This window comes from Mytilus californianus, unplaced genomic scaffold, assembly GCF_021869535.1.
Source record: "Mytilus californianus isolate M0D057914Y unplaced genomic scaffold, xbMytCali1.0.p SCAF_6, whole genome shotgun sequence".
Taxonomy (NCBI): Eukaryota; Metazoa; Mollusca; class Bivalvia; order Mytilida; family Mytilidae; genus Mytilus; species Mytilus californianus.
Window position 1 is genome coordinate 9,668,860 of NW_026262712.1, and position 250,391 is coordinate 9,919,250.

A 250,391-nucleotide genomic window follows, 5' to 3' on the forward strand; every position below is an offset into this window, starting at 1 on the left:
TGTCATAGTCTGCTCCAGTGTGTAACAACATTCTAACTCTTTCTACACGCCTTCATTTAAGGTGACTCGCCTCCTGCGTTACATTTGTCATAGTCTGCTCCAGTGTGCAACAACATTCTAACTCTTTCTACACGCCTTCATTTAATGTGACTCGCCTCCTGCGTCACATTTATCGTGATCTGCTCCATTGTGTAACAACATTCTAACTCTTTCTACACGCCTTCATTTAATGTGACTCGCCTCCTGCGTCACATTTATCGTGATCTGCTCCATTGTGTAACAACATTCTAACTCTTTCTACACGCCTTCATTTAATGTGACTCGCCTCCTGCGTCACATTTATCGTGATCTGCTCCATTGTGTTACAACATTCTAACTCTTTCTACACGCCTTCATTTAATGTGACTCGCCTCCTGCGTCACATTTATCGTGATCTGCTCCATTGTGTAACAACATTCTAACTCTTTCTACACGCCTTCATTTAATGTGACTCGCCTCCTGCGTCACATTTATCGTGATCTGCTCCATTGTGTAACAACATTCTAACTCTTTCTACACGCCTTCATTTAATGTGACTCGCCTCCTGCGTTACATTTATCGTGATCTGCTCCATTGTGTAACAACATTCTAACTCTTTCTACACGCCTTCATTTAATGTGACTCGCCTCCTGCGTCACATTTGTCATAGTCTGCTCCATTGTGTAACAACATTCTAACTCTTTCTACACGCCTTCATTTAATGTGACTCGCCTCCTGCGTTACATTTGTCATAGTCTGCTCCTTTGTGTAACAACATTCTTACTATATTGCTATAACCTTGTCCACACGCCTTCATTAGTGGTGACCGGCCTCTTGAGTCATATTTATCATGGTCTATTCCGTTGTAAAACAACATCATCAGTTTTTTTTTCTTTTCTGTGTGAACATATTTACAACCCATATTTAAAGGTAACCGATCCTTTGTGTCACCATTATAATAATCTGGTCCTTTATCTAATATTATTTTTGCTCTTTCTGTATGGTCATGCAAACATGCATGCATGCCAAAATAAGAAGAGTAGAATAACAAAAATACAGAACTTCGAGGAAAATTCAAAATTGAAAGTCCGTAATCAAAAGGCAAAATGAAAAGCCCAAAAACACATAAAACGAATGTATAACAACTGTCATATTTCTGACTTGGTACAGGCATTTGCTTATGTAGAAACTGGTGGATTAAACCTGGCTTTAAAGCTAGCTAAATCTCTCAATTGTATGACGGTCACATAACATTCCATTATGTGTACATAAAAGTTGATAACAATCGTACAAATCATAATTATCGGTAACCTCAATAGCTTTTGTTTCGAGGTATACTGCAGATATTGATTGCTTTTTAGTTTTTGACAATACATTACACACAGATGAATTAAAAAAAATGATAATGTGTCAAAACTTGTTATCGTGGTACACTTGTTACCTACATACTACAAAAAAGTTTTTTTTTTTTATCTACAAGAATGTGTTCTATACAATCAACTACTGTGTCCCGAAATTTGATTTCAGTCTGGTTTAATGAAAGATTTCCAAAAAAATCATCAATCACAAACAAGGTTTTACGGTTGGGATTGTAATGTTTTACAATGTCACCTGGATCTGTCACTAACAGTATGTTGTACCCATCTGCATGCATTTGAAAAGCCTCATGTTGGAGGGTGGCAGTTTCCCCTACTTCAGAACTAGCAGGTATGGTTACACAACTATTCTCCTGTAAATGTTTCAATACATAATAAGGAGCCTGTGTACTTTCAAACTTCCTACCCTTGTTTTTCCATTTTTCTAGAACTTTGTTGAATTGTGCTACAATGTTAAATTACAAAAAATAAAACAGATTGTTGACAAGGTTATACCTTAAAGTTTAAAACTGGGATGGTCATGGATAGTTAAGTTAAAATAACTTATACGTACAAATCTTAATTCGCAACTCCTATATTGCATCAATAGGAAATAATACTACACCCCAATGAATTGCATCATATTTTGTTCTTATAGATAACTGTTTTTATTCCTGAAATTTAAGGATCATAATAAACCAAAATCTTAGTATTTAGCTATAGAATAACGTGCCAAATTTTTTATCCAATCATTTGAACGATATACCCCGATTATCATTTTCACATTAAACATTAACATTTTGTCCTCTCATTGTTTATCCCTAGAATTGTAACAGCTTTATATGTAGTATTTGGTTTTCTTTTCGATGTCTTTCTCTTTTTGCCATGATATTTTCAAATTCTCTCCACTTATGTGACTTAAATGTCCCCCTCGTATCATTCCCCTCTTTTTCTAATGCAAAGGACTGCACATAACCTCCGAGCATTGACTGCATTTTCTAGCTTGACAGCGTAACTTGCAAATGTTTACCTCTAACATTCCACGCCATTGTTAACTGCTGAGAGGTCGGAAATTTTTCCTTTAGCAATGCATTCTTCATTTCAATATGTGACAACTTCAAATTTTCCAATGACCCTTTTGATTCTTTGATGTCATCATTAGAGCGTTTGATGTCCATCATTATTTCTTGATTTGTCTGATCAAGAGGGTTTGTTTTCAGTTTTTGTCCTCCTAATCTATTTATGGCCTGTAATTGATATATAAGAATCCAAGATTGTAAAATATGCTCATATTTTAAGATATAAACAAATAGCTAAAAGCAAGTGTAAAAAATGTTATTTGCACAAAAAAACTGAAATATATCCAGTTATTTACACCGGTCAATGCAGTGATACGTTCTTTACGGAATCAATAGATACAAGATAGTGAGAAAACAATATAATACAGATAACGATTGTTATATACTGGCAAAAGTGACATGAATCCACCATTTTTGATTGTTGTTGAACAATTAATCCATTAACCCAAATAAATGTTTTGTTTAGTGCTTAGGACATTTTTTTATATGATCAATAACATTAATTAGCACTTAGTTGATACCTTTGATGGTCAACTAGTAGTTCTGAGGATATCATCAGTTTAATAATCAGTTTTACAGTATTGACATATTTTATCACCTACTTCTATAAAATTTCCCGTTGATAAATGTAGAAATGATTAAAAAACTTATTCCAACTTCATCAGGCAATGTTGATCTTGGATGAATTAATTTTTGGTTCACTTTGGTCATATAGGTCTTAACGTTTCTAAAAATGTTTACATCCCTGATGTTCAAATTATTTTAATTTTTTGTGTTCCCGATGAAGATGAAATCTGAACAGCTTTTCCGAAACATGCATGGAATTTACACTGGGTGGATTCCACTGCTGGTGGACTGTAGTCGTAATGTTTCTATGTATGTTTATATCCCTGGCGTTAGAATTTTTTTCAGGATTTATCGTTTTGATGAAGTTGAATCAAATAAGGCTCTTTGGATGCACACAATCTATTACGTGTTATTTTAAGTAACTTGCACTGGGTTGACACCATTGCTGGTTGACCGTTAATACTCGAGGGTATCATTAGCTCAGTAGTTATTTATAAGGTTGAAATGACCTTCTATTTTTAAATTCCTCGTTGATAAATAAAGATTCTAGTGAAAAATATTGGATTCATACCATTGATGAATATATTATCAAGAAACCAAGATTCAAACTCCATCCGACAAAGTTGACCCTACCTGAATTTGCTATTTTATTCAGGTTTTTTTGGTAAAAACAAACCTTGACTTTTCCGAAATCTGTAAAACGATATTTTCATATACTTGAATCATGCTAATATTGATCAGAAGAAGATTTGACTACCTTTTTGCTTTCTTGATTTCGAAAATAAAAGTTAATCCTTAATCTGCCAAATAACATTCTTAAGATGGTCAAAACACTTTAATAAACTGTCAGTCATCAGATTTTATATTTTGAATTTTGTCTTACATATTTTTATTAAGGTTTCAACTTCTGTACAAAACTACCAAACAAATGCTACAAATGTAATTATTTTGTTATCAAACATTAACTCAGATTTGTACAAAAACTGTTTGGTACTAGATGTAAATTATTACGATACAAATGACATTGCTTGTCAGTCATCTCTTAGACATAGGTTTATATCTGTGTTGACCAAAAAATACATTTCGTTTAACAGCCAACCATTACAACTTATGCAAATGCCATGCATATGCAAAATTTGTTTCCACATTTAAAAAATATGTTCAGTGTATATCACATTAAAACACACAATTTTTAGAAAAGTTAAACATTTTGAATAAAATAATGCACACGGATTGTATGCTTTTAACTTGAATTTAGGAGTCAGTATCAAATCTTTGATTAAATAAAAATTAAAAATATAATGTAACTGCCAGCATGAATAAAAATTGTTCAATTTTGTTTTATTATTTTCAGAATTAACACTTAAAGAGATATATACGGACAAATTCTTATCAATAGATACATTATGAATTAATTCATAAAAGGCGAAATTTCTATGAATTTTCAATTCAAGTTACATAAAAAATTGTCTTCTTTGTTGCCTTAACCACATCTGGAATTGATCATTTAATTAATTCATCCATTCGAAAAAAAAAGAAGTTAAAGGTTGCACTTTGTAAATACATCTTTTTAACTGACCACGCCTCTTTTGGGGAGATACATAATATTCATAGATCTTTTGTTTTGTTTACGCACTGGTTTCCATATAAAATCTCTATGTTTCATCTCATAGACACATAACTTTGGAATTTTATCAGTATAAAAACACATGGAAGCGGAGAAAATTGAATTCTGAGGAAGACACAAAATAACGAGAGGAATAGTTCAGAATTTTAGTATTAGTTTAAATTCAAGTTTAAAGTCCGAAGCATATAAATGTTGAAAATATGCCACACAGCCCTATGTTTTGACCTTTTGATAAAATAGTAGTGCATATCAACTTTCCGTTGTCTATTTTCTGGAAATTTTGTTACTTTGTTTTCTTTTAAAGATGATCGGAATTTATTATACTAAAATTATTTTTATAATCACAAAGGTTACAAAATATATCGGCTGCCAAAAAAAGGTCACAAAAAAAATTTAATCTCCTGCTATTGCCCAAGGACATCAATTCAAAAGACTTTATAAATGGTGATCGGCCTCTTGGTCGCTATGGCTTTAGGTTTTATAAGTTATACTAACATACAAATGATGTCGAACACAAAAAGGGAAATACATCTTATTACATGTAACCGGATCGCTTTGGTCCAATTTTAACATATCATTCCGAGTAAATAACGCACATACTGGTAAAAAAACGTGAAGCAATAACTATCACGGTTTCTGAGGAGAATCGATAGCAAGAACACAGTATACGGGAGTTAACATCCATGTGGAAAAGTGTTCGGTTAAAAAGGATTATTTTCAAAAACGCAATAACAGTTTAAATCAAAATCCAAATATCTTATCGACATGTTGCGAAATATAAGTGACACTCAGAAACAAGAGTGACTGAAGAAAAAATATAATCAGAACAAAATCAGAAGGTCTTTCCAAGGAAATTCAGAAAGTCCTAAATAGCTTTCGAATGATATATCAAATTAGCCGTATGTAATGATGGTGCATAAGAGTATTTTATGAAGGGTCTTTTTGAAAAAAGTCACCTGCATATCTGTTTTATTGGTTTTGTGATTTAACATTGTCATCAGCTTTTTTTTTTTTTATTTTAACATTTGTATTTGGCATGTTTGTTTCAAATGTTTTAAATGCTAATGTCATGTAACTCATCAAGTGTTTACCGTCGACTAGAATCCAATTTCAACACTTTCTTATTTTTTGTATTTAAATTTTGTTATTTCAAAAAGAGAGGCGAAGGATACCAGAGGGACATTCAAACTCATAAGTCAAAAATAAACTGAGAACGCATTTCCTTGTATCAGTACTCATATTATATCATTAACTTATCATGAGAGATGCACTTGTAGTTGATGTACTCACTACCGTAACAAATTTTAGACGCCACCAACGTCACTAAGTCAAAATCTTCAGTCTACTACTTCATCGAGAATGAACCAAAATCTTGAATCAGATTTGTGTAATGAATATATATTATTTAATTTTAATTTGGTAGAAATAAGCTCTTCATAAGTTTTATTTTTCATTAACCGTTTTGTCGTATTTTCTTTTTAATAATATGTATTGTGAATGTCAATGAACATAACTGTCACAGTAAACCTTTCAGGATGAAAAAGCCGCGTTGGTCACAGATTGCTTAATTGGCTACAGAGAATAGAATATTTTATAAACATTTTCGACACCAGGTGATGACAATATTTCATAGTGGCCTTTAAGGCTATAAAATATATTAAATTTATCTTAACAAAACCGAATAGTTTTACATACACCAGTTATATCAGTCCATGCAGTATTGAAGAATGTAGTGTCTATTTTCCCATCATCCAGATGAGCCAAGTAGTTCCTGTAATATTTGATTCTTGCTAATCAGCTCCTGGTGTGACTTCTACTGTTGATGGTAAACGATCATATCCACCAGCAGGAGGAGTCATGGGAGTTAGATTTCTCAGTAATGTTATCATCAACGTGACGTAAAACGTTTTTGAATCGGGAACATCTGGAAATTAAAAAATCGAATACATATGATATGAAAACTGAGAGGTTTTAATTATCTGGTGAGGGCTGTAAAAGAAAAACAATACTAATACATTGGAACATTTAAAACGTGTCTGAAACACATATTCTAATACTGCCTCACCATATATTTTCTTTACAAAAACGAAACAATAAAAGTTCATTGGCAGATACCAAAACCTTGTTGATAAATATTCCATATCAAATTCACAAACAATGCACGATGATCTTGAAGTATAGATTCTAGGTACTGACGTTGTTTATCTTCTTAATAACGCATTAAGGTATTCTTTTATTTGTCTTTGTAAATTATTACTTCTACTGTTAAGTCTATTTTGGCGATAACAATTTGTCGTGGCTCGGTAATTGTACATCCCGTCATTGTGTTATTGTGCTGTTGTATTTTTTGTATTCTTGTCTTTCGTTTTTGCTAAAGGTGTTTGACTATATGCCTTTTTGTTTATCTTTGTTGACATGTTTGCTTGTTTTTATAGTGATTAAGATTAAAACACGATATTGACTGCTGTTTCCCTATTTATGACATTTTTACCTATTAAGGCTGCTTTTTTTGTTCATATATCGTTGTCAATATAATGGAATTGTCATATAAGTGAGAGGTTTAGCTAGCTATAAAACCAGGTTTAATCCACCATTTTCTACATAAGAAAATGCCTGAACTAAGTCAGGAGTATGACAGTTGTTAACCTTTCGTTTGATGTGTTTGGGCTTTTGATTTTGCCATTTGCTTAAGAACTTTTCGTTTAGAATTTTTCTCGGAGTTCGGTATTTTGTTATTAAACTTGTTTTTGACACCTACAATTCAAAGAGATATATACGCAAGTGTCTTCAGTGAGCCCAACATTATTTCTATTTTATTGCAGTTTTTATGTAAAATGTATTATGATCTTAGAGTGAAGGATAACATAATATATAAGTCAGTGATTTCACTGTCATCTTCCGATTGCAATGGACTTACAAATTATTGATCCAAATACATATGCTTCCAAATTTCTTTTCTCTTTGAGCATGAAATCAGTAACCAAATAACACAGATACAAACAAAACAAAAAACGATACAAGAGTTCTCGCTTGATGTGTTTGAGCTTTTGATTTTGCCATATGATTAGGGACTTTCCTTTTTGAATTTTCCTCGGAGTTCAGTATTTTTGTGATTTTACTTTTTACTAAAAAAAATCATTATTGGAATACGTTTTCCCAAACTAAAATAACAACCAGTACGGTATAGACGTCATATATTATATTGGAAAAGCATAACATTGTACAATACAAAAACAATTGAATCACTAGAAGTCTAGATGAATAAGCTTAACTGTTGGTAACTTGATTGCAATAAAGATCAGTTATATATGGAACTTGTGATAAATATTAGTACCGGTAAAGGCAATATACAAACATTTTATCACCAAAAATCGACAATTTGTCAGGATAAGTTTTGTTCTAGGTGTAAGGACTATTAATTGTGTCTTCATTTATTTGTAAACATTTTTACTTCCTTTGCCTTCAAATGTTTGGGTTTCGGCGTTTCTGATGAAAAATAATTCAGAAATGCACTTCGAACACAAATTAGCAAGGCCTATTTTTATTTGGTAAGATTTTGTGAAAGTTGACACTGAAAGTCGTCTCGTAAATGTAAGGGCTATTTTTATTTTATAATTTTAAGTGAAAGTAGACATGGAAGTCGTTTCGTAAATGTCAAGGGAAATGAAAAGAAAATTCAAACCACGTAATTAACTATAAACACATACAGATTAGCCAAATTTCCCAACGAACAGTTTGAAGTGGCAGTCCAAATTATCTGCCCTTCATCCAAAGCGACCTTTACCTTTTAGAACCTACGTATTGTTTTAATTGTTAATTCCTACTCGTCCTCAACATGCGCGAATTATTTGCTTCTGAACCAGAGGCAAACAGAAACGAATGATACAATCCAAAAACATATTTTCTTTGACAGGGATAGTTATTTGAATCTTTCTTGCACATTAGTAAAGAGAAAGTGTTGAAATACCCCTTCGAAAATGTTGTAGGAACAAAAAACTAAATACAGAATTTCAAATGCTATGCTAGTGTGCGATTTTGACATTTCAAGGGGTCAATTTCTCATATTTGTGATCAAAATACTAATGTCGAGAAAATTATATGTTGGAGAGAGTTTCCCATGCGTAGAAGTTTAAATACCAATGCTCTGAAACTTACTGATATCATTATCATTTAAAAAAAAAATGATAAAGATAGCTTTTAGAAATGTTTCAGGCTTTTATTCTTATCACATAAAATGCGTTCGAATAATTATTCAACACATTTCTTCTTAATGTCAAAATATCATAGCGTTCAAAATACTCAATCTTGTTACAATGTCGCAAAGAGTATATTGCATCAAACACATTTGTTTATAAAGATTATTGACCTTTCTTAGCCATGTTTTCCCCCAAAAATATTAGTTGAATTGTAAGGAACTTTATAAAGAATAACAACACCTTTCGTCGCATAATAGGCGTCGGGATAATATTAAAACTACTTCATCTTCGCATCTACTCCAGTAATTATCTTGAAATAAAGACAAATTAAAAAAAATTATAACAAAAACACATGTTCTCATGCAAGGTAACTGGACCCCTACCATGGGCAAATAAACTCCTCCTAAAACTAAATGTAAGACTCTAAAAAAAAATTATAGAAAATTCAACCTTTTTCAAAATCACAAATAATCATAGCTTTAAACTAATTAGCACCACCATGCCATGGTTGTTTGACACCCTTTCATTGCACATTCGACATTCTACAATATTTTGCATAAAATGCAGTTGTGTCAAGAGAGCAATTTCTCAAGGGAAGGTATAAAACTTTTGATTGTTACTGTTTAAATTTTTTCTCTTTTTTATATTCGAAAAACAAATTTAAATCATGAAATATTGTGAAAACACCTGACTTTTGTAGAAAACTATACATTTGAACTGGATCAGTGACCTGTTCAATCTTTTATGATAATGGGTTGCTGTCTCATTGACATTAACCTAAATCTTTTGTTTGTCATATTTACATTTTTACTAACCAGGATATCTTGGGAACAGTAGATTCTACTAAGACTGGTTTATTCTATGTTTCAATTGAAGGTCTTTCAGTTTGGTATACTCCTTCTTTATTGAGACATCAAGGCATTTTGGTGCAAATTCACTATCAAAGACGTGGAGAAACCCCAGTAAGTAACAGGCTCATTCTCACATAATTTTCTTCTTCTGTTGACAGGGACGCCGTCGTCATTTTGTTTTTGTTTTTTGTCTGTATAAATCAGGCTTAAATTTTGTATATTCGTTTATTCAGGGGTTATTGTGTCTTTGGTAGATATCTTATACATTATCATTTTTTTCGTTTGGCTTCTCGACATTGATCATGTTTTACTTATACTTAATACGACATCTTTTCCTGAAATAGTGAGAAGTATATCAATAAGTGACTACAGACTGCTTACACACAAGTTTTTTTTCTTCTTAAAAGCATCTAACAGTCCATTCTGTAACATTTCTGTAAGCCTCCAACAGTCCATTCTGTAAAATATTGGATGGGTCTTCGGCCTGCTGCCTCAAACCTGTACAATATTTTACAGAATGTACTGTTATCGGCTTATATCCTTTTCGTAACATCAACAAACATGAGTTCCCGGAGGTAGTTCTTTCTATCAATGAAAGATAATAAGCAACAATGAAACGGGATTAAGAATATGATTCAGTGGTACAAAGTCCTGTTAGAAGTTGATTGACGATTTCATTAATTTTGACTTATTTGTACCTGTGTTACTGATCGTTTCTGCTGTTAAATGTCAGTCATAGTTTTTAAAATATTACGAGAACAAATAAAATTGGCAAAAAAGTCATTGGTTTAGAACAATAAATTCGTAAAGAGGTTACTTGCGATTGTATTATTTCTACTAATTTTAGATCAAATAATTATAATTTACAGTTTCTCTCTCTAAACAATAGTTTCCGCAACAAAATTGTGCAAATTGTCATCTATGGGTACTAACTTCTATTCGCTTGATGATTTCTTCCATGTTGACTTACTTTCCTAAAAATAAATTAGGTCAAAACTAGTTCAAGGGCAATATGTCGATAAGATAAGGTGTTGACTGATGAGTTTGGCCATGCTGAAATATTTTTACATTGATTTTTTTTACTGATCATTTTTTCTATTCAAACTTTCTCCCATACATGATTTTTTATATTTTCGTCACAAAACAGACAAAAATCGTCATTCAAAGGAATCGGAGTGAACTGACGATTTCGGTCATGTTGCAATATTTGTAGTACTATTTTGCATATCCTTTTTATTGATTGTCTCTATGTATAACTTACATTAACCAATAAACTGTTACATATTGTGCCTAGGCTCCCAGTTGATTAGAAAAAGCTTAAAAGAACAAATTCCCTTATGAAAATTGTAGCCAAGTGTAGCTTAAATTGTTCATGTAGTTTCAGAGGGAATTATATTTATAAAAGTTAAAAAATTATGAAAAAAGCTCACACTTGCCATAAATAATTTTCAATGTTTTTTTCAAAAGTTCAATCTGTGGTCTCCAATATTTTGATGACCTCCCAAAAGTCATCAAGGATGACAGGCTTTTAAGATTGTACGCCTGACGACGTTTCATCAACAAAAGACTCATCAATGACGCTCGATTAAAAAAGTTATAAGTACAAATAAAGTAAGAAGTTGAGAAATATTAAGGAACCCAAGATCCCATGCCATAAATTTTCTAAATGGGTATATTTGGTATAGCATTAAGAAGCTCCCAATGAGCATCTGTTGAACCACGACATCGATAACTTAAACTGCTTACATTTCTAATGGTTGAAATAGAATGATCCCAAGTAGGAGGATAAGGCAAGATTCTGGTTAAAGTTACCTCACGTGATTGACTGGCATTCTCAGAAAGAAATAGCAGTTGTTTTAAGATTTGGTCACTAGTTTTAGGGGCTGTATATATCTTTTATTACTATACTAATTGAAATCTTAATATGCATAGGTACACATTTAAGACAAGATTTGAGTTCTCTTGGAGAACGTTCAGTAAGATTTAAAAGAAACAAGTATACGTAAGAATGGATGTATTTTAACACAAAGGAATTTCAACATCGTATTATTTCATTAAAGAAAAAGATTGATAACGATGAAGATCATTTTTTGTGCTGCAATATTTGTAAAAAACGATGTTGTTTAATCTTATTTAAACATAGTTATCATTTATTTATTAAAATTACCATAACATAAATCAAAATAAAATTACGTATTTACAATATGAGTCATTCAAAGTACAACAGTCGGTCTCAATTATGTTGTCCTTCACAAATTATAAATTTACAGAAAGACGTCCAAAGAATCTAATTCAGCTATTCTCAAATAATATCTCAGACATTTTCGAAAATTCGTCTATCCAAACATATACGACCATTATATCATACGCGGACTAAAAATAGAGGAGGTTTGTCAAAATGTCGACATTTTCAGAATTGTATATTGATTGGATTTTTCGAATAAAACTTACGGAAAATACAGTTTCAAAATAGTGTAAATGTATACAAGACCAGCTTTTCGTTAATGTGAGAGAAATTGGGGTATTGAAATTTTTGAATGATGAAATAATTTTTTGTACATCTACTTGTGATCATCGTAATTTGAGATGACCCTTATCAAAATGTTACCTGTCGTCTAAGGCATAGGTGTAACGTGTCTGTATCGATTAGTTTTCGAAAATGTTTTATACCACAATGCCCATAAAATATCAATGTTCAAATATTGACATATACCTATATCGTTAGATTTTATAGAATGTTATCAAGTGTTTAACTTATCTGTGGGCATGTGTACATTTTATTTACATTTTGCTACCGCAAATATACAACTCTGACATGGTTGAGCTAAACTAACTGTTACATGTATGTTTGATTAAGAAGAGACATTAGTTTTATAAACTGATGTGTAAGCAGTTCAGTAATTGATAGTGAAACTTGTTTCTTAATTTTTGACTTAACATTTGCTTGTTTATAAAATAAATTGACCAATAATGAAAATAAGACTTGGTGCGTTTAAAGCGTTTCTCTTAATAAACATTATGAGGAACGTTCAAACTTGGTTGTATAACTACTTGAATACGTGAAAATCGATATCAATTAAAGGAAACAGTAGATAATTGATGTTCAAATAAATAAATAAATAAATACATTAAGAACATTGAAATAACAATGGAGCAAAACAAATAGTCTAAATGGTAAGGTATGTATGCATCAAAAGCCACGTATTAACACTCAGTCAACAAAATTCAAAAGAGAAAACAAACTGCCTGATTTATGCAAAAACAATAATTATAGTGAAACATATATGTCATACAGGAATAAAGACCACTACTGCAGTACAGAATCCTGACTTCTGACTTAAAACATGGGTTTTGACATGTTTGCGGGCACTCAGCTGTCCAACCAACTTAGAACATTGCTGTGCGTACATAACATGATTACAGTTAGTAAAGACTTGACTAAGCACATCCAACTGAAGATTAAAAAACTTACAAAAAGAAACAAACTACCAATCTAAGACGGCTCCTAGTTACTGAAATATTGTTGAAAGTCAATAACATATATTTTTAAATGATATGAGCAAATCAAACCTAATACTGATAAATCAGCAAGTAAAATACGGATGACTTCGACCTGTTGATATAAATCATGAGTTAATATCGCGTTTCCGCCCGGTCCAATACCGAAAAAGCCGTATTGGACGTTCACTTCCTGTTTCTTTTTTTACGCATTATCTAACTTTGGCCGTATCATCATGCACATGATGCATAAGATACATTTGTATCATTTTTGGTAAAATAAAATAACACAAAAAAGTTTTAATGATATTCTGTGTTTTAAAACTCTTTAAAGCGGAAATTTCCACAGCCTTTACAAGTAACATTTTCGATTATTATCTTTGTTTCATTCCGTTGATCAATCATCAGAACGCAGACGTTAAAGAGTACGGATAGTTAAAATGTCTGATTTATTCTTCCCAGCTACTTTATATTTGGCACATAAAAATATTTGAATTTGCATCGATTAAGTACTTGCACGAGAAATCACAAATTTCATGAATGTTGACACAAATCAATCTTGACTGCAAAAAGACAAGTTTAAAATATGAATGTCTGTATATACTTTATGGTAAGTTTAATCGAAGAATTATAATCATTTCATAAAAGTGTTATGAATTGGCTATTTCTGTATTGTCCCTGTTATAGATTTTCGATCAGCTGTATTGGTTCACGACTCGATCGAGTCTCGGGGCTAATACAGCTTCACTCGAATCTATAAGAGGAACAGTACAGAAATAGCCAGTTAACAACACAGTAATAGATAAATTATGTCTGCCAAAAGCACAACGTTTTGCAGTGCCAACATATGAGTTCGTTATACGACAAAGAAGTAGGACCAATACGTTTTAATAGCTGCATACGGTACCGATTTTACTGCACCAGTTGCCCCAGATGCTCATTTCGACAAGTGATACTTGAGGCAAAAACATTTGAAAAATATAACACTTATCAAAGAAACAAGTAGATAGTAAACCAAAAAAGGACAAATAACATAACCAAAGCCGGGCAAGGAACCAGAGCTTTCCATGAGAGATATACATTTCCTTAATTATTTTTCTGAAAGTTTTGTAACAGCAAATTTAAGTGACACAAACATCCGCGTTTTCATTTTAGCACTGGCTACTGGGCTGGTGATACCCTCAGGGACTTACAGTCCACAAGCAGAGGTATCGAAACAGCGGTACAAATAACTTAAACGGTTACAATTTTACTGTATTTCTTTATGGAGTATCCAGTCTGAAATTGAGATTTCTAGATTTGAAATATTCAAATCGGATAATTATAATGTTCTATCAAAATTGATTTAAAACTTCTTTTGGAAATTTTTGAAGTATCATAGAACTCTTGAATATTAAATGTGAAAATAATATAAAGGACAAAGATAAATATTGTAATTATTTTCAATCAAATGGCGTTAAATAGATCATTACTGTTTTAGGCCATAACAGTGATTTATGACAAAAAAGAACAAGTCTGTTATAAGGGACGCAATTGGTGCCCATAGGAATACCTTAAACCTGTCGTTAACTTTATTGCTGAAACGTTCATGTGTGTAGGCAAGCACAATGATGAAACTTTGGATTCGTGGTGTCATCTAATTATGATGTCATCTACGGATAGTCACGTTATATAAATAGTCATTTATCAAGAAATTTGACCGGAAGTAACACGACTAGTAATGTTTACTTTGCATGCCTGGCAACTAGTACAGTAAGCAGAAGAGACCATTAGCTAGATATTACTGCACATACGTGACTGCAAATTACACCACCTATAAGGGAATTGGAGTTGACGGAGAATTTCCTGCAATTTTGGATAGGAAGTCTGGCTACGAAACTGATAGGATTAGATTAATATGAAAACGGGTTCTATATTGTCCGCGTTCTTATGCTGGTCAAGGAATTGGAAGGTTCCCATTCTGAATGAGTATTCTTTCGGTGTGGCGGAAAATAAAGAGTGCCTCCCAGTCATAAATGTACATAAATTCAGTTCGGTTTCGTGATAAATGACTTCACTTCGCTTGATAACGACAAGAATCCTTAAGTAAATTCACCGCTATATGACCTGAACTATACTTGTAAACTAGTAATTTGTATGAGTTGCTAAAATCAAGGAAAGGGCTTCGGACGCACGGAATTAATAAAGTGGTATTTTCATTTAAAGAAATTGGCAATCAGTCAACCGAACAGGCATGCGCTGAGCGAGAATGAAAATGAAGTCGTTTTTGAGTTAGCATGTGACAGCTTCTACCGGTTCCAAGACTTCTATTGACCCGTGCGCAAACCAAATTTCTCTTTGCGTGTCTTCAAAGTTAAACATGACGTCAATCAATTTGCTATCATCAGGAGAAGTATAGGGATGATCAGATTTACACACTGCATTTAACCGTTGGGTTGTGACACAGGAAATTACAATTCTAACAACAGTTGACATTTGACATATGTTTTAAGTCCTTCAAACCATTTAAATACTCCATCATCAAAACTTTAGAATACAAATTTATACTCCGAATTCTCTAAATCATAAAGGAAACAAATTAGCACCGCTTTTCCCATTAAAGATGAAATGAATCCATTTTTGAGAAAAAAAAAATGAATTATCAAGATTAAAAATGATTTGCCCAGCATTTCAGCCAGCTTGAGTTGTTAAGTTCAAAATAACACAAAAGTTAATTTGATTAAAAAAATAGAAGTCTCTAAGGATATTGTTCCCGGTTTTTGATTTAATGTATTTGGATGAAAGTTAAAGTTGCTTGATGTGATGCTGTGATAGGTATCTTCACAGTGTTCCTTTCCAAAAGAATTCATCTAGTTGTTAACTACGGTGGTAAGAACTTGCTACTGTTGTCTCAATTTTATGGTTCAGTGATCATGTTTAGGTTAACATTTTATTTTTATTTTGATTGTAAGGGAATATACAAACGCAAATTAAATTCAGCAAGTAAATACATAAAGAACCATTTAACTCATAGATCCATAGGATTTTGCTAAAGCATAATAAACTCAAATTATTGCTGGTTTGACAATATGTGTTATTTTCGATGAACATTATATAATCATTTGTCTTATGACATATTCCTAAAATATATATTTTTACATAATAATACAACTTCCAATCCAAAGTCAAACTCGAACGATCTATGTTTTGCACGCGAAGTTTTCGCGTTTCGGAACAACTCCAATTACACTTATTGCATCCCTGTCTTTCAAAATAAAAATGGCGGAAAACATTATCTGTAGACTGATATATATTGCAAAGTTGACATTGATAAGAACGCAATTTTGAGTATACTTGTAAAGTACGAGACAACGAGTTCAATGATAAAACAAGGGTCAATTCTACGAAAAAAAATTAGAATTAAAACAGTTTGGAAAGGGCAAAATCCAAATACTTATTATATAGCTAGTTCGGACGAGGTAGAATAAATGACGGAAACAGATTATAGTAAAATTAGTGAGAAAAGTAGAAAAAATAACCATATTACAGTCTAGCAAATATTAGTTTTGTCATTCATATATGCATAAGTGCATCATACTGTTACCTTTCATTGCAACAGCACAAGTTTATTTGAACAAATAATATAAATACTTGATATATCTATTAATAGATAATAAAAGAGTAATTTCATGAATATTTTAGAATATCGTTCCTCGCACAGTGTTATATTGCACTCGCAAGGTGGTGCGAGATGACACACTGCTTTGAAAGTAGTCCTCTATATTTATGCAATAACCCTATCAGATTAATGTACAGCATGGGTGTCAAACTATACAGGTTTATCTGAAATATCAAAAGAAAACATTAATATACAAAACGGATATCGCACAGCTATCATTTGAACATTGCATTTCAAAAAGGTGTGGTTTGTTGAATTAACCTCTTCACAGTAGAAAATATCTCCCACTGGTTTCATAAATCGGTCAAATTTATTAGTGCAATATAGTTGGCCTTCATTGTACATGTTGAAATAAAATACAAGGTATGCGGAAATATTTTTCATTAATTATAATGATTTTGTGCAAATTATTAAATCTTTTGTATATAGTTCCTTATAATTATGCGTATTCATACATAAATTTTATTTTAAATTTTAAAACTTCCTCCTTGTGCTTCATATTATCAAGCTGCAATTAGTTTGGCTTAACAGCCAATTCAGATCGATACATTCCAGGTATGTTAATTATATTTATCATGAACGCTTTTTATCGTTTTCGTTTACCTGCAAAGCTTACATCACAGTGATTACACATAACTAATTCGGTAACGTTTGGAATGACCATCAATCGGAATAACGATAAACTGTTTTTTTAACTGCCGTTTAACATTAAGCAATGTATGTCAATTATCATTCAACCAATCAAGAAAATACCACTAACTAATTGAAGCAGAAACAATTGCATTATTTCAATAGGAAAGATAATAATGAGAAATTTTTTTTTACACCGCTGCATTCTATATGTTCCTGTCCTAATTTATGAGCATGTAGTTTAATTGGTGTAGTTGGTTTCGCTCTGTATTTTTTTTTCGCTTGTTGTTATGTACATAAATCAGGGCTTCGTTCTTCTTTTGAATTGTTTTACATGGAACGGGGACCCAATTATTTCCCCCAATAATTCAATGCAATTTTATCCAAATTGAGGGGCAGATTTTTTATTCCCAATATTAGACTGCAAAATTTCAGTTACTTTCTTATACTAGTAGCCCCTTCATGGTTTCTTGGAGAATGTTTAGAGGATCATGACCAGCATTTAAAAGAGCAATACTGTTTTGAGTATTAATGGGGTTATTTTGTTAACTTCTCGGTTAAAATCGAAAATAAAATTTGGACCATTTACTCGGACAATCATCCACCTAATACATTTCAAAATCACTTAAAATTTAACAGAAGTTGAAAGTTTGATAAATACCCTTTAGATACACTACAATTTTAAGCATCTTTACATATTTTTCATCTCGGTACAATATCCCATTTAAAAAATTGTAGATTTATTAAGGGACTTCATTCGTGGGTACTGGACTGTTCCACATTGTATCATGTCAGGGCCTTTTATTGCTTAGTTTATGCTTAAATATCTGATTTTACACAGATTGTGAAAAATTTGAAAACAGACAAAAGTCATGCCACCATCACTCAATTTCTTAATGAACAAATACATTTAGGCTTCATGCTTAGAGATCTATAATAGCACATTACCACCAGTGACGGAAAATTGCAGCCCTGCCAAAATCATGTCACATGAGAATAATTTCTATCTCGGAGGTTTCAATTCTCATGTCCAGTTACGTAACGGGTAAGTTTGAATTCTAGAAATGAGCTCCGTCTTCTGAAGTCTTTTAATGCCACAAATACGTTCAAATTCAGGCGCTTTCTAATTGCAAACTACATTTCCCTTTTCCCATATACGATAATAGTAGGTTTTTTTTCGAGATACATACTAAAGAAAGTTGGTTTTCAGAGATTTTTAGTCCAAACAATGTAGGTTGTCGTTGCTTTTCTTTACGCAATCTTTACCTATCCTCCTTGACTAACTCATTTAAACATACACGTCACAGTATTTTTAGTGCATTTAGGACAAAATCAAATATATCATTTTGCGTTTGGTATATGGGACATTCAACGAGATGTATAGTAATGACAAATACTGGTTGGACACAAAGACCAATCAGGATAAACCATTCTCTTATTCTTATTATCATGTTTTCGTCGTTTCAATGGCTACTCTTATGGTACTCAATGGTTTATTGTAACATTCACGTCTGCGTTCTTAACTTTGAATATCCTTGATGTTTATCGCTATTTTCTAATATGAGCTCAGAGGGAGTCCAAATGTAAATGCCGTTGTTTTTTTCTTATTTATGTATCAAAAAGGAACTGACGGCTTTATCAGGTATTTTCCTTTTCATGTTTACGAGGGGAGATAATTTAGTTTTTCCTATGTTTCTTTTCTTGTATTTGTTCAAGAGGAAGACGTTGTTTTAGGTGGTCATGATTATGTTGAGAGTTACTGTTTATGCTGTTTTTGCAAATCGCACAAATATTTTCTCTTCCTTTTTGTGATTTTGTTACGAAAAGGCTTCTGGGTACTCGAGTCACAATGTTGAGGTTTTGTAACTGCCACTGCTGTTCTTACTTTCGAATAGGATCAGGCTGATTTCAAAATGGTACTTGGTTGCCCCACTCGTGTCAATCTAACTATTTTGGTTGTTTCAGGCTTTAAAAGCTGCTGTAAATCCGGTTGGTTTGAGTATTTCTTCCGGTTCAAGGATCGCTATGGCGACACTACATGTCAAAACCGAGGAAAACAGTTATATTTCGTCGGGAATATAAATTAAGGAATAGACCGTAGGAATATCAAACAGAGTTTTTCAACTCTCATCATATAAACTGACGATACACATGAAGCAATTAGTTAATAATCAGAAGAGCCCGGAACAACTCGAAAAATATCGGGAACATCTTGATGCAACTCTAGAAATATCGGGGTATGTCTTGAGTAACTCGTTAAAATATCTGAGGCAGCTTGGAATCGTCTTCAAAAATATCTGAATTATCTAGAAACCTATCGAGAGCATATTGTAGCAAACTGAAAAATATTTGGAACGGCCTGGAGCATCTTAAAAAATATAAAGAGCAACTTTATATCAGGAACAGACAATGAGCAGTATTGAGCAACAAAAAATATCGGGAGCAGCCTTGAGCAACTCGAAACCGATGTTTGCAAATAAAGGGAGATCCAACTAGGTCCAAATACTTGCCATTGTTGTTGAAAATTGTACTACTTCAAAAGAATAAGAAAAACTCGTTGTCGACCTTCATTCAGACAATCCAATCCTTAAACAGCAGCAACATAAACAATATGCAACACTTGAGCAGCAGCAGCAGCAGTACCAGCAGCGGCAGCATTTGAAAGAAGTTCGAAATCATAAAAAGAGTTAGATGAACACGATTGCACCAAACAAAACTCGTTACAGAATTAACAAATCCTATTCCGAAGCAGAAGCAATATTCAATCCTCCAGTAGCAACAGCAGCACAAAAATTAAAAAAAACCTTGAAAACGCAAGAACATACAAAAGCCGTTTTTAAACTCCCGAAAATATAGAGCAAAGCTCTTAAGGCATCTCCAAATATAGCGTGGTTATTTTTTTTCAACATAGCCATTAACTCTACAACAAATCAAACTTAATCCGTTTGAATAATTATACGCTGTCAGCTCCCTTTTGACACACACATAAGGTACACAAGGTAATGGTTTAGAATGTGAATCTTTGAGAAAGCACCCAATATGGAAGTTGAAACTTTCTCTTACTCCACCAAGTATTTTTTGCACAATTTTTTTCAGTGTGGTAATAGAGGGTTGAATGTTCGGTGATAACGGTTGGCAAAAATTGTACAAGTTCTGTATCCAAGCGCCTGTGTCAACTACAACACATTTTTTTGTTTGCGTTTTTGTTGAAATTATTTGTATGTTTGTTTGAGTTTTATGTCAGTTGTGTTGAATATCTGTGATGTATGTTCACAGAGTTTTGGCTGCTGGATCCCCATCATTGTCACATAAATGAATTTGGTAACCTTTTGATTAAGTTTATGTAAAGGATCGATAAGTTTACCCTGATCGTTTCCAAGTTTTCGGGCGCTGTAAACAACATCTCTATAAAAAATGAGAATTTGCTATCTCGTTTGAAATGAGGTACATTCAAACTTCAAAACCAAATCTTTATATCTATGAAAGAATTTAGTAAAGGTTTTAAGTAATTTGTTGTAACGAAATCCCTGACTTAATAATTTACCAGTAATACATGGATTACGTTCATTGAAATCCAAAAGGTCACAACAGACACGGGCATAGCGAACGAGTTGTGATATATAAACACCGTAAGATGGTGCCAAAGGAACATCACCGTACAAAAAAGGAAAAATAACAATAGGGAACGATAAATCGTCTCTTTTGTCGTAAATTTTAGTGTAGAGTTTCATGTCTGTTTGGGTTACTCGCCCAATTATGTCAATACAACTAAAAAAATCTGTTATACAAGTGGGGGCTTTAGCTAGCTATTAAACCAGGTTTAATGCACCATTTTCTTTTGAATATGGCTGTACCAAGTCAGGAATATAACAGTTGTTTTTCACTCTTGCAGTTGGTTGATAACGTTGGATTTCATCAGTTTTTTATGCACATCCCCTTTTTGAATTTACCTTGGAGTTTGGTATTTTTGTTATAATTTTTGTACTTTTGAAACCTTAAAAAAGACATAAGATAAATATACATGTTCTACACATCTAAGACTTTCCAAACGAAAAAGTATCGGAAAATTTTCAGTGCACTCCTATTTTCAAAAAGGTGGTTCAAAGATTTCCGGGGCATGCTTTTACAATATTAGCATGAAAACCTTAATTACCATCTCTGTGACATGTGACTCTGTATCACACATGCGCAGTTCTTCCTTCCAGTCGCACAATATCTAGTTACACAGACATAAAATTCATTTCCGTTTCCGCAATGTATAATGTCATATACGACGTCTTTTCCAGCTGATGACGTCACAATGCTCAGAGGTTATTTTTGGTTGAATATTCCTATTTGTGAGCATTTCATTGCAGATATTGTGACAATTTTTCCTTCCTTTTGTCAAATTGTCTTTGATTTGTTTATTTTCTCGCCACTAGAACGTGCCATATGACATCTGCAAATCGTAATTCAAAAGAAATTTTAAACTAAAAGAAAATATGCTGAAATGTCATATCATTAAAAAATAAACTATTAATAACTGCATGTATCTTATTTTTGTTTTATAACTAGTTGATGTAATATATTTTTTCTTACAGCAATTTCTTTTAACAAAGCATGGGATTGGTAATTCTTTGTGCAATGCTGTTGACCACACACTTTCGTTGTCAAACCATAGATCAGCATGACACAATATGTTCTTTCAACTCTAAGTGCAGATGTTGGACTGATCAGCATTTGCGGCATGTTGATTGCTCAAATGCTAACATGACAGATATACCAAACTTCCCACCAGAAACAGAAATTCTCAATATAAATTCTAACTATATTGAGTTTCTGCAGAATGACACATTTGAAAATTTAACAAATTTATTGGAGCTGGATTTGTCACATAATAAACTGATACGTATAGAGGCAAATGCGTTTATAGGGCTTGGTAAATTAGAGAAACTTTCGCTCGAAGCCAATCGCTTGAATTATACCGAAGAGTCGTTTGATACAACTGTATTAAATCCATTGCAATCGCTCACGTTATTAAATGTGAAACATCAAGAAATACTAAACATTCTACCTGGAGATATGATTCGAAAACTTCATTCTTTACGAAATTTGGAAACTGATCTTATTTCATCAACAGAAGGCATAGCCTTCGGGAAAGAGTTTTCGTACCTTGCACACCTTACACTATTGAAGGCAGGGAAGTGCAAACTGGAAATGGTCAACAATAATACGTTTATATATTTACCCTTCTTGGAAATAATACATTTGTCTGAGTGCATAATAACGCAGTTTGGAAAGGGGTGTATTTTTTGTCACTTAAATAATTTCAAATATCTCGATATATCTAAAGTTGTATGTGATTTTACCTCCTTCAAATTTTTAGCACTTGATTTTAAAGAGACAAAAATAAAAAAGATCAATATGTCAGAAACATTTTATAACACAGCATACCCCCCTTTCCATATGTTTGATTATTTAAAAAATAGTGGTATTACCGAAATTTATATGAACAAAAACGTCTTTGTAGGTTCGCATACAGGCGTTACTGGAAATATACCGAGCACACTTAAAATTTTAGATTTTTCGGAGAATTTTCTAACCTTAGTTGTTTTTCAGATGCGTGATCTGCTAACGTTGAATTTAAGATAAAATCAGTTGGGAAAAATGTTGGAAAAGGGTGGCTACAAAACTCCAGGACCAATCGCATTGCAAAACGTTGACCTATCACAAAACGGTATAAACGCTTTGTTATTTCAGGTGTTTGATGGCCATTGTAATGTTCAAACAATGAATCTCAGTGACAACGCATTAACAGATTTTACTCCGGATATTTCGGAAATGGTTAAGCTAAGATTTCTTGATTTATCGAAAAACAAGATTAAGAAATTTTCCAACGTCATGACAATGCAAAATATTTCAAGAATAGCTAAAAAGACGAATCTAAAAATAGATTTGTCAAACAATATTTTAGATTGTAGCTGTGCGTCCTTTGCATTTATTGAATGGATGCACGAAAACCATGGTATTTTTAATGATATCCATTCATATAAATGTAAAGCGGAAAACGGAACTTTTATAATTTTGAATCGACTTCAACATATTGTGTCCATGCTAAAAAAAGAATGTGAAACGTACACTGTCTTGATAATTTGTATTTCCTTGGCAATAGTCACTGCTCTTTTAATTCTATCTGGCGGATTGTTATACCGATATCGTTGGAGATTGCGTTATGTGTACTATATGACAAGAAATAGATACAAGCGATACAAACAAATTGAAGAAAATAATGATTACAAATACAATGCTTTCATTTCCTATGCTGACGAGGAAGCAGCTTTTGTTAAAAACGAATGCATTCCTGAATTAGAAGGAAACAGAAATTTAAGTCTGTGTATACATCATCGTGACTTCGTTGCTGGAGAAGATATCACCCAAAATATAACGAATGGAATACACGATAGTAACAAAACAATCTGCATTGTCACTCAATCTTTTTTAGATTCATATTATTGCATGTTTGAATTTAACATGGCTAAAATGGAGAGTATTTATTCGCGAGAAGGACAGAACATTTTATTTCTTGTATTTTATGAAAATATTCCGTCAAAAAATCTTCCTTTGGTGATGCTGGAGGTGGTACAACAGCAGTCTTACATTGAATATCCAAGCGACGCTACCGAAAGAGTTGTGTTTTGGGAGAATATCAAACAAGCAATTGAATAGTTTATCAAAACAATAGTGTGTGTTCATTGTATGAGTTTAAGTATCATTTAAAAATTTGGTATTTGAAGGGTATTATGCCTGCAATAAAATCCTTCAACAACCAAAGTTTAATAATATATAACTTAGTCTATTCGAGATTATACACCGTGCACTTTTTGATATCAAATCAATACTTCTCCTTTCGATGATCGAGAACATAAACATTAAAATACTTTCGCTCAAATATTCAATTCATCTTACTCTTTCGTTTAGTGTATTTACTTACAAAATGTATATATTTTCATGTGCGTAAAAAAAAATATGTAATTCCTGTTTTATTCTTTCGGACCAACGTTTGTTCGAATGAAACATTGAACATGTTTTTATATTTGTGTAAACATGAATATCTAGATCTGGTTTACCCTGGGAACAATATATCCAATATATATGTTCCTGATTTACACGGAGCGCCTTATAGATAAATATTAGTTTTATTATGGTAAAAGATAATGTTAAGGTGGTACCTAACACTAAAGGGAGATAACTCTGTAAAAATCAGCGAAACGTTTTAACTACGTTGTATTGTTAAGGAAATATTAAGCTTCTCAATGATCAAAATTAGTGTTTGTCAAACTGCTAGATAACCAATGAAATTTTTCTGATAAAGTGGTTGGTTCAAATTTTTTGAAATTTTTATATTTTTGTCAAAGGGTCAAAGTAAACATTTTGTCAAAATTTTATAAAAATTAAATGAGCCAAATTAATATTAGTCAAGGTGTTGGATACCACCTTAAATTTATAAAATAATGACGCTTCAACATGAAACATTACAAATATTTATCAGATTTGTTTTATAGCCTTTACCTCTACTCTCTTGAAATTGCACACCCGTTTATATTGTCGAGAAATCTTACAGAAGAAAAAAAAAACCACTCAGATCTGTGATTGTTCCCTAATTTTGGACATTTTGACTTTTTATGTACATTATTTCGAAATTGTTATTTGTGTTTTAATATTTTCGAATAAATCGATGTGTATTTCAAAAGTCATTGAGTTCTTGTACATATTATAAATTCCATTTTATTTAGGATTGTGAAATCAATTTCTGCTTCAAATTGTATGTAAAAATTCATACGTACAGTGTTGTTTCAAGCATACCAGTTAATTCGTGCTCTTACCCGCAAATATTAATATCGTATGGAGTCTGATTTACCAATACATATGAAACAATAAACATATTTCCGACTATTTGACTATAATCACACAAAATAATTAAGAAAAAAAAAAAAAAAAAGAAACAAAGTATCAACCTAAAAGAAATCGAAATGTAGTTCAAAGTCAATTGCAATTATAAGTAATAGATAAACTATGTTTTTTTAAAGATTCAAGTATTCAGGTTTATTGTAATTTTTGTCTGCGAGTGAAAACTTCTTATAATCTGACAGACTGTGAGCGTACTGAAAAAGTACGCGTACGGTCTGCACCGGTGTTGTGGATCATAACAGACACTGAATGGATTTATTTCTTATGTTTTATAGAATTTGCAAAGGAAATTTCAATGTCAAATATAGGCTCCACCATATGTCAGTGTCTCCAGCATATACATAAAGAGAACGCTATGTTGGAGTTTCTTGTGGGTGCACAAATGTTTACTAAAAAATACAAAAAGAGTACCATAGCTAGAAAATTTTTCAGAAATGTTGTCTGTTTCATTGATAGAAAATCGCAATACAAAGATCAAATTTTTGGGTATCAAAATAATATACTATAATCTTTTCATTTATCAAAAAATATAATTCAAGCTGATAAAAAATACCTTCAAAAACAAAAATCCGTGATTTTTCTTAGATCTATATAAAATCGGGAGAAAACAAAAAGCGAATTGATTATTAGATAATAAAAAAAAAAATTGTGTGGACTTTATCGGTGTTTTTTTATGGACTAAGCGGAACTTGTTATTGTGGACTTTTACGGTGTTTTTTTTGTGGACTTTAGCGGAGGTAATTTTGTGGACTTTAGCGGAAAAAATGTGGACTTTAGCGGAAAAATTGTGGACTTTAACGGCGTTGTGGACTATAGCGGAAATTTGTTGTGGACTTTAGCGGTGTTGTGGACTTTAGAGGAATTGTGGACTTTAACGGTGCCACATACATGTTTCTGATAAAATCATTTCTTGTACCCCTCCATCTATTTTCTCAGCATTTTGGCTAATGAGACTGACTTGATTTGTATTAAATTAAATAAAAAAAATTACTCAAAAACTACTTATTGTAAATACACATTTTTTTCACAGAGTTAAGCTTGTTATCAAATTTTTAAAATTCATTGATAATTTCCGCATATATCACATGTTTTGGAAATAATTCCAAAACGAGATTTCAACGATAAATACTGTGCATTCTTATTCCTATTGTCATTATAAGCACGGTCCACAAATGTTCAAATTAAACTTCAAAGAGTTGGATATTTCTACTCTTATCAATACAAGACGTCTCCGAATTTTGTATCACTTTCATTTCTTTTTTCATGAAATTAACTGTCTTATGAAATATTTCGCAACCGAGATGAACAAATGACGTGTATTTAGCATATGCTTTAATTAATTAATATAATGACATTAGGAGGCTTTTTATAACTTGTAAATGCAAATTTCAAAAGATTCATTACAATTTTAGTATCTTTATAAAAAAAAATCACTGATATTCTGAAGTGTTAACAACTTTCAAAGATTCAATGACAATTTATTTCTATTCCAATCCTTTAAAGTTTAGTTTAGTCTTGGGAGTTAAAGCATTACAAAATTCAATAAACAACATAATTGTAGAACCACATAAGTGATCGTAATTGTATACCCTGAGAGTTGACAAGCAGTTTTAATGTATTACTAGAACACACCCGCGAAATCCCGGGCATTTAGAGTGTGGTTGAAAGTATGTAAACTGTAGTAGGATGAATTTTTGTAAAAGATTTTATGACTGGAGAATTTCAGGAAAGGTATCAAAAGTCATAGGTACTGCGACAGGACAATATTTTCTAGCCCGCTCCCTTTTTTCCAAAGTCCGTTATTTTTTTGTTTTCTGTTAATTTCAATTATTTTCGCGTTTTCTGTATACTATGAACATACATAATTGTTTATCATAAATAAAGTATAAAGGCCTTCGAAAATAGTGGAATTAATTACTTTTGGAGTGTCAAGAACTCGTTGGAAGTACTTGATAAATTGCATGCATATATTGGTGATTTTGAATCTGTTCAAAGTTTTGATTTTTCTACCCTATATACCACATTGCCTCACATTCTCATTAAGAAAAAATTCACACACCTAATTAAATGGGCATTTAAAAAGTCAGAATGTGAATATATATGTTCAAACTCTTTTAGGTCATTTTTTAGTAGCAATAAACAAAAAAACTATGTCAATTGGACATGCTTTGATACTATATATGCCCTTGAATTTTTACTAGATAACATTTTTGTTCGCTTTGGAGATTCCGTATATCGTCAGGTTATCGGAATTCCAATGGGGACTAACTGTGCACCACTTATTGCGGACCTTTTTTTGTATTGCTATGAGTTACAATTTATGACAAAAATCAGTAAAGACCCATCGAAACAACATCTGATACACAAATTTAATAATACTTTTAGATATTTGGATGATATTTTGGCTCTCAATAATGACGACTTCAGTATGTATACTAAAGAAATTTATCCTGTTGAACTTACTTTAAATAAAGCTAATACTAACAATGACCACTGCCCTTTCCTCGATCTTGATATCTATATCATTAACGGAAAGCTTAATACTAAAATATATGATAAAAGAGATGATTTTTCATTTCCTATCGTTAATTATCCATTTTTAGATGGTGACGTTCCCTTGTCACCATCTTACGGTGTTTATATATCTCAACTTGTACGATTCGCTCGTGTATGTAACAATGTTTTAGATTTTAACGAGAGAAATGTATGTATTACTGAAAAATTATTACACCAGGGTTTTCGATATCACAAACTAGTCAAAACATTTACTAAATTTTATCATCGGTATAAGGACATCATTCGTAAATATAGCTCAACATGCAGACTTCTTATACGTTCAGGTATTTCACATCCAATTTTTTATGGAAATATTCTTTATAAAGCACAAAAATGTCAGTATTCACCTCTGAAACTAACAAAACCTTTAAATAGACTTATTAAGAAGGGATATAGTTACGATACTGTTGTCAGGTCATTAAAGATTGCATATTTTGGCGTTGATATTGATTCACTTATAGGGTCTTTGCATCTGCACTAAACACATTTATTTAAAAACCAGTTGTTGGCATGACACGGGTTATGTTCTTCTCATATATGTTATGATGGTATGATACTAAACCCCTAACGGGAAGGATTGTGCCTGATATTCATATGATGAAGACATAATCTTTCAATCAGTTTAATTGAAGTCTGGAGCTGGCATGTCAGTTAACTGCTAGTAGTCTGTTGTTATTTATGTATTATTGTCATTTTGTTTATTTTCTTTGGTTACATCTTCTGACATCAGACTCGGACTTCTCTTGAACTGAATTTTAATGTGCGTATTGTTATGCGTTTACTTTTCTACATTGGCTAGAGGTATAGGGGGAGGGTTGAGATCTCATAAACATGTTTAACCCCGCCGCATTTTTGCGCCTGTCCCAAGTCAGGAGCCTCTAGCCTTTGTTAGTCTTGTATTATTTTTAATTTTAGTTTCTTGTGTACAATTTGGAGTTTAGTATGGCGTTCATTATCACTGAACTAGTATATATATTTGTTTAGGGGCCAGCTGAAGGACGCCTCCGGGTGCGGGAATTTCTCGCTGCATTGAAGACCTGTTGGTGGCCTTCTGCTGTTGTCTGTTCTGTGGTCGGGTTGTTGTCTCTTTGACACATTCCCCATTTCCATTCTCAATTTTATATTTGCTATTTACTATCAATTCCAACTTTATCATCCACGGCGGTCACTGATATATTATATAGAGAGTCTCTATATTTTATAGTAGTATGATCATAGTATACATGCAGACAAACGCGAAAATAATTGTCCTGTCCCCGAGTACTTATGAAAATTATGTGTAATTAAAACAGTCCTAAGCGGAAGTCTTGTCTATGACTTAAAAGTCCGTCCGATGACGGAAACAATATCCGGACGCCTTTATTTTCGTTTTTCTCCCAAAATAACCCAAACTGAATAATCATTAGAATAGATGACAAATGCGACTATGCATGGTACCTATAGATAAAGGCAACAGTAGTATACCGCTGTTCGAAACTCATAAATCGATAGAGATAAAAACAAATCCGGGTTACAAACTAAAACTGAGGGAAACGCATCAAATATAAGAGGAGAACAACGACACAACAAAAACACAACATTAAAATGTAACACACACTGAAACCAACTATAATATAACAATGGCCATTTTTCCTGACTTGGTACAGGACATTTTAAGAAAAAAATGGTGGGTTGAACCTGGTTTTGTGGCATGCCAAACCTCCCGCTTTAATGGCAACGTCAAACACAACACCAAAACGACAACATCACATGACAGGACCACAATACAAATAAATGGGAGAACATATAGGACAAAGAAACACACGAATAATAGCTAACAAAAGGTACTAGGCTTACAATTCAATACGCCAGACGTGCGTCTCGTCCACACAAGACCATCCAGTGACGCTCAGATTTAGGACACAGAGGCATGATGATTAATTTATTGTGGAAGGAAGAGAAGCGACACACAAAATGAGGTCTTCTTATTGAATAGTATAGATGACTTTCTGAAATTTCCCTAGTACTATTGGTGTCCAAAATCGCCCATCAGAAGACAAAACAGAAATACTAATTTTGGAGAGACATATGAGCCTGCTGTCTTGAATTTGCCACTACATCAGACAACACAATTCTGTATCCACACTTGTTATCAACTAACTAAAAACGTAATTACAATTGATTATTTTGTTTAATGTAACCAAGGAAGTTGTAAGTTGCAACAGGTTTGAAAAAAATATCAAATCACTCAACTAAGGTATAAATTTATAGATAGCACGTCCTCTTGATTTACGTGTATACTGAATTTATGTGATACAGACGTACTGTTAGGAGCAAGCAATATGCACACAAAAATGTTTGTATATTTGATGTTCTTCACTTTTGAAATTTCTGCAGGTAAGACATTAGTTTATATTTCTTCATTTCAAATGAACAATTTGTTTGTGAAATATATGTACATAAAATAATCAATGTTTTGATGTGTTCGATCTCAGTTCTTCGTTGGTCAAAATTCAATTATGATGTCAATTTATTATGCTGTAATAAATAAACCAATAGAGAAACAGATTTCACCGAGTATATATATTTATTCTACCACTGCATCTCGTGTAAAACGATATTTTTCTCTCACGACAGTAACATTTCAATATTTAAAATGCTCGGCAAGCCTCGCATTTGTTCAATATGAACATTTAACTGTCTTCGAGAGAAGAAATATTATATCACACTCAATACAGTAGTAGAATCTTTAGTATATCACAAATGTTCATTTGATATATCAGCACTACCATATGAAAGCATGGTATGAATATTCCAATGTACTTTTGAATGAAATGTCTAAGCCATTTGTTGAAAAATTTATTTTAATGAAATTCAATGATTTCGTGGAATTCGTTCTAGATACCACAAAAAACAATTTTTTTCAAACATCGTCAGCTGTTTGTTATAAAAAGATGACAGGTTAATTGCAGTTTTCATAGAGTTTGAAAGAATTTTTGATACTTTTTCATGGCATTGGCTATGAATTACATTGTAGGTGCTTATCGAAGCATAAACATAGGATAATATATAAAGTTACAATGTAATAACTAATTGTATGAAAAATTAAAATCAAATAATGTGTATTAAAGTTTTGTTGTGGTGTTCTTCAGTTCTATGATAGTTGCTTGACAAGGCTTTATATATATATATATATATGTAAGATGATGCTCTTATTTATACTTTGAAAAAAAAAATGGTTCAAACTCTCTCAGGCAAGTTTGACCGTAGAAGAATTTGGCTATTATATATTATATTCGGGCACACGCACTATATAAAGAGTTATTTCAATTTACGATCATTTTGTAGTTGGGAAGGCGTATATTCCTTATATTCCTCATGTATTATAAACCCATTTGCAACGGCGAGATTTAATAACTACATTCGATTTTTATTTATATTGAGGTGTTACAAATTTAACATTTATCAGTCGTTGAACACATTTTATATTGAAAGTCGAATATAGTATTCTGGAGGGATGTGCTGGCATATTTCAGCCAGGGAATACATATAAAAATTGAAAGCTTTTCCCCATGTTCATATATTTTATTTTTTCCGAATTATAAACTTCATATTCCAGGTGTGAGTGAATTTCCCTGCAAATTTCCGTGTCCATGGCGCAATAAAACATTTAAGATATACAACACGGACGGACGCAATGTCTTTGATTTCAGTTTTAGTGGTGATGGTCAAACAAATAATATTACTCTGTTTGGTTCTTCACTACAACAGCAGCAGTGTTATCAAATGACAGAGCGCTTTATTATTACCAGGTATGTAAATTATTCATATTATGTGTTCCTTGTATTTGACGCTGTGGTTAAATTTAGTCATCTAGACTCTAAATTTGAAACAAAACGGTAAAATATTTCAATACTTTGACATTTGTGCTTCTTCTAATGATGAATGTAGAGGTTATTTAGCACGAAAGATCAAAATGCCAGTTTTAATGTCACTATGCACATAATATTGAACTATAAATTCGTAAATCCAAGTCAAGCATTGTCTAATATAATGAGAGTAGTCCAATTGGATATCATACCTTATGTCCTATCTTCTTATTGTTTAAACTAATGGTTCTTTAGGTTAAATTTCTTTCTTGAATAGGAGTTATTTATTTGTAATTTGGAATATTCTTCCCTTTATATTTAACCCAAATTGATGACTTTGTTGTGCATGTCAAAGGCTCATGTCTGAATTTAATAGCAAAGATAAAACAATGAAACTATTGAGGCAGATGCATATTAAATATAAGACGTTTGATATCCAGAAGCTAATAGTTAAGACTTTATTAAAAGTTTGATGAATAATAATTAATGACAGAGTATAGTCGTTTGGGAAGCTGACAGTTTTTAATTGATGTATTAACTTTTTAATAACTAACTACATTATCGAAAATTGCTGTTGACAAAACGCAAAAGATACAAGATTAAAAGACAAAAGTAGACAGTTCATAAAATATTTCTCAGAATATGTTATAATTTTTGCAATTGTTTTACTAGGTTAACATAATTCATTGCCTCTAGGTGTACATGTATTTTCTAATGTTATGCTCGTGCATGTTCACACTATACGGACTTCATGAACAGGAGTGTGCTCCTTACGCAGAAACTGCTCCATCAGAGTTACGAGGAGCTTAAAGATGACACTTCGTAAATTTTAAGGACACCTTCACGAATTGGTTGATCTATACGATGTGTCTGTGTCTAAACTAACTAATTTTTTTTTACCACATCCTAGATTGTGGTTTAACATCTATGTCATCTGTCTGCTAAGTACCGAACGTGACATAGTTCCGAATATGACTGTTTTACCGAGTGTGAATTTGCATTGCTATACGACGTGTCTCGGTATTTTATACATCCAACATTCATGTATTTATTTTTTGTTTGTTTCTGTTGTGGTTTCGATTGGATAATGTGTTATGTTGCATCGTTTGTATCCAAATAATTATAAAGTAACTTTTCAATACCGTCATTGTCTTTATAATTGTTTGGACTGGTATTGTGAAAATATTTGCCAGAAGTTCAAGATAACATATCCGTTAATTAGGTGAGTCACTGTTTGTGATTTCCTGTTCTGTATGTCGTTGATGGAAGATGTTCGTTGCTGTTCTGCGGTTTGCATTTTGTGTCGACTATTATATTATTTGTTTGTGCGTTTCTTTGTGAGGAGTATTTGTGCTGTATTTCTGTCATATGGTGTTGTTATTTTAGCGATATTTTCTAACATTGTCATATCAGCGGGAGATTTGGCTAGCAATAAAACTAGGTTCAACCAACAATTGTTGTCTTAAAATGTCCTGTACCAAGTCAGGAATATGGCAGTTGTTATCAAATAGTTCGTTTCTATGTATGTTGGCGTTTGTTTTTGTTGCACGTCAGTGTCCCTGCTGTTCCGTTCTTTTTCTCTTATAGTTGATGTGTTTCCCTCGGTTTTGGTTTGTAACCCGCATTTGTTTTCTCTCAATCGATTTATGCCTTTTGAAAAGTAGTATACTACTGTTGCCTTTATTTATTCTTTGTTTAACGATATAACAAAAACAATCATGCTCGAAGGAGGAAACCATTATTCCAAATAAACAGAGTTGTTTCGGTCTCTTTACATCTTAATACCTCATGTTAGCAGTAGTTGTTCTAAATCGTATTTTCTATATTTACATCTGTACTTTTCGTATAAGCAGTGAAAATGATAAACAATTTATTATGCTAGTTGATACACATGAATTAAAGACAAAAAAATTATGAATATTGATCGTTATTAATGTTTATGTCGTTTCAAAATTGATGAAAATATCAAAACAAATATGTAATAGAATCAATTTTAGATGTTATTGACATTTTGAAAAATAACGATTTTTACAATTTTCAGGAATAAGGATTCTGACTTTTTTCAATGTTACGGGATTTTTTATGATATTGAAAGTCCTCTGAAGTTTCCATTTGAAACTAAAGGTACGTGTTTATATGGTGTTGATCATCTTGATATATTATAAGATTCTTAAAGACTTAATATTACATGTAACATATGGGTTCTGTTTATTCCAATGAATAATGAAGATAATCTCCAGTAGGACATACATGACAATATAATTCATTAGATTTTCTTTTTGATATCATTTGCATATTGTGATAGTTTGATATAATATGAAGAGGCCGTCTTTGCCAATGATGCAATTATCCACTATAGTCCAAACATGTTATTTTAAACACCAGCAATTTACCGTACGAACTTCAACGATGCACAAATCACATCATATACATGGTAAATTCAGCTATAAAAGGAACTGGATACCTAAAAAATGGAAATCTCATTCAAGAAAACTCAAACACAAGATGATTATTGCCAAAGATGTCAAGGCACATGTAGAGCTTTATGATAGAGAAAAGCGCATATGTTACAGTAAAATGTGTACCACTAATATTATCAGTAGCAGAATGCAATTTAGAATATAGAACCAGAACAGTAATGTGTAAAGTAAAACAACAAGTTTAACTAGATTTGTAATTGCTAGCAATAACGGATGGCACCCTCGACCCCCCCCCCCCCCCCATTGCCAAGAAAACGGCAGCAACTTTGAACATTCCAAAGTCAAAAGTCGCATCTAGACATGCCAGTTATCATTACAGTAAATTTTGAGGCAGTTTGGAATATTTTTAAAGATTTGGGCATTTTGGCCGTTTCCATGGTAAATTCCAAAATCATATTTCAACGCTGCACATGCCAGTAAACATTTTTGTAAAGTTTCATAAAGTTTGGTGCATTTTAAATTTTTGGTAATTTCCATGGTAATGGTAGCCATTTTCAAAATTGCAAAGACATATACCACTTTGACTTATTACATGTTACATACCCATAAATTTTCTATGGACTTAATATTATATTCTTTGAGAAAAAGCAGCTTTAATGTTTTTTTTTCTAGAGCCAATGTTTAACTTTCGCCCTGTTTCCATGACAATGGCGTTCATTCTGGAATTTCTAAATATTGTAAGTAAATCCAGGCATACCAAGGAACATTTCCATAAAGTTTCATCCAGTTGGGTCTTAAAGTGAAAGATTTGGAATTTGATTTTTTTTTTTTACATTTTTACCGTTTGCATGGAAACGGTGGCCATCTTGGACCATTACGTCAACCCAACTCCGTTGAGAGTGCCATAATTAACTCCAAGGAAGATCCAAAACGGAAAGTCAAATGGCATAATCAACAGCTCAAACAGATTAAACGAATAGAAAACAACTGTCATATTTCTTACTTGGTACAAGCATTTCCTTAAGTAGAAAATGGTAGATTAAACCTAGTTTTATAGCTAGCTAAACCTCTCACTTGTATGGCAGACATATTGGACATAATAAGCATTACAAAACAAACAAAATACATCTTATGTAATAACGATAATAATGCTAGAACGAACCAAAATAATTTCCAATACCCGTTTGATTTTAATTTGATGATTTTGTTTTCTCTCTCACAAAACAGACATACATGTATAATTTTTCTGTGTTTTATGTTTAAACGTTGTTCATTAGCACCCCGAATTAAAACAGTAGGTTGAAATAACCCAAGGGGAACCAGTAAACCTTTTTGTATAAGATGTATAAAGCACAAAAAATACTATATTTATGTACGAATTCATAAAATGATAATTTCAAGTGAGGACCAATGTCAGCACATGGTGTAGCAGGGACGTCCGGACGGGATACCTTACCTACGTATCTAGCATATCTTATGATTACATATATATCATGTGTTTGTACTGTTAAGAGATGTTTTTCTACTTAACTAGTGTCAATACTATTTGAACCAGGTTCCTTCACCAATCACAGATTCATTATACGTCAGATACCTTCGGCGTTAACTATAAGTGATGAAATTGTTATGTTGAAAGTCCGGACATTTCTATTTGGTGAATGATACTCTTTAAGAACTAATAATACATGATGATAGTTATAGGAAAAACGGGAAAAAAACTATAATAATACATTATTTAGTTGATTCAATGTGTATTTAGTGATTAACTTTCTTCACGATCATTTACAAAAATATAATTTTAAAGCGTGTTAACAAAGTATTGATACTCTTTCAGGTTTAGTTGAACTCTGCAACCAGACAGGAGAATTGGCAGATATATGTGCCGTTTGTCGGGTAGATGGTGGTGTTAGCGAAGCTGTAGGTAAGAACAACCCTTGTTAAATTTCTTAAATATTTAATCGAATAAGATCATAGAGATGAAGAAAGAAGAAACAGATACCAAGAGGGCGATCGAAAGCAATTATTTTTATAAAGACCGATATAAATATGACCAAAGAAATATCCATCCTACCCATTAAAAAAAAAAAACGATTACAGAAAATTATAATGGCAGAGAAAAATGAAATTTAAAATAGATCTAGCCTTGATCCAAGCTAATCCTGATTGTGAAGCATTTATAGTATTTTTGTAGCATGAACTATCTTCTCATTTTAATATATGATTGAGCTCTTCATGAAACAAGATACGATTATATTTGCTAGCCATTCTTTTAAAGAAACAAATCTGTATTTATTCTTTCAATCTTTCATTTAGTTTATAACAAGGAATACTAGAAATAAGACTAGATGATTCGGATGCTTTAATTATTGGATTGCATAGATTCGTCCACACTGTGTTAACCAAAGAATGTATTGCGATTTGTTTTTCTTTTTCGTCTTTTGAAAAAAAAGGTTTCTGTATAGTAACCAAAGAATGTATTGCGATTTGTTTTTCTTTTTCGTCTTTTGAAAAAAAAGGTTTCTGTATAGTAACGTAAGTCATGTTAGTGCCTGCCTGTTTTTTAACAGTTAGCATGAACCTTATGGTTTTCATTGAAATGACATGCCATTTTATGTATGTGCGCAGCAATGTTCAAAACTGTTAATGTTTATCTGTCTCGGTAATTAACAGTTTACGGAAGGAACATAAAAACATATTTTACAACCAAAGCAATATATTGAAGCGCAAACCTACCCGTGAACTACCCATTTTATATTGTTTATTTTATCAACTTTATTCATATTTACTTTATCATGAAAAACAGCCAATGAGGAATCTGTTATTTGTAATGAGCCACTCAAATGTCACTGCTGGCTATTCTAGTTTTTGAAACAAATTTTGTTGGGTGTATACTTCTTAGTTTTCTGCGAGATGTTTTGTAGAATTTTGTTTTTGTTTTCGTTTTTGAATGCCATGAATATATACCTTCCTTTTTGTCGAATATAAACGTTTTACCGGAATCTAGAAGGCACTACTGTTCCAAAACATTATTGTTTGTTAGTCTTGAAAACAGATCACCCACTTGAATAACTTTTAATCCGTAGTTTAATGACGTCACAAAAAAAATTGGGAAATTAGATGTATCATTTTTGCCTTCAGATAATTTATCTGATTTCATTTGCAGCATTAGGAGCAGAATCAGCATGTAAGTACATTGGTCGTTTAATTAAAAAATTAAATTAAAATTGTATTTTGTTTATCATTCATTTTTTTAAATTGATTTAAATCAGCACGTTAAATGCATTTTTCTTTAGGATTGTTGATATTTATATTTACATTATTAATGTATTTATTATGCTATCATAGTTATTAGTTTGCAATTAACCGCATAGACTTTTTTTACTGGAAAAGCCGTATTGGGTTCTATCCCCTGTCGGGTCAATCCGACGATTTTTAATTTTTGTTTTTGCTGCATTTTGGTTGAAGTTAACGCCAATACTCAAAGGGCATGCTCGGATACACTTAAACTGTTGAATTGAAGTATACAAATATTTCTGAATGTATATGTGTAATACACATCATTTTCTTTTTCGTTTATAAGCAATAACATGGGTTTCTTGATATGAATGTACTTGTCTCTGGGTATCACCCATCAGCGATCAATTTATCCATATACTTGTTCTTTGAATAACGTCACTGTAGAATCTCGTATGATTATACACACACATGTTCCAAAACAAAACTATTGCAGATTTTATTTGTCTTTCTATCATCCTTTCAGCACCACCCGTAAATTCTGTTGCTTGTAATCTACCATCAACATGTACCTCTCGAACTGGTACACTTTGTGATATGAGTGATATAATTCCACGAGGCTGCGCAGTGGCAACGACTGAAAGCCCGAATACCACAACAGAACAAACAACAACAATAACTGAGGCTACAACATCCACAGAACCAACGAAAACTACTAAAGGTCACTGTAGAAAGAAAAAACACCAACATACCAAATGAGCCATGCAAAATTATAATATGCAAATAAATTTAAAACGAACTTTCTTATCAGACACTATGTCAGAATGGGGGAACACACACTTAGGTCTTGGATGCAAAGTCGACATTTACTAGTTGACAAACTTTCTATATGTTCGAACTAAGCCAGACACATAAGCTGGAAATGTCTCTACTATCTTAACGATACATATCTGTTACTACAAAAAGAAATAAATGAATACATGGGTCATATCAAGTACAAAAACATAACTTCTGATAAGGATACAAACTTTGCAAATCTCGATATTTTATTTAACTCATTGAATACTCCAACGAACTTTCTGATCACATTTTTAGAGAATATTGCAATTGTTTTCACTTGTTTCGTTTTTGATTGTGTTTGATTTTGTCATTTTTTATAGAACTCATTTTTTGAACATGCCTTAAGGTTCGGTATTTTTGTTTTGTTTTTTCAATGATATGGTTATTTATAATAAATAGTGATCGTTATCTATAGGTTATTCTATTTTTTTTACCCCAAAAAAATGTGTACATTTGATGCCGATGTCAGTGTACAAAAGACGTGTTTTTGTTAAATGCACTTGACGAAATTAAATGTGGATGGTTTAGTATTCATGACAAATCTGGTTGTTTTGTGCAACCAAACATGAGGATTGTGCAATGTATCTGGTAAATATATATTGATTAGTGCTCAAGTGTGTTTTGCTATGTATATTTAACGTATAAATTCTTTGTGATTAAGAATGTTACTTATGTAGATAGAATCGATTACCAGGTTTGAAAACTAATTTAAACTGACTTTTCTTTTTTCATGGTGTTATTGTACCCATTTTACTAGTTTAAAAAGACGAACAATTGCTACATCAAATTATACAAAATAGTCTGCATATTAGAAAAAATACATCTATATAAAAATAAAGAGATATGGTTTGATTGCCAATGAGACAAAATTCAAATGTAATGGATGTAATGAATTATAGGCAACCGTAAGGTCTTCAATGATGAGAAAAACCAAGACTGTAATGTCGGCTATAAAAGGCCCCGACATGTAAATATGAAACAATTCAATTTTGAAAAACTAACGTCATAATGTATAACCAAACAGTTTATGAAAAACAAATATGACAAACATGAACCAACGACAACCACTGAACTACAGGCTTCTGACTTGGGATAGGCACATACAGAATTAATGTGCGAGGTTAAACATGTTTGTGAGCGCTCAACCCTCCCCTAACCTGGGACAGTGGTATAACAGTTCAACATAAGAACAAACTATACAAATCAGTTGAAAATGGCTTAATTCATCAGATTTATACAAATAAAAATACACATCTTACAAAAGCACAAAGTAGATGTGGCCCTGTACTTATACACCCCCCCCCCTCCCCCAAAAGACAATAAGTACAGATCTTAGAGTACTCTAAGACTAAAATGTCATTCAGTACTAATCCAACATCCAATGGATTTAGTGTTAAGACGTCATTAACAGTCAAAGTAAAAAAGACATCGTGCAAGTCCAAACTATAAGTATCGACATATTATAGTACCGTTAAGGTGCATATGTGTAATATTTAGAATGATTTTAATTTATTGATAATAAAATCAATATTTACATCAGTAAAAACAATATTCAAAGTTTCAATTACAGTGTAAAAAGGTAACCTTTTAGAATAAGTTTATTTAAAGTATGGATAAGTTTACCCGGATTATATCTAAATTTCCAGGCTCGGTTTACAACATCACCCTTACATTTAGGATGTGCTATTCCCTTTGAATACACATGAATATACAGTAAAGCCAAACTTGCAGATCAAATCTTTGTATTTAAGAGAAAGTTAAGTAAATTAAAGGTTTTAAGTAATTTGTGGTAACGAAAACCCTGACTTAATAATTTACTAGTAACACAGTAGATTGCGCTCATTAAAATACAAAAGGAACTACAGGCGCGAGCATACCGAACGAGTTGGGATATCTAAACACCGGAAGACGGTGTCAAAGGAACATCACAGTCCAAAATGGAAAATTAACACTAAGGAAAGAAAAATCGTCCCTTGTATCGTGAATTTATTTGTAGATCTAGAGTTTCTGGTGTAATACTGAAAATCTAAATAGAGAAAAGGACAGTTATTGCTGTTGATATTAGATTTATTTAAAGTTCTTTTGGGTAAATTTCAGCAGTATGGTTAAAGAATTTTTGATTATTTAACGAAAATAATATCATCAAGATAAAGCACGTGTTGTTGAATTGATCAATTAGACGGAATTTAGACTGTTCTTTACTACGTTTGGCAATAAACCGTGATTCATAATAGTAAAGGGACAAGTCTGCTATTATAATCCTTTGTCAAGCGGATAATCTCTTAAAGTCATTATGCGTGTATACACAATTCAGCCTTATTTTCAAATCCTATTTCTATTGTCTACTACAGTTACATCAGAACCATTGAACTGAAAAAAAAATACCTTGAAGAATTCTTAAAATAACCTCCATCTTGTTCGTTTGGTCATGTAGTTACTGGTGATCCTATCGTAATTCAAAATGATCATCTCCGGAAGATCATATATCATGATCCTAAATGTATAAAGGGCCAACAAATGAATTGGAAACATAAGTTGAAGATAATAAAGGATTTCGTCGCGGACTACGCCATCGCATTGGCAAAACAAGAGATTTGAGAACCAGACACTATGTCAGAATGGGGGAACACAATTAGGTCTTGGATACAAAGTCGAAATTTACTGGTTGACAAACTTTCTATATGTTCGAACTAAGCCAGACACATAAGCGGGAAATGTCTTTCCTAACTTAACGATACATATCTGTTACTACAAGTGTCTTACACAAGGAAAAATAAATAAATGAACACTTGGGTCATATCAAGTACAAAAACATAGCTTCTATTAAGGATACGAACTTGGCAAATCTCGAAATTTTATTTGACTCATTGAATACTCCATTGAGCAAAAATTCTGAGCTTTTATCTTGCTTGTATTGGATACTCAAATCTCCATACAAACAATGGTCCATTGCCGGTTTATCTACTTGCTCTAGCAAACAGTTGTCTGTTAAATTGAATAACATGTTGTCCGCAGTGAAACAGGGAATACAGAAATAAAAACATTGTTATTACATAAAACAACAAATGATAAGGTTCAAGGGCAGGCACATTCATATGTTAATTTTTTAATCTCATTCCCCCTATTTTTTTTTTAGTAACAATCAGTGGAAAAACAAAAGATTTACAAAAAGACCATAATTTAAAAAAAAATAAATGCAAGAAAAGGCACTTAAATATAAGTTTATTCTATACATATAAACAGATTTTCAGTGATTATGCTCCTTTGTCATTTTGACAGACATATTTCATTCGTCTCAACTCGGCCGATTCCATACCCTCATCTAACGGATAAGAGGAGAGTAGCGGATTCTACCGATGATTGCCGAATGAGACATATTTGTTCACAGAACTACATAATATTCGATAGCAACCAATTCTGAAAGAAATACATTTTAGTGCTCCTTATGTTAAACTTTAATTCTATTACAGACTTTTTAATCAAAGTGCAGTTAACATTTCCTAAAAAATCGAATCTCTTGAATCAGGGTCAAAATGTAAACTGCAACTTTATGAAAATCGTTTGCTTTCAAAAATGTTGGTCGTCTTTTGATGCCCTGAATTGGTCATCATAACCTTGTTTTAAATACACGTGACAGATGACAGCCTGAGTCGATGGGAATACTGAATTTAGAGGTACAAGGACCGTAACGAGGCATTTTATTGGTCGACAAATCCAAGTTTAACAGTTCGGTCGGCTTTACAATTACGAGGGTCTGGATGGGAGGTCCTTTATTTCTGTTTTCATTAATTCTGTAGGTCATTTTTCTGTATTCTTTATACTTTTTGTCCAGTATTCTTTATTCTTCATTGTGTTGCCCAACTGTCTCTATACTTTTGTTTTTTTTCCATTTATTCTTCACATTTTGCCCATTTTTCTCTATTATGACCATCCAGACCCTCATTTACCTTATTCACAAGAAACATGCAAAATGTAATTGCATTATAAACTCACTTGATTTGGGTCAGAGTTATCATCTGTGTTAAGTAAATTTCCTTAAAAATGTGCATCCCTTCAGTTTGTTTATCAATGATTTGCATTTTATATAACAACAATTAATTTGTCTATTGTCTTTAAAAGCTGGCAAGTCTTCTTGTATAAGTAACTAAAGACTAGTATAATGTTACAGATAAGGTCAGTTAAGGCAGTATTTGTTAAATCATTTTATTGATAAATGTCTAGGATACATGGTCTGCTACACAAGTAACATGTACTTAGACAATGCAGATTTTACAATTATTTTGAATTCATCAAATTCTCATTGCCATGAAAATCATGATTAAAGATAACTTGAAAACCTAGGCGTCTAATTAAAAAGGGGTTAATCGTTGTTGAAAATTTTATGGTTTCCTTATATAATGTTTGATATGTAAATCGTTATGTACTGGTGTCTTTTTATATATATAAATATCGTCCTGAAAATGCCTAAGAGTTATAACTTTGCAGAATTTAATAATAATAAAAAAGGGTCACAACTTCACTATATAGTTAAATGGTTATATATCAATTTGAATAATGTGTTAACTAGTGTGGGATCCAGAGGCGAAGTTGATTGCAAAAAACAACATTACTGTTTACGTAAAATTTCAGAAAATATAAAAGTATACTTATAAACGAGGTTTAGATGCAAGACGGAAAACGTGGCTTGTCGAACGCTTTCCGATTTCGTAGCGAGTACAGATAGATTTATTATCTTCTGATTATGTCTGTTTTGTTGTTAGAGATGTATAAATACCCTGCCACGTCCGTTCTGTGTTTTTGTTAGATGTTTTTCTGCTTTATATCGATCTGATGAGTTAGGTTATTTTGTACTGTAACACCCCTGTCACAGGTTCAGGGAGGGTTGAGCTCTAACAAACATGATTAACCCCGCTTCATTCTTTACGTGTCTGTACCGAGTCAGGAGCCTGTAGTTCAATGGTTGTCGTTAGTTCATGTCTGTCATATTTTGTTTTTCGTAAATTGGTTTGTTATAAATTAGACTGTTTGTTTTCTTTAATGAATTGCATCGAATTTTTCATGTCCGTGTCTTTTTATAGCCGACTTAATGGTATAGGTTTAAATCTCAAAAGACCGTACGGTTGCCGATAACTGCTTACATCCACTTCATTTGAATTTTGGCGGATAGTTGTCTCATTGGCAATCATACCGGTAACACATCTTCTCTTTTGTTTTTTATAATGATCATACATTTTCCCCCTGCAATTTAACTTGACACTTAAATGTTAACTTTTAGTTCCAAATCGGTGTCTATGAATTTTATACAAACAAAAACAAAATAATATCATAGCAATGTTTTATTGTCAGGAATCTTAAAAAAATTAAAATATGACAAAATTGGCATAATTCACAATTAACAAAGAGAAGAAAAGAAAAAGTTCTTCAGTTCTAAAGCCTACTTAAAAAGGACAATAAGCCTTCCACTTCATCTGATGTTGATTGACAGAAATATTCAAGTTTTCATTTTCTGCTATGTATTAAAATCTGATATATTTTTAAATAGTTCTAAATAAGTCAAGTTCATATCAAATGTAATATATTTCGAAGCATGATTTATCTGAGAAAGTATAAAGGTCTATTTTTTCTTTGATATCTTTGCGCATTGTTCTGCTCCGAATTTAAAACGTGTGTGTCAATATGCTAGTGGTTGCTTAATTGTAAGTGGCCATTGGTTTAACTATAGAGTACTAAAGGTTACTCACTAGCCTACTATAACTGGCATATTATTGAGAAATAAAAAAAAAATAGTAAGTTTTAATAGCTAACATAAATATAGTATATCAATGTCCTTGCTTTATTTACCAGTTCTTCAGAACTACGAACTAAATACCCATTATTATCAACAATTATTCTAAGAAATGAATATTTCAATACTGTATATATTTGCTCATTTTTGTCTCGCCTGCGACGATAGTCGCGGAAAGCGAGCCATGCGGTTTGCTCTTCCTCATTAATAATTGATAAGTTTTCTGCGTTATCAAGGCGAAGTATACGTAATTAACTACTCCACAGAATTTTCTTAAATTTTACATGTTGATTCTGCTTGTAAAAATGCATCAGAAATTAAAATAATAAAAGGGGTAACAGTTTTCGTTTTTCAGATACAGCCTGACAAACTAAAAAAGAAAACCAACATACACTAAATAAATGACTTTTTTATAGATGACTTTTTGTAAATACGCGAAAATATATTTGATAAGGATTTTTGCTTTAAAATTGAATTTCAAGATTGATATCTAAATTTAGAAATAAATAAGGAATAGGTAGAATAATCATAACAGTCAAATATCAAAATAATGACAATTTCCATAATTTTTGTTTTTGAATTTATGATTTCTAGTGATTTAATTCTATTGCAACATCAAGATATGATAAGATAAATTACAATGTAAGCTGTGGTCACACCTTACCGGATAGCTCGAACTGACGCCGAACGGATGAAAAAAAAAAGTTTTCCGTTGACAAAATTTTTATCCGTTGGGAGTCCTTTGGTGTACTGACCAAATAAAACGGACGCGTAACGAATGCCTAACGGACACACACAGGATATGCAACGTACGAGAAACGGAAACGTACCGGACAAAACGGATGTCGAACGTACATCCAACGGACGAGTACCGCATAAAACGGACACCGAACGGAAGCGTACCGGATAAAACGTATGAACAAGATAGACGGAAAATTAAAGGCGGCAATAATAATACATGTAAATCACATACAAGTGACTTTAAATTAATCAAAAAGTTTCCGTGTAACAGGTTTTAGTTTATTCTTCAAAATGCCGCCAAAAGGTAGGGGTGGAAAGGAAGAGCTCTTACTCCAAGATCCATCATGAATAATAAACATTCATGACACTCAAGAAATCTGACATACCAATAATTGGCATTTCTGACGCGAAATTTTCAATTGGCATTTATCCATTTTACATTCGATACGTATCCGTTTTATCCGTTATCCTTCCGTTCATATTCGTTTCACATCCGTTCATCATCCGTTTTATCCGTTATACGTCCGGTAGAAGTCCGTTGGTGAATTTGTCTACCGGACCTCCAACGGATGCATAACGGACAAGTAACGGATACAAAACGGAAACGGAACGGACGAGTACCGTAGAAAAACGGACGCCTACCGGACGTTCAACGGACACTTCATCCGTTGGACGTCCGTTCAAAGTTTTAAAATTCAAAAGTTCAAAATTTTCCTCCGGACAGAACGGACGTCGACGGATAAAACGGACGCTGAACGGACGTGAAACGGATATGGACGGACGTCTAACGTATAAGAACGGACGTCTAACGGACATGAACGGATTGAAAAAAAGTTATCCGTTCGGCGTCCGTTCGCGCTATCCGGTAAGGTGTGACCGGGGCTTAAGAAATGTATCATCTTCATGCAATTTCTGTTTCCTTGCCAGGTTTTGGCTAAACTTTTTGTCCTTTCCAGTTTATAAGCTCTTTATTTTTATGACTCACTGTACACTACGGGGGCATTAAGTGTTACCTTTGACCGTCTTTTCCGTCCTTCCGTCCGTCCAATATTCGTTTCTGCACTCGTAAAGTTTGCCTCGCAAGTTTCATAAAACTCATACACAATGCTAAGAACCAAACTCGACAGAATTCGAATTTGGACGGTGAGTTACTAACCGTTCTAGAGTTATGCCCCTTTTAAAGTGGGAACATAGCATGTTTTGTCCTTTCTGCATCTTGACTGAAGTATTTCGCATCCAAATTTTATGAAATCATACACAATGATAAGAACCAAAACTAGCAGACAGAGTTCTAATTTGGGTGATGAGTCACTTACCACTCCAGAGTTATGCCTCTTTTTAACATGGAAAATTGCAATGTTTTTCGTAAATTTGTCTCATCCAAATTTTATCAAACTAATACACAATGCGTAGACAGACTTCGAAATTGGGTTGTGAGGTATTTACCATTCTTGAGTTCTGCCCTTTATAACTTCAAAAATTGCAAAGCTTGACATACTCTTCTTTTATTATTAATAAGTTTTGAATTATCTAGATATTTTGACTTCGAGCATCACCAGAAAGACATTGTCGAAATGCGTATCTTGTGCAGAAAAATTGGTATCGTTATAGTAACAATTTTTGTTTACCCTAACTTCATATTTTCGAACATAAACCCTTTTGATTTTTTTTAACGATGCTCCAATGTCTCCTCTGTCTGTTACAATAGCTATAAGTTAGTTCATAACCCGTAAACGTGATTGTCTTATGTCATGTTATGGTTTATAGTTATACCTCCTAATCGCTCGCTACAATTATTTGCTAGCTTGAGTCAATCCAATATTTTGTTTTATAAAATGATCAAATTGAAGGTAGTATCACAAAAATATTGAACTCCGAGGAAAATTAAAAACGGAAAGTCCCAAATCAAATGACAAAATCAAAAGCTCAAACACATCAAACGAATGGATAACAACTGTCATATTCCTGACTTGGTACAGGCATTTATAACTTGCTAGCATTCTGGCAAATTTCGGGAATTTCGATACAAAAATGCAAAACATATATTGAAAAACGTATACATATTTAAAATAGAGATAATATCATAGATAATATGGTAATTTGTTTTTCGAAAATACAGATACATACATGCAGGCTTCATTGCATTATATGTTTGATTTTTATTTTTAAGGGAATATATCTCTGAGATTTTATTTTATTTAAGAATTTACTTTTTTTTACAAAAAGAGTAATATCGATATTTTAAAAACCCAACAATTAATTTTAAGTCAAATGACCATGCTTTTCTGTTTTAATTCCTTACTAAATGAATGCATGTGCATTTTATATAACCTGTATTTTGCAAAACGTTTTGTCACCGGCTGTATATTTTTATACTTTTGAAATGATGCAATATGATAAGAAATATAAGAAATTATTTTCGTCATAGTATTAAAATAGTATCATTTTTGTAAAAACGTCTAAACTACCTGATTGATTCGTCAATCGTTTGTTGCTTAATGCCCAGTGGCAAGTATTGCATGCATATTCAGAACGAGAACAAGTTAACAACAAATACAATAGGTATAGGCAGGACCGTAAATTACATAGAGGCATGTAGACAATTGCCTCCTATTGCGGGATGACAAAAATAAATAAAAAATGAAGAAAAAACACTGAAAAGAAAAAAAAAGGTTAAAATCATGCATTATTTTAATAGCACTGGTTGTTACTTTTACGTCTATTAAAGAGATTGGGTCAAAATGTATCATAGAGCAAGCAATCAAACACACGCAGTTCAACCCAATTACTATACTATTGCTTCTGTTAGCCCTGCCAGTTGGGTCTTGCAGTTGTTAGAGACCGTTTTCTGCCCTACGGCGCCTTAAAACATGGAACAGGTCAACAATGACGGAAAGCAGATTGTGTGGTCTGGCTATGCTACACATACATAGAAAGGACAATTCTGGGAATATTGAATGCATAGAAGTGTTAAAGAGATGGGATTCGTCTGGGCACAGAAAAATCGCCTTAGCATTTGACAAAGCCTAACCGAATAAAATTTTCAGTGTAAACAAACAGTGTTACGTTATGATAATTTAAATTTGATAATTAAAGTTATGAGTTACAATTAAGTATGCATTTTCATTTTAAGGTTTGAAAATTGTGTCTGTGAAACGATGTCAAAATAGCTCGATTGGGACAGCAAAAAAAGCCTGATAAACCACAAAAAAGCTCTTCAGGGGGCCTTTCATTTTAAGTTCGCAAATTGTTTCCCTAAAACTAAGTAAAATGGCTAGTGAAGAGTCATAAAGCAGGATAAAGCGTAAAAAATTCTTACTTTACCGGCATACGTAATCAAACTCTGGTTTATAACTATTTTCAATATATTCCAGGCGCTTATGTATCGACATATAACAAAATATTAACAAGTGGTGAATTCTGGGGAGGTACCATGCATACATGGAAAAGGCCCGAAAAAATAGAATTTTCTGCATAAAATGGGTCCAAATTTTTTTTTTCGCATCGCTCCACTCGGCGAAACCCAACTGCCTCCCCCTTACAGGGCAGGCAATTTGCGGCCTTAACAGGTCCTATAATAGATGGGATGAAGGTCAGGGGAATTCGGACTGCCACTGGAAAATGATGGTATATTGGATAGGAACAGAAATTTTGCCTTGTAACTGGTCACATACAGACCCTCAAGGAGGTGTTGAAAGGGTTCTTAACGTGCAGAGAGTTTGACATTCTCTATACTTAACGTCTACATACAAAATAAAGATGACCGTTCTCCATTTCCACTCGATAGAAGTGCCAAATTGTTTTACAACATTTACATTACTTACCAAAGATTATTATGTGAAAGTGTAAAAAAAATCGAGGCGGAGATTTATTTAGAAACAGCTTATAATTATAGCAGACCAAAAACGTAATAGAACAATAGACGAAAATGGCGCCTTCTTCAATTTCGAAAAAAATCTATAATTTTACTACTTATTGACACATATTGTTATTTTTTAAAGGATTGCATATCTAATTCAGGATTCACCTTTTCATGACGGTTTAATAAATATTTACTTTAATAACCGAAACTCTTCCAATTTCTAATTCAACCGACCTTGCTAGGAAAAACCTATACAAAGTTGAGCTCCCTACATTAGAATTTGTACAATTTTTTGCTCTGGTTTGAACACCCCTATTCCTTACGATTTTCGATGACAAAAACAAGCGAGAAAAGGAGGTAAATTTTTTTAGAAAATCAAAGGACTATATTTTTTTGTACCCATTTTAAATATCGCTATTTAATTCTACAGTGCAGATAAATCGAAATCCGAATTTCTATGTTGAGATATAAAAAAAATAAAACTTCCTTTTATTTTAGTGTTCGAAAACGAAATTAATATGCAAACTCATATATTTTTCTCTTATAGATGTGCTTACAATCAACAGTATTTACCGTCTGTCCTTTGCCGTAAACGAATGAAAAAATTTTATAAAAGCTCGCCATTTTTCAGTTGAAGTCGGCCGATGCAAAATAGTCCAATTTTCGGCGTAGGACTACTGAGCGCCGCTGAATCACATTATGGCCAAAAAGGCACATCCGGTTGTCCTACTTAAACAACAATACGAATTCTAAAAATCCAGGATGAAAATAAGGCGTCGGTTCTTTAATTCAGTCACGAACCCGCGATGCCCCGGATATGGTATAGTATACTATAAAAGTAATGATAACAAATTACTTGTAACGGAAGGCACACATAAGCTATAAAAGTGAAGTGAAAATATTGATCCAGAATACATTGGGTGATTGGAAGCATCCATTCAGTCTATTTCAATACATTTTATTAGAAATTTATCAAAAACAATGTCAAGCATGAAAAATACCCAGAATACATTTATATACTAGTAGTCATGAATCTTAAAAGTCCAATCTATAACACAATGCATATTGTGATAATAAATTACAATCTAAATCAGTAAATAAATATAAAATTAAGGATATTTGGTATAACAATTTTGACAATGAAACAACTCTCTACCAGAGACCACATGAAACAGAAGTTAGCAAACATAGGTCATTGATCGGCCTTCAACAATGAGCAAAACCCATAACGCACAGTAAACAAGAAAAGGCACCGAGATGACAAATGTGTGACAATCCAAAAGAGATACTACACGCCCTTATTTATGTACATGTTAACCGATAAACGAAAAACGAATTTAGTGTACAGCAACAAACGACAACCACTGATTTACAGACTGATTTAGAACAAGCACATACCAAATATGCCTGGGTTAAACAAGTTTGCGGGTGTTCAACCCTGCCCTCACCTTGGAAAGTGGTGTAACAGCATAACATAAGAACAAACATTTAGCTTAGTTGGAAAGGGCTGAACTCATCAGACCGATACAAAGCACAAAAAACAACTTACAAAAACAACTAACAAAAACACAAAAGACACAAAGTGCAGATCTGAGAGTACTTGCAGCTAATGAGAGCTAGTTCAAACCAATAACAAACAATACAAAATCTGTATCTAAGACTAAATTTCATAAATGTTAATGTTATCAAAATGAATAATACAATTTGTGAATTCCAACATATATAAAATTAAACTTCTATCATGATGAATACTCATCAACGATTTTTACATACACTAATCAACCTCTGTAGCAATGAATAATAATCTTAAATATACAACAGTAAATTTCTCCAATTGACCACAGTCATTTGATTATAAATGATAACATTAATGATCGAGCAAATGTCTAGATGTGAAACACAACAACAAAATAATTCTTACATTGTTTTAATTACATCACAATTATGTTGTCTATTCCTAGTATATAACTTGTATAAGTTGAAAAGTAATGTTTTTATGAATTGGTTTTCGGTGTGAGTAAATTAGTTTGCAAAATGCATTGAAGGCTTATTGAAATAAATTCACTTTTTATTCGAATATGATAATGTATGTAGAAAATTTTGTTAAGCTTATCCATTTGAGTTTTTAATATTAGATACATCCATTGTTATTTCTTTACCATAGCAAATACACTTTAAAAATCCAGATTATATAACATATGAAATTAAGACTTCTTCATCATAGAATATTAGAACATTAAATATTGGATAATGTAATGAATAATCATTTGAATTTTATAACAATGATAATGCACTCTACGCCAAATTCATTAGCAAAAAATAAGTTTTCTTTAACATCACCACACTTCTCTACTTTAAAATAAAATTAAAACAATACACGATGTGTTAGTCTTGCAAGAAATGGCAAAGGCAACATTTTTGTATGGGAAACCCAAAATATCAATCAGTTAGATAATTAAAAAAACAGATACACATCTTCATGTCCTTGTAGAAGAATCTGTTCAAGTTTCATGGAATTATGTCAAGCTGTTTGATTAAAAACCTAACATCAACAAACATTGCCTAGTCCATATTTTGGGAAACCCAAAAATTGCCAAAAAATCATTCAAATAAAACATTAACACCATAGCATTTTTGTAACTTCTTTTCTTGCCGAAGATTCCGTGCAAGTTTTGGTGAAGTGCCATGTCGTTTGTAAGGAGTTGTGTATTAACAAAGGGATTTCTATGCGTCAATACTGCTCCAACTGGCGATAAAAAAAACTTACAGATTATACCTTTTTTTTCTACCAGAGTAGAAGAATAGAAAAAAAGATAAATAAAAAAAGAATCACAAAAAAAAAAGATATCATGTGACATTTTTATCAAGGTTTATATCATTCTCTCTTACAAATTATATAAAATATCACATATAAACATTTAATCTTCTTTACAATGAAAACACACGTATATATATTAAAACCATAGATATAAATTGAAGCAGATGTGGAGTAAATTCATTGAGGCAGCAACCTAACGACAAAAGTAAGCAAAAATCATCTAGAGGCAACATATAGTCTTTACAAAGATACAGATGTCTGTGTAAAATGTGAAGCTCTTACTCGTCCCTAGTCGATGGCAGTTGTTAAAAAGTTTAAAGGAAAATAGTCAAAATATGTCATCAACACTCCATTCTCAAATAAAAAAAAAATCGTAACGACATGGCATACGACACTACTAACGAGGTTCCTGACCTAGGAATGTGATGAAGTTAAACTAGTGAGGCCCCTCATGGGGGTGTCCAAGTGATCACATGATAACACTTGTTTTGCCAATATAATCACATAATCATTAATTATTTTTTTAAACAAGATAGTCAAATATTCAAAAATACAGTCCTTTATTATCAAATAATCAAATAATCATGAAATATTTGGTCTGGTAATCAAATAATCACTATAAAAACGGCCAAGTAATCACATAATCAAAAACCACATGAGGAGTTACGTGAGATCTCAATAATTCCAATTTGTTTCTTGATCAGTACACCAACAACACGTACAATATTACAAGTAACCTAACTCATTTTCCTTTACAATACAAGAAAACTCTAAAAGCGATAATGAATATGACACATAAACATGATTTTATTAACATAACACATACTATTTTCTTAAATGGTGTAACTTCTTTAAACTGGAAACAGATGTTTATCTTAAAAGTCATAAACAAACAGTTCATTATAACTCTTGCCCATCAGAATATACATCACAGAAAAAAGTTAAATACTTTCAATTATCTAGTTAGATTTTGTTCAGTATTTAAGTCCTACCTGAAATTATTATTATAACTTCTTACAAAAACTACTATTATTCCATATTTATATTATTTTAGTACATTTTCTCTTTAATAATTGGATTTTAGATAAAAAAACATATTCACCTGGAGAAAAGTAATATTCACCGCGCTAAACGTCACGCGCTTTTTTTGTAACGTTATGGTAAAATGTCTGATATACAATTGGTTTGCGTAAATATTTGACATCAAATACATTGTTTTCTCTCATAAAATGGAATAGAACAATAACTGTCTTTTGTTTCGGTACATATGTGGTTTAATTGACTTTTGAAAAAAACTGATATTCACTTCGGCTGTTTGCCTCAGTGAATATCAGTTTTTCAAAAGTCAATAAAACCGCAAAAGACAGTAATTGTATAAAATCATGATGTCAGAAGAATGAAAAAAAAATCCAATCTAAATAACTAACATTTACAATACATTGACAACTTATGAAAGAAATATATTTACCAATATCTTAAATAACCGAGATACACTCTTCGTTGTACTGCTGACTGTTTATTGAACATACGATGTTATAGTGGTCCACAGTGGTAAGGGACTGACCAATTTCGGTAGGACCTAAAAAAATCAAATTAAGATACAGTTCGTTCCGTCATAATTACCATAAATTGCAATTTCCACCAAATTCAAACAAAACATGCCAATTTCAATGCTATAAGAAACTGCTTGAAAAAATCTTTCTTTTTCACTTATCGAATGTTTGTGCATTACATGGAATATATCTGCGTTTAACAAATGGCTCTAAAATAAGAATCAAACTAGGGCCCTTCCTGCAGCTACTGCTTTCTACATTAATTCATGTGTATAATAACATACTTTTTCTGTATGATAATATCCACAAGACATCAGTACAGTTACCAAACATGATTGTCATATTTCTTATAATCTGCTCCTTTGTCTAACAACAACATTACTATTTCTGCATAACCATATTTACAAGCCATACTTACAGCTGACAGACCATTTTTGTCACATTTTGTATAATCTGCTCCTTTGTCTAACAACAACCTTAAAATATCTGAATGACCATCTATACAAGCAATACTTACAGGTGAACGACCATATTTGTCCCATTTTTCACAATCTGCTCCTTTGTCTAACAACAACCTTACTATTTCTGAATGACCATATGTACAAGCCATGATTAAAGGTGCCTGATCCTCCCTGTTACATCTATTACAATCTGCACCCTCGTCTAACAACATCCTTACTATTTCTGTATGACCTTGCTTACAAACAATCATTAAAGATGATAGACAAAAATAAGGATGTATATTATCATCTGCTACTTTGTCTAACAACATCCTTACTATTTCTGTATGCCAAAATCTACAAGCCATAGTCACAGGTGTCTGATATCTCCTGCTACGTTCATTATAATCTGCTCCTTCGTTTAACAACAACCTTACGATTTCTGTGTGACCATATCTACAAGCCATCATTAAAGGTGACTGACTCCATTTGTCACATTTATTATAATCTGCCACTTTTTCTAACAGTATTATTAATATTTCTGTATGACCATGTATACAAGCCTTCATAATGAGCGACTGGCCATAACTGTCACATGTATTGTAATCTGCTCCTTTGTCTAGCAGCATTCTTACTATTTCCGTATGACCATGTCTACAAGCCACAAGTATAGGTGATTGACCCCATTTGTCACATTTATTATAATTAGCCATTTTGTCTAACAACTTTCTTGTCATATCTGTATGACCATGTATACATGCCTTCAGTACAAGCGACCGTCCATAACTGTCACATGTATTGTAATCTGCTCCTTTGTCTAACAACATCCTAACTGTTTCTATATGACCAAGTTCAAAAGCTATCATTAAAGGTGACTGACCCTCATCATTACATATATTACAATTGGCTCCTTTGTCTAAAAAAATCCTTATGATTTCGGTATGAACATAGTAACATGCTATAAATACAGGTGACTGATCATAATTATCACATTCATCATAATCTACTCCTTTGTCTAACAACATCCTTACCATTTTTGCATTACCCTGTCTACAGGCCATCATAACGGGCGAATGGCCGAAACTGTTACATTTATTATAAAAAGCTCCTTTGTCTAATAACATTCTAACACCTTTTGTATGATAATGCATACCAGCCTTCAATACTGGTGACTGTTCTCTTTTGTCACATTTTTTATAATCTTCTAATTTGTCTAACAACAACATTACTATTTCCGCATAACCAGATTTACAAGCCTTACTTACAGCTGACATACCATATTTGTCACATTTTTCATAATCTGCTCCTTTGTCGAACAACAACCTTACTATATCGGAATGACCATATGTACAAGCCACACTTACAGGTGAACAACCACATCTGTCACATTGTTCATAATCTGCACCTTTGTCTAACAACAACCTTACTATTTCTGAATGTCCACTTCTACAAGCCATTATTAAAGGTGTCTGATTATTAGTGTCACATTTATTATAATCTGCTCCTTCGTTTAACAGCAACCTTACTATTTCTGCATGCCCATTTGTACAAGCCATAATTAAAGGTGTCTGATCACCATTGTCACATTTCCCATAATCTGTTCCTTTGTCTAACAACATCTTTACTATTTCTGTTTGCCCAAATCTACTAGCTATACTCACAGGTGTCTGATATCTCCTGTTACGTGTATTATAATCTGCTCCTTCGTTTAACAACAACATTACGATTTGTGTATGACCATATCTACAAGCCATCATTAAAGGTGACTGACCCCATTTGTCACATTTATTATAATCTGCCACTTTTTCTAACAACATTCTTATTATTTCTGTATGGCCATGTATAGAAGCCTTCATTACAAGCGACTGGCCATAACAGTCACATGTATTGTAATCTGCTCATTTGTCTAACAGCATTCTTACTATTTCCGTATGACCATGTCTACAAGCCACCAGTATAGGTGATTGACCCCATTTGTCACATTTATTATAATTAGCCATTTTGTCTAACAACGCTCTTGTTATATCTGTGTGACCATGTATACATGCTTTCAGTACAAGCGGCCGTCCATAACTGTCACATGTATTGTAATCTGCTCCTTTGTCTAATAACATCCTAACTATTTCTGTATGACCAAGTTCAAAAGCAATCATTAAAGGTGAACGACCCTCATCATCACATCTATTACAATCTGCTCCTTTGTCTAATAACACCTTAATTATTTCGGTATAAACGTAGTAACACGCTATCAATACAGGTGACTGATTATAATTATCGCATTTATCATAGTCTGCTCCTTTGTCTAACAACATCCTTACTATTTCTGTATGACCCTGTCTACAGGCCATCATTAAAGGTGAATGACCCAAACTGTTACATTTATTATAATTAGCTCCTTTGTCTAATAACATCCTTACACTTTTTGAATGACAATGCATACAAGCTTTCATTACTGGTGACTCTCCTCCATTTTCGCATTTATTATAATCTACTCTTTTGACTAACAATATCCTTACTATTTCTGAATGACTGAGCATACAAGCCATCAATACAGGTGACTGACCATAATTGTCACATTTTTCATAATTTTCTCCCTTGTCTATCAACATCTTTACTATTTCCGTATGGCCATTTGTACAAGTAATAATAACAGGTGAATGACCAAAATTGTCACATTTATCGTAATCTGCACCTTTGTCTAACAACATCCTTACTATTTCTGTATGACCATGTCTACAAGCATTCATTACAGGTGACTGACCAACACTAGCACATTTATCATAATCTGCTCCTTTGTCTAACAACATTTTTACCACTTCTGTATGACCTCGTATACAAGCCATCAATATAGATGAATGACCATAATTGTCACATTTGTTATAATTTCCTCCTTTATCTATGAAATCTGTATTACTATATATATAAGCCATTAATTCAGGTGATTGTTGAGACTCGATACATTTACTAAAATCCGCTCCTTTGTCTAGCAACATTTTTAATATTTTTGTATGACCAAGCCTACAGGCAATCATGATTGTTACATTTATCATAATCTGCTCCTTCGTTTAACAGCATACGAACTATTTCTGAATAACCATGTCTACAAGCCATACTTACAGGCGACTGATCTCTGTTGTCACATTTATTATAATCGGCTCCGTTGTATAACAACATCCTAGCAATTTGTGTATGACCATATCTACAAGCCATCTGTAGTGGTGACTGACCCCATTTGTCAAATTTATTATAATTCGCTACTTTATTTATCAACATTTTTTAATATTTCTGTATGACTATGTATACAAGCCTTCAATACAAGTGACTGCCCATTATGGTCACACGTATTATAATCGGCTCCTTTGTCTAGCAACATCCTTACTATTTCTGTATAACCGTATTCACAAGCAAGCATGATAGGTGACTGACCATCATTGTCACATTTATCATAATCAGCTCCTTCGTCTAACAACATTCTTACTATTTTTGTATGACCATTTTTGCAAGAAAGCATTACAGGTGACTGGCCATCATCGTCACATATATAATAATCTGCTCCTCTGACTAATAACATCTTTACTATTTTTATATAAGCATAGTAACAAGCCATTAACACTGGGGACTGATCATAATGATCACATTTATTATAATCTGCTCCTTTGTCTAACAACATCCTAACTATATCTGCATGACCATGTATACAAGCAATCATTACAGGTGAATGACCCAAACTGTTACATTTATTATAATTTGCTCCTTTGTCTAATAGCATCCCTACAACTTTAGTAAGCCCATAAATACAAGCCTTCATTAGAGGTGACTCCTCCCCTTTGTCACATTTATTATAATTTGCTCCTTTGTCTAACAAAATCTCAACTATTTCTGTATAACCATGTATACAAGCTATCAATACAGTTGACTGGTCATAATGGTCACATGTATTGTAATCTGCTCCTTTGTTTAACAACATCCTTCCTATTTCTGTATGGCCATTTCCAAAGGCACTCATTAAAGGTGACTGACCCAAATTGTCACATTTATTATAATCTGCTCCTTTGTCTAACAACATAAAAAATATTTCTGCATGACCATATCTACAAGCAATCATTAAAGGTGACTGACCCAAACTGCCACATTTATTGTAATCTGCCCCTTTGTCTAACAACATTCTAACTATTTCTGTATAACCATGTATACAAGCCATCATTACAGGTGATTGACCATAATTGTCACATTTGTATCCTACTTTAACTATCAAATCTGTTTGACCATATATATAAGCCACCAATTCAGGTGACTGGTTACATTCGATACATCCATTATAATCCGCTCCTTTGTCTAATAACATCTTTAATATATCTATATAACCATGTCTACAAGTAATCATCACAGATGACCAACCATGCCTGTTACAACCATCATAATTTGCTCCTTTGTCTAATAACGTCATTACTAATTCTGCATGACCATGTCTTCAAGCAATCATTACAGGTGACTGATCCTCTTTGTCACATTCATCATAATCTGCTTGATTGTCTAACAACATCCTTAAAATATCTGTATCACCATGTTTACAAGCCATAAGTATAGGCGACTGACGTTTCCAGTCACATATATTATTATCTGCTCCTTTGGTTAACAACATTTTTACTATTTCTGCATGACCATATCTACAAGCAATCATTAAAGGTGACTGACCATGAAATCTACAATCGTTTATGTCAACACCAAGATTGCAACACCACTGGACCATTGACATGTCTCCAATCGAACAACACTGTAGCATGACAGTGTCACAAAGAACCTCCACGTCGTATATACGTAAAACGTGTCTCATGCCTCTATAAGTTACTTTATAATTAGCGTCACTGGTATGTACTAATTGCTCTTGTTTAGATATATCCAATGTAGTCAAATAATACAGGAATCTTTTTCTGAACTGATGTATATTCATATTGTTGTTATTAAATAAATCCTGTAATTTTCCCTTTGACCAGTCAGCAATCATTCTCTGCATGTACAGTTGGTGATACTTTGAGGGCACAATAGTGATAAACTGATCCATATTATCGTTTCTTTCCAGTAAAAACCTTTCTCGAATCAAACAGCTGTCAGCACTCTTGATCAAACAATCGATTATTTTCTGTCCAAAGTATTTAACTAGAAAATCGAATAATTTATCATGCATAGTTGAGTAGAAGCGTGGGCCTGAGTGTATTTGGTCTTCTGTCTCTAACAATGTATGTGAATGTAAAAGACAATCCATTTCATCTTTTAGGATAAGTCTTGAGGTTCCTCTGTCTAGTTTACAGGCCTCACACGTGTTCTCAATGATAGTCCTTGTTTCTTCACTAATGTCTTCTGTCAATATATGTTCGTTGACATGGTTGTTGAACATAACACATAAAGCCAAGGCGCAGTATTTCCCAAAACACCCTCTCTTTTGTAGCTGATCAACTTGTGCTTGGTAAACTGAAAAAGGATTCTGGAAAAAGTCTTTTATATCAAGTGTAGGATTTTCGTGATATAATTGACATAAAAGTGGAAAACAATCATATAAATCATAATAATCTGTAATTTGTTGAGCTTTAGTGTTGAGATATAACTTAGCTATTGCTTGTTTTTCAGGTTTTAACAAACACATGTTATCTGACAACAAATTACACACACATGACTTAAAAATAGATAATGTGTCAAACTTGTCATCTTGGTAAACTTGTAATCTACATGCTACAATTATTTTTGCTTTCTTAACTTCAATAAACTCTTTAATACGAACAATTACTGGTTCCCAAACTTTGATATCAGTTTGGTTTAAAGAAAAGTTTCCACATAAATCATCAATAACAAACAGTGTTTTCTGATTTGGATTGTAAAATTTGACAATGTCACCTGTATCTGTTACTAAAAGTATGTCGTATCCATCTGCGCTCATTTGTAAAGCCACGTGTCGTAGAGTGGCAGTCTTCCCGACACCGGAACTAGCAATAATAGTTACACAACTCTTCTCCTGTAAACATGACAGGACATTATGGGCTGCTCTAGGGTCTACAAACATCTTATCCTTGATTTTCCATTTTTCAAGAATTTTATTGATTTGTGCTACAAAAATTACTTTGATTTAAGTTCACAATATCATGGATATTCAAGTTAGCGTTGTTGATATAACTTAAACGAATAAATCTATATCCATTGAAACGAAACATACAAATTTCACCGCTAAAGATTCACATGAAACAACTACAGTTCAAGAAACAATTCAATAGTCCTGTTGGTAGGTGGATTGTGGAGGTATTTTACTTTGTGGTTTAGTTTTATAGTATACGATAAGATAAGTGAAGGTTAGAATGCATGTTAAACTAATATTAACTAACCACATTTTGAGCTAATATAAAATCAGACTATTTGGACAATGTGTTGTTCGTTGTTATTAGCCTTTGTTTACGTAGTAGTCGTAGTCGGGCATTTGTGTTTGTGTTTGTTGTATTGTCAAATAATTTAGTAATGCCAGTTATCCGTTTGTATCACTTATCTGTAACTAGAAGAATCCAATGGTACAATATTATCATCCATAGTATATACTTTAATTCTAACACCTGATATCTTATCTTTTTATTTCTAAAGTTCAAACATTTCAATCTGAACTCCCATTATTTCCAATAATATTCTACATTAAAATCTGATTCAGCCATTTAACGTTACCACCTGACTTCATAGTGGGTTACATTAAACAACTTAACACTACAATTTGACCTTCTTTTATAACCTTACATTTTCACCACTAGCACTACTAATTTTTTACCTACTATTGTTTAACTCTAGGTTATACAATGACCCCTCAGATAAACTGACATTCATTTTTCATTTTAAAATTTCCAACCTTTTCGACCTACCCTCCCTTGGTGTTTTTTTTCTAACATTCTAAAGGATCAATCGTGATTTTCAGTGTTGATTTGTCTGTCTAACTTTACAGCTTAACTTCCAAATGTTTACCTCTGACATTCCACGGCACTGTATCCTGATGGGAAGAAGACACCTTTTCCTGTAATAAAGCATGCGATGTTTTGACTTCCTCATGAGATTTTTTTATTTCAATATATGACAACGTCAAGCTTTCCAATGACCCCTTTAATTCTCTGATTTCATTATATGATCGTTTGATGTCCAACATTATTTCTTGGTTGGTCTGATCTAGAGGTTTGATTTTCAACTGATCACATTCCTGTTTCATTTTCTGTCCTCCTAATCTGTCAATGGCCTATGTCAGATAGAATGGCACTCAAAATTACAATAAAATGCAAAAAAAAAAAAAAAAATGAAGATGTGAACAACTTCTAAGATGTTATGGTTATTAGTTGTGAAGCGTTTTATTTGAATAACTAGAGAGTCACCCTTACAGGCATATAAAATAAATAGACAAAAAGAAAGCATGTGTAAAACATGTTCTGTTTTCTAATTCTTAGCCGATTTATCTTTTTCCTTACCTGTCGATTATTTTTATTTAATCAACGTGTGGTTCGTTTGATCTCGGTCCTTTTTTAGTAAAAGTTCAATAATGACGTCACACTTTTGTGCTTTCCTCCGAATTTCCTATTGTGACGTCTTGAAAAAAAGGTGACCATGCCTGATGACGTTACATTGAATGAAGACATCTTTTTACAGATCTTTGGAAAAAAAAGATTAATTTTGTCTGCACATTGTCTAAAAGTCATTTGAGAACCAGAATCTACTACCAAATCTCGTGCAATACAATATTTCTCTTCTCTCGACAGCGAAATTTTAATACTGATTCTCTCTAACTATTTAAACTCTTACATAGGGAGTGTGGCACACATGGTCATTGATCTTCTTCAAACAAACTTCACACACTGACTAATCTTGATGAAAGAAAGAAAAAATGGCAAATTTTTGGTTGCTATGCACATTAGTTGCCATAGCAACCTCCGATCATTTTTAACCCTACTGGATATCCATGATTTTAAGCTGAAAAATATTCTATTTTCTACATGATTTTTCTTAAAAAAATAAATAAGACGGAGGAATATTTGTATGATTTAATTAAATATATGCATTTTAATAATGGAATTTAACAACTTATGTTTTTATATAAATGTTTAATCATAATCATATATACCCCCCTTTTTAGGTGGTTCGCATAAGGTAAAACATACCCTTTTAAGGCCATTTTTGAATGCTCACCATAATTGTTTTGCGGATACCTGAATTAATGTCAACCATGAATCCATTAATACCATAGTCTTCTCTTATAAATCAAGCGAAAAAATAATCGGGAATTATGTCTTATTATGTTGTTACCATGGACACAACATGATGGATAGAAAATGCGTAGTTTTCATTTTTTCTATAAAATTGACTTTTGCAAAATTTTGAAAAAAATTGTTTCAAAATCTAATTCTGAAGTAAAAAAAAAAATAGATATACAATTTGTAGAAATTATTGTTATCATAAAATTTTTAAACATATTCATATATAAGGTATTTATTTGAACTGTTGCTATGGAAACAATTTCATGATAATACACAAATTTGAACAATTAATTTTGAAAAAGTTTCAGTTTGTTTCTAAAATGTGCACAAAAGAAGAAAAACTAAAACAACCAGCACTAAATTAAGTTTCACTGTGTACCTATATAAAAATAATGTTCTAGTATAGTATTTCATAATGGCTTTACCAAGGAAACAAATACACACTTTCTCTAATCTGGATAAAAGTGTTGATCATGAAGAAGTTTCAGTCTGTTTTCATGAACATGAAAAATATGCAAAAAACAAATACTCAGTACAGAGTAAACAGATAAAATTATTTAAAAAATCATATATTCAAATTGTGCAATATTTCCCATTAAACGTGTTGCCATGGAAACAAGCAGTCCATTTGCATATTTGCTGAAAAGTGCTAATTTTGACAAATTTATTTTAATGAACTTAGATACATATAGCAATATACAATTTTGCTTACATCATGCAGGTTATGTTGTTTTTGAGAAATATCAATAATATTCCAGGTAGAACTAGTAATAGTGTGGCCATATAAACAACAAATAATATGCATAAACATTGAAAACGCTCTAAAATTGACTAAATCTCTCATACAAGAACTTGCTTCGGTAAGTTTTCAATTTAATGCACATATCAAAGAATGATGATTTTTACCAGTCGGTTCATCAACTATTATTAAAATGCTGTAGTGAAGATTGAAGATCAAAATGCCACTTGGTGTTGACATTTTGGAATTAGCAACTAGCTCAAAACTATTTATACACAATAAAAATACAATAAGAAAATTGACAGTTTAGGAAAAGACCGGGCTTGAAAATTTTTGTGTAAGGCACAAACAGAAATATTTATTACAAATGCAATCAATCAATATCATGGGGGTAAGTTTTTGTAAATAAACTGATCGATTAATTGTGATTTGGTCAGTGGCAAACATCCCATGCGTATTCCGAAAGAGAACAAAATAAAAATTAATAAAAAAGATAGGTACTGACCAAAGATTAATTAAAGGTAATACTTTAATATAATTAAAAAAAATATATAAAAAAAATTAAAAAAATTTGATTGTATATAAAAATCATTTCTTGGATGAAAAAAAAAAAAAAAAGACAATTTCAAAAAGGTCTTGCAATAGGGGTAAACTGGATGAAGGAACATTTGAAATATCACAGGAAAATCAGGGTAAATTGAAAAAGAACAGTAATTGCAGCAGGCCACCCAGGGACCTCTGAAAGAATTGTTGCAAGGGTTCTTTAACATACAAAGGGACACTTTCTTTACATGAGGCATTGGATTATTGAAATCCGAGCATAACAAAAAATTTTATGTATTTTTAGCAGCCAATTAAAAAATGTTGGCAGACTGATAAGTTTTGACACAGGGTAGCTTTAAAAAGAATTATATACATGTACCTATAAATTAATTTTCACTGAAATCCCAACACGAATAGATGTTTCTAAAATTTGAATTTATTTTAACAAAAATTTTGATTTTACTTCAAATTGAAACAAGACTCAATGTTGATAGTATATGATATATAGCATTTTTAATAAATCCTATCACAAACAGAAATTTCTGAAAAGTTATATTTTTGCCAGCAACAAAATTATTATTCCTTAAAAACAACTTAATATTATGCATAAATTTGGATAAATCTTTCATTTTGACTAAATCCTACAGTTTATTTCATTGGAACTGTTAATCTATAAAACTGTGCACAAACGGCAGGTTTTGTTCAGAAATGTCAACAAATGCAATGAGAGACCATTTCAAAATGTTTACTATTACTGTAAGTTGAAAATGCAAAATTGTTGAAAAGTATTAGTTTGACAAAGTATAAGTTTCAAGCATTGCTTAGCCATGTTTATACAACATAGTCCAGTTCTACTGGTTGAATTTCTGACGATGAAGAGCTTCGTTCGTTCACTATATGTACATGTACTGACACCAGAAAGAGTGAAACACTTATTGACTACACAAGACACAGAGTCTTTTGATGACTGACTAAGATGACTTTAACTTCCGGCATATCATCCAGCTACCTCCAAAGCATATGCTGTTACCAACAAAACAATTGAAACATTGAATCTTACATTCCATTGTAGTATATTTTTCGGAAAGGAACAATATTTTTCCATGACCTTACTTGACATATAATTGACAGTACAAGCCTAGAGCATTTTTTTTTAATGTCTATGCTGTATCTTAATATTCTATATGATTTTTATCCAAATCAAGCAAAAAATGCTAACAATCAAATTACATGTCATCAGAAAACTTGAAAGTTATAACAAACAAAAACTATGAATTAGTCACACAAACTTAGAAAGGAGAAATTAAGTGTACCTATCTATTATCCAACTCTTCATAAGTTTCCAATTTCTCTTCGATCCTACCCTTTTTTCCCATAAGTTTCTATATCGGTATAAAATGTCCTGCATAGGCATGAAATATTTGCATGATGTCAAGCAACTATCGTTAAAAAGTACAAAATATGAACATTTGGAAGGATGCCAATATATTTCTATTTTATCTTCTGGTCTTAAATTTCCCAAGTGAGCAACACACTTATAGTCAGTGTATTGTTTCACATTTTGTCATGTCGGGACATTTTATAGATAACTAAATCGTATGGGTTTTGCTCATTGTATTAGGCATGTTAGGCAGAATGACTTTTAGTGAATCAATAAGCAATGAAGCTGTCCATCAGATTATTTTTTTTTAATTTTATGCCGACAGGCGAGACATATCTCTTTGTCAACATTTCATATGAAATATATAGTAAATATACACCTGAAGTGATTTTGTATGTCCATGCATTATACTTGTTCGATATTACATGTTTGTATATATATATGACCTTTGAAACCTTGTCAAGTAAAGTCAATTAGGGGACGACCATTTGATATTCTGGGCCGGTTGTTGGATATTTTTCCAAATTTGATCATTTTCATCTGTTGCTACGTATGCTTATTTTCATCCGCGGAAGGATGTGTGGGTTTGAGATTTTTTTCTTTCCAAACTGATCAGTTATTTGCATCTGTTAACGCACATTTATTTTTCTTTGCCGTGAGAAAATTAATTTTCACTTTTGTACACATGCATATGTACCCTCAAATATCCGGCAGTTTATGTTGTAGAATATTTATTATCATCCTGTCTTGTTTAAAATTATTTATTTTCAGTTCTTACTAGGCAAAGGTATTCCCTTTCAAAATCCTCTTGCTCCCTCCATTTCAACTAAAAACTGAAATGGTTGTCCCCTTAGAAATAATGTTGTTATTTTGTATCCTTCAACATACTGAAATTAAGAAGTGTTATGTAGATAAAGATGTTGTTATTTTATGTGGGGAAAAAAAGAAATGATGTAAATAATAAATTTGAGCTATACTAACCTGGGCCAATGGAGAGCACAATGCATCTTGCCGTGAAGACATGTTGGACCTGTTGCTCCTTCAAACGGTGGTTTTTCGTTCTAAGATTAATTGTGAACTGCTTAACTGGATAGTATTTAACGTTTTACCGTTCGCTGACTACTGTATTGACGATTGTTTAGTTCTAGAAAATAGTTTTCACAAATAACAATATTATCAATACACATGACACAAATTCACACTTCATTATCATCTTATCCCAATGAATTTCTTTTACACTAAAAGATATTTTCCTACAAGGAGTTTAAACACGAAATTCAGTAAAAAATTTTGGTAGCAAATAGCTCTCTGTCAAATTATTTTCACTTAACACCTTTTTACCTCTGCACTGAAGAGTTCTAAATAGACCAAAGGGAGATAATTCGTTTAGTAAGGAATATTGCGCGATGATAATTTTTTAGAAATTAACTTCACACATTTCTAGGTAGATTCCCCGTATTTTTTTTTTATTTTTGATAAAAACAAGACTGAAATGAATTGTTCTTGTGTTTCCTTTTAAAAGATGAAGCCGCATTAGTTCACTACACCAAACATTGTATTTTTTCCCCTGTTACCATGGTTACCAACCAATATATATATCGGTTTGAAATATTTTTCTGACTTGGCTATTAGGATCTCCATCTCAGTCCATTTTCAGAAAGATCGGTGACTATGTGTGCCGAAACAGTTTAAGTGGTCACAGAGAATGGGTATTAAATACTGAAAACGCTCGGCGAGGCTCGTGTTTTAATCTGTAAATTTAACTGTCTCTAGGTGGAGAAATATCGTATCACACTCGATGCAATGGTAGAATCTGCATTTATCTGATGAACAACTTAAAACATCCAGTTATGACTATCTATCATGGAAGTTATACATACAGAGCCGGTACATTGAGCGAACCATAGTTCGTAATGAAGTAATATATTTTCGATTTCATCAATTAGGCCTACATTTACACATTTGCATATAAACTTACACAATTATTGACACTAGTTCGCTCAACTGTTACCATCTTTGTGACATCCTTGGTTGTCAAAAGGTCGTTTGCTGTCATTACATCCGCTGATATGGTGTGGAATAAATCATGCCATATTGACAGATCTGCATAATTATTTTGTGAGGAACAATCAGTAACACTGTTCGCAAACTTTGAGGGAAACGGTCACAAATGAATAAGACAATTTTAACAGTTCTTTGCACAGAGTCTAGTTCAAAAATGCATACAACGCACAAAATTGACGAACCTGTGGATCTGATGGCATACTTGATTAATATGACCAGAAACTGACATTTCCTTCGCCAAAAAAATAAAAATTGAAAAAATTGGGAGCAGCACTTTTTCCCTCCCATTTTTTATCATAAAAAATTTGGTACTTCTCCTATCTATTCAACATCCTTTAAAAAAGGAATGCTGTTAATTTTAGACCATTTTGACATTTTAATAAAGATATGAGCGTCCAAAGTTTAACCCTGTTTATCTCAATGTAAGTGTTGCAAAACTTTCTTTGACCAATATAGTTGCATTAGACACGATCTAAATCATACATCTTGTTGTTTGAGCTGCAATTTTAATGCGAAGTCATTAAAGTCGTTCTTTAAGTATTACAAACAGTGGTGAATTCATGTTGTCAAAAACAAACTTAAACATTTCTTAATGGTTTATATATATGTAACGATAAAAATATTTTCTTCTTAATTATATTAACATGCCTAGTAAAGTATAAAAGAAATGGTTAAGAGAATAAGCATCACAGGAAAATTCAACCAATGTAAATGAGATATTGGAGAATTAATATTTATGGACGGCAATTACACTTGTAAAATCAATTTATACAATAAGTTTCATTACTATAGGTTACACTTTGTTAATATATGTTCAGCTGTTTCACAAACAACGCCTCTTTTGGGGAGATATTTAATATTTACAGATATTTTGTTTTGTTTACCTATTGGTTCCCAGATATGATCTCGATGTTACATCTCGTATATTCGTAGGTGTACAGTTTCAACAATGTTTTTTTTTATTAGCACTAATAAAGAAACAATTTACAGGAGCGATATCTGAATGATTCTAACAAAAGATTCCTCGTTTTGAGTTACAAATGGCAAAATTCGTTTGGCTGTAATTTATTCTATAGGTCTTCCTTATAATGTAGATACATTTGAACAGTTTGTAAACTGTTGCTGTTATTGAGAAACATTTAAGAAAATGAGATGAAATATGCATTTAAAAATAGTTAGTTTGATCAATTTTCACGATAACCGTTGCTATGAAAGAAAATATCACAAAAAATAAATTATCTAGTTTTTGCTTTTTCTCTAACTATATATGAAATTTACATGAAAGATATATATGGTGAACAAAATGATTATAAATGTTTGAAAATGTCTTTTGTATATCTGATTAGCTTATTTCAGGAAAATTAAATTGTTTTTTTTACTTTGGAATTAAGACGAAAAAAGAAGTTTATTTAATAACAAAATTAGGTATGCACAAATTAGCATATGCTATTTGACCAAATACCAAATTGGTTTATCACTGTTTAGCAGATAAAAGATTAAAAGATAATACAATATAAACAGTCTTAGGTCATGCATCCTTCCGATACTTATATTTTGATGTTGCACAAGGTCTTACTGTTTATGACGTCTTTTACAAAGAAACAATCGGAAAGGTCGAGGAAACATTCTTTAATTTTCGCGGATTGAGGGTAAATGGTATATTCGTGATATTTAATTTCGTAGACTTACCAAAGCCTACTTTTAAGCCAATAATGTTCATTCTTTTTTTATAATAAATTTCTATTTATTTGCACATGAACCTATCCCAAAAAAATCCCCCAAAAATATTTGATCTGATGAGAAAAGCCGTTTCAAAAGTATGGTTTTACGTTAACTGCTAAGCCAATGTTTCATGTTAATGATTACAAACATTTTCATCCCCGCAACATTCTGTATTTGCCTGTCCAAGTCAGGAGCCTACAATTCAGTGGTTGTTGATTGATGTCTATCCAATGTTTACTTTCCAATTTTTTGAAAAAATAATTCACCTATTTTTGAAATTTATACCTATTATGTATGTTTGTTTTGTTCACACATTGTTGTCAATATAATGGAATTTTATGCGACTGTCACACTAGTGAGAGGTATAGCTAGCTATAAAACTAGGTTTACTCCACCATTTTCAACATAAGGAAATGCCTGTACCAAGTCAGGAATATGGCAGTTGTTTTCCTTTCGTTGGATGTGTTTTAACTTTTGGTTTTGCCATTTGATAAGGGACTTTCCGTTTGAATTTTCCTTGGAGTTCGGTATTTTTATTGTTTTACTTTTTCAAATTGTTGGTTTTCTTGTTTAAGAAAATACTCTAATAAACAATGGGAAAAAAATAGATGAAATAGGTAATTAATTATTTTAAAGCGATGGGCAAACAATTCTCCTGATTTCCAAAGACAATGCCGCCTTTTCAAGAAAATCAATATTTGAGTCTCGACAGTTTTAAATATTTTGTAAACTCAAATTTCATTTTCAATTATATGCATGAAACATTTTATACTCGATAAAGTTATCCGTATGTATACACAGTTATCTAAAATAGTTTTTTTCTTAGGAAATAAGACCTAACAATACTTATGATATTTAAGTCGTTCCACTTTTCAATGGAAAGACCTATTGATTTTGATCTGATCATTCATTTTGTTTACTTCTTCCGCCCAACCCTTTTCTTGTGATATAAAGTTGTTTCGCAAGATGTCGCTTAAATATTTTGGATATTATATCGAACAGTTATTGCGCTTTTGAAACTCATTCTTCTTAGCCGAATTCTTTTTAATGAAGAGTTATCTCCCTAAACACTGTTTTTATTGTTAGTGTATCTCGTCCGTAACCCCAAAACATAAATACAAAATTGTCCTTTTTACAGGCAAAATTATATATAAACCATATATTTTTGAACCCAGTGTAAAACACTATCATATGAGACCGGAAATGACATTTTCTAAACCGGAAGTTGGCAATTATCTTCTTTATTTAAGGCAAAATATATAAAAACCTGATATTTATTGAATCAGTATGAAGAAACAAATGATTGGATTCATAGGTGTTTCTCGTTTCTCGTTTTTTATATAGATTTGACCGTTGGTTTTCCTGTTTGGATTGTTTTACACTAGTCATATTTGGACCCTTTATAGCTTGCTGTTCGGTGTGAGCCAAGGCTACGTGTTGAAGGCCGTACTTTGACCTATAATTGTTAACTTTTTAATCATTGTGACTTGGATAGAGAGTTGTCTCATTGGCACTCATACCACATCTTCTTATTTATGTTAGGTTATACGATGTCAGATTCAAAAGTTTTAAACATATCCCAAATATCCTTTTCACATTTTTCAAAACCCCCCCAAAAAAAAAAAAAGCGCCAGACTGAAAAGTAGAAAAAAAAAATGATATGATGATTAGAACAAAATCAACAGGTTTTTTCCACAGAAAGGTGGAACGACCGAAAAAACGCCGACAACGATTTGAATGTTCACAGCCGATTCAGAGAACATCATTCTTGAAAAATCCTAGAAGTATGAGTTGTCTATACTATTGCAAAAAATTCAGCAGGACAGATTTTGCCAAAAGTTAAAATCAATCATTCCAAATATCGATAGCATTATTTGTATGGAAGATTTCCTTATTTCTTAATCCGTTTTGTAAATTATTCTAAACTCGCAACTAATAAATATCAAATCTCTATATTTTTTAATAGAAATAAATAAAAAATACATCATTTATAAAATAAAGAATGGACATTCAATATAAGTTGTTTATATGACTGTATATTATTGCACATACACTTTTTCACGTTTCATTTTTTGTTTCTTAACTTTTAAATGCAGATAATGTTGTAATATAGAATTCTATTTCAGTCCAACCATTTTATAGTATTGAATTTCTACTTCAATTTTCAAGTACCAGCTTTTTATTTTCATTTTGTCATACCGTTTATGTAAAATAAATTGCACCAGTTCAGTTCTTAAACAGCACTTTCTTCAAATTGCTTAATATATCATAGTACTAAAGAAGTATTTTAAATTTGTTTTACCCTGTAAACTAAGCAGAAAAGAATCGAAGACTTCATCTGGTAATTTTTATTACCATATTTAAAAATAATGGAGCTGAAAAGGCAAAAAAAGTTGGTAGTACTTCATCAGTGCTATATTATTTTGGTACATTTCAATACTTTTAAGTTTAAATACTAAAACAGTTGATAAGCAAAAGTATCTGCGATAACAATCATTTACCATCTTTAACAAATAAACTGTCCAAAAGATTCAAAGTCAACTATCCAATGCTCAAACATTAGCATTAATGGTTTCCCAAAAAGTGTCCAAATAACTTAAACATATAAACTATGCAACAATGTCAAAGTATACTACTTAGGACGCGAGGCTATATAATCTCCATGCAATTTAGACAACTCCATGCCAACTATCATTGACCTATCAGTTGTGCTTTCCCTAAAACTGGCAAAATAACAAACGTGTAAATTATTAAAAAATGTCAAAATCAATGGGCCCTTACTAAGGAGGCGTGACTAGATAATATCATTGGAAATGAGATATTTCGATACCAATATACCTCCAGATAGTTTTGATTTACCATAAGTAATCCCCCTAAAAATGATCAAATAACACAGGAGTAAGTTTGAGATGGTCTATAATTGGCACCGAAAAGAAAGTCCGTGGTTTTGACTTTGTGAAAAGACAAAAAAGGCAGTGAAATAGAACTATTTTCAAGTTTTTCTTGCAACGCGTTTACATTTACATCAAAAATAGGCAAATCGTAGAGATTTTTGTAAAACTTGGCAAAGTCGTTCAGATTTATAACCAATTATCTTGGAAACATAGACCGCAGACTTCGACAAACTAAATATAGACGTTAGATATAAACTTTATAACGAACATCATGTTAATATACTCATCATAGATACCACAATTAAAATTTTGTACGCAAGACGCGCATTTCCTCTACAAAAGACTTATCAGTGACGCACAAATTATTAATGTTACAAAGGCAAAATAAAGTACGAAGCTGAACACCATTTAAGACTCAAAATTTCGAAAGGTTTTGCCAGATACAGCTAAGGTAATCTATCCTTGGATAGAAAATCCTCAGTATTTTTTAAAATTCAAAGTGATGTAAACAGTTTATTTTATATGTATGACCATATCAATGATAAATCATGTCAACTCAGAAAACAAATTTTTTTTTTCGTTGACGCATGCTATCTATGTTTTCTGTCCAAAACAATGATGGACATTTTCCAGTTTTTATTGAATTTCGTGGAAAATCAAAATGAGTCATATTTGTGACGTCATGAAACGAACGCAAGTACTTAAACCAAAATATATATATATATTTCCTATCTAGTCATATACGCTATCATTATGACATTGGTCAATAAATCCTAATTTGAAATTGTAGGTCAAAATATGGGTCATTTTAGAGCTCTATCGAACCTACTACTTTTACGTAAACAGAGCAAAATGTTCATTGTCAATGGATTGTGCAGGTGGACCCTAGTAATTTCTATCGAAATCATGTGTGCCAATACTAAAACAGCTGCATACCAAATTTCTTTGACGACCCATACGTAATTTTCCTTAAACTGATGTAACCATAAATCACAGTCAATTGTTGACAAAACATGCATCGGTAATAGCACTACTAAGTCCTCACGACTTCTATTAGACGAGACAAAAATCGTCAATAGGGCATCATAATTATCATTTCACTTTATATTGGTATCAATAAATCCATTACAAGGTTTACTTTTTTTTAATGAACCTATTGTCACATTTTCTTGTTGTAGATACTGCTATTATAGTCTCATGATTGTCTATTCATTTTGATTGCGGGGTCGTGAGTTCAATCATTTAGGAGTTAAAGCAAATACTTTAGATAAAGAATAGTGAGTCCAGGTAGGTTGACAATGTTTGTGTGGTGACTAGGTCAACTGACATACATTTTATGATGATGCAGGGTAATTTTAGTCTCAGTTGACAGAGTGGTTTCAGTTTTGACAAAGAAATTGACAGATGAAAGACAGACACCACGTGATAATCAAAACACACACTAGCCATTTTTGACAAAATGAAGAACCAATTGATTTTCAGTAAACTGAATTGTATTACTTACTCCAGTTATATCAGTCCAGGCAGTATTGCAGAATGTAGTGTCTATTTTTCCATCATCTAGATGAACCAAGTAGTTCCTGTAATATTTTATTCTTGCCAAATCAGCTCCTGGTATGGTCTCTGTAGATGTTAGTAATTGGTTTTACCCGCCATGAGGAGATATCATTGGAGTCAGATTTCTTAGTAAGGTTATCATTAAAGTTATGTCAAATATTTTTGAACCAGGAACATCTGAAAAAAAAAGAAACATACATGTAAGATAAATATTCAGTGGTCTTTGTCGTCTCGTTCTGACTGGTCTTAGACGTATATTGGTTCCCTTATTCAGATGGTCTCACCCCCATAATTATAAACAAATATATACGATAAAGCGACAAAAGATACCAAAGGAATATTCAAAATACATTAGTCCAAGAGAAACCGACTAGACAATAAACCCGTAACACAAACAATATTTTACAAAACTTAAGACCGATCAACACGAACCCTACCAAAAACAAGGGGTGGTCTCATGTGCCCCGGAAGAGTGGATCAGATCTTGACCCACCCGTCACGATGTTCATTGTAAGTACAAAGGAGAAGCCCGGTAAGGGCTAAATTTGGGCTAAAATTGGAAGTACATCTGATGAATTTTTGACATGTTTTAAACACTTAAGTATAAAAAATAAGATGTGGTATGATTGCCAATGAGACAACTCTTCACAAGAGACCAAATGACACAGAAATTAATAACTATAGGTCAACGTACGGCCTTCAAAAATGAGCAAAGCCCATACCGCATAGTCAGTTATAAAAGGCCCCGAAATGACAAATGTAAAACCATTCAAACGAGAAAACTAACGGCCTAATTTATGTACAAAAAAATGAACGAAATACAAATATGTAACACAGCAACAAACGACAACCACTGAATTACAGGCTCCTGACTTGGGACAGGCACATGTTAGCGGGATCCCAACCCTCCCCTAACCTGGGACAGTGGTGTAACGGTACAACATAGGAACGAACTATAAAAATCAGTTGAAAAAGTCTTAACTCATCAGATGGATACAAATAGAAATACATCTAACAACAACACAGAGTGGACGTGGCCGGGTACTTGTACATCCCAACAACAAAAAGACACTGATCTGTGAGTACTCGCAGTTACTGACAGCTAGTTCAAAGCCAATAACAACTAATAAAAAAAAACATGCATCTAAGACTAAATTTTCAGTCACTACACATCAAACATACAATGGATTAAGTGTATAGACGTCATAAACAGTCAGAGAAAAACATGATCTTGTGCAATGCCAAGATAAGGTACCGACAGATTGTTGATCCATGAATATGCATATGTATTAAACAATAATATTTAGTTTGCTTTTAATTTACTAATAACAAAATCAATATTAGTACCAATAAAAACAATATTCAAAGATCTAGTTACAGTGTTGAATTGGTAACCTTTTAGAATAAATTTATTCAAAGGATCGATAAGTTACCAGGATCGTTTCTAAATTTCCGGGCACGGTAAACAACATCTCCGTAAAAATGAGGATGTGCTATCCCGTTTGAAATAAGTTTTCTACAGGTACAACCAAACTTCAAAACCAAATCTTTACATCTATGGAAAAATTTAGTAAAGATTTTAAGTAATTTGTGGTAACGAAATCCCTGACTTAATAATTTACCAGTAATACATAGATTACGTTCATTAAAATCCAAAATGTCACAACAGACACGCGCATAGCGAACGAGTTGTGAGTTTGGTCATAAACTGTGATTTTTAACAGTACAAAAACAAATCTGCTATTAGAGGGGCGCAATTAGTGTCCATAGGAATACCTACAACCTGTCGATAAACTTTGTTGCCGAAACGTACATAAATACTATCAAGGAGAAAATTATCAGCTTCAATCATCTCATCACACCTCCAGTAAGTATATCTTGCATATTTACCTTTCTCATTAGAGAAGAAGGCTTTAAATGAGTTGCATCAAATATATTTGTATTCAGATTTACCAAACGACCATTTAATTAAATAGGAAAACTTTCGTTTGATAATATTGTGTGGAAATGTAGTGTAAAGAGTTGAAAAGTCAAAACTGTCAACAGAATCAAAAGGACCATCAAAAGCACGTAATTTATCTAAAACATCCAAGGAATTTTTTACACTCCAAAAATAGTTAATCCACTATTTTCATATATTTTATTACAAAAGTTAATGATAAGTCCTTTGATAGAAGTTAAGGAACTGATTAAAAGCACTGAAAGATTAGTTGTAGAACACTTACTAGAGGCCGAGATGAAACGATATTTTACTGTTTTTTTGTGTAGTAACCAATACATATTAGGGACCTTCAAATGTTCAGAAGAGGCTTAAGCTGTGATGTGGTTATGATTTGTTTGTTAAGTATATGACTCTCTGTGGACCGTACGGCGTTGAATGTAGATGAATTTAAATTTCATTCTTAAGAACGTCCGTGTAGTATTTACGGCATACCACCACCGTATTGTTGGCTGCTTTGTCGGCCGGTACACACACAAACCGCTTTGAAAGTTCTTGAAGTTTATTACTTATTCTAGAAATAGGCGTGTTATGTACTCTTTTATTTATTTCTGAATTCTTTTCAAAATGTGATATTCGAATATCCACAACATTCATACATTTATTTAAATAAGAATCAAGAGATTTTTGTCAGATTATCCCCGTTTACACTAATTTTTACAATACGAGAAAAGAGCGTCTTTTGTGACCTGACGACACTGTTTCCAATCTATTTTAGATGAAGGACGATATTTTGGTCCTTTTTTCAAAAAGTTTCTGACCTCTCTGTCTTGGACGATATTGAGGTCCCCCGTAATAACATGGCCATAAGGATCATATCTAAACTTCGACGATTCACAGTTTCAAGTTAGAGGAGTAATATTTTCTACATGGACTCTTATGTTACTGACGTATAATTAAAAATTAAACTTCTGCTGTTTTTTTTGTATGTGTACGAAATAGTTGGTGGTACTGTGTTATCAAAATAGGGAAGTATAAAGTTTTGAATGATAGAGTTATAAAATATACTCGATAAGTTGATAAAATCAATACCTCTGTTAATATATTTAATTTTCAGAAAGTGCCGTTTATGATTTTCAGGTTTATCGATACGCGAGAACAGCCTATGGTGGCAAAAAGCTGTAATTATACACAAATATTCATATAGTGGGCTGAAGAAAGAGATTGTGTCACACTCCTTGAAAATATCATGTAATTTACTAATTGGTATTTGACCCAGTTAACATAATGATTGATGCCTACCATTGTTTTTAAATATAGATTGGAGATTATCAAGTGTATAATTTATACGATGTTTAATTCGTTGATTTCGATTGATACGTTTGCCATGAGACCTATTATTACGTTGTCTTTTATTAACAATATTCATCAAAAGAAGAAGTTGTAAATATGTTCCCTTGTCCAAGTATATTGTCATTTAGACCCAAGGGATAAGCTGTCTAAAGCCGTTTAATCCAAGACAGTTCAATAATTGTACGGGAATCTTCAAATTGTTTATACGATTTCCCTTGCTATTTCTGGATCGTTTCGAGATGTTGGAATCTTATAAATTTAATATTGTGGTTGTTGTTACCTAAATGTTGGTAAATTCTACTTTTGAATTTCGTAGGATTTCGTAAACGGTATAGATGTTCCTGTGTTCGTCTAAAAAATTCCCGTCCTGTTTGTCCTACATATTGCATACCACACTTTGGCTTTGTTCAAGTAACCAGATAAATAAGGCTTTGTGTTTTTCAGGTAATATCACAAGAAAAAGAAAGCAAAAAAGCTTCACTGTTGACCTAACAGTATTATCAGAAGATAATCTAGATCAGGTTAGTCATTTTCTGGCATTGCAGGGGAATAATTGTGGATATTCACGTGTATTTTTATTTATTAATCTGGCTGCAGCAGCATTGCCACCTTTTGACACAATTGTAAAACGTGCTAAATTAAGAAGGGGAATTTCGATTGACGGCGGTTGAATTTATATTTAGAATGAGTTTTTTTGAGCACGTGAATATCCCTGAATGATTGGTGTATAATGTTTTCTTGTCATTTCGTAAAATCAAGATTAATTAAGAGTAATGAGAAAATTAAATGAGGCCGAAAGTCATAACATTGAATAAGAATTACAAAAACGGAATATTTAAACAATTTATAAAACTGTCGAAGAATACTATAAAAACAAAATTGAACGGACTGTTCAAAGTCCGACAGAATGACGTTAGTAAAACACGACAGACATATAACAAACATTGGTCCGAGAAAACAGTTATATCGTTGTGAAACTATCTAAGACAGAAAAGGCAAATTTAACAAAAATTCGCACCGGCTCTATCCAAAAAATATTTTTTACAGTGAATGTGTATTAATTTTGGGACACATTATATCAAAATTATAGAAAGTATATAAACTGTCACTCAAATTAAGGACAATTTTATGTAGAGTGGGTGTATTATATAGTCTGACAGCTTCAGATCTAGATATACTAATTTTTGACCTTTTCAAACTGGACCAGATCACTAATTTACTTACATGTAAAAATTATTCTAAACTGTTTATATATGTAACTTCACCTCCATATTACTATTTTATGCATACAAAATAAGGAAATAAATGTCAAAGGTATATGATCAAAATGTTAAACCCTGTCCGCATTAGGGACTCTTTTCGTAGACAACGAAAATAAAAGCACGATAACTGTGTCCCGGACCTAATAAAAGGCAAATACAAGAAGATATAAAAACTCTTAGTAAAACTATGGGGGGGGGGGGGGGGGCAGAACAAAATACAGTAAAAGGAATAGAACATTAATATAATGGAATATGTAGACAGCTCTCCCACAACAAAATGCCTAACTGTAAAAATATAAGGGCATACACTACAGACACGAGGACAAATTCTACTGCATCCACACAGCACGAGTAACAAACCCTGCAGTAAATATAAAAAAGAAGATGTGGTATGATTGCAAATGAGACAATTCTTCATAAGAGACCAAATGACACAGAAACAGTGTTTACTTTAGTCGATTCTATTAGTTTATCTAAAATATTTGAACTGGTTTGGTTATTAAAGATGCATCAATCAAGCTTAATATGAAGAATCTCTCAAATATGCTACAAAACATCACTTTTATCAGATAGTTTTTGTCTAAAATGTGAAAGCCGCATTTTGTGTTAAGTGTCAACCTTTATATATGTTATGTATTATCGTCAAATACAACATGCATTTGAATATTAGGACTGAACAAATGTTCAAAGTGCAGCCACTTTTATTTCAGACAAAAACCGTTTAAAAATGAGAACAAATGCTAAATTGTGAAGATTACAGTAATTTTGCATGACTTAATGATGCTAGTTCCTGATGCTTTTGCATTGTATTGTCAAAATGTGCCTTCATTTATGTAACAAAGTTATTCTACTTGCCAATAAATACCAAAAATTTTCATTTTTAACAAATTTTAAAAATGCTATATCTTGAGGATGAAAAGGGGTCTTACCATGCCTATTCCTTTAATGATAAGTCTCAGTGATTAATGATGGAGGGGGGGGGGAGAGCGGACTAGATTGGGGTCACGACAATTGGAACTTATCCGTGATAATCTGTGACATGAATATTCCATCGCGCTCAACTAATTCGAGACGATGTCCGAAAGAAAAAAAATCTACGGATGATTTGATTTTAACCATTGGTTCAATATCTTGTTTGTAAAGAACAGTCATATATGAATGAAATTATGATAGGAAACGCAATCAGTTGAATACCGCAACACGTGGTAGATTTATACTCTAGATGCAGGCGCTGTTGGGATATGGCTGCATAAAAACGGAAGTTCACATTTGAGAAGAAACCGCTACAAAGATAGTAGCAGAGACAGCGTGATTCTATATTGAGGACAATATCCATTTTTTATTTAAAAGTTTATTCACAAGACAACTTTTGAATTTTTGTATTGTTGAATGCAATTACAGTGAAAGCAAATTAGCATTTCAGACGGGATACTACTACAACATTACTAACTCCTATGTAATAAAAAAAACTGAAAGGGAACAAATATGCCCATTTCTGGGTCATTTAACTCGAAAATACAGAAACAACACACTAACATAAAAGATACGTCTGATCTAATACACAAGTTGGAAATCATTAAGCCTATTGCAGATTGCTGGCTTTGTAGTGTTGATGTAGTATCAATGTACACTAATTGCCCGATTAATGAATTATTATCGGCAGTTAGAAGTTCATATGATCAGTTTGATAAATCAGATTACAAAATCAAATGCCCACCTACGGATGATTTAATCTATCACCTCAGATCAATTTTAGAAAACAACATTTTTGATTGTAATGGACAGATTTATAAGCAAAAAATAGGCGCCGCAATAGGAACAGTGCCAAGCCCGGAAATATGTGATATTCTCATGTATAAAATTATGAAAGAAATTCTTTCTAAGTTTGAACATAGAAAAAATATCTTTTTCTATGGAAGGTATCGTGATGATATTATATTAATATATCACGGCGACATGCAAGAAATAAAGCACTTGTTAGAGTTAGCATATAATCATCATCCGTTCCTAAAATTCACACTAGAATTTTCATCTAGAGAAATAATATTTCTTGATGTTAATATTTTTAAAGGAACTAGGTTTTCTAATGAAAACATCTTGGATGTGAAAACACAGTTTAAACAAACAAATTCTTTCCTTTTTCTAGATCGTAAAAGCTGTCACAGTCGACACGTGTTTGCAGGTTTATTCAAGGGCGAAGTCATCAGAAACATTAGAACAAAAAATAATGCAGATGATTTACAACATATTTTGTTACAGTTCAGATTGAACTTAATAATGAGAGGATATAAGGAGATCGAAATCGAACAGTACATAAATGAGGCATTATCATGTGATAGATCTGATTTAATAAGAAAAAAGGCCAAAAAAACACACAAAGGTAATTCCTTTAGTATTGGCAACGAAATTCAATCCATGCATTCACAAATTAAAACAATGCATTAGTAAACATTGGGATCTACTAAAAAAATAAAAAAATATTCTTAAGCAAACCAATAATAGCTTATAAAAAGCATACAAATATGGCCGATCTATTGACATCGACAAAATAACATAAGTTGATAGGTAAATCCCTGATGATGGCGGGCCTACAATGCTTAAACCCATTCATAAATATAATACATTTATCATTATCAAATAATACAAAAACCGCCGAAACACTAAATTAGTGTCGGATTGATGTAAGCAATTGCAAGTCTAGTAATACTAGCATCATTTGATCATTCTGTAATATAATTACAATAAAATACTAAAAGTATGTATACGGAATCTTCCGAATAAGACTTTTTTGCTATCGGAATTTGGATTTGGAATGCGTGGATGTTAGGTGTCATTTTTATACAATTTTGACTTTTCGACTCTTAACACTACACTTGCATACAATCTAATTTAAACAAAAACGTTCCTATCATATAAATGGTCCTTTGAAAAAAAAAATTGCAAATTTATTTGCTGCCACTTAAATAACATTGAAATGTAACATACATCTCTGTGCATATCGAGATATCACGAGAACAGGAGATGCTACTGATACTTACACAAAACATTCATATCAGTACTTACCAGGGTATCTTGGAAACAGTAGATTCCACTGAGACTGATTTATTCTGCGCTTCAACTGAAGTACTTTCAGTTTGTTATACTCCTTCTTTATTGAGGCTTCCAGGCATGTTGGAGCAAATTCATGATCAAACAATGCTCTTACTCCACGTGGGGAAATACCAGTCAGCAATAAGCTCACTCTCACATAATTCTCTTCCTCTGTAGACAGAGCCGCTGCCGCCATTTTGTTTGTCAATATAAATCTGGATAATGATTTGTCTGTTTGTATAGAATGGCACGTTTTTATGCAGAGATTGCAATGATTTCGACAGATACTTTGGGCATTGGTTGCGTAATAAAGCAAACTATCATTTTGGTGTAGAGTATTGTGAATTTTATCTTTATTTATTCAATATTTCCTGTAAAAGTAATATTTTTTCTTGTAAACATTGCACAGTCCAATGTGTTATATAACGAGATATACGCACCTTCCAAAGACTTAAACGTGTATCCAATTCAACTCGTTAAGCTATCTAATATAATTTTCAAACATAACTTTTCTTTTTTTTAATTTTTTATGTGCATGCAATGTGAACTTTGTTAATTTTGAGAAAAAAATTAAAAGATCATTACATAACTTTTATGATTTAGCCACAAAATGAGAGAGTACTGTATTAAAATTTACTTATTGTGGGTTTTACCTTTTTATAATTATTCTACGTACTCTGAAACATCATTAGGTATTACATCGACAAAACAAAGACTTTAAATCATATCTTGTATAAATGTTTGACCATTTTGTAGTCTGCATATTTCATCCTAGTAGACACCTTTGTGTATTTTGTAAATAAAAGCTATTGATATCCAGCAAATTCTTCATTGTTACGGATTCTGCTTCATTGGTTGGAATGGGCTTCAGGTCTTTCAGATGTTAATCCTGAATCCCCCTAGCCCTGAATCGTATATAAATTATAAATCTTTGTTTGCCAAAAGTGTCCTTCATACCCCCTTTACTGTAATTTATAAACTGATAGTCACATTTGCCCTTACACAATATGTTTTCACACTATCTTGGACAGACAGTTCAATTTTCCCCAACAAATTAAATTTTTAAACCCATGAAAAGATGTTTAATCCTCCCTATTCACAAAAATATTTTATAAATCATACTATGTCGTGCTTGTAAAAGATAAGATATATAATCATTGATTATTAATGACTTAAAAAAACTGTTTTGTAGGCAAGTCACTAATGAAAATAGATTTATAAATATATAAATGGATTGAGGCCATCAGCAAATATCGATAAGCAATTGTTTGCATAACTAATTTTTTATACATTTCATACAATTAAACATGATTGAAAACATATGATTCAAATAACAATCGATCAAAGGTTACATGTATACAGAGTTATGCGGTTTAGTCATTTGAAAAACTCAAAACTTAAAAGATGTCTTAAATTACTTACAATGGCGCCACTGCTTTGTTTGAAAATGGTTGCATTTTTTTTTAAATAGGACAGAAATAGTTGAACATCTTTTTTAACAGTGAGCAAAACACATACTCGTAGTTGACTATACAAGGAATTAAAAAAGTAAGAAATAATACAAACGAGAAAACCAAAGGTCCTTTTAAAGATTATCACAATAGGCGAGTTACATTATTACAACTGACTGAAACACAAAAAGAATGTGGCACAGTTAAACTACGGGGAAGGATGGGGTTTCAACCTACACATTTGGGAGCAGACGTCCGACTTGGGTTTGAAAACCCCCTTCATATATTTCATAAGAAAATAACAAACTATTTATATACCGACCATGCAAGACCCTCATGGGTAGTAAAGGTCGTTAAACACCCCCCCTGGTAATACTATTTATATATTTATTCCCAACTATCATGACATTTTATTTCAGTGAGATTCTAACAACATGGAATTCATGATTTATATTCTAACATAAAAAGATCAGAACATAGTTTTTACAGACATATTAACAGAACATGAACATGTATGACCTATTGACATGTTACCTCCGTGAATTGCACTCCATTGATATATTTGGCAATCCAAATAGTGACCCATATTAGCGGCACGTCTTTATATAGGAATAGACCCCCTCACCGTGAGTTAAACATGAGTGTTAACTTCCCAACCTCCCCTAATCCATTTGTGTAACAGTTCAACACTATAGAAAACTGCTAAATAACAGATGAAATTGTACAATCCACGTAAAATCAAAAATAGCAAGAGAAAAAAATCATGTATCCAAAAGTACATTCTTTTTCTGAAAACTAGTTCAAAGTAAAATTTCTATCAGTAAATATTTTAGAAAGGTAGATTGCTTTTGAAAATGAAGTTGTTTATGGTTAAGTATTAATCAGAATAAAAGTGATATACACATGATCCTTCTATTTTATCTAAAATTCTCTTCCATAATAAACAAATTATTTTGAAATGAAAAAAAAAAGAATTTGTTAGAATTAGTGCCAAAAGAAACAAGCAAGTTTGTTAATCAACAGACCATTTACAATCTACATACGGTAGTTTAGCTTTATAAAATGACACAGATGTCACTGGCAATAACATATCAATATCAATAGAACATATCTAAATTGTGTATATGGAGCCAATATATTTTTCAACTGTGGGACCACTTAACCTTAACAAGTTGTGTTATAACTTTTAAAGAAATCTCAGTTGATTAACAAATACTGATGAAAATTAAGACCAAAACGTTTGTATTTGTAAGTCTAGTATATATAGTAATGATTTAAATGAAGAACCAGTTCATGAAAATATAAACAAGAGTAACATGTTATCAGCGTAAATATGGGTGGCAAAACGCTTACCTTAATCAACTCAAAAATAACTTTCTAATGTGTTGTGATATTTTCCAATTAAATATCAACTTTTCTTAAAATAGATCTTTGTAATGTCTCGAGCTAAATTTGGCTGTGGTTTTCAAACCGTGAAAAGGTATGCTATTATTGCAAAGTGGAGCATGTTCGGTTGAATGAATAAGTATTAAATGCTGTTATAACTGAACGTGTAAATAAAACAAAGGTCCTTTTAAAGATTGTCACAATAGGCGAATTACAATAACTTATATCTGACTGAAACAAACAAAAAGAATTTGACACAGTTAAACTAAGGGTAGGGGTGGTGGTCTCAACCTACACATCTGGGAACAGTTGTCCGGCTTGGGTTTGAAACCCCCCTTCATATATTGATTTCTGTGAAAATCCCTACCAACTCTAATATTCCATAGGAAAAAACAAGCTATTTATATACCGACCGTGCGAGACCCTAATAAACCTTAAGATGTTGTGTTATTACCTTTAAAGAATTTTCAGTTGATTTACAAACAGTGATGAAAATAAAGAGCAAAAACGTATGTATTTGTCAATCTAGTATATATGGTAATGTTTTAAATGAAGAGCCAGTTCAAGAAAAATATAAAAAAGAATAGCATGTTATTAGCGTAAATATGGGTAACAAAATGCTTTCCTTAATCGACTACAAAAATAGCTTCGTAAAGGAGGGACGAAAGATACCAGAGGTACAGTCAAACTCATAGATCGAAAACAAACTGACAACGCCATGGCCAAAAATAAAAAGACAAACAGACAAATAATAGTACATATGACACAACATAGAAAACTACTAAAGACTAAGCAACACGAACCCTACCAAAAACTGGGGATGATTTCAGGTGCTCCGGAAGGGTAAACAGATCCTGCTCCACATGTGGCACCCCTCGTGTTGCTAATGTTATTACAAATCCGGTAAGTAGTCTAATTCGGTAGGTCACATTCGTGAATAGGGAAGTGTATTGGAGTTTCGTAATGTGTTGTGATATTTTCCAAATAAATATCCTCTTTTTCTTAAAATAGATCTTTGTGATGTCTCGAGCTAAATTTGGCTGTGGCTTTTAAACTGCGAAAAGGTATTTTATCATCTCAAAATAGACCATGTTTGCTTGAATGAATAAGTAATATATGCAGTTATGACTGAACTAGTAAATAAAAGTAACAAGATAGAAGCAGTTTAAACGCTTGAATTGAAGAAATGATAGAAAAAGAGATCGATATATATATTCACTCGAAAGACTTAGTATGCATCGGTGATACTAGTAGGTGAAGACAGATTGAATAAGTGTTGGCAATGACGAACGGGTTGATTAAAATTTGAGAAAATAACTTAGGCATTAGAACAAAGTGAGTACTAAATTTCGATATTCTGTGGCATTTAAAAATAATTAATTAATTTGAAGACTTCAACTGAGATTATTTCAGACAGAAATGTTTCTACAGTAAAATTTACCAATGTTAGTTGATGATGATGTTAAAAAGAAGCCCCTTGTACGTTTCCAAAAGTTTCCTTTCTATAAATATAATGCAGTCTCATATCATTTATAAAATATTCCTTCAAGTTTTTTGCGCAGGTTTAAGTATGCAGGGTTTTCAATATATGCTCAAATATTTTTATTTGACTGAGATTCATCGGAGGGACAATCTTTTCGTAAATATTGATTTCAATTTTAGGATACCGCTTTCCAATGACATATATATAAGTGAGAGTAAAATTTCTGCTCAAAGAATAATCATAAGAAATAAGATAACGCCAGAAATAAGTACAAGTTGACATATTGTGAAGCAGATATACGAACTATTTCATGATGAGATAAACAATGCATTGATATGGATTCAGTCGTTCAAAAGCTTTCAAACTATATTCTAAAAGGACCACCTACATAAACAGTCAACAAAAAATCTAACAAACAAACAAACACACAAACAGAATTGTCTACAATTATCGCAATTCTCTTGTTCAAACAAAACTACAAGGTTGTGGACGTTCATGTTAAAAATTGAGATAGACCAAATCATTTCCAACAAAGTTTTATAATAAATGAAACTAGAATATTCCATGACGAATCAACATGTTTATACCTTATTCATATGATGTAAAACGGGTTACCTTATCGACCCTTCATCTAGCCTTCAACACATAAATATTTTCTTTAACTATAATGTGTATATCTATTGTAATATTGAAATCATGGTTTTCCCATTTAATTAAAAACCACGACAATTTAACCAGGAAAAAATAACCATGAACAAATGAGTACACTTCAGTGAAACAGCAGACTGCATTAGGTGTGTCGGTACAAGTAACTGTAAAGAATATAAGTGGAAACTTTCTTCACAAATAAAAATTTAATGCGCATTTGTATAAAGCATGAAATAATAAATACAAACAGTATGAACATGGTCACATTTTAAAAAATCTGCTCCTTTTTGTATCAACATAATTATTATGACTGTATGTCTATGCGTTCAAGCCATCATACAGGATTTTTAACTGGAGTAGTCGCTTTTATTATTATCTGCTCTTATGTCTATTAACAAAAGCAACAGTAGTATACCGGTGTTCAAAGGTCATCAATCGATTGAGAGAAAACAAATCCAGGTTACAAACTAAAAACGAGGGAAACACATCAACTATAAGAGGAAAACAAAGGAACAACAAGAACACTGAAGTGCACAAAAAACAAACGTCAACATACATAGAAACGAAATATTTGATAACAACTGCCATAATCCTGACTAAGTACAGGACATTTTAAGAAAAAATGGTGGGTTGAACCTAGTTTTATGGCTAGCCAAACAACATGTTTTAAATTTTTTTATTACCAACCAAATCAATTTAATTCAATTTTATGTTTTTGTTTTATGTCTCGGCATGTTAAGCGTTGTTTCTTAAAAAAAAAGTATGTACTAGGGAATCAATTTAATCTTTAAACATAATTCTTGAGGTCCTTCTGTCTTTGTTACACCTCTCATTCAATGCGTTTTCAATAGCCGTTCTGGTTTCTTCACATTCTCTTTTGTCAATATTTTTTCATTCACGGTGTTTTGAATACGACACACGAAGCCAAGACAGCCTCTGTTTTGTAGTTGGTCAACCTGTGTTTCATGAATTGAAACAAGATGGGTATATCGACTATAGGTTTTTCATGAAAAGAATGACATAATAGTGGAATACAATCGTATAAATCATATAAATTAGTAATTTGATGTGCTTTAGTTTTTCTAATTTTTAACAAGCGCATATTATTTGACAATAAACTACACACATATGACTTAAAATAAGATAATGTGTCAAAGTTGTCGTCTTGGTAAACTTGCAATCTACTGTTTGGCTATCGTCAAGTAACCCTTTAATGTTCCGAAATTATGACATCAGTCTGGGTTAAAGAAAAGCTCCCTCATAAACCATCAACAAAAAACAACATTTTCTGATCTGGATTGTAAAATTTTAAAAAATCACCAGAATATTTCTTTGAAAGTATATCGTATCCCCTTTACCCATTGTAAAGCCACGTGTTGGAGGATGGTTTTCTTTTCTACACCAGAACTAACAGTTATGGTTAAACAATTATTACCCATTAAAGATTAAAGTACTTGCTTGGCAACTCTTGGATTAACAAACATTTTATCCTTGTTATTCAATTTTGCAAGAAGTTTGTTGATTTGTGCTACAATAAAAACACATCATTCACAAATACTGACATAGATTTACATTCGCAAAATCATGAAAACTAAAGATAGTTATGTTGATATAACTAGTTATAATAGAATGAAGTCATAAATAAATGACAAAAACTCTGTGGATTCTTTAAAACATTACGCTACTGCTACCATGGCCTTGTTTTACTCCATGACGGTTTATACCTACAGGTGAACATTAAAATGTTTCTCCCCTCCCCCTCCTCCAATTGGCTTCTCTTAAATAGTAATATTTCTTAATATCTTCCAGTACTAAATGAAAGCAACACTTTATAAGCTTTGTGCGTTCGAAGCGCTTTTCTGAATTGTTGTTTTTAGGAATGCTAAAACCAAAACATTTGAAGGGTAGGGATATGAAAAAATCTGAATACACGAAGAGTTGCTGACCAAACAGGACTCAAACAAAGAAGCCAAATGGGTCTTATGTCAACTTTACAGGAGGAGATTTAGTTACCTAAACATGAACCTGACCAACAAGTTTAAATCACAACACATGCATCTCATTGAGGCTGCAGATATTTATACTTTATGTTTTATTGAACAATGGTCTAGAAAGGCAAATGCTAGGTTTGTGTAAACGAAAAACTGGTTGAACCGGCAACAATTTCTGTTTCTACATAGTCGGGCTATTTAGATCATGTATTGTTCATTATCGTTTGTATGTCTATGTTTTTCGGCAGACTGGGGTTTGTGAATTGTGTTGCCTGTTAGTATGTCCGATGTCTTTGTGATTCCAGTTATCTATTTCAGGTATGTTTACTCCTATTTACCTATATAAAGTAATCTGATTTTCTTGTCCAACATTCAACAATAAAACTTCACAGTGTTACTTTATACAAGCAAACACTTCAGTCTGTCCTCCTTGTATTCACCTTAAGCACTGAAACATTACTATACACTTTCACAAAGGGATATTCAACTTTATGAGTCGAAAACAAACCGACAATGCCATGGCAAAACACGAAAAACGATCAGATCCTTTAGATAGAAAAAATGTTCCCACTGATTTCATGAATAGGTGTAATTCAATTGTGCAATATGTTTGCCCTTTAATATATACGTTTAAATAACATACAAGGTATGAGGAAATATTTTTCATTACTTATACTTGGTCTATACAATTATCCATAATTTGTTTAATCCCTTGTAAATACTTCCTTGTTCAAAATTTATATAAAAATTTCTTTTGAAATTTAAAAACTTCCTCCTTGTGCTTAATGATATCCATTTGCATTTATTTTTGCTTAATAGCCACTTTAGATTGATACATTCCCTAGGTATGTTTCTTATATTTACCATAAACGCCTTTAATTGTATTCTTCTACCTGCAAAGCTTACATAACATTGATTGCACATAACTAATTCATGTGTTAGAGTAATTGATCAGAATAATGATATACTGTTTGAAATCGCCGTTTAACAATAAACAGATTATGTCCAGAAAACTGACAGTGAGAACAGAACTTTACGACAAAAGCGATGATTCCAGCTTCCCAATTGTTGACATTTTATTTAAAATCACCATGATTCTAACAAAAAAATCTCGGAAACTGACATTTTCAAGGTGCTTGGATTTCTTAATTGACAGCATATTTCCAATCGAACTTGAGATAACGGATACTGCTTAGTCTATCTCATATCTTGACTTACATCTAGATTTTGTCAAGGAGGGTCAGTTGAAAACAAAACTTTACGTTCACAGAAATAATTTCAGCTTCCCAATTGTGAACTTTTCATATCCATGTAGCAACATTCCAGCAGCGCCTGCATACGGAATAAATATATCCCAGCTGATACGATATTTCAGGTCCTGTATTTCCTATCATGATTTTTTTGATAGAGGGTTGCTGCTTACAAGGACGTTATCAAAGGAAGATTTGCAAGCAATGAAGTTGAAATTATTTCTTTGTAAATTTTACGGACGCCATCTTGAGTTGGTTGACCGTTATGGAACATTTGTTTCACAGATGACAACGGGTATTTTCCAATTGTCGTAACTAAAATCCCGTCCCCTTTTCCCCGAATGTGACCTACAGAATTAAATTTATCACAGTGTTTGTACTTACATGAGCAACATGACGGGTGCCACATGTTGAGCAGGATCTGTTTAACCTCATGGAGCACATGAGATCACTCCCAGTCCCTGGAAATCCTAGTCAATTAAGATAGGAGTAAAACCCACCTGCCACGAGCCGGGTTTGAACTCGTAACCTCAGTGTTTACAGGCTAGTGATCACTTTAGACGAGCTACTTAAGACACTCGACCACCGAGGCCCCACGAAGAAAATACATAAAATACTCGATATCACTTCGTTAACATTTAAAAAAAAACAGGAAAATCGCAGTCAGTCCCCCTCTTTAGACAAACAATAAGTTCAACAGCGGGAAAATTGAGATACTGGGCCTCAAAGAAAACACCTAATCTGGTATTTGACCCTTATTCTTTCTTCCCTCAGTAATAAGAAACTACCAGTTCCGACTTGTTGCACAGATTTGTACCATTAAAAGCTCCTGAAAAACACGAAATACATATACATTATGTACACAAAGGATGTTTTTGAACCCAAAACAGTTGGGAGAAATGTCTGCGCGCACGCCTATTCTTCAAAAGGCGGACCAAAGAAATACCGGGCATACATGTGCAATAGAACCATGTATGTTTATAGCCTTTCGAACTCGAGGTCAATATACTCACATTACACATGTGCAGCTCATTTATTTAGTCCCATGACATACTGTTAATCAGGCACACACAACTCATGTCCGTCCCCTCGATGGATGATGTCATATTCGACGTAATTTTTAAACTGAAGACTTCACATAAGTGTGGCGTAATTTTTGGTTGAATGTATCTATATTTTGAGTTTTGCATTGAAGTTATGGTGGCTTTCATAAATTCATTTAAGTTGTCTTTTCATTTATTTTTTTTTGCCAGTAATGTGGAAGTCTGTTTACTTAAAATCGTGATTTGAAAGAAATTTAAAGAAAATATGCCGAAATTTCAATTCCTTTAAAAAAGTATTGATGACGTCATGTTATGCATGTTTTTTCCGATAAATTCATTTATGTCATATACCACGTCAATTCATTTTCATGACTTCAAATGCGAAGACATAATTCCAGGTTGAATTTCTCTATTCATAAGTATTATTTCACATTAACTGTGTCATTTTAACTATTTAAATTTCAGATCCTTTAGATAGACAAAATGTTCCCACTGATTTCATGAATAGGTGTAATTCAATTGTGCAATATGTTTGCCCTTTAATATATACGTTTGAATAACATACAAGGTATGAGGAAATATTTTTCATTACTTATACTTGGTCTATACAATTATCCATAATTTGTTTAATCCCTTGCAAATACTTCCTTGTTCAAAATTTATATAAAAAATTCTTTTGAAATTTAAAAACTTCCTCCTTGTGCTTAATAATATCCATTTGCATTTATTTTTGCTTAATAGCCACTTTAGATTGATACATTCCCTAGGTATGTTTCTTATATTTACCATAAACGCCTTTAATTGTATTCTTCTATCTGCAAAGCTTACATAACATTGATTGCACATAACTAATTCATGTGTTAGAGTAATTGATCAGAATGATGATATACTGTTTGAAATCGCCGTTTAACAATAAACAGATTATGTCCAGAAAACTGACAGTGAGAACAGAACTTTACGACAAAAGCGATGATTCCAGCTTCCCAATTGTTGACATTTTATTTAAAATCACTATGATTCTAACAAAAAAATCTCTGAAACTGACATTATCAAGGTGCTTGGATTTCTTAATTGACAGCATATTTCCAATCGAACTTGAGATAACGGATACTGCTTAGTCTATCTCATATCTTGACTTACATCTAGATTTTGTCAAGGAGGGTCAGTTGAAAACAAAACTTTACGTTCACAGAAATAATTTCAGCTTCCCAATTGTGAACTTTTCATATCCATGTAGCAACATTCCAGCAGCGCCTGCATACGGAATAAATATATCCCAGCTGATACGATATTTCAGGTCCTGTATTTCCTATCATGATTTTTTTGATAGAGGGTTGCTGCTTACAAGGAAGTTATCAAAGGAAGATTTGCAAGCAATGAAGTTGAAATTATTTCTTTGTAAATTTTACGGACGCCATCTTGAGTTGGTTGACCGTTATGGAACATTTGTTTCACAGATGACAACGGGTATTTTCCAATTGTCGTAACTAAAATCCCGTCCCCTTTTCCCCGAATGTGACCTACAGAATTAAATTTATCACAGTGTTTGTACTTACATGAGCAACATGACGGGTGCCACATGTTGAGCAGGATCTGTTTAACCTCATGGAGCACATGAGATCACTCCCAGTCCCTGGAAATCCTAGTCAATTAAGATAGGAGTAAAACCCACCTGCCACGAGCCGGGTTTGAACTCGTAACCTCAGTGTTTACAGGCTAGTGATCACTTTAGACGAGCTACTTAAGACACTCGACCACCGAGGCCCCACGAAGAAAATACATAAAATACTCGATATCACTTCGTTAACATTTAAAAAAAACAGGAAAATCGCAGTCAGTCCCCCTCTTTGGACAAACAATAAGTTCAACAGCGGGAAAATTGAGATACTGGGCCTCAAAGAAAACACCTAATCTGGTATTTGACCCTTATTCTTTCTCCCCTTAGTAATAAGAAACTACCAGTTCCGACTTGTTGCACAGATTTGTACCATTAAAAGCTCCTGAAAAACACGAAATACATATACATTATGTACACAAAGGATGTTTTTGAACCCAAAACAGTTGGGAGAAATGTCTGCGCGCACGCCTATTCTTCAAAAGGCGGACCAAAGAAATACCGGGCATACATGTGCAATAGAACCATGTATGTTTATAGCCTTTCGAACTCGAGGTCAATATACTCACATCACACATGTGCAGCTCATTTATTTAGTCCCATGACATACTGTTAATCAGGCACACACAACTCATGTCCGTCCCCTCAATGGATGATGTCATATTCGACGTAATTTTTAAACTGAAGACTTCACATAAGTGTGGCGTGATTTTTGGTTGAATTTATCTATATTTTGAGTTTTGCATTGAAGTTATGGTGGCTTTCATAAATTCATTTAAGTTGTCTTTTCATTTATTTTTTTTGCCAGTAATTTGGAAGTCTGTTTACTTAAAATCGTGATTTGAAAGAAATTTAAAGAAAATATGCCGAAATTTCAATTCCTTTAAAAAAGTATTGATGACGTCATGTTATGCATGTTTTTTCCGATAAATTCATTTATGTCATATACCACGTCAATTCAATTTCATGACTTCAAATGCGAAGACATAATTCCAGGTTGAATTTCTCTATTCATAAGTATTATTTCACTCTAACTGTGTCATTTTAACTATTTAAATTTTTTCTCACTGTCTTTCCATTTTGTTTGACACTAGCACTGGATAATGATATATATATATATATATATAAAATATTAAAAATTGTAAATTGAATGAAAAGGTGTAGAATTTTTAGTTAATTCAAAATTAATCTTTTTGTGACTTTCATATTTTTATCGGAAAATGCCTTTATGAAGATATGACACTTATTTTTCCAATCGTTCCGTTGGTTGATATAGTCGAGCGTTTTGTTTTGTCATTTCTTAAATACTTTCCATTTGTGAATTTACTTTGAAGTTCGATATTTTTTTTAGAATATTAATTTGTCGGTATTAAATTGTTTTTATTTTTTTTATTTTACCCCCTTTTTGATATACAATTCAGTTATATATAAAAAATATTCTTATTTTTTGTAAATTTTTAAGATATGAATGTTTTCTCTTACAGCAATTTCGTGAATAAAGCATGGGATTGGTAATCTTTCTTGCACTACTGTTGACTGCACCATATCTTTGTCAAACCATTGACCAGCGTGATAATGTTTGTTCTTTCAACACTAAGTGCAGGTGTTGGACTGAACGGAATTTGCGGCATGTTGATTGCTCAAATGCTAACATGACAGATACACCAAACATTCCACCAGAAACAGATATTCTCAATATTAATTCTAACCATATTGAGTTTCTGCAGAACGACACATTTGAAAATTTAACAAATTTATTGGAACTGGATTTGTCACATAATAGACTGACTCGTAGAGAGTCAACTGCGTTTATAGGGCTTGGTAATTTACAGAAACTATCGCTAGAAGCCAATCGCTTAAATTATACCAAAGACTCGTTTGATAAAACTGTATTGAATCCTTTGCAATCGCTCTTGTTTTTAAATGTTAAACATCAAGAAATACTAAACATTCTACCTGGAAAAATGATCCGAAAACTTCATTATTTACGAAATTTGGAAGCCGATCTGATATCATCAACAGAAGGCATTGCCTTCGGGAAAGAGTTTTCTTCCCTTACACATCTCACACTATTGAAGGCAGGGACATGTAAACTGGAAATGGTGAACAATAATACGTTTGTATATTTACCTTACTTGGAAATAGTACATTTGTCTGGGTGCATAATATCCCAATTTGGAAAGGGATGTATTTTTTGTCACTTAAATAATTTCAAATATCTAGATATATCCAAAGTTGTATGTGATTTCAACTACTTCAGATATTTAGCAGTTGATTTCGAAGAGACGAAAATAAAAAAGATAAATATGTCAGAAACATTTTATAACACAGCATATCCTCCTTTCCATATGTTTGATTACTTAGAAAAAAGTGGCATAACAGAAATTTATATGAGCAGCAACGTCTTTGTTGGTACTCATAGAGGTATTACTGGAATTCTAACAAGGACGCTAAAAGTTTTAGATTTTTCTAATAATTTTCTTTCACAAGTAGTTTTTTTATATGCGTGATTTACTAACGTTGAATTTAAGACAAAACCAATTGGGGATAATGTTGGATAAAGGTGGATATAAAACTCCAGGACCAATCGCATTGCAAAACGTTGACCTATCACAAAACGGTATTCACACTTTGTTATTTCAAGTATTTGATGGCCATTGTAATGTTCAAACAATGAATCTCAGCAACAATGCATTAACAGATTTTACTCCAGATATTTCAGAAATGGTTAAGCTAAAATTTCTTGATTTATCAAAAAACAAGATTAAAAAATTTTCCAACGTCATGACAATGCAAAATATTTCAGGAATAGCTAACAAGATCAATCTAAAAATAGATTTGTCAAAAAATATGTTAGAGTGCAGCTGTTCGTCATTAACCTTTATTCAATGGATGCACGAAAACTATGATTCTTTTAATGATATTCATTCGTATAAATGTAAAACGGAAAACGGAACTGTTATGAATTTAAAACGACTTCAACATATCGTGTCCATGCTTCAAAAAGACTGTGAAACGTATACTGTGTTGATCATATGCATTTCCTTGGCAATAATCACTGCTTTTGTAATTCTATCGGGCGGATTGTTATACCGATATCGTTGGAGGGTGCGTTATGTGTACTATATGACAAGGAATAGGTACAAGCAATACAAACAAATTGAGGAAAATGATGTTTACAAATATAATGCCTTTATTTCCTATGCAGATGAGGAATCTGCTTTTGTTAAAAACGAATGCATTCCTGAATTAGAAATGAACAGAAACTTAAGTCTGTGTATACATCAGCGTGACTTTGTTGCTGGAGAAGATATCACCCAAAATATAACGAATGGTATACACGATAGTAAAAAAACAATCTGCATTGTCACTCAATCTTTTTTGGATTCATATTATTGCATGTTTGAATTTAACATGGCTAAAATGGAGAGTATTTATTCGAGAGAAGGACAAAACATTTTATTTCTGGTATTTTATGAAAATATTCCGTCGAAAAATCTTCCTTTAGTGATGCTGGAGGTGGTACAACAGCAGTCCTACATTGAATATTCAAGCGACGCTACCGAAAGAGTTGTGTTTTGGGAGAATATCAAACAAGCAATCGAATAGTTTATCAAAACAATAGTTTGTGTTCATTGTGTGAGTTTAAGTATCATTTGAAAATTTGATCTTTGAAGGGTATTATGCCTGCAATAAAATCCTTCAACGACCAAAGTTTAATAATATATAGCTTAGTCTATTCGAGATTATACACCGTGCACTTTTTAAAATCAAATCAATTCTTCTCCTTTCGATGATTGAGAACATAAACATTAACATACTTTCGTGCAAATATTCAATTCATCTTACTCTTTCGTTTAGTGCATTTACTTACAAAATGTATGTATTTTCATATGCGTAAAAATAAAATATGTAATTCCTGTTTTATTCTTTCGGACCAACGTTTGTTCGAATGAAACATTGAACATTTTTTATATTTGTGTAAACATGAATATCTAGATCTGGTTTACCCTGGGAACAATATATCCAATATATATGTTCCTGATTTACCCGGAGCGCCTTATAGATAAATATTAGTTTTATTATGGTAAAAGATAATGTTAAATTTATAAAATAATGACGCTTCAACATGAAACATTACAAATATTTATCAGATTTGTTTTATAGCCTTTACCTCTACACTCTTGAAACTGCACACCCGTTTATATTGTCGAGAAATGTTACAGAAGAAAAAAACAACATTCAGATCTGTGATTGTTCCCTTATTTTGGACATTTTGATTTTTTATGTACATTATTTCGAAATTGTTATTTGTGTTTTAATATTTTCGAATAAATCGATGTATATTTCAAAAGTCATTGAGTTCTTGTACATATTATCAATTCGATTTTATTTAGGATTGTGAAATCAATTTCTGCTTCAAATTGTATGTAAAAATTCGAACGTACAGTGTTGTTTCAAGCATACCAGTTAATTCGTGCTCTTACCCGCAAATGTTAATATCGTATGGAGTCTGATTTACCAATACATATAAAACAATAAACATATTTCCGGGATCTCAATCCGCCTAACATAGGACAGTGGTATAACAACTAAAGTATAACCTGGCTAGATTTTGACTTATCAGGTTGACTATAATCACACAAAATAATTAAGACAAAAAAAAAAAAAAAAGAAACAAAGTATCAACCTAAAAGAAATCGAAATGTAGTTCAAAGTCAATTGCAATTATATGTAATAGATAAACTATGTTTTTTAAAGATTCAAGTATTCAGGTTTATTGTAATTTTTGTCTGCGAGTGAAAACTTCTTATAATCTGACAGACTGTGAGCGTACTGAAAAAGTACGCGTACGGTCCGGACCGGTGTTGTGGATCATAACAGACACTGAATGGATTTATTTCTTATGTTTTATAGAATTTGCAAAGGAAATTTCAATATCAAATATAGGCTCCAACATATGTCAGTGTCTCCAGCATATACATGAAGAGAATGCTATGTTGGAGTTTCTTGTGGGTGTACAAATGTTTACTAAAAAATACAAAAAGAGTACCATAGCTAGAAAACTTTTCAGAAATGTTGACTGTTTCATTGATGGAAAATCGCAATACAAAGATCAAATTTATGGGTATCAAAATAATATACTATAATCTTTTCATTTATCAAAAATATAATTCAAGCTGATAAAAAATACCTTCTAAGAACAAAAATCCGTGATTTTTCTTAGATCTATATAAAATCGGGAGTAAAAAAAAGCGAATTGATTATTAGATAATAAAAAAAAAATTGTGTGGACTTTATCGGTGTTTTTTTCGTGGACGTTAGCGGAACTTGTTATTGTGGACTTTAGCGGTGTTGTGGACTTTGGAGGAATTGTGGACTTTAACGGTGCCACATACATGTTTCTGATAAAATCATTTCTTGTACCCCTCCATCTATTTTCTCAGCATTTTGACTAATGAGACTGACTTGATTTGTATTAAATTAAATTAAAAAAATTACTCAAAAACTACTTATTGTAAATACACATTTTTTTCACAGAGTTAAGCTTGTTATCAAATTTTTAAAATTCATTGATATTTTCCGCATGTATCACATGTTTTGGAAATAATTCCAAAACGAGATTTCAACGATAAATACTGTGCATTCTTATTCCTAATGTCATTATAAGCACGGTCCATAAATGTTCAAATTAAACTTCAAAGAGTTGGATATTTCTACTCTTATTAATACAAGACGTCTCCGAATTTTGTATAACTTTCATTTCTATTTTCATGAAATTATCTGTCTTATGAAATATTTCGCAACCGAGATGAACAAATGACGCGTGTTTAACATTTGCCTTAATTAATTAATATAATGATATTAAGAGGCTTTTTATAACTTGTAAATGCAAATTTCAAAAGATTTCTGTATTCATTACAATTTTAGTATCTTTACAAAAAAAAATCACTGATATTCTGAAGTGTTAACACCTTTCAAAGATTCAATGACAATTTATTTCTATTCCAATTCTTTAAAGTTTAGTTTAGTCTTGGGAGTTTAAGCATTACAAAATTTAATAAACAACATAATTGTAGAACCACATAAGTGATCGTAATTGTATACCCTGAGAGTTGACAAGCAGTATAAATGTATTACTAGAACTCACCCGCGAAATCGCGGGCATTTTGAGTGTGGTTGAAAGTATGTTAACTGTAGTAGGATGAATTTTTGTAAAAGATTTTATGACAAGAGAATTTCAGGAAAGGTATCAAAAGTCATAGGTACTGCGACAGGACAATATTTTCTAGCCCGCTCCTTTTTTCCAAAGTTCGTTATTTTTTGTTTTCTGTTAATTTCAATTATTTTCGCGTTTTCTGTATACTATGAACATACATAATTGTTTTTCATAAATACAGTATATTTGCTATTTACTATCAATTCCAACTTTATCATCCACGGCGGTCACTGATATATTATATAGAGAGTCTCAGTCATAGTATACATGCAAATAAACGCGAAAATAATTGTCCTGTCCCCGAGTACTTATGAAAATTATGTGTAATTAAAACAGTCCTAAACGGAAGTCTTGTCTATGACTTAAAAGTCCGTCCGATGACGGAAACAATACCCTGACGACTTTACTTTCGTTTTTTCTCCCAAAATAACCCAAACTTATTAATCATTAGAATAGATGAGAAATGCGACTATGCATGGTTCCTATAGGACACAGAGGCATGATGATTAATTTATTGTGGAAGGAAGAGAAGCGACACACAAAATGAGGTCTTCTCATTTAATAGTATAGATGACTTTCTGAAATTTCCGTAGTACTGTTGGTGTCCAAAATCGCCCATCAGAAGACAAAACAGAAATACTAATTTTGGAGAGACATATGAGCCTGCTGTCTGTTGAATTTGCCACTTCATCAGACAACACAATTCTGTGTCCTCACTTGTTATCAACTAACTAAAAACGTAATTACAATTGATTATTTAGTTTAATGTATTCAAGGAAGTTGTAAGTTGCAACAGGTTTGAAAAAAATATCAAATCACTCAACTAAGGTATATTTTTCATAGATAGCACGTCCTCTTGATTTACGTGTTTACTGAATTTATGTAATACAGACGTACTGTTAGGAGCAAGCAATATGCACACAAAAATGTTTGTATATTTGATGTTCTTCATTTTTGAAATTTCTGCAGGTAAGAGATTAGTTTATATTTCTTCATTTCAAATAAACAATTTGTTTGTGAAATATATGTACATAAAAATAATCAATGTGTGATGTGTTCGATCTCAGTTCTTCGTTGGTAAAAATTCAATTAAGATGTCAATTTATTATGCTGTATTAAATAAACCAATAGAGAAACAGATTCCACCGAGTATATATATTTATTCTACCACTGCATGTCGTGTAAAACGATATTTTCCTCTCACGACAGTAACATTTCAATATTTAAAATGCTCGGCAAGCCTCGCATTTGTTCAATATGAACATTTAACTGTCTTCGAGTGAAGAAATATTATATCACACTCAATACAGTGGTAGAATCTTTAGTATATCTCAAATGTTCATTTGATATATCACAGCACTACCATATGAAAGCATGGTATGAATATTCCAATGTACTTTTGAATGAAATGTCTCAGCCATTTGTTGAAAAATTTATTTTAATGAAATTCAATGATTTCGTGGAATTCGTTCTAGATACCACAAAAAACATTTTTTTTCAAACATCGTCAGCTGTTTGTTATAAAAAGATGACAGGTTAATTGCAGTTTTCATAGAGTTTGAAAGAATTTTTGATACCTTTTCATGGCATTGGCTATGAATTAGGTGCTTATCGAAGCATAAACATAGGATAATATATAATGTTACAATGTAATAACTAATTGTATGAAAAATTAAAATCAAATAATGTGTTTTAAAGTTTTGTTGTGGGGTTCTTCAGTTCTATCATAGTTACTTGACAAGGCTTTATATATATATATATATATATGTAAGATGATGCTCTTATTTATACTTTGAAAAAAAAAAAAATGGTTCAAACTCTCTCAGGCAAGTTTGACCGTAGAAGAATTTGGCTATTATATATTATATTCGGGCACACGCACTATATAAAGAGTTATTTCAATTTACGATCATTTTGTAGTTGGGAAGGCGTATATTCCTTATATTCCTCGTGTATTATAAACCCATTTGCAACGGCGAGATTTAATAACTACATTCGATTTTTTTTATATTGAGGTGTTACAAATTTAACATTTATCAGTCGTTGAACACATTTTATATTGAAAGTCGAATATAGTATTCTGGAGGGGTGTGCTGGCATATTTCAGCCAGGGAATACATATAAAAATTGAAAGCTTTTCCCCATGTTCATATATTTTATTTTTTCCGAATTATAAACTTCATATTCTAGGTGTGACTAAATTTCCCTGCAAATTACCGTGTCCATGGCGCAATAAAACATTTAAGATATACAACACGGACGGACTCAATGTCTTTGATTTCAGTTTTAGTGGTGATGGTCAAACAAATAATATTACTCTGTTTGGTTCTCCACTACAACAGCAGCAATGTTATCAAATAACAGAGCGCTTTAGTATTACCAGGTATGTAAATTATTCATATTAAGTGTTCCTTGTATTTGACGCTGTGGTTAAACTTAGTCATCTAGACTCTAAATTTGAAACAAAATGGTAAGATATCTCAATACTTTGACATTTGTGCTTCTTCTAATGATGAATGTAGAGGTTATTTAGCACGAAAGATCAAAATGCCAGTTTTAATGTCACTATGCACATAATATTGAACTATAAATTCGTAAATCCAAGTCAAAGCATTGTCTAATATAATGAGAGTAGTCCAATTGGATATCATACCTTATGTCCTATTTTCTTATTGTTTAAACTAATGGTTCTTTAGATTAAATTTCTTTCTTGAATAGGAGTTATTTATTTGTAATTTGGATTATTCTTCCCTTTATATTTTTACCCAAATTGATGACTTTGTTGTGCATGTCAAAGGCTCATATCTGAATTTAATAGCAAAGATAAAACAATGAAACTATTGAGGCAGATGTATATTAAATATAAGACGTTATATCCAGAAGCTAATAGATGAATAATAATTAATGACAGAGTATAGTCATTTGGGAAGCTGACAGTTTTTAATTGATGTATCAACTTTTTAATGACTAACTACATTATTGAAAATTGCTGTTGACAAAACGCAAAAGATACAAGATTAATAAAACAAAAGTAGACAGTTCATAAAATATTTCGCAGAATATGTTATAATGTTTGCAATTGTTTTACTAGGTTAACATAATTCATTGCCTCTAGGTGTACATGTATTTTCTAATGTTATGCTCGTGCATGTTCACACTATACGGACTTCATGAACAGGAGTGTGCTCCTTACGCAGAAACTGCTCCATCAGAATTACGAGGAGCTTAAAGATGACACTTCGTAAATTTTAAGGACACCTTCACGAATTGGTTGATCTATACGATGTGTCTGTGTCTAAACTAACTATTTTTTTTACCACATCATAGATTGTGGTTTAACATCTATGTCATCTGTCTGCTAAGTACCGAACGTGACATAGTCCCGAATATGACTGTTTTACCGAGTGTGGATTTGCATTGCTATACGACGTGTCTCGGTATTTTATACATCCAACATTCATGTATTTATTTTTTGTTTGTTTCTGTTGTGGTTTCGGTTGGATAATGTGTAATGTTGCATTGTTTGTATCCAAATAATTATAAAGTAACTTTTCAATACCGTCATTGTCTTTATAATTGTTTGGACTGGTATTGTGAAAATATTTGCCAGAAGTTCAAGAAAACATATCCGTTAATTAGGTGAGTCTCTGTTTGTGATTTCCTGTTCTGTATGTCGTTGATGGAAGATGTTCGTTGCTGTTCTGCGGTTTGCATTTTGTGTCGACTATTATATTATTTGTTTGTGCGTTTCTTTGTGAGGAGTATTTGTGCTGTATTTCTGTTATATGGTGTTGTTATTTTAGCGATATTTTCTAACATTGTCATATCAGCGGGAGATTTTGCTAGCAATAAAACTAGGTTCAACCAACCATTGTTGTCTTAAAACGTCCTGTACCAAGTCAGGAATATGGCAGTTGTTATCAAATAGTTCGTTTCTATGTATGTTCGCGTTTGTTTTTGTTGCACGTCAGTGTCCCTGCTGTTCCGTTCTTTTCCTCTTATAGTTGATGTGTTTCCCTCGGTTTTGGTTTGTAACCCGCATTTGTTTTCTTTCAATCGATTTATGCATTTTGAAAAGTGGTATACTACTGTTGCCTTTATTTATTCTTTGTTTAACGATATAACAAAAACAATCATGCTCGAAGGAGGAAACCATTATTCCAAATAAACAGAGTTGTTTCGGTCTCTTTACATCTTAATACCTCATGTTAGCAGTTGTTGTTCTAAATCGTATTTTCTATATTTACATCTGTACTTTTCGCATAAGCAGTGAAAATGATAAACAATTTATTATGCTAGTTGATACACATGAATTAAAGACAAAAAATTATGAATATTGATCGTTATTAATGTTTATGTCGTTTCAAAATTGATGAAAATATCAAAACAAATATGTAATAGAATCAATTTTAGATGTTATTGACATTTTGAAAATAACGATTTTTACAATTTTCAGGAATAAGGATTCTGACTTTTTTCAATGTTACGGGATTTTTTATGATATTGAAAGTCCTCTGAAGTTTCCATTTGAAACTAAAGGTACGTGTTTATATGGTGTTGATCATCTTGATATATTATAAGATTCTTAAAGACTTAATATTACATGTAACATATGGGTTCTGTTTATTCCAATGAATAATGAAGATAATCTCCAGTAGGACATACATGACAATATAATTCATTAGATTTTCTTTTTGATATCATTTGCATATTGTGATAGTTTGATATAATATGAAAAGGCTGTCTTTGCCAATGATGCAACTATCCACTATAGTCCAAACATGTTATTTTAAGCACCAGCAATTTACCGTACAAACTTCAACGATGCACAAATCACATCATATAAATGGTAAATTCAGCTATAAAAGGAACTGGATACCTAAAAAATGGAAAACTCATTGAAGAAAACTCAAACACAAGATGATTATTGCCAAAGATGTCTAGGTACATGACACATGTAGAGCTTTATGATAGAGAAAAGCGCATATGTTACAGTAAAATGTGTACCACTAATATTATCAGTAGCAGAATGCAATATAGAATATAGAACCAGAACAGTAATGTGTAAAGTAAAACAACAAGTATAACTAGATTTGTAATTGATGGCAATAACGGATGGCACCCTCGACCCCCCCATTGCCAAGAAAATGGCAGCAACTTTGAACATTCCAAAGTCAAAAGTCGCATCTAGACATGCCAATTATCATTACAGTAAATTTTTACACAGTTTGGAGTATTTTTTAAAATTTGGGCATTTTGGCCGTTTCCATGGTAACGGCGGCCATTTTGAAATTCCAAAATCATATTTCAACTCTGCACATGTCAGTTAACATTTTTGTAAAGTTTCATAAAGTTTGGTGCATTTTGAATTTTTTGTAATTTCCATGGTAATGGTAGCCATTTTTAAAATTGCAAAGACATATACCGCTTTGACTTATTACATGTAACATACCAATAAAGTTTCTATGGGTTTAATAATATATTCTTTGAGAAAAAGCATCTTTAATGTTTTTTCTTATAGAGCCAATGTTTAACTTTCGCCCTGTTTCCATGACAATGGCGTCCATTCTGGAATATTGTAAGTAAATCCAGGCAAACCAAGGAACATTTCCATAAAGTTCATCCAGTTGGGGCTTAAAGTGAAAGATTTGGAATTTTGATTTTTTTTAACATTTGTACCGTTTCCATGGAAACGGTGGCCATCTTGGACCATTCCATTGCAAGGTGAACAACTTCACATGGGGGTCCTCATTATAGTAGAGTTCAATCAACATTTGTCCATTGCATTTCGAGAACAAGCGCAGACAAAACGTGTGGAAGAAAAATAAAAATAAGAAAAAAAAGAAACGTAGAATAACAATACGTCACCCCAACTCCGCTCAGGGTGCCATAATTAACTCCAAGGAAAATCCAAAACGGAAAGTCCTTTATCGAATGGCATAATCAACAGCTCAAACAGATTAAACGAATAGAAAACAACTGTCATATTTCTAACTTGGTACAGGCATTTCCTTAAGTAGAAAATGGTGGATTAAACCTAGTTTTATAGCTAGTTAAACCTCTCACTTGTATGGCAGACAATTTGGACATAATAAGCATTACAAAACAAACAAAATACATCTTATTTAATAACGATAATTATGCTAGAACGAACCAAAATAATTTCCAATACCCGTTTGATTTTAATTTGATGATTTTGTTTTCTCTCTCACAAAACAGACATGCATATATAAATTTTCTGTGTTTTATGTTTAAACGTTGTTCATTAGCACCCCGAATTAAAACAGTAGTCTGAAATAACCCAAGGGGAAGAAGTAAACCTTTTTTGTATAAGATGTATAAAGCACAAAAAATACTATCTATATGTACGAATTCATAAAATGATAATTTCAAGTGAGGACCAATGTCAGAACATTGTGTAGCAGGGACGTCCGGACGGGATACCTTACCTACGTATCTAACATATCTTATGATTACATATATATCATGTTTTTGTACTGCTAAGATATGTTTTTCTACTTAACTAGTGTCATTCCTATTTGAACCAGGTTCCTTCACCAATTACAGATTCAGTATACGTCAGATACCTGCGGCGTTATCTTTAAGCGATGATATTGTTATGTTGAAAGTCCCGACATCTCTATTGGGTGAATGATACTCTTTAAGAACTGACAATACATGATGATAGTTATAGGAAAAAACGGGAAAAAAACTATAATAATACATGATTTAGTTGATTCAATGTGTATTTAGTGATTAAATTTCTTCACGATCATTTACAAAAATATAATTTTAAAGCGTGTTAACAAAGTATTGATACTCTTTTAGGTTTAGTTGAACTCCGCAACCAGACAGGAGAATTGGCAGATATATGTGCTGTTTGTCGGGGAGATGGTGGTTCAGCATTTAATCGAATAAGATTATAGAGATGAAGAAAGTAGAAACAGATACCAAGAGGGCGATCGAAAGCAATTATTTTTTATAAAGACCGATATAAATATGACCAAAGAAATATCCATCCTACCCATTAAAAAAACCGATTACAGTATAAATTATAATGGCAGAGCAAAATGAATTTGAAAATAAATCTAGCCTTGATCCAAGATAATCCTGATTGTGCAGCATTTATAGTTTTTTTGTAGCATGAATTATCTTCTCATTTTTATATGATATGATTGAGCCCTTCACGAAACAAGATAAGATTATATTTGCTAGCCATTCTTTTTTTAAAGAAACAAATCTGTATTTATTCTTTCAATCATTCATTCAGTTTATAACAAGGAATACTAGAATTAAGGCTAGATGATTCGAATGCTTTAATTATTGTATTGCATAGATTCGTCCACACTGTGTTGACCAAAGAATGTATTGCGATTTGTTTTTCTTTTTCGTCTTTTGAAAAATAAGGTTTCTGTATAGAAACGTAAGTCATGTAAGTGCCTGCCTGTTTTTTAACAGTCAGCATGAACCTTATGGTTTTCATTGAAATGACATGCCATTTTATGTATGTGCGACTGCAATGTTCAAAACTGTTAATGGTTATCTGTCTCGGTAATTAACGGTTTACGGAAGGAACATAAAACATATTTTACAACCAAAGCAATATACTGAAGCGCATACCTATCCGTGAACTACCCATTTTATATTGTTTATCTAATCAACTTTATTCATATTTACTTCATCATGAAATTCAGCCAATGACGGATTTGTTATTTGTAATGATCTACTCTAATGTCACTGCTTGCTATTCTTGCTTTTGAAACGGATTTTGTTGGGTGTATGCTTCTTAGTTTTCTGCGAGATGTTTTGTAGAATTTGTTTTTTGTTTTCACATTTGAATGCCATGAATATATACCTACCTTTTTGTCGAGTATAAACTGTTAACCGGAATCTAGAAAGCACTGCCGTTCTAAAACATTATTGTTTGTTAATCCTGAAAACAGAACACAACAGAAATAACTTTTAATGCGTGGTTTAATGACGTCACAAAAAGAATTTAGAAAATTAGATGTATCATTTTTGCCGCAAGATAATTTATCTGATTTCTTTTGCAGCATTAGGAGCAGAACCAACATGTAAGTACATCGGTCGTTTAATTAAAAAAAAAGTCAAATTTTTTTTATCATTCATTTCTTATAAATTGATTTAGATCAGCACGTTAAATGCATTTTTCTTTAGTATTGTTGATATTTATATTTTCATTATTTATGTTTTTATTATGCTATCATAGTTATTAGCCGCATAGAATTTTTTTTCTGGAAAAGCCGTAGTGGGTTCTATCCCCTACCGGGTCAATCCGACGATTTGTAATTTTGTTTTTGCTGCATTTTGGTTAAAGTTAACGCCAATACTCAAAGTGCTCGGTCTCGGATACATTTAAACTGATGAATTGAAGTATACAAATACTTCTGAATGTATACGTATAGTACACATCATTTTCTTATTCGTTTTAAGCAATAACATGGGTTTCTTGATATGAATGTACTTGTCTCTGGAGATCACCCATCAACGATCAATTTATCCATTGAATAATGTATCTGTAGAATCTCGTGTGATTATACACACACATGTTCCAATACAAAACTATTGCAGATTTTATTTGTCTTTCTATCATCCTTTCAGCACCTCCCGTAAAATCTGTTGCTTGTAATTTACCATTAACATGTACCCCTGGAACTGGTACTGTCTGTAATATAAGTGACATCATACCACAAGGCTGCCCAGTGGCAACGACTGAAAGCCCGACTACCACAACAGAACAAACAACAACAATAACTGAAGCAACAACAACCAAAGAACCAATGAAAACTACCAAAGGTCACTGTAGAAAGAAAAAACACCAACATACCAAATGAGCCATGTAGCATTATAATATGCAAATAAATTGAGTCCAACGAACTTTCTTATCAAAATTTCAGGTAATATTGCAATTGTTGTTCACTTGTTTCGTGGTTTGATTTTGTCAGTTTTTATGGACCTCCATTTTTGAATTTGCCTTAGGGTTCGGTAATTTTGTTTTACTTTCTTCAATGATATGGTTATGTATGATAAATAGTGATCGTTATCTATATGTTATTCTATTTCTTTACCCAAAAAAATTGTGTACATTTGATGCCGATGTCAGTGTACAAAAGACGTGTATTGTTAAATGCACTTGACGAAATTAAATGTGGATAATTAGTATTCAAGATAAACCTGGTTTTTTTTGTGCAACCAAACATTAGGATTGTTCAATGAATATAGTAAATATATATTGATTAGTGCTCAAGTGTGTTTTGCTATGTATATTTAGCAAAAGTTAAATACCATGGTGTTATTGTACCCATTTTACTAGTTTAAAAAGACGAACAATTGCTACATCAAATTATACAAAACAGTCTACATATTGGAAAAAATACATCTATATAAAAATAAAGAGATATGGTTTGATTGCCAATGCGACAACTATCCACCAAAATTCAAACGAAATGGATGTAATCAATTACAGGCAACCGTAAGGCCTTCAATGACGTGAAAAAACAATACTGTAAGGTCGGCTAGAAAAGGCCCCGACATGAAAATATGAAACAATTCAATTAAGAATACTAACGTCCTAATGTATAACAAAACAGTTTATGAAAAACAAATATGACAAACATGAACCAACGACAACCACTGAACTACAGGCTCCTGACTTGGGATAGGCACATAAGGAATTAAGGTGCGGGGTTAAACATGTTTGTGAGCGCTCAACCCTCCCCTAACCTGGGACAGTGGTGTAACAGTACAACATAGGAACAAACTATAAAAATCAGTTGAAAATGGCTTAATTCATCAGATTTATACAAATAGAAATACATCTTACAAAAGCACAAAGTAGACGTGGCCCTGTACTTATACATCCCCCCAAAAAAGACACTAAGTACAGATCTGAGAGTACTCACATCTACTGACAGCTAGTTCAAAGCCAATAACAACTAATAAAAAGATTATGTATCTAAGACTAAAATGTCAATCAGTACTAATCCAACATCCAATGGATTTAGTTAAAGACGTCATTAACAGTCAAAGAAAAAAAGACCTCGTGCAATGCCAAACTATAAGTATCGACATATTATAGTACCGTTAAGGTGCATATGTGTGATATTTAGTTTTAATTTATTGATAATAAAATCAATATTTACATCAATAAATACAATATTCAAAGATTTAATTACAGTGTAAAAAGGTAACCTTTTTGAATAAGTTTATTTAAAGTATGGATAAGTTTACCCGGATTATATCTAAAATCCAGGCTCAGTTTACAACATCACCCTAACATTTAGGATGTGCTATTCCCTTTGAATACACAGGAATATACAGGAAAAGCCAAACTTGCAGACCAAATCTTTGTATTTATGAAAGAGTTAAGTAAATTAAAGGTTTTAAGTAATTTGTGGTAACGAAATCCCTGACTTAATAATTTACTAGTAACACAGAAAATTACGCTCATTAAAATACAAAACGTCACTACAGACGCGAACATAGCATACGAGTTGGGATATCTAAACACCACAAGACGGTGTCAAAGGAACATCACAGTCCAAAATGGAAAATTAACACTAAGGAAAGAAAAATCGTCCCTTGTATCGTTAACTTATTTGTAGATCTAGAGTTTCTGGTGTAATACTGAAAAATCTAAATCGAGAAAAGACAGTTATTGCTGTTGATATTAGATTTATTTAAAGTTCTTTTGGGTAAATTTCAGCAGAATAGTTGAAGAATTCTTGATTATTTAACGAAAAAAATATTATCAAGATTAAAGTAAGTGTTGTTGAATTTAACAATTAGACGGAATTTAGACGGTTCTTCACTGCGTTTGGCAATAAACCGTGATTCATAATAGTAAATGGACAAGTCTGCTATTATAATCCTTTATCAAGCGGATAATCTCTTAAAGTAATCATGCGTGTATACACAATTCAGCTTTATTTTCAAATCCTATTTCTATTGTCTACTACAGTTACATCAGAACCATTGAACTGAAAAAAATACCTTGAAGAATTCTTAAAATAACTTCCGTCTTGTTCTTTTATTCAAAGCCCCTCTGGCCATGCGGTTACTGGTGATCTTATTGTAATTCAAAATGAACATCTCCGGAAGATGATATATCATGATCTTAAATGTATAAAGGGCATTGAATACTCCATTGAGCAAAAAATCTGAGCTTTTATCTTGCTTGTATTGGATACTCAAATCTCCATACAAACAATGGTCCATTGCCGGTTTATCTACTTGCTCTAGCAAACAGTTGTCTGTTAAATTGATCAGCATGTTGTCCGCAGTGAAACAGGGATTACAGAAATACTGTGATACTGTTTACTTGTGTCGTGGCATTAATCATGCCTTTGGCATTTGTAAGTCTTGTTTGTTTTTTAATTCTAGTTCATTTATATGTTTTGGACATATTCCTAATTTCCATTCTGAATATTATTCTAAACATTTTTTATATTACTGAAAATTATCTTCATGAAAAGGGTTATCATACGTTTCAAATATATTATTTTGGATAGAATACATAAAATTGAGAATGGAAATGGGGAATATGTCAAAGAGACAACAACCCGACCAAAGAGCAAATAACAGCCGAAGGCAACCAATGGGTCTTCAACGCAGCGAGAAAATCCCGCACTCGGAGGTGTTCCTCAGTTGGCCCCTAAATAAAAATGTGTACTTGTTCAGTGAAAAAGGGCGTCATACTAAACTCCAAAACATATAAATGAACTAAAATTAAAAAACCATACAAGACTAACAAAGGCCAGAGACTCCAGAACAGGCGCAACAATGTGACGGGGTTAACCATGTTTTGTGAGATCTCAAACCTCCCCCAATACCTCTAGCCAATGTAGAATAAAGAAACACACAGCAATACACATAGTCAAACTCAGTTTGAAAGAAGTCCGATTCCGATGTCGGAATAGGTAACAAAAGAAATTAAGCAAAATGACAATGATACATAAATTAACAAAGGACTACTAACAGTTACTGACATGCCAGCTCCAGACCTCAATTAAACTGATTGAAAGATTATGTCTTCATCATATGAACATCAAGCACAATCACTCCCGTTAGTGGTTTAGTATCATACCATCATAAAATATATGAGAAGAGCATTACCCGTATCATGCCAACAACTGGGTTTAGAATAAATGTGTTTATTTCCGATGCAAAGACCCTATGAGTGAATCAATATTAATACCAAAATATGCAATCCTTAATAACCTGACAACAGTATCGTAACTATATCCCTTTCAAATAAGTCTGTTTAAAGGTTTGGTTAGCTTTTGAGGTGAATGCCGACATTTTTGTGCTTTGTAAAGAATATTACCATAAAAGATAGGATGTGAAATACCTAAACGTATAAGATGTCTGCATGTTGATTTATATTTACGAATGCTGTCCTTGTACCGATGATAAAATTTAGTAAATGTTTTGACTAGTTTTTTCAGTAATACAGATATTTCTTTCGTTAAAATCAAATACGTTGTTACATACACGAGCAAATCGAACAGGTTGATATATATAAACCCCATAAGATGGTGACAAGGGGACGGCACCATCTAAAAATGAATAATTAACAATAGGAAATGAAAAATCATCTCTTTTATCCTAAATTTTGGTATTAAGCTTCCTGCTAAAGATATAGATAGCAATATTCGGGAAAGGGCAGTGTTCATTGTTAGTATTAGCTTTATTTAAAGTCAGTTCGGCAGAATAAATCTCTTTAGTGTTCATACTGAAGAGTCATTATTGAGAGCCAATATATCATCTAAATATCAAAAAGTGTTATTAAAATTGTTTCGATGGGTCTTTGCTGATTTTAGTCATAAATTGTAAATCATAACAATACAGAAACTAGTCAGCAATAAGTGGTGCAAAGTTAGTCCCCATGGGAATTCCAATAACTTGACGATTTACTGAATCTCCATAGCAAACAAAAATGTCATCTAGTAAAATTTCAAGGGCAGTTATAGTATCAAAGCAGGTTCAATTGCCGTAGTTCTTGTGTTTGTTGTTACTAAAAAAATACCTAAAAGAGTTTAAACATTTTTGCTGCGCCATTGTATTTAATTGTTCTGGTTGTGTTTAAGGGCATATGGAACAGACTGTCGGTGGGCAATTCCTATGTCATTGAATGCAGATCATGTGGTGAGCTCTTTTGCATCAGGTGACTTGGTGATGACTTCATGCATTTGTCCCTTTTTGTCCTTAATGCTCATTACTACAGACAGAACTAAAATTTCCTGATCTATTTTTTTTTTCTAGGCCAGATAAACATAAAAAAATAACAATATACTGCTTGAGTATCTAATAATTTCAATATTAACAATATAACAAATAACATAAATTCAACAATGAACACAAGGTATATGTTGTTGTTAAGAATATCAGAATTATATCAATATAATTGTGACAGAAATTGTTCTCATCATTTCAAACCCTTAAAAATTGTTGATTTTGGACTAAGTACCCCAAATCCCTTCCAAGCATACCCTTTTAAAATAAACTGAACAAATTAGATTTTTTTTCAATCAGTAGGAGCAAAAATAATTTTAAAAGAATTTAGACTGAATGACAGATGGTCAGACAAAGCGATTCCAGTGAAATATTTTTATTAGTATTACACAAATAAACAAAAGATTACCAAATATAAAATCATTCCCTTGTATTGAAGCCAAGAAAACTTTGTTGAAAAGTTTTCTTTGTACAATTAATAGTAAAATTTCAAACTGTCGGCTAACAGTAAGTGGTTGCACTGCAGATCTAACAAGTGAAACTGCGAGCTACTGTTCACAGGTGATACCCCCGCCCAAATACTTGACCATAAACAGGATGTTGTTGAGTGATAAATCTGAAAACGCATCACACGGTAAAGCTGACATATATAAAGCCTGAAACCAAATTTCAGAAATACTTGTAATGCTGTTCCTGAGAAAAATGTGACGAAAAGTTTCAACTTGGATGTTATGTGTAAAAGGATGTAAGTGTTCGGTAAACAGGAAGTTGTTGAGTGCATGATGAATCTGAAAACGCATCACACGGTATAGATGACGGGTATAAAAAACGTATCATAATCGAGTGTAGATGGTGTATCAAAATCAGTTATTGATAAAACGTCTAGAAATGTTGTTCAATTTGTTTTTGTAAGTCTCTGCCTGGCAGTTTTGAAAATCTTTCGGCTAGGCATGTCATCTAGAAATTGTTTACATTGCCCAAAAATGGCGCGAAACTATGTCGTAAACAATAATAACATAAGAAAAGTAAATAAAATATGAATGCGATCTAAAACTGATTTATTTTTATCGTTTTAGTATATCAAGTATTCAGAAGAGGTATTGTCTACATTTATTTTAGGTCTAATGTTGAAACCGTTAAACCAACAACCGAAAACCGCCCGAGTTGCGCAATATTCCCAAACGCTATCTAGATCGGGCCTTGTTCAGTACGTACGACGACGAAAATGGTGCTTTCATATAAATGTGAAAAAGTGATAATTTTCAATAAAACTAGATACACAGATTACTCAAAGAAAACTTTGAAATTGGTAATAATAATAAAGAATGTGTCAAATTTCATAAGTATTTGGGTACAACATTGAGTATAACTGGAAAATGCAATGAAACAAAAAAAAAAAGATCTTTATGAAAAGGGACTAAACGTTAGCTTTAAATTATATCGAGATCAAAAATCATCATCACCATCGGTTAGTAGTCTTCTTCATATATTTGATCATACTGTAAACTGACCTATAATCCTATATGGGTGTATAAATAGGCGCATTGCATTTGCGCCAGTTTTTGAAAAACGCAGTATTTCATTTTCGCCACAGGGTTGTATTTCGTTTGCGAAAAAATGGTGATATTCATTCGGAGATAAATAGAGGAGGAAATACGTGTGAAATTTTCTAAGACCTCACATCTAGGATATCAAATGTTTTGAAAAATGGAGAGAAAATGTATAAATGTACCGTAACTAAAAGACTTGCATAGCCAGATTCACAATAAATGTGGACAGCCAAACCATTATAGAAACATTAAATGGTACAGTCAATCACAATTTAGACCTGCAAAAAGTAAAATTTCAGCATTTCATAAAAACGAATCAGTGTTTTATGTATTAATTGTGGCTTATATATGAATGTGGTTTCAGATTAATATGGTTTATTATGCTATCAAAACTATGTTCTAACATTATTATTTGAAGTCTCTAGTCTGTACAAAATCAGGAATATGACAGTTGTTATCCATTCGTTTGATGTGTTTGAGCTTTTGATTTTGCCTTTTGAGACTTCAAATAATAATGGCACAGCAAAATATCAAGATAAATGATTTGACAGGGAAAACAAGACTCCTTAATTCCCAGAGGTCTTAAAAGTGTACCCAAGATTCGAGGCAGGCTGGCTATATAGACTGGCTTTAAATATATATAGCACAACAATGGGATTCTCTATGAGATAACTGTTTTTATAGTTTACCCCTTACTTAGGAGATAACTGTATTGTATTTTAAGCATTGACGGCATCAATTGGTGATTTGATGGTCGCAAATTAAGTTTACTGGCGACGATTTAACGAAGCCAGTAAACGGTTATTTACGACCATCAAATTGATGCCGTCGGAGCCTTAAATCTCCATTCTTTTGAAACTGACAGAATCAACGTCAAATCATACATTTAAAATCTGTTATACGTCGTATGCGCTTGCGCGTACTTTTTATAGCATCAATTGTGAATTGATGCCATGACAATTGGCGACGTTATCCAATCAAAATTAGCGTTACAAACGATGTTGCATTAGAATAGTTATGTTTTGCCTGCCTTCTTAAAGTAGGAGGAATATAGGGTTTATGTCTCGGTGTCCGTCAGTTTATCGGTACAAACTCAGGTTAAACTGCTGGTTGAAGTTATTTTACCATAAAGGATTGTACTATCTTTTTGAAACTTTATGCACCTATATGCATCAGAGTATAAATAATATTATTCTTGAATTGAACCCCTCTCATCAGCTTCATGGTTCATTGATTATGCAAAAAAGGGATGTTATTCCTTTTTATTTTTTCAAATGTTCAATTAGAGATATCCCCCACACAGATTTATAACTAGTATTTCCATTTACAAGTCTTCATTAAAATAACTACTTTTTTTCAAATGAACATGTGCGATTCAATTCATATTGATATTTTTTATTTGTAACAAAAATAAAAATTAAAATCATGTTTTGAGAATCTCCCTACTTAAATTTCAAAACCCAATTTATTCGGGTTTTTTTTTACTTTCATCTAAAATGCATTTGTCTTATGTATTTTAGGTGTGTATTATTTACATTTCCATATTTTTTATTATGTTTTATTGTTTATTTTTGTTGGTGAAGATCTGATTATGAATACCCTCCAAAAATTGTGAAACCTCCCCCATTATGGATTTTTACCTTTAACGCATGTTTTTTCTATTAATAATTACAGTTTTGTTGATCAGAAACTACATGTACAAAGAGCCAACTAATTACATTTTTAAAAATCAATTTTGGTTATTTTGATTTAACCTTTTTATTTTCATGAAAAAATGCTTAATTGTGGGTTTTGGGAGCTCCCCTAATCAAAATTGTCCAGCGCAACAACTGGTTTTCTGTCTTGGAATTGAAAGAGTGATGTTTAATACATGTCATATGTGAAATACAAAATTTGTTTTTGAACACTTTTTTTTTAAATTCACATTTAGATATAGGCAGATGTGGTATGAGTGCCAATGAGACAACTTTCCATACAAGCCACAACCCACAAAAGTACACCATTATAGGTCAAGGTACGGTCTTCAACATGAAGTGTAGGCTCACACCGAACAGCAAGCTATAAAGGGCCCCAAAAATTACTAGTGTAAAACCATTCAAACGGGAAAACCAACGGTCTAATCTCTATAAAAAACGAGAAACGAGAAACACTTATGAACCACATAAACAGACGACAACCACTGAACATCAGATTCCTGACTTAGGACAGGTGCAAACTTAGTTCATTTCATGGCAAATTTTACTATATATCGGATACAATATTAGGCCATATTTTAGCATGTCCCTCCCGTTACTACAATAAAGGGAAGGTATATATTTGTTTACCTTAATCAATTCATTAAAATTGAAAAGCAATAGAAAAAAAATACAGGCAAAGTAATGGTCAGATTTTTCACAATTCTTTTAGATTGGGCCTCGTTAATCCTAACTGTCCTCGGACATTTTTTTTGATGAGAGGAATATATAGGAATTTATATTATAAAAGACAAACGAACATATTTTATGATTTGTAAAAACATTCTATGATTTAAAGTATCTTCTAAATTTTGAAAAAAAAAATAGAATCCGAAAGTTTCTTTCTTTAAAATACACTCATCATATTACTAGCCTAAGCATAAAAAAATTGCCGTCGGATGCACGTTTCGTTCACAAAAGACTCGAGTGATGCTCGAATCGAAAAAACTAAAAAAGACAAATAAAGTACGAAATTGAAGAGCATTGATGACCCAAAATTCCGAAAGATACTGAGTTTTGTGTATATAAACATACATCAAGCTACACGCAATAGCATGATAAGATGTGGGTAGAATACATGTCATATGGCCATTGATATATAAAAATAAGGAGATGTGGTATGATTGCCAATGGGACAACTATCCTGCAAAGTTCAAATGAAGTGGATGTTAATTGTTTTCTGATTTTGTTTCTATTGTTTATCAAAATTATGATCACTGTAGCACTTTTTATTGACCCCATTTTTTGTTGCATGTATATTTTTTATTCCGGCAATAGAGAATGGGGTGGTTTGAGGGGTGAGGGGCTTGTGGAGTGGTATGCATGAACAGGGATGTAGGTGTACGTCAATAATACAGTATCTCAACAACATTAATAAGCAAACTACATTTAGATTGATTGATTGATTGTTGGTTGCTTAACGTCCAGTGGCAAATATTTCATGCATATTCAGGACGAAACTACATTTAGAAGTCAACACGCAGTCTTCAACAATTGACTTGTCTAAATACCATATCAAGATCTGAATCGTTCCGAAAGTAAATAAATAGACCGTAGTGCTTTTAGATGTGCCAACAACATCAAATTGTCAAAAAACAATCCTCCAATAAAAACATTGTTATTACATGAAACAACAAATGATAAGGTTCAAGGGCAGGCACATTCATATGTTTATTTTTTAATCTCATCTCCCCTTTTATTAGTAACAATCAGTGTAAAAACAAAAGGTTTGAAAAGACTATAATTCAAAAAAATAAATGCAAGAAAAGGCACTTAAAAATAAATTAATGCTACAAATATAAACACATTTTCAGTGATTATGCTCCTTTGTAATTTTGACAGACATATTCGTTCACAGACCTTCTACATAATATTCGATAACAATCAATTCTGAAAGAAATACATTTTAATGATCCTTATGTTTAACTTTATTGTATTCTATCAATATTCTTATTCTATTACAGACTTTTTAATCAAAGTGCGGTTAAAATGTCCGATAATTCAAATCTCTTGAATCAGGGTCAAAATGTGAACTGCAACTTTATGAAAATCGTTTGCTTTCAAAAATGTTGGTCGTCTTTTGCTGCTCTGAATTGGTCATCATAGCCTTGTTTTATTTACACGTATTATGATGACCGCCTGAGTCTATTGGAATACTAAAATTAGAGGTATAAGGACCGTAACGAGGCATTTTATTGGTCGACGAATCCAAATTTGACAGTTCGGTCGGCTTTACAATTACAAGGGTTTGGATGGAGGGTCCTTTATTTCTGTTTTCTTCAATTCTTTAGGTCATTTTTCTGTATTCTTTATACGTTTTGTCCAGTATTCTCTATTCTTTATTGTTTTGCCCAATTTTCTCTATTCTTTTGTTTTTTCCATATATTCTGCACATTTTGCCCATTTTTCTCTATTCTGACCATCCAGACCCTCATTTACCTTATTCAGAAGAAACATGCAAAAAGTAGTGATATTATAAATTCACTGGATTTGGGTCAGAATTATCATCAATGTTATGAAAATTTCCGTAAAAATGTGCATCCCTTCTACTTATTCGTAGGCCTGTATGATTTCTATGGTTATTTTTGTGCTGATAGTCCAGTTACTTTCAAGAACTTTGTAGGAATAGTCCGAAATAATCAAGAATTGCTACATGCCGTTGGTCCGAGGATTACGAAAAACAATACCTGGTACAGACAGACAGATAAATAATTTATTTAACAAAACAAAACAGAAATCTACGATTCACTGCTATAAAGAAATGATAAATCACAAGCTTTTAGAAAATATGGCGGTTCGTACTATTCCGTTTCAGACTGTTCACATTCGTACTTACCCTTACTAATCCTTACTTATACCGTAGTAACCTCGACGTTTATCCGCAGTACATACGCCCCGACACGTGTCGTTGCGTACTAAACCGTGTCATTTCCGTAGTAAACCGTGTCTTACAGTAAGAAACCGTATAACTCATGTCGACAAATGACCTTTGTCCTTCATTGTCCGTGGTAGTAACTACAAAACAAACCCTTAATCAAACCGTTGTGCATCCTTATCGGATCCGTATTGGACTACGGATACTGCGTTTCCGGGATCATCCGTGATATGTAATCCGTAGTGGATCCGGCGAGGTTATTTGTGAATGTGTGACCTAGGCATTAATGATCGAACAAATTTCTAGATGTGAAACAAAACAAAAAAATGATGCTTACATTGTTTTAATTACATCACAGTTATGTCTACATTGTTTTAATTACATCACAATTATGTTGTATATTACTAGTGTATATAAACTTGTATAAGTTGAAAAGTAATGTTTTTATGAATTGGTTTTCGGTGTGAGTATATTTGTTTGCAAAATGTATTGAAAGCTTATTGAAATAAATTCACTATTTATTCGAGTATGAGAATGTATGTAGTAAATTTTGTTAGATCCATTTGAGTATTTAATATTAGATATTATCATTGTTATTTCTTTAACATAGCAAATACACTTTAAAAATCCAGATTATATAACATATGAAATTAAGACTTCTTCGTCATAGAACTAAAAATCATAAACGAGATATTAACACTATAAAATTATCCTCTCTGCAATTTAATGGAATCAAATTTCTGTTTTTAAAACTTGGACATCCAAATAATACATTATACCTTAGCATTTTTGTATCTTCTTTTCTTGCCGAAGATTCCGTGCAAGTTTTGGTGAAGTCTGTCATGCTGTTTGCAAGGAGTTGTGGATTAACAAAGGGATTTATATGCGTCAATACTGCTCCAACTGGCGATAACAAAAGAAATCTTACAGATTATACCTTTTTTTTCTACCAGAGCAGAAGAATAGAAAAAAAAATCATAAAAAAATGATATCAGGTGATATTTTTATTAAGGTTTATATCATTCTCTCTTAAAAATTATATAAAATATCCGTATAAACAGACTTTTTTACATTTAATCTTCTTTATAATGAAAACACACTTATATTTATTAAAACCCTAGATATAAACTGAAGCACATATGGAGGAAACATAATTGAGGCAGCAACCTAACGACAAAATAAAAGCAAAAATCATCTAGAGGCAACCTATAGTCTTTACTAACATAAAGATGTCTGTACAAAATGTGAAGCTCTTTCTCGTCCCGAATCTATGGCAGTTGTTAAAAAATTTAAAGTCTTCAACACTCCATTCTCAGATAAAAAAAAGTCCTAACGATATGCATACGACACTTCTAACGAGGTTCCTGACCTAAGAATGTGATTAAGTTAAACTAGTAAGGCCCTTCATGGGGGTGTCCAAGTGATCACATAATCACAATTATAACGCCAATATAATCACATACTCATTAATGATTTTTTTAAACCAGGTAACCAAATATTCAAAAATAGGGTCCTTGATTATCAAATAATCAAATCATCATGAAATATTTGGTCTGGTAATCAAATAATCACTTTAAAACGACCAAGTAATCACATAATCAAAAACCACATGAGGAAGTTCACTAGATACTTGAGATCTCAATAATTTCAATTTGCATCTTGATCAGTACACCAACAACATGTACGATATTACAAGTACCTTAACTCCTTTTCCTTTACAGTACAAGAAAACTCTAAAGCGATGATGAATACGACAAATAAACATGATTTTATTAACATTACATACACTATTTTCTTAAATGGTGTAACTTTTAAATTGGAAACACATGTTTATCTTAAAAGTCATAAACAAACAGTTCATTATAACTCTTGCCCATCAGAATATACATCACAGAAAAAGTTAAATACTTTCAATCATCTTGTTAGATTTTGTTAAGTATTTAAGTCCTTACTGAAATTATTATTATAACTTCTCACAATAACTACTATTATTCCATATTTATATTATTTTAGTTTATTCCATATTGATAGAATGTTAGTAGAGTTTTCTATTTGAATTGGATTTTGATTAAAAAGCATATTCATCTGCTGAAAAAGTATATTCACCGCGCAAAACGTCGCGTGCTTTGACGTGTATAATAACGGTAAAATGTTTGACGTACAGATTATTTTGGTAAATAACTATTATTAGATACATATTTTCTCTTTCGAAACATGGAATAAAACAATAACTGTCCTTCGTTTCGGTAAATATGTGGTTTTATTGACTTTTGAAAAACCTAGTGACATTCACTTCGCCCGTTCACCTCAGTGAATATAAGTTTTTCAAAAGTCAATAAAACCACATGTTTACCTCATCAAAGACAGTTATTGTATAATATTTTCTCCTTATGAATTAAATAAATCAGAATTTTCACCTAGAAATAGTCATATTCGCCGTTCTAAACGTCACGCGTTTTTTTTGTAACGGTATGGTAAAATGTTTGATATACAATTGGTTTTGGTAAATATTTGACATCAAATATATTGTTTTCTTTCATGAAATGGAATAAAACAATACCTGTCTTTTGTTTCGGTAAATATGTGGTTTAATTGATGTTTGAAAAAAAACCAACTGATATTCACTTCGGCTGTCGGCCTCAGTGAATATTAGTTTATCAAAAGCCAATAAAACTGCATATTAACTCCACCAAAAGACAGTAATTGTATAAAATAAAAATGTCAGAAGAATGAAAAAAATTGCAATCTAAAAAACTAACATTTACAATTCATTGACAAATTATAAAAGAAATATGTTTACCTATCTTAAATAACCCAGACACACTCTTCGTTGTACTGCTGACTATTTATTGAACATACGGTGTTATAGTGGTCCACACTGATAAGAGACTGACCAATTTCGATAAGTCCCCGAAAAAAAATAAAATTAAGATATAGTTCGTTCCGTCATTATTACCACACATTGCAATTTCCACCAAATCCAAACAAGATATGTTAATATCAATGCTATAAGAAACTGCCTTCTTTTTCACTTTTCGAATGTTTGTGCATTACATGGGATATATCTGCGTTTAACAAATGGCTCTAAAATAAAGGTAAAACTAGAGACCTTCCTGCAACTACTGCTTTCTACATTAATTCATGTGTATAATAACATACTTTTTCTGTCTGTATGATCATATCAACAAGACATCAGAACAGTTACCAAACATGATTGTCATATTTTTTATAATCTGCTCCCTGGTCTAACAACATCATTACTATTTCTGCATACCCATATTTACAAGCCATACTTACAGCTGACAGACCATTTTTATCACATTTTGTATAATCTGCTCCTTTGTCTAACATCAACCTTATTATATCTGAATGACCATTTATAGAAGCAATACTCACAGGTGAACGACCATATTTGTCACATTTTTCAGAATCTGCTCCTTTGTCTAACAACAACCTTACTATTTCTAGATGACCATATTTACAAGCCATAATTAAAGGTGTCTAATTCCCCCTGTTACATTTATCATATTCTGCTCCTTTGTCTTACAACATCCTTACTTTTTCTGTATGACCTTGATGACAAGCAATCATTAAAGATGATAGACATAAACAAGGATGTATATTATAATCTGCCTCTTTGTCTAACAACATCTTAACTATTTCCGTTTGCCCAAATCTACAAGCCATAATCACAGGTGTCTGCTTTCTCCTACTACGTGTATTATAATCTGCTCCTTTGGTTAACAACAACCTTACGATTTCTGTATGACCATATCTACAAGCCATCATTAATGGTGACTGACCCCATTTGTCACATTTATTATAATCTGCCACTTTTTCCAACAACATTCTTATTATTTCTGTATGACCATGTATACAAGCCTTCATTATAAGCGACTGGCCATAACTGTCACATGTATTTTCATCTGCTCCTTTGTCTAGCAGCATTCTAAATATTTCCGTATGACCATGTCTACAAGCTACAAGTATAGGTGATTGACCCCATTTGTCACATTTATCATAATTAGCCATTTTGTCTAACAACGTTTTTGTTATATCTGTGTGACCATGTATACATGCTTTCATTACAAGTGACCGGCCATAACTATCACATGTATTGTAATCTGCTCGTTTGTCTAATAACATCCTAAATATTTCTGTATGACCAAGTTAAAAAGCAATCATTAAAGGTGACTGACCCTCATCATTACATACATTACAATCTGCTCCTTTGTTTAATAAAATCCTTATTATTTCGGTATGAACATAGTAACAGGCTATAAATACAGGTGACTGATCATAATTAATACATTCATTATAGTCCACTCCTTTGTCTAACAACATCCTGACCATTTCTGCATTACCCTGTTTACAGGCCATCATTACGGGCGAATGACCGAAACTGTTACATTTATTATAATAAGCTCCTTTGTCTAATAACATTCTAACACCTTTTTCATGATAATGCATACTAGCCTCCATTACTGGTGACTCTCCTCTTTTGTCACATTTTTTATAATCTTCTAATTTGTCTAACACCAACATTATTATTTCCGCATAACCATATTAACAAGCTATATTTACAGCTGACTTACCATATTTGTCACCTTTTTCATAATCTGCTCCTTTGTCGAACAACAACCTTACTATATCGGAATGACCATATGCACAAGCCATACTTAGAGGTGAACGACCACATTTGTCACATTGTTCATAATCTGCACCTCTGTCTAACAACAACCTTACTATTTCTGAATGCCCATTTCTACAAGACATTAATAAAGGTGTCTGATAACTACTGTCACATTTATTATAATCTGCTCCTTCGTTTAACAGCAACCCTATTATTTCAGCATGCCCATTTGTACAAGCCATAATTAAATGTGTCTGATCACCATTGTCCCATTTTTCATAATCTGCTCCTTTGTCTAACAACATCTTTACTATTTCTGTTTGCCCAAATCTACCAGCTATAATCAAAGGTGTCTGATATCTCCTGTTACGTGTCTTATAATCGGCTCCTCGTTTAACAACAACCTTACGATTTCGGTATGACCATATCTACAAGCCATCATTAAAGGTGACTGACCCCATTTGTCACATTTATTATAATCTGCCACTTTTTCCAACAACATTCTTATTATTTCTGTATGACCATGTATACAAGCCTTCATTACAAGCGACTGACCATAACTGTCACATGTATTGTAATTTTCTCCTTTGTTTAGCAGCATTCTTACTATTTCCATATGGCCATGTCTACAAGCCACCAGTATAGGTGATTGACCCCATTTGTCACATTTATTATAATAGCCATTTTTGTCTAACAATACTCTTGTAATATCTGTGTGACCATATAAACATGCTTACAATACAAGCGACCGGCCATAACTATCACATGTATTGTAATCTGCTCCTTTGTCAAATAACATCTTAACTATTTCTGTTTGACCAAGTTCAAAGGCAATCATTAAAGGTGAACAACCTTCATCATCAGATATATTACAGTCTGCTCCTTTGTCTAATAACACCCTCAATATTTTTGAATTAACGTAGTAACACGCTATTAATACAGGCGACTGATTATAATTATCGCATTTATCATAATATGCTCATTTCTTACTATTTCTGTATGAGCCTGTCTACAGGCCATCATTATGGGTGAATGACCCAAACTGTTACATTTATTAAAATAAGCTCCTTTGTTTAATAACATCCTTACACCTTTTGTATGACAATGCATACAAGCTTTCATTACTGGTGACTCTCCTCCATTATCACATTTATCATAATCTGCACCTTTGGCTAACAATATCCTTTGTATTTCTGAATGACTAAATATACAAGCCATCAATACAGGTGACTGACCATAATTGTCACATCTATCATAATTTGCTCCTTTGTCTAACAACATTCTTACTATTTGCGTATGGCCATTTGTACAAGCAATAATAACAGGTGATTGACTCATATTGTCACATTTATCATAATCTGCACCTTTTTCTATCAACAGCCTTACTATTTCTGAATGACCATGTCTACAAGCCATACTTACAGGCGACTGATCTCTATTGTCACATTTTTTATAATCTACTCCTTTGTCTAACAACATCCTAGCAATTTTTACAAGACATAAGTACAGGTGACTGACCCCATTTGTCAAATGTATCATACTCTGCTAATTTGTCCAACAATATTCTTACTATTTCTTTGTGATTATGTATACTAGTTTTCAATACAAGCGACTGACCATAATTGTCACGAGTAATAAAATCTGCTCCTTTATCTAGCAACATCCTGACTATTTCCGTATAACCATAATTCACAAGCAAGCATTATAGGTGACTGACCATCATTGTCACAGCTACTATAATCTGCTCCTTCGTCTAACAACTTCTTAACTATTTCTGTACTACCATTTCCACAAGCAATCATTAAAGGTGACTGGCCATCATCGTCGCATATATGATAATCTGCTCCTTTGACTAATAAAATGTTAACTATTTCTGAATGAGCATAGTAACAAGCCATCAATACTGGGGACTGATCATAATCATCACATTTATCATAATCAGCTCCTTTGTTTAACAACATCCGTACTATTTTGGTATTGCCATGTATACAAGCAATCATAACAGGTGAATGATCCAAACTGTTACATGTATTATAATTAGCTCCTATGTCTAACAACATCCTTACAACTTTTATATGACCATGAATACAAGCCTTTATTAGAGGTGACTCCCCCAATCTATCACATTTATCATAATCTGCTCCTTGTTCTAACAAAACCTCAACTGTTTCTGCATGACCATGTATACAAGCCATCATTACAGATGACTGATCATAATTGTCGCATTTATTGTAATCTGCTCCTTTGTCTAACAACATAAAAAATATTTCAATATGGCCATGTCTACAAGCATTCATTACAGGCGACTGACCCAAACTACCACATTTACTGTAATCTTCTCCTTTGTCTAACAACATTCTGACTATTTCTGTATGACCATGTATACAAGCCATCATAACAGGTGATTGACCATAATTGTCACATTTATGAAAGCCTCCTCCTTGATCTATCAAATTCGTTTGACCGTATATATAAGCCATCAATTCAAGGGATTGTTTACATTTGATACATTCATCATAATCCGCTCCTTTGTCTAACAGCATCCGTAATATATCTATATTACCATGTCTACAAGTTATCATCACAGGGGACCAACCATGACTGTTACAATCATTATAATCAGCTCCTTTGTCTAACAACATCATCACTATGTCTGCATGACCATGTCTACAAGCAATCATTAAAGGTGACTGACCCTCATTGTCACATTTATCATAATCTGCTTGATTGTCTAACAACATCCGCAAAATATCTGTATATCTCCATGTTTACATGCCATAAGTATAGGCGACTGACATCTCCAGTCACATTTATTATAATCTGCTCCTTTGTTTAACAACATTCGTACTATTTCTGCATGACCATATCTACAAGCAATCATTATAGGTGATTGACCATGAAATCTACAATCGTTTATGTCAACTCCAAGATTGCAACACCACTGGACCATTTCATTATCTCCAATCGAACACCACTGTAGCATCACAGTGTCGCATTCAACCTCTACGTCATATATATCTAAAATGTATATCTTGCCCCTGAAAGTTACATTGTAATTATCATCACTGGTATGTACTAACTGTTTTTGTTGAGATATATCTAATGTATTCAAATAACACAGGAGTCTCTTTCTGAAATGATCGATATTCATATTGGTGTTATTAAATACATCTTGTAATTTTCCTTTTGTCCAGTAATCAATCATTCTCTGCATGTATATTTGGTGATGCTGTGAAGGAACAATAGTGATAAACTGATCCATATTATCGCTTCTCTCTACTAAAAACCTTTCTCGAATCAAACAGCTGTCAGCATTCTTGATCAAACAATCCATTATTTTTTGTCCAAAGTATTTAGTTAGAAAATCGAATAATTTATCATGCATAGTTGAGTAGAAGCGAAGGTTTGAGAGTATTTGGTCTTCTTTCTTAAAAAATGTATGTAAAAGATAATCCATTTCATCTTTTGAAATAAGTCTTGAGGTTCCTCTGTCTAGTTAACAGGCCTCACACGTGTTCTCAATGACGGTCCTCGTTTCTTCACTGATCTCGTCTGTCAATATCTGTTCATTGACATTGTTGTTGAACATAACACATAAAGCCAAGGCACAGTATTTCCCAAAACATCCTCTCTTTTGTAGCTGGTCCACTTGTGCTTCGTAAACTGAAAAAGGATTCTGGAAAAAATCTTGTATATTAAGTGTAGGATTTTCGTGATATAATTGACATAAAAGTGGAAAACAATCATGTAAATCATAATAATCTGTAATTAATTGAGCTTTTTTTTTAACACATATAAACGTTTTATTCCTAAACATTTCCTGTATACAATTACCTTAGTCGTCCAGGAACAGGCTAAGGGTCCCTGTTTACAAAATGAACCATCTATCCAGGGGTAATAGAAGGCAATAAAAATGTAGTCCACTTTTTACCTTGGATTTAAATTAGTGTCAAAAATATATCCATATAATGTTAAAAGCATCTAACAGTTCTATACCTTAATTTCAAAATAGTAAGTAAATAATAAGATACCCACACGAAAGATGTGCATTTACTACAATAAACATGATAGGCTAACACTTTTTTTATCATTTCGATATTCTTATACAATAAATCATAAAAAAAAATGTACTTTGACTCAAGCTTATACTGTCTAAATTTTCGTTATCACCGACTCCAATTTTGTCTTATCAATTAATTGAGCTTTAGTGTTGAGATATAACTCAGCTATTGCTTGTTTTTCAGATTTTAACAAGCACATGTTATCTGACAACAAATTACACACACATGACTTAGAGGTAGATAATGAGTCAAACTTGTCATCTTGGTAAACTTGTAATCTACATGCTACAATTAGTTTTGCTTTCTGAACTTCAATAAACTCTTTCATACGACTAATTACTGGTTCCAAAACTTTGATATCAGTTTGGTATAAAGAATAGTTTCCACATAAATCATCAATAACAAACAGTGTTTTCTGATTTGGATTGTAGAATTTGACAATGTCATCTGGATCTGTTAATAAAAGAATGTCGTATCCATCTGCGCTCATTTGTAAAGCAACGTGTTGGAGGGTGGCAGATCTTGTTTTTACAAACATCTTATCCTTGCTTTTCCATTTTTCAAGAATTTTGTTGATTTGTGCTTCAATAGAAATTAGAAAAACTTCAAGATTTCTGTCATAGATATACAGTTTTCAAAAATAATGTAGATTCAAGTTTACTTTTTATATCTAACTTACTGGAAATAACTCTTAATTCACGATTATGTTCTATATTGTATCAATATGAATTAATGACTACAGCTCTGTTAATTTTATTATCAATACTTAATTATTGGTAGTTTATTTTTACGACATGACATACACTCATTTGAAACCATCCTTTCTAAAATTACCATTTTCAAACTATTTGTTTTTAATAAACCTGACCACCTAATGTTCTTATGTAACAATCAAAAATTAAACACAACTCATTCATCTGGTTGGTGACTGAATTCTGCAGTGCAGGATTTTATTATTCGTTTTACTTTAATAAATTGTTGTCTATTTACGCAAAACGGAGGTTTCAACCCACCAGCTATTGCATCTATACTAAGTCAGGCTATTTGAATTTTGTGATGATCGTTGTTGTTCGTCTTATTTGAATGTGTTTTCTGAGGAGTCGAATGGTATTATTAGTAGTATGGTCTGTATATTTTATTATTTCCAGTTATTCTTTTTTTTGTATTTTCACTTATCTTTATCCCTAAGAATCCAATTACATAATCTTATCAATCTTTGTTTTTAGTTCTAGCATTTCACATCCAATATCTTAATATCTAGGATTAAATATAAAAATATAATCTACTAAAATTGCCTACAATATTCTACAAAGTTATCTGACATAAAGGTGGTAATGTTTAATGTTGAAGGTTACAGCTATATTTCTTATTTTACAGAGCATACTTTTAACGATCAAACACTTCAATGTGACATCCTTTTTTTCACCTTAGATATTCAAACATGACATATAACTGTCCGGTCTTCATTTCTAGTATTGAAGTAATTCAAACCGAATTCTAAGAGTTAAGCTCTAAATAACAAAATGACCTCGAGTTTACCTAAACATTTAAACATTTTTCCCGGATTCTCATTTCCCACATAAACATTCAAACCTACCAACATATCCTCCCAATGTGTACATCTTACATTCTAAAGGACCGAGGACTAACTCCATTGGTGATGACTTTTATTAACGTTACAGCTTAACTGTAACCTGTTACCTCTAATATTCCACGGTACCGTATCCTGCTGAGAGGTTGCCACCTTTTCCTTAAGCAATGAATGGGATTTTGTCAACTTCATCATGATCTTCTTTTAGCACTGAATGGATTTTTTCCCTTTTTTGTAATTTTCTTTTGATAATATATAGGATTTCAATATGAAATAATTTTAAACTTTCCAATGAAACTTTTAATCCTCTGATATCATCATTAGATCGTTTGATGTCCATCATTATTTCTTGATTAGTCTGATCTAGAGGTTTGGTTCTCAACTGATCACATTCCTGTTTTATATTTTGTCCTTCTAACCTATCAATAGCCTGTATAAGATAGAATCAGACTCAAAATTATAATTGATGCTAAGAGTCTAAGATTGTGCAAGTTCTAAGAAGTTATGGTTATAAGTTTGATTTTATTCAAATACACTAGACAGTTACCTTTGCAGTCATGGTTTTTAAAACAAACATACAAGGTGAAAGCATGTGTAAAACTTGTTATCTCAAGAACACCTTACAAACATCCAGTTATTGTTCACCTATCGGGGTAGTTATAGATACTTCGTATGTACATGTGAATCTTCCGACAAAAAAGGATATCTTAAAGATGGGATGGTGATGAGCATTAAGTAAAGTTCATCCGCTACCAATATTTTTACATTTCATGTTCATGTAGTATTGTATATTTGGCTTATTTTGAGATATTTCATGGGTATGTGTGCAAATACCGTTCTTAAAGGATAATACTATTACAAACCACAGGTGAGGTTAACCCAAAAGTGGATGGAGAAGTAACATACGGAAATTAAAGAAGAAGATCACATCAGAGTTTGGATGTTTAATTTATTTCATAAAAGCAGATTCAATGCAGTTTTTCAGCCGTAATAGACATGCGACTGTTGGTAAATTTCCACATTGAAATAGTCTAAAAACAGTTGCAATAGACACGAAGTAAATGTATGACTGCACAGTGCTTGAACAACTTTTACGTTCTAAATTATATATCTTTGAGTTTGAGCTGCAATCTTAATGAGAAGTCAGTAAATTTTGCATTTTCAACAATTAATATATCAATTTTACAATGATTAAAAAAATCTTATAAATTGGGTCATGGATTGTATGTATATGTTAGGAGCAATAAGTAAAATAAGGCATTAAGCTTAAATCCTAGGCAATAAGCTAACGCCTAGGCATTAAGTTATTGCCTGAAATCTGATGACAATTATTTAACGTATTGCCAAACCTCATTTCAGACAATAACTAAAAAAACTGAACTTTTTATTTACTCGCATTTACATTTTAGGCATTAAGATTAATTTTTGGCAAGGCATGGCGACGTATCGAATTTCCGAAGAACAGGTATTATGAGAACATCAATAAAAAACCGACAGGTTTGCAAGTAAAATGTTCATAGAGTGAAATTGCAATGTTTTTTAGTATGAAGATAAATCAGTCTTAAGTCGACTCAGTCAGATTTCGACATGCTTGACGATGTCTGCTTTTAGATATGATTACACATCAACTATTGGTCGCTATACAGCCTTCAATAATAAGCAAAACCCATATCGTATAGTCAGATATAAAAGGCTCTGACATGGCAAAATGTAAAACCATTCAATCAAACGAGAAAACTGACGGCTTGATTTATAAAAACCAATATGACAGATTTGAACCAACGACAACCGCTGAATTTCAGGCTTCTAAGTTTGAGCAGTCATAAGAAGAAAGTGGCGGAAGCTAAACATTTTTGATAGCGCTGAACCATACCCTTACATGGGACAGGATTGTCACATAAAATTTGCCCAGGTTTTGTTTGTTACCTTGATTTGTCTTGAAAATCGATTGATGAAATTTAAATATCAGTAAATTACTGTCTATATTTTACTCAAAATATTGGCACGAAGCACACAATACAATTAACATTAAAACGAAAGACACAAAGTACCGGTCTAAGAGTATTCTCCTTTACTGAAAGTTAGTTCAGCCAGTTACAACTAATAAATAAATACATCATGTTCCCCTAGACTAAAGAATAAATCAGTGCACATCCAACGGATTTAGAAAAAAGGCGCCATAAACAGTCCGAGAAAAGCATAAGCTTGCTTAATGCAAAAATGTAAGTTAAGAATATATACAGGATGTATGACCCTAAGGATTCATTTTTGTATAGCAATACATATTTAGATATGTTTTTATAAATCTAAAACAAAATCACAATGATTAAAAATTTTACCAATAGTGATACTGAACCTACTGTGTATATCATTGGCCCTTCCTGGATGTTAATTCCCTTCTTTTCGAAGAAAATCGACGATAATTAGGCTAATCTTTTCTAGGGTAAACTAAACGCTTGTAAAAATAAATTTGACTAATCCAGATGTGGCCTTTTTTAAAACTGGATTTTCTATATACAGAATTGGAAAATCCAGATGCAAGGACAGTAGTTCAGAGGACACCCACATGTGCATGTGTTAAAATCTAAAATTTAAAAAAAAATGAAACTATTGAGACCATGGGATTCTTTTTTTGAAAAGTACACAACTCAACCATCTATACTACTAAAATAACGAGGCAATTTGTTAGCCGACATGACGTAAAAACAACGAATCAAAGAATGCAACTTTATATATAACTAATATAGGACAATGGTGTGGATTACAAATTACACCATTCCAAACCCTTTTGTTTTCCGCATACATAATATTACCGATAATTAACAAGTTCCGGGTCGAATCCGATACCGATACAATAGTATATGTCATATGTAGTTTTAGGTTGTCACTTTCTGTAAATCCCTCCTCTATCAGGAGAACCTGGCATTCTCCCAGTAGTTGTTTTATATCTAGATTACACTATAGTACACCATTTAACAAGTCTGTTTTCTTCCACCCAATACCACTATTAATTTGGTTAATTAGGTACAAATTAAATTTTGTTTATAGTAAGTTTATCGTCGTAAGAAAACAAGGACGGGTTCAAACATAAAGATTTTGAAAACAAAGAAAACTGTGCACCTTACAAGCAGCATGACTTTATCAGATGATAATACGAATACTAAATAGTCCAGGCTAAAAACAAGGCATTGATACTTTAATTTGGACCCACAATGTCGCAGGTGTGTTCTAGCATATCCTTATTATCATCTTTCAATAACAAAAGCTTACTTTTCTATTTGTTACATGAAGTACAATTCTGGAAAAATGCAACTCAGCCTTAGCTACCAAACGTTAATAGCTTGAATGAATTTCGTTTGTTCACTTAAAGAAGTTATTTGATAATGTGATAAACATAAATTATTTTCATAAATCCATATGCTCACTCTTGTTAATCTGCAAAAAAGTAATTAAAATTTTGTTAATATCCTTGTTGCTAGGCAGATTTGATATTATATATCTCAATAATCAATCAGATTTGGTAGCAACTCAATGTATAATAACAATAGACTCTTTATGATAAAATTATTGCTCTCTAAGGGTTGAGTGGGATATAGAGACATGGTAATCACTAGATTTATCCTATCCGGAAGCAAAGCAAACAGTGGGTCGTTCGTTTGTTTATATGACATGTATAAAAAAAAACAGTCACATATGGATGGAATCTGTATTACTGAAAAATTATTACACCAGGGTTTTCGATATCACAAACTAGTCAAAATATTTACTAAATGTTATTATCGGTACAAGGACATCATTTGTAAATATAAATGAACATGCAGACATCTTATACGTTCAGGTATTTCACATCCAATCGTTTATGGTAATATTCTATACAAAGCACAGAAATGTCGTCATTCACCTCAAAAGCTAACCAAACTTTTAAACGGACTTATTCAGGAGGGATATAGTTACGTTGCTGTTGTCAGGTCATTAAAGATGGCATATTTTGGAATTAATATTGATTCAGTCATAGGGTTTTTGCATCGGAAATAAACAAATATATTCTAAAACCAGTTGTTGGCATGATACGTGTTATGTTCTTCTCATATACGTTATGATGGTATGTTACTAAACCCATAACGGGAGAGATTGTGTTTGATTTTCATATGATGAAGACATAATATTTTCAATCAAAGATTTGCGGCCCTATAATGGTATTGCGATTTCGTGTCGTCGTCGTCGTCGTGCGAGGACATTGGGTTTTAAGACAATAACTTGAGTATATGTGTTTATATCTCTATGAAATTGTACTAGAAGGTTTCATTTCACTAAAGGTAGGTTGGGATTGATTTTGGGGGTTATTGCCCTAACTGTTTAGGAATACGGGTTCAAAAACAGGCATTTTTCTTGTTTCAGGACAATAACTCTTGCATTAGTGTATGGATCTTTAGGAAATGTACCAAAAGGTTCCATACCTCAAAGGGGAGGTTGGGACTGATTTACAGGGTTATTTTCTTGTTTCATGACAATAATTTTATGGATCTCTATGAAACTGTACAAGGTTCCATACCATAAAGGAAAGTTTGGATTGCTTTTGGGGCTTATTGCCCAAACCGTTTAGGACTTAGGTGCCAAACAATACTTTTCTAATACATTGTATAAATTGCTTATTTCTTGACCAATTTCAATGGGGTTTATTTAAAAGTCTCGAATTCTTCGGGTTCTTTAATATGCTGAATCTAACCGTGTATTAAGATTTCGGATTTTAGGCCCCGCTTTTTAAATTGGTCCACATTGAGGTTTAATGGGTCCAAAATTATTGGGATTCTTTGATATGCCAAATCTAACCGTGTATTTAGATTTTTAATTTTGGCCCTGTTTTTAATTGGTTCACCTTAAGGTCCTCAGGGTCTAAAATTAAACTTTGTTTGATTTCAACAAACATTGAATTCTTGGGGTTCTTTGATATGATAAATCTAACTGTGTAATAAGACTTTTGATTTCGGGCCCAGTTTTCAAGTTGGTCTTAATTTGGTTCCGAAATTAGACTTTTTTTATTTCATCAAAAATTGAATATGTGGGGTTCGTTGATATGATGAACATAACCGTATGTTTAAATTTTGGGCCCCGTTATCAAATTGATCGACATTGAGGTCCAAAGTATTCAAAATTAAACTTTGTTTGATTCAATCAAATTTTAAATTCTGAGGATTCTTTGCTATGCTGAATCTAAACCATGTATTTATATTTTGGATATTGGACCATAATAGGTAAATGTCTTATTTCAATTTAAATTTTTAAGTTCTTATACCTCATTTATTCTGTGTCAGAAACCTATGCTGAGTCAAATATTTAATCAATCCAAATTCAGAGTTGTATCAAACTTGAATGTTGTGTCCATACTTGTTCCAAATGTTCCGAGTTCGACCTCTGTGGTCGTACCAGGCTTTGCCTTGCGGTGCATTTTATATACGTTAATATATATTTTGCTTTTATTTCCTAAATTAATATTTTTCTGGAAGAAAATTGATATTCTATTACTGTTCTTAATGTGAAGTCATAGACATTTAACATGGCGCTAAGACATCTGTCTCACTACAAGTCCAAGAAGGTCCCACGCAACGGCCCAATGCGAGATTCTTTGTCACACTTTTAATTCTGTTTATGATAATGTGTACAATTTGTAACCCAAAAATGAAATGGAATACTAAATTATGTTTGAAAAAAAAGTATAACAAAAATACCGAACTCCATGGCATATTCAAAAAGTGGAAGCCCATAAAAAATTATACAAACACACGCTATCAATCAACGGAACAAGTGAACTGCGATATCCCTGACTTTGTACAGGCAATTTTCGAAGATAGTGGTGGGTTGAACCTGGTTTTATAGCTAGCTAAAATTCCCACTTGCAAGACAGGTGTTTATATTGACCAAATTTTGTGAGCAACCTTAACAGACATAGTACGTTAATGTGACAATAATTGGGATGCAGCAGATAAAACTGTGAAAACATACATCACAGACATATAGCACAACTGACTAAAGAATTCAAACAAACATACAAATAGATCTAACAAAGACGCCAACAAAAAAGGTCATGTAGTAGATAGTTAATTTGACAAGGACGCCTACAAAAAATGTTTTTGTCATTGATAGTAAATTGACAAGGTTTTGTCGCTGATAGTATGTTCTGTATATAGTATACACTTTCTCGATAAATTATAAATTAAGTAAAATATTAATACAAGGGTAAACAAAAATAGAGACAACACTGTAAAAAATCTTTGTGTCCGAATTGCACCTCAGGACCCACCTACACCATGAATGCCCAAGGTCAAAACCCGTTGGCGGGAAGTTTAACGTCACTTTGTTACCTTTCGGCTTTATCATGATGGCAAGTGTTAATGACAGAGAAAGCTATGGTATGCTTAGAGAAACACCTACCTTCAGCAAGTTACTGGCAAATTATATCACATATACTTGCAAGTTAATTTGAAATTGTAAAAGCAAGTGGCAAATACGTCATATATATAGATGAAAGGCTACAGAGATCTGTATATGTGAAAGCAACAAAATGGCTAGACCTTTATGTCGCCTACGCCCCTTAAAGTTCAAAATATGTCCTAATATATCAAAGATGATAAAGGTTAATAAAAATGCCCAGAGACCTGTGCAAGTTTTAGTAAACAAACACAAAAATTTTGTATACCGCAATCATCAATAAAATATGAAAAATATAATGCCGAGAATGATCGATATGGTCAACTCAATACCTTCGATAGATAATCCTGAATGAACTTTAATATTTATGCCACTGATAAGACAATTTGAGAAACGTTGAAGTGAAGATAAAAAGAAAAAAAATGTATCAATTTACTATGTTTTTTTTAATTTTAACAAAGGAATACATACTAGACATGGAATATATGCAAACACTTGTAGTTGGAAATTGACTGAAAACCTGAAGACGACTGAATAATTTATTGTTTAGACTTTTCAGATCCTGTTAAGATCAAAATAACAATTTCCGACTAAAATTGATTTACTAGTGTGCATAATTGCAAACACAAAAATCAGATATAAAAGACTGAAAAGAAAAGAACGCGAATTTTCACTGTGGAAAATTTCTTTCAAACTTCGTTAGTTGTTCTGTGTCTCGAATGCTTTCCACAAATAGATGTACAGCAGTCTACATGGTCTATGCAACAATTTCCCCCTAGATCTCCATTTAGATATTTGAATTGTATTACAAAACCGAAAAAAATAATGTTTTAAAGATTTGCTTGTCAATACCAGATGATGGCTATACACAAGCTTCTTAAAACATTTCCTGATACGGTATGAAGGTTTAATGAAATTATATTCCACACAAAACTTTAACCAATAATGACCAAGTAGAAATGTGCATCAAATACTGAATTCTAATCCTCTCCCGAATTGATTTTTTTTAAATAATTTAAAATTTTATATATATTTGGTTTAAATATGGTCAATGCATTATGGCCGATCTTATAAAATTTACATACCAAAAACTTACTCCAAGTGAAAAACGACAATTTTTGTTTGTTTTTAAATTGCATATAGGTATAATATTTTACCCAAAAAGAAGCTTATATCAATGTTTCCCTATATAATATGAAGGTTTATTTAAGTTTTATTTAAGTACTTATACATTCCGCCATTGTGTTATTGTGCTATGGTCAATTTTGTATTCTTGTTTTTCATTTTTGCTTATGTACTTTGTCTATAGGGTGTCTATATGCAAATTTGGCTTTCTTTGTTGAAATAGTTATTTGTTTGTATAGTGATTAGGATTATATTACAATGTTGACTGCTGTACCCCGATTTTAGACATTTTTACCTATTATGACTGTTTGTTTAGCTCACACATTTTTGTCAATAAAATGGAATTCTATGCGCCTGGCATACAAGTATTAGGTTTAGCTTGCTATAAAACCGGGTTCAATCCACCATTTTCCACATAAGGAAATGCCTGTACCAAATCAGGAATATGACAGTTGATTTCAATTCGTTTGATATGTTAGAGCTTTTGATTTTGCCATTCTGTAAAGGTCTTCCGTTTGAATTTCCCTTGGAGTTCGGTATTTTTGTTATTTTACTTTTTAATAAAATAGCAACAGCAATATATGGGACATTGAATGAATCACACATATAATTCATGGTGAGTAAACGATACTTGGAGCAAATATATACGGTGTCATATGATACCTAAATTGATACTGATTCTAAGAATGTATGGTTGCTTTGCATTTTTACTTTGACTAGTACAAACACACCTTATTCTGGTTTGGTCGAGCTCATTTCTGGTTGGCCCCTTTAAGGTTACATCCTTCATACCAAGCCCCACTCTAAAATTGCAATCAGTGAATCTTAAATTAAACTTTTAAGGGACAATAACTCTTATAATGATCGCTTTGCACCAAATATTACATATCTTCATCAAAATGGTCCAGCAGTCCTATTTATCTTTCAAAACATTTAAAGAAATCAGCAATGATCAAATTTAGAGCATAACCTTGCCATATGACCTTGACTAGCTTTTTCAGTTATACCCAAAGGATCTCATTCAATAGAGTCAGTTGTTTACGACTGATGATTTATGAGTTACACCGAAATCATGCTTAGTAAAAAAAGATGACTATGGATCGTTTCGGTGAAAATCCTAAGGATGTAACAAATAAATGAAAAAATAAATTTGTCGGTAACTTTTATAACGGATGAAATGTGATAAAAAATGTTCAGGAAGATAACAAGAAAAAACACAGTGTTAGGTTAAAAGGTGTTAGTTTCAAATATCTTTTCTCGTTTTTCAATATAAAAATCAACAGGGTTTTTCAACAGAACTTGGGCCTTTTGTCATATTTTCTATTTGCAGAGACCGATTTAATGGTCACACTTCAACGTATTCATCTTAATTATGTGGGTGGTTGGATATTTTGAGTTCGATCATTTAGGAGTTAGAGCAAAGACTATAAAGAATAATGAGTCAGGGTAGGTTTACATGCCTTTGTGTGGACTATTACCATGTGAAATAACACGTTTAAATCCATCTCAGCGTGTCGGTCTTGATCTTATAAACAGGGATACTATTCATATCACATTAACATGTTCTCGTTCTGTATATAAATTGTATTTGCCACTGGACTTTAAACAGCCATGAATCATTATCATCATGTGTAATAACAATAATTTTAAGGCACTTGACATCAATCAACATTCTTAAAGGGGAACATATATAAACAAGTTCAAAAAATTGTGACTGTTTCTTGCAAAATTTATCCCCTCATGTTCTCATTTTAGTAACAATGGCAATAATAGTGTGGTGACTAGGGCAATTGACATTAATGTTACAGTAGCACCTTAGGAGGATGCAGTGCAATTTTGGTCCCAGTTGACCTACAAATGTAGTGGTTTCATGAGAAATATTTTTGAAAAAAGTAATTGACAGATGAAAGACAAACACCAAGTGATATTCAAAGCACATACTAGCCATTTTTGGTAAAGCGAAGTAAAACATTTATTTTCCGTAAACTGAATTGTATTACATACTCCAGTTATTTCAGTCTAGACAGTATTGAAGAATGAACTGTCTATTTTTTCATCATCCAGATGAGCCAAGTAGTTCCTGTAATATTTTATTCTAGCAAAATCAGCTCCTGGTATTGTCTCTGTAGTTGTTGGTAATTGGTCATATCCATCATGAGGAGATATCATTAGAGTCAGATTTCTTAGTAAAGTTATCATTAAAGTGATGTCAAATGTTTTTGAATCAGGAACATCTAAAAAAAAGAGACATAAATGTAAGACAAATATTCTGGGTCTTTGTCGTCTCGTTCTGATTGTTCTAAAACGTCTATTGTTCCCTTATTCAGATGGTCTCTTCCCCAATGCAATACCTTATTAAACATAACGTCCGGAAACCAAACATTTACAATTAAAAATGATAAAGTGGCAAAAGATACCAAAGAGCCATTCAAAATGCATAAGTCGAAGAGAAACCGACTAGGCGATGGCAAAAAAACCTTAAACAATCAACATTCTATAAAACACGTAGAAAACTAAAGACCAATTAACAAGAACCCTATCAAAAAACTAGGAGTGATTTCAGGTGCCCCGAAGGGTGAAGCAGCTCCTGTCCCACCCGACATCATGCTCATAGTAAGTACAAATTTTGCGATAAGTCTCAGTCAGTGATTAACGTGATTAATTATCGGGGGAAAGCGGACGGAATTTGGGTTATGATAATTGGAAAATATCTGTGGTATTATGTGAAACAAATAGTCCAAAACGCTCAACTAATTCGAGACGGTGTCCGAAATTAATATTTAAAGGAGGATTTAAACTTTAACAAAGGTAGCCCTAGGTTCAATAGCTTCCTTCAAAACAGCAGTTCTTTATCAAGGAAACGCAATTTATAGAACATCGTAGCAACTGGGAGATATATACTCTAAATGCAGGCGCTGCTGTGATGTGGCTATATAATAACGGAAGTTCACAATAGAAACCCTGAAACCAATAGCAGCTTATAAAAAGAAACTGCTACAAAGTTGAAAGATAGTAGCAAAGACAAACTAATCATATCATGAGAATACTATTCATTTCTATTAAAATTATTCACAAAACAATGTCTGTATTGAATGTGATTAAAATGAAACAAATTAGCATGCAGTCGGGATACTATTACTAAATTAAGTCCTATGTTATAACAAAATGAAAGGTTAACTAATATGCCCATTTCTGGGTCATTTAATTCGATTGACAGTTTTGACTTTTCGATTTTATACACTTCACTTCTCCACAATCTAATTTAAACAAAAAATTCCCAAACAAACAAATGGTCCTTTGAAAAATAAATCTGCAAATTTAGTAGCTTTCTTTCTGTAATGAAAACAGTAAATATGCTAGATATACTTACTGGAAGTGTGATGAGATGATTAAAGACATACATTTTCTCCTTGGTAAAATCTATGTACGTATCAACAGGTTGTAGGTATTTCCATTGGTATTCATTGCGCCTCTTGAATAATATACTTGTTCCTGTATTGCTATGAATCACTGTGTATTGTACAAATTAGTAAAAAAGCGTCTAAATTTAACTCCAGTACATGCATTTTTGTACTTACCAAGTTATCACTAGAACAGGAGTATCCACAAATATTGGAACAGAACGTTCATCTCTGTGCTTACCAAGATATCACGAGATCAGGAGATTCTACTGATAGTGGCTCAAAATATTCATATCTGTACTTACCAGGATATCTTGGAAACAAAAATTCCACTGAGATTGATTTATTCTGTGTTTGAATTGAAGTTCTTTCAATTTTTTATATTCCTTCTTTATTGAGGAATCCAGGCATATTGCAGCAAATTCACTATAAAAAAAGCTCTTACTCCACGCGGGGAAATACCAGTCAGTAACAAGCTCATTCTCACATAATTCTCTTCCTCTTTTGATAAAGACGCTGCTGCCATCTTGTTGGTCGATATAAATCTGTATAATAATTTGTCTCTTTGTATAGAATGGCAGATCTTATGCAGGAATTGCTATGATTTCGATAGATACTTTGGTTATAGGTTGCCTAATAAAGTAAGCTTTCATTTTGGTGTAATGCATTGTGCTTCTTATCATTATTCATTTTGTATATCAAATCTACAAATCTATCATTTCCTGTAAAAGTAAGATTTTGTTTGAAAACATGGTAAAAATATTGCACACTCCAATGTGTTCCACAATCCATAGAAAATGTTTTTTTTTTTTTTTTTTTTTTGTATAATGAGATATCGTCACCTTCCAAAGACGTAAACGTGTGTCCAGTTCAATACCTTCAACTATTCCAAATAATTTTCAAACATTGTTTTTTATTTTTTATTTTGCATGATATGTGAACTTTATTAATTTTGAGATACAATTTAAAATATCATTACAAAATTTTTATGATTTAGCCACAAAATTGGAGAGTACTGCATTAAAATTTAAAAGTGGTACTTATTGTGGGTTTTACATTTTTATGGTAATTCAAAGAACTCTGAGGCATCATCAGGTATTACATTGAGAAAACAAAGATTTCAAATCATATCTTTTATAAATGTTTGACTATTTTGTAATCTGCACATTTCACGCTGGTAGACCCCTTTGTGTTCTTTATACAAAATAGCTGTGAATGTCTATCATGCTCTGCATTCTTTCCTATATGATACTGCTTTATTTGTTGGAAATGGTTTTAGACACTTCCTGAAATTGATCCTGAATCCACATAGACGTGAACCTTATATAAATAATAAATCTTTGTTTGCTGAAAGTGTTCATCATACCTCATTAACTGTCATTTATAAACTGATTGAAAAATCAAATGAAAATTTTAAACCCAATAAAAGAGGTTAAATCCTCTATACTCACAAAATATTTAACAAATCATATACTTTGTCTTGCTAGTAAAAGATGGGATATATAATTATTGATCATCAGTGACCTCAAAAAAACATTTTTGTAGGCAAGTAAGTTATGAAAATAGATTAAGCCTGTTGTTCATTGGTTGTCGTTTGTTGGTTTGGTTCATAAGTGTTTCTCGTTTCTCGTTTCTGACGCACGCAAATGCACGAATTCGAAAGAAAAAAACATTAGAAAATTTCATTGTTACCATCAGCCGAGTGGCTTGAAAATACAGATATTGTGTTTTACTAAAATTTTGAAATTGTTTTAAGTTAAGAAATACATCTCCCTCATGCTAAGCTCTGATTTCATGTTCGGCTTTGGCTATACTTTCTGTCATTTTGGTTTATAAGCTTTTCGTTTTTGAATAAGTTTTGGATTTTCAGATATTTTGGCTTCGATCATGACTGATGAGACATTTATTGTCGAAATGTGCTTTTTGTGCAATAACATTGGTACCGTTAATGCAACTTTTAAAATTTTCCTTTAGAATTTAAGCTATGTTACAGCAAGTTATCCCGTATGTGTATAAAATTCGAGATTTGTTTTATTGTCTCTAATAAATGCATGCTAAATTTCAATTTTTTTCGTGTTGGTGTGGTTCATAAGTGTTCTCGTTTCTCGTTTTTTATATTGATTAGACCGTTGGTTTTCCTGTTTGAATTGTTTTACACTAGTCATTTTGGGGGCATCTATAGCTTTCTGTTCGTTGTGAGCCAAGGCTCCTTGTTGAATGCCGTACTTTGACCTATAATTGTTAACTTTTTATACATTGTGACTGGGATGGAGAGTTGTCTCAATGGCACTCATACCACATCTTCTAAATTTATATTATAAATATATACATTTTGTGTAAATGAATTGAGTCCATCAGCAAATAAGCAGCTGTTTACTTTACATCCAGTTGCTTATTTTTTATGCATTTCAGGACGAAACGAAACTAATTAACATGATTGTATACCAAAGAAAATATATAATTCAAATAACAATTGTTCAAAGGTTACATGCATGCAGAGTAATGCATGTAAGTCATTCAAAAAACGAAGAACTTTAAAGGTATCTACATGGATAAAACCAGAGGATTTCGAATATCTGATAAAATGTCAAAAACAAGAGGAGCAAACATCCTTAAATTACTTACATTGACGCCACTGCTTTGTATTGAAAACGATGCTTTTTTCAACTCATTGTATATCTTTTTTAACAGTGAGCAAAACACGTACCGCATAGCAAACTATAAAAGGATTAACAAAATAAGAAACAATTCAAATCGACCAACGGCCCTTTTAAAGATTACCACAATAACCTAATCACAATCATAACTGACTGGAAAAAAAGGAAAAAAGAATGCGGCACAGTTAAACATTTGTGTAAAAATCCTAACCTTCCCCTCACCTGTTGTGTAACAGTTCAACACTATAGAAAACTGTTAAAATCAGATGAAAACTACTTCCAGATCGTACAGACCACGTAAAATCCAAAATAGCAAGAGAAACTAATCATGGATAAAAAAAGAACATGCAATTACTGAAAGATATTTCAAAGAAAAATTCTCACTGTATTTGAAGAGAGGAATACTGCTTTTGAAAATGAATTTGTTTATTTGTTTGTATTATTCAGAATACAATTTTAAATTAAAAAAAAATCACAAAAATCCTCTGACTTAAACGTCGCCATTTTCATTCCGTTAAAAACAAATTGATTTGAAATTAAAATATTAGAAATTTGTTAGAATTAGTGACAAAGGAAACAAAGTGAGTCTGTAAATCAACACACCCTTTACAATCTACAAACTATAGTTTAGCTTTGTAAAGTGACACAGTAGTCAGTTACAATAACATTATCGGTAGACCATATCTAAAGTGTGTATATACAGCAAATATATTTCTAACTATACGACCATTAAACCGTAACATGATGTAATATAAACCTTTAAAAAATATCAGTCGATTAAACGAAACTGATGAAAATTGAGAGCGAAAACTTTGTTTTTGTCAGTCTTGTATCTATAGTAATGTTTTAAATGATACAAGAAAATGTTAAAAAGAATAGCATGTTATTAGCGTAAATATGGGTAGCAAAACGCCTACCTTAATCGACTCAAAAAACAGTTTTGTAATGTGTTGTGATATTTTGTGTTGAAGACCCATTGGTGGTCTTCGGCTGTTTTCTGCTCTTTGGTCGATTTGTTGTCTCTTTGACACATTCCTTATTTCCCCTCTTAATTTTATTTCTTAAAATAGATCTTTGTAATGTCCCGAGCTAAATTTGGCTGCGGATTTTAAACTGTGAAAAGGTGTGTTATTATTGCAAAGTAGAGCTTGTTTGCTTAAACATATTAAACAAATAAGTATTAACTGCTGTTATGACTGAACTAGTGAATAAAAGGAACAAGATATAAGCAGTTTATACGCTTGAATTGGTGTTTCGAGAAATGATTGAGAAAGAGATTGATATATATATATATTCACACGCAGGATTGATTGTACTTCGTAGATAGGTTAAAAAAATGAATAAGTGTTGTCAATGACGAACGGGTTTGTTTAGAATTTGAGAGAATAACTTATACATTAGAACAAAGTCAGCACTAAATTTCGACATTCTATTGCATTTATAAAGATAATTAATTTGAAGACATCAACTGAGTTTACTCAGACAAAAATGTGTCTATAATCTATATCTTAACAAATATACCAATGTTTGTTGACGTTGATGTTAAAAAGAAGCCCCTTGTACGTTTCCAAAAGAGTTTCCTTTCTATAAATATAATGCAGTCTGCTATCATTTATAAAATATTCCTTGAAGTTTATTGCACAGGTTTAAGTATGTATGGTTTTCAATATATGCTCACAGATATTTTTTTGACTGAGATTCGTCGGAAGCACAATCTTTCTGTAAATGCTGATTTCAATTTTAGGATACCGCTTTCCAATGACATATATATAAGTGATAGTAAAATTCCTGCTCAAAGAATAATCATGGGAAATAAGATAACACCAGGAATAAATACAAGCTGACATACTTTGAAGGATGTATACGAACTATTTTCTGATGAGATAAACAATGTTTTCATCTGGTGGATAATGCATTGCTATGGATTAAGTCGTTCAAAAGCCTTTCAAACTATATTATAAAAGGACCACCTATATAAACACTCAACAAAAAATATAACAAACAAACAAACAAACAAACAAAATTGTCTACAATTATCGCAATGCTCTTGTTTAAATCACAAGGTTGTGGATGTTCATGTTAAAATTTGAGACAGACCAAATCATTTCCAACAAATCTTATAATAAATGAAATTTGAATATTCCATGACGAAACAACATGTTGATACCTTATTCATATGATGTAAAACGGATTACATGATCGACTCTTCTTCTAGCCTTCAACACATATAAATATAATTTGTATGTCTATTGTAATATTTAAATCATGGTTTTCCCATTTAATTAAAAACCACGACAAATTAACCGTGATAAAATAACCACGAACAAAGGAGTACACTTTAAGGAAACAGCAGACTGTATTATTTGTGTGGGTAAAAGTAATTGTTAAGAATATAAGTGGAATCTTTCTTCACAAATTAAAACTTTAATGCACATTTGTATAAAACATGAAATAATAAATACAAACAGTATGAACATGGTCACATTTTTTAAAATCTGCTCCTTTTTTGAATTAACATAATCATTATGACTGTATGTCTATGTATCCAAGGAATCATTACAGGTGACTGCCCACTCCAGTCGCAAATTATATAATATGCTCATATGTCTAGCAGCATAACGTTCACAAATACTGACATAGATTTAAATTCGCAAAATCATGAAAACTAAAGAAAGTTATGTTGATATAACTAGTTATAATAGAATGAAGTCATAAATAAATGACAAGAACTCTGTGGATTCTTTAAAACATTACACTACTGCTATCATGGCCTTTTTTTTACTCCATGACGGTTTATACCTACTGGTAAACATTTAAATGTTACTCCCCTCCCCCTCCCCCAAATGGCTTCTCTTATATACCAATATTTCTAATTATCTCCAAGTAGTGAATGAAAACAACACTTTATAAGTTTCATGCGTTCGAAGCGCTTTTCTGAATTGATGTTTTTAGGAATGCTAAAACCAAAACATTTGAAGGGTAGGGATATGAAAAAATCTGAATACAAGAAGAATTGCATGATATAACGGGACTCAAACAAAGAAGCCAAAATGGTCTTATATCAACTTTACAAGAGGATACTTGGTTACCTAAACATAAACCTGACCAACAAGTTTAAAACACAACACATGCATCTCATTGAGGCTGCAGATTTTTTTATTTTATGTTTTATTGAACAATGGTCTAGAAAGGCAAATGATAGGTTTGTGTAAACGAAAAACTGGTTGAACGGGCAACAATTTATGATTCTATATATTTGGGCTATTTAGATCATGTATTGTTCATTATGGTTGGTTTTCTATGTTTTTCAGCAGCCTGGTGATTGTGAATTGTGTTGCCTGTTATTATGTCCAATGTCTTTGTAATTCCAGTTATCTATTTCAGGTATGTTTACTTCTATTTACCTATTTAAAGTAATCTGATTTTCTTGTCCAACATTCAACAATAAAACTTCACAGTGTTTCTTTATACAAGCAAACACTTCAGTCTGTCCTCCTTGTATTCACCTTAAGCACTGAAACATTACCATACACTTTCACAAAGGGATATTCAAACTTATGAGTCGAAAACAAACCGACAATGCCATGGCAAAACACGAAAAACGATCAGATCCTTAAGATATGATTTGCTGAAGTAACCTCTTCGCCGTAGAAAATTGTTCCCACTGAATTCATGAATAGGTCTATTTTAATTGTGCAATATGTTTGGCCTTCATTATATATGTTTAAATAACATACAAGGTATGCGGAAATATTTTTCATTAATTATACTCCTTTTCATATAATTATCCTAACGTTTTTTAATTCGTTGTAAATATTTCCTTGTGCAAATTTTTATACAAATTTTCTTTCAGATTTTAAAGCTTCCTCCTTGTAAAGCCAGTGTAGATTGATACATTTCATAGGTATGTTTATTATATTTATCACCCACGCATCTAATCGTATTCTTATACCTGCACAGCTTACATGAAATTGATTGCACATCACTATTTCATGTGTTAGAGTAATTGATCAGAATAATGAACCAGACTCAAGCTAGCGACTAATTCCAGCGACCAATCAAGCTAGCGACCAATTCTATCGACCACTAAAGTTAACAATGAGAATCAACACGTTAGGGAACCATTCAGAGATATGTCTGAAAATCACAAATTGACATTATGCAACAACGTTCTTCTGATAAGAAATACGTAATATATCGCTTTTAAATGTTTAATGGACCACATATGTCTACATTTGCAATAAATAGGGGACGGACGAATAAATACATATACTTTTTAGAAAGGATAAAGTAATTAATTTTGTATAAATTTTACTTTGGAATTAAATCTTTCTAACAATTAACGTGATTAACGTGGTTGCTCAAGGCTTATGCTTTATATCAGTAGTTCAGTATTTGAAGATTTTATATTACGTGGCATTATACACTTATATGAAATCGAGATCTTCGTTCCTTGCCGAAAAGGAAAGAAAAACAAAAACAAGCAAAAACAAAAGCAAAAACAAAACAAGTTAAAAAAAATAAAAGTTTCTATATTATTTGTTTGCGATACTTTAAACTAAGATTTTTAATGTGTAACACTAACTACATATAGTATAGATGAATTAATAAAAGGCCACCTTAGTACATAACGGCTAAACCAAGCCTCAAGATTCAGAGGTGTATTGAGTATTGTAGAACATATAAAATTAATCTTAGTAAATTAGTATAGATGTCAATTTACAGTGAGATAAATAAAAAGTTAAACTGAACAAGAAAGACACTATATATGCGGTAGATAAATTCATATAACAGCTTTCTATACTCTCGGCATCCTCAAATATCGTGTATTTCCTTAAAACCCTTTAGGTAAAGAATTACTGTATCGGCCCGGTTAAAAAGAAAGAAGTACATATTTCAAACAAAATAGTTCCTACGCATATAGCTAAAACTTTGTCAATAAGTAATATATTTGGTTTATTTTGGTATCAAATGAAAGCTTAATCGCTTGGGATCACCAAAGGACCATTGTTGAAAGTCTCTTTTGATTAATAGAAAAAAAGAAATTATAAAGCAGGGCATATTTGCCCTGTTGTTGAGATTTTGCTCAGTACCTGTTTTTGTACTTCCAAATTTCCGGGAACCAATGCGCACATAAAGGTATGTTGAATTTTTCCAGGAGAAAAAATGGGTAAAGTATAATTGACAAACAATTACCGTCACATTATTTGAAATTAGGGCAATAATTATTAGTTTTACCCTATTGGATAAAAGGGCCGGTGCATTTTCCCATCTGGGCATTTTCCTGAATAAAAGGGCCTGGGACAAGCTTTCAAGCCCACTAGGTGTGGGTAAAAACTTTGCCGTAGGGAACTGTACACAAAGACTGAAAAATGTGCCCATATCCGTTATTGATAGGTAACTTAGACTTTGGGTGGCCAGTGAAGTCTTCAGGTGCACTTTCCCACCCAGGTATTCATATGAGTTGAAGATATGAATATTAGCTTTCAATCTAACCGCCTGAGGTCAAGAACTTTGCCGTAGGGAAACGGGAAGATAGCGATTCCTGCCACCACCCCTGTGCTGAAAAATGAGAAATTTGGTATGTTGTTGTGAGCTTCCGGTGCACTTTCCCACCCGGGCATTTTCATGAATAAAAGGGCCTGGGACAAGCTTTCAAGCCCACTAGGTGTAGGTAAAAGCTTTGCCGTAGGGAACTGTACACAAAGACTGAAAAATGTGCCCATATCCGTTATTGATAGGTAACTTAGACTTTGGGTGGCCAGTGAAGTCTTCAGGTGCACTTTCCCACCCAGGTATTCATATGAGTGGAAGATATGAATATTAGCTTTCAATCTAACCACCTGAGGTCAAGAACTTTGCCGTAGGGAAACGGGAGGATAGCGATTCCTGCCACCACCCCTGTGCTGAAAAATGAGAAATTTGGTATGTTGTTGTGAGCTTCCGGTGCACTTTCCCACCCGGACATTTTCATGAATAAAAGGGCCTGGGAAAAGCTTTCAAGCCCACTAGGTGTGGGTGAAAGCTTTGCCGTAGGGAACTGTACACATAACTGAAAAATATGCTCATATCCGTTATTGATAGGTAACTTAGACTTTGGGTGGCCAGTGAAGTCTTCAGGTGCACTTTCCCACCCAGGTATTCATATGAGTTGAAGATATGAATATTAGCTTTGAATCTAACCACCTGGGGTCAAGAACTTTGCCGTAGGGAAACGGGAGGATAGCGATTCCTGCCACCACCCCTGTGCTGAAAAATGAGAAATTTGGTATGTTGTTGTGAGCTTCCGGTGCACTTTCCCACCCGGGCATTTTCATGAATAAAAGGGCCTGGGACAAGCTTTCAGGCCCACTAGGTGTGGGTAAAAGCTTTGACGTAGGGAACTGTACACAAAGACTGAAAAATATGCCCATATCCGTTATTGATAGGTAACTTAGACTTTGGGTGGCCAGTGAAGTCTTCAGGTGCACTTTTCCACCCAGGTATTCATATGAGTTAAAGATATGAATATTAGCTTTGAATCTAACCATCTGGGGTCAAGAACTTTGCCGTAGGGAAACGGGAGGATAGCAATTCCTGCCACCACCCCTGTGCTGAAAAATGAGAAATTTGGTATGTTGTTGTAAGCTTCCGGTGCACTTTCCCACCATGGCATTTCCATGAATAAAAGGGCCTGGGACAAGCTTTCAAGCCCACTAGGTGTGGGTAAAAGCTTTGCCGTAGGGAACTGTACACAAAGACTGTAAAATGTGCCCATATCCGTTATTGATAGGTAACTTAGACTTTGGGTTGCCAGTGAAGTCTTCAGGTGCACTTTCCCACCCAGGTATTCATATGAATTAAAGATATGCCCATACCCGTTATTGATAGGTAACTTAGACCTAGTGGGATTGAAAGCTTGTTCCAGGCCCTTTTATTCATGAAAATGCCCGGGTGGGAAAGTGCACCAGAAGCTGACAACCACATACCCAATTTCGAATATTTGTCCATTACGGGTGGTGGCAGCTGTCGCTTTACTCCCACTTCCCTACGGCAAAGTTCTTGGCCACAGGTGGTTAGATTGAAAGCTATTACCCATATCTTCAACTGGTATGAATACCTGGATGGGAAAGTGCACCTGAAGACTTCACTGGTCATCCAAAGGTACCTATAAGTAATGGGTAGGGGCTCATTTTTCAGTCTTTCTATACAGTTCCCTACGGCAAAGCTTTTACCCACACCTAGTGGGATTGAAAGCTTGTTCCAGGCCCTTTTTAAATTGCGTCTAAAGCGTCGTGTTAAAAAAAATGTTTGTAAACATTGCATTAATTTCTGGACGTATGGCCGGTCTAGCTATGAAAATACGGAGAGTGAAACAGAAAATAGCCCGTTAAACATGTTAAAATAACCTTGATGTTCTTATAAACCATCTTTGAAGGCTAAATTAGTACTCAGCTGTCTAAAAATGAATTTTATTGCACAATAACTTTCATATTTGAAAATTCCACCGGGGCCAAAATACGAAACGAAACTTATAACTGCTACCTTCATGTGTTCATACACTGATTCCCGGAAAATCGGAAATACAAAAACAGGTACTAAGCAACCCTGAACAACAGGGGAAATATGCCCTGCTTTTTTTTCTTATTATTATTCAAAAGAGACTTTTAACAAGGGTGTATAGAGTGATCCAAAGTGATTACGCTTTCAACCAAAATAAACCAATTTTTACACTTATTGACAAAGATTTATCAATATGCATGGAACTATTTTGTTTGATATATGTACTGCATTTTATGTTTTTTTTTACCGGGCCGATATAGTAATTCTTTACCATTGTAATAGGAATGGATTATTTCCCTTTTCATTACTCAATTATTTCAGGCTGTTTGTTTATTTGCTTTATTATATTACATTTTCATTTGATTCATTCTATTCAGTATTGATTAAGGTAGATAGGATGTCTTCTTCCATCTTGGATTTTGAAATACAAGAAAACAATCGGTCTAGATCTTTAATAAAAGGTGCAAATTTGAGAGTAGTAGGTAATTTATGTGTAAGAATTTTCATTTCAATAGAGAAAATGACATATTTTATCATATTTATGGTTGTATTTTACAGAAAAACAGAATACTTTTGTTTGATTCTATTTTTTCCAACTTTGCCACATAAGGGGAGGCAACTCAAATATAAGGGCAGATAATTCAGATAAAGTTACTTTTACAATAGAATGTGTTAGGAATTTACATATTTTATTATGTAGCAAGAAAAAGGCTCCCGTGACCCCATTTTTTCTTTTTCTTATCTGAAAGCATACTATTTGAGCTATCTTCTCATATTTTATCTCACAATTCTATGGTGTAGTTTTCGTTTTATGGCAGAAAATTGGGTTTTCCATGCATAATCTATACAAAATATGTCAATTTTGCACAACCTGTAGCGTGAAAATAAGCCCCGTGACCCATTCTTTTTATTATCTTTTTTTAAAAAGCATGATATAAACTACTATTTGGCAAATTATTAAAAAATTCTATGGATTATAATTTAGAGACCCCATCTACCTTAATTGAACAAGACTGACATTCGAGCTCCTTTATTTATTTGACGTTTGTATTATTTTTGAAATGTTATATATTTTTGCTTACATTTTTGAAAGAACTTGCAAGGGCTGTATAGGTAGGGTACCCACCGTACGCGTGCAAGGGATGTATAGTCAGTCAACGTCGTGAAAAACCTCCATAATGGTTTAAATAAAGATAACAAAAAAACCTCCATAGTGGTTATAAACTTCAATATATATACGTTGAATTGACAACACTTCTTTAAATATATATCAGTGACCTGATTGTTATATTTGAATGTAGCAATGCTAGTTACGTGTTGCATGTCTGCCTGCAATACATACTAAAGTGGAAAAGGACGGTTTGAATTTCTTATAAAATGCCCATATGTGGTATCATTATGGCTATGTTAACTTGGTTAAGCATTAAAGCATGATAACGGTTTCTGGCTGAACGTAGTTAAAATGTTTTGATGTGATGAATGTTGTATTTAATATGTTTTTTCTTTCTTTTCATTCTGTATCAAGAAGCACTCCCCTCACACCTAAATGGTTTTAAGGAAATACTCGATATTTGAGAATGTCGAGGGTATATATAGAAAGCCGTTGTATGATTTTCCTACCGTATAGCGTCTTCCTTGTTCACTTTAACATTTTATTTATCTCAACGTAAATTGACATCTGAACTAATGTACTAAGATGTTCTTATTCTGTTTTACATACAATACTTACGTATACATACCTCTTAATCTTGAGACTTGGTTTAGCCGTTATGTACTATGATAGCATTTAATTAATCTTTATTATATGTACGATGTAGTTTTTGTTTTACGTTAAAAATCTTAGTTTAGCAAACAAATAACATTCCAGATACTACAGTAAAACTATTCCAAGATCGAAAAGGTCTTATCATCTTTGCAGTTCTACAGATATTGGCGATGAATTTCACTACATTATGTCGTGCAAATTTGTTTACATATAGAAAGAGAAAAATATTTACCACATTATTGTAAAGAAATTGCAAACACTATTAAATTTAATAATGTATTTTCATCTGAAAATGTTGTTGAACTAGAAAAATTGTGTAGATTTATACGATACATATCAGTGAAAGTCTGTCCTCCTGGTTAGAGGAACTGTATTTCTATTATATTGTTATTTATTTTTCACAAATGCGAAACAAAATATGTTTTATATATGAACTGTTATTTTCTCTGTAGCTATGTACTAGTTTATGAGAATAAAATTATTCATAAATTCATATAAAATATTCAAAAACTGAACAACTAATTTAGAGCATTAGCCTCGAGCAAACACGATCCTCACGTTAATTTGTTGGAATCAAAAGTAAAATTCAAATAAAATTAATTGGTGTTTCCTTTCTAAAAGTATAAGCATTTATTCTTATTACAAATGTCCAGTAAACAATTAATAGCGATATATTACGTATTAAATATTAGTAGAACGTTGTGGCATAATGTCATTTTGTGGTTTTCAGACATATCTCTAAATGGTTCTGTAACGTGTTGATGCTCATGTTAACTTTAGTGGTCGATAGAATTGGTCGCTAGCTTGATTGGTCGCTGGAATTGGTCGCTAGCTTGAGTCTGGTGAATAATGATATACTGTTTGAAATCGCCGTTTAACAATAAACAGATTATGTCAAGAAATTTGACAGCTAGGATCGGCTGAGAACAGAACTTTATGACAAAAGCGATGATTATAGCTTCCCAACATTTTTTAAAGTCACTAATGATTCTAAGAAAAAATTCTCTGAAACTGACATTATCAAGATGTTTGATTTCTTAATTGACAACATATTTCTTTCGTTTGGAGTACGTGTTTTTAACAAACAATCGGCATTCCCATGTGAAACAACAGTGCTCCTTTCTTGCCGATGTGTTCCTGTATTCATTTGAGGCTGACTTCATACAGGAACTTCGTAGGAAGAAATAAAAGAAGTTAGCAGTATCCTGCAACTTCAATTTCAGCTATACAGATGATGTTCTCTCACTACATAATTCAACATTTGGTGACTATGTTGAACGCATCTATCCCATCGAACTTGAGATAAAGGATACAACAGATACAGTTAAATCTGCCTCATATCTTGACTTACATCTAGAAATTGACAATGAGGATCGGTTGAAAACAAAACTTTACGTTAAAAGGAATGAATTCAGCTTCCCAACATTCCAGCAGCGCCTGCATACGAAGTATATATCTCCCACTTGATACGTTATTTCAGGGCTTGTATTTCCTATCATGATTTCATTTAGAGAGGGTTGCTGCTCACAAGGAAGCTATTAAACCAAGAGTTCAAAGATGTGAAGTTGAAATCATCCCATCGTTAATTTTACGGATGCCATCGCGAATTGGTTGACCGTTATGGAATATCTGTTTCACCGATGACAACGGATATGTTCCAAACTACAATCCCGTCCCCCTTTCCTCGAATGTGACCTACCAAAATAGACTCATCTCCGGGTGTGTACTTACATGAGCAATATGACGGGTGGCACATGTGGAGCAGGATCTGTTTAACCTTCCTGAGATCACCCCCAGTTTGTGCTGGGGTTCGTGTTGCTCAGTCTTTAGTTTTCTATGTTGTGTTTTCTATACTGTTGTTTGTCTGTTTGTCTTTTCCTTTTCAGCCATGACGTTGTCAGTTGATTTTCGACATTTGAGTTTGAATGTTGCTTTGGTACTTTTCGCCTTTTTTTTCTCAGTTCTATATTAATACATTAAGTTTGATTGATTAATTGTTGGTGTTGAACGCCATTTTCAAGACATTTGGTAAGATCGTGGCTGCAAGTTTTTATTGGCCACGAGCCGGGTTTGAACTCGTCACCTCAGTGTTGACAGGCTAGTGATCACTTATAACACTCGACCACCAAGGCCCCCATGAAGATATATATATGTCACTTAGTTAACATTAAAAAAAAAACCCATGAAAATCGCAGTCAGCCCCCTTTTTAGACAAAATAAGTTCAACAGTGGAGACATTGAGATACCGAGCCTCTGAGAAATCATCTAAACTGGTATTTGAACCTGATTCTTTCTCCCCTCAGCAATTAGAAACTACAAGTTCCGATTTGTTGCACAGAATTGTACCATTGAAACCTCATGAAAAACACGAAATGCATATATATTATGTACACAACGGATGTTTAGGAACAAAAAAAAAAAATGCGGAAATGTCTGTGCACGCCTATTCTTAAAGGGGCGGACCAAAGAAATACCGGGCATACATGTGCAATAGAACCATTATTTGTTTTTACCCTTTCGAACTTGAGGTCAATTGACTCACATCACACATGTGCAGTTCATTTTTCTAGTCACATGACAGACTATTAAACAGGCACACAACTCATTTCCGTTCCCTCGATTGATGATGTCCAATATGTCGTAATTTTTCAGTTGATGACGTCACATAACTGTGACGTGATTTTCGGTTGAATTTATCTATTTTTGAGTATTTCATTGCAGTTATGATGACTATTGTACCTTCATTTTCGTTAAGTTGGCTTTTCATTTACTTTCTTTTGCCAGTAATGTGGGAAATCTGTTACTAAAAATCATCGTGATTTGAAAGAAATTCTAAACTTGATGAAAATATGCCGAAATCTCATTTCCTTAAAAAATATATTGATGACTCCTTGATACGTATGCCTTTTTTTCAATACATTCGTTTATGTCATATACCACGTTTATTCCAGTTAACGACTTCAAAATGCTAACGCATAATTCAGGATGCATTTCTTTATTCATTAGTATTATTTCACAGTTATTGTGTCAGTTTAACTTTTTAAATTTCTTTCTCATTTTCTTTCCATGTGATTTCTTCACTAGCACTGGATACATGATATCTAAAAAAAAATTCATTAAACTTTTTATATTAAATTTTTTTTATTAAAAATTTTAAATTAAGGAAAAGGTATAGAATTTAAAAAAATAAACTTGTTTTGACCTTCATTTTTTTTCGGAAAACTCCGTTGGTTGATATAGTCTTGCGTTTTGTTTTGTCAGTTTTGAGGTACTTCCCTTTTTTGAATTTACGTTGAAGTTCGGTTATAGCAGTTTTTAAAATAATTGATGATTTCGTTTTGTCTATATTAAATTGTTCTTATTAATTATACCTCCTTTTTTTTATACAATTCAGTTATATATTAAAATATTTTAATATTTTTTTCAAATTTGTAAGATATGATATGAAGATATGAATGATTTCTTTTACAGCAATTTCGTTAACAAAGCATGGGACTGGTAATTTGTTTTGCACTACTGTTGACCACGCCATATTTTTGTCAAACCATTGATCAGCGTGATAAAGTCTGTTCTTTCAACACTAAGTGCAGGTGTTGGACTGATCAGAATTTGCGGTATGTTGATTGCTCAAATGCAAACATGACAGATATACCAAACTTCCCACCAGAAACAGATATTCTCAATATGAATTCTAACCATATTGAGATTCTGTGGAATGACACATTTGAAAATTTAACAAATCTGTTGGAGTTGGATTTGTCACATAATACACTGATACGTATAGAGTCAAATGCGTTTATAGGTCTAGGAAAATTACAGAAACTATCGCTGGAAGCCAATTTCTTAAATTATACTAAACAATCGTTTGATACAACTGTATTGAATCCATTGCAATCGCTCCTGTTTTTAAATGTGAAACATCAAGAAATACTGAACATCCTACCTGGTAAAATGATAAAAAAACTTCAATATTTACGACATTTAGAAACTGATCTGATTTGATCAACAGAAGGCATAGCCTTCGACAAAGAGTTTTCTTCCCTTACACGTCTCAAACTATTGAAGGCAGGGACATGTAAAATGGAAATGGTTAACAATAATACGTTTGTAAATTTACCTTACTTGGAAATAATACATTTATCCAAGTGCATAATATCCCAGTTTGGAAAGGGATGTATTTTTTGTCACTTAAATAGTTTCAAATATCTCGATATATCCAAAGTTGCATGTGATTTCAACTACTTCAGATTTTTAGCAGTTGATTTCGAAGAGACAAAAATAAAAAAAGATAATTATGTCAGAAACATTTTATTACACAGCATACCCCCCTTTCCATATATTTGATTATTTAGAAAAAAGTGGTATCGAAGAAATTTATATGAGCAACAACGTCTTCGTTGGTACACATAAAGGTATTATTGGATTTATACCAAGTACGCTTAAAATGTTAGATTTTTCAAAAACAATTTCTTTCACAAGTAGCTTTTCAGATGCGTGATTTGCTAACGTTGAATTTAAGACAAAATCAACTGGGGATAATGTTGGATAAAAGTGGATACAAAAATCCAGGTCCAATCGCATTGCAAAACGTTGACTTATCACAAAACGTGAGGATGTATCCCCGATAAGTGTTGTTGACACATTTATGTAACCTTTTTATTTTTATCGCGTACTGCCACAAAAGCATCACGTGCTCGATATCTTGTTTCTTTGGCATTTTCATGTTGATCACCAATATATTTATATATATATGTACTTTCATATCTTGTATTGTGCACCTTATTTATGGGACTATGCAATTAAAGACTGAAGCCCCAGAGATGTAAAATCACATCTCTCAACCCGATCAGACTTGGACTAAAAAGTAACTCTCCTGTATTGTTCCAAAGTAGGACTATTAGACTGAACAGGTCTGACTGGGTCGATGCCACTGCTGGAGGTTTTTTTTTATCCCCGAGGGTATCACCAGCCCAGTAGTCAGCACTTCTGTGTTGACATGAATTATCATTGATATGGTCATAATTATAAATTAACTGTTAACAAAACTTTCAATTTTTGAAATACTAGCTTTTCTAACTCAGGAATAGATTATCTTAGCTGTATTTTGCTAAAGTTTTAGGGATTTTTGGTCCTCAATGCTTTTCAACTTCGTACTTTATTTGGACTTTTTAACTTTTTTTTATTCGAGCGTCAGTGATGAGTATTTTGTAGACGAAACGCGCGTCTGGCGCAAATACAAAATTTCAATCCTGGTATCTATGATGAGTTTATGTACTAAGTGATATAGCACTAGCAAAGTAAGACTTAACAGGCTCCTTATGTGGTATAGCACAATCATAGTCCAGCGTCTGTACAGAATAACTAGGAGTACCTGTACTCATGTCAGGTGATTTATTTTTAGACCCAAAATCTTTAAAAAAAACCAATTCAATCTGTTCAATCTTGTGTTTATAATCATGCAACTTTTTCTTAATTTGTTAGGAACCAAACAATGACTTGTTTCTAGTTTCAATAAATCGTGTTGGAAACAAGAGAACCAAAAACAATGTTAAAATCAAGTCACAATAAAAATACTTCGGCGACAGTGACACACAGTTCTACGGAACTTTAAGACGAAATTGTACACATGCTTGTTAAACCTATGTCTCAGATATTCTAAAGTTTTTCTTGGTATATATGTTATTTACCGGTTTATACAACCAGTTTATAAGAGTTTAAGTCCTCTGTCTGTTTGCAATATAAATATTCTGCTAGGACACTAATCAAACAGCTGGGAGAAAGAGTGATTAATCTGCTCTTTTAACCAGGTGTTAACCTTTGACCTTATCCGTAGACTGACTTTCAAAGACATCTTTAACAATATGTGATAAAGTCTTATTCATTACAATCAAATGACAAGTGATGCAGGACCTTGCTTTGTTACAAAAAAGGTTTATCAGTAGTAGATTATGAAATCATGAGTGTACTGGTACAAGTTTCATTAAATTATCTTCTTCATCAGTTTTTAAGATACAAGTATCCAATTTATATCTCATATGTCATATTTCGCGATATGTTTAATTCCAATTCAGTTATGAAGAACACAATTTCATCTGTAATTACAGATGTTTCCGAGTAAAGGCTTCCACATATACACTAGTCTAGGGTTTAAGTTCCAACACAAAATGATAAAGGTGTAACGGACAGACTGACAAAATGCAACTAGCTCGACCCAACAATAATGGTCGTTTTAAAGGGGTAAAAAAATTCTAAATCTAGCCTGGACTATTATACTATTTTAATAATCCCAGATCTAGCTCGCAGGTGCAAAATGATAGGAAAACTCATATTTCAAAACATCAAACGAATGGTGTAAATCATTGCAAATTTAACCAAAGTATTATCGTTCTGTCCCGAATATACTTATAAGCAAATGGGCTGTAGGCTGATATAATGGAACTTGATTTCTGTATCTCAAATTGTAATCCCAAATCTCACAAGATGCAATTTTAAAATATCACATTATAAAAGAAAGCTTTCCTGTGGATCCGGGTAAAATCTAAATATATATTATTTTATAAAGGGGAGCAAGCGGGAGTAACTTTATTTTTATAAACGAAATTACACAGGCCAGGGACAAGGCTTTTATCTGTAATCAAATAGTACAGTAAAATACAATTTTGTTGAACAAGTTTAATAAAGAAAAAACAATACTGGTTATCCGCAAACTGACAATGCTTAATTATTAAAAAAAACATTTAAACTCAACTCATCATTTACTCAAATAACCAGCAAACCGCTTTCTAAATAAATTACGCCTAAATACGCAAATATTTAGTTTTTTCGCTGTAAATTCTGACTTAAACTTGTTAGTTTAAGTCAGTTTCAGTCAACTTAAATTAACATCATGTGTTTGGGCACTACCTACCTCGAAACATACACATTTTCTTAAATATACAGAAGGAACAACAAAATTTGTTATAGATTCTTCACTGCGACCACTTTTTAGAAATCGTGCACTCGAAAAGCTGAGATTGGGATGATTTCCAGACAATTATTACACAAACTAAATTTCTCTGTTAGGCTCTCTGATTGGTTGAGAATGGGAAACGATTTGAAATGCTTATTCGACGTATACCATGTCAATGAAAATTCATGTGAAAAAATGTTCTCAAAGTTATGAAAATTGATAAAATAAAATAAACCTTTCTAAGAAAACAACTATAAATTACTAATAATGAAATGAATTAATGAAATGAGTTCGAAAACAGTGCACATATTAAAAGCTGAACCTTTAAAACATTTAAAACACAAGTAACATTATTTAAGGTATGACAAATCCAGATTTTCTACCTGGATTCAAAGATTTATAAAACGCTGCTGTTGAATAAAGGTCTTTATATCTCGCAGTCGGCAATATATATCTCAAACAAGACGAAAAATCCATATACCTAAAACAAAATATGCAACTTATTATTAGAACTTATTATCAAAAGATATTAATCAATATTATTTAAAGCCTAGACAAACTGTTCGTTGTATCTTTTCATTTCTTGGACTGATCCATTTTCGAAACAAGTTATAGGTGACAGACCAGAGGATTACGTTAGAAAATATCCCAATATGGCCCCGATTAGAATTTACAGCAAAAGTTTCAAGTTGTCTCAATTATCACAATCTGCTCCCTTAGCTAACAACATTTCCACTATTTGTAAATTCGCTTTTAAAAACGCAGTCTGTAAAAGTGAAGTGCCATGTTTGTCACATTGTTTATAATCTACCCCTCTGTCCAGCAACATCGATACTATTTCTTTATGACCATGTCTACAAGCAAACCTTACAGGTGACTCACCAACTTTGTTACATTTATTAAAATCTGCTCCTTTGTCTAACAACATCCTTACTATTTCTGTGTCACCCTTTATACAAGCCACCATTACAGGTGACTGACCACTTTCATCACACTCATTAAAATCTGCTCCCTCGTCTAATAACATCCTTACTATTTTATTGTTACCATATTTACAAGCAATCATTACAGATGACTCATTATGATTGTCACATTTGTTATAATCTGCTCCTTTGTCTAATAACATTCTTACGATTTCCGTATTATTATAACGGCAAGCATTCATTAAAGGTGTCAGACCACAATTGTCACATTCATTATGATCTGCACCTTTGTCTAACAACATTCGTACTATTTCTGTGTCCCCATATACACAAGATACCATTATAGGAGACTGACCCTTTTCGTTACATTTATGATAATCGGCTCCATTGTCTAACAACACACCTACTTCGCCTGTATGGCCATATCTACAAGCCACCATAAGAGATGTTTCATCATAATTGTCACCTTTGATATCTATCTCTTTGTTTAACAACATCCTTGCTACTTCTTTTTGACCATTTTTACATGCAATCATTAAAGATGACTCACCTCGATTGTCACATTTATTATAATCTGCTCCTATATCTAGCAAAATCTTGACTATTTCTGTACAGCCATATCTACAAGCCATCATTAAAGGTGACCAACCATGATTGATACATTTATTATAATCTGCTCCTTTGTCTAACAACATTCTTATTACTTCTGTATGACCGTATCTACAAGCAATTGTAATGGGTGATTGACCATTAATCCCTAATCGGTTAACATCAACACCATGATTGCAACACCATTGAATCATTGGTATGTCTCCAATCGAACAACAATATAACATGACATTGTCACATACAACATCACTATCATAAGGCTGAATATAAAGCATGCGCAAAGCTTTATTGTACCTAGCATCATCGGTATGCACTAATTGTTTTTGGTAAAATACATCCAGTTCATTCAAATAAACCAGGAATCTCTCTCTGAACTGATGTATCTTCATGTTGCTATTATTAAATACATCTTGTAGTTTTCCCTTGGACCAGTCATCAATAATTCTCTGCATGTACATTTGATGATACTTTGAGGGAACAATTGTGATAAACTGATCCGTGTCCTTTTTTCCTTCAAGCAAAAATCTTTCCTGAATCAAACGGTTGTCAGCATTTTTGATCAAACAAGCGATAATCTTTTTTCCAAAGTATGTTGCTAAAAAGTCAAAAATTTTATCATGTATAGCTGTATAGAAGCTTTTTGTTTTTAATACATTTGTATGTTTTTCTATTGTGCGGTCTGTTTTACCTTCGTCATCAACCATGACTGTATCGGTTTTTCTAGATAGATATGTAATGATTTGTTTCCTTAATAATGTATTTAAAAGTGATTCCAGTTCATCCTTTAAAATAAGTCTTGATGTCCCTCTATCCAGTTTACACGCCTCACACGTGTTCGCAATGACAGTTTTTATATTTTCGTCAATCTCTTCCGTTAATATGTCTTCATCCACCTTATTATTGAACATGACACATAAAGCCAAGACGCAGAATTTACCAAAAAACCCTTTCTTATGTAGCTGGTCAACCTGTGCTTCATAAACTGAAAAAGGATTCTGAAAAAAATGTTTTATATCATGTGTAGGATTTTCATAATACAATTGACATAAAAGTGGAAAACAATCGTACAAATCATAATAATCTGTAACCTGGTTTGCTTTATTGGTGAGGTATAGCTCAGCTATTGAATGTTTTTCAGTTGTTAACAAGCACATGTTATCTGATAACAAATTGCAAACACATGACTTAAAGATAGAAAGGGTGTCAAACTTGTCATCCTGGAACACTTGTAATCTACATGCTACAATTATTTTTGTTTGTTTATCTTTTAGAACCTCGTTTATACGCCCAATTACTGGTTCCCAAAGTTTGATATCAGTCTGGTGTAAAGAAAAGTTCCCACATAAATCATCAACAACAAACAATGTTTTCTGGTTTGGATTGTAGTATTTGGCAATATCACCTGGATCTGTAACTATAAGTATGTCGTATCCATCTGCACCCATTTGTAAAGCAACGTGTTGGAGGATGGCAGTCTTGCCCACGCCAGAACTAGCTGTTATGGTTACACAACTATTCTTCTGTATAGCATTCAGTACTTGCAGGGCAGCTCTTGTGTTGACAAACATTTTCTCCTTGTTTTTCCATTTTTCAAGATCTTTTTTTATTTGTGCTAAAATGTAAATTAAAGAAAAGTCAATATGTTTTAAAAGATTGAAATATCACAAGATCATGTTAATTCAAGTTGAAGTTATTGATATAACTTACAAGATAATGCTACACCTAAAGCAAGATTTTTATTAAGATCAGTCTATATGACTACTCTTATGTTTTTTATGATCATCTTTATTGCGTTGCCATTTTCAGATATAAATTATATAACAACTTATCATTTTTATAATTTTTTTTCTCTCGATTGTGTATTATATCAAACCATATAATATCACAATGTAACGAGTTTCCAAAACTGCTAATGGCGTTTTACATAGTTACAGTAACAACGCTGTCCGAGGTAAGGAGGGAGCAGAGCGCTCACACACATGTTTATATTTTCCGTTTAAATAGTTTTCACAATTTGTCATGTCTAGACTTAAGATGACTATACGGTATGTTGTTTGTTCATTATTGAAGGCAGTACGGCAAACTATAGTTGTTTAAAAAAATACACATGAGTTGGATACCCGTCCTATAGGTAATCATGCAACACCTCTTATTTTTAAATTACGCTCAGTCAAAACGTCACAAGCTGTTAAATTAAAGATTTTAAACTGAAAATATGTCACTTGTGAGTTGCGATACAGATAGATATTATTGGGCACTAAAATTGTGATGGTGTGACTGTTAAACGTTTGTAGTGTTAATTTCAGTCGTTGATCGCCTTTTCTCCGTAGGAACAATTTTTAAGGACCACACTCCTGTTAAAAAAGTACGTATATTTTAATATTCCCTACCATAACGTATTAACTGATCACCGTAAACGCAATATGTTGGGGCATTCACAGTTCACAGGCATATATGAAATACAAGCACTCACTGAAATGTGGTTTATTGAGTGACAAGACAACCTCAAAATCTCTTAAAGTGAAATAAAAGAACATTGTATTAGAGAAGGTTTCATATAAGCCAAACCTTACCCCAAACGTTTGTCCATTCATTTAAATATTTGTCAACTCGAATTGTAGTAAAAATAAATTATTGTAACATTCTAGGACCTTATCTGAACATTAAATGACAAGACCCCAAATGATGCCATTTTGGCATTTTATTTGTTGTTTTGACTTAAATAAAGAAGTTTGAAGCTAAAAGCAATAATATTAAACAAAATCTAAATCTAGATTTACGAAAATTTTCCGGACTAATGTCTTATGAATATTTAAACGATGTTATTTCCTTGATTTTTTTATAACGTTGTGAATTTTGAATTGAAGGGGCCAAATACGTGGCCTTATCGCACCTTCTCCTTTGTAAGTAGTCATAGGTGAATATATTATAATTAGAATTTTATGATAAAGTGTTTTTTTTTTATTTTACAACCTAAGATCTGGTTTAAAACACAACTCACTCATCCTGTTGGTAGCTAGACTGCTGTTTTTTTATGAGTATTTACTTTTACATCATATGGTACACAAAACCTTTTGAGGAGATTTGTGCGCACCTTCTCGTTTTCAACAGCTTTATGGATTTCAACGAAACTTTGCCATAATTATTACTTGGATGTCGACGATTAAATTCCTTGCATATGACATACATTTATATTTTATACTATAAATATAAATAGAACATGGGTGGTAAAATTCAGTTTTCGGCTAAAATCTCTAAAACTAAAGCAGCTATAGAGTACTGACAAAGTAAAAGTTGCATAGCAGGTCAGAATCTATCGACCAAATGTTCACGGAAACAAATTATTATGGACTTGAAATGTTTGTTTTAAGCAAATTTCCTTTTACTATATCATGTTAAGAAACGAATGAAGATTGGGAGAAACAAAACACTATAAGCGAAATTTTCAACTATTACTCGCAAAAGTAGGATGTTTACCTTCTTTTTGTAGTTTTGAACTATATTCTACCACACTATCATATATAGATAAGCTGTTAACAGAAAACATGATCGCAAATGGACATACAAATAAGTCAACATGACCGAAAACATCAGTGGACACCCCACGTAAGTTATTGTCGTTAAATGACAATTGTCACCATTTGTTGAATTTTCGGCGAGGACACTTTCTATTGATAATGTTAAATGTCTGACGTGTTATAAGGGATATTACCATTAAATGACTATTTCCTTCACACTATTCATACTAAGCATTCACACATATCAACCATCCCGATCAGTGTTAACCTCTACATTCTAAAAGAACAAACCTGATCTTCGAGCTTATAAAACTTTTTATAATTTATCGCGTATATATAAAAATCCTTTGTTAGTCTTGTATGATTTTCAATTTTCGTTCATTTATATGTTTTGAAGCTTAGTATGACGTCCCTATTTCGTTGAACTAGAACACATTTTTGTTAAGGGGCCAGCTGAAACCCGCCTCCTGGTGCGGGATTTTTCTAGCTGTGTTGAAGACCCATTGGTGGCCTTCGACTGCTCTTTGGTCAGGTTGTTGTATCTTTGACACATTCCCCTTTTCCATTCTCAATTTTATTATCCAAACGTTTACCTCTAACATTCCAAGGCACTGTATCCTGTTGATAATTCTCCACCTTTTCTTGTAGCAATGCATGAGATTTTTTTACTCTTTCATGATCTTCTTTTAGCAGTGAATGGACTTTTTTCCCTTCATCGTAATCTTTTTGTAATGAATCATGGGTTCTCTTCATTTCTATATGAGACAACTTTAAACTTTCCAATGACCCTTTTAATTCCCTGATTTCATCATTGGAATGTTTGATTTCAATCATTATTTCTTGATTGGTCTGATCCAAAGGTTTGGTTTTCAAATGATCACATTCATTTTTCATAATACGTCCTCCTAATCTATCAATGGCCTGTAACATATATGATAGCACTAAAATTGCAAAAGATACAAAACATTTAAGAGAATAACAAAACAAACAAATGCTTATATTTGATGGCTATAACTTGGGGAGATTAAGGAATATATCACCTAATTGATCACTAGTCTGGGTTGTTATACACGGTGTGTCGATGCATGAGTGGATCGTGCGAGTTGAGAATGGCTTTATTTAGAATAACTGCTGTTATATATAAACATTACCAAGACATATGCATTTATATCCTTTAATTACATACCTTAACAGGGAATGCATACTAACATTAATTATGCCCTCTTTTACACATATACACTTACTCAAATATTTTCAACACTTCGGTCAGATGATACCATCTTTAATAGCTTTTATTGATAGGAGATCACATCCGGTCACGGATTCTGAGACTATGGTACGGTTTTGAAGAATAAAAACACTAGTGACTGATTTGCATAAGTGCTTTAATTTATTTTTGTGTTATGGACAGTACTCCATGTAAGGATGACACGGTCTAATTTAGCTATTTATTATTTATTTCGGCATTACGAGCTTTACATGACAGATGTAAGTTAAAAGATAAATGCATTAAGCATCATTTGAAGTAATTGTTGGGTCGTTTGTCAACTGAAGACGATGTCCTGTTTGATTGTCAGGGATAATTTTCGAAAGTTTAAAAACACGTCGGTATATTATTTATATGTTACATGTTTTTTTTTGCTATAAGTATAGTCTGTCTTTAGGACTCTCGTAAAATTTTAGTGAAAGGGGTGTCCGACTTCTCTTTTATTAAGGTAATTTTATGAATAAAATAATCAATATGCCTAAATTTTGATTGCAAAAGGAATAAAAAGCAATAAAAAAATGCCTCCCGTTGTAGCACACGAATATTTTTTTATAGCACGCCTTCTGTGTTGTTATGACTCATTTGAAATGTATTCACTTGACTCTTATTTTTAATTGTTTAGTACCGTGATTATTTGTTATCTTATTGTTATCAACATGTAGCCTACATATATACACGTATATATAAAGTTTATTATGAAGAATTGTTAGCAAAACGCTGTTACTCTAGGGTGTGGATACAATCGCGATGGTCCTCTCAGGTTACCAGTGTATTGTATGACATTGATTGATATGGACAATAGAAGGACAATAGATATCTTGTTTTCGACTTATGAGGTTGAAATTCCCTTTGGTATCGTTCGTCTCTGCTATACAACAATATGTGGTTAAAAGAATGTTACAGCGGACAGTACCATATGAAACTCAGTTGTTTGTTATTTTTACCATCATCTACAGTGATGAAAAAAAATGCCTATCAAAATTTTAAAAAAGTTTGATTTTTTCTGAAACATAAAATGCATTCAATTTTAATATACAAATTTCCAAGTGCACTGTTTTATCTGAACAGAGTAATTGTCTAGGAGTAAACACAGTTAGCGTTGTTCATTTGTTATGATGAACCATAAAAGATTTTATTTTAAATGAAAAATTACAAATATCTCTAAGCTCCTTTTTATATGATTTGAGTATAAACTCGTTTATGAGATGCAAAAAATCCTGAATTTTGCACTAATTATGCACTCACATTAATGTTCAAATGCCATGGAAATGAACGTGAACAATTCAAATATACAAACTCTATTATTTTACCTTTTCTAATTCAGATAACGTTTAGAATGGAAATGGAGAAGAGTTCCATTTCTTTTGTTTGATTTTAATTGGATATCAGCCTGAGCATAACAGAAGTAGAATCCTTCAACAGCATTTCACAATACATGAATCTGCTAAATACATGATTCGAATATACTTATACTATTATTTTAACTAATCGTGAGGTTATTTATGCCAATGAGCGGCTAATATGTTCTTATAGGACAACAATATTACACGATGGAAGATAGGTCATTAAAATACCAAATAGTACATATTCCACATAGACATACATTAAACTAAAGTGGACAGAAAATAAACAAGTAGAAAAAGATTACATGAGAGGAAAATGTGCACTCTTAATCTATTTCATAGAATTAAAAACAGTTAAAGGTTAATTCTAAGAAAAAGTGTTTACTCCTATTTAAGAGTCATAATAGTTATTGGTAGCTGAAGAGTACAGATTCAAACTGCTGAATTGTTTAAAAAAATCTTTTTTTGCCTGCAAATGAAAGTGCCCAAGAAAAAAACAAAATATTTACTGAACCCAATTAGTAAAATTGCACAAAAACTGTGTTGACGGTGATGTTAAAACAAATATATTTCATGCTTTCAGTACTTTTATAATTTTAAATTTGGTATGATGCAAAGGTGTTTGTGAGTGGATTTAATTATATTTGTTTTTATTCCAGTCAAAACAACCAGAACAAATGATATGTATTTTTGAAGATACAATAATGACTTTTCCGATTTTTCCTTAGGATATATCTAATAATAAAAGGTATGAATTTCAACCGCATTGGTTGAAAGATTGCACATGCACAAAATGTAAAGCTTGCATTGTTAAATAAGAAAGAACAATAAAACAAGCGAAACATAACCTTTCTCTTAAACCAGAGATCCAAAGGCCATTAGTCGTTAATCGCACTGAAATAATCCTACATAGTAAATGTGTGAACACATTTAGGAATAAATCATTCCTGCCAAAGCTGGTGTGGATTTGCACTTTCGCTTCAGAGAAAGTATTTTTCATAGTTTAGTAACGTTTGAGGCAATGTTTAAAAGCTGAAGAGATCATCAATGTAAACAACCTTTAGTTGAAGTTTCAAGTTTCAAGTTTAAGACAAAGACTCAAACAAGAGTATATGAAAATGAAAAAATGAAATTAAATGGTTTAAACGGAATTTTGCACGTCAAAAACACACTGTATTATCAGTTGTTACTTAAAGGGGCATTGGCTGTCAAATGGTTTTGAAAACATCTCGACAATTACCTATACCAAATGCTGACAAAAACTTGTAATGCTCTTAAGGTTTGGTTAAATAGCATAAACAATGATATTCGCATATTCGCAATAGCAATACATACACCAGAGATATCGTCCCAGGCAGTATTGAAGAATGTGATGTCTATTTTACCATCATCAAGATGAGCTAAGAAGTTCCTGTAATATTTTATTCTTGCCAAATCAGCTCCTGGTGTGGTCTCTGTAGTTGCTGGTAATTGGTCATATCCACCAGCAGGAGGAATCATGGGAGTCAGATTTCGAAGTAATGTTATCATCAAAGTGATATCAAATGTTTTTGAATCTGGGACATCTAAAACAAAAAACACAAAACACATTATGTCTGTAAGAACAGTACTCAGGTTTAGGTATTATGATCATCTTAGTGTGGCAGTAAAGGAAAAGGTATTCTGTGGGTTCTTAAATATGTCTTAAGGCAACTTTCTGATACTCCATCAATACAGAATTGCTATAAGACTGAATCATTAATTATGTTTTGATTACAATTTTAATGTATTTTTTTCTGAAGCAGCACATGTTAAAAAATTGCTCCAAGTGATGGGATACTAGCACAAAAAAGTTTCTCATGAGGACAGTATACATTTGTTTTATTCAATGATTATTTATAAGACACCGTTATACAATGATGAATACGACAACAGTGAAAATAAAACTAATTTTTAGAAAATTTCGATTGGAAGAGGCCCGTTTAATGTTTAAACTGCACACACCACAACACAAAAGAATTCTTATGTTGTATAAGTACATAAACATGCAAAACTCTTAAAAAAATTAATTTTACGATAACTTTTGCTGTTGGTACCTTAGTTTCTCAATAACGTCTACATTTGTCGACGGAAAAAAAATAGAGGTATGTTTAAAATCAGGTACGTACCGACAATAAACTCATCATAAATACGAAGCATTGACTAAAGGCCATTGATACCATGTCAGTACAAATAGTCAACTAGCAACCGTATTTACTAAGTGCTAGAATATAAAAACAGCTCTTACAAATGTATGATTCCGAAGCGTCTTTCTGGAACAACCTTCATTTAGAACGAATAAAATAATGTTTTGAAAGCCAATGGTGTATAAGTACGTAAACACTTGAAACTTTATGACCAAAGGGAACCTACAAATTAGTTTAATGACAACTTTGTACGAGAGAGTCTAATTACTTTTGGCTTCATTAAAGACTGTAAAAATAATATAAATTTATTTGGCCGAAAACATAAATCTTTACATACAAGTCATTACAATAATATAAAGAACAAATACCAATACATATACAAATACTAAAACTTATTCAGATATAGCTAGAAAAATACATTTAATGGCGGGCCACAAAAATTAAATATCCGCCGCATAAGTCACTGATGCAAAATATGCAAAAAAAAAAAAAAAATAAAAAAAAAAAAAAAAAAATATTTATCAAACAATATAAAAAGGGAGGGAGGGTGGGAAATTTTTCGATCTTATTACTCTAAAGAAATCTAACGTAATGACTAGGAAAAACAATTCACTTTAAAACTAAAAGGTGGAGTGAACACAAATCAAAATCAGTTAAGCGAGAATATCAAACGATCGACCAAAGGGGGGTAACTAGAACATATTTCGCATCGTAATTACTAGTTTTTTTTGAAAAAACAAACCTACTCTCACAATAGTTTCAAAGTTTATCAAGGCAAATTAAATAGAGAAATGTCTAAAAAAAAGTTTGTGATGAAGCACTGATTACTGAGTTAATGATTCTATTGGAGACTCATAACCAACAACCGTGACGACCCAATACTAGAAATGAAAACTACATTTTAAATATGTATAATTCCTACGCGCTTCTATGGATTCACCTTCATCATTGACGGTTATAGCTTACTATTGAAAGCAAATGGTGAATAAGAACCTAAATATGCGAACAGCTCTATGACCAAATAGGATATAAAAATAATTGTTAAATTCATCCTATTATATGATTGTTGTTAAATAAATACTATTTTAATCAGCTTACCAGTTGAAAAACGTACAGTGGTTTTAGAGAAGAATTTGTTTATGACTCAAACTTACGGTTAGTAATGGCAATAACTAATAAACCCCGTGGTATTGTTTGGCATTTCATTGTGGTTCTTTTAACCAATTTTCTTTGTTTTGCCAAAGGTATGTTTAAATAAACATCATTTTGATATAAAACTTTTATAACTAGTTGACCAAATAAACTGTAATATAGTTAGTTTAAAAAGTGTTTGAATTATTTAAAATTCATCCCCACATTTCAAATGTTAAGGTTTTGGCGTTCCTGGTGATCCAAAAAAGCACTTTGGACGGATGAACTTTAGAGATTGTGCAAAATTTATTTGAAGGTGTGGTCGGTGTATAGCAATTGCTTATAAACTCAAATGTTGTTGTCTCGCTTAGATTTATTGAAAAAAGTTCGTGCCCTGCTATTAAATTATAAAAAATCTAATATATATCAAAACTTGATATGATAGTTTTTTTTTTAATTAAAATATGCATTCTTCAAATTTTATAAATGTATGAATTATTTTGATTGTTTTCAGAGCAAGATGTTAAATTTTTAACCATCACTGGTCATCAAATAATATTTATAAGAAAATTACACATATCAGAAATTTGGACTTGTATGTAAATTTACTGCATTTATATTATATTTCCAGTAATTGTAATTATAAGGAGTGTTTATCTATATGAGTAATTGGCCGGTCCATACCCGTTTTTGTCGAATCCTATATTTATGTGTTTACATGTTATTCAACATTATTTCAAAATGAATAACCATATCTATTATTTTAAACTGATCCGATACACTAAAGGATTCTTTTTTATGCAATTTGTTGTTTCATCTTTCCCGATACATGATATATATATTGCTCTGTGTTTTTATTTTCAAAATTTATTTTGAGTAATAAACTATTAATATGGGATGTAAAAACTAAATTTTAATCTGGTTCTTATAGAGAAATATGAAAGGAACAAAGTAAATAAGACTTGAAATTATTTTCTGGTCATCAATGGGAATCTGTCACGATGTTTTCATTGTCATTTATAAAATTATAGAATATATTTATGTAAATTCTGTGTTCTGACCACTGAATAAAAAAAAACAAAAAAACAAAAAAAACCCAAAAAACCTCAACAAATATTTAGAGCTCTTGTGCTGTAAAAAATAATGGATGTGTTCCTAGACAGCTCCTTTAAAACTCAAGAATAGCACTGTAGGTCAAATCTAATTTAATTTACAAAATTCTTTTTAGATATTATATCTAAGAATCAATCAAAAGAAATTAAGTTTAGTCGAAAATATTCACTTGTTTCATAACCTTATTTTACTAATAGTGATTTCCAAGTGTTAAAACAGAACTTCCTATTCACATGTGCAAAAATGCAGCACCTGCATCTTCGTTTTCCTTCCGCGGAATGAAAAAGTGCAGAAGAGTTCATTTGTGATTAAATTCAAATTAACATCTTTCAAAAGTTCTTCAACTTTTTCAAAATAGTTTGGATCTTCATAAAACTTCAGAACTCCATGATACATTGAACTTACAAATTAATTAGAAAGTTTTTGTGTTATTTTTTGCGCAATTTTATGCTTTTAATTAATAGGTAAAATGCATATGAGTTTTTTTTGTGAAGATGAAAATAAATGCAGGTAGTCAATATCAAAAACTTTTTCAAAACATCTTCGAAATTCATGAAATTTGCCAGTCAGCTCAAATATATTCTAGTTTGAAAATGCAACATTTTCGTTTTATTTTTTATATTTTTTTTTCGTTTTAAAAATGGACTGTTTGCTATGTGCACCGCCAAATAAATAATTGAGAATGGAAACGGATAATGTGTCAAAGAGACAACATCCCTACTAAAGGCCACACATGGGTATTTATTACTAGTACTTTAACACAGCTAGAAAAATACATTACCCGTAGGCAGTCTTAAGCTGATCCCTAATCAATAATATGTACTAGTTCGGAGAAAAAGGCATCCACTAAACTCCGAAACATATAAATAAAAACAAAAACATACAAAACTAACAAAGGCCAGAGGTTCCTGACTTGGGACAGGCGGGTTTTGACATGTTTTGTGAGATCTCAACCCTCCCCTATACCTCTAGCCAATGTCTGTTTAAAAAAACCAAATCAACGTTTTGCTCCGCTAATTGTTTGCATGAACAAAGTATGTCCCCGTATATATTTGCACCGGTCCCACACTCAGATAAATATTGCACTGTCTTTTATTAAGGGATATTTTTACTGGCAAGAACTGTGTTAATACCTGCACTGGAAGACTGTACGGCGGTAGTTAGTAATATTATGTTTTATAGCATACGTTTCCGACATAAACTGATAAAGCTTCATACTTGTCTTTGATGTGTCTACATGTTTTTATATCTCTGGCAACTATGTAAGATTTAAGAGTTCCGAGTGAGGGTATACACAGCATAGCTATTTGGATGCGCGATATTTATAAAGTGTTTTATTATATGACTAAATACCAATGACATAGGTTCACGACGTTAAGTAAATTCTCGTTTTTTTTCTTTTTCTTCTTCGTGTTTGTTTCTCTGCTCTTCTTTTGTTTTTGTATATGTTTTTAGTTAACTTTATTGAATATTTCAACTTATGAAAATAACCAACTGCAAAAGCACATGATATACTTAATATAAAAACAGGGAGCAGTTTTAAAAGTGATCAAAAGTATCTTGAGAAAATACTAGAAAATTGGAGAAGGATAAAAAGTCATATAATAAAACAATTGTTAACTTTCAATTTCAGTTGATAGAGTGATTTATCAACGCCAGAGATATGACATTCACCCTCGGCCGTTGGGGTTGATAAATCATTGCATCAACCTCATCAAAATTCAATAATTGTATAATATTTACATAAAAGCTACAATGGTACACTTACTCCTTTGATAAAATACCAAAATACAATAATGTGATAATACAATATAGTGTACTCTCTGTGATAAAAGCAATTAATATATATAAATAATTATGATGTTTTTTAAGGAAACACGATTCGAAGTTTTCAACGTTTTTCGTTATGGCTTTCGTGATCACTGCATATCGGATTGCAGCTTTCGGCAGCTTAGTCTGATATATGAAAAAGACTATTACGCTAGACAGCCAATAAATTAAGCACAACGTATCATCATTTTCAAATGTTTTTTATTATTAATATTAGTATATTTGTCATAAAATGCTTTTTTGTAGGAAGACGAGAAGGTTCTTTGGGAAATTAATCACATAGTTATTGTGTCCGTATATTCCAAATATTTTATTCCTTTCGCAAAGTCTGAACTTGTCACTCAAAAACAAAATTATGTATATTGAAGAAGAGCAAAGATATGATTTTTAAATGTACAAATCTGTCCTTATTCGTATGAAAGAAATTTGTGTTCAAAACATGCATTGGTATATTATGTATTTTTAAACAATAAGTTTTTGTTCAAATCGAGGTCGCCACAAAGTGACTTCATGTGCACTCACACGTATCTTCTCACAACGTATCATAAAAACGAAAAATTCAAAGTTCAGTATCGTAATCGAATCAAATAAAACATAGATTAAGACTATGAAGCAAACTATATGTCTTCAGATCGGTAACTAGTAAGAGACGGTCACTGGTCCTCAACCTGTACTAAATGGTAAAAACAGTAAAATTTGATTAGCAAAAAAGGCCAAGAAACTTTTTTAAACAGCAGTGTACAGTTTCCCGTATAATAATTAAGTTATCAATTGACAAGTTAGAGAGTATTTACTGGCGTAACTAAAGACATTAACGAACTTGCTGAACCCAGCATCATATGCATATGCCTGTCACAAGTCAGGAACCTCGTTAGGGGTTGTTTTATGTCGTATCTTAGTATTATGTTATAAGGAGAATATATGTGGATAGCATATTTCTGATAATTTCTGTTGATCTTTTGATTTCTTTTATTAATGACATTTTTGGGTGGCTATTTCTCTGATGTGTACCCAAAATCTCCTCTTACTCGTTCACATCTGTACCTACTACAATATGTTGCAAATAGGAGACTTCACCATGACTTGAATACAACACGCATCTCTGTACGTACCAGAATATTTTGAGTGAAATTATGGCAAAGAGATATGAATTTTCCTAGACAGGGTATTCAGTTGTAACTGGAATATAATATATAAAATATATTACTTTGATATCTGTAGTTACCAGGATACTTATATCTTAAGACAGGAATTACCACTAATACTAGAAGAAAAATTTGACCCCTGTACTTACCAGAACATCATTGGAAATAGAGATTAAACTTAGCCTGGAATACAACTTTGATCATTGTGCTTACCAGGATATCTTGGGAACAAGAGATTCCACTGAGACTGGTTTATTCTGTTTTTTAATTTAAGGTCTCTCAATTTGTTATACTCCTTCTTTATTGAGGCTTCGAGACATTGTGGAGCATATTCGCCATCAAACAAAGCTCTTGCTGCACGTGGAGAAATACCTGTCAGTAATAAGCTCATTCTAACATAATTTTCTTCCTCTTCTGATAAAGCTGCCGCTGCCATCTTGTTTGTCTGTTTAAATCAGGTAATATTTTGTCACTTTGTATAGAATTATAAGTGATTTGTTTATGCAAGTATCGTTACAATAATATTTTGTCGGTAGAAAATTTGTTCTTAGATCCTTATTCCATGCAGATTGTCTTTAACAAAATACATAGCGCCTCTAAAAAGTGTACATGTTTCCAACACAGAATTCGGAGAACATATCCTAAAATAGAAATAAGTAAACCAATAAGTGAATACTATTAGTATTCATCTACAGTTATTTAGTAGAGATCTTTGTCCTTTAGCATAAAATATTGTAAAATTGTCTGAAGTATTTTAATTACTTTTTTTTGTTCTTGGTTGATATATTTTTGTTGAAACAAATGATGTCATTTCATACTGTTTTATTCAGGTGCCAGCTGAAGCCGGCATTTCTCGCTGCGTTGACGCCCCATTTGTTGGCTTAGACTGTTTTCCTCTCTTTTGTCGGCTTGTATTCTCTTTGACAAATTCCCCGTTTCCATTCTCATTTTATTGTTTGATATGACGTAACTGCAAGCTGTTTCCTGACAAATCAAAGATTTGTGCTTCTTTAGATTTGTATATATCATTATTCAAACAGATAGAAAGATGAATAACTTTAATACATTTTACCCTGGCCATCTCATACAAACAGTTAATGATTTATTTCAATTAGGTTTTCAGTGGGGAACATAAAAATTAAACCAACAAGCAAAGAGGGGTGAAAGAATATCATAAATCGAAATAAACTGACAACGACATGGCTAAAAAGAAAAAGACAAACAGACAAATAATAGTACACAATAACACAACATCGAAAAATAAAGACCAAGCAACACGAACCCCACCAAAAACTGGGGGTGATCTCAGATGCTCCAGAAGGGTAAGCAGATCCTGCTCCACATGTGGCACCCGTCGTGTTGCCCATGTTATTACAAACCCGGTAATAAGTCTAATTCGGTAGGTCACATTCGTGAAAAGAGAACGGGATTGTGGTTACGACATCAGGAACATATCGCTATCATCTGTGAAACGGATATTCCATAACAGTCAACCAACTCGTGATGGCGTCCGTAAAATTTACGAAGGGTTGATTTCACCTTCACTATTTGGAACTCTTGGTTTAATAGCTTCCTCATGAGGAGCAATCCTCTATCAAGGAAATACTGACAGGAAATAAAAGCCCGCGAATATCATATAAATTAGGAGATATATACTCTGTATGCATGCGCTGCTGGAATGTTGCTACATAGAAGTGGAAAGTTCACAATTGGAAAGCTGAAATCATCTCTTTTGTCGTAAAGTTTTGTTTCCAACCAACCCTCATTGTCAATTTCTAGATGTGAGTCAAGATATGAGTCAGACTTAACTGTATCTGTTGTATCTTTTATCTCTAGTTTGACGGGATAGATGAGTTGAACATAGTCACCAAATTTTGAATTATATAGTAAGGTAAAAGAACATCATCTGTATAGTGGAAAGTAAAGTTTAAGGGTAATGCTAACTTCTTTTATTTCTTCCTAAGAAGTTTCTGTATGAAGTCAGCCTCATAAGAATAAAAAAACAAGTTGACAAGAAAAGGGGCACCGTTGGTTTACATGGGAATCCCGATAGTTTGTTAAAAAACACGTCCTCCAAACGTAACAAATATGTTGTCAATCAAGAAATCAAGCATCTTGATAATGTCGGTTTCACAGAATTTTTTGTTTGAATCAGAGTGATTTTTTACAAAGTAAGATTTATCCCTCCTTAAGACAAGATATTTGTATCTACGTTGGCCATTCTATTTGACTATTGAGGTAAAAAAAATAATACAATACACGTTTCCTTAATATTTCCAAAGCAATTCAAACAAAGTATTTAAAAACGAGATTTAAAAGCTACCATTTTTTTTTCATCGAGTTAAGCTTGTCTTTTTTAGTCCAACAAACAATATGTGTTCCTTAGTTCTTGTGTGAAATGTGTGACATGTGAATTTTGCGTCCATTTAGGTATTTGTTGTTATTTAATCAATATCAAACATGAAGTTAGTAGCAGTTTTGATATTGAAGCTGATAGAAAAGGGGTATTTAAAGTAGCGATAACCATATATAAAAAAGTTGTTATGAAAAAGCGACCATATACAATGTATAAGTAAACAAAAAAGAGAGTGACATTTTTTCCATGTTCCTTAAGAGAAGCCATCTTCTTTAACACCCATAATTATGGTAAAATGATTAATTTATAATTAATCATTTTACCATAATTATGGGTGTTAAAGAAGATGGCTTTTTGTAAATCATTGTTATTGTTAAAATGTGTAATTACTGCAATGATGATAATAATTAATAAACGTGCCAAAATGATTTAAAGAATAGTCTTATAAAGACTAATTACTTATCCTTAACGACTTGTCAGTTAAGATTTGACAAGCACAATGCAACTGATAAGACGCCTGATGAATTTCTATAATCATTTAATCTTAAAATTTCATACATCAAAACACAATTGGACATAGCGTACCTTATCTTCCGATTTTTAATTTATTTAATGGATATGTCATATTAATTATTTTTTTATTTTGTATTTTGTATGATAATATGTCTCAACAGATATTTAAAGGAGGTTAAAAGCAAAAGGAAATATGATATGACGATAATCAATGTATCGGAAGTTTAAAAATAAATTTTAATGAAATGCTCAAAAACCAAATATGCTACATTCGAAGTACTAGTATGTAAATTAACACTAGCAAGATTCAGAGAGTGAAGGGTAACGATGTACATTTTTATGAAAATCTTTAAGTATTCGAGAGCAAATTGCTATAATGGCGAACATAATGATTTGAATATGTAATCCAATTTCAGTATATAGTCAAATTGCTCGAGATAGTTTTTGATCCTTTGCTTCAGAAAAGACCTTTTAAATCAATGAGACATCAAGTATGAATTGTAAAGTACTTTGTAAACAATTATATATAAATCGCAATACAAAACGTATTCATTATAAAAAATCCTTTGTAATCAATTAATGTATTAAAATTAAGAGACGATTGTTTTGTAGGTTGGTATACTAACCAGAAAGAAAATAAAATCAATACCCATTTCAAGTTTTAATTTTTTTACGATTAGAAAATAACTACATAAAGCGTCCGTTATTTTGCATTTTTTGTAATGACAAAACTATTATTTTTTATCTATTTTTTTAAAAGAGCAATCTCTTGAGGACTCGTTTATCGTTTTACATATAACTAATTGTAGAATAAAACGGATTCGTTTTGGAATCTATTTGAATTCATATTTTTTGAATGTTAATACAATCTAATATGAGGAAAAACTACATAACACAGATGTATAAAAAGATTCAGAAATTTATTTTGGCATACTAAAATCATTTTTCTCATATAAGATGCACATAAATGACAGCATGTTCTCTCTTTGACAACGTTTCACCAATATAAATGTAAGATGTGGTATGATCGCCAATGAGACATTTATCCACCAGAGACCAAAAGGAATGAGTGTGCATTACTCTGGGTCACCGTACGGCCTTCATCAAAGAACAAAACTCATATCGAAATGACATAATTTAAAACAACTAAAACGAAAAGAAAAAGACATAATTTATATAAAAACGATAAACGAAAATTAGATATGAAATATTTTCAGAAGAAATTTGACTAAATTGGCCTCTTCTACTGCGTTAAGCTTTACGTGATCGATATTATTAGGGTGTGGTTAATCCTAATAATTTGGCCCACATTTCCTTTCTATCAATATCTTCCAACTTCTATCAAAATTGCAATTTTGACCCCAATCGTCGCATGTTCAGGCATTTTTCTATTACTTAGCCACATATTGATGAATACACTATTTGCTTAATCAAAGAACTGTTAAGCGCTTAGGCATATGATTTTGATATGTATATTTTATTGTCTGCACAGAATATTGAATTTTCTATCTGTGTTCATCATTCTAAGCATCACCCAGATATGATGATATTTATCAACTTTGTTTTATATGGATGGTGAAATAAGGAATTGTTTATGACTTGATAGATTCACACCAAACTGTAACATTATTTTGGCATGGTAAATACTGAAATCAGGACATATACACAAACAATTTAATCATTTAAAAAGACAACTCCGGAAAAAATACGACTTGATAGATTCACACCAAACTATAACATTATTTTGGCATGGTAAATACTGTAATCAGGACATATACACAAACAATATATTCATTTAAAAAGACAACTCGGGAAAAATATATTTATTTATTTTCGGGCTTTTCGTTTCTGAGATGCTCGTAAATAATACTTTTTTCACGGAAATAAAATTCTGCTTTGCTTTACGAGATATCAACTTCACTTAACTTGATTAAATGTGTTTTCCAAAAGTTGTTTTTGACATTCTTTTGTGTTTATTGTTTGAAATTAAAGCAGATACTTCCAATAATTTGCAATCGTATTCATTACCAAATTACAATTTTAAGCATGTAATAAAACTGATGAAAAAAAACACAATTTACTTAATAAACATCTGACCCATATATAAATCTGTACTTAATACATTATAAAACTTTTAAATAAGACCCCGAATTAAATGATTAAAATTCGATTACGCTGTAGTGCGTCTTTTGATAAAAAAAATCAATGTACAACACTTGTTCTGCGTGCTCGAGTTAACTTCAATACCCTTTTGTTATCAGAAATATTTGATTATAGATTAAAAAATATTTTTTGTAAGGATTTCAAATTTTAGATATCATTTCTTCCTGAAACACAAATTCAATCGTGCCAATTAATGTTTGGCAAGCTGAATTTAAAGATGTGTCCTATAACATTAACTATAGAACCGATAATTGATATCTTTTAAATGTTTCCAAATATTTGAATAACAATTGTTAAAGTAATTGTCATGAACGTTTATTATCACACAACGACTTGTTAATTAAGATTTTACAAGCACGAAGCAACTGATTAAACACCTGGTGGAATTTCTGTAGTCGTTTATTTTAAAAAGAGATATTTCCGAAAACCATGCAACAAAATGGACCTTATCTCAAAAATCCATTTTTTTATTTAATCAATATATCATATATTTTATAGTTTTTTTTAAATTTTATATGATAACAATGCATTGTAGGTCATGCTGGATAACGTGATGATATATAGGACGAAAAAGGAATACAATAAGAATTTTAAAATGTAACGAAAGATATGTGAAAAAAGTGAATAAAATATCAATAAATCAAATATTCAGCATATGAAGTGCTTTAATTAACACTCTGCTTGCAAAAGGTAAAGAATAGAATATACAAATGTACATACTTATGAGAATGAAAGGCAGCAAGCTGAATCAAAAGCGTTTTTTTCATAATATTAGACAATCTAGTTCATTTGTTCACTGTTTAGAAATCACTTCACACTATACCTTACCAAAAACACTAACCCACAAGACCTCTTCAATCATCATATTGTGCTATAATTAGCTTTTGAGAGAAAGATTTCTTCAAGCTCAGGAATAATTCGGTCTTCGGCAAGACCATGGAAAATATCCGCAAGAGGGTTGATGTCCGGCTGGTCACCAACGAGAAGCAGGCGCTGAAGCTCGTGGCCAAGCCCAACTTCGATCGTCGGGTCGTCTTCACCGAGAACCTGGCAGCCGTCCATATGAAGAAGACGAAGGTTAAGTTCGATAAGCCTGTCTACCTGGGAGCATGCATCCTGGATATTTCGAAGATCCTGATGTATGACTTCCACTACGAATTCGTGCGGAAGATGTATAGCGACGACGCCCGGCTGCTCTTCACCGACACCGACAGCTTGGCCTACGAGATCCGAACCGAGGATTTCTACAAGGATATCGCTCCCCACGTCCAGGAGAAATTCGACACGTCGAACTATCCGGCTGACCATCCCTCCGGAATTCCAGTCGGCGCAAATAAGAAGATCATCGGCATGTTCAAGGACGAGTGCGGCGGCAAGAGCATGACCGACTTTGTGGGACTCCGGCCGAAGCTGTACGCCTACAAGATGGATGACGGCGCCGCCACCAAGAGATCCAATGGAGTCGCGAAGACCACCATCAAGCGCAACATCACCTTTGACGACTACAAGAGATGCCTCGACACGCAGCAGGAGGTCTACAAGTCCATGAATATTATCCGCAGTCATCTCCACCAGATCTACACCCAGGAGATCAACAAGGTCGCCCTCTCTGCTAAGGATACCAAGCGCCACATCCTACCAGACGGCATTAGCACTCTCGCCCATGGACACTATCGAATCGCTGACGCCCGCAACTGAGGTGAGACCCTCCCTCTCACCACCCCTCTGCAATTAGCAGTCTCTGACGGATGCGGATGCCCAACTCTACTCTTCTGCACTTGGCAGTCTCTGACGGGTACGGATGCCCATCTCTCCTCTTCTACACTTGGCAGTCTCTGACGGGTGTGAATGCCCATACCTAAATAAATGAGCAGCATACACATGCACGGCATCCTCCTCCCCCACAAGCCTCTGTCGAATAAGAAATTGGAGAGAGCCGTCAAAGCTCTAGGAATCCCAAGTTTCAGAGGGGTGTTTATGCGAGATACCCTACCACCCAGCCCGCGCCGCATCGAATGTGGAATCTTCTTGAATCTTCTTGAATCACGATAGCTAGTAGGGTCCTGGAACGCATTGGACGTGTTGGTACAAGCGCGGACCGACAAAGTATTACTTTGACTCCTATTGATTGCCACCGCCTGACGAGATGGTAGACTATTTACAGCCTGAGATCTGATACAACACTGATGAACTGCAGAAGCCAGGGGATGTGGTGTGTGGTCATTTTTGTCTGAAGATGCTGGCGGCCGGAAAGTCGCTGGAGGACGCAGTCTTCTCACTCTATAAATAAATGGATAAGTTTGGATCCCATGCAAGAAAGCGTGCATCCCTTCGGCGAATGCTACAGGATTTGGATATGAACGACAATCGCATTTCTAGCCTAGGACATCCCAAGGACATGGATGCTGTGACAAAACGGTGGGTAACCCAAGAGTTGAAAGATGGTATGAAAGATATTGATAAATTAGATTCTGAGTGTAAACAGATGCAGAGGACCATCAAGCGAATGCAAAAGGAGTATGACTCATCAATCGGAGAACTCACAAAAAAGGTGATGACTCTAAAAGATAGTAAAGTCGATAAGTCAAAATGTGCCTTAACCAACGGTGGTAAGATAAACGCTGAGCTGGATATGCAAAAGTTTCACGTGCTGAATCTCCCACTCCCAGAAACTGACAATGAACCCGTCACCAAAGCCCTAAACGATCGTCTACAGTCGGATTTGGATGCATTGAGGGTTTTTGTCGAATTGAAGCATGCTTAGTTTTCCAAATCTTTCCAGTCTCAAGGTTGAGACCGGAAAGGTTGTTGAGGATTATTGTAGATCTGATTGTGGGACCTACGAGTTAAAATTCTCAGGATAACCCTTCCACTTCACAAACACCTCATTATTCCCGTTCTTGGTTCGCCTGCGGAGGATCTTCTCTATGCGGTAGACGTCCTGATCAGTCTTTTGAAGTTCGGGCTCATAGAAGGAACCCTGAATTTCCTCGCCGCTGAAATCCTTGAGGCGATAGGTGGGCGGCTGAGTGTTCAACAATAAGGAAATGGTGAATACTTCCTTGGTCCAGCTCGGAGTATATCCCTTCTCGAAGGTGCCCTTCTTCTTGGTGATCCGGACCTTATCGCCGACGTCGAATCGCCGCGGTTGCATGGGAGGGAGGTCTCCGTAAAGGTTCCAGAAGACCTTGGTCTCATGCTCTTTCTGGCTGGCGGCTGCGGGGGTCATCTTGATGGATCGATGCTTGGTGGTATTATACTGGTGGACGAGATCGTCCAGGACGGGAAGGTAGGTGTGCGTGGAATTTGCCGAGAAGTACTTGAACATCCTCTCCTTCATGGTGCGATTCCAGCGCTCCAACACGCTCGACTTCTCTTCGTTCTCGGTGGAGTAGAGCTCAATATCATGCTTTTGGAGCAGCTACTTTACATCCTTGTTGTAAAACTCAGTGCCTTTGTCTGTCCAAAAATTTTGGGCACACGCTCCTTGAACACCGCTTGAAAGGCATCCCGCACCGTCACCCCCTTCTTGTTTTTGAGCGGTATCAACCAGCCATATTTGGAGAAGACATCGATGATGCTCAGGATGAACTTATTTCCCTTGTTGTCCCTGGAAAAGGCACTCATATCAACAAGGTCGGCGCCTAGGTCTCATCCACACCACCCACTACCACACGGCGTTTTTGAAACTTACGTCGAACTGGTTTGTGCAACTCCTCAGCTAAATCATCGGTCCAGCGAACTTTTTTTTAACACTCAGACCGAATCGAGCTTTGGTACCGATGATGGGTCCGACGATGCTGCGGTCCATGCGTTCGCGTGTGGTAGGGTTGGGAATGGTGTTAAGCGAGGCTAGCATAGCTTTGTCGCAGATGGAGTTGCGTGCGGTTGTATCCTTGTGCTGGTCATAACAAAGATCGTGGTGATATGCAGCCTGGTCCACTCGATTAATGGGTTTTGACCAAGCCTTCGGGGTGCCATCGGGGAGTAGTCGCTTGCTAAGTTTAGTCCCTGGCCCGGTGAAGTTGTGTCCGGGGAGATGCATTTCCATGGGTAATCGGTTGATTAGCTTGTTCATGAACCCTGCACCGGTTGTAGCAACAAACTGAGACTTCTTGGCACCGCACACCTCGCAGTTGCCAAACTTCCTCTGTCGCCCGTTGCTGGTAATTGTTTCGCCAGGGTTAACTGTGTCCGTCTTCCTACGACATTTTACGCAGAAGATCATCGTTATTTTATTTAAATAAATGAACGTCGAAGACATTTCCTACAGTGCCAACGCCCCCAAGAGGAGCAATCACTACCTCCTTCCGCAGCGGTCGATCAGAGGGTTGATCATTGGGAGTCGGACTGTGGTGAAACAACTCTATTGAACAACCTACTCCTGCGCGATGGATGGCTCGACTACGATCGATTATACGTCTTTGGAAAATCTCTTCACCAGCTCATCTACCAGCTGTTGCAGCAAGCGCTGGGAAAAGGCTTCCCTAAGGAAGATATCCGAGACCTCCTACAGTGCAAGGGCAAGTCACCCTACTCATTGATCGATGTGGTCGACGCCTTACCACCACCACGACACCCGAGTGGTATCGACACTTTTTTCTTCGAGCAACGGAGCGATGTACCAGATCCACGGGAACTCGATCCCAGCCGCAATAACCTCATGGTGTTCGACGACTTGATGCTGAGCAAACAACACATGTGAAGACTACTACGTGCGCGGTCGCCACAACAACGTCGATTGTTTCTACCTGTGTCAGAACTACTTCAAACTACCCCGACAATCGATCCGAGAAAATGCCAACTTCCTCTGCCTCTTCCAGCAAGATGCAAAGAATCTCGACCATATTCGGTGCGATCACTGCAACGATCTCACCAAGGAACAGTTCGACGCTCTGTGTAAGCATTGCTGGTCCCTACCCTATGGATTTGTAACCATCGATCTCACAAGCCCCAAGTCAGCAGGAAAATACCGATACAAATTAGATGAGTTCTATGAGGTATAAGATAAAGAATGGATCAGTTCGAAAAAATTTTCCTGGAACTGGAGAATGAAGAATATCTGGACACAGAGGAACCCCAGCCGAAGTTCGAATGGACCTGCAAATGTAAGTTCGAGTGGGACCCAGTCGATATGAGGAGTATGTGTTGGAAGTGCGGTCGCGTGATCATCCACCCGATCGATAGCGGTGGAGGTGATTTCGACGCATGGAACTCTGGCCACCAGTATGGTAAGGTGCAGCGATTTTCTCAACCCCAATGCCCTACCAAGACGATTCGAGGCCACCAATGCACACACCCATGCCGTCCTGGTAAAAACCAATGCCGCAGACACTTTAATCTTGCAAAGAAAAAGGGGGTTGCAGCGGATACGGACGATACACCTAGCGATTGGGAAAGGCGTCTGAACCTTTCCTCAGGCGCTTGGGAGCGTTTCACCTAACGCTAAAGGGCCTTCGAACCAACGCTTTGGGGCGTTCGGACCAACGCTTAGGGGCGTTCAACAGCGTTTGATCCTATAAATAAATGACGTTTATCAAGATTACCGACCCTAAGCAGCGTGAGGCACTTGCCAGGGAGTTGCAAGACACCAAGCGGAAGATTCAAGCCAGTAATATGCAGCATCGTCTCGACAAGATTGGACTCAGCCGAGACCTTTCCAAGGTGTTTAAGCCTGTGGTTGAGGCTCAGCGGGAAGCGGCTTCAAAGATTACCAAGACGATTGAAGATCTTCCTGCAGCAGTGCCAGCCCTCCCTCCTCCACCGCCCGAGTTTGCCGATCCACTACCCATCGCACCACCTACAGACACCGTCCTCGGACCTCGAGCAAAGCAGTATTTGCAGCTCAGTATGACTCCTTTCGCCGACCACACCTTTGGATTGCGATCTGAAAACGATGGTCTCTTCATCGGAAGCTCACCAGTTACTTTTGACGGTGATGATATTTTCGTAGATGGTGTATGGTACAAAGGAACCCTTGGCCTCTGGGAACTCATGGTGAAAAAGAATCCAGAAACGTTCGAGCCTGAAGACCAAGAGGACTTTGCACAAGTCCTGAAAAGTTCCGGTGCCATGTATCAAGGCAATTCCACCCTCTCAAGAACCCCAAAGGCGAATAAGGGTTACAAGTAGAAGGAAATCGTGTCCCACATCTACAAGAAGGATAAGTTTGGTAGTGGGCTGCAAACCATATTTCTTCCTTCCAACTTCAAGCAGCTTCTCGATCGCTTGGAACTGTGTGTCGCAGCATACCGAGCAGGAAATAATGGTGTGCGCAACGAAATTGTGTCGATTATCGATGCTATGAAGAAGGGTAGACATATCAGAATCGATGAATATAAGGCGCTTAATCGTAGCATCCTATAAATAAATGTTGCAAATCAAGAAAGGTTACGCTCGAAAGTACGCCTACGGTGGTAAAGGACTGTTTGACACAATCGCTAGTTTGGTTGGACGCATGTTTACTTCCTCTGCCGCCAAAACCCTAGAAAGTAAGGCCATGAGTGCTGCCACCAATGCAGCCTTGAAAGGTGTTGAAAAAGGGGCCTCCAAAGCCGTCGACCATGTGGTTGATAAAGTGACCCACCCCAGAAAACGCAGTTAAACCCCTCAACAGCCTAGTGTTCAACGCAAGAAGCCAGAGCAAGTTCGGTTAAACAATCTAATCTCAGGCTCTGGTAACAAAACCATCCACGACTTCGTCCAACGCTATAAATAAATACATTATGTCTGACATCCTTAAAATCACCGAAGGGCTGACCTTCGACGAAAGTCTCCAGGAATATCAGGTTCGAGAATACGAACCACAAGCCGGTGCCCAGCTGAACAATGCCGGTGCTGAAATCCGAATCAACATCGAAACCCAGGATTTGTTCCTACACCCCGCCGAAAGTTATCTCGTGGTGGAAGGTCAACTTCTCAATAATGATGACACAGCATATGCCAATGGCGATCTTGTGTCGCTCACCCATAATGGTATCATGTATCTCTTCAAGAGCATCAGTTACAGGCTTTCCGGTCAGCAGATCGAACATATTAACGACCCCGGCATCGCCACCACTATGCTGGGAATGTTAACCTACCCCGACGACTTCTCCAAATCGCAGGGTCTCAACCAACTGTGGTATAAGGATTCTTCCACCGATGCTGAGGCTGAGAACACTGGATTTGCAGCCCGTCATGGATTCATTATCACCATTCTGACCCTCGCCAGACATTATCAAGTAGACTTCAACGTTGTCAACTACTTAGACCACTCGGCCATCGAGGCCCCTTTTTGTTATTTAATGTTTCCTTGTCTCACTATTTTAAATATATACCACCTTTGATAAGTGTTTGGTATGACGATACATTTTCGCTTCTGTTCTCGTACTATGAACAAAAAAATATTTCCGTACTCCATGTATACCGTACAACAAAATTAGTTTTATTTACCTGTGTACGTTATTTTATTTGGCGGCATTTTGTCCAATGCTATGGTTGTCTTTCTGCTATTGTTTTACATCTAAGCCCCTTGTTTTATTAATTGTATATTTACATTGTGTCATAGACCAAATTTATTCGTTCAGTGTATGTTTACTTGTTTTTGTTGATATATCTTTTGATTGAGTTAAGCCATTTCAATTGATATTTTATAGTGTGTCTTTCTATGTTGTGATGTTACACTATTGTTTTAGGTTAGGGTACATGTTGGCGCCTATTAAAACGGTTAAACCCGCTGCATTTGTTTGCATCTGTTCTAAGTCAGGAACCTGATGTTCAGTGGTTGTCGTTTGTTGATATGGTTCATAAGTGTTTCCCGTTTTTTATTAAGATAAGACCGTTGGTTTTCCTGTTTGAATGGTTTTACACTAGTCGTTTTTGGGGCCCTTTATAGCTTGCTGTTCAGTGTGAGCCAAGGCTCTACGTTGAAGGACGTACTTTGACCTATAATGGTTAACTTTTACAAATTGAGATTGGATGGAGAGTTGTCTCATTGGCACTCATACCACATCTTCTTATATATATTGACTCTATAAAGAGTCAATTAAAGAAATGTAAATCATCTTTAAAAAAAAGTGGACATCTTATGAAAAGGCACAAAATAACTTTGAGATCGGCTAGCTAGATTTGTGAGGACAAACAGTATGAATTGAATTAAACAAAAAAACTAATGATTGATCAAGTAATCATGTTAGAACTTAATAAATATATATTTCAAAGAGTTCCATATGGCACCCAAACCGTATAAACTGTTTTCGTAAGGTGGACTGTCATCATAAAACAAAGTTGGACGGTCTACAAACCACCAAAAGGGGTCTTGTACACAGGTATCTAGTAGACGGCAACCAAAAAAACATTACTTTTTGGTATCTCTAACTTGTAAATAACTTATTTCAAACGGTAAAGAACATCCTAATTATTATGAAATTTTGTTTACCGAGCACGGAAATTTAAATGCAAGTCGGGTAAACTTATCGATCTTTTATTTAAATTTATTTCCAAAGATTACCAATTCAACCCTGTGATTAGATGTTTGAATATTATTATTGATTTTGTTATCGGTAAATTAAAAAAACAAACTTAATATTATTTTTATATACATATGCACATTCATGACTCTACAATCGCTCGATACCTGTACCTTTGCCCTGCACAATGTCATGCTTTCCTCTGACTGTTCATCAATTGAATGTTGGCTGTGCACTGATTGATATAATAGTCTTATATGCGTGATGTTTTTATCAGTTGTTATAGGCTTTGAAATAGCTGTCAGTAACTGCGATTACTTACAGATATGTACTAAGTATTAAAATAAGGAGATGTACGTGGTATGGTTGCCAATAAGGCAACGATCCGCCGAAGTTCAAATAAAGTGGATGTAAGCTATAAGTAACTGTGAGCACTCTCAGATCTGTAGTGACTATTTTGTGTTGGGGATATAAGTATCCAGCCACATCCAGTCTATGTTTTGATAGATGTATTTCTGCTTTGTACCGATCTGATGAGTAAAGCCCTTTTTAACTGATTTTTATAGTTTGTTCTTATGTTATACTGTTACAGCCCGCCCAGGTAAGGGGAGGGTTGGCGGCTTCAAACGAGTTTTACCCCGCCACTTTCTATATGTGCCTGTCCCAAGTCAGGAGCCTGTAATTCAGTGGTTTGTTGCTGTATATCATATTTGTTTTTTGTTCTTTATTTCGTACATGAATCAGGCCATTAGTTTTCTCGTCTGAATTGTTTTTATTATTTCGGGGCCTTTTATAGCTGACTTTTCGGTATGGTTTTCTCATTGTTGAACGCCATACGGTGACCTAATGGTTAAAATGTTTTGTCATTGTATGTCTTGTGAGGTGAAGAGTTGTCTCTTTTGCAATCATATCATATCTTATTTTTATATATAAGCAGGTATTTGGCCTATACTTTCGCGAAAGGACTTTACAACTCCTGGTATCTCTATTTTTCTATTTCTCAATTAGTTTTAAGATTTATTAGGTATAATAATGACTGGTTTATTTCTCCAGTTTGTAATTGATTTAATTTGTACAGTAGTTGTATATATCACCAGTTTCAAAGCTATATCTCAGATGTTATGACTTTCTCAGTTTTATTCATATTGAAATATAGACCAATATCAAACTGACAATTCTGAAAGCTTCCACAAGTAAACCAGTCAACGATTTCAATTCCAACAATGATAATGGTGTAAAAGACAAACGATTTAAATGTACTTTGCTTGACTTACTGATTGTGGGTCATAGTCATAGTCACAAAGTCATAGTCAAAAATTCCGATACTAGAGTGTAAATGAAAGTTTAACAAAAGCTGTCTCGTTTTGTCCTGAATAAACATATAAGCAAACTGTCTGTAGACAGGCATGACGGAAATACAATTCAGAATTGAAAGGATAAAATACAAGATCATGAAAGAACACTTTCCATGAACCTGGGAACTTCCTGTACAAAGGGTAGTAGTCGGGGTAACTTTAATCACAAAAACGAAAGCAGGTGAAGGATAGGAATTTAAGTTGTAGTTAAATAATTCAGTAAAATATCATTTTTATTTAACAACAATGTTTACTACTAAACGACTATGACTTATAAAAAGAATGTGATTCAGAAGCAACTATCCCGCTAAAAGGGGACCATGCTTGAAAAACACATTAGATTAAATAAGAAAATCGATTCTATGTACACCACTTTTTATCAAAGGTTTGCTCTAGATCTACGATGATACCTTAACTGAGACTTTAACACAAATTTAAAGAGATACTTAGGTTGTACAACCATCAAACGTATTATGGTGCGTTGCAAATGGACACCACAATTCACACTTAGTTATCTTAAGTACAAGAACATCCGCAATTTCGTTCAAAACCTCCACATTCTACAACGTTGTTCAAGTTTTCAGTAAGTATAAGAACCTTTATAAGCTTGTGTGTGTTACTAACTGATCATCAAGTTCGATAAGACATGAACAAAAAATTTAATATTTTTACCAATAATGTTAACCCTCTGCCAAACATAATATGAATTATATACTTTAGTGTAAACACTTGGTATAGAAACACAACATTCAAAACTAAAAACTTAGCAACACTAACCCCACCAAAAATTTGGAGTGTTTGAGGTTTAAAAGAAGCAGGATTAGAGGCTACAGATGTCATTGTCAATGAAATACCTTGTAGCAAAACATTCCTTCAATATAACGTTCCGAATGACTAAGTTGATGTCACGCAAAATGGTCTTCTATGACAGATTCTTGTGAATTATTTCTTACATTTCATATGCATTTGATCTTATAGAAAATTTGAGGGGATTTCATTTAAACAGTTTGCATTTTTGATATTCAAACACCCCGAAATTTTGTTGGGGTTCGTGTTGCTAAGTCTTTAGTTTTGAAAGTTGTGTTTTGTAAACTGTTTAATGTCTTCTTGTTTTTTTTCATTTTTCCCATGATATTATTAGTTTGTTTTCGACTTATGAGTTTGAATAACCCTTAATATCTTCAAAGCAAAACACTTTGTTTAAATGGATGTGAACCAGACAATTAATATGTACATGTTTGGTAAACGGTAAATCCGTTATAGTCGAAATAGGGAAATATAAAAAAGCACAAAGACGGAAGACTATGTCAATGTCGCTATAAACTTGATAACGAATATCTTTTTCCTTGATGGTAATCTGATACTCAACTTAATGCAATCAGCTGTTTATAAAGATTATCAATATAAAGCAATCAATAGAAATCCGAAAATTAAGCACATGGCATTAAAACTTACATTTTAACTCTATATATTTGAATGATAATTTGATCTTATTCTTTGATCTTATTCTTTTTTCTGAACTTTGTTTTGATTTTGCTTGACCCATATGCATGAAATATAAAAATAGATTCAAAATAAGCCTGTTATCTTGGACAAATTTTAGTTTTAGTACTTGAATGAATTTTGCTAGAAATAGAAATTTAGTACAGAATAAAAAAAGTTCGATTACTTCGTTAATAGTCTCCGAATTTGATATAACTTAATTGGCAATTCTTTTGAAGACAGAACATACGCTATTTATGTGGTCAGCATAATTATTAAGTAGCAACTATTTTGAACTTTAACAACCCAACGATGGACATTATGAGTAAAACAGGAAAATGATCGATTTTAATTCGCCAATACCGACACTAAGACAAATATCGTAAAACTTTGCAACGAGGTTACCGGTTGTATGTTTATGCCGAAAGAGTTATACATTTCTATGCAATGCATATCATAAAAGAAATTGGTTGTAGATTAATGTAAAATTGGAGTTGTATTGCGTTAATACTTTACACAACTCTGAGCTTCAGGTTCTACGGAAAATAAAAACTGCCGGATGGTCACTAAAGCCTAATTGTGTGACGACCAAAAATTGTCTTCAACATAACTGTGTGACATATGTAGGAAGTATACATCAAGCTCGGGTATAAATCGGTTTTTCGATTATTGGTTATTGGTTATTGGAAAAATGATTATCACCGATGCTACTGTAATACTATGATATCGAAAAGTGCATAAAAATTATGTCAGTTGACTGCAATGATGTACATGAATCTTGTTTAGTACGTCCTGTAATAGGAGAACTATGTCTTGAAGTGGAAATCTGAAATGACTGCTTCGATAAGTTTGTCAGGTATCTTATGATAACAAGTTAAACATTATTTACAATCTTTTCGTCAAGGCATATAGTCTGAATGATTTAATTTGAGTGTGTACAATAACTTTTACGTACTTTTGTGATAACCGTCAACATTTCTTCAAAAATAGAATGCACTGGATACCTGTCAGAGAACTTATGCTTCACAATAGCTAGCAAAACTGTCGTACGGCCGTGTTTTAATTATTTTTGAGCGGACTTGATGTGTGTCCACAAAAAAATAACAGATTTGTAGAAAACGCAAATGCAACTTCAAACAGGCATAACTTAGAAGTATTAAGGAACAAATTATGGTAACAGATCCAAAACCAACCCAAACAAGTACATGTACATTACAAAATGCAAACGTATACACATTTATTTTATTGAATTCATCTGGCTCATAATCAACTAACCTGGAGGATGATATTCTTAAGTGTATGCTGGAGTGATAATTAATTTCATAAAGTAAAGACATAGCAATGTTAAGAAAGCATGACATGCGTTTCGTTTCAATGAATCACCAGTGGGGTTGGAATTCAAACAAGATGCGATTCCAAATGAATTACGAAGTAAAAGGTCATTGAGAACCATTAGTGGAAAATATATAATCATACATTTAAAACCTTTCAAATTTCAAGGCAAGCAGGACAACATACTACCAACAAATAAAAATGTAACATATGAGAAACGAAGAAGACAGCCTTTCGAGCCTATGAGTCTCCTTTTCGTATGAATAGCAAAAAGTGTATCTACAACCTTTTAAAAGACTTAATTATTGGCAACGCACTTTAATTCAATAACAACGAGTATTCTTAAAATGGTTCAATGTATTCATAGTGTTTTTCTTCTTATTTTTTGTGTGCTTAATATAGATGTGATGAGTCAAGCTCTTTCAGCCGTTTTTTTGAAGTTTGTTGTTATGTTGAGCTGTTACAACACTGTCTCGGGTGAGGGACGGGTTAAACTCTTTCAAACATGTAAAATCCTCCACATTCTGTGTGTGTCTGACCAAAGTAAGGACCCTGTAATTCAGTGGTTGTCGTTTGTTTCTTTATATATCATCTTTGTTGGTTGAATTTGTTTACATTTTGTCATGTCGGTGCCCTTTATAGCTTGCTACGAGGTTTATGTTTGCTATTTTGTATGGCCGTAATTATATATAGCTTCTAACATCTTCGTCATTTGGTCTTTGGATGATAGTTTTCTGATTGGTAATCAAACCACACTCTTTTTTTTGTATTAGTTGTATAAATAACGACTGATGAACATTTTGAGAGAACATGCTAGTAATCGTTAGTCTGGTAAATATGATAATTTTGAAAATAAACTGCAAGTATAAGAAGATATTTTAATGAATTATAGGTTGAACGCTAATATATGACATTGCTCAGTTATACGACTTCTTAAATCGAATCTTATTTTATCCATTTTCACCTGTTCGTTCTTAAAAAGGGTATATGTAATACTTAGTGTAACATTGAACTCTTGGTTTTCCAAATCAATATATTTTATTTATTAAAATAGATCCTTGTAATGTCTGTAAACTCATGGTTTTCCAAATCAATAGCTTTCATTTCTTATAATAGATCCTTGTAATGTCTATTGCTATATTTGGTATTGAAATATTTAAAAATCGTGTTTGGCTAATTTCCAAAGTAGTTATTGATATTCATATGAAACATTAAAGGTACGTTTTTTCCACTCCTATTCTGTTATTATCCGGTTAAATGGCATTATGATTGAAACATTAGTTATATCAATATAAAAACTATCAATTTGCTTTTAAATTAAAATCAAATCTATTTTTCTTACATGAGTGATCTATTATGCTTCGCTGATAGTATAAGACAAACTGCACTATAGCTATCAATGAAGGACTGATTTGTTAAAGTCAGATAAAACAGCTTTATAATATAAAAAGTAAAATAACAAAAATACAGAACTCCAAGGAAAATTCAAATCGGAAAAAACCTGATCAAATGGCAAAATTAAAAGCTCAAACACATCAAGCGAATGGAAAACAACTGTCATAATAAACGCAGGAACAAAACAACCAAAAAGTTACACTTTTCAATTGAACAATTCATTAATACATTAGAAAAAAACTCGACGAAAACAAAGTGATTTATTATGCTTCGCTGGTAGTATAAGACAAACGTCCTATAGTTATCAATGAAACAAATAAACTCATTATGGATACCAGGATCAAAACTTTGAGCGCCAGACGAGCGTCTCGTCTACAATAGACTCACTAGTAACGCTCGAATCAAAAAAGTTTAAAATGTCAAATAAATGAATGACATATTTGTTAAAGTCTGACAAAACAACTTTATAATGTAAACCCAAGAACAAAACAATCGAAAACGTTACACTTTTCAATTAAAAAACTCATAAAACATATTAAAATAACAAAACAAAACAAAAACATATTTCTATCAGTCTTCTCTCTCAGCTAATTGAGCAGCTGTTAACCTAAATGTTAAACATAATCACCGATAAGTACTCAAATGACTAGTATACTTTTTTTTGGATTATAAAATACTTTGATAAACTTTATCATACAGTCACTGTAGCTTGTGGCAAAAATCTAATTATGTGTTGTCTGAAATATATACCTATGCATTTCATTAGTCATATGTAAAAACAGTGTGCTAGGAATTTTGAGAGAGTTGAAATCAAATATATATATAGGGTATTAATTTCCAGTGACATATATATATATATATATATATATATATATATATATATATATAAGTGAATCTAATATTGCATCTCAAAGACTATTTTAAGAGATTATGTAGCAAAAAAGACCTTTACAAGCTTATGTAATGTATATTTAGATATATGAACTAGTTAACGATGGAATCAACAATTTTGTTTGAATGTGTACGATGCATATATGAATTAAGACAACCTTAAACTTTTTCCAATGAATTCCGTGTTGACATGAATTATCAATGATATGGTCATAATTATAAATCAGCTGTTAACAAAACTTTGGATTTCCGAAATATTAAGGATTTTCTAAGCTAGGAATAGATTACCTTACCTGTATTTGGCAAAACTTTTTAGAATTTTGGGCCTTCAATCTTCTTCAACTTCGTACTTTGTTTGGCCTTTTTAACTTTTGTGATTCGAGCGTCACTAATGCGTCTTTTGTAAACGAAACGCGCGTCTGGCGTACAAATTTCAATTCTTGTATCTCTGATGAGTTTATATTCATCACACAAATAACCCAAACACACAAGACAACAATTCAAGCTTACCATTCTTATATTATAAAGAAAAACATGTTGTTTGGAACGTTATGGTACTATGGTATAATAGCGAGATATACCAAATCATGTACCACTCATTTCGATGTTATCATATGAAAACGTAATGTATGAATATACAATAAATGAATTACAAATTGATTGTTTATATGTGAGAAATAAGATTGATTACCTTATGTCCTCTTCTTCTAGCCTTTATCATGTAATTATTTTCTCTAAGGTAAATAGAACTTGCTCTATTTGAGGTAATGCGGATTTCCTACTACTTCTACTGGTTGCATTGTTTATACTGTATGAACTAATTTTAAATATCTTTTGCAGACGATTTATTTATATGATCTAGAAGTAGGGGATTTGTTTGCAAACAACATGTGACTACGTCTTATTTTTATTGGTCATTGGTTGTCTCGTGATTAAATAGGCAGAGGGAAATCTAATGTAATGGCTGTTTAATTTCGGTCCTTGTTTACAAAAGTTTAAATAGTTTAATTATTTACTATCTAGTCTTTGTATTTACTTTTCACATATGCGTTATATTTGATATATTTATATTCAGGCAGGAACCACAGATGTAACATATTTTGGAAGTGACATTTACTTTCTTTATCGGTAGCCTTTGTTCTGACAGACGGACGAAGTCCGAATCCTGATAATGATATTTAGATAACATACAGGTAAAAGTAAGTTTCCCCAATGTCCGAGTGAGTGTGATATTTTCATTTGAGAGATAGTTATATGATATGTTTTGAGAGTTTTATTTATTTGATGAATGGGCGAGTTTGAATTATTTCAACAATGACCTAGACTTATGTTATTGTACGGTATTATCAATAATGACTTAGACAACTAATTGTAAACTAGTCAAGATGATATGATGTTTATTATAAACAATAGTGCCTTTTGTTAAGATTCATTACTTAAATATAAATTTGTATTCAGAATTTTACCATTGATTTCAGGTTATAATATTATATATTGACCAGTAGATCCATGATGCATTGATCTGTATAAGGACATTGCTAGGATAGAAGTTCAATTGTGTAGCTGTTGATGTTATATATTGTACAAAGTCAGTTTCACAAATTGGTGAGTTTACTTAAGTGTGACAGTTGATGGTAATTGTATTTTATTCATATTCAACTGTACAACTTGACTATGGCAAATAATTCATTGTTACTTTAGAGAAATATTACATTGGGACTATCTCCCCTGATAATGAACATTCAAGTTAGACTCACATGAAGTTAAAATTGTATGTGGTTATTTAAAGACATTACATGAGAAGCTTAAATATTTGTAATGACAATTTGTACGAAGTTGATGTGTATTGTTTCTAAATATACATGTTGATATTTTCCAACCGCATACCGTTTGTATAGAATTAAAGGTCAGTGTATGTATGCAGTGTGATCGATTGATTGAAACCGTTATATTACTACAGAAGTTAACATGTAAAATGTTATAAAATAAAGACTAAAGAAAATAGTTAGAATAAATATATAAAAACATTAAGAATGTTATGACTATATTAGAACATGTGAACTTTAGTTATCTAAAGTACTTTGATATAGAGTGTAATCATTATGTTTAATACTTTATTAAACTGAATTGTAGCTTGTTTGTTTTATAACTTAAACCATTGTTAATATGTTATTATAGGATTGTTTTATGTGATAGCAAGATGCATAAATGTGATGATTTTTCTTGTGCAATTGATGAATAAAGAACCCTGAACTAATATGAATTATTCTATTTGAAGACCCAGAAAATTAGACTTTTACATATTCATCATATGGTTTCTCTTTCATCATTTGTAAAAATAAGAAGATGTTGTATGATTGCCTGTGAGACAACTCTCCACAAGAGAGCAAATGACACAAAAAGTAGCAACTATAGGTCAAAGTACGGACTTCAAAAGTGAGCAAAGCACATACCACAATGTCAGCTATAAATGGTCCAGAATTGACAAATAATTTATTCGAGAAAACAGCCTAATTTATGTTCAAAATGATGAATGAAAAACAAATATGTTGCACAGCAACAATCAACAACCACTGAATTACAGGCCCCTGACTTGGGACAGGCACACACAGAATGTGGAGGTGTTAAACTAGTTTGAAGGCGCCAAACATATACCTATCATGGGACAGTGGTGTAACAGTACAACATTAGAACAAATTATACAAATCAGTTGAAAAAGGCTCAACTCATAAAATGGATACAAATAGAAATACATCTAACTAAAACACAGAGTGGACGTGGCAGGGTATTAACACATTCTCAACACAAAAGGCACTAAGAACTGGCCTGAGAGTACTCGCATTTACTGACAGCTAGTTCAAACCTTAGAACAACTAATTAAAAAATTATGCATCTAAGACTAAGATTTAACTTATTTTAAAACCACAGCTAAAACGTGTGTTTTTGTTATACATCGATGAAACAGCAAATTTGCATTATGTTTGTCAGGTTAAAAATGTAATGTTAGATTTTGCATAAAACATTATTATTAATGTCACTTGCATAACACAATAAAAAATATACAAATTGTACAATATATTGTTACAGCCAGAAATCACCTTTAAATGGTAGCCAACAAAAGACACAAATCAGTAATAAAATTTAACAAGATTTATTATACACAAGTATACACAAATAGAAATGTAAACTTAACTGTCAAAACATAAGTCCGATCCTTTTGTCTTTTCCTTATCCGGAATTCTTCTTTTCACTGTTGCGGGAATCCAAACTGAATATGATGTCAAATTAGTCACAAGTCACAATCTAGTACGATGTAGTTAACGTAAATTAAAGTGTCAATCCAACTGAGAGAAATTCTGAGAATAATAATGTCTGATCTGTAATTTCGGTATCTGTATATATATATATATAGTTGTCACGGAAACTTCTGGAACATTGTAGAAAGGAAACTCCTAGAAAACTATGGAACGGAAACTTCTAGAACACCGTAAAAAGATTAAATTACGCATTTTTTTTATGATCATTCCGGAATCGTTATGTAAGTCAAATAGAAAGTTCTAATCAGTCTCTATTATTGTTCCAGTGATTTCTAATCTGCACCGTTATAAGATTAGTTTGTAAACAACTATAAGGCCACACTAAAAAAATTAGGCCAAGATAAATACATATAACTATTACAAAATAATAACACCTCCCCCCTTAAAAAAGTTTGAGTGTAACAAGGACTTTTCACGAACAATATATACAAAAATACATAATTTTCGTTCTTTTTTTTGTACATAAATTAAGCCGTTAGTTTTCTCGTTTGAACTGTTTTACATTTGTCATTTCGGGGCCTTTTATTGCTGACTATGCGGTATGGGCTTTGCTCATCGTTGAAAGCTGTACGGTGACCTATAGTTGTTAATTTCTGTGTCATTTGGTCTCTTGTGGAGAGTTGTCTCATTGGCAATCATACCACATCTTCTTTTTATATAGTATGTATTCAGTGTTTTGATAAGATCTAGATAAAGCATCTGCTATTACATTATCTTTACCTTTAATATGTTTAACGATAACATCATATTTCTGTAACAATAAACTCCACCTAGTCAATCTCTGGTTCTTGTTTCTCATTGTATGTATGAAGGTGAGAGGATTATGATCAGTTTAAACAAGAATAGGATGCATAGCGGGATTTAAATATACATCAAAATGTTGAAGTGCAGACAACAGTGCCAAACAATCTTTTTCAATAGTTGAAAAATTTTTCTGATGTTTATCTAATTTCTTCAAAAAATATGATATAGATTTCTCAACATTATCATCTGTTTCTTGATATAAAACGGCTCCAACACTTACATCACTTGCATCAACGAAAAGTTTGTATCGTTTTTCAAAGTCTTGAGTGATCAGAACTGGACAGTGATTTGTTATTTTCATAAGCATTTTGACAATTATCACTCCAGATGAATTTAAAATCTGTCCGTAAAAGATGCGTCAATGGTTGAACAACAGTAGCAAAATTTGAACCGAATTTCCTGTATAAAATACCAAACGGCATGACAGTATACTGAAATTAGCCGTCTGGTGTTACAAACGCTGATATTTCACGAGCTCGCTGTCACAAGGAAACTTTCCAGTAACCTTTCAATAGATCAAATTTGATCACATTTTTTTTGCTTGCCCATTATTATCAATGCAATCGTCTATCCTTGGAATCGGATAGAAATCAGATTTTGAAACTGAACTTACTTTTCAGAAATCAGTAACGAAACGAAAGGTTTTATCTGGTTTGGGAGAAAGGAGACAAGGAGAGCTCCATTCACTGTTACTCGGCTCAATAATATCATTGTCAAGAATATATTTAATTTCTTGTCTCATAAATTCAAGTCTGAGTGGATTGAGCCGTTATGGATGTTGCTTAATTGGAGAAGCATCATCTACATCAACATCATGACAAACAACAGTGGTTTTGTTTGGCACATCAAGGAAAAGAAAATACCAAAGTTTTCAATTTTTCTCTGCGATTGAAATTAAGATGTGCAAGTTTTGAGTCTAAATTTGACAAAAGTTCTGAACGTTTCAATCTAACTGATTTTTCAATAGTCTTAGAATCAAACGGTGGTTCAATTATATCTGGTTTGTCATGATCGTTCTCCAATTTAACCATGGATAAAGTGGCAACTGGTTTACTCTCACCTTCATTAGTACGCTCAAAATATGGTTTTAACATATTAATGTGACACACTCTATTTTGTTTACGCCGAACCGGTGTTTTTACAATATAATTCAAATCATTACTTTTACTCTCTATGGTATACGGACCACACTATTTAGCCTGTACAGGATGTCCAGGGACAGGCAAAAATACAAGTACCTTGTCACCAGGCTCAAAAACTCTGTCCCTGGCATCTTTATCATACCATATTTTTATCTTATTTAAAACAGTTTTTAAGTTTTTCTGAGCAATTTGACAAGCAGTATACAATTATTCTTTAAATCTAGATACATAGTCTAGAAGATTCAAGTCAGTGTGTTTAGTTTCAAAGGTCTGCTTACAGTATGACCAAATACCAACTCAAAGGGACTAAACGCAAGGCATTCTTGAACAGCCTCTCTGACCGCAACAATTAAAAAGTGAACACCAGCATCCCAGTCTCTGTCAAATTGTTGACAAAAAGTTATAATCATGTTCTTCAATGTTTGATGAAAACGTTCTAAGGCACCTTGAGATTCTGGATGATAAGCACTTGACCTATACTGAGCAATTCCTAACTGGTAAACTACCTGCTGAAATAAACCTGGCATGAAATTTGAACCCTGGTCGGACTGTATAGACTTCGGAAGTTCTACTCGCGTGAAAAATTTGATAAGAGCTTTGACAATTGTTGGTGTCTTGATATTCCTTAATGGAATAGTCTCAGGAAAGCAAATGGATGTACACATGATCGTCAATAAATACGCATTTCCAGTTTAAATTTTAATCTTTGGTAAAGGTCCAACGCAATCAATGAGTACTCGGCTGAAAGGTTCTTCAAAGGCTGGAATTTGCAAAAGTGGTGCTGGTGTTAATTTCTGGTTAAGCTTACCTAACTCCACACCTTGTAACAAACAGGAGGTACCAACAGAAGTCTCCTCGGACAAAGGCAACACATCTTCTAACAATAAAGTCTGAGAAGCTCCAGTGTCCCGTAAAATCTAAATAGGCTGAGGAGTAGTATTATCAACAATAGAAAACAAACCCATCAGAAAAAAAGGCTTGATAATCCTCCATGTAGTCACAAAAACTAGACTTAAAAGCCGGACTCGTAGGACATTCAAACTTATTGGTAACAAGGGGTGTCGTACAAGCACTGGACTTGGGTTTAATATCTCTTTCATTCTTCTTCTAGAGTTTAAAACAATCAGCCATCAGGTGACATGTTTTCTTACAATACGCACAAGTTAGTGACTTTTCTCAAAGGTATCAAATTTTGTACTAGACATATTGTAACTAGACTGACTCTTATGCTTTGCAACAGACTTACTATCAGTACTTTCAGTACTTTGATTTTTGTAATTTCCGCTCGAATTATTAAAATTTTGACCTTTGAAACTTCTTTTATGTGAAAGGGTATAATTATCGGATACAACAGCTGCATTTTGCAATGTCTTAATAGTTTTGTCATCTGCATGTGTTTAAAGTCTAAATAAACACACTACTTGAACTCTTCTAATAACATCAATTGTCTTATGTTATCAAAATTGTTACCTATTGTCTTTGAAGTAAGCCATTTATCAAAAAGATGTCAAACTTTTTATAAGACCTAAATTTCTGTCTATATGCTTCTAGTACTAGCTCATAAGCTTTCAAATCTTCCTGTTTTACAGTGTCATAATCCGAACTTTGTTCTGAAGAAAGTGCTGAGTAAATTTGAACGGCCTTGCCCTCAAAAACACATTGCAACATTGTAGTCCAAAAAGGCTTTAGCCATTTCAAATTTGAGCAATTTTCTCAACTGTGGAAAAAATTCATCAACTGTTTTTTCACAAAATCTGGGAACCAGACGTATATTTTTTGCTGCATCAAAATGTTCTGATTTTGACTATACATTATTGTTGCTTTCTTCTTTGCCCAATTCATTTTTCATTTTCTCCATCTCTAACCTTTCCCTCATTTCAGGTTCTGTCTGTTTTAATTTGAATTCATCTTCTTTTTCTTTTCTTTTCTCCATCTCTAACCCGTCTTTCATTTCAAGTTCTGCCTGTCATTCTTCTTTTTCCAATTGTTTTATTTTAACTTCGTTTTCTAATTGTTTTTTCATTTCTTTTAATTTAAATTCCTGTTTTAATTCAAGATTTTTTAATTTGATAGCATCAACATTTTCTACCTTAAGTTCAAGAGCCTCTTCACCAAAACTTTCTTCGTCAATTAAATTGTCTATTACCAAGTTTTTTATAATTTGTTTTCTCATAGATATTCTAAAATCAATTTTTAGATGTTTAGCAAGCAACACTAATTCCTCTTTCTTTAAGTTATCAAACCCTTCCAGGTCTTGCGTTTTCAAAAATTTACCGGCATAGAATGCCATTTTGTAGAATTTTGTTGGCTAATTCTAATAAAAATAATGAAAAAATTTTAATCTGATATTAACGTAATCCTGGACGAACCCCCAATTTCTGATCACCTTTAAATTGTAGCCACCAGAATACACAAATCAGTAATAAAATTTTACAAGATTTATTATACACAAGTTTACAAGATTTATTAAACACAAGTTTACAAGAAGTATTACACAAATAGAAATGTCAACTTAACTGTCAAAATATAAGTCCGATCCATTTGTCTTTTCTTTATCCGGAATTCTTCTTTTCACAGTTGCGGGAATCCAAACAGAATATTATGTCCAATTAGTCACAAGTCATAATCTAGTACGATGTACTTAACGTAAATCAAAGTGTCAATCCAACTGAGAGAACTTCTGAGAATATTAATGTCTGATCTGTAATTTTCGGTATCTTTATATATATAGTTGTCACGAAAACTTCTAGAACAATGTGAAAGGAAACTCCTAGAAAACCGTAGGACGGAAACTTAAAGATTAATTTCAGAAGTTTAAATTACGCATCTTAAATTATGATCATTCTTGAATCGTTATGTAAGTCAAATAAAAAGTTCTAATCCTTCCATCAGTCTCTATGTTTGTTCCAGTGATTTCTAAACTGCACAGTTATACAATATATATTTTTTTGTAAACAACTATATAGCCACACAAAACAAATTAGGCCAAGATAAATAAATATAATAATTAAAATATCATTACAATATTAAAAAAATGCAAACTCCCAAAATTAATGAAGTCAATTCAAACTGTTTACTGAATTCCACGGCAGAAAAAAGTTGCTTCTCGAACCGTATATTGTTTGAAGGAAAACAAATATGAGTGCCATGAAAATCCATAGAATTCTTCCCTTTTTCTATGTGTTCCATCTTTACAAGATTTATTTTAAATAACAATAGAAACTTGAAAAGAAATGAATGCGATTTAAAAATCATTTTTGCTATCATCAGCCTTGAACTTTTACCTGTTACCTCAAATTAACAGGATTTCCGCCTGTATCTATTTTTCGATATGTGATCCAATCTTGCAAAGAAAGTTGAAGTTACCTTCCTGTAAACAATTGTTTTGGACTCAAAGACAGACAATGCAAGAAGACGGAAACATTACGATTATATGCCCCCGAATAGTTCATAAGCAAAACAAGTTTGGGATCTCATATACATAACTGCCTTCGAGTAGAATCTCATTTTCTGGATGTAACAATGCAATGTCTACGACTTCGACAATAAAACATAATTATTCAAACAACTTCGAAAAAAACTTATATACACCAATCTGATACATCCAGACTGAGCGAAAAAACAACCATTGAAAATATCTCACTGAAATATTACATAAAATACTCAAATTTGATCTTTTCCTAATTATCAATACAAAATATTTGATCCTATTCTACATTATATCCAATTGAGGTAGAATTTGACTGGTGAAAGATCAAGGTTTTTTTCATAATGTTAGCCTCGGATAAAACATATGCACGAAGAAGTTATTGCACGATGATAGTTACTATACCTTTTATTTTGATTTTTCTGTTAAAATGTCAAAGCGACAAGATTTTGATGCTACATATAAGGGAGCCTATAATTAACCCTTTTTTAAGACGTGAAATAAATTTATTGAAAATCATCTGAATATGATTTACCATGTATAACCCAAAGAAGTATATACAAGGGCCCTATGTTTACAATGATCCATCTTCAAGGGATAAACAGTGGACTCTGGTATAAAAAATAATCTATTTTCTATTTTCAGCACATTGGTTACATTCTTATTCATTACACAGAGAAATTTGCGTACAAAACAATATAATATTCTACATTAGATAAAATACATCAAAAGACACACTACAATCTACAAATTACCATTACTTATAATTGAAATTTAAAATGTTTACTTTTTTCACCTGGATTACATTGTAATGTGTCGGTCAGTGATGTTGATATGTCACATGCTCGACGTTGATATTTCATGTATACTCTTTTGGTGGATGTATAATGTTGCAAATAAAAAAAAAAGTAAGTATAAAATTGATAAGTAGCTTATTTATGTATACGGTGTTCAATAAGTTTTATTTCAGCTGCATATTATTCTTTTTTAAGATAATTATATATTCATGGATTCAATTAAACTGCCCAGTTTTCATTTTGCATATGATATCAATTGCCTGGAAGCAAAACTTTTTTTTTGTGGTTCGGGATGTAGGTTGCATTTTTTTTTCTGTCCGTGAAAGATTTTGAACTAGCTAATTTTAATCTTGTCAATTCCGAAATCCATTTTTTTTTGTATTTAATGATATTTTATATAAAATTGTCGATTTTGATATATTTTTTCTTTATCCCAAATATCTTTTAAAGTATGAATTTCACTTTTTTCGAGGTAAGTGAAGCAAAAAGTTTTGTTGAATTGAATTTTTATATTTCCAAATAATTGTTGGTTTATGATATCGTTTCTATTCATTGGACATTGAATACTTAAACTTACAATTAGAACACGTTTCAATTAGATCAATATAAAATTTTGATACTTTGAACTTTTTGCTAAAACATTTTCACAACACAATTATATTTGATATCTTATTTCGGTAAAAACCATTTGGCTATCGTATTCCAGTTATCGGTTTCTGATTTCATAATCTTTTGCATACTTTTGATTTGTTTATATTAAATGAACGAGTCTATGTTGATCAAACCCATCCCCCTTCCTCCGCTGGTAAGCAACATACGTCCCTTTTAATTAAATTAACTTTTTCCTCCGATATAAAATTCCACATGATGTTGTTTATTTTTATTTTTATTTTATTTTTTTTCAGGTATTTCTCGCATTTCGATTTTGAATCCTATTTAAGATATAATTAATGATTTTAATATCAAGACCCTGCCCTTGAATGTTGGGTCACGATATTTCCAAACATCAAGACACGCATTAATTTATTTCTTTTTGTTAACCATATACTTTCTTTAAATAATATTAACACTGTAACTGTATCCATGCATAACTCCAAATGCTTTAATTAGTTCACTTGACCACCTATTTTTTTTTAAATATTTTGATGGTTTTTTTTTTGCAACGACCCAAATATACACCTATAGTCTTATCATAATTTATTTTAGCTCCCGATGCTTTCTCGTATATTTCTAAAACTTAAATGTTCGTCTGCAAACAACCTCTTTGTTTTCATTTTATGTGTTGGGGCAGTTCCTGGATACGGTTTTTAGTTGAATCTGTCATATGACTACCATCACCACGTGACCAAAATGTAGGCATCGTCACTTCCAACACATGTAGAGCAAACGAGTGAAAAGTTTGATTTTATACTGCACAAAATATTTGGGAAATTAAATTCTAATAAGATGGTCATCCTCGCTCCGTCGTACGGGAATCAAGATTATGTACTTACGGAACATAAATTATTTCTATACTACCCTACAGAATGACGATTATGAAAGTGCTGGAAACTTTTAATAGAGCAGGGATACAGGCGCGCCTTTTATCTGGTAAATGACGTCACAAAGGCATGCGAAATTGACGATCTTTTCCGGTGAAAGACATGATTCCAGAAATGATGTATTGTGGCTGCCATCGGCTCTGTTTGGAGAATATATACCAACGGCGATATTGGAGAATCCTGACGGATTGATCTAGAAATGGAGATGTATCTTGATTGTAATCAAATCATTGTAATCATTGTAATCAATTGTACCAAATTTAACTTGTGATTGTTCTGCCTGTAATGGGCGTCTTTAATTGACAATAACATATATTTGATTCGATTTGATTTGATTTAAAACCGTTAGTCATTTAACAAGTTTTAGCATTTTCCAGTGACATTTTCACCCATTCCCGTAAAGTTTCCCGAAATTGATTTTTTTCTAAACATGTATCTAACCATTCCCATTCTGCAACATCAAAAGCTTTTGTATGGTAAAAAAAAATGATGGATCCATCCTCATTTTCCATATCTATAAAATCGAAAATATATTGCAGCATTCTATAAGAATCAAAAATGTTTTTACCCTTAGCAAACCCTTTTTTTTTTTTATCTGTTTCTATAATTGATGGTAGAACAATTTTCAGACAGACAGAATTTTGATCAGACAGAATTTTTGAGCAAAATTTATAGTCTTCATTTAATAATGTTATAGGTCGCCAGTCATTAATACCCTCCCTCTCCCCTACTTTTATTTCATAAGGTTATCATTCCAAGTCTCTGCGATTCGGAAAGCATTTCATCATCAAATTTTCTTTTGATATTTGCGTTAGCTCATTCTGCATCAAAACCCAGTACTCCTGATACAATTTTGCAGCTATGCAGTTTTCCAATGGTGATTTATTCCTTTTCATCAATTTGATGGCTTTTGAAATTTCATCTTTCGAAATTTCACTTTCACATACACGTTTTTCTGTTGCAGAGAGAGTTTTATTTAAATTTTCTAGTAGTTTTTCCCCAGCATCGCGATCCCAACCCCTGTGGTAAAAGGTATCTCTCAATATTTCAAATGTTTGCCTAAGATTTCATTGATATTTGTTTTGTTTGTGCCATTTTCGGCTTTTATCTTTGACCATAATTTTCCTTGTCCTCGTTTTTTTTCTAATTTAAAAATAGTTTGTGGATTTTTCACCTTTTTGATCTTTTATCTTATGTTTGCAGCTTCTGTTTTTCGTTCGTTATATTTATATATATCATTTTTTAACCTCAATTAGATTTTGTTGCGTTCCTTCATTTTTAAATAGAGTTTTTATTCTATGTTCCAATTTTTTAACCTCATTTTCATTTGACATAAGTTTCTTCGAAACAGTTATTGTAATGTCCTTTATTTTAGTTTTTGTTAGCTCCCAGAAGTCCTTTTTATTTATAAATATTTATCAATTATGGACTTTTGACGAGGTCAATACGTAATATATGGACCTGTTCAGATTATATTGACCGAGGACGAAGTCCGAGTGTCAATATAGTCTAACAGGTCCATATATAACGTATTGACTGAGTGAAAGCCCTTAATTTATATATTACAAAATGGCGTTCAATGCTCCTTCTGTGTATTTTTAAATTGTATTTTGCAAGAATTTTAAAATATTATTGAAAATATAACAACTTCATAGCTTGTTGCATTAGCTTTCTTGTATTCTTAGCGTCTGCATTAAACATTAAATTATTGAAATCTCCTGATAAACTTGCAAATTTTCTTTTCGTCTGCTTCGGCGCATCCTCTTTGGTTGTTGTGTGACGTCATAAATCTAAATTTAGCAAGATTTTTTTTATATTGACCGTCAATATACATATAGAAAGAAACATGGCGTCAATATACTTAAAAAAAGAAAAAAGACTTCGGATACGTAAAATAACATTTGAAACACGTGATCGTAATATCCAATGAAAAAAGTAGAATGCTACACAATATGCAATATATCTATGTAATGTTTCAAAGATTTCCAGAATGATTCAAATGTATTTTAAATAGGTCGGTTTTAATTAAACAATTGTTCATTTTTTCCAATAACCCGGACTTCTTTCTGGTTCGAAATGTTCATAGTAATTGCCACGCCGTCATGATCACTGAACGGGAAATTAACAATTTTTGTTTATTCTACAATCAATATTCTGACTAGTTAATATATAATACATTCTTGAGATGAATTTATGTGCGGTATGCGGAATGAATTTTAAAGATTGCGCATTAATTTTATAATGGGGATTTTGTATAAGTTATATAACTATTGCCGTTAACCGGTTTGGCGGTCAGTATAAAAGTTAATTGCACAGATTTTTAGTTATCGAGGACTGGGTAGTGACCACACAATCGCACGTAATATATATAGGTAGAAGTTTATTTTCACCATGTCCGATATTGAGCCAGACAATTTATTGAATGCTATTCAACCTGAAGTTGCTTCACATGCTGGGGTTCCTGACGAGGAGATTTCCAATGCTGATTTGCTTTCTCTGATGCAAAACTACTTTGGTAAAAAATTGTCGGGAATTGAAAGAAATTTCGCTGACACTACATAAGATTTAGCGCGTAAAGTCATGAATACCGAGAATAACTTACGATACAAAGGAAGTCAGGTGCAGTTTAATCTTAATTCAGACATTTTAGACAATGTTGCTGGCGCTTAAGACAACTAGCATCATAGGAGATATTCCAAGGCCGTTTCTTTATTGGAGGAGTCGGAAAAGGTGCTTAAGAAGAGAAAAAAATTGATTTGTATAGCGGACAAGTCAGAGGCAGGGTGGAAAACCGTTGACGAATATCTTTCTGACGAGGTAGCTAGCAATTCAGAAGACGAGAAGAAGATACGAGCTGCAGATACCAGAGCCGTGAAGAAGATAAAAGTAACAAAGAGTAGTAACAGGAGTGAAAAGAAAAGACCCGCTGAAGCTGCAGGTGGCCCGTATTCAGTCGCTCGTGGAGCTGGTGGTGTTGCAGTTCTTTCACAGCCGCCCTTTCGTGTTGGCGGGGCATCGGACCCTTATCCAAGGTTCGTCAGATCAAAAGCCAGAGACATCTGCTACAAGTGTGGGTTGTATGGACATTGGGCCAAATAATGCAAGAACGGAGGGAACAGTAACTTCACAGCTCCCAGAAAATCTTCTGCATAAAAGAAATTCGGACATTTTACAGGTACAAAGCTTAGAAAATTTTCAAACTTATTTTGAATATGAATCCGGTTCATTTTTGATTAATGTACATAATAGACTGAAGCATTGTATTTCTTTTTTCAGATTCTATTCTAGATGTAATTAATTCTGGTTATAAAATTCCTTTTATCAATGAACCTGAAAGTGTATTTTTGAAAAAACAATAAATCTGCATTTGATAATTCAGATTTTGTAGGGAAGGCTATACAGGATTTGTTAGATGCTAATTTGATCAGAGAGGAGTCGAGCGCACCTTTTGTTGTAAATCCTTTAACGGTTTCTGTAAGTCAATCAGATAAAGGTCGTTTGACTTTAGATTTACGACATGTAAACAAACAGGTACGTTATTGTAAGGTTAAATTCGAGGACTGGAAAACAGCAAGTCAGTGTTTAACTTCGAATTGTTTTGGGTTTGTTTTTTTTATCTTAAATTTGGTTATCATCACATAAATATCTTTCCTGATCATCAAAAATATTTGGGATTTTCATGGAAGTTTGGTAATTCTGTAATATTATTACGTTTTTACTGTTTTGCCATTTGGGCTTTCATCAGCAGGGTATATTTTTACAAAGGTAGTTCGTCCTTTGGTAAAACATTGGCATAAGGATGGGATTAAGATAACTGTTTATTTAGATGATGGCTTGGTGTTAGCAGAAGAAGAACAGGTATGTGCCCAACAAGCTATACGGTTGAAACAGGACTTGATTTTGTCGGGATTTGTACCCAATAAAGATAAATGTATTTGGAGGCCTGTACAGAATTTGGTCAGGCTTGGATTTATATGGGATTTGAAACATTGTCTATTTCAATTGCTTCCAGAGAAAGTGGCAAATTTGGTAGATTTAGCAGGAGTCATTTTAGAACAGCCTCACAAAGTGAAAATAAGGTTGCTTGCGAAATTTTGTGGTAAAATAATTTCTTTTACCCCAGTTATTGGAAATGTCACTCAGATAATGACTAGGTGCACTTTTTCAGTGATAAACAGCAGAGATGAGTGGAATCAATTTGTAGATTGAATTTTTATTCAGGTTCTATACGAGAGATTTTATTTTGGAGACAAAATATAGTAAGTTTAAAGCCTGTGGCAATCTTGCGAGAAAATTAAGATTTTAAAGTGTTCACTGACGCCAGTGATGGTGCAGCTGCAGGTTTTGTAGCTAATTCTGATTATATCATGCATAAGCAGTGGTTGCAGCATGGAGCTATAAAAATTCCACTTGGAGAGAATTGAAAGCTGTTGAACTGTCTATAGATAGCTTTAAGAATTTACTATCGAATAGTTTAGTTTCGGTTTTCACAGATAACCAAAATGCTGTTGGTTTTATTAAGAAAGGTAGCAAAGTACCAGAATTGCAAACGTTGGCTTTGTCAATATTTAGCATTTGTGTTTCTTTTAATATTTCGTTATATCAACAATGGATCCCGAGGGAAGATAACGAAAAAGCAAATACTTTGAGTAGGATCGTCGATATTGACGATTGGGCTATTTCGTTTGAATTTTTCAACTTCATAGATAGATTATGGAGATTTCATACAATCGATAGATTCCCAAATATGAACAATGCGAAACTCGGGAGATTTAATTCTTCATTTTGGAATCCGGGTACGAGTGCAATTGATGCTTTTACTTGTAATTGGAATGGGGATAATCATTGGTTAGTCCCCCCTGTTAATCTAGTTAGCAAATGCATCAATCATTTAGTTAACTGCAAGGCAGTAGGAACATTAATCGTTCCGAAATGGCCCTCGTCTGCGTATTGGCCTCTTTTATTTAAAGAAAATTTAGAATATGCTTGCTTTGTCAGAGATGTTTTAGAATTTCATGAGATTGACATAATCTTAGTTGCAGGCAATAATAAGAATTCTATGTTCGCTAATGGGACATTTAATGGGCTATTATTAGCTGTTCGTTTGGATGCTTCTCAGATGAATTAATGTGCTGTTTATTATTTATAGATTGTGGATAAAGATGTTTCACCACTGGGTGTTTTTATGTACTGATTACGCTGGACTGCCTTAAAGGTTGCTGGACCGTGAATGTGTTTAGAGGTCACTGGACCATATGTGTTAGTGTCACTGGACGTACATCTTATAAGATGTTTTACGTATTTGCATTGTGTAGTGTTGGTAACAGGACCATATAGAAATCATAACTATATCTATTGATTATACTATAGATTTGTTATTTGGAGTGATTATTTAATTACAGAAAATATTTTCTGAAAATGAAAAAGTGGCACATCCTGAGCTTCGTCTGCTTTTACATAATTTGCCAACAACTGTAACCGATGCTAGAGCTTAATCTACAGAAGACAAATATAGTGGTGGTTTTAAAAGATTTGCCAAATGGACAGAAAAGTGTCGTGAAATAACTTGTGTTTTACCATGCAAAGAAATTTATGTTGGTCTTTATTTGCAAAATTTGATAGAATCTGCAAATCATTTTAGTATAATTGAGTTTGCATTTTATAGTATCAGATGGGCACACAATTTAGCTGGTGTAAAAAATCCTTGCTATTCAGATTTAATTTCTTCAATAGTTGAGTCAGCAAGAAGAACACTTTCTAGACATATCAAGAAAAAGGAACCTGTGACACCTGATATTATGATTAAATTGTTTGCTAGATATAATACTTCCAATAGTACACTCCAAGATTTACGTTTACTTACTATCTGTTCTTTAGCTTATACTGTTTTTTACGTTTTATTGAATTATGTAACATTACAGCCAAACATATAGGTTTTTGTGACGGTTATATAGATATTTTTGTCGAAAGGAGCAAAACAGATTGCTATAGAAAAGGCATATCAAAGCTAGAAAGTCCACAATGTCCTGTTGCTTTACTTTCAAATTATGTAGATGTAGCCAATATACATATGAAGTCCGATATGTATATTTTTAGATCGATCTCGTTTTTTAAGAGCCGCAATGTATTTTCATTAAGAAAGAAAAATGTTTGTTTGTCGTATACTAGAACTAGAGAAATCGTATCTGTGGCATTAGCTGATTTTGGCTGTAGTATAACTTATTTTGGTTTACATAGCTTTAGAGCTGGAGGGGCAACAGCCGCCGCTCAGAATGGCTATCGAGGTGGTCACTGCGCCATTCAGTATCCAAACTTGTGTTTGTTTTATTGTATTTAGAAAGTAAAGGCTTATGTTGAAGTGTACATAATTGCATGTGCTCAATTATGTACACATATGTTCAAAATAGATGGAGCATTTTAGCACATAAATTCTTTATGTTTGGTTAAACAAGGTGCATTAAAACATAATACCATTTTCCCCTTGAAAATGTGTATTATTTTTTCGTTTGGATATATGAGACGTCATATATTCGTCAGTATATTTTTTTCAAAAAGTGTTTAGTTTATGATTGCCTTCATCTTCACGCTTAGGCATATGTTTTCTATCTAATTTCCTATTTAGACAACAGTTAAAATCTCTCTTAAAATTATTCACAACATCATTTTCTTTATTTATGGTTAACATGTTAAAGATTTGTTTTCTTCTTTCAATGCCATTATTAAGGGCGTAGACATTAAAAATTCGAACAATTTCATTTGAGTGTAATTGGAATTCAACTATTATTTTCCTTCACTCTGCATCTCTATATTTTTCAGTAACGTTAATATCTGATTTTGGTTTCAATAAAATTGCTACCCTTTTAAAAAAGGAAGTCTCGTTCCACCAAAAACCTAATCCTCCCCATTCTTTTGTCCATTCATTTTCTACCAATTGCATACAACGAGTTTTCTGCAAACATATACAATCAAAATTTTTACACCATTGCAATTATGCAATTCCTTTTGACTTATTTCAAAAAATAATAATATGTATAATATAGACTTACTACTTCTGCATATTTAAATTCACCAACACATAAACATATTTGTATCTGTAACATAATATAGTTCAATATTTTTTTTAAAAATATTTACAATATTTGTATGTTTTTGCATACACATATGCAAGATAGCAGTGATATTTTAAAAAATGTTTTCCATATATATATATATATATATGATAAAAACAAATTTGATATCAATATATATATATTATATTTACTCCTAGTTCTTCGTGATTATGATTAACCATTTAACAAAATATAATATTTTCGAAAATTGATTTGAATGACGACAACTTTATTGACATCACCTGGTTTAAAAAAAAAAAGGTTACTGGAATCCAGTACGGATAAACAAAAAATCAAAATCGTTTTACAATATATGCATTCACCATGAGTGAATATATAGCTGTACTGCTGCGTTGGAGGTATTTTGTTAGCGGACATAATGTGTGTCCAGAATAACGGACAGACTTGTAGAAATCGCAAATTCAATAATAAATGGGTTCTTGTATGAATAACAAACTGTTTATTGCGAGGAATTTACATTATAAAAACGACATAATAATGTTCTTACATAACCATAGTCATAGCAACCTCTATAAAAATCAAAGTGTTGAATTATGAAAATGTTACTTTTTAGAATATGTGAGTGAAATGAAAAAAGCCTGTACTTATATTTACAGATAGCATGTTTATACTTGTTTGGCTTTCTAACTATTTTGATCTGAGCATCACTGTCTTATGTAGACGAAACGCGCGTCTGGCGTATCAAATTATAAGCCTTGTACATTTGATAACTATTAGTACAGTAGCAATATTATGACCAACGAATATTATTAGCAATTAATGCTGTTTTTCTTGATAATAAATACATGGACCCACAGATTCAAACTATTAAAGGTATATGTCAGGTTGCACTGGTTGTTATTGCACAATCATATCAACGTTTTAAGAATAGACATTTTTGCGTTTATTTACAAATAAACATATTCGTTGAATCATTAAATTACTCTCCCATTTTTATTTTTTTACAGATATTTGACTTTACAAATATTTGTACTAATTTGCAAAAGCTTCGTAAGCGTAAAGATTTATCTAGTTGTGTTAACCGTTGTGCATATGTTGTCTAAGATTACACACTTTACAACGTTTATCATAAGGTTTGAAGTTTTAAAATTGTTGCATCGTACATCACTGAAGTGAGATTAATTGTCATCTGGTGCAGTTAGTAATCGCCTGAAAAGTTATTACTTAAATTTTACAACTTCGTACTATGATTCACTGCATACATTAAGTAGTGAAAAAAAAGAATTATATGTTGAAAGCTCATATATATGACATTCGTTAGTGATACGACTTCTTCAATCGAATCTTTACCCTCTTTAACCTTTCCGTTTTATTAAAAAAGGTATTTGATATACTAATGTTTATTTTTTTAATATTTCTGATTTCTTTAAATAGATCCTTGTATTGTCTCAGCTATTTTACAAATTGTGAAAATTATACGTTTGCCTGACCTTGAAAGTTTCATATACATACGTTAATGGTACAATTTCCACATCTGTTTTGTTGCTGTCTGGTGAAATTGTGCTATAAGCGTCCGGTATTTTTCTGGTTTTGTTACTTGTTTGTCTGCTGTGTAAAGACGAGTTATTTAATTTTTCAACTGACTTTTATAGTTTGTTTATATGTTGTAAAAGCTGTCTCAGGTTAGATGTCCGTTCAACGTCTGTTCTATCCGTCGACGTCCGTTCTGTCCGGTTGAAATTTTTAATCGTGTTCAAAATTTTGAACGGTCGTCCGACGGATGAAGTGTCCGTTGAACGTCCGGTAGCCGTTCTTTTTTTTACGGTCCTCGTCCGTTCCATTTCCGTTTTGAAACTGCGTTCCTTGTCCATTATACATCCATTTGGAGGTCAGGTAGACCAATTCACCAACGGACTTCTAACGGATGTATAACGGATAAAACGGATGAAATGTGAAACGGACATGAACGGAAGTATAACGGATAAAACGAATACGTACTGAATGTAAAACGGATAAAAGACAATTGAAAATTTCGCGTCAGAAATGCCAATTAATCATATGTCATATTTCTTTAGTGTCATGAATGTTTATAATTCTTGATGGATCTTGGAGTAAGAGCGCTTCTTCACTATCAAGCAGCTCGTATTCAGGCCATCATGAACTTCAATATTGAAAATATAAACCTACTTATTGTCTAAAGGAGAAGAATGAGAGGACAACAGAGTATGTGATTTACATGTATTATTATTGACGCCTTTAATTTTCGAATTATCTTGTTAATCCGTTTTATCCGGTACGCTTCCGTTAGGTTCCGTTTTATGCGGTACTCGTCCGTTGCATGTACGTTGGACATCCGTTTTGTCCGGAAAGTTTCCGTTTCTCGTACGTTGCATATCTTGTGTGTGTCCGTTAGGCATCCGATACGTATCATTTTCATTTTGTCAGTACACCAACGGACTCTCAACGGAAAACGTTTTTTCATTCGTTGAGCATCCGTTCGAGCTATCCGTGGTCGGTAAGGTGTGACCACAGCTTAAAGAACAATAATAAAAACACATTTCAAAATACTGACATAGATTTAATTTCGCAAATACATGAAAACAAAAGTCAGTTATGTTAAAATTACTCATTGTATATAACAAAAACTTTGCGGATTCATTATAAACATTACACTACAGCTGCTGCCTTGAACATAATTAAACGGTAAATACTTACAGGTAAACATTATAACTATAATCACCTCCTTCTGACCCCCAAAACTGTTTTCACTTATAAACCAATATTTCTTATTATCTTATACTTAGAGTAAATAACTTATAGATTTGACAGTATGCTAACGGCATTGAATTTACGTGAATGCCATATTTTCCGTTATTGTAATAAGTAGGCTGATAAGAAAAAATTGTCTAATGCTTCCGACTATTCTAACATGCTTTTCCGTAACGTTATCGCACGGCATTCCGGAGTCAATCGGCAAATTTCGGAAAATACACCTTAATGGTACTTTCTCAAAGTAGGGTACACAAAAATTATTAAGAAACAGAAAATTATCATGTCAAATTCCAAAAAATAAATGATACAATAAATGCATTTTTCAAAGTATCCAGCATAATTTAGACAGATACTTTATAAAATGTTGACTTTTACAAACAGTTTTCATTAAGTTTTGTTGAATTCATCCTTATCGTCAATATAAAAATATATCATTCTGTTATATTGAGGCATATGATAGAAAGATTTCATATCGGATGTATTACATTCAGTGCCCGAAGTCCGTAAACTTTTCACTTTTTGAACTTCTACTTGAGAACCACTTAAGTGGATAAATATATTAAACTGGTGTTTTTCTTCATTGTTTAAGCATTTGATAAAAAAATTATAACGTGACATTTTTCAGATCAGATGTATTATTAGCCGATCTACTCTTGGGCTGATATTGCAACGAGGGCTTATTATTCATCTGATATGTAAAATGCCATGTAATAATCTGATATTTTTTCTCCCTGCAGTAAATAAAAACAAATAATTTACAAGTTGAGTGCGTCCAATGCGTTTTTATTTTGTTGATTGACCTTTTTCTATGAGTGCTGACACACAACATTTGAATAGCAAGGATATGAACGAAGAAGCCAAATAGGTTTAAAATAAATTCATCAAGAGGAATTTAAGTAACCTAAACATGAATCTGACATTCAAAATTTAAAACACAACTCATGCATCCCATCAAGATTTTATTTTATTTCATGTTTTATTGAACAATAGTTTAGAAAGGCAAATGATAGGTTTGTGTAAACGAAAAACTGGTTAAACCAGAGAATATTTTCTGTTTCTACATAGTCGGGCTATTTAGGTCATGTACTGTTCATTATTGTTTGTTTGTCCGATGTCTTTGTAATCCCAGTTATCTATTTCAGGCATGTTTACTCCTATTTACCTATTTAAAGTAATCTTATTCTCTTGTCAAACATTTAACACTAAAAACTGCACAGTGTTACTTGATTGATACAATAAAACACTTCAGCTGGTCCTCCTTGTATTCACCTTAAGCACTGATATATTATCATATACTTTCACGTAGTCCAAAACAAACCGACAATGCCAAGACAAAAAAACGAAAAACTATCAGATCCTTAAGATATGATTTGCTGAGGTAACCTCATCGCCGTAGAAAATTGTTCCCACTGATTTTATGAATAGGTTTAATTTAATTGTGCAGTATTTTTGCCCTTTAGTATATATGTTTAAATAACAAACAATTAAGGTATGAGGAAATATTTTTCATTACTTATACTCGATCTATACAATCATCCATAATTTGTTTAATCCCTTGTAAATACCTCCTTGTGTGCAAAATTTATATAAAATTTTCGTTTCAAATTTTTAAACTTACTCCTTGTACTTAATAATATCCATTTGCATTTATGTTTGCTTAATAGCCACTTTAGATTGATACATTCCCTAGGTAAATTGTATGTTTCTTATATTAACATGAACGCCTTTAATTATATTCTTCTACCTGCAAAGCTTACATAACATTGATTCCACATACCCAATTCATGTGTTAGACTAATGGATCATTATAATGAAATACGGTCTGAAATCGTCGTTTTACAGTTAACAGATTATGTCCAGAAAATTGACAGTGAGGATCGACTGAGAACAGAAATTTACGACAAAACAGAAGATTCCAACTTCAAAAAATGTGAACATTTTTTAAAAGCACTCTGATTCTAACAAAAAAATATCTCTAAAACTGACATTATCAAGGGGCTTGATTTCTTACTTGACAACATATTTCCAATCGAACTTGAGATAACAGATACAACAGATACATTTGTGTTCTGTCTCATATCTTGACTTACATCTAGATATTGACTATGAGGGTCGGTTGAAAAAAAAACTTTACGTTAACAGGAATGATTTCAGCTTCCAATTGTGAACTTTCAATGTCTATGTTGTAACATTCCAGCAGCGCATGTATACGGAACATATATCTACCAGCTGATACACTGTATTTCTTATCATAATTTTTCTAAAAGAGGGTTCTCTCACAAGGAAGCTATTAAACCAAGAATTCCAAGTAGTGAAGTTGATATCATTTTTTTCTAATTTTTACGGACGCCCTCTTGAGTTGGTTGACCGTTATGGAACATTTGTTTCACTGATATGTTCTAATTGTCATAACCACAATCCCGTCCCGTTTTTCCCGTATGTGAGTTACCGAATTGGATTTATCACTGGGTTTGTACATACACGAGCAACATGACGGGTGTCACATCTGGAGCAGGATCTGTTTTACCTCATGGAGCACCAACGATCACCCCAGTCTGTGGTGGGGTTTGTGTTGCTCAGTTGTTAGTTTTCTATGTTGTGTTTTGTGTACTGTTGTTTATCTTTTCCCTTTTAGCCATGACATTACCAGTTTATTTTCGACTTGTGAGTTTGAATGTCCCTTTGGTATCGTTAACCTCTTTTTCACATTCTATTAAAAAATCGGTTTGATTGATTGATTGTTGGCTTTTTAACGATATTTTCAAGACTTTTGGTTAGATCGTGGCTGCCTGCTTTTATTGGCGGAGGAAGTCGAAGTACCAAGAGAGAACTGTCAACCTACCAGCAGGAATACTGGAAATGCTAGTCAATTAAGAAAGGATAGTAATCACTTTAGACGAACTACTTTAACACTCGACCACCGAGGCTCCCAAGAAGAGAATAAATAAAAAACTCGATATCACTTCGTTAACATTTAAAAATAAACATAAAAATCACAATCAGCCTCCCTCATTAGACAAAAAATGAGTTCAACAGCGGGAAAATTGAGATACCGGGCCTCAAAGAAAGCACCTAATCTGGTATTTGAACCTTATTCTATCTTTCCTTAGTAATAAGAAACTACCAGTTCCGATTTGTTGCACAGAACTGTATCATTGAAAGCTCATGAAAAACACGAAATACATACACAACGGATGAGGGAAATGTCTGCGAACCTATTCTTAAAAAGGCGGACCAAAGAAATACCGGGCATACATATAGCCATTTCGAACTTGATATCAATTGCCTCACAACACACATGTGCAGCTTATCTATTCAGTCCCATGACATACTATTAATTAGGCACACACAACTCATTTCCGTTTCCTTGACGGATGACGTCATATTCGACGTATTTTTTTTCAATTGAAAATATCACATTAATGAGGGTCGTAATTTGGGTATGACGAATAACGGTACAAATTCTTGACGTTATCGGTAAATTTTGGTGCATGACGATAAAACGTACACTTTCTTTTAGACGAAAAAAAAAATAAATCGACTGATTTTGACGAATCACGTTAATTTTTTTCTCCAAAAATAAAGCAATGTAAAGGTAACGATAATTATTTGAAACCACTGACTAATCTCGATCTGGATATTTTGACGAATCACGATAAAATTTTAACCTATTTGATGCTAACGGTAGCCTAAAATTACTGTTTTACGGCTGAAGGCAAAGAGCATTCCTACCCTCATAAGTGTGGCATGATTTTTGGTTGAATTTATCTATATTATGAATTTTAAATTGCAGTTATTGTGGCTTTTCATTTATTTTTTTTGCCAGTAATGTGGAAATCTGTTTACTGCAAATTGTGATTTGAAAGAATTTTTAAGAAAATATGACGAAATTTTATTTCCTTAAAAAAATATTGATGTTATGTATGTTTTTTTTCTCAATACATTCGTTTATGTCATATACCACGTCAATTCCATTTCATGGCTTCGAATGCGAAGACTAATTCCAGGTTGAATTTCTCTATTCGTGTGTATTATTTCACATAAACTGTGTCATTTTAACTATTTGAATTTCTTTCTCACTGTCTTTCAATTTCGTTTGTCACTTGTACGGAGTATATATATATAAATAAAAATTCTAAATTGAAAGAAATGGTGAAGAATTTTTAATTAATTAAAAAAATAATCTTTTTATGACTTCATCGTTTTTTTCTCTGGAAGTGTTTAAAGATATGACACTTATTGTTTATAGTCGTTCCGTTGGTTGATATAGTCGGGTGTTTTATTTTTTTCAGCTTCTATATACACTTCCCATTTGTGAATTTACCTTGAAATTCGGTATTTTGTTAGAATATTGTTTTGTCTGCATTACATTGCTTTTTTATTTTATTTTACCCCTTTTCTATACAATTTAGTTATATATATATATAAAGAAATTTGTAATTGAATGTTTTCTCTTACAGATATTACGTTAACATAGCATGGGACTGGTTATCTTTCTTCCAATACTGTTGACTACACCATATCTTTGTCAAACCATTGACCAGCGTGATAATGTTTGTTCTTTCAACACTAAGTGCAGGTGTTGGATTGATCAGAGTTTGCGACATGTTGATTGCTCAAATGCTAACATGACAGATATACCAAACTTCCCACCAGAAACAGATATTCTCAATATAAATTCTAACTATATTGAGTTTCTACAGAATGACACATTTAAGAATTTAACAAATTTATTGGAGCTGGATTTGTCACATAATAAACTGATACGTATAGAGGCAAATTCGTTTACAGGGCTTGGTAAATTAGAGAAACTTTCGCTCGAAGCCAATCGCTTGAATTATACCGAAGAGTCGCTTGATACAACTGTATTAAATCCATTGCAATCGCTCACGTTATTAAATGTAAAACATCAAGAAATACTAAACATTCTACCTGGTGATATGATTCGAAAACTTCATTCTTTACGAAATTTGGAAACTGATCTTATTTCATCAACAGAGAGCATAGCCTTTGGGAAAGAGTTTTCGTACCTTGCACATCTCAGACTATTGAAGGCAGGGACATGTAAACTGGAAATGGTGAACAATAATACGTTTATATATTTACCTTACTTGGAAATAATACATTTGCCCGGGTGCATAATATCACAGTTTGGAAAGGGATGTAATTTTTGTCACTTAAATAATTTCAAATATCTAGATATATCCAAAGTTGTTTGTGATTTCAACTACTTCAGATATTTAGCAGTTGATTTCGAAGAGACGAAAGTAAAAAAGATAAATATGTCAGAAACATTTTATAACACAGCATACCCTCCTTTCCATATGTTTGATTACGTAGAAAAACATAACATAAATCTATATGAGCAGCAACGTCTTTGTTGGTACTCATAGAGGTATTACTGGAATTCTTCCAAGGACGCTAAAAGTTTTAGATTTTTCTTATAATTTTCTTTCACAAGTAGTTTTTATATGCGTGATTTACTAACGTTGAATTTAAGACAAAACCAATTGGGGATAATGTTGGATAAAGGTGGATATAAAACTCCAGGATCAATCGCATTGCAAAACGTTGACCTATCACAAAACGGTATTCACACTTTGTTATTTCAAGTATTTGATGGCAATTGTAATGTTCAAACAATGAATCTCAGCAACAATGCGTTAACAGATTTACTCCAGATATTTCAGAAATGGTTAAGCTAAGATTTCTTGATTTATCAAAAAACAAGATTAAGAAATTTTCCAACGTCATGACAATGCAAAATATTTCAAGAATAGCTAAAGAGATCAATCAAAAAATAGATTTGTCAAAAAATATGTTAGAGTGCAGCTGTTCGTCATTAACCTTTATTCAATGGATGCACGAAAACTATGATTCTTTTAATGATATTCATTCGTATAAATGTAAAACGGAAAACGAATCTGTTATGAATTTAAAACGACTTCAACATATCGTGTCCATGCTTCAAAAAGACTGTGAAACGTATACTGTGTTGATCATATGCATTTCCTTGGCAATAATCACTGCTTTTGTAATTCTATCGGGCGGATTGTTATACCGATATCGTTTGAGGCTGCGTTATGTGTACTATATGACAAGGAATAGGTACAAGCAATACAAGCAAATGGAGGAAAATGATGTTTACAAATATAATGCCTTTATTTCCTATGCAGATGAGGAATCTGCTTTTGTTAAAAACGAATGCATTCCTGAATTAGAAATGAACAGAAACTTAAGTCTGTGTATACATCAGCGTGACTTTGTTGCTGGAGAAGATATCACCCAAAATATAACAAATGGTATACACGATAGTAAAAAAACAATCTGCATTGTCACTCAATCTTTTTTGGATTCATATTATTGCATGTTTGAATTTAACATGGCTAAAATGGAGAGTATTTATTCCCAAGATGGACAGAACATTTTATTTCTTGTATTTTATGAAAATATTCCGTCGAAAAATCTTCCTTTGGTGATGCTGGAGGTGGTACAACAGCAGTCTTACATTGAATATCCAAGCGACGCTACCGAAAGAGTTGTGTTTTGGGAGAATATCAAACAAGCAATCGAATAGTTTATCAAAACAATAGTTTATGTTCATTGTGTGAGTTTAAGTATCATTTGAAAATTTGGTCTTTGAAGGGTATTATGCCTGCAATAAAATCCTTCAACAACCAAAGTTTAATAATATATAACTTAGTCTATTCGAGATTATACACCGTGCACTTTTTGAAATCAAATCAATTCTTCTTCTTTCGATGATTGAGAACATAAACATTAACATACTTTCGTGCAAATATTCAATTCATCTTACTCTTTCGTTTAGTGTATTTACTTACAAAATGTATATATTTTCATATGCGTAAAAAAAAATATGTAATTCCTGTTTTATTCTTTCGGACGAACGTTTGTTCGAATGAAACATTGAACATTTTTTATATTTGTGTAAACATGAATATCTAGATCTGGTTTTTCCTGGGAACAATATATCCAATATATATGTTCCTGATTTACCCGGAGCGCCTTATAGATAAATATTAGTTTTATTATGGTAAAAGATAATGTTAAGGTGGTACCTAACACTACAGGGAGATAACTCTGTAAAAATCAGCTAAACGTTTTAATTACGTTGTATTGTTAAGGAAATATTAAGCTTCTCAATGATAAAAATTAGTGTTTGTCAAACTGCTAGATAACCAATGAAATTTTTCTGATAAAGTGGTTGGTTCAAATTTTTTGAAATTTTTATATTTTTGTCAAAGGGTCAAAGTAAACATTTTGTCAAAATTTTATAAAAATTAAACGAGCCAAATTAATATTAGTCAAGGTGTTGGGTACTACCTTAAATTTATAAAATAATGACGCTTCAACATGAAACATTACAAATATTTATCAGATTTGATTTATAGCCTTTACCTCTACTCTCTTGAATCTCCACACCCGTTTATATTGTCGATAAATGTTACAGAAGAAAAAAAAAACATTCAGATCTATGATTGTTCACTAATTTGGGACATTTTGACTTTTTATGTACATTATTTCGAAATTGTTATTTGTGTTTTAATATTTTCGAAGAAATCGATGTATATTTCAAAAGTCATTGAGTTCTTGTACATATTATAAATTCCATTTTATTTAGGATTGTGAAATCAATTTCTGCTTCAAATTGTATGTAAAATTCATACGTACAGTGTTGTTTCAAGCATACCAGTTAATTCGTGCTCTTACCCGCAAATATTAATATCGTATGGAGTCTGATTTACCAATACATATGAAACAATGAACATATTTCCGACTATTTGACTATAATCACACAAAATAATTAAGACAAAAAAAAAGAAAAAGAAACAAAGTATCAACCTAAAAGAAATCGAAATGTAGTTCAAAGTCAATTGCAATTATAAGTAATAGATAAACTATGTTTTGTTAAAGATTCAAGTATTCAGGTTTATTGTAATTTTTGTCTGCGAGTGAAAACTTCTTATAATCTGACAGACTGTGAGCGTACTGAAAAAGTACGCGTACGGTCCGGTCCGGTGTTGTGGATCATAACAGACACTGAATGGATTTATTTCTTATGTTTTATAGAATTTGCAAAGGAAATTTCAATGTCAAATATAGGCTCCAACATATGTCAGTGTCTCCAGCATATACATGAAGAGGACGCTATGTTGGAGTTTCTTGTGGGTGTACAAATGTTTACTAAAAAATAAAAAAAAGAGCACCATAGCTAGAAAACTTTTCAGAAATGTTGACTGTTTCATTGATAGAAAATCGCAATACAAAGATCAAATTTATGGGTATCAAAATAATATACTATAATCTTTTTATTTATCAAAAATATAATTCAAGCTGATAAAAAATACCTTCCAAGAACAAAAATCCGTGATTTTTCTTAGATCTATATAAAATCGGGAGTAAAAAAAGCGAATTGATTATTAGATAATAATAAAAAAAAATTGTGTGGACTTTATCGGTGTTTTTTTGTGGACTTTAGCGGAACTTGTTATTGTGGACTTAAGCGGTGTTTTTTTGTGGACTATATCAGAGGTCATTTTGTTGACTTTAGCGGAAAAATTGTGGACTTTAACGGCGTTGTGGACTATAGCGGAAATTTGTTGTGGACTTTAGCGGTGTTGTGGACTTTAGAGGAATTGTGGACTTTAACGGTGCCACATACATGTTTCTGATAAAATCATTTCTTGTACCCCTCCATCTATTTTCTCAGCATTTTGACTAATGAGACTGACTTGATTTGTATTAAATTAAATAAAAAAAATTACTCAAAAACTACTTATTGTTAATACACATTTTTTTCACAGAGTTAAGCTTGTTATCAAATTTTTAAAATTCATTGATATTTTCCGCATGTATCACATGTTTTGGAAATAATTCCAAAACGAGATTTCAACGATAAATACTATGCATTCTTATTCCTAATGTCATTATAAGCACGGTCCATAAATGTTCAAATTAAACTTCAAAGAGTTGGATATTTCTACTTTTATCAATACAAGACGTCTCCGAATTTTGTATAACTTTCATTTCTATTTTCATGAAATTAACTGTCTTATGAAATATTTCGCAACCGAGATGAACAAATGACGTGTGTTTAACATTTGCCTTAATTAATTAATTTAATGATATTAAGAGGCTTTTTATAACTTGTAAATGCAAATTTCAAAAGATTTCTGTATTCATTACAATTTTAGTATCTTTATAAAAAAAATCACTGATATTCTGAAGAGTTAACACCTTTCAAAGATTCAATGACAATTTATTTCTATTCCAATTCTTTAAATTTTAGTTTAGTCTTGGGAGTTTAAGCATTACAAAATTTAATAAACAACATAATTGTAGAACCACATAAGTGATCGTAATTGTATACCTTGAGAGTTGACAAGCAGTATTAATGTATTACTAGAACACACTCGCGAAATCGCATCAAAAGGTATCAAAAGTCATAGGTACTGCGACAGGACAATATTTTCTAGCCCGCTCCCTTTTTTCCAAAGTCCGTTATTTTTTTGTTTTCTGTAAATTTCAATTATTTTCGCGTTTTTTGTATACTAATGAACATACATAATTGTTTTTCATAAATACAGTATATTTGCTATTTACTATCAATTCCAACTTTATCATCCACGGCGGTCACTGATATATTATATAGAGAGTCTCTATATTTTATAGTAGTATGATCATAGTATACATGCAGATAAACGCGAAAATAATTGTCCTGTCCCCGAGTACTTATGAAAATTATGTGTAATTAAAACAGTCCTAAACGGAAGTCTTGTCTATGACTTAAAAGTCCGTCCGATGACGGAAACAATACCCGGACGCCTTTATTTTCGTTTTTCTCCCAAAATAACCCAAACTGAATAATCATTAGAATAGATGAGAAATGCGACTATGCATGGTACCTATAGAACACAGAGGCATGATGATTAATTTATTGTGGAAGGAAGAGAAGCGACACACAAAATGAGGTCTTCTCATTTAATAGTATAGATGACTTTCTGAAATTTCCGTAGTACTATTGGTGTCCAAAATCGCCCATCGGAAGACAAAACAGAAATACTAATTTTGGAGAGACATATGAGCCTGCTGTCTGTTGAATTTGCCACTTCATCAGACAACACAATTCTGTGTCCACACTTGTTATCAACTAACTAAAAACGTAATTACAATTGATTATTTTGTTTAATGTAATCAAGGACGTTGCAAATTGCAACAGGTTTGAAAAAAATATCAAATCACTCAACTAAGGTATATTTTTCAAAGATAGCACGTCCTCTTGATTTACGTGTTTACTGAATTTATGTAATACAGACGTACTGTTAGGAGCAAGCAATATGCACACAAAAATGTTTGTATATTTGATGTTCTTCATTTTTGAAATTTCCGCAGGTAAGACATTAGTTTTATATTTCTTCATTTCAAATGAACAATTTGTTTGTGAAATATATGTACATAAAAATAATCAATGTGTTCGATCTCAGTTCTTCGTTGGTCAAAATTCAATTAAGATGTCAATTTATTATGCTGTATTAAATAAAACAATAGAGAAACAGATTCCACCGAGTATATATATTTAATCTACCACTGCATCTCGTGTAAAACGATATTTTCCTCTCACGACAGTAACATTTCAATATTTAAAATGCTCGGCAAGCCTCGCATTTGTTCAATATGAACATTTAACTGTCTTCGAGTGAAGAAATATTATATCACACTCAATACAGTGGTAGAATCTTTAGTATATCTCAAATGTTCATTTGATATATCACAGCACTACCATATGAAAGCATGGTATGAATATTCCAAAGTACTTTTGAATGAAATGTCTAAGCCATTTGTTGAAAAATTTATTTTAATGAAATTCAATGATTTCGTGGAATTCGTTCTAGATACCACAAAAAACAATTTTTCAAACATCGTCAGCTGTTTGTTATAAAAAGATGACAGGTTAATTGCAGTTTTCATAGAGTTTGAAAAAAATTTTGAAACTTTTTCATGGCATTGGCTATGGATTAGGTGCTTATCTAAGCATAAACATAGGATAATATATAATGTTACAATGTAATAACTAATTGTATGAAAAATTAAAATCAAATAATGTGTATTAAAGTTTTGTTGTGGGGATCTTCAGTTCTAACATAGATGCTTGACAAGGCTTTATATATATATATATATATATATATATATATTTATATGTCAGATGATGCTCTTATTTATACTTAAGAAAAAAGTTTAATTCAAACTCCCTCAGGCAAGTTTGACCGTAGAAGAATTTGGCTATTATATATTATATTCGGGCACACGCACTATATAAAGAGTTATTTCAATTTACGATCATTTTGTAGTTGGGAAGGCGTATATTCCTTATTCCTCGTGTATTATAAACCCATTTGCAACGGCGAGATTTAATAACTACATTCGATTTTTTTTTTATATTCAGGTGTTACAAATTTAACATTTATCAGACGTTGAACACATTTTATATTGAAAGTCGAATATAGTATTTTGAAGGGATGTGCTAGCATATTTCAGCCAGGGAATTCATTTAAAAATTGAAAGCTTTTCCCATGTTCATATATTTTATTTTTTCCGAACTATAAACTTCATATTCCAGGTGTGACTGAATTTCCCTGCAAATTTCCGTGTCCATGGCGCAATAAAACATTTAAGATATACAACACAGACGGACGGAACGTCTTTAATTTCAGTTTTAGTGGTGATGGTCAAACAAATAATATTACTCTGTTTGGTTCTCCACTACAACAGCAGCAGTGTTATCAAATAACAGAGCGCTTTATTATGACCAGGTATGTAAATTATTCATATTATGTGTTCCTTGTATTTGACGCTGTGGTTAAATTTAGTCATCTAGACTCTAAGTTTGAAACAAAACGGTAAAATATCTCAATACTTTGACATTTGTGCTTCTTCTTATGAGGAATGTAGAGGTTATTTAGCACGAAAGATCAAAATGCCAGTTTTAATGTCACTATGCACATAATATTGAACTTTAAATTCGTAAATCCAAGTCAAAGCATTGTCTAATATAATGAGAGTAGTCCAATTGGATATCATACCTTATGTTCTATTTTCTTATTGTTTAAACTAATAGTTCTCTAGATTAAATTTCTTTCTTAAATAGGAGTTATTTATTTGTAGTTTGGATTATTCTTCCCTTTATATTTTTACCCAAATTGATGACTTTGTTGTACACATCCTGAATTGTTTTTCCATTGTGCATGCCAAAGGCTCATATCTGAATTTAATAGCAAAGATAAAACAATGAAACTCTTGAGGCAGATGTATATTAAATATAAGACGTTTGATATCCAGAAGCTAATAGTTAAGACTTTATTAAAATTTTGATGAATAATAGTTAATGACACAGTATAGTCATTTGGGAAGATGACAGTTTTTAATTGATGTATCAACTTTTTAATGACTAACTACATTATCGAAAATTGCTGTTGACAAAACGCAAAAGATACAAAATTAAAAGACAAAAGTAGACAGTTCATAAAATATTTTGCAGAATATGTTATAATGTTTGCAATTGTTTTACTAGGTTAACATAATTCATTGCCTCTAGGTGTACATGTATTTTCTAATGTTATGCTCGTGCATGTTCACACTATACGGACTTCATGAACAGGAGTGTGCTCCTTACGCAGAAACTGCTCCATCAGAGTTACGAGGAGCTTAAAGATGACACTTCGTAAATTTTAAGGACACCTTCACGAATTGGTTGATCTATACGATGTGTCTGTGTCTAAACTAACTAATTTTGTTTTACCACATCCTAGATTGTGGTTTAACATCTATGTCATCTGTCTGCTAAATACCGAATGTGACATAGTCCCGAATATGACTGTTTTACCGAGTGTGAATTTGCATTGCTATACGACGTGTCTCGGTATTTTATACATCCAACATTCATGTATTTATTTTTTGTTTGTTTCTGTTGTGGTTTCGGTTGGGTAATGTGTTATGTTGCATCGTTTGTATCCAAATAATTATAAAGTAACTTTTCAATACCGTCATTGTCTTTATAATTGTTTGGACTGGTATTGTGAAAATATTTGCCAGAAGTTCAAGAAAACATATCCGTTAATTAGGTGAGTGACTGTTTGTGATTTCCTGTTCTGTATGTCGTTGATGGAAGATGTTCGTTGCTGTTCTGCAGTTTGCATTTTGTGTCGACTATTATATTATTTGTTTGTGCGTTTCTTTGTGAGGAGTATTTGTGCTGTATTTCTGTCATATGGTGTTGTTATTTTAGCGATATTTTCTAACATTGTCATATCAGCGGGAGATTTGGCTAGCAGTAAAACCAGGTTCAACCAACCATTGTTGTCTTAAAATGTCCTGTACCAAGTCAGGAATATGGCAGTTGTTATCAAATAGTTCGTTTCTATGTATGTTGGCGTTTGTTTTTGTTGCACGTCAGTGTCCCTGCTGTTCCGTTCTTTTCCTCTTATAGTTGATGTGTTTCCCTCGGTTTTGGTTTGTAACCCGCATTTGTTTTCTCTCAATCGATTTATGCCTTTTGAAAAGTGGTACACTACTGTTTCCTTTATTTATTCTTTGTTTAACGATATAACAAAAACAATCATGCTAGAAGGAGGAAACCATTATTCCAAATAAACAGAGTTGTTTCGGTCTCTTTACATCTTAATACCTCATGTTAGAAGTTGTTGTTCTAAATCGTATTTTCTATATTTACATCTGTACTTTTCGTATAAGCAGTGAAAATGATAAACAATTTATTATGCTAGTTGATACACATGAATTAAAGACAAAAAATTATGAATATTGATCGTTATTAATGTTTATGTCGTTTCAAAATTGATGAAAATATCAAAACAAATATGTAATAGAATCAATTTTAGATGTTATTGACATTTTGAAAAATAACGATTTTTACAATTTTCAAGAATAAGGATTCTGACTTTTTTCAATGTTACGGGATTTTTTATGATATTGAAAGTCCTCTGAAGTTTCCATTTGAAACTAAAGGTACGTGTTTATATGGTGTTGATCATCTTGATATATTATAAGATTCTTAAAGACTTAATATTACATGTAACATATGGGTTCTGTTTATTCCAATGAATAATGAAGATAATCTCCAATAGGACATACATGACAATATAATTCATTAGATTTTCTTTTTGATATCATTTGCATATTGTGATAGTTTGATATGATATGAAGAGGCCGTCTTTGCCAATGATGCAACTATCCACTATAGTCCAAACATGTTATTTTAAGCACCAGCAATTTACCGTACGAAATTCAACGATGCACAAATCACATCATATACATGGTAAATTCAGCTATAAAAGAAACTGGATACCTAAAAAATGGAAATCTCATTCCAGAAAACTCAAACACAAGATGATTATTGCCAAAGATGTCTAGGCACATGTAGAGCTTTATGATAGAGAAAAGCGCATATGTTACAGTAAAATGTGTACCACTATTATTATCAGTAGCAGAATGCAATTTAGAATATAGAACCAGAACAGTAATGTGTAAAGTAAAACAACAAGTTTAACTAGATTTGTAATTGCTAGCAATAACGGATGGTACCCTCGACCCCCCTCCCATTGCCAGGAAAACGGCAGCAACTTTGAACATTCCAAAGTCAAAAGTCGCATCTAGACATGCTAGTTATCATTACAGTAAATTTTGAGGCAGTTTGGAGTATTTTTAAAGATTTGGGCATTTTGGCCGTTTCCATGATAACGGCGGCCATTTTGAAAATTCCAAAATCATATTTCAACGCTGCACATGCCAGTTAACATTTTGTAAAGTTTCATAAAGTTTGGCCATTTTAAATTTTTTGTAATTTCCATGGTAATGGTAGCCATTTTCAAAATTGCAAAGACATATACCAAGTTGACTTATTACATGTTACATACCCATAAAGTTTCTATGGATTTAATATTATATTCTTTGAGAAAAAGCAGCTTTAATGCTTTTTCTTATAGAGCCAATGTTTAACTTTCGCCCTGTTTCCATGACAATGGCGTCCATTCTGGAATTTCTAAATATTGTAAGTAAATCCAGGCATACCAAGGAACATTTCCATAAAGTTTCATCCAGTTGGGTCTTAAAGTGAAAGATTTGGAATTTGAATTTTTTTTTACATTTTTACCGTTTCCATGGAAACGGTGGCCATCTTGGACCATTACGTCAACCCAACTCCGTTGAGAGTGCCATATTTAACTCCAAGGAAGATCCAAAACGGAAAGTCCTTTATCAAATGGCATAATCAACAGCTGAAACAGATTAAACGAATAGGAAACAACTGTCATATTTCTAACTTGGTACAAGCATTTCCTTAAGTAGAAAATGGTAGATTAAACCTAGTTTTATAGCTAGCTAAACCTCTCACTTGTATGGCATACATATTGGACATAATAAGCATTACAAAACAAACAAAATACATCTTATGTAATAACGATAATAATGCTAGAACGAACCAAAATAATTTCCAATACCCGTTTGATTTTAATTTGATGATTTTGTTTTCTCTCTCACAAAACAGACATACATGTATAATTTTTCTGTGCTTTATGTTTAAACGTTGTTCATTAGCACCCCGAATTAAAACAGTAGGTTGAAATAACCCAAGGGGAACCAGTAAACCTTTTTGTATAAGATGTATAAAGCACAAAAAATACTATATTTATGTACGAATTCATAAAATGATAATTTCAAGTGAGGACCAATGTCAGCACATGGTGTAGCAGGGACGTCCGGACGGGATACCTTACCTACGTATCTATCATATCTTATGATTACATATATATCATGTTTTTGTACTGTTAAGAGATGGTTTTCTACTTAACTAGTGTCATTACTATTTGAACCAGGTTCCTTCACCAATCACAGATTCAGTATACGTAGGTAGGTAAGAACAACCCTTGTTAAATTTCTTAAACATTTAATCGAATAAGATTATAGAGATGAAGAAAGAAGGAACAGATACCAAGAGGGCGATCGAAAGCAATTATTTTTATAAAGACCGATATAAATATGACCAAAGAAATATCCATGCTATCCATTAAAAACACCGATTACAGAAAATTATAATGGCAGAGAAAAAAATGAAATTGAATATTAATCTAGCATTGAACCAAGATAATCCTGATTGTGAAGGATTTATAGTATTTTTGTAGCATGAACTATCTTCTCATTTTTATATATGACTGAGCTTTTCATGAAACAAAACAAGATTATATTTGCTAGCCATTCTTTTTTTAAAGAAGCAAATCTGTATTTATTCTTTCAATCATTCATTCAGTTTATAACAAGGAATACTAGAATTAAGGCTAGATGATTCGACTGCTTTAATTATTGTATTGCATAGATTCGTCCACACTGTGTTGCCCAAAGAATGTATTGCGATTTGTTTTTCTTTTTCGTCTTTTGAAAAATAAGGTTTCTGTATAGAAACGTAAGTCATGTAAGTGCCTGCCTGTTTTTTAACAGTTAGCAAGAACCTTATGGTTTTCATTGAAATGACATGCCATTTTATGTATGTGCGACTGCAATGTTCAAAACTGTTAATGGTTATCTGTCTCGGTAATTAACGGTTTACGGAAGGAACATAAAACATATTTTACAACCAAAGCAATATATTGAAGCGCATACCTATCCGTGAACTACCCATTTTATATTGTTTATCTAATCAACTTTATTCATATTTACTTCATCATCAAATTCAGCCAATGACGGATCTGTTATTTGTAATGATCTACTCTAATGTCACTGCTTGCTATTCTAGCTTTTGAAACGGATTTTGTTGGGTGTATGCTTCTTAGTTTTCTGGGAGATGTTTTGTAGAATTTGTTTTTTGTTTTCATTTTTGAATGCCATGAACATATACCTACCTTTTTGTCGAGTATAAACTGTTAACCGGAATCTAGAAAGCACTGCCGTTCTAAAACATTATTGTTTGTTAATCCTGAAAACAGAACACACACAGAAATAACTTTTAATGCGTGGTTTAATGACGTCACAAAAAGAATTTAGAAAATTAGATGTATCATTTTTGCCGCAAGATAATTTATCTGATTTCTTTTGCAGCATTAGGAGCAGAACCAACATGTAAGTACATAGGTCGTTTAATTAAAAAAAAAAAGTTAAATTTTTTTTATCATTCATTTTTTATAAATTGATTTAAATCAGCACGTTTAATGCATTTTTCTTTAGGATTGTTGATATTTATATTTTCATAATTTATGTTTTTATTATGCTATCAAAGTTATTGGCCGCATAGAATTTTTTTTCTGGAAAAGCCGTAGTGGGTTGTATCTCCTACCGGGTCAATCCGACGATTTGTAATTTTGTTTTTGCTGCATTTTGGTTAAAGTTAACGCCAATACTCAAAGTGCTCGGTCTCGGATACATTTAAACTGTTGAATTGAAGTATACAAATACTTCTGAATGTATACGTATAGTATACATCATTTTCTTATTCGTTTATAAACAATAACATGGGTTTCTTGATATGAATGTACTTGTCTCTGGAGATCACCCATCAACGATCAATTTATCCATATTATTCGTTAAATAATGTATCTGTAGAATCTCGTATGATTATAAACACACATGTTCCAATACAAAACTATTGCAGATTTTATTTGTCTTTCTATCATCCTTTCAGCACCTCCCATAAAATCTGTTGCTTGTAATTTACCATCAACATGTACCCCTGGAACTGGTACTGTCTGTAATATGAGTGATATCATACCACAAGGCTGCCCAGTGGCAACGACTGACAGCCCGACTACCACAACAGAACAAACAACAACAATAACTGAAGCAACAACAACCAAAGAACCAATGAAAACTACCAAAGGTCACTGTAGAAAGAAAAAACACCATCATACCAAATGAGCCATGTAGCATTATAATATGCAAATAAATTGAGTCCAACGAACTTTCTTATCAAAATTTCAGGGAATATTGCAATTGTTGTTCACTTGTTTCGTGGTTGGTTGCGTTTGATTTTATCAGTTTTTATGGACCTCCATTTTTGAATTTGCCTTAGGGTTCGGTATTTTTGTTTTACTTTCTTCAATGATATGGTTATGTATGATAAAAAGTGATCGTTATCTATATGTTATTCTATTTCTTTACCCAAAACAATTGTGTACATTTGATGCCGATGTCAGTGTATAAAAGACGTGTTTTTGTTAAATGCACTTGACGAAATTAAATGTGGATGATTTAGTATTCAAGATAAATGTGGTTGTTTTGTGCAACCAAACATGAGAATTGTTCAATGTATATAGTAAATATATCTTGATTAGTGCTCAAGTGTGTTTTGCTTTGTATCTTTAACAAAAGTTAACGAGTATACGTATACATTTTGTGTGATTAAGAATGTTGCTTATGTAGATAGAATCGATTACCAGGTTCGAAAACTATTTTAAACGGACTTTTTTTTCCCGTTGTGTTATTGTACCCATTTTACTAGTTTAAAAAGACGAACAATTGCTACATCAAATTATACAAAACAGTCTGCATATTGGGAAAAATACATCTATATGTAGGACTCAAATCTATGGTGGGTTCCAGATCTATGGCAGATTCCGAATCTATGGTAAATATGACGTCATGCCATCCCAAATCTATGGCAGATTTTTTAAAATCCTAATCTATGGCAAGTTTTCTAATTGCCTAATCGATGGCGGATTTTTGTTGTTTTCAAATCTATGGCAGATTTTGTGCAAATGGAGAACAAGGCAGAAAATATACGATCAATGACTTGTCTTAAACAAGTCGAAATGTACAACAACGGGAGCATGTCTATAAACATTTGTGAAATAAACATTCCATAATGTTCACCCAAATCGTGATGGCAACCATAAAATGTCTTAAGTGTAGCAGTGATATACCATAATACAGACTTCGGGATTGAAATGATGAGCCCCATAAATTTATTTCTATTCCGTTATATTTGGAATTTCCCTATTCTATTTCTATCTTTAGACTTGTGGTACAAGTTTGGCTAGTATGTAAATCAGAAGTGGTCTGATGTTACTGTTGTTTTCTGCACGAATATTTCGAGGGCGGTAGTACGGGTGGGGTTTTATAGGCATATATAAGTCCTGATTACGTTTGATTATTATCGATGTGCTCCAGTAACTTTGATAGACGAAGTTAACGTTAAGCTCTGCATAATATGTCCGAGGAAGGTTCCGACCATGATGAACGCCGTGCTACTACTCAACATGCTGAAAATAGTAACGAAACAGAGTTAAGTACGGACGGGGCTATTTCGCTTTTCACTTCAGCTTTAAACAATGCTTTAGAGAGGGAAAAACATTTCTTGATTAATCATTTCGAAGCTCGTTTAGGAAAAAGTGTTAAAGCAACCGGTGTCGACCAACCAGAATTTGTATTCCAAAGTGAGGGAATTAAAGTGCAACATTCGTTTAATACCGAGCGTCTGGAGAGGCTTGCTGCCGTTGAAAGTTGTATAAAGCTTGGAAACGCTTCCGAAGTTAGTGAAATTATTACCCAGGAAAAGGAAATCATCCGTAAGCGTAACAAAATTCTAAAGATAGCCGACAAGCATGGATGGTACACGGTTAAAGAGTACTTGGATAGTCCGTTGGCCGACAATAAAGAAGATGCTAGTGATTTGCGTGCTGCTATTTCCAGGGCTTCTCGTAAAAGAAGTTCCAAGCCGTACAGTAAAAAACAGATACAGACATAGATGAAGTTGAGTATTGTTTTCAATTTGTTAACAAGTATGAGAAAAAATCTTGTCAAAATCTTATAAATGTGAAAGGAAATTTAAGAAAACATGCATTGTTTTGGAAAAATGTACTTAACGGTAATGATTTTATAATGAATGTTATTAATTTTGGTTATAGAATTTCTTTTCTGAGTGAACCACCGACTATTTTTCTAAGTAATAATAGATCCGCGTTAAAACACTCAGAATTTGTGGAAAATTCTATTGAAGAACTTTTAACTAAAGAATGTATAAAAGAAGTAAATCGACCATTTATCGTTAATCCACTTACTGTATCGGTAAATAGTACGGGTAAAGAAAGATTAGTCTTAGATTTGAGATATGTTAATAACCTATGAACTTTTTTACAAAAGGTTCACAAGAAAAGAGTATATTTGCACAGAGACCTTTTAACAGTAATGTATATGTTTTGTTGTTGGATTTCTCGAAGTATTGAGATTTATGCATTGAATGTTGTATACAGACTGTAGTTGAATTAGTTTTCTGCGATGGTTATTTGCCGCAGTTATCAGATATGAGACTATATTCGTAAGAATGTTAAATTTAACATTGTGATGTTTTAACTGCAACAATTAGATATGTCATTGTTAACATTGTTGATTAATTGTTTATGAATACAGTGAGGGTTAATGCCACTGTATATATATAAGTATATGACTTTTTTAGATACTGTGAGGTTGAATGCCACAGTAAGTGTGCGAGGAAAATGCCGCATTCATTTGTTTGCGAGGAAAATGCCGCACTCATTTGTTTGCGAGGGAATTGCCGCATTTATTTGTTTGCGAGGGAAATGCCGCTTTCATTTGTTTGCGAGGGAAATGCCGCTTTCATTTGTTTGCGAGGGAAATGCCGCACTAGGTTGTTTGCGAGGGAAATGCCGCATTCATTTATAGTAGTAATGTTAATTATATTTACTTTGTTTATAGTTATTACTTGGTATTCATTATTATATTTATTTTACAGATCAATGGAAACAATTTGAGTGTTTTGCCAATGATTCGAGATTTGCCAGTATCATACGAGATTTACCCTCTTTTGTCGAATCGTCTAGATCAAATTCTACAATTAAGAAATACAAGTGCTATATAATTCTCAAATTATTTATTCCTTTGTTTTATCGAAGTTACTGCGAGCAAACAAACCTAAATTATGACTTGTCTCTTATTTAGCCATGTATTTAGAATAGAAATGTTTTAAATTCGGACGAATTCATGAGGGAGAATTTAAATTTATTTCTATTCCGTTATATTTGGAATTTCCCTATTCTATTTCTATCTTTAGACTTGTGGTACAAGTTTGGCTAGTATGTAAATCAGAAGTGGTCTGATGTTACTGTTGTTTTCTGCACGAATATTTCGAGGGCGGTAGTACGGGTGGGGTTTTATAGGCATATATAAGTCCTGATTACGTTTGATTATTATCGATGTGCTCCAGTAACTTTGATAGACGAAGTTAACGTTAAGCTCTACATAATATATTACAGTTATGTTTGTATTGATATGTATTTAGAGGACATTGTGAATGTATATAGATGGAATTGTGGTATATTTTTGTAATTTGTAAAATGTTTACAAGATATTAAATGTTGTTTCGCTGAGAAAATAAGAAAGTTACTGCGAGCAAACAAACCTAAATTATGACTTGTCTCTTATTTAGCCATGTATTTAGAATAGAAATGTTTTAAATTCGGACGAATTCATGAGGGAGAATTTAAAAATAAATATTTTCTAATCTGTGCATGGTAACTGCTAAACCCATTAAAAAAAACAACTAGTAAAAATGGAAGTCCCTTAACAAACAAGAAAGCAGTTTTTAATAAAAAGAATTAAACAGTTTGACTTTTCACATAATGTTTATTTGAGCGTTAATCAATATGTTTTAACTGATGACGATTTTAGTCAAAGTGGTATCCTGTAATTTCATCTCTCACTTTATATACTAGTACTTTGCCAGCCGTAGACGCTAACATATTTACTATAACTCCTTTCCTAAAATATCCACTCCTGAAACAGCGGTGCCTTTCTTCATCGCGGGATTCGGACGGTATAGCATGCACATATTGTCCCTCCTCTGGATAAAAGTTCACATCTTCCTTCAAACCATCTGCAAATTGTTCTAGAAACAAAAAGCTGAAAGTGTTTCCCTGTGTATGTGTTTGTAAAAAATGCGAGTCCCGTGTTAAATATCTGTTTTTGGTTTACATTCTACAAATACAAAAAATAATCTATGCCATCTTTAGCAGCAGCGACGACTTAATATGGCGTTATTTTTAATTGTGACGTTATATGCTACTCTTTTCCCCGGAAAATTACGCAATTTCAAGATCTGCCATAGATTTGGAGAAAACAAAAATCTGCCATAGATTTGATTTGTTTTGCGTTTGTAACGTCATATTTGCCATAGATTAGGAATCTGCCATAGATTTGGAACCCGCCATAGATTTGAGTCCTACATATATAAAAATAAAGAGATATGGTTTGATTGCCAATGAGACAACTATCCACCAAAATTCAAATGAAATGGATGTAATCAATTATAGGCAACCGTAAGGTCTTCAATGATGTGATAAGACGATACTGTAAGGTCGGCTATAAAAGGCCCCGACATGAAAATATGAAACAATTCAATTGAGAATACCAACGTCCTAATGTTTAACAAAACATTTTATGAAAAACAAATATGACAAACATGAACCAACGACAACCACTGAACTACAGGCTCCTGACTTGGGATAGGCACATAAAGAATTAATGTGCGGGGTTAAACATGTTTGTGAGCGCTATACCCTCCCCTAACCTGGGACAGTGGTGTAACAGTACAACATAAGAACAAACTATAAAAATCAGTTGAAAAATGGCTTAATTCATCAGATTTATACAAATAGAAATACATCTTACAAAAGCACAAAGAAGACGTGCCCCTGTACTTATACATCCCCCCCCAAAAAAGACACTAAGTACAGATCTGAGAGTACTCACATCTACTGACAGCTAGTTCAAAGCCAATAACAACTAATAAAAAGATTATGTATCTAAGACTTTGTTGTCAATCAGTACTAATCCAACATCCAATGGATTTAGTGTTAAGACGTCATTAATACTCAAAGAAAAAAAATCTCGTGCAATGCCAAACTATAAGTATCGACATATTATAGTACCGTTAAGGTGCATATGTGTGATATTTAGAATGATTTTAATTTATTGATAATAAAATCAATATTTACATCAATAAATACAATATTCAAAGATTTAATTACAGTGTAAAAAGGTAACCTTAGATTATATCTAAATTCCAGGCTCAGTTTACAAGATCACCCTAACATTTAGGATGTGCTATTCCCTTTGAATACGCAGGAATATACAGGTAAAGCCAAACTTGCAGACCAAATCTTTGTATTTATGAAAGAGTTAAGTAAATTAAAGGTTTGAAATAATTTGTGGTAACGAAATCCCTGACTTAATAATTTACTAGTAACACAGTAGATTACGCTCATTAAAATACAAAATACAAAACGTCACTACAGACGCGAACATAGCGAACGAGTTGGGATATCTAAACACCACAAGACGGTGTCAAAGGAACATCAGTCCAAAATGGAAAATTAACACTAAGGAAAGAAAAATCGTCCCTTGTATCGTTAATTTATTTGTAGATCTAGAGTTTCTGGTGTAAAACTGAAAAATCTAAATCGAGGAAAGGACAGTTATTGTGCTGTTGATATTAGATTTATTTAAAGTTCTTTTTGGTAAATTTCAGCAGTATAGTTGAAGAATTCTTGATTATTTAACGAAAAAATATTATCAAGATTAAAGTAAGTGTTGTTGAATTTAACAATTAGACGGAATTTAGACGATTCTTTACTGCGTTTGGCAATAAACCGTGATTCATAATAGTAAATGGACAAGTCTGCTATTATAATCCTTTGTCAAGCGAATAATCTCTTAAAGTAATTATGCGTGTATACACAATTTAGCTTTATTTTCAAATCATATTTCTATTGTCTACTACAGTTACATCAGAACCATTAAACTGAAAAAAATACCTTGAAGAATTCTTAAAATAACCTCCGACTTGTTCGTTTATTCAAAGTCCCTCTGGCCATGCGGTTACTGGTGATCTTACCGTAATTCAAAATGATCATCTCCGGAAGATGATATATCATGATCCTAAATGTATAAAGGGCCAACAAATGAATTGGAATCATAACTTAAAGATAATAAAGGATTCCGTCGCGGACTACGCCATCGCATGGGCAAAACAAGAGATTTGTGAACCAGACACTATGTCAGAATGGGGGAACACACTGAGGTCATGGATGCAAAGTCGAAATTTACTAGTTGAAAAACTTTCTATATGTTCGAACTTAGCCAGACATATAAGCTTGAAATGTCTATCCTAACTTAACGATAAATATCTGTTACTATAAGTGTCTTACACAAGAAAAAGAAATAAATGAACACTTGGGTCATACGAATGCTGTCCTTGTACCGATGATAAAATTTAGTAAATGTTTTGACTAGTTTTTTCAGTAATACAGATATTTCTTTCGTTAAAATCAAATACGTTGTTACATACACGAGCAAATCGAACAAGTTGATATATATAAACCCCATAAGATGGTGACAAGGGGACGGCACCATCTAAAAATGAATAATTAACAAATAGGAAATGAAAAATCATCTCTTTTATCCTAAAGTTTGGTATTAAGCTTCCTGCTAAAGATATAGATAGCAATATTCGGGAAAGGGCAGTGTTCATTGTTAGTATTAGCTTTATTTAAAGTCAGTTCGGCAGAATAAATCTCTTTAGTGTTCATACTGAAGTCGTCATTATTGAGAGCCAATATATCATCTAAATATCAAAAAGTGTTATTAAACTTTTGAATCAGATGTTGTTTCGATGGGTTCTTGCTGATTTTAGTCATAAATTGTAACTCATAACAATACAGAAACTAGTCAGCAATAAGTGGTGCACAGTTAGTTCCCATGGAAATTCTGATAACTTGACGATATACGGAATCTCCATAGCGAACAAAAATGTCATCTAGTAAAATTTCAAGGGCAGTTATAGTATCAAAGCAGGTTCAATTGACATAGTTCTTGTGTTTGTTGTTATTAAAAAATTACCTAAAAGAGTTTAAACATTTTTGCTGTGCCATTGTATTTAATTGTTCTGGTTTTGTTTGAGGGCATATTGAACAGACTGTCGGTGAGCAATTCCTGTCTCATTGAATGCAGATCATGTGGCGAGCTCTATTGCATCAGGTGACCTGGTGATGACTTCATGCATTTGTCCCTTTTTTCCCTTAATGCTCATTACTACAGACAGAACTAAAATTTCCTGATCTATTTTTTATTTGTTTCTAGGCCAGATAAACATAATAAAATAACAATCTACTGCTTGAGTATCTAATAATTTCAATATTAACAATATAACAAATAACATAAATTCAACAATGAACACAAGGTATCTGTTGTTGTTAAGAATATCAGAATTATATCAATATAATTGTGACAGAAATTGTTCTCATTATTTAAAACCCTTAAAAATTGTTGATTTTGGACTAAGTACCCCAAATCCCTTCCAAGCATACCCTATCAATATAAACTGAACAAATTTGAATTTTTTTTTCAATCAGTAGAAACAGAAATAATTTTAAAAAAGAATTTAGACTGAATGACGGATGGTCAGACAAAGCAATTCCAGTGAGATATTTATTAGTTTTACACAAATAAACAAAAGATTACCAAATATAAAATCATTCCCTTGTATAGAAGCCAATAAAACTTTGTTGAAAAGTTTTCTTTGTACAATTAATAGTAAAATTTCAAACTATCGGCTAACAGTAAGTGGTTGCACTGCAGATCTAACAATTGAAACTGCGAGCTACTGCTCACTGATGATTCCCCCTGCCGAAATACTTGACCGTAAACAGGATGTTGTTGAGTGATGAATCTGAAAACGCATCACACGGTAAAGCTGACATATATAAAGCCTGAAACCAACTTTCAGAAATACTTGTAATGCTGTTCCTGAGAAAAATGTGACGAAAATTTTCAACTTGGATGTTATGTGTAAAAGGATGTAAGTGTTCGGTAAACAGGAAGTTGTTGAGTGCATGATGAATCTGAAAACGCATCACACGGTATAGATGACGGGTGTAAAAAACGTATCAAAATCGAGTGTAGATGGTGTATCAAAATCAGTTATTGATAAAACGTCTAGAAATGTTGTTCAAAATGTTTTTGTAAGTCTCTGCCTGGCAGTTTTTAAAATCTTTCGGCTAGGCACGAAACTATGTCGTAAACAATCCCAGCAGGCACAACAACGTTGATTCAACATTGAATAAACGTCAGATTTCAACGTTGAATCAATGTTGAAAAGTAGTGTTGGATTGAAAATTGATATGACGTTGAAAACATAACGTTGATTCAACGTCACCTTTCAACGTTGAAGATAGGTTGAATTTTGGTCTAAATTTGGTCAGTGTATGTTGAAAAAAAGTCGATTGCTGGTTGAACTGTGGTCTATGCAAGTTGAAAACAAGTCGAATGCTGGTTGAATTGGGGTTAGTGTGTGTAGAAATCAGGTCGAATGTTGGTTGAACTGTAGTAAGTGTATGTTTAAATCAGGTCGAATGCTGGTTGAACTGTGGTCAGTGTATGTTAAAATCAGGTCGAAAGCTGGTTGAACTGTGGTCAATGTATGCTGAAAACATGTCGAATGTTGGTTGAACTGTGGTCTGTGTATGTTGAAATCAGGTCGAAAGCTGGTTGAACTGTGGTCAGTGTATGTTGAAAATAGGTGGGATTTGCTCCAGGTAGACTGTTTTAGGGTTAATTTAAGTTGAAACTCGAAATGTGGTACATGTTGAGAATAGGATGTTGAACATTGGTTAAATAGAGGTTTGATAACGGCTGAAATCATTACCCATTATTATATCCATCAATATCATTTTATGTGTAATAAAACTATCGCAAAACTATATGTACTAAGTGAGAGTAGTCATGCGTCGGTGGTTGATGTACATGTAATCTGTTGCAGAATTCAATATTGAGATTTCTGCCTGTTCGAATACTTCCCTTTTTGAATTTCTCTACATTTTATGATCAAGTAGAAAATAAGTCATTCTCTTTGTTTCTGTAATACTGGTAAGGAGACCACTCATTTCTGAATCTGATGTTTATGATTCAAGACTTGACAAGAAGAACAGGAACAACTTATTAACCTTGTTAACCTTACCAGGCATAGATAATCGGAAACTTTATTGTTATGTCAGTTGGCATACATTTTTGTAACTTTATTTTTCTTGATAGACAGGATCTTATTGTGCTTATAACTATTCTGTTAATACACAAAATATGTTTGTGACATAAAACAGTAATTATATAACAAGTTGCTCACATATGCATCTTACAATTTTAAACAAACACAAACTGAACAATTAATTTTATTTAAAAAATTAGTCCTTCTGCTAGACACATTCCCAGATATAACAGGGGCATATTTTAGGTATCTTGCACAGTTGTTCCATATTGTGGTCTCTGTTGCACATTAGACACTTGTAACTACAGCATCTGCAACAGAAAAAAACATATTGTACTATCTTTATCATAACTTCGTAAATATCATTATGCAGCTCTAATAAAGAATACTACTGTTATATGTGAACAAACTAGATATCATTGAGATGGGAGCCATCTCTGTGGGCCCCGATGTGAATAATGTGCATTAAAAAATTTGTATCTTTACCATAGGACATGGGCATATGAATTAAGTTTAGATATTAAAACTAAAGGACTATTTTCTATTTCCTTGAATTTTTTGCGCTGTAATAATTCAATACGGTCAATTGATAAAAGATCTATTTCGACGTTATCATATAAACCACTTTGAAATTGGTCAGATCAATGTTTGTTAATTTGTTATGGTCACACATGTTTCTTATCTGCCGCTTCATTAATAAATTCTTGGAATAAATGCTGTGAGTGACATCTATTCTGACCCAGAGAAAATAATTTGTTTGTTTTAAATGTGTTGCAAGGTCAAGAATGCCATGTGTTGTAAATCTTTGACTTTTAATTATATCAACACATTAAACATGTAAAAGAACTAGTATATGCGATCACATATGTGAACTTCACTGATGATAATTGATTATTATTATTTGCCAGACAAATAAATTCTTCAAGTCATCCGATGTTTCATGATATATTATGACTCCACCCTCCCAATATCTGCAACGATAGAATTCTTTGCCATACGCTTTTGTTTTTAATTACCAAATCATTGTTCATAAACACACTCCCCCTTTTTCAAGTCTTTACATAATAAGTTGCCTCACCCAATAAATGTACAAATATATCTTAAGGTCAACCATGTTGTTCCCCGAGACTTAAACAATATGTGTGTATCTTATCTGCTGGAATATGACAACTACATGTATAATTATAAATTATATCTGATCTGCTTAAATCACTTTACTCATATGATTACAGCTACACTATTGTATACATTTAATTATCATATAACTATTATCAAATCAAACAATAAATGAAAATTATACTTACTTTGCACTGTTGAGAGCAACTGTTAACTTGATGTGGTAATCAAATTGGCGCAAATAAATTCGAAATGTCGGCCTCATACGCATGCGCCAATCAGAAAAAAATATCCGTTTCGAGTAATTATAATGTTTTATCGCAATTTAAAGATTAATTTATATATGCAACAGTATCATTGAATTTATTTAAAAACATCAGTAAACCAATATAAATAAAAAGTGATTATTTTAGCAAAAAGGACTATACAAAGTTGGTAATTCAATCTCATCTTGAAGGAAACTTTGGTCGACACTTAAAGTCATCAACCTTAACTAAACCTTTTATCAACGTTATATTTTCAACCAATTAAAGCATTGAAAGCATCAACTCAAATTCAATGTTAATTCAACGTTGAAAGTTCAACGTTGATATTTTTAACCACAAATCAACGTTGATTCAACAACGTGATTTAAACGTTGATAGGATTGACGTTGATACAACGTTGGTTTTACGTTGAACAACGCTACAACCAAATGTCAACATATTTTCAACGTTGGTTCAACGTTGTGTGCCTGCTGGGATAATAACATAAGAAATGTAAATAAAATATGAATGCGATCGAAAACTGATTTATTTTATCATTTTAGTATATCAAGTATTCAGAAGAAGTATTGCCTACATTTATTTTAGGTCTAATGTTGAAACCGTTAAACCAACAACCGAAAACCGCCCGAGTTGCGCAATATTAAAAAAACGCGTTCTAGATCGGGCCTTGTTAAGTACGTACGACGACGAAAATGGTGCTTTCATATAAATGTGAAAAAGTGATGATTTTCAATAAAATTAGATACACAGATTACTCAAAGAAAACTTTGAAATTGGTAATAATGATATAGAATGTGATAAATTTCATAAGTATTTGGGTACAACATTGAGTATAACTGGAAAATTTAATGAAACAAAAAAAAAAGATCTTTATGAAAAGGGACTAAACGTTAGCTTTAAATTATATCGAGATCGAAACTCATCATCACCATCGGTTAGTAGTCTTCTACATATATTTGATCATACTGTAAACTGACCTATAATCCTATATGGGTGTGAAAATAGGCGCATTGCGTTTGCGCCAGTTTTTGGAAAACGCAGTATTTCATTTTTGCCACAGGGTTGTATTTCATTTGCGCCAATTTACAGGTATAATATAATGGAAACGTTCAAATACAAGTTGTATCCTGAATACGAGGCTCGTATAAAACGAATGCTGTAGAGCATTCACCCTGGGAGTCACTTAGAGGTATAAAATTCATAGTTTCACATGTTCGAGATGACAAAATGGTGATATTCATTCGGAGACAAATAGAGGGAGAATTACGTGTGAAATTTTCTAAGACCTCACATCTAGGATATTTAATGTTTTGAAAAACGGAGAGAAAACGTATAGATGTACCGTAACCAAAAGACTTGCATAGCCAGATTCACAATAAAGGTGGACAGCCAAACTATTATAGAAACATTATATGGTACAGTCAATCACAGTTTAGACCTGCAAAAAGTAAAATTTCAGCATTTCAAAAAAAAACGAATCAGTGTTTTATGTATTCATTTTGGCTTATTGATGAATGTGCTTTCAGATTAACATGTTTTATTATGCTATCAAAACTATGTTATAACATTATCATTTAAAGTCTCTAGTCTGTACAAAGTCAGGAATATGACAGTTGTTATCCATTCGTTTGATGTGTTTGAGCTTTTGATTTTACCTTTTGAGACTTTAAATAATAATGGCACAGCAAAATATCAAGATAAATAATTTGACAGGGAAAATAAGACTCCTTAATTCCAAGAGGTCTTAAAAGTGTACCCAAGATTCGAGGCAGGCTGGCTATATAGACTGGCTTTAAATATATATAGCACAACAATGGGATTCTCTATGAGATATCTGTTTTTATAGTTTACTCCTCACTTAGGAGATAACTGTATTGTATTTTAAGCTCTGACGGCATCAATTGGTGATTTGATGGTCGCAAATTAAGTTTACTGGCGACGCGTTAGCGAAGCCAGTAAACAGTTATTTGCGACCATCAAATCAACAATTGATGCCGTCGGAGCTTAAAATACATTATTGTTATGTCCATTCTAATGAAACTGACAGAATCAACGTCAAATCATACATTTAAAATCTGTTATACGTCGCATGCGCTTGAGCTTACTTTTCATAGCTTCAATTGTGAATTGATGCAATGAAAATTGGCGACGTTATTCAATCAAAATGAGTGTTACAAACGATGTTGCATTAGAATAGTTTTTTAATGCCTGCCTACTAAAAGAAGGAGGAATATAATGTTTAGGTCTCGGTGTCCGTCAATTTATCGGTACAAAATCAGGTTAAACTGCTGGTTGAAGTTATTTTACCATAAAGGATTGTACTATCTTTTTGAAACTTTATGCACCTATATTCAACTTCATGATTCATTGATTATGCAAAAAAGGGATGTTATTCCTTTTTATTTTTTCAAATGTTCAATTTGTGTTTTGAGATATCCCCCACACAGATTTATGACTAGTATTTCCATTTACAAGTCTTTACTAAATTAACTCCTTTTTTCGAATGAACATGTGCGATTCAATTTATATTGATATTTTTTATTTGTAAAAAAAAAAAAAAGTTAAAATCACGTTTTGAGAATCTCCCTTCTAAAATTTCAAAACCCAATTTTATCCGTTTTTCTTTTACTTTCATCTGAAATGCATTTGTCTTCTGTATTTTACGTGTGTATTATTTACATTTCCATATTGTTTATTATTTTTTATTATTTATATTTGTTTGTGAAGATTATGTATACCCTCCAAAAATTGTGAAACCTCCCCCATTATGGATATTTACCTTTAACGCATGTTTTTTCTTTTAATAATTACAGTTGTGTTGATCAGGAATTACATGTACAAAGAGCCAACTAATTACATTTTTAAAAATCAATTTTGGTTATTTTCATTTAACCTTTTTTTTTTTCATAAAAAAATGTTTAATTGTGGGTTTTGGGAGCTCCCCCTATCAAAATTGATTAGCACAACAACTGGTTTTCTGTCTTGGAATAGAAAGAGTGATGTTTAACACATGTCATATGTGAAATACAAAATTTGTTATTGAACACATTTTTTAAAATTCACATTTAGTTCATTTCATGGCAAATTTTATTATATCGAATACAATATTAGGTCCTATTTTAGCATGTCCCTCCCGTTACTATAATAAAGGGAAGGTATATAGTTTTTTTTACCTTAATCCATTCATTATACTTGAAAAGCAATAGAGAATAAAATACAGGCATTGTTAATGGTCAGATTTTTCACAATTCTTTTAGATTGGGCCTCGTTGGTCCTAATTGAATAATAAAATAAAATCCGAAAGTTTCTTTCTTTAGAATACACTCGTCATAGTAATAGCCTAAGGATAAAAAACTGTACTCCAGATGCACGTTTCGTTCACAAAAGACTCATCAGTGATGATCGAATCGAAAAAGCTAAAAAGGCCAAATATAGTACGAAAATGAAGAGCATTGAGTTCGAAAAGTACTGAGTTTTGTGTATTATTAGTTACATGGTGTGTTGGTGACCTAAAACGATATAAATAGAATTTACTGACCCCATATATATCGTATTAGGTCACTAGCACACCGTGTAACGAATTTATCTTACCGACCATCTTCCCATGTGGTATTAAGACTAGCGGCCTACCAAAGTGATTTAAAAGACTTCAATACTTAATTTTAACATGTTTAAGAACCTACTTCCATTTGTCTATACAAAAAACAAATGCCAACAATAACAACGTGTTAGCTTTAAATTTGTTTTATGAATGTATTTCAATCGTTTATTACCAGTTTTTTCGTCTGTTTCAACCTTTCAGATGTCATTTTTGTTTTAAAAGGGAAGTAACCCCTTACTAACCCTATATGGTTGCTAACCGTATATGGTAACTAACCATGTAATTTTAGGACACCCTATATGAAATATATATGGTCACCACGTGTAGTCGATTAACCAATCATATCCCCATAAATCTATAGAAGGTAAGGTAAATAAACATACATCAAGCTACACGCAATAGCATGATAAAATGTGGGTAGAATACATGTCATATGGCCAGTGATATAAAAATAAGGAGATGTGGTATGATTGCCAATCAGACAACTATCCTGCAAAGTTCAATTGAAGTGGATGTTAATTGTTTTCTGATTTTGTTTTTATTGTTTATCCAGATTATGATCACTGTAACACTTTTTATTGGCCCCATTTTTTTTATTGCATGTAAATTTTTTATTCCGGCAATAGGGAATGGGGTGGTTTGAGGGGTGTGGGGCTTGGGAGTGGTATGAATAAACAGGGGTGTAGGTGTACGTTAATTATACATTATCCGGACTACGTTAATAAGCAAACTACATTTAGAAGTCAACACACAGTCTTCAACAATTCCGAAAGTAAATACATAGAGCGTATTGCTTTTAGATTTGCAAACAGCATCAAATTCTGCCAAAACAACCCTCCAATAAAAAACATTGTTATTACATAAAGCAACAAATGATAAGGTTCAAGGGCAGGCACATTCATATGTTTATTTTTTTTTAATCTTACCCCCAACATCTTAACAATCAGTGTAAAAACAAGAGGTTTACAAACGACCATCATTTAAAAAAATAAATGCTAGAAAAGGCACTTAAAAATAACTGAATCCTATAAATATAAACAGATTTTCAGTGATTATGCTGCTTTGTAATTTTGACAGACATATTCGTTCACAAACCTTCTACATAATATTCGATGGCAATCAATTCTGAAAGAAATACATTTTAATGCTCCTTATGTTTAACCTAATTCTATTCTATTAATATTCTTATTATATTACAGACTTTTTAATCAAAGTGCAGTTAAAATTTCCGATAAATCAAATCTCTTGAATCAGGGTCAAAATGTGAACTGCAACTTTATGAAAATCGTTTGCTTTAAAAAATGTTGGTCGTCTTTTGCTGCTCTGAATTGGTCATCATAGCCTTGTTTTATTTACATGTATTATGATGACCGCCTGAGTCGATGGGAATACTAATAAAAAAAAATTTAAAGGTATAAGGACCGTAACGAGGCATTTTATTGGTCGACAAATCCAAATTTGACAGTTCGGTCGGCTTACCAACTACGAGGGTTTGGGTGGAGGGTCCTTTATTTCTGTTTTCTTCAATTCTTTAGGTAATTTTTCTGTATTCTTTATACTTTTTGTCCAGTATTCTCTATTCTTTATTGTGTTGCCCAATTTTCTCTATTCTTTTGTTTTTTCTATTTATTCTTCACATTTTGCCCATTTTTCTCTATTATGACCATCCAGACCCTCATTTACCTTATTCACAAGAAACATGCAAAATGTAATTGCATTATAAATTCACTGGATGTGGGTCAGAGTTATCATCAGTGTTAAGTAAATTTCCTGAAAAATGTGCATCCCTTCAGTTTGTTTATCAATGATTTGCATTTTATATAACTACAATTAATTTGTCTATTGTCTTAAAAGCTTGCATGTCTTCTTGTATAAGCAACTAAAGACTAGTATAATGTTACAGATAAGGTCAGTTAAGGCAGTGTTTGTTAAATCATTTTATTGATAAATGTCTAGGATAAATGGTCTGCTACACAAGTAACATGTACTTAGACAATGCAGATTTTACAATTATTTTGAATTCATCAAATTCTCATTGCCATGCAAATCATGATTAAAGATAACTTGAAAAACTAGGCGTCTAATTAAAAAGGAGTTAATCGTTGTTGAAGATTTTATGGTTTCCTTATATAATGTTTGATATGTAAATCGTTATGTACTGGTGTCTTTTTATATATATATAAATATCGTCCTGAAAATGCCTAGGAGTTATAACTTTGCAGAATTCAATAAAAAAAAAAGGTCACAAATGGTTATATATCAATTTGAATAATGTGTTTACTAGTGTGGGATCCAGAGGCGAAGTTAATTGCAAAAAACAATATTACTGTTTATGTAAATTTTCAGAAAATATAAAAGTATACTTATAAACGAGGTTTAGATGCAAGACGGAAAACGTGGCTTGTTGAACGCTTTCCGATTTCGTAGCGAGTACAGATAAATTTATAATCTTCTGATTATGTCTGTTTTGTTGTTAGAGATGTATAAATACCCTGCCACGTCCGCTCTGTGTTTTTGTTAGATGTTTTTCTGCTTTATATCGATCTGATGAGTTAGGTTATTTTGTACTGTAACACCCCTGTCACAGGTTAAAGGAGGATTGAGCTCTAACAAACATGATTAACCCCGCTTCATTCTTTACGTGTCTGTACCAAGTCAGGAGCCTGTAGTTCAATGGTTGTCGTTAGTTCATGTCTGTCATATTTTGTTTTTCGTAAATTGGTTTGTTATAAATTAGACTGTTAGTTTTCTTTATTGAATTGTATCGAATTTTTCATGTCCGTGTTTTTTTATAGCCGAATTAATGGTATAGGTTTAAATCTCAAAAGACCGTACGGTTGCCGATAACTGCTTACATCCACTTCATTTGAATTTTTGCGGATAGTTGTCTCATTGGCAATCATACCGGTAACACATCTTCTCCTTTTTTTTATAATGATCATACACTTTTCCCCCTGCAATTTAACTTGACACTTAAATGTTAACTTTTAGTTCCAAATCGGTGTCAATGAATTTTATACAAACAAAAACAAAATAATATCATAGCAATGTTTTATTGTCAGGAATCTTAAAAAATTAAAATATGACAAAATTGGCATAATTCACAATTAACAAAGAGAAGAAAAGAAAAAGTTCTTCAGTTCTAATGCCTACTTAAAAAGGACAATAAGCCTTCTACTTCATCTGATGTTGATTGACAGAAGATATTCAAGTTTTCATTTTCTGCTATGTATAAAAATCTGATATATTTTTTAATAGCTCTAAATAAGTCACCAATAAGTATGGATAACTCTGACGTTCTGAATTCTGGCTTGCACATACTGCTCTGTTTGATTTTTCCCCCCAGATTTATTAACAGAAAAGACAAGTTAATATCAAATGTAATATATTTCGAAGCATGATTTATCTGAGAAAGTGTAAAGGTATGTTTTTTTCTATGATATCTTTGCGCATTGTTCTGCTTCGAATTTAAAACGTGTGTATCAATATGCTTGTGGTTGCTTAATTGTAAGTGGCTATTGGTTTAACTACAGAGTACTAAAGGTTACTCACTAGCCTACTATAAATGGCATATTATTGATAAATAAAAATAGATAGTAAGTTTTAATACATGTAGCTTACATAAATATTATATCAGTGTCCTTGCTTTATTTACCAGTTCTTCAGAACAACAAACTAAATACCAATTATTATTAACAATTATTCTAAGAAATGAATATTTTGATACTGTATATATTTGTTCATTTTTGTCTCGCCTGCGACTATAGTCGCGGAAAGCGACACCTAGTGTTTGTTTTTCCAGCGAAGGCTGCGACGGCGGCGTCAACAATAAATGATAACTTTTTCTGCTTAATTAAAGAAAAGTATAACTAATTAACTACTCCACTGTCAAATATCAAAATAATGACAATTTCCAGAATTATTTTTTTTTATAATTTATAATTTTTAATGATCATAACAGTTACTGTAAATCATTTCAGTGCCTGTAACTGTGAAATCCTATCCATGTCTAGTGTCTACATCTGTATGTCATTTTAAGTTATTGTGTCTGTCAAAATCACGCCTTTAACTTGAATAAATATATATAAAAGTTAATCACAATTGTTTATTCTAACAAGACACAATGCTTTCATATCTGTGTACCAGACCTGTAGCCAGGAATTTGCAAGGGGGGGGGGGGGTAATTTGGACTCACGAACTCAACTTTAACAGTCACAATTCAAACAGAACGTTGACTTTAACAGTGCTTTTTTGTTTTCAAGGGGGGGGGGGGGGGGGGGGTCAACGAACCGAACCCCCTGTCTACGGGTATGACAATTAGGTCAAGACTTGATTTAAATTTGATATTTAAAGTCCATTTGCTATGAAACGACAGCAAGACAATTTTCAAGGAAGCTTCCTTGTTTCAATGCCAACAACTGCGTGAAGTTTCGAGTAAATAATTTAAAGCCAACCAATGTGAGTGTGTGACATGCGAAACAATGTCTTCAATCTAACTTTTAAAGTTCCATAACTCAAAAGATAAATAGTACATATTTTCTAAATTTCTTTAACCATTTCAAATGCACTAAGTTATATTCAATTTGTTCAAAGCACTCTATAGCTGCTCCACGATGCATGGAAGGAAGGATGAAATGGTAGCATTTTCCCCGCATTACCATTTATTTTCTAATCTTTGCCAGGACAGATTTTATTACTTTTGTAATGCACATACCAATCATATGTTACTGTAGGACATATTTATAAACAACGGGTTTTATTATCTAAACCATAGAACGGGTTTTAATCTCTAAACCATACCTACTATTTTTATTGATTTTTTTTCTACTCTCTTTTTTTTTTGGTGATTAAATGGTCGGAAATTTTGAGCAGACAGGTTTAATTCTATTCCAACATCAAGAAATGATAAGATAATTTACTACGTAAGAAATGTATCATCTTCATGCAATTTCTGATTCCTTGTCAGGTTTTGGCTAAACTTTTTGTCCTTTCCAGTTCATAAGCTATTTATTTTTATTAACCACTGTACGCTACGGGGGCATTGACCTTTGACCGTCTTTTCCGTCCTTCTGTCCGTCCCATTTTCGTTTCTTGCAAGTTTAATAAAACTCATACACAATGCTATATGAACCAAACTCGACAGAATTCGAATTTGGACGGTGAGTCACTAAACTTTCTAGAGTTATGCCCCTTTTAAACCTGGAACATTTCATATTTTGTCCTTTCTGCATCCTGACTGATGTATTTTGCATCCAAATTTTATGAAATCATACACAATAAGAACCAAAACTAGCAGACAGAGTTCGAATTTGGGTGGTAAGTCACTTACCACTCTTGAGTTATGCCTCTTTTTAACGTGGAAAATTGCAATGTTTTTTGTAAATTTGTCTCATCCAAATTTTATCAAACTCATACACAATGCGAAGACAGAGTTCGAATTTAGGTTGTGAGTTATTTACCATTCTTGAGTTATGCCCTTTATAACTTGGAAAATTGCAAACCTTGAC

At 32.7% G+C, this 250,391-nt stretch overlaps 2 protein-coding genes across 2 annotated transcripts; one reads left to right on the forward strand and one right to left on the reverse strand.

Moving 5' to 3' along the window:
* Positions 1-23,106: 23,106 nt before the first annotated feature.
* On the forward strand, positions 23,107-219,513 carry LOC127704367 (toll-like receptor 4). Its single transcript, XM_052208400.1, has 2 exons — positions 23,107-24,094; positions 219,319-219,513. Exons 1-2 carry the CDS (start codon positions 23,126-23,128, stop codon positions 219,406-219,408), a joined length of 1,059 nt encoding a protein of 352 aa, XP_052064360.1. The 5' UTR covers positions 23,107-23,125; the 3' UTR covers positions 219,409-219,513.
* Positions 157,331-172,659, reverse strand: LOC127704365 (uncharacterized). Its single transcript, XM_052208397.1, has 4 exons — positions 172,238-172,659; positions 165,976-166,205; positions 162,624-162,951; positions 157,331-160,124 (listed from the first exon to the last, which is right to left on the reverse strand). Exons 1-4 carry the CDS (start codon positions 172,458-172,460, stop codon positions 157,675-157,677), a joined length of 3,231 nt encoding a protein of 1,076 aa, XP_052064357.1. The 5' UTR covers positions 172,461-172,659; the 3' UTR covers positions 157,331-157,674.
* Positions 219,514-250,391: the final 30,878 nt, after the last annotated feature.

What these genes read in the sequence shown, in the direction of transcription:
- LOC127704365 (XM_052208397.1), bottom strand. Translation starts at nt 172,460, where the DNA reads ATGGCAGCGGCAGCTTTATCAGAAGAGGAAGAAAATTATGTTAGAATG. An exon ending in CTTGTTCCCAAGATATCCTG is followed by an intron (nt 166,206 to 172,237) that starts GTAAGCACAATG and finishes TTTTTGTTTTAG; the next exon opens with ATGTCCCAGATTCAAAAACA. An exon ending in CCTGGGACGATATCTCTGGT is followed by an intron (nt 162,952 to 165,975) that starts GTATGTATTGCT and finishes TATATGTTACAG; the next exon opens with GCCATTGATAGATTAGGAGG.
- LOC127704367 (XM_052208400.1), top strand. Translation starts at nt 23,126, where the DNA reads ATGTTGGAAAAGGGTGGCTACAAAACTCCAGGACCAATCGCATTGCAA. An exon ending in TTCCTTTGGTGATGCTGGAG is followed by an intron (nt 24,095 to 219,318) that starts GTGGTACAACAG and finishes GTGATGCTGGAG; the next exon opens with GTGGTACAACAGCAGTCTTA.